Below are 246,063 nucleotides of genomic sequence, written 5' to 3'. Positions count from 1 at the left end.
GTCACGAGGTCGCGGTTAACCGTATTACACGGAGGAACCTGCCAATCACCTGTGATTTCACCCTAGGGGATTAACCTTGACTTCTTCAGGAATGGTTGACGCCATTGGCTGGAGGGCCTCTTCGAGGGGCATTCGCTGCTGCGTTCTCGAGTCGTATTCGGCTATATTAAAGTTGGTGCTAAGATTGTTCATCCACATTGGAGTTTCTCAATATTACCGAGGGAGAAAGAAGGCGGCACTGCACTTTATTCAACATATGGAGGATAGAGCTTCTCAATATTACCTAGAGCAAGAGCCGGCAGCGCTGCGCTTCATCCACCGTCGAGAGGAGCAGGAATGCTCTGAAGGTAAGGTTTCGTATTTAGCTATGGTATTGTTCGGCATGAAAACCTAATTCAGCCATAAATACGATTCTTCTCGTGGCAAACCTCGAAGAAATGCTACAAAAGTACTGATGCCATCCTAGCACTCCTGTTAAATTCATTGAAGAAATGAAAAGTCGCTATAAAATAACTTCATCTGCGCACAGAGGAGAGTGTCAGTTTTTGTCGTTTTACGTCCAAAAGAAACTCAGGCTATGAGGGACGCCGCAGTGGAGGGCTCCGGATAATTTCAACCATGTGTGAATGGTTCTATAACGTGCTCTGACATCGTACAGCACACGGGCCTCTAGCATTTTGCCTCCACCGAAATGCGACCGCCGCGACTAGGATCGAACCTGCGTTTTTCGAGTCAGTAGCCGAGCACCATAACCACTGAGCCATCGCGGCGGCACGCATAGAGGAGGGCCGGATAGCAACATGGAGCAGCTGCAGTCGATAGTGGGCCATGGAGCCATGGAGATAGTGGGCCCTATCAATTACTGGAGCTGCTTCGTGAGAGGGGGCAGTTAGCACCCTCTCTATATATTTCATCCCCTCTCCCCTTCCGGGCATGTTCCTTGGCGAGAGATATTTATTTATTTATTTTACTCTCAGGATACAGAATACATTGCAGAGGGGAACGGCAATTATCAGCAATATAAGAAGATAACAAAAAAAGGTAAGGAGCCAGGTACTGATCCTTGAGGAACCCCAGAAAAAAGTGGTACAGTATAGGAATCAGCATGATATTTATTTAATTATTTTACTCTCAGGATACAGAATACATTGCAGAGGGGAACGGCAATTATCAGCAATATAAGAAGATAACAAAAAAAGGTAAGGGGCCAGGTACTGATCCTTGAGGAACCCCAGAAAAAAGTGGTACAGTATAGGAATCAGCATGATATTTATTTAATTATTTTACTCTCAGGATACAGAATACATTGCAGAGGGGAACGGCAATTCAATATAAGAAGATAACAAAAAAAGGTGAGGGGCCAGGTACTGATCCTTGAGGAACCCCAGAAAAAAGTGGTACAGTATAGGAATCAGCATCATTAATGCTGACAAATTCAACACGAGAAGAAGGAAATTTCCACAGATCCACTTAAGCACTGCAGGGTCAATGTTCAGCACACTTACTTTATGTAATAGCAATGAGTTATAAATTTGATCGAATGCTTTAGCAAAGTCAAGAAATATGCAGTCAGATGAAAGCGCGTAGTTCAAATAGTAGTGCAAGTCGTAAGTGAAGGAAAGTAGTTCAATGTCACAGGAGAAAAACTTCCGCAAGCCATGCTCTGTTAGAGAGGTGAAATTGTTTTCGTGCAAAAAATTAACAAGATGCGCAAATATATTTACTATTATTTTGCTTGCTATTGATCTCAAAAATATACAGGGAATTGAGGGCCGATTTTATGGAAGGGACTAGTTTGAGCTCATGGATGGTGGCAGCTTGAAGAAAGCTGGCGTATCTTACTATAATGAACTTCATTGTCCTTTACATTTTACAAAGGCTACCGCACAATCTAGAATGTGTTTCTTCGCACAGTAGACCTCTGCATAAAGTCGTGCGCGATGTCACTGAGATTTATTTTGCGGGCGAGCTCTATGGCCCATGGAGAAGTTATGCTGCCCCTGACCCCATCACTCAGTCTCCGGGAAGGGGGGAGGGGATTTCGGGGCATAAGGCCTTAGCCCCACCTGCAGTAGGCGCCTATGCTCTCAGCAATTTTAAAAATACGCTTTTCGCGCTGGAAGAGATTTTTTTTTTGCATAGCACTGTCAGCAGTGTAGTGCATCAGATTAAAGCTAAGACGTGATACAACTACAGCCAAAGTGAGGACTAATTATGGAAAATTTACCACCATATGTTTGCTGGCACTTCCTATTGAAATACTTTACTATGTGAAATTAAAGCGTCGTTTACTGTTCACTCATTCCATCATCGCATTAAAGCATATTGTTGTGTATTTAATCTACTAGTTTATCAACTTGCTGCGTAGTTAACATGCTTAAAAAGTAATAATCCATGTTAAAAGTTTTATTGTCTGTATTATGCACCCTAGTTGACACTGTAATACTTTGTTTTCTTTTTATTGACAAATATAGTTGTTACCGTTGTATTTTTTTTACTGATTACTTGACACACTGCTCCCCATTGTTTGTGATTTTGCCCTGCTGGCTTTGCTTTAGCTTTGCTCTAGATGTCTCCCCGACGGTCATGTATAGTGTGGGACCTCCTTCTGTACTCATTTTATTGTTTTGACTGTTAATGTGTACGTTAATGAATAAACTGAACTTGAGCGTGCTAACTACCGGACTGGCTAATTAATATTGAACATTTTAACTAGTACTGTTCGGCCTTTTTTAACTGATAGGCTTGAAGCCCACCGTAAATAATATATGCATTTCAGTTTCCATAATTTTAAAAAGTCTATACTCTCGTCGCCGCTGCAGCGCAAGCAGTAGCTGTGCCGAACACGGCGGAAACCGAATTCGCGCCACTGGAAAGAGCGCTAGCCAGTGTCTAGCCACGGCTAGGAGCGCGCGTCACACATCGTCCAGCTCATGGCTCCAAGGTCCAGAATGTCACGGGCGCTCTGCCCACTGGCCGCTCCCAGTCGGGTGCCGCGAAAGGAGCACGTGACACCGGCACCGCTGTGTGACGCGCGCTCCTAGCTATAGTGCCTAGAATATACTAGGCACTATATCCTAGCCGCGGCTAGCGCTCTTCCTGGCGGTGCTGTTTCGCTTGCGTTGCTGCAACAACGATGATGGCATTTTCGTAATTATAAAAATTGATATAAATATTACTTACCGTTACGGCGGCGCATTATTTGTGCCGTAGCGGGATATGGCTTAGCAGCGAGCTTTCTGGCTTCCTCCAGTGTAAGCAATGGATGCAAGAGAATTCTAAGGAGGGCCGTTTTTTGGTGCTATATAAGCTAATTTGAAGATTGACGATCCGGGTGATTAAATATCTAGTATCATACTTTCACATTTATTACGCTTAGTGCAAACCTGGGGCCATTTAAAGATTGTGGTCTTGTCGAACTCGCTTAGACGTTCTGGTTTACTCGAAGCACATCCCAGCAAACCAAAAAACTCTCAGAGACGTCTAGCTAAACGTCTCTGAGAGTTTTTTGGTTTGCTGGGATGTGATGGTTTGCGTATGCAACATGTAACTTGAACAGGTCGTGGAGAACGGCGGACGAATGGCCCCGACGCTGCTGGCGCGGCAGTGGTAGCACTACACTGCAGATTCATCACTTGTCCTGTGTTGAGCCCCGCACTCGAGCTAACAGGCCTCGCGTTCACTGAAAGTGCCTCCAGCTGCACAACGATGTTCTTCAACATTGAAATGATTAAAAGATGGAAAAGACAAACCGTAAACTCAGACTCGGAATCGCAGAACTCACGACAGAAAAGTACGCCTGGGACCTGGGAAATTGCCAAGACCAACTGGCTAGTCAGATGAGAATCGCTTAATTAAAGGCAGACTGGACGGCAAGGCTGAATAGAACCTACTCAGGTTCCTTATCGACCCGCCCAAAGCTAAGGGAGAACACCGCAGAAATCTATTGAGGGCCCACGACTACGAAGGCACGGACAAAGAGCTGGCTGACGAACTCGTCGAGCGCTATATCTGCACTAAACGAGACCTGCAGCTGGGCAACATAGAATACAGGAAAAGATCAAATCCTAGCCTAGACAGGGAATACACCCTCGAAGTCAGCAGCGGAGGAAGTGGCGATATAGCCTTAGCGGCTACCCACGAAACACAAAAAGCGCTAATAGACGTCTAAAAAAAGTCTCGGAAAAAAAAGCTTGACATCTAGAAGAAGTTTCATCTAAGCAGTGTTTTAGACTTAGACGTTTACTAGCCCTCTATTAGCTCTGCTAACGCTACGCTTGTATACGGCTAGAAAACTTCTGAGGTAGATCTTTTCTAGAATTTTTTTAGACGTTCCTTTTTTTTTCCGAAATGGGTGCCTGTAATATCTTACGCATTTCAAGACTGATTTTTAGTGCTGCCTTTAAACCCTCTAAATCTTTAAAAATGTTACAGTTCATTTTTCTGGTATACACTCAAAAATGAACTCAAAGCTGATTTGCAATGACCCGAACAATAAGCCCACGTTACAAGAGATGTATGGCTGTAGTAATGAGCCATAAATGCATGTGCTAGCACACTTTTCAGTCACTGCGTTACTCTTTATTGAATCCAGTGCATACAACCACACAATAAAAGAAAGAAAGACCAGGAAATTAATGTTAGAAGCCATGGAGAATGTAGCTTCACTGGTTTGGCTGACATTACAATGGTAAGCACTTGGATGGCGGGAAAGTGTCGAGCAGCAACCAATTGTTAAATCAAAAATTCATTTGGCCCCAGGCCTTGTTCACAACTGATGCGTTGATGATCAAGTTGCTGTGATGTGGATGGCAATGAAGAGCTGGCTAGGTGTTCCAAACATCGCTTTTCTTGCAAGGAGGATACCAACTAGACGGTAACAAGGGGAAGTCAAATCCAGCTCTGTTCAGCAGCCTGCAGAGGTGAAAAATTAATATTAGAGTAACCAAAAGTACAGTCAGTCAGGTGCATGTAGAATGGCCAATGAGGAGTCGGAAGCAAGTAACACCAGGAAATGGCAAGGAGTGACAGCACAGGCAATAAAATAAGCTAACCAAAAACATATATGCATATGATGTCATTGCAAGCGGCATTTCAGCAGAGTGCTACGGCTCACCATAAACTCAAGAAGTCAATCACTGTGGAGGCCTTTAACAGAAGCAAAATTCAAACAGTGTGCATGGACACTGAAAGCCAAGCAGTCAATAGCAAGTGTACTGCCTTACTGTGATGCACACTGTACTCATAGAACCTCATAAGCTGCATCTTGCAAACAGGCTTTCTCTTACCTGCAAGATGTGGCTGAATCAAAAGTGGTTGATGTTTGACATCTTGCACCGTCGCATGAAAACATAGCAGAGATGCTGCTGTCCTGGTAATGCCTGCATCACTTCAGTATACACCAGAGATGTGTTAAATCTTGGACCTTAACTTGACAGCCACACAGGGCACATCTGAAAGATAAGACAAATAAAAGTGCATGTGCATAAGGTTCCTAACACTGCATTGCCAAAGAAGCCCTTTCTAATCTGTACGATGAAGCTCAAACAGTGGGCAAGAGATTACTTACACCACTGCACAAGAAGCATTAGTCCAGGTTCCCACCTCAGAACTGAAACAATCTCCAGGCCAAGTCGTCTGAACAACCAAGTACAAGGTGCTGCTATTAATTTGCGTGAAACTAGACCAGGTCCTTGCTCCTCCGGCCAACAGTCGGAGTTCTAAAGGACAAACAAATAATGGGGCTTGTGGAATGAACATTAGCAAAGAGCCTAGACCTATACAAGAAATCATGAAGTGAAAGAAAGGGTGTCAGCTGCAAAGTGTGCTTACCAAAACTTGAGAAGTTGAGCAGGCAAGGAGGTCCCCTGAAAACCACTGTTGAACAGCCTGTACCCAAAACGAAATGTACACAGTGAAGTAGGGACAACGCCAGCTGTGCACGGTGCAATGGTTTTCCAAAAAATAAAAGCTGCCATGCCTGCAAAGAGCCGTAGTACTTCACTGCACTGTCAAACAGCCTGCACACATACAGAGCAGCACCACTGAGTAAACTACCTTTGTGCCGGGGCTCTCAATCGCAATGAAATAAAAGCTTGACGCAGTTAAGATAACCAACGCCTTTTTAACGCGAGTTTCACTGACGGCAATCACAGCAAGGAGAATTGGAGCACACAGGTGGCCAGATGAGAGTCCTTGGCAAGAATAAAACCGTGTAGGAAAAAATTCGCGCCTTACCAACGTACGCTTAAACAAAGCTGGTTGGTTTGAAGCTTTGTCACGTTCACCTTGTCATCGCCTTGGTAAAGAAAGCAACTCGCATGCGAGAGCAGCCTAGCTGTATCCACTTAACAAAAGCTCAAATACATGCAAATGCCCTGTTTTAATATATTCAACGCTGCACTTTGGTACGTAAAACACTGGCTGATACTGTTTTGTGTTTTGTAAACCAAAGGTTAAATCAGGCGCGTTAGTGGCTTAGCCGGCAAAGCCGACGCTTTCACCACAGAAGAGAAATGGAAGGTTACTTACTTTCACGGAAAACCAGGCTCACATCTCAGTGCCACACTGGTAGTAAACGATACCGCAGAAAAAGGGGAAAATGCAAACTGCAGCGGCGTGCCAACCAGCGCGGAAAAAAGTGCGCAGCGAAACGTACTACAACGTGCGCAGCATCCGCTTCGCGCGCGTAGCTATCGCTAGCCTCTGCAACGCCAAATGACCAAATGAAGTACTAAATTTCTAAACGTAAAAATAAACATATCATCAAAGAACCAAAAAACAAATTGAATCTAATACTTTCATGTAAAACTAAGCACTTGAAGCTTCCATTTTTTTCTGCTTTAAACGGTTAAAACCACTTTGGCAAACTATCCTGCATCGCCACCGTGCGGAGCGACACTAAGCAGCAAGCTGCGGCGTGACTCAAGAAAGATTGCCTCCAAGATACGCCGCCACGAAAAGATAGCGTGCGGGTGATCTGCGCGATAAACCGCGCGAGCGAGCTCGGCGAAGGCGGCGGGAAGGCGGCGAAGGCAGCGTGCGCTGCGCCTGTCAATCCGCATGCTGCCGCCAGCTAGCCGAGGCGTAACAGAGGCGTTCGCAACATGCAGCAAATTTTTTCACTCGCGTAACTACCGTCGGCTTTCAGGGCCATTATATGTTACCTAAATCCAGTCTTACGAGTGGCGGGTTAGCTGCACTCGATGTGGAACGTGATTCGGGCTCCGTAGGAGAAAACGCGCTTTCTGTGTTCGAATACAAAGAGCGGTCTTTGCACCGGCGCGCCTGCTCTTCGAAACGTCAAGCAGGAGAGCCATCTAATTTATGTGCCGTGATTTTACAGCATGTTTAATCCACGGTGGCAACTCTCTGCTGATTGCTGGCGCATCTCCTTGACGTGGTCTCAAGTTCCACGTGTTAGAATCAAGTCTAGAAAACATCTGACTATACAGATGTTTCACAGAAGTTTCACAGCAAACGTCTGACTGCAGATGTTTAAGAGACGTCGCAGAGGAAACTTCTTCTTGTCGACATCTATGAGACGTTTGAACACAGCGCAAGACGTTTGTAGTCATTTGAAGCTGTTCCGAGACGTTCGTAAGACGTTTTGTGTTTCGTGGGTACGCACCCCGCATCACAAGATTCGCAGAACGCGTATCGTAACTACATCAGAGGCAGGATAACCCCGCTAGCGGCTAGTATTTAAGAGCCATGACAGAGGCTACAAACCACTACGCAGACATTTAGTACAGGTATATACCAGGCGAACGAGAGAGCACACGCCTCAGCCCGAGCATTTCTACCCCGGGCGCCCTACAGGGATGTTGTATCCTACCCCACTGCTGACCTTCACAGACATACTACAGCACATCAGGCTGTCTCGCAGGGACAAAACGTTGGGTAAAGTCGAAGAGATCTCACTTCGTAAAATTCAGACGAATATAGGCTACGCGCGCCACAGACCCGGAGTTGTTCGACTCGAAATGTAAGATGCAAGTGCGTGGAGAAGACATACTTATATCACGTGGTATGGAAAATTGAAAATTGGTTTTTGAAGGAAGGAAATGGCGCAGTAATTGCCTCACATCTCGGTCTGCACTCGAGCTGCCCGAACCCATAGAGTTCCCGAACCGCGCCGTAAGAGAAGGGAAGAAGATGTGGTTGAAATAAGAAAGAGAGAAAGCGGTGCCATAGTGGAGGGCTCCAGAATAATTTCGATCCCCTGGGGATCTTTAAAGGAATATTGACACCTAACTTTTGGGTGCGTGTTTTCTTGTTTGTAATGATGCGTAAGACATGATACACGCATTACCACGTGGTATTCTCCTACAACCGCTTATGCTGTTTCGGTTTCGTACGATGACTGTGACATCAAAGTGTTGTGAGGTATAAAAAAACTGAAATATAATCGCTGTTTTTACATTTGTTTTCATTTCGACTCTTGAGGAAAGTTGGTTTGAGCACTGTAGTGAATTAAAACGATGAAGCAGTGATTATATTGCAGTTTTTTCACGCCTCACGTGATTAACCACACTGACTGTTGAAACCGAAACCGAAACAAAATGACAGAAAAATTTGAATTTAAATTAGTTACCTGCCGTAGAAAAATACCTCGTGGCGCATAGTACAAGCGGTAATTGGATCAACTCCGGTCCAACTCCTGACCGGACCAACTGGCCCAAAACTAAAATGCACTAGAAACCAAAACCTACCTTTGTTGAACCACGTGGAGATTCATGCATAGTAGTGTCTTCCGCATCATTGTAGAGAAAAAAAAAAACGTGCCACCAAAGTTAGGTGCCATGTACAGAACAGCCATCGCACGCAACATCTCTCAGGAAAAACAGGTGCATAGATGTCATAGAAAAGCCAACGCAGGAGGGATGGGAGGCAGGCTCAGGGAGCTCTGTCCAGCTCCGACGGTACGGACCAGAAGGCCCTCGTCATAAGAGCCAGAGCAGCAGCCTTCCCCAGCGGAGTTCCAGAATAAGGATCCCGCCCGTCAAGGCCTGCTTAAAGTGTCAATAAAGCAGTTTTACAACCGCCACCCCTCGTTTTTCCTACGCTTCCGCAACTCCGAGTCGGTAGAGTCGGTAACGTAGATGCGCTGTCCTTATTTATGGCAAGTGAAATTATTTTTCCTGCATAAGGAAGTAGAGGACGACCACTCGCGCATTTGAACTAGTTGCACATCAGAAGAATTTTTTTTTCCTCCACGCATATCAGTCATTCTGCCATGTTTAGTGAGTTTTTGGTCGCGTTCGTCTTCCTTGCTTCCTCAAGCGAAATCTCAAGTGAGAGTACCTGGAACTAAATCTCAATATTTCTTAAAATTGTCACAAACGTTAAATAAATTTATTTAAAACAAATAATTGATTTTTTTTTATTAACACGCATATAGTTTTCATATTTTGACTCTAGTCAGCTTACTGCTTCGTATGTGCGGTGTGTTCAGCCCTCTTCTCTGACTTCAGTGGACGACTGATTCAGATATCTTGGCGAAGGTACAATATGGCCGACTGTGTTGACTGTTGTTGCGTGGTGTTACGCATTATGTTTGATTGATTTCCCTTGATTGTAGCACCCGTTGGACACTTGTGACGATTTTTTGAGAGACGTTAGCATATGCCGATTGCTTACGCAATGTGAGTCTGCTTAGGTAAGTTTATGAAAAAGCGTTCTGGGGTTGTTTTGAAACACCTGTCTGAAGGCTTAATTGTATGGCAAAAAACTGCTGTTCCGGCAGGAGCGATGGTTCCGTTTATTTGGTCACTGTACTTCTTTTGCACAACAGCTCGTAACTTTTAATGAAAAAAAAAATGGCTGCGGTGATCGGGCCGTGTTGGCGGTCTCTCAAAAATCCTCGAGAGCCGCAGACACTGTGCGGTCACCCGCGTCGTGTTGAATTTAAGCCTAAAGGTGCTCGTAGTCATTGAGCGAGAGAAAAAAAGAAAGAAAAATGGTTTTTGAAGTCACTGAACGGCAGAAGAAGAAAGAAAAAAAAAAGCTGACGTGCTTTGCTGCATTTTCTATGTAGAATAGGCGTCGTGGCGGTCTAAACTGCAGCGTCCCTGAGCGCGGTCGTGCGTGCAGGCAGACGCTGCGTACGGCAACTAATAGTCACGCCTGTTTGTGCACGCGAGCCGAAAGCTATATATGGAAGCAGCTAACCTGCTTGTCAGGAGTACCATGTTGTTTACTGGAACGCTCGATGTGCTACCGTTAACACGCTGTGCGTTTGGATGGAATCCACCGCAAATGTTTCTGCCGCTGATCGACATTCATCTGCGCTCTTCTCTGCCGTTCGTGTGTCGAACGTTCGCAAAAGCAGACGACCTTTTGCGACCGGAAGACGCGTCGTAGAGGAACTTTTGTGCCCACTGTTTTGAGTACCTTGTACCATCGTGGGTCCGTCTAAGTTGCTGTGACAGATGAAAGCAATGGGCCGTTCGTTGTCGGGCTTGAAGGAGTAACGTTCATCTGGCTAACGTTGCTGTCTGGTGCTTACATTATTGCACTCCAGAATTTGCGCTTGTGTTGCTCGCTATTTTGTGTGCCGAAGTTTTTTCTGTCTGTGCCTTTCACTGCTAGCATAAGTAACATGGCCAGAATGAGAAAAATGCAAAAGATTGCTGAATGTGACTGCTGTCCCGCATCAAAGCTTAGGTAGGTTCCTTTGCGTTTATTTTAATACCCCATGTAGCATCCACACCAGACGTACCACTTGTGGTGCCACATTCACCAACACACCATTAACATACACAAACGATTGGCACGCCAAAGGCTCTGCTACTCTTGATTCAACTAGGCAGGTACTTGATACTGCTTAAAACCTGAATGAATCACCTGGCTTCCTCCTGATCATTTTGGGGCTTTGTGTACTGTCTTTACCAAAAGTAACCAGGTAAAAAGGGTTCAGTTAGCTGTGTAGTGGAGCCCTTCATCATCATCGTCATCCCCATTATCGTCAGCCTGACTGCGCCCACTGCATGATAGAGGCCTCTCCCATAGCTCTCTAACTGACCTGTCATGTGCCAGCCATGTTCACCTTAACCCCACAGACTTCTTAATCTCATTCGTCCATCTAACTTTCTCCCGCCACCTGCTATGCTTGTCTTCCCTTGGAATCTATTCCTTTACCCTGAACGACCATTGGTTATTTTGCCTTCGCATTACATGCCTTGCCCAAGCCCATTTCTTTTTGATTTAGACTAGGATGTCATTAACCCACGTTTGTTCCCTGACCCACTCTGCTCTTACTTTACACTAATCATTTTCTTTTCCATACTTCTCTGCATTTTCCTGAATTCAAGTTGAACCCTTTTCATTAGCCTTCACATATATGCCCCATAGGTGATTGCCGGTAGGATACAGCGGTTATATACTTTTCTCTCAAGGGATAATGGTAGACTGCCATTCATATTCTTAGTGTACGTGCCAGATGTGCTCCACCCAGTTCTTATACCCCTGTCAAGTGCGCAAAATAAAGTGCACTCAAGGGGAGTGTTCTTCAGCCGCTTTAGTACACTTTACACTATGCGGTGCTAAAAAAGGAAAGCAGAGTGCCCTCATAGGTACGAAAATGGCAGCTGGCTAAAAACTAAATTTTTCTAAATGGCAATCTGCAAGCATAACCTTCAGAATTATGATTGTTCAGAACAGTAGAGCATATAAAAATGAACATAACTCAATTTTTGTTCACGTCCGCATTAAATTTGTGTTATAGTAATAGTGTAGCAAGTCGAGACAAGTTCCTAGCACATCCAGATTCCAGACAACAATCAAGATGGCGGAGTACAGCGGGTTTTAGTGACGTGTTGTTTTGCTGGTCTCTATCAGAACCATTGCACAAAAAATTCTAAGGACGATTAGGATTCTCCCGAATGCGTGATTTGAGTGCAGCTCTATCGGTGTCTCAGGCTCTGTAGGCTCATTGTTTTGCTTTGCTGGGTCATCGGCACATCTGGCGACGATATTAGCTCGATAGTAGGATTAGTTGATGAAGATGGCAGTCTACCTACAATGCATAGTGCATGAGAATGTGTATATTAGTTTGATAGCAGTATTGTTGAAGAAGAAGACAACTTGCAATGCACAGCGCGAGATTGTGTTACAGTTTAACACAAGGCGTGATTGGCTGCGGTGATAGCTTAGTGGTCTCAGTCTTTATAGGCTCATTGTTTTGCTTGGCTGGGTCATCGGCAAGCCTGGCGATGATATTAGTTGATGAAGCATTAGTTCATGAAGAAGGCGATGTGCAGTGCACTGCGTGTGAGAACGTGTATATTAGTTTATTTTATGGGCGTTTAACGTTCGAAAGCGACTCTGGCTATGAGGGATGCCGTTGGGAAGGGCTGCGGAAATTTCGGCCACCTGGTGTTCTTTAACATGCACTGACATCGCACAGTGCCATCGCCCTCCTTGTCTCTTAGAGCGTACATCTAATTTTTGCTTATGCCTAGTTTCCTCTTGACCACATTTAGGCTACCTCTGTTTCTGTTTTTTAGGGATGCCCTGATGGCATCCCTAAAGACCAGAGGGCTCAAAAGGCGAGGACAAGGGTTCTTTTTGTCTTACACAGATTTAGAGCTTGAGGGATAGCATAAGTGCTCCGCTGCATGGCTGAGAAGCAAACTTTGTTGCTGGATTACTTTTGGCGGAGACGGTACCTACCTGTAGACCTTTGCAAAGAGTGCTCACTGTATTGTCCGGTGTACTGTTGTGTGCACGTGTATGAGTCACGAAGATAGTGAGAACATGAGTATTGTGGACATATTTGCAATGAGCAGGGCAGAATGGTGGGCCTGTTGGTAAGGCATGTCAAGGGAGAAAACCAGCCAAAAAAGACGGAAACACAAGAAGAGAACGACACAGGACAACGGCTGGACTAACAACTGAATTTTTCATTGAGTACAGACCGCCAAGTAATCACCACGCATGCGCCAAGGCAACACTCAAACATGATCACTCAAATAATCAAATTCTTTTGCCGTTAATGCTATCGATGGTGAGCTGACGCAAGCATCACCATGTTTGGCAATCTGGAAGGCCTCAAAGATTTCACGAGCCTTCCGTGTTTTTCCGCAGCCCAGGATGGTGACATCTGCGAAACGTGGGGAACATTTTCCGGGACATCTACTGCAATGCAGAGCAAGATTACCATCTTCACCAGCGCCGACTTTTGTTCTGTGCTTGCGCAACCTCTCGTTCACACAGTCCCCTGTCTGACCTATATAAAATTTTCCACAGGTCAGCGGAATCTTGTAGATCACTTTGGTCTGGCACTTTGTGTACATAGTTCTATGTTTGGTCGTGCAACGCTTCTTATTTCCGCCAGGCATAATTCGTGCGCAAAGACCTGAAAGCTTAACTGGCGCAGAAAACACCAAATTGACCCCCTGGCGCTCGGCGACTTTCTTAACATTGTGCGCTACTTTGTGCAAATAAGGCATGACTTGCACTTTTTTCCTTTTGTCAGTTGCATCATTGTTTCCCTTCTTGGCCATGCCATTCATCTCCTTTAATACGGATTCAGCGACCGCTCTCAACATTTCTCCTGGGAAGTCTGCATCAGATAGACGTTGGGCTTGCGTAGTGACACTGGTTGACACGGTGTGGCAGCAACTTTTTTTCACGGCGTTATGGAAACAAGCCTTGGCAATACCTCGCTTGACTAGTTTAGAGTGGTTAGAGTCAAAGAGTGGTTAGAGCATATTTTCTTAGCAAAGTTTGACCGCTCCCTTGTAAGTTTTTTGGACGACGGGTGTGTGCGAGTTGTCAAATATGTTGATGACTTTTTAGTGCTTTTAAACATCGGACCTATTGACTCCTATAAGATGATGGTTGAACATGTTTTGGGTGCCTTTAGGCGCTGCTCATCCCATTTGAAGTTTACTCACGAACTAGCCACTAACAATTCCATCCGTTTTTTAGACTTGTTGCTAACCTTTTCTGGAAAAGGCCATGTGTGCTGGATGTACTCACCAAGAACAAAAAAGGGGCTGCTACCCTTTGACTCTAACCACTCTAAACTAGTCAAGCGAGGTATTGCCAAGGCTTGTTTCCATAACGCCGTGAAAAAAAGTTGCTGCCACACCGTGTCAACCAGTGTCACTACGCAAGCCCAACGTCTATCTGATGCAGACTTCCCAGGAGAAATGTTGAGAGCGGTCGCTGAATCCGTATTAAAGGAGATGAATGGCATGGCCAAGAAGGGAAACAATGATGCAACTGACAAAAGGAAAAAAGTGCAAGTCATGCCTTATTTGCACAAAGTAGCGCACAATGTTAAGAAAGTCGCCGAGCGCCAGGGGGTCAATTTGGTGTTTTCTGCGCCAGTTAAGCTTTCAGGTCTTTGCGCACGAATTATGCCTGGCGGAAATAAGAAGCGTTGCACGACCAAACATAGAACTATGTACACAAAGTGCCGGACCGAAGTGATCTACAAGATTCCGCTGACCTGTGGAAAATTTTATATAGGTCAGACAGGGGACTGTGTGAACGAGAGGTTGCGCAAGCACAGAACAAAAGTCGGCGCTGGTGAAGATGGTAATCTTGCTCTGCATTGCAGTAGATGTCCCGGAAAATGTTCCCCACGTTTCGCAGATGTCACCATCCTGGGCTGCGGAAAAACACGGAAGGCTCGTGAAATCTTTGAGGCCTTCCAGATTGCCAAACATGGTGATGCTTGCGTCAGCTCACCATCGATAGCATTAACGGCAAAAGAATTTGATTATTTGAGTGATCATGTTTGAGTGTTGCCTTGGCGCATGCGTGGTGATTACTTGGCGGTCTGTACTCAATGAAAAATTCAGTTGTTAGTCCAGCCGTTGTCCTGTGTCGTTCTTTTCTTGTGTTTCCGTCTTTTTTGGCTGGTTTTCTCCCTTGACATATTTGCAATGGTCCGGAGAGCATGTGCTTCAAACTTTCTTTGTATACAGTAGAAATCTGGCTACAGAAACTGAATTTCTGGTTCGATCATACTGCCTGTTACTGAATGATGCAGGCTGAGGTGATTAATCCCCTTCATTCAGTGGGGAAGGGGGGGGGGGGGGGGGCATAACCACCTTTTCTTGTGATAGAATATTTTGAACGGAAACTGGTAGATCGGCGTTTATTTATTTATTTTTTTTTTGTTGCCAAGAAAATGCATTGTGTGCATGAAACAAAGAGGATATGATGTGGGTATTAAAACACGCCGCTGACGCCGCCTTTTCAGCTGATTGGTTGGTTGGTTTATGGGGTTTAACGTCCCAAAACGGCTAAGGCTATGAGAGACGCCGTAGTGGAGGGCTCCGGAGATTTCGACCACCTGGGGTTCTTTAACGTGCACTGACATCGCACAGTACACGGGCCTCTAGAATTTCTCCTCCAAAGAAATTCTAGCCGCCGCGGCCGGGATCGAACCCGCGTCTTTTGGGTCAGCAGCCGAGCACCATAACCGCTTAGCCACAGCGGCGGCCTTTTCAGCTGAATGGGAGCCTTAAAGCTATTGATTTATTATAGGATGTGCTCCATATTTTAATGCACTATTGGTGTGAGTGGAATAGGCCTATAATTAGACAAATTGGATTTTGCATTGCCTTCTAAAGCAGATACATTAGCTTCCTTCCATTCATCATGCAGCGTGCACTATGGAAGACACTAATAATGCTGGCCACAGTGGCGGCATTTTGACGGAAGCGAAGGTGAAAACGCCCATGTCCTGTACGATATCAGTGCTTGTTTATGAACCCCGGGTGATCAAAATTAATCTTGAGCACTCCACTATGCACTGTCGTAGCCCATGTGCCGGTTTGGGACATTAAACCTCACCTCTGTGCCATGCTTGTTATAAATGACAGGTGCTGGCACACAGCCCTAAAAACAGTGATTAAGATCCAAAGTAGTACACTATCTGATTTGGTAGCCTAGGCTCATTAATATTAATGAAGAGCTTAACTACGTCTTTGTGTGAAAGCACTCCTGGAAACATGGGTGCATCATCTTCATTGTAGGGCTGCAGAACAGCTGTTATTGAGGACTGGGAAACTGATCTGTGAAAATTGTAATTATTGGAGCTGCTTTTCCATCATTGTTTATCAGTAGTAGACCATCATGCATCGTATGTGGAAGGCTAATCTTGCCATTAGCTCGCTGCTTCCAAACTTTCAAAACCTTTTTTTTTTCATCATAAATCGGACACTAAACAAAGTGTTTTTCTTGACAGTCGCATTTTTTAAAATCAAATGAAATCGTATCAAAGAAACAATCAAACAGTGTCAATAAATGTTTTCATCTATGAAATGTGGTAATGATATGGAACATCATTGCATTACAAAGCTTTCTTTATACCGGGGGGATATTTTAAATGTTTAAAGATTTTTGTTTTAAAACCTGCTGGAGATACGTTGATGTGGTCTGTGTAGGTGTATTCTACAGCAAGGCGGACATCATGTATGTTATAGAGCTTGAAAATCAATCAGTCAATCTATCAATCTTTTATTTTATCTGATATAGAGGAGGAGGCGACTAAAGCTTGCAAGCTTGACAGGGGTCCTGTCCCCCTTTACAACTTGGCAATACAAGAGGGAAACGGCAGCAAACAAAAGTGATTTCTTCACACAAGCAGAAAGTACATAAACAAGAAAATAAGAAACACTAGTAAAAAGCAGTGCTGTTTATTATAGTTCAGAGAAAATAGCAACATGCTACAGGAAGAAAAAAGAATAAAAAAAGCATGCACTTTTTAAAAGTATGTATAATATCATCATGTCAACTTGATTAGAAAAAATTGTTTAATAGCTTAATTTGGGTGCTGAAAAGGGTCAAATGTTTCTTGATGGAGCTTATTTAGTTAAACAGGCAGACAAGGCAGATAGACTGCTTGGTTTAAAGGGACAGTGAGGGGAGCACTATCAATATTTTTTTTATAGTAAAATCAGATAGTTCGGCATTTCATTGCTTTGTTGCCACTTGGCCGGCAGCGAAAGATGCATTTATTTCTAAGAAATTTGGATTCGAAGTTGAAAAAGTTTTTCGCGCCGCTCTGATTCAAACTTGGGATTCTCTTATGACGACACAGGACTAAGTGGCGTGAAACATGACGTGTACATGACGTAACGCAGACTCCGTGATTTCTGGCGGCCAGCAGAGCGGCTTAGCAGCAGCCGAAAAGAAAGCTACCGCCGGCCGCACGTTGAAGGCATCTATCGGCTATTGCGGCTGTCGCTGCAGTCGCTTCGCTTACGTTTGCACCGGCGTTTTGCCAGCGTTACGATGGATCCCGTTGTCGAAGTCGTCAACGAAGTTCTCGCAAATAGACACTTTTAGCATACCGTGTACCTTGATACCGTTAGCGGAATACCGGGAGCCCGCCTACCGCCGATGAAAGGGCGCTGATTCGTCCCGATGCTGCAGGCGCGTGCGTAGCTGCCGGGCACGTGGCGCCATCTGGCGACGTCAAGGAGATTTGCGCATGCATTGGCTGCGCCTCAGTGATTCGTGACATCACGGGTCCTAGGGTTGCTAGAACCATTAGTTCTAGCAACACTGTTTTGTCCTATGACGTCATCACGCTTGTACTTGCGAGTTTGGCCTGTGGCGGCGATACCTGTATTTTGGTTCTTGCTCTTTTCTACGTTACAAGAGTGTTGTTGTTGGTATGAGTGGAGTTTTTGTAATCAGGAGCTGGCATTCTGTCGATGCAAGCCAACTTCAATTTCTCCTCAGTGTCCCTTTAATATGCTCTAGGTGTCAAGCACTAACCCAGTCCGTGGGACATGGATGTTTTTTACATCTTCTATTCCAACAGTCTAATTTTCATCACTCAGTGGAGAAGACCTAAAATGCATTAAAAGTCTGTAATTCCATAAAGCAGGAACTGGCAGGATTTCATACGTTAAAAAGAGGTCACGTGTAGGTGTAGAATAAGGTACACTGGCAATGTATCTCACAGCTCTTTTTTGAAGAAGGTGTAACTTGGACAAATATGTGACACCCAAATGCTACTACAATATTGGAAGACAGGACTAAGCAGTTATAAATCAAAAGCCTAACTTTGAATACCACGGAGGTGCAACATAATACTTGCATCTGAAGATATTTTTGATGTAATATTACTCAGCTACACAATTAAGATTAACTAATCAGATTATTTATTTTTGATTTTGAGAGGAAAGATTGTATTGCGGAATTGAAGGCCGTCAGTATCTGAGGTGAGCCCTGTCTTAATATTTTCTTAACAGTGTGGTTTGAAATGCATTTGAAAGTTCGTTGAGTTGGCTTTCCCGCATTTCTTATTCATAAAATGGTGTTTCTGCACATAGTGTCGTTGCAGAAATCAAGTAAGCTTTTACATAATCAAACATGCAAACGGTGTCAGTAAGTATTTGATGCTTGAGAAATGCAAGCGACAGTAATCAATAAATATGCAGTATGAGAAAGCGAAGTTGGGGAGCTCTCAAATGCGTGGTTTTGACGTTCAATATTTTGACCCACATTGCTGATTAAGGAAATTAGCAAACTGGGCTCAGCTTTGATGTGGATAGCCTTTAATTTTTAAACATAATCTTGCCCCCTTAATTTGCAATAAAAGTTGATTAGTTGACTTAGTAAATAATCATCTAATTATTGAGCTCTGTCACATACATAATGTCTGCCTTGCTGTATCCGCCTGTGTAGACCGCACCGACGTATCTTCGTTTCTAAAATAAAAGTCTATAAGCGTTTAAAAATCACCCTGTATAAATGATCATTGTCAGAAGTAAAATCTGTCCCATCTGTGACTAGTTTATTACAAAAAAAATGTGTACTCGTCGTGTTTTTTTTTTTTTTTCAGTCTTTCCACTCTCCAGTAATTGCCGCCTTTTTGTCAAAAAGCGCATGCCAGTGACAGCTATTTCTAGTGCCTGCTTTAATGAAATCGGGGTAGCTTGCTGAGGTTCATGAGAAGAGTAGAGCAATGATGGGCTTTCGAGGTGCGGATGACAGTGTCTAATGTACGAACGGGCCTTTGCCATTTTAAACCTCCTCTCTCGAATTCCTTTGCTTGGCCTTGAAAAGGAGCGCTTACATTTAATTTTCAGATTGTGAATGCGTGCAGATGGGCAGTGCATAGATTTTTGGAAGCAGGAGTGCTCATCATATTTGCCAACGTGCTGTGGATAACTAATTGTGGCAGAATATTTGTTTTGTAGTTTTGGCTTCAATTTGCAGCAGTCTGGAGCTGCATGTTTTCACGCATAGTTATGCAACATAAAATTCTATAAATAGGGTCAGAGCTGTTGCTATCTCCTCTACTGATCAAGGGGTGAACATAGACACAGATTGCGATATCAATTTGCTGCCAGCAGTGAGGTTGCAATAATGGTGATTTCAGCTGCTAATGGCATATTTCACTGGGGCAGTCTGGAGCAGCTCTCTGAATCTGTGAAGAATCAAGGTGTCTAGGGAGACTATACCATCGTGGTCTAAGTGGAACTTAGGATCTGAATCCAAATTATCCATTGAAACGCGCCCTTCTGTCTCAAGGAGCGAGAAAACTGCTCCGTATCCCCAGTTGGAATATGCCATAAGATGCCATAAGACAGTTTGAGCCTGTTTCACTGTTTCAATCTGATGAATGCGGTGCAGGTGTGGCCTTCTATTTTAGGTTAAAGCCTGATATTTCCATATTTTCACACCATGGGTGAATTTTATGAACTTTGGGTTAAACCATGTTTATAACTGGAAATCCACATTTCTGAAATTATTGTAGTTTACCTGAAGATGAGCATGAACAAAAAGTTGCTGTAAATTCATTTGAGGAAGTTTTCAGTTAATTTGCAGTGGTTGTAAACCTCGCCCTTTCACCTCAGATATGGCTTCACTTGAGGTAAAATGCATGCAGCTAGGAGTCGGCCACATTAGTACAGACATTCACGTGAATGACTAATCAAATGCAAGTCCATGCAGTAGTCAGTGCTGCTGTAATGCTGATGTTCCTTTCAAGTAGAAGCTATCACAGTGACAATATTTTAGCAGTGTGTATGTATACAGATACGCCAGATTAAGTATGAACACAGCAATGCTACAAATGTGGTATGAAATGTATGCAAAGAAGGATTGTTAAGGAGTGTAGAGAAGACATAGGAAACATGCAAGTCTGTAAGGACTATTTTGGTACAGTTTGTACAGATGGGCTTGTTTTTGAAAAAAGGTACTTTGTGTCTCCTTGCAAATTGAGTGCGCATTTCATTTTTTTTTTTTCATAAAAATAACCCAAATGGTCCCCAAATTATGAAATAGGTTGTAGAAAACCCCGATTTCTATGCAGTTTTCCATTTTATAAATAGTGCCCAATTTTTCCCTGCCCACCTGAATTTTGGAAAAAGCCTGAAAGTGAATGGCTCTCAGAGGAAAGTGCATTTTTATGTTTTTTTTGCCCCTACTTGATGAAAGCAATCCTTGCTAACATAAGTTTTATGCTATAGGCGCTGCAGCCAAATAATTCGTGCTCTCATTACTTTTAGTTGGCAAAAAATTACTGGGTGTGATGGTCAGATATAACTGTGCAAATCATTTTGATGAAGCTGCTCTCTGTACTTGTGTTTTCAGGATCTTTGCCCACTGGAGTCATGGTTGACAAGTAGCTCCAAGACCATTCTTGTCATCATGCTGCAAAGCCGGACTGGCATCACATTGCATCAATGGCGCTGAACGGTGAGTGATGCTGTAGCCACCCTTCTGCAGACAGTGAATCAGCTTTAAAGATGGAAGTGAAGAAAGGCACGTCCGATTTGATAGGCTCCTAAATACATGTGCTGGGAAACTTTTCTGTACTATAGAACAGCTATTCTGGTTCTTTTTCAATTTGAGGGCTATGCATAAACAGTTCATTTGGTATTGCATAGTATGAAAAGGTGAAATTATTTGTGCTGTCCTTTCGTGTGTTACATTCTGAGTTAACCCTTCAGCTCCAAAGCCTGAGCCATACCTATCTGGATTTGTAACAGCATTGCTGACAGAGAGTCCTGCTCGTCTGCCTGAGCATTCCTCTGCTTTTCTTGCCTGGAGATAGCCAGGGAATTTCGCAGCTAGTTTTGGATTGACTTCATTAACTCCACAGGACATTACAAGCCTCTGGAGCACTTGAAACCTACTACCTCAAGCTGCAGTTTCGTATCTGGGCTGAACACAGTACCCTCTGTGTTTAATGTTTTATTTTAAGTATGTTTGTCTTCAATTAAATATTCTTGATAATAGCAATGCTGCCACAAATCATATGTGTATTAAAGAAAATGGAGGTAAAATCTGAGTGCTTGAGGAAAGTATGCATGGTTCTTCACTGCTTTAGTCTTCTGCTGGTTTTCTTTTGTCGGAATTTTTATTTTCTTTTTTTTTTTTCACTGCTGTTGTCGGTGTTGCACCCCCCCATGGTTTCGTTAATTATGAGCTAGTAAAATTCCGACTGAACTCCGGACTGCACCTTCTTTCTGTACCTCGCTGTGCTTGTCATAATTTCTGTGTTGCATTCCTGGCTCATCCTCATGCAGCCTTTGCATGCTTTTTGCAAACAGCTGGCAATTGTCTTTGTTGCTGCTGTGTCCGTTGCCTGCCGCCTATGGATTTGCATCAGCACAGCCTCACTTCTGTTCTAGCTCTTCTTGTTTTTCGAAGCGTTTGTTCTTTGGTAGCATAATGGTAGGGAACAGACCATGGACCTCAAATGCTTGGCATATGCTGCTGGAACTCCCTCTTGTTTGTACATTTTGAGGCTGTGAAGTCAGCGCTGTAGCCTTTGCGCCTTATAACATCTTGACCTCATCTAGTGGACACTGTTTTTTTGCTTCCTCTCTATAATGGTATTTGCGAGAGCCCTCTCCAGTACTTTTCATCTTCGTCTCTCTTCATCCTCCTTCACCAAGGATAAAATATTTTGTTGCCTCCATGGGGTGACATCTGAGGAAAGTGCTAAAGCTTCTTCAAGTCTGGCCTCAGAAATTATTTGCACAGAATGAAAAATAGAACAGAATATATTGTGCAGTTCCTTTTGTGTCATTTTTCTTTGGAATTGAAGGGTTAAAACAGAAATTTACAATTAATGATCTCACTTTGCACTAATTTTCATGCATGCAGGAAGAAGGGCCCTGCTTTGAAAGTTAGGTGTCATCTGAGTGGCAACAAAATGACTGCTTTTCTCAGGGGCTGCCTAATTAAATGTCGCTTGGGGAAAGAATGAGCCACATAAATTTTTATGGCATATTTATACAGTATGCTTGAGCTGGACATGAGGGCAGCTGTGAAGGCACATGCTTTTGTATGCAGCCAAGAAGGCAGCTAGAAAGTTTCATGTGGCTTACCAGTTTTGCATCCCAGTGATGTGCATAAAGACTTTCTCCATTACTCTGTTACCGGCCTTGACATATAAAGGCAGCATGTTTTCAGCGGCGCCATGAAGTGACTAATTCTCATTATAATTTACAGCAGATCTGTGGTAAGTCCTCACATTTTGCACTAATCCATAAACCAGACAACTTGCTGACGCCTTTATGTGATTATTATTGTATTTATGTGTCTTTCGTTGCATGCTGCGTATAGGTATTCTGTGAATTGCTGGAAGGGGCTATAGACGTGAAATTTCAAAGGCCACCAAAGGATGCCATTTTTTTCCTCTGCGTATAGAGATTCCATCCAGCAAGTTTCAATTATGGGCATTGATTGGAACTAGAAATGGCCACTTACCTTCGAATACTAATATATGCTGCTGCTGGAAATTGCTATGATGTTTTGATGCCATTGGCGTGTAGTGAGCATTTCTGGATGAGATTAAAAGGTAAAATGCTACGGTTTAGATGTTTTCATTGGGGGTTCAGGCATTGCCATGTCCCATACTGTGTGAAGAAAGGGTAAGAACACTGCAGGGCTCCTTTAAGAAGTCTCTTCATTTTTTGCAGTTAAGACAAGATTAATGAAAAATTTTATTTTTTTTTAAACTGAAAGCTTCACTATTCAGCAAATGTAGTGCTGCGAGTGGCAAATGTATTTCACACAAGGCCTGAGAAACTCTGTTGCCTGGTGTTCATGATGTCGATTAGGCTTTGAAATTTAGGTGCTCTACTTGCAAGTCCTCAGTTTTCTTATCAACTGCATAATAGAGCCTAGAAATGTTGAGTCTTGGAACTCTTAATGGTGCACTGAAGAGGATTCTGAACTTGTGTTTTTGCCGCGGGAACTCGATCTACACGTTCCTAGCATTCTTAGAAACTGCGACTTATTGCCCTGTGTGGCCGATTTCCCTAATTAATTCGAATTAACGTCCGGCTCCCGCCTTTATTTTTTTAATGCTCCCTCGTACGGAGGGCGGAGTCGACCAACGCGTGGAATGCCTTTCAGCCAGCTCTGTGGAGGCTTTGCTTTCGTTTATTTTGTTTTTTAGGTTTCCATGAATAAATAGTTTCATTCGCAGATAATATAGCCGCAAAATAAGCCCGCAGAAATAAAAATACGCGCCGACTATTTGCTACTACGGACTACTACGTATTACTCCGCCGATGGCAGAGCGGCAAGCCGCCACGGGACTGGCTGTAAGGCACTCTACGCGTTGGTTGACTCCGCCCACCGTACGAGGGAGAATTAAAAAAAAAAGTCGGGAGCCAGGCGTTAATTCGATTTAATTAGGGAAATCGGCCACACAGGGCAATAAATCGAAGTTGCTAAGAAAGCTTGGACCGTGTAGATCGTATTCCCGCGGCAAAAAGACAAGTTCAGATTCCTCTTCAGTGCACCTTTAACTGACCATTAAAAAAAAGACAATATAAAGAATGATGTTTTGGCCTCGATTGTACAGGGTTGTCCACTCAGTGCGAACACGCGAGCGTATGGCCGTGCTGCGTCCGACACGACCATGCATTGAGGCAGGCGAAGTGGCAGATGATGCAAAGCACTATGTTCACATCTGTCTTCTCCTGCGCGCTTTGCTGCGACGAGTGGCTGTGTAGCGCGCAGTAGCCCTCTAAATAGTACGGCCAAGCATGTTCGTACCAAGACCCTGTACATTTTTAATGTCAAGTATTTTGGAAATCTCTGATGTAACACCTTAATTTGGTTGCTCCATTTTATTTCTTTCCTGGAGAATGAAATCTTTATTTAGACATGAAAATGCTAGCCAACTGTCAAGTGAATGTAACTCAACTGATTGTTGGGAGCAAGTGCACCATAACTGAGGGTAACTAGAGCCATCCTATCTCTAGACCTTGCCCATTTGTTGGTTGATGAGGATGATGTTGCACAACTAACTTTAGTTCTTTTGGTGGCCATGGCTGATAGTGTGAAATGAAGTGGTTCTTCAGAAATATTAAGGCGGAAGCCTTTAATGCCTCATCGTTGTAAGCAGGAGCTGTCGACAGAAATGTCACGCTTTTCAATTGGTTGAAATGGTCGTGACATCACAGTGCGCGAATTTCAAACCGGGCCAATTGTACTTTGGCTAGTAATAATGCAACCAATTAAAGGGATGTATAGTGATGCTCCAAGTAAGTGTGACTGAGTTTAGTTAATTAGTTAATTAACCAATTAGCCTAATTAACCTTTCTAGTCAGACCAGATAAATAAATAAAACTGGTTAGGAAGTCAGTCGAGCTGGGGAATTGAACCAGGGTCTCCCGAGTGCGAGACGAGCATGCTACCGACTCCACCATGCCAGCTTGATGGTTTGGAATGAACAAAGGCGCGTCTAGTGAATACGGTGTCTTCGTTCACTCCCATCTTCCTCCCTACCCTTACAGTGAGGTTCAGGTGTCCACCGAGATATGCGAGACAAATAATTTCCTTTGCTCAAAAATGAATTTACCAACGAGCAAGGCGTAGAGCCGAACGGGCGATGGCGTTCTGTGGACTCCCTGGCAGCGTTGCAAGACGCTGTCGCGTTCCACCCTTAGAGGCGAAGCTTAACATCTTAACCACACATCAGTGACACAAGCAGCAACACTGCGCTTAAAGTTTCCGCTTCACCGCACTTTAGGTTAACAAAGTGCCCCTGAATTTTTTCTTAAAAAGGAAGAAGTGCGGAGAATGCACAAAACATTTTGAGAATAGCTTGCCTGAACAAGGAGAGAAAACAGACACAGGCCCTCACTTAATTCAAACTTCTGGTTTATTCTAATGATGCTTTAATCCCGCCGGTGTTTTAACCCTCTAAGGTACTTTGTGCACAATTGTATGCATTGAAAATTCAGAGCTTTTCGTGGGAGTTTGTAACAGCTAGCACTGATTTATCTGTTTCAGATGAATTTTACGCCTTTTCTATCCTAAATGCAGTGTTTTTATGTGAACTGGTGAACACTACATAATGGATCGCAGAACGATCAGCGTGCTAGCACACCCTCCGCCATTTTTCCGTAGATTGGTTTTGGCACCCATATAAATTTTTTTTTTTTCTTTCTGTGTTTCTAGTGTCGTGTGTGTCTTAGAAATAGACCATATGGATCCCGTGATCCCTTGAGTACTCATTAGCCAAGTCTCGATGTTTTGACGTTACGATTTCCAACCATTGTCACACTTTGTACGAAATTTTGCACATCGCTGTAAAAAAATAAACGTTGGTATTTTCCGCGGGAAAAAACTGATAAATTTTATTTCATGAGGTCTGAATATACTGTTTAGATAGGAAAATATATGTTTTCAGTAGAAGCAAACATGACACCTGGACGTGCTAATTCGAGCTGCGGCTGCACCTAATGCGAACAGATTTCTGGCCCTCTTTGAGATCAGATTGTTGATATTCAACTGAGTATACCTCTGCCCACTATTATGCTTGAGGTGCGTCGTATATGTGGTATCAGATGGTTATGAACCCATTTTGCACGTGTGTAGCTCATGCTGCCTCTACTGTACTGCCGTGTGCATCTCTGTGGTGCCGCAAAGGTCAAAGAATGAAGAAAGCTGCTTCATCCAACAGGTTTCATTTCTGTGAATTGGATGTCACTGTCTTGAAACGTGTAATGGCTTGTTGTCATCTGTGTGCTGTTAATTCACCTTTTTCACGCGGCCACTCTATGCATGCGCTCCGCTTCTCCTCCAGCTCTACCGGTTGAAAACTGTCAGCTGCTACTGTACATGCGATAGGCAAAACCGTCCATTTTTACTTCTGAACCGGTTTTGCTTGTGATGAGTGCTTCTCCACCGCCTTTCTTCTCCCGTTTAGAGAAGGTTCTCTATGCGTCGCAGCCTTTATGCTCCCGATTATACCTCTTTCGGTGCGTGGCATGTGTATGGTTTTCAACCGGTTTTCGAACACTCCTCAGAGGGCACCACATCTTATGCTAAAGGCAGATTAGCTTCACATTTCCTTTAGCCTTGTCCAGCTTCGAAGACGGAACTCAATATGGCCAAAAGTGCCTGAAGTCTGGTAAAAAAAAAAACGTTATAGATCCGAGTATGGAACAGAGCCACTCCTGCTGACTGGTTCAGACCCTGTGAACGGATGGTGTGAACCAGTCCGTCAGTCACAATGTGACATGCCATACCCTCGCTCCACTCTCCTGACCCAATCCAGCAGTCACAGCTTGACTCACCATACCTCCTCTCCACTCCCCTTCACCTGTCACCCTTCACCTCCCACCCTTTCTTCACCTTCCTTTTTCCACTTAGCTACCCGCCACTTTTTGTCTCCCATGCTCTCTTCTTCCCTATCCCATTTTTCTCTCCCCGCCCCCCCATCTTCTTTTAAAAAATGGAGAAGGATTTCTCTCTCCACTTTGGGACCTGCCAATCGAGGCTTCAGCTGGACAGATAGACTGATTTTTCAGACATAGGGGTTCTAATGTTGCTTAGGACTACTGCGTGGTAGCAACCCATACAAGACAAGAAAAGGATGCAAACTCAGGCACAGTTAATGTTGACATTTTAATGTTAATGCATTAAAAAATATAATGGCGTGAATGGTGTTTATATTTCGTGTTTAGCGCTGGCACCTCATTGAGGGGATATCAGGCAGTCTTCCCTACCGTGTTCCTTTTGAATAGAGGTTGGCTTTTTCGATTGAAGTAAAAAGCAAGAAACGATTAAAGCATGCCATATTTATTTTTTGAAATTTGGTGTTAACTAAAAAAGGTCACTATACGTAACATGTACACCACAACTAGCTGGCTGTTGAGTACGACTTACACTTGGTCGTAAGCCAGGGCAAGGCAGTGGGGTTGTTGGTTTTAGCGCGGTTGTGTGTATTGAGGTGTTGCTCCGCAACCTCAGAGATGCACTGGTGCAGATCAGGAGGCTGTACCTCCTCGCCAAGCGTCGTTTGCAAGTGTAGCGCTGTCTGCTCACAGGCTCTCACTGCCCACTTAGGGTTCTTACTTGGTTAAGCAGGTTTTAGGTTTCTCTATTGCACGTATGGGCACTGGTAACGTTTCTGATTATAACGAACCATTGTCATCGCCGAACCATGCATGAGCATTGCGAATATGATCCGGCTACCTCAGTGGCTCAGCAGCAGTTCTGTTGTCATCACACGGACCACGTGATGTGCGACCCTCTACGTCCTAAATTTCTACAGTGGTCGCCTTTTCTTTGCGATTTGAAACTTTGTTCTTGTGAAGCATTTGCTAGCTTCATAAACCCTTCCGTGTGTGAAGCAGTGAACAGCAAGTTGCAAGCAAGGTGTGCATTTATCGCAACCAGGTAAAGTGTTTTCTACTTGAAGGGAAGTAGATAGAATGGCATGGTTCTACTGGCATAACGTTGCTAGCAGATGTATGTTTAGCTCGCCTGTCAATTGCTCTCGCTTATGTTTTTTTTATTTTATTTGTACTTTATGTAGCCCAGTTTAAAGAAGTAAACTCACATTTTTATTGTGTGGCTCTGTCACTTCGGCTTCAGCTATTGAGCCAGCAGATTTTGCACTTGTTTTTGTATTTGACTTGAAAGGTAATAAAGAGAGGAAGAAAGATGCACAATAATTACTAGTGTATCACCTTCTCATGCTAACAAGAAAGCAAAGATAAACTGTACGTGACTTTTGGCCACGTAGAAGTAATATTCCCATGGGAACTGACCGCAGGAAATAATATCAGCTGGGAAAAAAGAAAAGAAAATTGTGACCTAAAATAAACATCGAAAAAGGTTTGCCGAATTTTCAAAGAATCAAAACCAAGAAATACAGCCTGTATTTGTGACTTCGGTACCATCGTGACGCAGTATTTTGCAATTGTAGCCGAGATGACTAGTGCCCGTACGGTCCCAACCTTAGTAACACTCCGCTACTGGAACTTTGTCCTGTGTTTACAATTCTTGGGGACAGATCACCTGACCTACCACCGGCACTTAGCAGTGTGCAGCAGTACGCCTGTTTCTTGGTCCCTCGCCTCTCGCAAAGCAGCTGGTGCCCTAGGCACCCTTCAGTAAGGTGCCTTGATGTGCGCGCTCTCCCACGAGTTACTGTGAGCGCCATCTGGTGGTATGGCCATTACTGTGGTGTTTGTGCACACGTAGTGTGCCCCGTCTGCAGTCTCAATAGCGCCATCAGGCAATCCGCCCAGGCAAAAATTTCGAGCCGTTTTTTCTTTCTTTCTTGTGTTGACTGTCCCTCTTTGCGGGCATGCCCACAGCTGTTGCAGAGTCAGGGCAATGTCGTTGGATTGTGCGAGAATGCTGGTCCAGCTGTAACCCACCCGCTGTGACGCTGCTGGCAGGGTCGAATGCGGTCACGACTGTCTGCGACGCCCACCGACGCATTCTCGCATCTGGCCTTCGCCAACATAAATGCAAGACGTGGTGCGAAAGTGCTGGGCGACACTGTCTTCAGTTTCTGATGCTCGGAATTCGCATCGCTGCTTTTCTGCATCTTTCGACTTTCAGTGCCTCGAGACGTGCGACGCCGGCAGAGAGGAACGCGAACGACGGGGCGTGTCGCCACTGACGTAGATTGCAGCGCCGACGCCTACGCAGCTCTTCGAACCGAATACCATTGTGAGTTCTATGTGCGTCAGCGCCATGTGCGGAGCCGCTTACTGAGAAACGGAAGTTGCTTAAATATATATATATATTGGGTTGCACGATCCGCATTATGAGATGACAGTGCGTTGGCATTGTCGTCCCTTTTGCTTCTGGATGCTTTTTTTTCTGTCGCTTTGCATCTGGTATGCATAGTAGGATATCCTGGATCCATTGCTCCACTGAGAAACCAGATAAGGCAGATTACTCGCAGGACCACTCGCGAACTGCTCCGTGCACCTTTGAGATGCGCCGCGGGTGTGTGGCGCTCTCTGTGCGCAGCTGCCCAAACTAGTGCCTGCGGTCTAGCACAGCACTAGAGCCTGGAAGTTTAGCACTGGCAATGAGAGGCTGCAGTGATGGCCGAGTGGACAAAGCTCAAATTAGTGCCGTGTACTGAAACCGAACGCGTCCTCTCATTCAATTTTGTATTGCAACTCTGATATTTATTTAACATACTAAAAAGCAGAGCCAGCTGTAAGAAGTTTGCAGAAGTTAACGTCTCTCTCGGGCTCGCACATTGGAGTACTTTCACTAATTAAACTTCGTTAGCATATTGATTGCAGGCGTGGCGCTGAAACGCCTCCTGGTAACATTTTGCCGCTACTGGCGGTGCTGTTTTCTTGGCTGCCAAGATTTCAAGCCACATAGATGGGATTCCGCGTACCTCTTGCGCCGTCGGCACCTACAGACTGGTGCCAGTCTTGCCCACGTGTAGTGCGCCTTTGAGCAAACGGAGGCGGATGCGAGCACAACATACTTTTCGCTAACTGCGCTTATGGGGGTGCCTGCAGTGCGGGTTAAGAGCGTCTGGAGTAGTCTGCACATGTGCAGCCCGTTTTGGGCTGACCTCCTCGTGCGGTTATCGAACGTTCCCGAGGGGCTGCCACGCGGGCGAGGCCAGCGGGAAGGGGTTCTGGCCCCCCTTCCCTCCGGTCTTGCGCGGTGGGATAGCAAATGAGGTGGTCCTGCTGCGTGCTTTCAAATGTCGCTGGGCAGCCATGTAGCTCCATGTAGCCATGTGTCCATGTAGGTGTGTCCATGTAGCCGGCGATGGCCGCACTGGCGGCGCGTTCGCATCGGCTGACGACTGAGGCATGAACTCGGGACCGGTACACCTGTTTGTCATGTCTGGCAGAGTACTCCGCTCGAGGTGTCTTTGATTGTCGCTTTTATAGCGGGAAGCTGTTGTAGATCTGCTTTTCCGCCAAGTGAACGACAGCAGTGAGTTGCTTCTTGGAGTGACGCAGAAAAAAATAAAAAAATTCATATCCGAGAGGGAATCGATCCTGCTGGCGCTAACAGAGCAACTCCTTTTCCCGATGCCTTGACAATTCAGTCATCGCTGTAGCCTCGCAGAAGGTGCATGTGCACCTGCTCTCACCTTCCGAAATGCAACAAGAAATGTGCTTCGGTGGAGGAGGAGAATGAATGCAGGGAGTGAAAACATATTAATCTGCAAAGATTATTGTGTGCATGTTAAAAATAAAACGCGAATGCAGCATGTACAAGAACTGTTCGTTTTTAAACGGTGTCTCCAGTCGACATGTGCACTGAAGTAGTCGCGACTGGAATTATCTGGAGTTCCCTGGCCGGAAGCGAGATCGTAGGCAGTGGCAGGAGAAATCTGTGCGTGAAGCTGAGCGCCAATGTGGTAGAGAAAGAAGGTGACCAAGCAGAGCACCGGCGTCAGCTTCTCGCTGAATTATTTGTGTCAAGCCACAAGCTTAACTGTTGCAAATTGAAAGAAAAAAAAAATACTGTGGTGATGCTTAAGTCACCCTAGGAGTGGAATGCGATATTGCACATTTCTTGCAGCTTCCGTTGCGACTTGTGTGTACATTGCGTTAGTTTATTTGCACTTGTCGGTCCACCAACCGCCATATTCGGGCTTTAGGTGCAGCAGCTGGCATTCGCTATGCTGTGATGGTGCTGACATTGGCACGCATAAGTTTTTTTTTTTATTATTGTTTTGAATCTTTATGTAGGCTGCTGTTTAGAAGTTGTGAGGAAGTCTCAAGGTCATGTGACCATTCTCAACCAATTAGCGAATTTCGTGACACCGGAAGTCGGCGGGGTTTTGGTGTGACAACTCTAATGCTATCACAATCAAAATATTTTTTATGTATGCGTTCTTCGCACTTGTGCAATTAATCGGACTCGTCTGAATTATCCTTGTCAACACTTTTAGGCTACTCAGTGAAAATATTGGGTAGCTTCTGATCGGGCCCCGTGGTAACCCTTCGTGGCAGTGCTCGGTACAGAGCCCACAGGTGCCCACAGGGGGTGTCGGAAGCTGTGTAAAGACCTCGCGGCCTGAGCATGCAGCTTGGAATCGGGGTGGGAGCAGGCCACTTGGGTCAGACGCATGGCACCTCTTGCTTCCAGGTTGCGAGGGTGGTCCTGCGTTTTCTTCGCCTTCACATTCTGAAAAAAATGTGTGTGTGTGGGGGGGGGGGGGGGAATTGCACATTCGTGGTAATGCGGATGATGAGCGCTAGTACGTCTTTTGTGCTTTTGCGAATAATTATTTCGCGATTTATACTTGCATTTATGATTAAGTCCATCTAGTGTGGTTACGCTGAATGCATCTGTCACGACGCAGCTAGCGTACGTCGTGGAAAACCGTGAGGAGTGCCGGGGAAGGGGATCAGGGGAATGCGCCGATAAAGCGACATGTGTGTTTTGATTTGTGTTTGTCTCTTCTCTTTGTAGTATCTTCTAGTTAGCCGTGGCGGCTTACAGCGAGGCGTGCGTTTGCTATTCTGTACTTTTGTTGTGTGTTGTGACATCTTACGTCTGATCGATAGCGGGAAAGTCATCTATTGGCTAAAGAGTAAGTTTTGCCAGGAGGATTGTCTGTTGGCTGAGGATGGAGTTTTGGCGGGAATGTAACAAGATGGGTGCGTGCGAAGGAGAGCGCCGGAGGTTGGGTGTGTGGCAGCTGGACAGATAGGTCGTGTGCGGCTGGTGGTGGTCCCGGAGCCGAGAGCGTAGAGTTGGAGACACGAGTTACTTGAGCGGTGGCCGGATGGGTTGGCCATGTGGTGGCTGGCGGTGGTCCGGAGTCGTGGAAGTTTGAGGTTTTATTTTTAGTTAAAGCGGAGAGGCCGAAATCTTCCGGCATATGTAAACCAGTTGTGTACATATTGTAATAAATAACTTCTTGAGTAAAGCGTTCCAAGTGTCTCACCGTCAGAAGATCTGCACACCTGCCTGAACTCACCAGTCGCTAAGTACGTCCCCAGGGTCACTCACGAGACCCGCCCTCTACCACTCCATGTCAACATCAGGAGAACAACATCGACTGAGAGGGAGAAAGTCGTGACTGCATCCCTACCGCAGGCAGAGCAACTGGTGTTTTTCATAGGTGGCTCCTACTGGGTAAGGCGATGCTTAATGACCTTGCCGTTTTTCACGGGCGGCTTGGGTCTCGCGCGCCCGCACCTCGTGGTTCGCACGCACCTTTCATTTGGTCTCGGCTCTTGCTCCGTTTTCGCATATTCGCTTGCGAACCCTTGGTGCTCGTTTACGCGCAGCATCTTTCGCCAGAGCTTCTGTACGGCGTTGGTCGTCCGTAGTCCACACATGGCAGCTCCGGGACTAGACGTGAAACAGTTTCTCAAGCTGATGGCAGCGCCCCAACACAGCCTTGCGACTGAAAAAAGCAACTTTGCGGCGGCCGCAGAGCAGTTTCAGACGCTACCAGTCAAAGGATGGGTCGAGACATGAACCTCCTTGCTCTGCGGAGGAAGCACAGAGGAACTGCGACTGAAAAAAGCAACTTTGCGGCGGCTGCAGAGCAGTGTTCAGACGCTACCAGTCAAAGGATGGGTCGAGACATGAACCTCCTTGCTCTGCGGAGGAAGCACAGAGGAACGCTCAAGCCACTAAGTGCGCGTCTGCGTCCAAGTAGTTTTAAGGAAAAAAAAGGTGCAGTAGCAGTCTCACGATCGGTGGACACGTGGGCTGTGCAGTGAAGGAATGATTGACTGTGATGGAGAATGCCGCTGTGAATCAGTTGTGAGTCTCTCGTCGGGCGCAACACTTTCCCGTAGCGGCCTGCGCACTGGCAGGCCTCACTCTAGTTCAGTCACGGCCGCGTTTTGATGTAGGCGAAACGCAGAAAGACGCCTGTGTGCTGTGTTATGTCAGCGCACGTTAAAGAATCCCAGGTGGTCGAAATATATCCTGAGCCCTCCACTACGGCAAGTCTTTTTTTCTTCCTATTTCTTTTTTCTGCTATTTTTATTCATACTGTGAGGCGTAAGGCCGTCACAGTGTGTATGAAGATGAACACAATTCAACAAGGGTACACAGTCACAACTACAAACTTTAGACAAACCTAATACTATTAACTCCAATTCAACAAATCATCATTACACAGTTGTCCTGCTGTGCAGGTAGAGGCCGCGGGTACACCACACTTATGGAACAATATTCACAGCAATATATTGATTTGCACGCCACTGAAAATCGGAACAGCAGGTGTAGGACATAAGAATGGATGTAGGACATAAGAATGGGTGTAGGACGAAAGGCTACGGAGGATTTCTAATCGAATAGGTGACTGGACAAACAATTTTTAAATTGGCGCAAACTGCCTGCTTATTCCTGAGGCAAATAATTCCATTCAACAGTTGTTCTGGCCAAAAAGGAGTATTTAAAGGAGTTAATTCGGACCTTTATGGGTGTAACCTGATCTGTGTAAGGAGCTCTTTTATCTCAAGAGGAACGCTGTTTCAAGGAGAGGCTTGTGTTTAAGTTGTAGTGATTATTACACAGCAGATACAAATTTTAGCCGTGCGACCTTCATTTTGAAAATGAAGGTAAGTTTAGTTCATGTAGCATGTCAGTCACAGAATGGGTAAATTTGTGTCTTAAGAGATTGAACCTAGTCACCCCTTTTCTGAACTTTTTCACTCTTATCAACCTGGTTTGTCTGACACGGGCCCCATGCTGCGCTAGCATATTCCAGCGTCGGACGTACGAGCGCGAGATAAGCGGCTAGTTTTGCTTTTATGGAGACGAGCTTCAGTTTTCTTCTAATGACCCACACTTTATTTCAGCTTTTGAATGTACGTTCTGAATGCGTGTATGCTAGATTTGAAGTATGGTGACGCATGAAATTTGAGATCGTTGGCGCACGTTTCCTCCTTCGTTGCTTCCCTCACAGCACGTTTGAGGTGTCCGCCAAACCCGTGATTTTGACAGCCCCGACTTGCGCATTGGCCGGGAACCTTCGCCTGAAGAGCCAGATCTCGAAAAAAAATAAAAATAAAAAGGAAGAAACCCTTGCATTCCTTTCTCCCCCAGCTTATGACGAGCCGGAGTATGGATTGCACGTTGGCGCCTTAAAACTCCAACTGTGTGTGAGCTGCGTAATCCGACCAAGAGCCGCTGAAGAGCGGTTGTGACTATCGCTGCTGTCGAGTTTGTTTGGTGGGTACAGGTTTGTCCATTAATCAAGTTTTACTCTTCGAGGTCGTCGTCTACCTGTTCGCAACCGGGCATGTGTGGGCTCTAGTCGCCATTGTGCCCCTTAGGCCACGGCGTACTCGCGTATCCCAGGCCGTGTGCCCAGCGCGTGGTTCCGCGCCTCGTCTGGGTGGTCCTGCCCCATGTGCGCTGCCGAGTGGAATGGACAACGTTCTCCGCGACGATCAGCTCGGCATCGCGGAATCAGAATGCGAAGTGAAAAGATTAGACAAAAATAAAGGAAGAAAACAATAAAATTGGGAAGATAAACGATCTTGCATGGCCTCCGGGATCTGCGCTAATATGCGCGGCGTATCTTTCGGAGGCCGTGTACATTGAGGTGCGTTTCTCCGTTTCTCCCCTAGATGGCGTAGCGGCTGGCTCTCGCTTAGGGTCCTGCTCTGTGCTTCGCTCGCTGGCATGTATGCTTTTATGCCGAAGTACCTAGTTTTGATTTGCTGCGTGTGTTGGCCAGTCACGTATGAGGCACGGAACGTGGATAGGAGGCTGCTTGCGGGGCGGCTACTGCAGTGCGGTGGTCATTGATCGTGATGTGGCGTGTGTGCTGCTGGTGCGTGCAGCGCTTATCCAGAGCAGCAATGGAGACTCCTCGTTCGAAATATATCGGGAATGGGAGGCCATCTTGACGCGTCATTTTTGTTATCGTGCCTTGGCTGTGTCACACGTGTAAAGCACCCGCAAGTATGCGGCACTGTGAATGAGTGATCTCGTACAAGGCATCTTAAACAACAACAAAAAATTAGGATAACATTTAAGCTCCGCCTTACGGGTGTGACGCGACAACATTAATGGTTATTTGCTTCTCTCTTATTAACAATACCTTTTTCTAATTACACTCATTAACATGCACAGGTAAACATACTAGACCACCAGAAAGCAAATGACTCCCGTTAACCATGTCGAATGGACGTACAGCCTTTGTCAAAAGTTTGGAGCCCAGGGGGTTTTCTTTTGAGCCACACTGTGTGGTTCTTAATGAATCTCTAGCGCACCAAATTTCCTGAACATGAGAAGATTCCTGGCACTGCCTCCTGCAATAGGTAGAACTTCCCCGAATGCTCCTGGAGTCCAAATATAAAGCTTAGAAGTGAACCCCCTGTGCTCTAAACTTTTGACAAAGACTGTACCTCCATGTCCTAGGTGTAGCGTGTCTCACTCTTTACCCAAGGGTCATGGGTTCGATTCCCAACTAAGTATCTCAATTTTCTGCATATTTAATTTACAGCTCTAATGTCGTAATTACATTTCAGTCTTGGTACGACCTCATAGTCACAATTTAACTCGTGTTTTATCATTTTTAATTCCCATCTCAACGTGTGACGAACCTGTCCTGTCGACCAATCCTGAATTCTTGCGACAACGAGTGCGGGTTTTCCTCCAAACGTCCGGTCGAATGCTCTCGCATTAATATACAGTTTTAGCAGTGCGTCCGCAAAAGCTTCGCGTACGCAACGGGTGCACCTTGCGCACACTGTTGCCCGTCCTGGCAGCGGCAGTTTTCGTTGAGAGCTGCTAGCATAGCGGCCGGGAAGCGTAACGCACTGTGGCGCCATCTAGTAACTGCTAGTCAAAACTCCTGGAATGTGTGCCGAAGAAACTTTTTTTTGTTTTGTTAATTGCAGTAATGGATGCATTCAAAGCCTTTTTTTAAAGCGTAAATCAATTGGATCAAATGAAAGTGTAAATTCCCATGCGAAATTGGGGACTACTTCGCCTGGTGTCGTTGCCATGACAACGAACATAGGCTTAACATTAAGAAATTCGTCAATTTATCTCAAGAACGATGACTATTTCTCACCTATATCATTACGGATGGGTGAGAGTGCGCAAAATAAAAGCGAATGCAACCGTTTAGAGCAAGCTGTCGCGCCGGAAGACGGAGCGGCGACGCAGTATTTGGTTCCAAGCGGGCGAGCAGGGCTCCGCCGTGTTGTCTACGTTAACCACGCAAACACCGAACCGAAAAGTCCGCTGACTTGCGTAGGTACGCAAGACGCAGGGCTCGCGGTTGCCTTCTGGACATGCGCACTGCTGTCCCCGCAAGCTCCTTGCGTACGCTGAGCCGTTGCGGACGCACAGCTAAAAGTATCGAATACCTGTGCGTGTTCAGACGACAATGGTCACTGCCGCCACTAACTTCAGTGTTCAACATGCAGCCCCGTCTTGGTGTCGTTATTAGCACTACCTAGATATCTGGGATAGTTGGTGAGCGTTATATTGCAGATTTAGACAGGCCCCGCCGCGGTGGCTCAGTGGTTACGGCGCTCGGCTGCTGACCCGAAAGACGCGGGTTCGATCCCGGCCGCGGCGGCTGAATTTCGATGGAGGCGAAATTCTAGGGGCCCGTGTACTGTGCGATGTCAGTGCACGTTAAAGAACCCCAGGCGGTCGAAATTTCCGGAGCCCTTCACTACGGCGTCCCTCATAGCCTGAGTTGCTTTGGGACGTTAAACCCCAGTGAACCAGCAGATTTAGACAGCGCGAAAGACAGGGTCATGAGACAACACATGCACTGGTTCGTGTGTCTGACTTTCGGCCTATCGAAATCTGCAGTGTATTGCATAATTGCCACGACAGGTCGGTTTTGGTGCATTGTTTCGTTTTTACTGCTAAAACCGTAGCAGTGCCACAGTGCGAAAATGCCGGAATCTGTCTATAAGCCTCCACCCTTCAGAAGCACCACCTACCAGGCACGTCCCCACGCACCCTCCTAGCTAGGGTGCCGCCCACCCACCCAACGCCACTTTCGATCCGCCTCCGTACCGTACCCCACCCCTGCTCACCTTCACCCTCCAGAGGCGCCATCCACTAGAAAAAAAGCGTCAAAGTAATTATCGCCGGTTCATCCGACTGCTGTCGCAGAATAGTCGCACCAGGTAGAGTCTGATCGTGCCGTACATTCTTTGTTTGGTGGATACCCTCAGCTGCATTCGAGTCAGTGTGAGCGATTCCTCGATTGCGTGCGCGTCATTCGGGAGGGTCTGAAAATAATTAGTGCAGTGGAGTGTCAATGTTTCGAACTACCGTTTTTGTTTTTTTAACTTTTTTTTTTAACGCGTATCGTGGCCCGCTCCAAAAGAAGACGCGTCCTTTGTGGCTCCAGCTTTCCTCCTTGAAGCAATGAGACCAGCACGTCGCAACGCGTTCTCGTAGGCAGCAGCAAACGCGGAAGAGGACGCCACAGCTGGGAAAGGGTTGCACCGCTGTACACACCACTGAGGAGCGTCCGTTCAGTGCGATAGTTTAAAGACCTTTTGCAACAAAGCGGCAATGCTTCACTCTACTCTTAAAAAGGAGTATAGACACCTAACTTTAGGGTGTGTGTTTTATTGTTTATAATAATGCATCAGGCATTATTATACATGGATTACCACCTGCTATTCTCCTACGATTGCTAAATAATTTATATTCGAATTCTTCTCGTGCTGTTTCGGTTTCAACAGCCGAACGAGAACTGTAACGTCAAAGTGTGGTCATAGGTCACTTGAGGAATGAAAAAACTGCAATATAATCGCTGCTTCTTCACTCGTTGTCATTCCGGCTCTTGAGGAAGGCTGGCTTCAGCGCTGTAGTGAATTAAAACGATGAAGCAGCGATTATATCCCTGTTTTCCATGCCTAACTCTTCAACGTCACAGCCATCGTTCAGCTGTTGAAACTGTTACTGAAGCAATGTGACAGAAAAATCTGATTATAAATTATTTAGCAGTCGTAGGCAAGTACCACATGGTGATTCATGCATAGTAGTGTCTTCCGCATCATTGTAGAGAAGAAAACATGCCACCAAAATTAGGTGTCTATACTCCTTTAAGCGTCGTCCATGTTTTCTGTCTCAGTATATTGAAGAATCACGCTGCGCTGAAATTTCGCATTAGGGACTCGGGAATACCGTAATCGCCGGTAAACCTTTTAGGTAGAGACAAAACGAGAAAATAATAGCGCTCGCCCGCGTCCTTCTCTCTGTGCGTGCGTGCGTGCGCGCGCGCGCGCGCGCGCGTAGGCAGCCTATAGCTCGAGGTGCCCCCTCTAGGTCGTGAAAATCGCCAATATCCCCCCCCCCCCCCCGGGGGGGGGGGGGGGGCTAATGTGCCAAGCACGTGTTGCTCGGTGGAGGCAGCGCGAGTGCTTCCTTTCGTAAACATCCAGACGGGGTTTCGAGCCGAGCCGCTGGCTGGCGCAGATAGTGCGACGAGTGCGCTGTCGTAGTCTTCTGAAGATGCCTCATCGGCCAGGAACCCTTCGGTTTTCCAGGCTGGTTTTTACCGAGCAGCTACTCTCTTAGGTTGCCGGATGACGACTGTCCCGGAACATCAAACGGGCCGGGACTGACATTCTTTGCTGTTATGCACATTACTAAGACAGATTTGTATCTGCGATTAGTCCAGAGTAGCCGCCTCGCAACAGTGGTAGCACTTTAGTGAATTGGAGCGGTGTGTACACCTTCCAAGCCTTCCTGAAGGGAAGGAGTGAGCGAGTACTTAAACTTGGTTGACACACTGGGCATCCCCGATGAACCAAGGCGTGCTGTTAGTCTCTCTCAACTACTGATCTGCTTGTCTGTTGCCGCTCTTTGTAGTCTGCGCATCACTGTTGCGCTCTACAGGGGCGATGAAAAGAAACTTTCTTTCCTTTTTCATTATGCCTGATGGCAAACAGCTCGAATAAAAAAAAAAAAAAAGAAACGCGAACACCCGGAGCCTAGGCGCTCCGCTGTTCGCATTTCTTTTCATCACGCTTTTACTTCGGTGGTAGCAGAAGGATGCTAGAGTCGTCCGTGATGCATTCTAGGACGACTCTAACGTCTTTTTTCTACCACCCATTTAATAAAAGCGCGATCAAAAGAAACTCGGAACAGCGGAGCGCGTAGGAGCCACGCTGTTCGCGTTTCTTTCCATCACGATAGTACGTCGTTTCGACCGCCGCTTCTAACGCTTGTCGGTGGGCTTGAGCGAGAGACGTTCAAGGCGTCGTTAAAATAATCGCTAATGCCTGCCCTTTTACTTGCTCACGAGAAATTTGCATCCCCGTGCACCAGAACGGACTTGAGTTTCCCGTTTTTCTCAGTCCCCCCCCCTCTCTTTCTACTTCATTCTTTGTAAGGCCACGTCGTATTTTTGCATCATCCGGAATATCACCGTTCACACGAGGCCCGTTGTTTATCTCGGATTCGGTTTCAGCAGAAAGGAGAACTAGAGGGTGGCGAAGAAACAGAAAAGCCGGCCAACTCGTCATCGCCGCAAGCTGTTTCGAGGTCCGGAAGTGAAAGAGTGCGAATCACCGGACGGCGACGGAGTGTGCGCCTTTCCACGTTTCGCCCAAGTTCTCGAGAACGGTGCGTCGTCTCAGGCGTATATTCTGGCCCGTTTCCCGCGGTGTTCGCCTCGTTTATCGGCTTCGCCGTTTCCCTCTCGCTTTTGTCGCGAATGAAAATAGACGGAGCATGTAGTCACCGTCGTCGCTGTTTTCTTAGGCTCCGGATGAGCAGGAGGAAGACGAATAACCGGCAGTCGTTGCGCGTACGTGCACATCCTCGGCTGCTCGTCTTTCTCTTTCCTCCGCGACTTCTGCCGAAATCCGCGTCGCCCGTGCAGGTCCTGCGCATATTTTACGCTTCCTGCGATGTTTGGCCGGTTTTCGGTCGGGGTTCCGTCCTCCCGTTTCCGATGCGTCGACCGACGGCCTTCCGCCGTGCGTCATCCGGTCGTCACGAGTCTGACGTGCGCCGGCTCTCTCTCTGCGCTGCTCGAGGCCTGCTCCGGTTTCTCCAGGCGCTTGCGCGGGGCGGCGGCAGCATGTCGGTTCTTTTTTCTTGGGTGCGTGGGCGCTGGGGCAATCTTAGTGGCGGGGGACCCCGGCGCGTGCGCGGCCTGTGCTCCCGCACGCGACCATGCGTACGTAGGAGTGTGTGTGACGTCTCGCTTCCGGAAGGCAAGGCGGGGAGACGAGACGCGGAGGATGGAAAAAAAAGATGAGGAGGCAGGGGAAGAGGAGAGGAGGTGGCTTGGACTTAGAGCTGCTGCTGCTCGCGTGCTCGCTTTTGGGGTCTCTCTATTTTGCGGTTAAATGCGAGCCTCACGGGCGTCGTGCCCAGGGGGCTGCGGCTGAACGTTGTACCGACACTTGCAGTGTTGTGCGCTAGCGGTTTGGGAGCTTCGCTAGAGGGCACTGTGGAGTCATATTGCGAAAGCAAATGTGTCTCGTCGCCGGTTAGTCGCGGAGATGTGCATATTTTCTGTACCCTTGTTTCACCTAACGCCTGGGGGTACTTCTCGCGAGGTTTTTCGTGCCCCGTCTGTGTCAGGATATGGTGGGCGGCTAGATGTTTGGTTGGCGCCGAAGTTATAATTAATCGGGCCAACCTGCCCACTGCTGCACTCTCCGTAAGTTCGGAGGGGGAGGAGCGACAACCTCTCCACCCCGCGTGCGGAAGATGAGGTTAGACTGCTGACCGGCGATAGGGGCCACGCCTGATTAGCCGTTGACCGGAGGCATGAGGCGTAGGCGGGTTACTTATCAAACACTTTATACTTGGGCAAACCAGCAAAACAAAAAGTTACAAAACAAGGCCCAACAAAACAGCGGCAATACAGAGACGCGACACGAATAAACACAGAATCGAACACAAACAACTATTAACAATAGGAAGGAAAACAACAGGGCGAGAACAATACAACAAAGTTACACGATTAAAGCAATATACAAAAGAATAGGGCGAGAACAGCGACTGAACAAAGAAAAGGGTGGAGCGAGTGGTGAGAATCGGTGACTTAGCTGCGTAGTGGCAGGGTCCGGTCGCAGGGAGCGTCGGGCTGCGGAAGCGCGCGGTGCTGATGGGGGGTGCGGATACGGGCGCACTTGGGCCCCGGGTTACGCGTCTTCCACGCGTCTTTCGGGGCCGCCGTCGCCGCGCTCTACGCGTCAGACACCGCCTAGGCTCACTTCCCGGCCACTACCCTGGCTGACCCCGCACACGTCGGCACGCACCGAAATCTCTAGACCAACTGCCTCGGTCGTGATTTTCCCGCCACCGCGTTCACGTGACAAACCACAAAAAAAAAAAACAAATAAAAGCAAACGAATCCTCTCGGCCCCGTGCACCAACGATATACAGATGTTGAGAAGGGGGGAGAAGAAGCATGAAGAAACTGAAGGGGACGCGAAGGAAAGGTATGGTCCTAACGAGGAGGGATGTTAACTTCTCAAGGTTGGGACGGGTGCTAGGGCCTTCACCGGCCGCTTCCCGTCCCCCCCTCGTGAAAGCACTCTCTTCCCGGCGATAATCCTGAGGAGGGGGGCGGCGTAGTCTTGACCCCCCCAGCGTCGCGAGGGGTCAATGCCCACGCGGGGGGAGGCAAAGTCATCGCCGCTGCGTCGCGACATGCCCGCATACTGCCGGCGCCGTGGCCAGCCGTGGCCACTTTGGTCGGAGAAGAAAGAAGAAAAATAAAGCATGCGCGCACTTTGTGACAGTCTGTCAAACGCTCGGCACCGTTAAGTGTGGCCGAAGGTGCGTCGTTCACGGCTGAAACACACGTTTGCGAATCGCGGCGCGCTTGTCGAAAGTAGCATGCGTGCAACAGTCCGAAGCGATTGTTGTGGCGCGTTGTGGCGAAAGGCGGCGTGCCTGGCGTTTTGTAAGCAACGCCGAGGAGGATGGCGCGCACAGCGGAAGTGAACATTCCAGGCGGTTTGATTTACTCGGGGTAGACGTAGAAGCGGATTGCTTGTTCGCTATCCACGTTTTGTTGAATGCAACTTGGATGCTTTATTTGCGTGCTCTTGTTTTATACCGCTGTCGCACGGTAAATTTCGGTCGTAGTCGAGTCGACCGTGATCGCGATTGAGTTCGTTCCTGCTCGACTCCAAGACGGTTCCTGAAGCGTTACAGAGCTGTTCGATCCAGATCCGAGGGCTGCTATCCTCATGCTCAGGGAACAATTCAATACAAAATAAAAATGAAACCTTCACGAAGATATTCTGTGGAAGCTATGAAATCTTAAAATAACTTCATAAATAACTTCATATTTTGTTCAGTGCGGCCGGATTTTCAGATTGGCGTTAAAACTTTCAACGCCGCGCGCCCTGGAAGAAAACAAACGCATAACCCAAGTGTTCAGGCCGGTGGTGCCGTTGTTACGGAGTTTTGCGTGCATTTGTGGTGGAACCTACTGTAGCTACGTCACAACGACATGTTTTAGGATCTGAAGTGTTTTTTGTTTGCTCCTGTTTGATTACAAATTAATCGTTTTTGCTACCATTTGTACGACTAAGCTAGGGTGCCTCGATGGCCAGCGCCAGCGGAGGCGAGCGGCACCCTAGACTACGCACCCCTAGGCAGGCACTCTAGACTACGCGAGCGTGCAGCGCCACTTGTCATAAAACAGGTCAACTCGTGATAGGGAACTTAAATCGGTATCGGGCGTGCTCGTCGGCCAGCACTCTTACCCTCGACCTCCTCAAACTGCCGCGTAAGTTGCTGCGGCGAAAAACGACTCACCACAGTAATTCATGCATTATGAAAGCGCTAGAGTGCTTTGCTTGCTACTGCTCGTTAAGTGCTGTCGAAACCTTCATTGTACGCGTGATTGAAGTCGACGAACTTCATATCATGGGCTGTGCAAAGCAAGATGTCTGTTACCACGCATTACGGAACATGCGAAAAGCGACTTTATCAATACCTACTGCGTAGACGAAATTTTTTCTTCTGTCTTGGATGGGAAACATTTTCGGTGAAATCCGCGTAGCGTTTCACTCGACAGCTGAGCGATGAGAGAGCAGTGGGTCACCATGGCTAAGCGTAAACTTCAGCGCGCCGCACGAGCGTGACGGGCTTGACGAGGGTCTTTGTGTTGTCTTGACTATTGGGGCCGCGGTAACCACCCGTGCTCTCGGGTCTGGCTTGCAGGCAATTCTTTGCCCGTGGTAGCTTCTTCTCCGTCGGCATCTTGAGCTCACTGTGGGCGTTCTATCCCTCCTCCTCCATTTTTGCGGCTTCTAGGGTCGCGTGCGATATTAATCACGGTGCAGAGAAGGGCCGCATTGTGTGCATGCACCGTTTGCGGGGCTCGGTTTTGGGACCGTTTTCGCCGAAAACGAGAATGGATGCGCCAGGGCACGCTTTTGCCGTCAAGAGGGTGAATGGATGGTTGAAAGGACCGTCGCTGCTGAGAGTGAGGAAGGGGGCTCCGCCGGGGAAGATGGGGCAAGGGGGTGGGGAGAGGGGGTATGGCGGTGCAACAGGAGCCTGCACGGCGCGTGTCCGTGGTTTCAGGTTGGACAAGTCGGTTGGTACCCGTGGTAACCGTGAACCGAGAGTGTTTTGGCCGCCGCGAACCGTCTGATTAGAGCTTGCCGGTGGAGAAACGCGTGCCGTCTGGTGTTTTGCTCTGGCTCTGAGCGCGGGCGCAGTACAAATGCTCATCGCACTTCGACGTGGAGGAGGCCGCAGGGGGTGGCTGCGCGCGTATTGTGTGTGCCTTCGGGAAGGTGCGTCGTCCCCTCTGCGCCTTCTGTTGCAGCTGCCGCACGTGTCGACGGCGGCACCACCACTACCGCGAGCGGGCAGAGAGCAGCGCCTCCGTTGGTGCCTCTCGCGTACCGCGGGGCGCGGAGGTCGCGTGGATAAAGAGCCCGGGCGGGTGGAGGATTCGGCGGCGGGGAGTGCGAAGCGTCTTCTCAATATCCGCCTGTTCCATTCTCGGTTTTTCGGAAAAGAGGCGTTTTTCGCCAGTTTTCGCGCGAAGCCTCCCTTCTCCTTCAATGGGAGAGGAGGATGAGGCCAAGGCCGGGCGCAGACCCCGCGTCGATTCTCCCCTCCACGCCCGAGCCTGGGGTTCGCCGGTGCGGCGGGGAGGCGCGCATAAAAGAAAACGGCGAAGAAAGCAGAACGAAAGTTTGGGGGGAGGGCGTCTGGGCGTGCGATGGCGCTGTAGAAAGAAGAAAAACACAAGTGTCCAACCGGCGTGCAAATACTGTACGGCACATCGTCGTCGCTGGCTTTGCTCGGGTCTTTCTGATATAAAGTATGGTTAGCGGACGGGAGGAGGGGCGTTTGCATCTGGTGGGTTTTCGGTGTGCGCGGGGGTCCGTCTTTGCTCGATGAGGAGGTAGGGGGCATGCGATGGCGTGTCTTTGCTCATATGTATATATATTTTTTCGATGTGCTCCTCTCCCCTCCGAAGGCTCGCTGTCTTGTTGCGCTCGCCGGCTTCCGCGGGCATCTCTGCCTGGTCTCATTTATTTTTCTCGTTGCCGCTTTCCGAAAAAGACGGAAAAGCCTCCGAGGTAGAAGGGAAGATGGCGCTCCTCCACCGAGGGAGAGAGCCCCATCCCAGAGCCGGCAAGGCGTGCCCTTCTTGCGTGGTTATTTCTCTCGCCTCCCCGTCCATCTCTCCGCCGCCGTCACCTGGCGTTCGGATCCTCCTGCGCTGCTGGTGTGTGTTTGATTTCCGTCCACTGCTCGGGACTTGTCTTTAGTTCTCGTTGAACACACTTCGGAAATGCTCCCCCTGCTCTCTGCATTTGCGCACTCGGTGTGCGCGTGCCGTCTGTTTCTCGTTTTGCGGCCTTTCCTCTTTTTCGTTTCGCCGAGGACCCGCACCGGGTGATTTGCGAGCGTCCGCGGAGGTATATATCGGGTCTTTGTGCGCGTGGCTGGCTGCTTGGCTGCGCGTCTAGCCGCCGGAGCGCGAGCACGTGCACGGGATAAACCGAGCGGGGGTGGGGGCCGGTCTATAAAGTGTCGTCCTCCGCGCGCAGACCGGATGATGGCGCGTCTCTCTGCGCCTCTGTTTGTCTCGATGGTTTGCCCCCTCCTCCCCCGTTGAGTGCCGTGTGCATTTGTCGTCTGCTCTTGCGGTCGAGTGCCGTGGTTCTTGGCCGAGCGTGTGTGCGGCCTTTGTTTTTGCTTGCCCTCTTCTCGAGGCGCCTGGATTCGGTCGAGCGCGGGGACTGCTGCCGTCTCCGCGGTCCGCGCGTGCTGCTCGCGTGGCCGGTGTCGGGTTTCCTCCGTGCGCAGACTCTTCGCGGCTGGGTTGGACGCAGCCGACCCGGGGTCGTCGGTTCGTCTGGCACGCGTTCGCTGTCGTCCGCCGGCCCAGGGCAGCAGGGGGACGCAGCGCTTTTTGCGGCCCCCTGGCTGAGATTCTGGGCGGGTGCTTCGCCGGTACCGGTTCGGTTGTATCAAATTGTTAGTGTAGTTCAGCAGGATGCCTTGTTGGGCAAGTTTGTTCGTATTGCATTAGAAAGATGGGATGCGCACATGGAACAAGCACAAGAAAGAAGACGGGACGGGCCCGTCCCGTCTTCTTTCTTGTGCTTGTTCCATGTGCGCATCCAATCTTTCTAATGCAAATTGTTAGTGGCCTGGCGCGAATGCGGTCAATCAACGCTTCTGTGCACGTCCGGGGCAGATTTGTATGTATTCACTCGCGGAGTGGGACGGCGTCGATCATTTGGCATTTGATCTGCTTTCCACAGAGCTCGACTGGCGAGGCTCAGCTGTGGCGCCTCGGGGGTAGTCTCGGTTTTCTTGGAGCAGAGTTACACGCGAGGCTAAACTGTAGTGTACGACGCAGACCGCGTCGTTATTTAATTTCGTATATAACGCTGGCGGTCGTTTTTTGTTTCTCCGTGTCAAACATTAGGCGGGGAAAAAAGTTGCTTCGGGCGAAGGGATGCTCCCATATTGGTCTGTATTCGCGCCTGGCCCGTATTGGACGTAATATGAAATTTTATTGGAGCCGTCACTTTTCTTTTTGTTATTCGAAACGAGTGAAAATCGATCTTCTATTTTTCTCACACGCACATAAGAGATCAACTTGCCGACTTTCGTACGGCGAATATTAGTAGTCCTTTTATCTTCCGGTGGTATGAAAGGAGTGCTCGTCTTGTTCAAGTGCTTTACTGGCTTCTAGTTGCACTCTTCGTGCCTCAAGAAATGCAAGCGTGGCGTATAAATAGGCCCTTCGTTTTTTTTTTGTTTTTTTTTTTTTCAGAATAAGGGGTGTGTGTGTGTGGGGGGGGGGGGGGGTAAAAATCGCGCCATATTTGTTTAGCTCAAGTTCGGGTAATAATCGGGTTATTCGGCAAAAATTACCATAATTCGGGGGTTTTTTTTCGCCCCCCCCCCCCCCCCTTTTTTTTTACTGCAAAAGACAATTACTATAAACGCTCGCTCTTGTGCAGGACATAAAATGGCCTATTTTCGCTCAATATTTCACAAAGGTTGCATAAGAAAAGCTAGCTGTTCACCAAAATAATTTTTTTCTTTAAATTATTTCGTCGCGTAAACTGCCAGTCTCGTGCGCAGCGCTTCGTATGCGTGCAAGGTCTGCCTGCGGCCTTGTATGCACTTAAAGAGCAGTCTTCGGACATCGCAGAGCAGGACATCGTTAGCGTGGATAGCGCTCGATGCATGGTGCCGAATAAATGCGTGGTCAGTACCCTTGTTTCGGCGTCTCGTAAAAGTTCCCTTTCGACCATATCCTCAAATTAAGCCGCGTCATGAATAACAAGCGTTAAAAGAGATTTACGGTCAGCAGTTGAGTGAGCACTGCTCTGGAATAATTGCACGATATCCTCCCATTTTTGTCCGGTGTCTTCAGCTTTCTTGAGGAAAACGTACGCTCTGTTAGCCCTTTCATATAGCATGCGTATATCCCTCATGCTGTTGGCTGTGTGTGTACTCTAGAAAGGACCTTATAGCATGGCTGGTTTTGTTTTCGGCGGACATCCTATAGGGGGAGGGCCTCGCGGTTTCTCTCTTTTCTTGCTTCCTTCGTTTTTGCCGGCTTGCGTCATTCGAGGAGTGACGCTACTGCGGCGAAGACAGACTTCCCCTGCAGCGCTGAATAATCCTGCAGTGACTGTACTGCGTGTGCTTGTTCCCGATTCTGATGTCACTGAAGCGTACCTGGTGTGGACGAATGAGTCGGGCACTGGCGCATTGTGCGCTGTGGAGTGCTCCTGCGTTTGGTTTTTTTTTTTTCTGAAAAATAGGCTCTTTTAACTAGAAGACCGTTTTTTTTTTGTCATGGCATCGTCGGTGGGGTATTACGTTAGAATACAGCTAAGACGTGCCAACTAGCAGGCTGGTTAAGTAATATTGAATAGTTATCTTTTCAGCTATTACAGTTACGACCTTTAATTATTTAGAGGCGTGTAGCCCGCCGTAAGTAGCACCCATATCAGTTTCTAGAATTTCGAAAACGCTGTTACCTTTGACGCTGTGGCCCAACAAATTTTGGCTATTTCGACGAGTTACGTGCACTGGAGAGGTTGCTTTGCCTGAAAGCGGTCAAGGGATTCATTGGTTGAAAGTCCTTCATTTTAAGTGAGGGGAAATGGAGAAAGAGCGCTAGTCACACTCGAGGTCCGAGTCATTGCACTGTCAGTTTTGCTAAGGCTGCACCCGATCAGATGGGCTGTCGGCACCCCTACACCGCCCTGATCCGGCCGCTTTGGCTCCAATATGCAGCAAATAAAAGCTGTGTGTCGGTATCCGTGAGCAGCGCGGTACGTTAATGTGTGGGCTGCCGGGACTGTAAGGCCATTCTCCCGGTTTCAAATGCAGTAAATATTCCGAAATTTGTTTGAGTAAGCAGAGATGTACCTATGCACTTCGAATTAACGCGCTTCAACTACATTTACTTTTATTCTTTTTCATTGCTCTGAGTACGTGTAGCTTTTCAGCCGCTTGTGGCTGTTTTTTTTTTTCGATGCTCTTATGGTCTTAGCGGCCGAAACTTTGAACTGCAAAGCCTCGTTTGAATTAAGCGGTTTCGCAATTCTTTCAGGGCGTAGCTAGTGGTGCGTTGTGCCTGCTTCGGTAGCGGACCAAAGGGTAGCGAGGGGCCGAAACGTCGGGCGGTTGTAGCTTATGCAGAGACGAGTCGAGGATCAGAGAAAACGGATTTTTCACGTGGAGACAAAGAAAAAGTAACTATTGCAAAGTTGTCTACGATATAGCAAGGTTTGGAGGGGGACTGGATGGGCCTTTTTCCCAGGGCCCAGAGCGTCCTTTCGAACTCAACACCGTCCTTGCAACCCCTAATGTCGAGCCCCTCCCCTAGGGTGGTGGCCAATCAAACACGGAACTCGCCCCTCCAAGTTGGGAACAGCACTGCACTGCAGCAGGCGCAGCCACTCGTTGTCCGGGTCAACCCGCGGGAAAGGGCAAGGAGAAGTGCGCTTCTAATTCCTCTAGTGCAGCAACGGTGGTACAGGTGGCTCCGTCTCCTTGAAAACACGTGGTCCTTGCGACGCTGCGGGCGTCAACCGACGACGGGTTGTCCAGTGTTGAGTCGACTCCTAGCGAAAACCGGTAATTGCTTGATGGCCCCGTCCCGTTGTTCCCGCGAACGGGCGCCCTTTCTTCCGTCCGGCGGTGCTTCGCTGTCCCCACGCGTCCTTCTCCGGGAAGGCCATCCTCGCCCAGCGAAGCGTGGGAAGATCACGCAGGCTCATTCTCAGCGCGCACCCCTCATGAGTCCGGCTGTTCGGACGGCGCGTCGCCAGCTGTAGCCGGCTCAAAATCACTGTCTCGATGTTCAGAACACTAGCCAACCAGTTTTCATGTGTATTCCGTTAAACGAGTTGTGCATGTTTCAGGTGTCGCGAGTCGAGTGTATTATAACAGCCCGTCGTTCAAAAAGCCGTCGTGCAGCGACGGTGTAGTGAAATGAAATAAAAAAAAAAGTGCTTGGGCTGGGGAGGGTGGTTGCGGGGAACAGAGGCCCCCGGCCGCGGCTTATTTGACGCAGACGAACGAGGTACGGCCCGTGTCGGCCGCCTTGTCGTCGCATCCGACGAGCCGAAGCAGCCGGATCCCGTTTCAGGGCCGTAGGAGAGGCGGCATTCCCACGGTTCCCGGCGACGCGACACGCCGGGGGTGGCGGCAGCGCGCATGTCTGGAGACGCGTGTGGGCAGCGCGATGGCCTGGCGCGACGGACGGCGGCTGCGCGCCTTTGTCGCTCCGCCGTCTCCCGGCTGCGGCGTCGGCGGCGTCGTTTTTCTCTTTGCCGCCGTCTGCGGGGTTTTTTGGTCTGCGCCGCGGTTCGGCGTCTGGCGTCCGTCGCTGCTGCAAATAGAGGGGGGGAGCCGGCGCGCGGGGAAAGGCGACGCCAGACTTCCGAATTCCTCGCGCGTAAGGTGTCCCCCTGACTGGGCCGCCCGTCCGTCTGCCGCGGCTATATCCATCTGCGCGGGGGTGCCTTGCCTCGCTGCGGCGGACGCGGTCAGCGCTCGGTCGGCGGCCGCCCGGTTGCCGCGAAGCGATTGCAGGTGGTTTCGCGTCTTGGCATTCCGAGGACGGGTGGCTGTGGATCAGTCTGACCGCCTGGTTCTACGTGTTGGCCAGTGGTTTAGCTCACCTGGGGCGTGTCACTATTTCGATTGCAGTCGCGAGTGCAGCCGCTTCGTTAGCCTGATCCAACGAGCGAAGTACGCTTTGAAACGTGGCTACTAGGCATGTTGCTGCTACACGCGAGAGCTCGCGTCTCTTTCCTCGTAGACGTGAGTTACTTCGCCGTCCAAGTTCTTCGAGGACGAGATCACCGCGGTGGCTCAATGGTTATGGTGTTCGGCTGCTGACCCGAAAGACGAGGGTTCGATCCCGGCCGAGGCGGCTGAATTTTGATGGAGGCGAAATTCTAGAGGCCCGTGTACTGTGCGATGTCAGTGCACGTCAAAGAACCCCAGGTGGTCGAAATTTCCGGAGCCCTTCACTACGGCGTCCCTAATAGCCTGAGTCGTTTTGGGACGTTAAACCCCATAGTCCAAGCCAATCTTCGAGGCCGTGGTCTGTGCTAATAGCCTCGTAACCCGTCGCGCTCATCACTCTTCAGGTTTACCACCCTTGGGCGCGGGGTGCGCTGCACGCTGGTCCTGCACGGAAGTGGTATCTAGTCTCCGTCCTTCTCCGAGAAGTACGCATCATCTTCGAGACTACCCGTAGTCGTCATGTCATACCCTTGTGCTCAGTGGGGCAAGCATTCATCCAGACTTTACTTTGCATGTGTGCAGGGCGGAGTAGGCCACTGCCCACTGTTATCTTCCCCACTGCTTCTTGCGACAGTGTCGACGTGCCTCCAGCCCCCCCCCCCCCCCCCCCCTTTTTTTTTCCCCCTAAATTTTCTTTTATGTAACTCGTGATATCGTGAGGTCCTACTCCATTTCTTTATCCAAATGAGATGATGAAAAGCGGGGCTATCTTTGAGTGTGGCGGGTCAGGGCTTAATTTGAGATACGTTGCTCCGAATGGCAACCGTTCGCTGCGCCACTGGCGAATGGTGGCGAAGGGCACGTGTCGCATTGTGTCTGAGTAGCCGCAGCTGTAGTTGGAAGCAAGAGGGTCAGGTAGCGGCCGACGCGTAATTCTGTTATGGTTAGTTGAGTGATCCTTGTAATGATTCCGCGCTTCAAAATTTTTTTTTGTACTTTAGTATGACGGTTTTACCGAGCAGTCGTTGCCATGTTATGCCCATGGTTTGGTTCCGCTTTTGCTGATGTGGCCCTTCCACGAAGCTCTATAGGCCTCTACATCGGCATGCTTATTACTTCTAAATAGACGATTCTTGATATATGGTAGCCGGTACAAGATATTCTCGAAGTGGCTAGAAATTGGGAGAGGTCAGCGCTTCCCGGAGTGGCTGCGTTGTTGCGGCTTGTCTTTATTGTGGCTTATACGGCTCCACTAACGGAGGAACGCCCGACACGGCCTAAGCGGCCTAAGAAGCGTCTCCCGTGCGGCGAGCTGTTAAAACGTAGCCGTTGGTCACCTCAGGGAACGGCGTGGCGAGTAAAGTCTTTTTTTCGGCATGCGGCACAGCGACTCCGAATGTTAGGTGTCCCCTCTTTGGTGCCCCGATGTATCAGTGAAGTGTGCTGTTGCTGCTCGTTCACTTGTACCGGGCCGTGTGGATACTACACGCGCGTGTCTTTCGCCGGGGACTATGGATGAAGACATCCAGGGGAAACGCGTGCTCAACAGGATCGAGCGGTTCTCAGCGGCTTGTCGGCTCGCGTCGGACGAGCGCGCGCCGCAAGTCGTGCTTGCGCGCCGGGGCATCTATTTGCGTCCTCACGCGCGCACTGAGACGCGGCGACGCGACGCGGCGTCTTCGGACTCGTCGGCGCTGGAGACGGAAATGTGCACGCCGCTTCCTCCTCCCGTCGCCCGCTGTCCGCTGTGCGGATCTGCCTGCTTAGGCGGACGGGAGGGCTACTGTGTTCAGCGATTGGCTGACTAAGCTTTGTCGCCAATGGAAGAAGACGTGTGGACAGAGCCGCATGTTCTAGGTGGAAGTTTTTTTAGTGCGCCAGAACTAAGGCCCCCACTCACCGATGTCGCCGATCTTTGTCTGAAGCCTCCTTGTCCTTAAAAACCGAGGTTCGAACCAAAACCCATGTGCTAACGCATCTAATTCACATTTGGCCTAACCTGGATAAAGTTTTTTTTTTTTTTTTTAATGCCAAAGCTGTACACTTGGGCAAAAAGGAAGAGAGCCTGCGAACTACGAAGACGGTGGCTGGATCAACAGGCTTTGAGTGCCAAGAAGGGGCCAACAGTCGGGTGCTAAGAGGTGCGGAGGCTTCGGCTTTTCTATAGTGCACGGAAGCTTTTGCATCACGAGCTCGTTTTGCCAATTGAGTCGCAAGCGGTGCAGGAAAAGTGAACGAGAGACTCGGATTCCCTCGTGAGCCATAACCAGAAAGTTCAGAAACTACGGCTGTGTCTGGCCAAGGACCTCCGCACACAACGGACAGTGAAGTGACCGGCCGAGGTCAGGGCTGACAAGAATGTTTTTTCGCTTATTTCTTTCGTTTTGGGCGAGGAAATGTCGGAACAGTTCCTTTCAGCTGTGTCATTAGCGTGGATGCGCCTGACCAGGAAGGCTATACGAAATACGGGTGGGGGGGGGGGGGGGGGGGGGCGCACTGTGGAGAGCTCGTGTGTTGCGCTCTATTTGACTCGATGTGGCTAGTGCCCAGGGGGCGGTCGGCAGCCAAGCGCGGTAACCACTCGACCAGACTATGCGGGGCGCGCATAACCTGCGGTGAACTGTAGTGTCTGTGTAGCTGCAAAGTGCGTTTGTTGTCATATATGGCGTGAGCGCGTGCTGGTACCCCGTCGACACTTGCAACGAGATTTCATCGCCTTTAAGCATTTAAAGGTGCAGTACCTTAAACTCGGTTTCGTGCTGTCTAACTGCTTGTACATGCAACTAGTTTGCAGCCGGTACCAGAGAGGGGATAACGCAGCGATTTCGTTCCAATTCTTTTTCATTTTTTATTAATTTCGCCCTTCGTGGTTGACGAAATCGAAGTGACGCCACGCTTTTGTCAGACATGTAAGACGATGAAAACGAAGAGGAACAGGAGGGAAAGAATTGTTCTTTTATCGGCACGTAGTCCCTTTCAGAGGGGGGAGAGAAGAGCGACATTTGGCCCGAGGCGAAGGAATAGCGACAGCTGTGTTGCACTTTTGCCCAAACATCACCAGTGAGTTGGATGACGTGACAGCAGATAGCGCATCCTGCGAGCGAACGGGGCGGTGATTCATCCCCACTGGTCAGAAACATTTTCTGCAGCTCTGCCGCTGTTGCTTCGGCGCTGTGACGCCCTTAACTTCTTCAGCTGCTGTTGTTGTAATGTAGCCCGTTCCCCTGGCCTTGGTGATTGCGAGTGTAGGGGGTGGATTGCACTCATAGTCGAGAAGAGCGGCTGATGAACGTGTCAGTGTCGGGGCCAGAGATGTATACGCTTCGTGTCCCTGAGAAGGTTTTATGCTTGTATAGGGGGCACGCTTTTACGAGCCAAAGGGACACCACGGGCAGTAGGCACGTCCTTGTAGAGGGCTGCTGCTTGATTTCGGCTACGGGATTCAAATCTTACACTGCCGCCGCCTTCGGAGTTCGCCTGCGTCCATATGTGGCTACCACTGCGCTGCACCGAGGCCCTGTGGCGAGTGCGTTTTTGAGGTGGGGTGCAGATCTCGTGCTGTTGTGAGAAGGCCCGTGGTGCCGTAACATTTCCGTCTATTTTTTTGTTACCCCGCACAAAGTAAATGCTGTCTTCGGTGTGTTCTGGCGTTAGCGAATTGATCCTATCAAGTCATGCGCGGGATGAACGCCGTAAGCGTCTAGTGAACTACATTGTACAGTCGAGCTTTTACATATCGAACTCGGGTATTTCGAATTATTGGTTATATCGAACACAGGATTTTGCCCTCGAAAATCCTGTGTAAAAGGATGAGAAAGTCGCGCTGTAAATTGAACCGTAACTTCGCTGGTCGTTCAGGATATGTCCTAACTGCTCGCCGCGCCCCTGCAAGTGGCGCTTCTCCTAACGTCGCTCTTCGACCACTTTCCGCGCGGTGACTGGTCGGCTGCGTGGCTTTGGGCCCCTGCTGGCAGCACTAGTGCTGTGGCTTTCCATGCCATATCGCTGTCATGCGATGAAGCCAACCTAAAGCCTAGTAGCGGTCCTCGCGTGACGTGCTTCGCTGCCGAAGATGGAAACCTGCTGTGCCTTTAATGAGCGTGTATTAAATTATTTATAGTGTACTGGTAAGAGTCTTACACATTTTATGATGGGCAGTGGCTAGTTCCAAATCACCGTTAGAAGCGTTTGCGATGGGAGACAGGTTAGACCTAACGCCTAGCTAGCGGTGCGCTACCAGCACGCCTACGCGCAGCACGTCGCTGCAAGATTGCGTCACTCTAGTGGGTGCAATGTGTTCGCGCTTCTAGGTTAGATTTTATTGCCATTTTTTATATGTCGAATTGTCGATATATCGTACTTCACGTTCTCCTTCGTGTTCGATATATCGTGGCATGACTGCGCTTAAAACAAATAAAACGTCGTGTATAGGATAGGAAAACTTTCAGTGCCCAACAGACAGAGGGTATAGCCAGAGGGCTACCCGCCTAGACGACGGCCGAAAGGTCTTGGCTCTCGGAGGCGGCGTCGGCCAGTTGGACGTGTTGCAGTTGAGTCTCCGGGTCGGAGCTCAGTAGTAAGGCCTCCCATTGGTCTTTCGACTTTGTGGCGTCTCATCCGGGGGGGGGGGGGGGGGGGGCACGAGGACACACTCACGTAGTATGTGGTCCAATTCAGCCCTAAGTTCGCAGTTTGCGCATTTTTCTGAAAACTGCCCTGGGTACATAAGACTCTAGAGGGAACGTAACGTCGTGGGCATTGTTTTTTTTTCTAGAATATTGCGCATTTACCTGGGAGGGCACTTTTTGATGCATGTAACCGGAGAGATTTGCGTGTTCGCAATCCTGACAGCCAACTCTAGATGACGACGCCGAAGCATGAAGCGAAACAGACGCACGCAAGTCCCGTACTGCGCACGCGAACGCGCGCGCCTTTCAGGTGCGGTACCGAATGAGGTATTTTGTGAAATTTGTGCGGGCTGCGGCTGCCTGTATTGTGTTCGTTGTATGCGTAAGGAACCATTATTTGAAAACGGGGTAATGCGTACTTGCCAACGGAAGGACAGAATGTGTGGAAAGGGAAGTTATAACCCAGGGGGACGCGAAAACCGCGTTTGTTTCAATCGCTCAATGTTGGCTGCTTTGCCAAGTCGGGCGGTTTCGTGCGAAACTCGAGCGAAGAAGGGACGGATGCGGAGGTGTGTGTTTTCAGCGGCCGCTGTGAATTAACGACGGTCTCACCTTTCCGGTTGGGCGCGTTTTCTCGGCCGATTCTCGGAGCACTCGGGGCGAGTGTTCACAGCGCTTGCCGTCGTGGCAGCGTCCGTCTCCTCTGTTTTCAGAAACGAACTAACCCCGGAACAGAGTGGACACCGGAAGGCTCCGTTCGTGCGTGTAACGTGTAGGTGACACCGCGTCAGGTGTTCCCTGAATATATTCTGTTATTGAAATGCGTTCCCCGGCAGATGCTTCTCCGCGAAGTCTATTTGAATACGCCTCGTCTTCCTTTGAAAACGTCGTGCGTCTCAGAATTATTGAAGGCGTCGGTTGGGTCGACGTAAGTGGTTGCATTAAACAAACGCCGGAGGCTCAGTTTCCTCTCGGAGGCGTGGAGGGAAGTGTTGCACCCGGACGGCCGCACACTGCAGCTTGTGGAGAGTCCGCGCGCCTCTACGCGTTGCGTGCGTACACCCAGTGCTGCGGCGCGAGAGAAGGGGGGCTCCCCAGCGGATGGCGCGTTCGTCGCTCCCCGATTGCTGCTGCTGCTGCCCGTGCACGCAATTCTAGCGCACGGATCTGTGGATAGCTAGCGGGTAATCTTGGCGGTCCTGCCGGTGGTGCACGTGCATGTGCGCCGCCGTGAGTGCGCGTGTATACGCGCGCCTTCCTGCCTCTTTTCCGCTACTCCTTTGTTTCTTTCTTTTTTTTTCTTCCTCCCGGCGCGATCGCTTCTGCCCCGATATGGTCGTCGCGTGCGCCGATGCGCGAGACAGGATGTGCGCGCCGTTCATGAAACCGCGCACGCAGCCGCGGTAGGTGTGGTGTGCCGCCCGACGATGGGCGAAGGGGCTGAGACGTCCGCCGGCCGCCCCCTCCGGGGTCTGTGTGTGTCGCTGTGTCACGGGGGCGCGCATCCTGCGATAGCGGAGCTCCGCAGTGACGACGTGGTGGCGGCGGCCTGACGTGTGCACTGCGGCGGACGAGCGCTAGGTGTTCGTGGAGTAGATGGGGGTGCTCTGTCGCGGGAAGGTGTTGAGAATGGATCATGCCCCTAGCAGTGCTTGGACAGTGCGGCGCTTTATTGAATTGCGGTGCTTGTTTGAATTCGACAAGAAGACAAAAGAGACATATTTGTTTACGATACATCGGTGTCCCGTTGCGGTCCACCTTGGCTCTGCGTGTTGGGGCACTTGGAAGAGAAGCAGTCTGAGCCCCTCTGCTGCTGCCATTACAGTGAATGAATTCCTCTGCAGCTACGCTCCATGGTAGTGGGCGGCCTTCCTATGATTTCATGCTTCTCGCTTCTTTGGGACGCCGGGCTGCTAGTGCCGAGCATGTGCGGAAGGAAAGAGGCAACAGCCTGGCGTCGCGGCGTGACGCGGCCGGAAGCTTAGTTTGCGCGCGTGCGGCGTTGCCGCCGTCCTGTGCAGGTATTGGGCGGCGGCGCCCCTTATCGCCGCGTCCCGTTGGCCGTCTATTTTTTCCTCTTTGCTCATCCTGTGCGCGGCGGGTATTTCGCAGCCTGCGCGGTGGCCTCCTTTGTTTCGCTGGAATTTAGCCTCGCCGACTACCGCCGTGACGAGTGTAGCCAGGATTGCGCGATGGCAATGCAAGGGCTTTCGTCCCACTTCCCATTACTCTTGTTTCGGCTAAGTGCGCGAATGTGGTAAAGGCGAGGCTGAATGGACGGCGTAAATGTTACCGTGAGTGCTGGCGTCCGCTGAAAACGCGTATTGGCAGGTTTCCTCTGGCGCATTTTTTTTCGCCCCCTCTTCTTTCTTTATCGCCTTTCATTTCGCCCTGACAGTGTGAGGCTCGCTTGCTATGTTATCGAACTCGCTGCTTAGGTTGCCCCGCCTTAGCCGCTGCTCCCCGGCGTCGAGTGTTTGAGGGTCATCATTAAAGGACTGTAGACACCTCATTTTAGTTGCATGTTTTCTTCTCTGTAATGATGCAGTAGGTATTAGAACACACGGATCAGCACGCGATATTCTCCCTAATACCGCTAAATGATCTATGATCGAAATTCATCTCACTTGTTTTGGTTTCAACAACCGAGCGATGGCGATGTGTAAAGGCCGACCCCCATGGAGCGATTTTAATGCGAAAAACGGGCGAACGGCCGCCCGGCGGCTGTTCGCCGTCGATTAAACCGGACTGCTCATGTTCGCCGGGCGGTCAGCCACTCGCTGACCCCCGCCGCGGTGGCTCAGTGGTTACGGTGCTCGGCTATTGGCCCGAAAGACGCGGGTTCGATCCCGGCCGCGGCGGCCGAATTTCGATGGAGGCGAAATTCCAGAGGCCCGTGTGCTGTGCGATGTCAGTGCACGTTAAAGAACCCCAGGTGGTCGAAATTTCCGGAGCCCTTCACTACGGAGTCCCTCATAGCCTGAGTTGCTTTGGGGCGTTAAACCCCAATAAACCGAAACTCGTCAGAAGCGGCCAATGCGGGCTGTAATCGCGGACCAATCAGGGCGCGACCGCGTCTGACTTCCGCCCGTTGGATTTGACTTGGCTAGCCAGCTGTGGGGAGAGAACATGGCGACAAAAGCTGCGCGCATCGCGTACAATGATAAATTGGTCACAGTCGTCCAGGTGCGACCGTTACTTTTCTAGAGCACAAGAATGCTGCCGCATCTCGCTCAGCAGCACGCCTCGGCTAGACGCGATCAACGGTTACCCGATCACGATTGCCACTGCACAGTTTGGGCAGCCCGAGTGATTTCTCCGCGTCCTCGAGTCAGTGTTCGGATGAAGGATGACAAAATTGTCAAATTAATATTAAACCTGAACAATAATTCGTCTACTTTGTCGCCATTGAATAAATAGGGGCTAACTGCAAATGCAAAACTTTTTTTTTATTCTGCATTTACGGAGAATAACGCCGTTTCTAGCAGCGCTGAAGTTGTGGCTGCGGCCGCCTGTTTTGGGCACTCAGTGCGTTTTCCCATTTCGAGGCTAATCCTTCTCGCTTTTTCTACTCCGCGCTGTGATGACGCTGTGCATGCGTTGTAGAGTCACCTCGATTTCCTCGTGTGGGCGGCGGAGGTGACAGTTCCCGTTCTCGCGAACAAGTTGACGGCAGAAGAGGAGCTGCGGCTGATCTCTACTGAAGTGCGGTTGAGGTGGCTCCCCTTTCGCACATGTGCTCTCCACCTCTTCTGGGAACGCACACGCCAGCCGCGTTTTCCTCTTCAAACCTTCGATGTGCCCGTTGTCCTTGCGTTGAACAGGCAGTATGCATACTTGGGGCGCTGCAGACGGGTGACTCGTTGCCGCCGCGAGCGCAGGAAACAATGCACCGGCTCTCGCGAGGCCTGGCTGGTGTCCCCTGTCGCAACTTGCCCCTGCAGTGTGCGCTCGCTGTCTGAGGAAATGGACAACTTGTATTAGGTGCGCACAATCCGCGCTGACGCGTGGCGCGCTTTGGGGCGAAAGCCGTTCCTTTTATCCGCGTTCACCCTGTTCTGCTGTTGTGCAAGCCGGCGGCCCGCGCCCTATACGTAGTTACTCTGGTCGCGCGCCGCTTTTCTGGCCTCCCCGTGGTGGTTGCAGCAGTTGCTGCTTGGCGTTGTTTGCTGCCGCTCGAATGCCGAGGCGAGGCAGAAATAGTGCCGCTTTGTCGGTGGCGTTCGAAGAGAGGAGACCGCTTTGGCCGGTCATTGTGCGACCCGGCGACGAGAGGGGACAAAGAAATGGCAGCCACAGTTTCGCGTGTGTCTTGCTGGCCTCTTGTCACGCGGTGGCTGCGTTTCTTTCTTTTTCTATGTTGGTGCATCCTAGTTGGTGTAATTTTGAAAACGTCCCGCGTGTGCGCGTGGCACGGTTGAGATAGAAAGGCAACGGGTTGCTCGTCTGACGGACTGGAATGGACCAAGTTTAAGAGCTCAGTACTGTGGGAATGCAACGCTGGTTCTTTGAGGACCCTCTATTCTCCCTGTTGCTACCTTTATAGCCATTTCTTTATACATTCTTTAGATTGCGTGTAGGCTGCCTAAATTTTGTTCGCATAATTCGACAGCCGAGAAGGCAGCTAAGTATAGGCATCGAAGTCGTACACTGTGCGCACCTTTCGAGAGTCAGGACCATGTCTCGTTTGTGCAGTTCACGGGCTCCCTGTTATGATGCAACATCCTCGTTGCCGTCGTTCGATGTGGGAATGCGGTCGGACATGGCTTTCGTTCTAGCTAAGCAGTGGCAAGCGGATAGCGCTTCAGTGGTTTCCGCTTCCAGCGATTTCTTTGGCCGCTGTGCTTAACTGGCGCCGCATCAAACGAAGCAACCTCCTGAACTATCCTTTTAGCGTGTGTGCACAGCCGAGCACAGAATGTCTGCGCGCAGACGGACGCTGGGGAACGTGGCGGGCTGGAACGGCGTACACATGCATGCGTGCGCCCATTGCGACATGGCGGCGCTGCGTAATACGAACGCAACAGCGGGGACCCCGTGGTGGACGAACAAAGAATTCGCGGAGACGCACGCATGTACAAAGGCAAAGCGGCTTCCGCAGCCAGTAGGGGACAGCGCGACGGGCGCGTGTGCAACGGCGCCGCGGCGTGCGCGCACGCGGCCAGGTGACGTAAATGGTGTCAGGGTCGTGACGACCCGCGGCCCGGCGTGCCGCCTTCACCGCGGGCTTCGCCTCCTCTCGGAGTGCGCGCCCCGTCTCCGGCAGTTGGGTGCACCGCCCTGGCGCACTCCGTTTTATTCGGCGAGAAAGAGGGGAGGGCGCTGCACTCGCCTGTCTGGGACAATACGCGCCGAAGAGAGCAGCGTCCCTGCAGTGTTGCGCCCAGCGCACACAGGCTGCCGCAAAGCCTCCGCTGTGGGCACCGCTTGGAGTGAGCCTTGCGGGGACGCGCTCGTCGGGTGCCTCACAGTGGCTGTGCTCGCGACGAAGAACGAGGTTAGCGGTAAAATCGTCAGGCACGGCGATTCCGGCTCGTCACCACGCGTAGCGGGTTGCCCGGCTTAGCGAGGGCGCAGTCGTGCAGGCGAGGTGCCTTCCGTGAGCAACGTCCCCGTGGAGACCGTGTTGGGGGGGACCTTCCGTCCCTTCCGCAACAGTAGCGCAGCGAGTAGGGGATGAGCTTTCGACTCGTCACCTGTCGCAGTGAGCCCAGCGCATGCTTGGACAGCGTTCGGAGTGCAGTGCCCGAGTGAAAGCTGCGGACGTCGACATCATTCGCGGAGGTACACTTTGAAGAGATGCGGCCCGGGAAAAGAAGGGGTCTGTTACCGCCCGGCTGATGTCTTTTTTGAGGCCTTTTTCGCAGCCTCTGGACACAGCTAGGCTGCTTCGAGTCCGTTAACGCTGGCGGCCCCGTTCAGACGGGGCTGTTACCAGTCGCGCGACATTAAGCGATGCAAAGGGTCTCTGGGGACTGTTTGGAGAGGCGTCCAGGTCTTCACTGCTGAGAATGAAAGAGAGGAACATTACGCGGCCTCTGATGCCGCCGATTTTTCCTGCCGCCCATATGTGGAGCCGCTTCGATAGCGTGTGAGCGACCTTGATTTATGAGCCCGCGACGATTACGCGGTCGACGACGCGGCACTGTGGTCATTGCGTTCGCTTAGCGTAATATGCTGCTTATGGCGCGGTACAAGGGTGAAACCTCCTCCGGGGCTGAACACCATCAGATCTTATCGCCATGGCCAGCCGCGCCGCAGTATTTGTTGCTCTCCTCGGAGGAACTCAACGGCGTCGCGATACCCTTGAGATTAGAGAACGTGCGGCGAGCGCAGTGCCTGGGGACGGCCGAGGTGCGAACAGTTTTGGGCGGCACTTTCTTCGAGTTCCTCTTCTGGACCATCGTTACCTGCACGGCACTTCCTTCACCTGTCCTGCCAGCGGCTTCATTATCTGGCGCCGCCGCATTTCCGGGTGGTCGTATCTTTCGTTTCTTTAGGAAGGCGGGAGAGGGCGCAACGAGGGATTGGTACAGGATAAGGGGCGCCCTTATTCCCCTGTGGACAGGAGGCTTCTTGTTCACGGTGGCTGGCGCGAGACCGGGAGGTGCGATTAACCGGCCAACGACACCAGCCCTTGTGCGCGTATGCAAACACGCACGCTGATGAGCCGGTTGTGTGCACAGCTGATCGGAACGGGCCGATGCGCTCATGCGCTGGCCCGAGCGGTTTCTTTTACGCCAGCAGTCCGCCTACCACGAAGGGCTCTCGCAGTACGAACCTGGTGGAGCCCCATTGGAGCCATTTGATATGCCCGCGCACTTTTCTTCTCTTTCTTCCTTCGATCTCAGCAGCAGCAGCAGCAGCATTCAGGTGACGAGAGCAGCAGCGTCGTCGGCTCTCGTCCGCGCGAACGGCCTCAGCGCGCCGCGCTTCCACTACCCATTCTGACACCTAAAAAGGCGTGGGTTCGAATTACACTCAAACCTATGCCTTTCCGCGTGTGTTCTATTTTCTCTGGTTTTGTCGTGGTGTGCACGGACTGATAAAAATGTGCGGACGAAGAGAGGTGAAAACGTAGCCGTTAAGTGCATTCCTGAATTAATAGCGCCTTACTGAACGTTGGCAGTTGCCGTGAAAAACTAACTAGCAGAGTGCTGCTTTTCAAGCGGGCTTCACTGTGGCGCTTGCTTCCGGTGCGGCGTGACGATGGCCCGGCGGCTCGAGTGAATGCGAAGAGATCCCCTGCCCTCCGTGGCGGCGCGTGGCGTCCATCGGCGATGTGCTCGGCCCCCTCAATCGGCGGCGTCATCGGCCGCATTTGGATGGCGGAAAAGACGCCGCAGCTCGGTGTGCCCGCGCTAGGAAACGGAAGAGAGCGGCGGCACTTCCTTCCCGTGCCTTGTGTTGCCGCTTCCTTCCGGAAGGGCGAGCGCGAAAGAGAGCTGCTTGTGTCGGGAGGTGTCGCGTGCCGCGTCTGTCCGGACATTAGAGAGACCGGCCTGTACAGCGAGGACCATTCGAGGAAAAAGAGCTCGCTCGGCCACCTCGGGAGAAACTCTCTTCATCGTCGCTTGCAGTTCACATGCTGCGATGGGCGTGTGCGCACAGCCTGCTGTCTGCTGCCAAAATGCGAAACCTGATCAAAAGTATGCTTGTAGATTGTCCTTGTGCGGAAACTAATCCTTCTGTCAGTTTTTCGTTTCAAAACAGTGGAGTCTGTTTCGTTCTAGCCTCATCCTGGTGTATCTCGTTGTCTACGTGTTTTTTTCTCTCTTGTTACGCTTCGTGAATTCGAACCATCTGGCCCCCGTGGCCTCACCAGTGTACCGCCGGCTCGTGCCAGCAGCGTTCCCGGCGTTCTAGGTTCGTCCGGATTTTCCGCGATATTTCGGGGTTCACGTTGTGTTGCTGCTCATTGCGCCAACGCTCGCTCTTTTGCAGTGCGGTACCTTGACTCGCCACAATTAAGCGGCGCTATATAATGCACGGAGTTCACCGATGTCTGCTGGTGCCGACGTCGCAGAGGCGACTCGGTTGACCCCGCGGGCCACAGACCTCGTACTTAGCGGCAAGCGTGCCGAGCGATGTCTCTTCTCTCAGGCGGCGCGGTTGTTACCCTCGAAGGCGACAAGCAGCTCAGCCCTGCCGTATCATCGGTGCGCCATGCACGCTTGCGCAAGAGGGGCAAACGACCTTCCCGCGCAAATCGTTTCGCGTGCCTATCCACCGCGAGCGGCAGTGTGGGCATATCCCCATGGTGAGATTCGATAAGCAAATGGCTCTTACTTTCTGCCTCCGATCGTTTTCCTCGCAAGGGGGCGCGGGCAGCTCTGGGAAACGTTTTGTGCAACACTGGATGCTTTGTTGAACGCTCATCATTCGCCGAGCCGTCTGAGCGCTCCTTCGCGAGGCGTCTTCGCAGCGTCAGGCAGACCTATGCATGTGCGGCGTGATCGAAGCCAGGTGCGTAGTGTATGTGCGGGCGCATTCGCCGTCCCTCTCGAAACTAGCCGCGCAGGCGCTGCAGTGTCCCTGACGCTCCTATGTTTTGAAGAGTAAAAAAGCATGGTGCCTCTTTGTGAGCGCCCAGGGGAAAGCTTGGGCGACTTGGTGAAGAACTTTAATTAGCAGGAAAAAAAAAAAGGTAGAGACGTCCTTTCCACCTTGTCGTGTCGTCACTTTGCGCGCTACCATTTGAAACTTATAAAGCTTCCTCGCAAAACTCGGTTGATGCGCGCGCGTTCCTGTGGATTTTCGACGAGGGCGCTGCCTCGCATCCATTCTTGCCTGTTTGCGCAGTTATTCGTACTGCGTCCGTGCAGCGTAGTGAGCAGGACTGGACGTGATTTGCTGGGAGCCTATAATTTACCGCAAAGCATGTTCTAAATCGTGACTTGGCGCAGCGAAAGCAGCTGAACTCGAGGTCCAGAGCGTACTTTATTTACTTATTTTTTTTTAGAGGGGGGGGGGGGGGGTTAGTGGCGGTTTTGGCGAGAACTTGGATGTCAGTCTGCCAAACAGCACTGCTGCTGTAATGAAACTCGCCGATAAAATAACAAGGTCGATCAGTCAGTGCACCGGCTAACCTGGAAGTGCCATTTAACTTGCGCGGCGGCGGCGGGGGTTCGTCCTGCACCTCTTGGCCTCATCGGAGGCGCGGGGGCGGAAGTCGTTCGCGGCTCCCTTTGGCCTCCATCGCCTGCTGCTCCGGTCGCGCAAGTAGCCGACTGTGCGATCTCACGCGCCGGGCTCGAGCAGTGGTCGCCGCGGCGAAAGCGGTCCCCTTTGTGCTGCCTCGGGCCGCCGGGGGTTGCGCCGTCGTCGGTGTCGCTTTCGTTGAAACGACGGTGCCGCTGCTTATTTTCGACCGAGGAGGGCAGAAGGAAGCGCGCGAGATGTTTGGCCTCTTCGTTACCGACAGAGAACGAGCGACTGGAAGTGGGCTGAAGAATTTGATCTATAGACTTCTTAGAATCTAATGATTTCCTATAGATATTGCTTTTTGTCTATTCATAGTCTATAGACAAAAGTCTACTAAAAGTATATGGCCATAAATCTATAGATTGTCTATAGACTGTCTGTGACATTTGTATTGCCTATGGACTTTTGTCTATAGACAGTCTATAGACTTTATAGACGGAAGTATATATAGACACTCTATAGACTGTCTAAAACTTTTTTTGTAAGGGAGGAAAACAACAAGTGCACTTGTTGGGCCCTCTTTCAGGTAGTGAGGTCCAGCTCGCCCCGTATTCACGGGCTGTACTGGGTGTTCGGCTGTGTGGCTGTTTTCGGTATGTATGGCGAAGTTAGTTTCGAAAAGTAATTAAATTACGATTACTTCAGAAAAGTAATGGAATTACTTTTAAATTAATTTTTATTTTGTCGCGGAGCTGCCGGCGAATCGGTGTGTGCTTGCATACGCAGTCCCGAAATCTACCTAGTTTTGCCTTCGTCCTCCCACTTGACGCCAGAGTTGCGGCTTTCGGCTACCCATCTCTTGCCCCCGCCTGAGCGGGGGCAATTTGTCCGGCCAGGAAAACGGGAGCCGAAAACTGCCAATCCCCGAGGCCGCAGTGGTGCGTTTCCAACAAAAATAATTTCCGGTGTAATTACTTTTGCTGCGAATTACTGACCCAAAATAATGCATTGCATTGCCGAATTACTGCACCAGAAAAGTAATTCATTACATAACAATTTACTGGAAAAAGTAATTCTGGAATTCAGTTCATCATCAGCCTGACTACGCTTACTGCAGGGCAAATGCCTCTCCCATGTTACAGTAATTTATTTACTACTGTGTCTGGTTTTCGGTTTTTCGCACGGGCTACGCTGAACGCCGCTCTAAACTCTTAGCTCTTAGCGGCAGCTTTGAATATGAGAGTACAGCTAAGAAGCTCATAAATATTAGGCTGCATTCTCGCCGGCGCGTCGTCGCCGGTAACTGTCACGTGAAGCGCTTGGTGCAGGCGGCTACGGTGGTGTGAATGTACCGCCGTCAGCAGCACGCTTAACACGTGCGCTCGATTGCGCGTCCTGCACTGATATCACAGCCACTGAGCGCCGAGTCCGAAACCATGCTGCACAGTGTGTTTGCGGCGGTTGGAGACGGCTCATGCCCTGCTTCCACCCTAATATTGTCTCGGACCCAGCGGCGCTAATGTCAGTGGAAGACACGCACTCGAGCGTTCGTGCTAAGCGTGCCGACGGTGGTACATGCGGGATTAGCCTTACAGTGGCTAGTCTGCAATTGCTGCGCCTGAGTCACTGATTTAAATGATCCTGTACCGCTGTTCCGCAAGCGCAGTCTCCCCTAAAAACTTGGCGCTGCTCACCGCTCAGTTCTCGCGCGGCCCAGCAGCCCATGCTTGGGCACTGTGCGTTCATTCCTTTTGGACCCGCTGGAGCTGTTCATCTGTCACTCTCGTGGGCTGCTGTCAGGACGTACAGCCGATTGCTCTAGGGTGCCAAGTGGGTTTAAATTTCAGGGATGTAGCCGCTGCTTTCGAGTGACATCCTGGCGTCCCTGAGAAGAAAAAAAGGACACAGAGATACTTGGCCTGCGAGCCTTCAATCGCCATGCTGCGCGCGTGCGAAGGGTCGCGTCGCCTCTTGGCCGCCTTTAGCCTTCAATTACGGCCCTTGTCAGTCATGTGGATCCCTCGCCCCCCTACCGAACGGGCCGTACTGGTGCAAGCAGCTCGCTCCCGGCGGCTGATCGGCTGGATCTAATCCTGTCCAATCAAATCACGCGTCGATCCTCTTCGCTGCAGACTGACAGTATGGTACGCCAAGCTTGTCGCGCGGCCGTCGTTGGCACGACCTTCTCCGGGCGGCCCCACTCCTTCGTGCGCCCCCCGTTTCCCCGTTCATAGGCGTCATGTTCGCGCGTGTGTTTTCTTTTCCGGGCGGCGATGATGGTTCGTTTTTCGCGGACGACGGTGCTGGCGCCGATGACCGCTGGGACGTGAAGAGACGCCGACGGGCCGTGGGGCGTCCGCGATAAGATTGAGAGATTGCTGCTGCCGTCCCCCCTCCGTCGCTACTCGGGCCGCCGGGACACGCCCCCCGCTGTGTCGCGGCGCCGCCGCCGTGGGGCCATTGCGTGGCCTGTGTTGCTCGCGCGCCGCGCGCTCGTCTGCTGGCGGCAACAAAGGGGACCGCTTTGATATCGTCATTCAATTGTGTCTTACCGTCCCTCTCCTCGGCCGGTGGCTGGCTCCTCCTCCCCCTCTGGATGGCTGTCTTGTTCTGCGTTCCAGCGGTGGTCGTCGTGGCTCGCCGGTTCCGTGGGTGCGGGCCCGGAACGTCGGCCCTTCGTTGCCCTCCGCCTCTTCTGCCTACTCCCGCGTGTTTGGTTTGTGCTGAGCCGTCGTTGCGCGCGCGAATTTCCCATGTCTTGTTTGGTGGGTCCTTCTTTTTCTCGTCCGCCGTTCTCCCCTCGCCCGTTTTGTTCTTCGTCCCGCGCGCTTGTTTGATGTGTCCGCTGCGTGTTTCTGCCCCTCCCCCCTCTGTGCGCGCTCCTCTCCTTTCGGGTCACCAACCTCGGGTCACGTACGTGTGCTCGCGGGGGGTCACCCGGGCCCGACTCTTCTTACCACCGCCAATGCGCGCTCACGTGCACGCGTGTCCAGGGCCCTCCGCCGTGAGCGCTTAATTTCACCGAGCACACCATCACCCACGCGCGCCGCCACCTCTCCTCGAGGAACAGCGCGCAGTACTCTGTGCGGGCAGCGGGTCGTTTGCGTTCCGCCAGAACGTTGGCGCTTTGTTTCAGCCCGAGCCGAGAGAAAGGCCCCACTACCTTAGCTTTCGGTGGTACACCCTGCTTATTCGTTTTATTCTTGGTGAACTGAAGTTGAGCGTTTCCTGCTTCCAAACGTCGTTTCCTATATCGAGATTTCACGCGCCGACCTTCTTACTGCGTACAGGGTGTCCATGGTTGAGTGCTCCAACGAGGCCCATTTGGCGCGGCGCGCTGGAACCTTTTTCATCAGCACAGATGAAACGACGTCGCAATAAACTGGTTTGGTTTGGTTTATGGGGTTTAACGTCTCAAAGCGACTAAGGCTATGAGAGACGCCGTAGTGGAGGGCTCCGGAAATTTCGACCACCTGGGGTTATTTAACGTGCACTGACATCGCACAGTACACGGGCCTCTAGAATTTCTCCTCCAAAGAAATTCTAGCCGCCGCGGCCGGAATCGAACCCGCGTCTTTCGGGTCAGCAGCCCAGCACCATAACCGCTGAGCCACCGCGGCGGCGTCGCAAGAAACTGTTGTATACATGAAGAGGGATGTTAACAACTAGGGGCCCTATTCGCATCACGGATCTCTGGGCCTTTACTCGTCGTTTTCCCCAAACAGAATCACTGCCAGGAGCCCCCCCCCCCCCCCCCCCCCCCCCTTTACTGCCTTTAACCTTAAATCCGCCCCCGAAAGCCGCCGCGGTGGCTCAGTGGTTATAGTGCTCGGCTGCTGACACGAAAGACGCGAGTTCGTTCCCGACTGCAGCGGTCGCATTTCGGTGGAGGCGAAATTCTGTCGGCCAGTGTAATGTGCGATGTCAGTGCACGTTACAGAGCTCCAGATGTTTGAAATTATCCGGCGCCCTCCACTACGGCGTCCCTCACAGTCCGAGTCGATTTGGGACGTTAAACACCATGAAACCGTAGAAACAAAAGCTTCGATACAACTGTGCAGACGTGCCCAGCACTTCGTTCGACCGGCTCCGAAACCGAATGAGGAAATGTGAGGTCGTTTCCCTTTCGTGGTCAGAATGAAATCCGCCTTCGAACGTTTCGCGCAGTGGCCATGAGGCTGATCTCGCGATTCTGAATTTATGGCCAGGGAACCCCGCTTTGTTCGCTTGCAGTCCCGAGCATTTACTTTTATAGAAGGGAGATGGGAAATTTCGTCGTCGCTGACGTGCGCAAGCTTGTTTTTTTCGCGTATGTATTTGTAGTCCTGCTATAAAGTAGGGGGCTGTTTTCGTTCACCGTGTCATTACGCTGCAGTAGCGTAACCTGTCCGGGGATTTTCGTTTACTTGGACGACGAAAAAGAAACTATACATATGCAGTAATTAGAAAACTGAAATCCCGCATTTGAGGGAGAATATACCCGAGCGTTTATTACTCTTATTTGTTTTTTTTGCAGCAAAAAAAAAAAAATCCAGCCAAAGGCTTCACGACAGTTGACTCTGAACACATTTTTTGTTGTTTTTTAGAAAGGCAGTGCTCAACTAAATATCGGTGTCATGTTAAGCGCACTTTTTTCGTTGACGAAGCCGTGGTCATAGTTAGCCAGCGTTGTTTTTCTTCTACATATGCTTGTTCAAGCTCACTTCTAGTTTTTGTTTTTTGACCTTAAAGTCAGGCCCCAAAACAACCATGCTGTGAGCAAGCGTCCTGAGTACGTAATTTATTTTTGTGACATACGCTTTTTCCGAAATAGTGGATAGAAAAAAACTGCAGGATGCTTAAGCTTCGCCTTCTGAGTAGATTCTGTACCGCCCCCCCCCCCCCCCCCCCCCCCCCTCCTTTTTTTGTTCTCTTTCTATTCCGTTTCTTATTTCTCACCGCTTACCAATGCACAATCACATTACCGATCACGGTCATCGATTGCAATCACCAATCACTGCACGACATACTACGCCGCTGCTTACTCATACGCACCATTTGTTTCAGCACAATAAAGCGCCTTAACACCGCCTTTTGATTCCGCGTAATTTGACGCCTATTTACCGTAATTATATTTGGTTTAAATTTTTAAGTACTATAATATCAGCGCACATCCCAAACACTCGTCATTCAGTCATACAAACCACAACGCTTTCACTAGGGGCCCCTCTAACACGCTTGAACCAACGACTCTTCGTGGCTTATGCTATGCGTGCCCACCCGGAACAGAGGGCCTGGCTTCGAATCGCAATGCCGGCTGATTTCTTTATTCATTTGAAACTTCTGGGATTTTTTTCCGACGTACGCAGGATGACGGCCGGCGCAAAATGAAAGCACAGGCGGTTGTGATGAGTAGCCGCGCGATGCGGTCGATTGGTCTATGGAACGGGTGGCTGGAGAGGCTGCTCATATTACCTCAACTCTCGCAACCTTCTAACTACTTTCGTCAGCGTTGCCCGTTGGGTCGGGAATCGGCTTTCGTTGCCGCACTTTTGTTGCGACCGCAACCGCTGCGTCGCGTTAGCTGCGCGAAGACGTGGTGCATCGTCGCCGGGCGCTCGATGGCTGTTCGGTCATTTCCTTCCCGCGCATGGGAAGGAGTTGGCGCAAGTTCTGCAGAGCTTCAGCGCTGGCTGTTCTTTCGCTCCACTTAACGTGCTCTTGCGCAGCTACCGATTATGTGAAAGCAATCGCGTCCTCCGTTGCGTTGAAGCATCTGCCAGCTTCAGAATAATAATAAAGAAATAATCCGTCCGCCGGCTCGAGTTTTGCGCGGAGTAGCGTGGTAGGCGCTGCTGCGGAGGCGGCCCCGCTGTTCAATCAAATCAGCCCCCCCTTTCCGCGAAGGGGAGCAATCAGGCCGTGTCGACAGCGGCGGTGGTCGGCCGGCCGATTTGTGTAAACACGCGGCGCGCAGAGCGGCGGCGGCGAGCGAAAAGGAGTCCGCTGCCACCGTGGCAGCCGCCGTCGCTCGGCTACTTCTACCACCCGCGGCGTGCACTGCTTGCTTGCCTGGCCGCCAGCGGCTCTTCGGTGGAAAACACTCGGGTCCGTTTCCCTCGCGGAGCCCAGCCGCTTTGTTCCTGGCCTCCTGTTGATGGCGCACCTGTTTTCTTCTTTTCTCCGCCCCTGTCATGCGCGCAGACTCCTTTATTCGAGCATCGGAGGGGCTTGTTTCTTTTCCTATGCGCCTTTTCCTAGGAGAGGCTTTTCCTATGCGCTCATTCCGCGTTTCGTGTTGTGCGCAAGCTTTCGTTATTTGTGCCTAGCGCCGACTTGCCGTCTCGCTCGCCTGGGCGTCTCTCCTTTTCGGCCCGTTATTTTTGTGGGCGCCTCTCCGTGGCGGCGCACTGACAGCGCCGCCGGGCTTCGTGGGAGCGCAGCGGCATCGAAGGCTGCTGGACGTCCACACAGGGAAGGCAGGGATCGAACTTTGGACGGCCCTCGCAGTATCTGCTCGTTTCCTCAACAGCGGCCTGTTTCAGGCAGCGCTGAGTGACGCGGATGTTAAATGGCCGTTTCTCTCGTGGTCTTCTGCAGCCTACGTTTTTGTATCGCTAAAGCTGAAAGGCGACGAAAACCATCGTCGGCGGGGCATGCAGGCGATAATGGGCATGACGTTTCCGTATTGTTTCAGCTACAGTGTACAGAACGTAGATGAGACCCATGCACGTTTTCGCCAGCGGATAAACGTGATTTCGCGGAGGGATAAGCTTGATTTCGGTGCCTGTTGTCAGATTTGTTTTACATTTCGTCGCGTACGTGGTGGCGTTCTTCAGACCAAGCTGTTTCGCCGCCCGTCGTTGCGGCCACTTCCGATTAGGCGTTGGGGTTGCACCGGTCGTCCGGCACAGTGTTCGCCACAGTTGCTCACTCTTGACTAGCACAAATGCAGCGTAGACCTGCGACCTTCTCGCTTACCCCTTCCCTCCCCTCCATTTCTCACCGTGGGCTGTCGTGAACGTGAATGCATCATTATCGAGATGAGTGTGAAACGCAGTGTTGGCCGGGTTGAAAACTGTCCGACCGGTGTCGTCGTCGCGTGTTTGGCGGGAAAACGTGCGGAAAGGCGGTGTGCATGCGTCTGCTTTCCCTGTCGGGATTCCGGAGCGGGTGCGTCGTGCCCGCGCCCTCTGGCCGCCCGTGGGAGGCACCCGGTCGATTGCACGCACTGTGCGTTCGAGGAATGCGCGCAGCGACCTTTCTTCGTCTTGAGGTTTGCCCGCACCCCGCGGTGCGCAGCCAGCGGCCGTCTCCTGTCTTCGATTAAAACTTCGCCGAGGCGAAGGTCAGTGGGCAAACAGCGGTTACAAGCTGTGTGTACCCTGCGCGGCATTCTGGGGAGGAGGCTGGGAGAGGGCGGAACTTCGTCGGAGGGCAAGTCGAGCATGGTCAGGTGGAGATTTGCTGCCGTGCGCCGGGGCCGGAATGGCGTCTCGTGTCGATGGGTGACTAATGACCGCTGCAGGGGTCTTTAAATCATCTCCGAGTGGCCTTTAACTGCGGTGGTATTCGTACCTTTATTACTATTATTCCTCTATGCCATACCGGCCACTGTCTCGTATTGAAATGGCTTCCAGAATAACACCGAAAAATAAAACAGCAGTGTTGGTGAAATATTGACTCTCGTGCCTTACCGCACCTTCCTACGTGCATCTGGGTAGAATTGAGGAAAAAATCTGCCTTTGAGCTGCTTCGCTACACCAGCTGCCTTCTGCGTTGCCGAGAATGTGGCCGTGGGGATAAATTTTCACGGCGCTCATGTGTCGCTCACGCTGCACTCCTGGAGTTGGTGAGGCTTTCTGCCGATGACAGGGCTCGCGCTTTAATCTCTCCCGTAAGTGCTGCGTGAGTGTATCGGAGAGGTCAGCGTCTCGTAACCGCTTCCTTCTTTCCTTGTGCCCAGAGCACTTCGGGTGCTTCGCACCGCTGCGATCTGTTCCGCGTGCACGGTCGACGTGCGTTTGCTCGGCCGTTCTTGTGCCGCTTGGCGAGCGGCGGTCTGTCTCGTTGCTAGTCGGCTGCAATTGCCGAGGGCCGAAGAGCATTTTATCGTCCTTCAATACTGCACCTGGCGCGTTCAACGCAAGTGCGCCACCGCTGCACTGTTGCCTTGATTCCGGAAGAAAAAAGCTGGCAGAGACGCGACGACTTACGTATGCGAAGGCGTAAGCCCGCCCGCTCTCTTTGTGAACGCAGTCGCCGCGTGATGTAACCCGATGGCAGTTGGCAATTCTACCTCTGCATGGCTCTAGCTGACCCGAAAGACGCGGGTTCGATCCCGGCCGCGGCGGGCGAATTTCGATGGAGGCGAAATTCTACAGGCCCGTGTGCTGTGCGATGTCAGTGCTCGTTAAAGAACCCCAGGTGGCCGAAATTTCCGGACCCCTTCACTACGGCGTCCCTCGTAGCCAGAGTTGCTTCGGGACGTTAAACCCCCCATAAACCATGAACAAAACCAACTTCCAAATGTAGCAAGTGTCGTCCTTTTTATTGTTTAATTTCACCGAGCTTTGTATGTGTCGTAGTTCTTTCGAATAAATATCATTTGTAAGCCAGCACTTTTATGTCAACTTGTCCTTCCGTGTCGTTGTTTTTTTCTGTGCTGTGCTGTAATACTTTAGTCATGCTTTGACCATTTTTAATTACCTCTACTGGAGCTATAATTTCCGTCAAGCTAATGAACTGCGCCGCACGACACCGCCTGTAGTTGAGAAATAGCATAACCGGAATATAACGCTGTGCCACATGACTGCGATTTTTCATCGCCGTTTTAAGGTTACTTTCTGGCCGACCGTATGGTATTTGCAGGAAATGATCCCGGCGTCGGAGGGTGTGCATCTCGCCGTGTTCGCTCTCGTGTAGTCGCCGCAAGTTGGCGTGCGCGCGCCACAAAGGTCCCGCTGTGCGTAACCTAGGTTTAGGCGCATTAATCACCGTCTCCTTGAGCGGACGCGCGCTCGGCGAGAGTTCGCTCTCATCCATATTGTCGCGTTCTCGATTGTGGTGTGACTGCAGAAGCTTCCAGCGCCTTCTTTTTTTCGCGTTTTCATTACGCTTTGTAGAAAGCTCTGCGAACCAGCTGAAACGTGAGGGCTGAACGTTCTGTTGCTGTTTGTTGTGGTGAAGGTGTGAGCCGGGGTGAGGCGGCACTAATTCTCATGTGCCTCGTCGCATCGAAGCGATGCTGTCGGGCTTATCTAGATGGATTCGAGTCGCTCAGACGTATCGTGATGACGAGTGTGTTGACTTACCCTTGCCATATTCTAATCCTGCTCCGTGTTTCCGAGACGCGCTGCCGCATCTTGCTGAAAAACGGGCCGTGCTTGGCAGTGGTGGATTGTATAACGCGTCGTGTTACCTTTTTACTCCGTCGCTTAGTTTCAGCTCGTCTTCGAATCCCAATAGTTTCTCTTGCAACAGCGCAACAACGGCGAGTATTACCAGTCCCCCCCCCCCCCCCCCCCCCCCCCTTACATTACCGTATTACTCCCGCAGAGCGACGCCGTGACTTCTGAAGCAGGTGCAGTGCGCTTCAACAAAGGAACATCCGAGCCTTCTTTTCGAGAGCCCTGCTTTCGCGGCAGCACTATGGCGACAACGCTACTCGGGAAGTGGAGTGGCCTGCCTTCAAAGAGGGACCGTCGACGCGTTCGTTCAGACGCAGTGCGCGCCCGCTTTTGTTGAGTTACTCGCCCGCAGGAATGGTTACCCGCATCCGCACGAGGTGTTCTCCTGTAGCGACCGGACTGACTACAGTCCGGCGCCCCGTCGAAGCCGCAGTCCAACTGGCTTGCGTCTTTCTTGTTCGAACGACATGTTAACGAGTTGACAAATGGTTGAGCTAGTTCCGTTCTTCCCTGTCTTTGTCAGCCTTGTTCTCCCGCGGTCGCTAATTGGTGCTGTGTAAGCAATCAGAGCCAACGAGGCCCGCTGCGTGCCGGTGCGCTGACCTCTTCGGAACGGTGTGCGCTGGAGAGGTATGTGCACCCCTGTGAAAGCGCATAAGGAGTTGTCCATATATCAGCGCGTGCGCGCGAGCTAATTCTAGCCAAGATTAACCGCTGGGTAAGCACGTATACATATCGGAGGAACGGATCAGCAGTGTCTTATTGTTCTTGTCTTGCGTGCAGTGTGAAAGGGAAGTGATATTCCTGATGTTAATGTTCGCAAGCCTCAGCGCAGTGCACGTTATTCTAATCAAGTCTACTTATTTCTGGTACTGGAGTCGAGAGCTGATGTGCGAAAGTTATCAAGATAAAGTGCTCGAATGCAGAAGTGGGTGCTGTTTCACGCCTTTGTTGCTTTATTTTTCTTCTTTTATTCGCGTCCACTAGGGTAGTAACACAAGCGCTTAGTCCGGCGTTTGACGCGGTTCACTTTTGGCTCACTTTTCTTGTCACTATATTCGCCGTTTCGTTGAGGCGTGGAACGACGCACAACTCCGCCGTGCGTAACACAGGGACGTTACGCGAATTCCATACAAGCCTACATAGGGATCACGGTACTCGCGCCCTTGTATATAGCCTGCAGTATTGTAGCGCGTTCACGCTACAGTGCTGAAGGTGCATGCGTTCCGATATCTTCCTGTCCGCTTTGCACCTTATGCGCTCCCCGACGGATGTAAGGGCCGGCTGTTTCCATTGTCACCGAGAGAGACCGTGCTTTCGTCGACTTCATCTTGAACTCCACGGAATGTGGTGGGACTGAGAGTTGTGGTGTACGAAGTATAGGTGCCACCACCTCCCGCAGGTGGCAGACACGCTCGACGTTGCGGGCAGGCCGGAACAGATCCTCCACGCGCGTAGAGGTTAGTAACCGAGCTGTGCCTAAGCCAATCGTGGTCGGCCGATCACGAATGCGCGTGTGGCTGCGCGCGGTCAACAAAGGGCCTCGAACGCGGAAGCGCGCCACGCTGGCGTCGGTGGCCGTCGGCCGATTGACGCCGCGGGCACGAAGAATCGGCTGTTCCTTTCTGCGCCGGGAATCGCGATGATGAATAATGGCGGCTACGAGTGTACAGAGAGACGCCGCGGCGCAGCGTTGGGTACCGTTGACTTAACGCGTTGCGTAGCGACATGGCGGCAGGCGCGGCGAGCACATTACCGCCGAGCAGGCTTTACGGAAAGGCCCGCTCTTATTTTTGACGTCTAGACGTGCGTGGTCTAGAGGAATAGCAGTATGAAAGTGCGCGAGGTTTCTTTCGTACGCCGACTCAGCCGAGCGCTACGCGTTGGCTCCCCCGTCGTCTGGCTTGTGGGTGGGCGGGCCGAGTCTGTGCGCGCACCGGAAAAGATGTTTAGGGAAGCTGGTGGAACTTGCTGGACGGGTACCTTCGTTACGCCCTGATTGGACATGGCACGTTTCGAGCAGCCGGCAGTCAACGTTTTCATCAGTCGTATCTACCCTGTGATATATGGTCATGGTGAGGTGTTCCGAACGTCTACAGAACAGTGCTATCGGAGGTGGGCGTTACTCATCACGCGCACAATATGCGCACGGCATTGCGGTCGCGGGCGAAAGCATTCGGCATCGTGCACGTTTAGTTGAGTTGTGTGAGCTCTGTATAGCAGTCACGGTGTAAGAATTACACGTTAGGTGGCAGTGGTTCATTGAAATGAGGCTGTTGAGTTTGCCGTTCACCGAGTACTTTTTAAAAAACAATAAAATCGAAGGTGATGATGAACTTCGTTAGGGCCGCCTTACAAGTTCAGCTTGTTTGCTGTGCACTGTGTGCAGTATGTTTTCAGTATGTTCGTATCACTTCTGCGTGGTTGCGGTGTCAGTTTAGGGAGCTGCAGTGCTATTTTGGTTGCTCCCATCAGTTCCTAGTTGAACTCGGAGTCTACAGCTGACGCTAAACAGAAGAAACTTGAGCCCTGGTCGTATCGGCATCAGTATACTGTTTAGGTCAAGGTTGGTCACTTGCGCGCTGGCTCATCGCAGCCTTGTGCATCATTTCTTGTTAAGCAGTGTTGCTTAGCTATCTGGTTTCTTCCGTCGCTGTGACAGTTCTGCCGGGCACGCAGTAGTCGTGCGGCAGGGCTTGGGTGTCCAAGATATAATGCGCAAACAGACGTTGCGCAGTGAGTCATCAGAGACAGAACACCACAGTTTAGATCGTGGGCTGGTGCATCTTGCTACGCTGCAGGACTCTGGTGGTCTTCGCGCTGTCTCACTGCTCGTAATGCTCGTGCACTTCTGGCTATCCTTCGCTCTTCTGGGCGAACATCCCTCTCCCACCGCGGGCGTTATGTAAGATTGCCGCAAAAACGCACCATAAGCGCGGCCGGCACGCGTTTATGGTGAGGGCTAGGTGGGGGGCGGTCGTCGGGATTCTGGTCGGCCCGGTACTCACTTTGTGCAAAACTCGCTCCTGGGAAGTAGAGGCTAGGTCACATGACTTGCGTGAGGTCCCCGTGGGTTCCAGCTGCAACGACTTTTCCGTCGTGCAGCTGTTGCGAAACGGACAGGTGCATTACAGTGAGGTATTCGAGCCCATAGGTACTACTGATGCGATTTCTAGTCGTACTTCCAACCAAGAAAATTCTGGACCTGCTTCACCGTGTGCGGTAATGTTGGCCGCCAGTCTTGTCGTGCTGTCCTGAACGCATTCCAGTCCGTGATGCCCAAAGTGAACCGATAATGCCGACTTGCACGCTTCACTTGGGACACAACACGACGGGCACGCTCATACTTCTGAGTCAACTTTCCATCACTCTGTGCTGTACTCTATACGATGGTTGGCGTTCGCCAGCCAATCGCACAGGTCTGGAAGCTGACCGCTCGCGCTCGTAGCTTCTGGTGCATAGCCACAGTAAGTTGTCTCCGGCCTTCTCGTTATAAATGGTCTCGACATCTTGCACGTGAAGCCGCGCTTTATCGAGGCTCTTCTTAATACGTAGTCCGAGTACTTGGAACAGGAAAGACCGCGTTTCGCCTCCGATTCACCGTGGTGTGCGTTGCCGCCGTTAGAGGCGGATGGCGGCTCCTCTTGACGTCTCTCGGCGCTCCCTTGCGCCGGCATGCGAATAATGGAGGCGTTGGACGGGCGGCCCTGAGGCGCGGGGGCTTCTTGCCCTTTATGCTGTGCCGGTGGACCGCTGTCCCGGCCAGGGCGTGCGGATGCGGACGCACGCGTCTTAAGCGGCTGCCACCGTGTCCCGCTCGGCTGTCCGTCGTCCGGGCGACGGTCGCAAGATGGATAGCCGCGGTGGTCGACCGACGTGGTCCTGCTCGTGGCCGAGACCACCCGACCTGAAGAAGGATGACCCCCCCCCCCCTTCGTTCCCCGCGCTGCGGCTGCCCTGGCCCCGCTCGTAGAGTGCGATTGCTGTTGCCAGTTTGCGAGTGAGGCTTGCAATCTTGCTGCCTGCGGCTGCGCCGTGTGCATGGAATCCGTTTTGGCCCCGGTGCCTGATAGGGCTCAATGTGACACGCTTGACACGGTGAACATGGAAGGTTTTAAACAGCGAAGGCCTTTCGCCGCGTATTGAATGATCTTCGATGCTTTGTGCCGTTTAGTACAGAGCTAAAGGGTTGGTGTAAAAACTGGTGTCGTCATGACTGCTTCCGCTGCGGCTGAAAGCAGTCTTACTGAAATTGTCTAGGTAAGCGCCACAGTTCTTATTAGCTGTTTGATACTGATGTCTGTCATCGAAAGCAGACCAGGTTCCGAGTAATAAAAAAGAAAACGGTGATCAGCACTTTAATCAGTTGCCTGAACTTTTTTCTTTTTCTTGCCGTCTCTTTGTATGCCGCCACCCGAATGCGCGCTTGCGGAGCAGTGGTCGGCATCACGCTCCGTAGAAGATTCCGACCTGGTACTTAGTGGCATATGGCATTTTATTGCTTCGGAACGTAGTTGCCAGATTGTACTCAGAACGGACTACTGGTGCGCACCACGGGCACCGTCCTCGCTGTCGAGACGTAAGGGCGGAGGAACCCTGCTTCTGGTGGCCACCTCGCAACCGTGCGTGGACACTGCGTCGTGCGCACCTCCCCGGGCAGAGAACGAGGCCCGTTTCGCTCCGCTCGCACGCCAGGAGACAAATGGGGAAGCGAAAGAGGAAGTGAACGGAGGGGTTTGCCCGCCGAGCGAAAACGGCCGTGACGCAAAACGAAGGGACGACTAAGCGCCCCGTCAAAATGGGCCGCGAGAGGTTTGCTTTGCTGTTCCGAGCGCGGTTTTCGCAACGGAAGATTGCGTGCACGGGTAGCCGCGGTATTTGGACGGGGGCAAAACTTCGGGAAGTTTTCGGAGACGGGAGAAGGCGCAGACGAAGAGGAGGTGGGCGCGCAACGGGACTCGCGTGGCTCCTCCGGGGGGAGAGTAGGAAAAAGTGGAAAAAGATAGCGCCCGGCGCGGGTGGGACGCGGGGGCTGTTGAGGTTAAGAGTGTTGAGCATTCGGATATCGCGTGCCACGCGCCCGGCACACGCACATTCGGACCCATCTGTTCGCCGGCACCGCTCTCCGGCTCGGGGCAGGATTTTCGGCTGTTCCACCGCCTTTTCTTTTTGTCCGCTTTCCCCTGGAGAGCTGCTGGGCAGGTCTAGAGGGAGTATAAAAATACTCTCGGACCAATTAGGTGCACATGCTTGACCCCCTCGGCACCCTCGCTCTTGGCTTCCCCCGCACGCAAACGCGCACTATCCATCTGCCCCGTGGCTGCTTCTTGCGCCGTTTCTGCATTCTTTCTTGCCTGTTTCGTGAGCTGGGGGCGCCGTTTTGTGCGCTTTTCTATCTCGCCTTCTTTTCGCCGTCGTCTGCCACCGTTTCCAGCGCGTTGTTGTACGCGTGCGGTTTCTTGTTCTGTTCAGTTTTCGCGGCGCTTGACGTTTTTGATTTGCGCGCTCGGCTCCTTCACCGACCCCTCTTTTCTTCGCTCGGGGAGGGGGAGAGCGGGCACGCGCTCTTTGGCCGCCGCCAGCTGGCGTTGCGCCGCACGCGTCTGCGCACGTGCCTCCCTCCTGCGCATGCGCGGCGGCACCCTCCTCTTGGTGGGTTTACATCTTTCTCCTTCCGTTTTCTCCCTCCTCGCCTCTGGATCCCGCTGTTCGCTCGCCGGACGGCTGCGCTCGCCGGCGGCACCAGTTGGTCGTGAACTCCCGCGCCGTGTGGCGGTGTGCGTTGGCGGGCCGTTGTCAGCTGCTCCACCCGGCTGCCGTATACCCCCGAACGTAGTTGTGTGTCGGGCCGCTCTGGATTTTCGTATCCTGTCCCGTCCGTGCCCCGGGTCCTGCCCGTCGCAAGCCGACGCACAGTGGCGGCATGTTGGCTGTGACTCCGGCGTTCGCGCGTCGCCGTCGGAGACGCCCGGACGGTCGCCGTGTGCCGTCGTTGCTGCCCATCGGATGCCGTGCCTCCTTCGAACGCCGTCACCACGGTCCCCTGGATTTCGGAGCGACGACCTCTCGCTCGTCCTGCAACTCTGCCGCTATCTCGCTGTGTTAACGCCACATGATAGTAGTAGTAGCTAGTTTCTAGGCGAGTGTTGATTCCGTTTGTCCCGAGCTTCTGAAGGCCTCCCCGCAATCATGACGACGACGGTGGTGGATGCTACGACTTTGCTGACGGTGCCGACTTGTCGGTGTCTGCGCGAATCGACTGCGACGACGTTAGCGTCGACGACCACGACGATATGCACCGGTGACGGCGCCGCGGCGGCGTCGCCCTCGCGGCGTACCACCGTGTGCGCCTGCCGGTGTTGTTGCTGCGAATCCCCGGACTGCTGTTGCTGCTCCAGCTTCATGGTGCTCGAACCGACGCGGCAAATTGGTATGAGTGCGCTGCCTCGCATTCCCTGCGTCTGCTCTGTGCGAGCGGAATTTAAAAAGAAAAAAAAAAAGCTCGCAGCAAGTTGCGTGTGCTCTTGCGTCACTATCGAGCTGTGGGCAGTCGCCATGTGGAAGCGGTTAATTCGATGATCACGGTGACGTTGATTCAGCTGCTTCCACTGGCTAGGCCCCGTAATTTTCCCCCAAAGCTAGCAGTGATATGCTGTAAGGAGCTCTTGCTTCGTATTATCGCTGCTCGGAAACTGGTGCCGGGAATACTTTCCTGAACTTTAATAAGAGTTTATCGCACGGCCTGCATGCTTTTGAGCAGTGTGACCATGTCGCGAGGATCACGGCTTTGTAGGGTCTCAAATGGTGTGCTAGCAAAAGTTGCCCCCCCTGTATTCTACGGCACGTGATGCTGCGTTAACGATGCTCGCATTGTTCGTATCGCTGTCGAGACGTGTTTAGTTGAAGGATACGCACATCAAGATGAGTTTCAACTGCAAAAAAAAAAAAAAAAATATAAGTGGTGCAAGAAGATGCTCGCGTCATGAGACAGACACGACGCTATGTGTGTCTGTGTCATCTCGTGCGCATCTTGATCTAATTTTTTTCACTGCTGATGATACTGGCGAGTCGTAAATCATGTTTGATTTCACGTTGAGTTTGATGGCAATGGTAAGAATTTTGTCAGTAAAAAAAATATTTGATAGAGGCCTAGGAACTTGGGCGCTTCAACGTACAGTCTTTGTCAAAAGTAACCAGGCTCCATGGTTTGCTTCTAGCTTGTATAGTGGAGCACTTGTGGCTTTCCTGAAGATAGAAACGTGTTGGAAGGTAAGAAGACCTCCAGTCCTTACCTTTAACGGCCATTTCAGCTTCAGGGAAGATGTAAGGGCTCCACTGTACGAGCTAGAAGCAAATCATGCAGCCTGGTTACTTTTGACAAAGACTGTACGTAGCTGTGGCAACTGTCAGCGTGCATCTGCCTAGTGTCGCGCGTTGAGCGTTCGCGGGCTTCCCCGGACCTTTCTTTTTTTGTCGCACCAGCAGCGAAAAAGTGCCCTGCTAAACGCTGGCGATTTTTTTAAAGGATTGCACGTACGCTGTCGTCCCCCACCTGGCGTTGGCGCCGCCGCGGTCGACGGGCCCCCGCACGGGCTGGGTGCGTGAATCGCGCCCGAAAAAAGCAAAGAGAGGGGAAACAGATCCGGCTTTTAAACGCTCCGCCCTGCGAGCCGGGAACCGCCCTGATAATTCTGCGAGCGCCTTGCCTGTGCCCCGCGGGGCTGGCTCCTTTGCTTTTAGGAGCGTTTTCGCGTTCAACGAGCCCGAACGCATGGGCTGCTCCACATTCCTCCGATTCGTCCGCGAATGCGAGGACACCCTCGCGGAATGCCGCCATTATTTCGCGCTTTGCCTACTTTTAGCCGCCTGGTGGGCCCTGGTACGCAGTGCCATCATGCCGGTACGCTTTGTGCGCTTTTACTTAATTTTTGTGATCTCAAGAGCACGCGCTACTTTGCTGTAACAGCAACTTCTGATCAAGTGTGGTTGGTTAGAAAGGAAACAAACTGAGCTGTGGTACGGCTTGGACGGGCAAGTGTATGAGGTTGACTAATTTCTTTTGGTCTCTTCTCCACGGGACTGTGGTTGCTTTAGAGCAACGTTATAGGCGTCGGCTGTTCGATGTTAAATCCCTTGTAAGGCAGCCGCGTTGGTACGGAGAGGAACGTGTCTGCGTCATTCGTGAAACGCTAGCCTCTTTTTCGGAACCTTCTGAGTTTTGCTCCCGTCACTGGTGAGCCAGCATGCCTCTCCATGCAAGAACGCGAGAGATCAGTTTCCTGTGTGCAGAGGTGGGCTGTCTGCCGCTGCTGCCTAGTTTAAGCTTCCCATCGCACAACTGCGGGCTCTGCGCAGGCTTGGACGCAAGGAAGGAAGCTCTAGGTCGCAGTTTTGGTCGCGTTTGCGTGTACCTGGAGCGGCGTCCTCGGCCCGTCTCGACTTCATCGCAGTTGGGCGTGCTGAGTCTCGTGGCAGACGCAGTTGCACTGTGACGCGAAAAGCGTATCAAAGAGTGCTTCCACCAGCAGGCGACGTGAGCCGTCCGGCTTCCAGACGAACTTGTGCGCACTTTGCTAAGCTCCCCATGGCAAGCGCGCTTCGTGATTGGCGAGCGCTGGCCAGTCCAGGATAGTGGTGTCGCGGTGCGATCGCACTTTCAACGCCGATTCGGCTTCTCGCGCATAATAATGAAGCGATCCTGAATGCTCATACTTGGTCTCTTTTCATACTGGAGGGACTTGTACTAGAGCGGATGCAGCGGGGGCATTCCTACGCTCAACCTGTCCAAATTTTTGGTAACCGTGGTAGCATAGTAGCTATTACAGCACGCCTCTCGACTGTCGGCCGCCATTATGCGAGCTGATTCCAGCGAGAGTAAAGCGTATTATAGGCTTTTCTCGTGTTTGGGCCCGAATTGACGACAGGATGCCTTTTTACTTTTTCGGACAACTGTTTATTAAGAAAATTAAGCGAAGAGTGATTACATGGGAGCGTACGGTCCGGCGTCCATCTTGCGTCTCCTTCTCCGTCTTCCTCCCCATGGTTGCTGGTCGCCCAGGGTTGTCGGACAAATGGGCTTTTTTCCGCTGCCGGCGTTCGCCGCGTATCGGGAGGTTCGCTAACAGTATTAATAGGTCAACGCTGACCTCAGATCACGTGATTTTAACTTGTGCCGTCATGGCCACTGTTACCATTGAGGTGAAACTTGTTGACGTCATCCCTCGGTCGTTTTTATACCATTGTGCGCAGTGGCGACATATCAAATTTCAACGTTTGTTGAAGCAGTGAGCCTTAAGTTTTCTCTTTTCGAGCAAGCATTTTGTCATCCACAAGCTGTTAGGCAACTGTGACAGTGTCATAATGGCGCCGCATATCTCTAGTACAGGCGTCTCTATGTCCATTACCCCTCCTCCCCTCCCCGACTTAACGACTGGAAGCGCCTGAAATGCTTTACACATCAAGATGAGCAGAACAGGACGGCGAGGACCCAATGTGCTTGGTCCATACCCGCTTGTTCCTAGGGAAGCAGCGCGATGCCTTAATGCTCTCCGCATCTCTACTCTGTGCATTAAGAGTGAAGGGGTTGTAACCTTTGTCGTTTATTTCTGCGGTGTAGACTGCACTTATAAAATTTGCTGCCCCCATTGAGCCAGTCCACCATTGCGCGTGGTCTGACGCGCCACTTGTGGATGTGGTCGGATACAACTCAAGAACGAAGTGGCTTCTCCCCGACAAAGCCCCCCCCCCCCCCCTTCCGGCCAATGGCGCTGGTCGATCCTCATGATAGTGTGATCACACAAGCAGTGGCGTGACAATGGAGGGAGGGGGCCAACCCCTTTCATCGACCACTCCCTGCTTTGTCACACTAGCAGGTTCATGAGAATCGGCCGACGCCATTGGCTGGACAGGGGGGTCCTTTGACGGGGAGAAGCCGCTTCGTTCTTGATTTGCATCAGACTATATCTAGGGATTGCGTCGTGACGCTGCACTGTTGAGTCAGCTGTGTTTCTGTTTAATTGCCGTACCCTGAAATCAAACGCTTGAAACGAGTAATGTTTGTAGGGTCCTTCTGTTGGAGAACTTGGTAACTGAACTTTCTTAGGCGGCCGGTTCATTGACTGCAGCCGTGAAGTTAACGGCAGTTGACAGGTCTTCACGTGCCCATCCGCCGAATGCTGTTGATTTGATCTACGCATGAGGTCGCATGTGAAATGCTGTTACGAGACATCCCACAAGTGGCGCAAACAGCTCGTCATATAAGCATCGGACAGTGCGCGCAATCGTGGCAGGCAGCCTGCACCAAGGCACTAGCTAATAAGTATTCGTGCAATTACTTATATTATTTGCATTGTTAGTTGCGTCCCGAGTAATCACTTTAGGTCGTGTGTGCTGTCTTTTTAAGTGTAGCCTCGGCTTGCCAAATTTCCAACAAATCTGCTGACCTTGCGCAACGCAGCCCTGCCCTTGAGAGTGTATCTGTAAAACCTGCTGGTAGTTCTTGGTAGGCCTCGTTGAGTGATGTCTGTTCGGAGTCCTCCAAAGGCAGGAATCGCCTGGTTTCAGTGGCAGTTGCATTAATTTCTTGCGAGGCCAAAGAGAGGGTCTCATACTTTATATTGGCATGGTGCGAACTTTCCATGTAACCAGCAGCTCGGCGAACAATTGATTTCGTCAACTGGCCTCGATTGAATTGTTCTTCGAGCTGTCTCGCCACTCCCTAAAACTTCTCTGTTGAACGCGTGTGCGCCCTGAACTTCGAGGAGGGCGTTGCGTGAAGGCTCAGTGTGGCATATCAGGAAACGAAGTTCCCGTGTCAAAAAGTACGCTTGCCTGTATCGGCAGTCACGGTTCGCCAGCCCATAATAAAGCACGTATGGTCAACTGTTCTTCAACGCAGTGTATTTGCGGATGACTAGATTGGGTAGAGCCTTCTCTCTTGAGGCTCCTTGTTGGGTTAGCCAGCGCCGCCGGCTTTCGTAAAACGCATGCTCTGCTTCCGGGAACGCTGATTTGTGCCGTCCGCGCGCTCTTCCCATTAAGACTATGTTAGTGCATGGGTTACTGACTCGAAAACACGGGGTAAGTCTGCGGCGACTCAGTTCCAAACCAACGGCTACCGGTCGGGAAGCTTCGTGAAGAGGCTCTTTCGTATCGAGGCGTGGGCCACGTCGCTCGTAAGTTCCTGTCGATGAGTGGCGTTCGCAACATGTTTACCCGCGGGCGGCCGAGCCCCGAATGTTTACGTTTTCTTCGAGGCATGTTTACTCGGCCTCGCGCGTGCGCCAAAAGTGGCAGCCGTGTCGGCCTCTCGTTGGAGATACCCTGCAACGCGAACAAGGGAGCGTTGTTGGCACATGGGGTGCAGAATGATGAGCAAGATAAACCGAGCTTTTTTTCCAGGTATCCCTGTCCAAAAAGCGTCTGGGCAGAATTGGCGGGCGCTTTCTCGTCCCCCCTCCCCTTGCTCGGCGGGCGCGGCTTTCGGTCGGGCGACGTCTCTTTCAGCGAAGCGGCGGCTCTCTGCTACAGTGTGCCCAACTTTTTGGCAACCTCCGGCTTGGGCGAGGTCGCGGACGGCGGGGGAGGAAGGGTCGCAAAGCAAACCGATTGCCGAACCTGCGTGCCATGGGTTCCTCTCTCCCCTCGCTGGCGGCGCTGCTCGTCTGTGTGTTGTTGCTGCACCCGGAGGTGCGGTCGTTGGCTCCTCTTTCGGCGGGTGACGTATGGGCGTTCCGCTCCAGTGGTGGCTTCCGGGCGCCCCTTCGCCGCTGTCCACCCCCATCTCCCCTCCGCCGCCGGTGCACCGGGCCGCGTGGGCCTCGATTGTTTCGGCGATTCGCCCGTCCTCGGCCCCGTGACACTGCGCGGCTACTGTAACCTGCCGCCTGCGGTTCGGAGACCCCCCCTCTCTTCGCGGTAGTCGCTCCGCGTTCGCGAGCTCCGGTCAGGGGAGACCGTTTCCAGTAACCACCGCCGCTCCGACGAGCGTGTTTAGCGCGTCCTCCTTCGCAACCTGTTGAACGACGCCTCCCTCCCAATCTGCACTCGCCGTGTAGGTGGGCATTGCTTCTGAAAAGAATCCCAGCGCTGTCTCGCGCGTGTCGTTTCCGAGTTTGCATTAGTTTCTCGTGGCTGCTCTACTTCTTAAAAAAGCCCCAGGGAAGAAGCTGCGCTGCCTGTGGGTTCCAACGTAGCGGCCCTTATTGCCGCGGGAAGTCTAGATTTATGCCAAGTACGGTGCAGTGCTTGAGTGGCACATGTAAAAACTTTGCGGGGTGTTTTTTTTCTCTGCCTCGGCGAGGTAAAAGGAAGTCGGCGGGCGGAATACCCGTACGCGGGCAAATTCCCTTCTCCGCCAAAGCGCGACCCACGCTCGGCGCGTTCCCTCCCCGCGGGTCTATATAAAGTGTCTGTACGTGGGTTTCGCGCCGGAAAACACGGTAGGTGCACCCCCGACGCCGGGTGCCGGAGATGCCTGCTTGCGTTCGCGGGCGCGTCTTTTTTAAACGCTCCAGAGGGCCTCTTAGCGTCTGGAAGCCCTGTCGCTGTGCCTGTTTTTCCGACATACTTCTGTAGCCCTGCTCGTTATTACTCGCCTCCCCCGTTTTCCTTGTTGCGTGCTTTCGTTTCCCGCTAACGGCTGTTTGAGCCACGTGGATGGACCAGAAATTAGTTCTTAGATTTCCGTCTAGCTTTAATATGCACTGCGGTCGAATTTCGATGTAGCCGAAATGGTAGTAGCCCCGTGTACTGTGCGATGTCAGTGCGCGTTAAGGAACGCCAGGTGGTCGAAATTTCGGAGCCCTTCACTACGGCGTCCCTCACAGCCTGGGTCGCTTTGGGTCGTTAAACCTCCACAAACCAAACAGTTTAAATGCACTCCGGTTCGCCACTGTTTCAGTGTTCATCCCTTTCTCGTATGCTGTGGCTCTTCAGGAGTGAGAACATCTGGCTTTAATGCACCGTCGTGGCAGCGTACCGACACGTTTTCTCAGGTTGTGATTTGACTTTTTTTGTCTGTTTTTAAATGTCTTCGGGGAATGATCTCCCGTTCGCGTTCTACTTATTGTCCTCCGTGATGAATGGGCCGATGCCTCATTCGCCGTTCTCTGAGCGTTCTGTTCTGCTGGCTGCTCCTTCTCGGCATCGCTCGTGCTCAGAACAGTGCCGCAGCTAACGCCTCCGCTGCGCTTTCAACGGGGCGGACACAGCAAGCTGGTGCTGTTGCAGCCTCCTGTACGGCCCGTCGATCATCGCGGCGAGCGTGGTTAGCGGTGAAACCGTCTCTGGCACCGCGTCGCGTTGGCGGGCACGTGAACCCGTCGCGGCAGCTTACGGGGGCGCAGGAAAGAGGAAAAAAAGTGTGGCTGCATCCTCGCGCTCGGAATACACACTGACGTTATTGGCGGCAGTTTTCGCGCACTCGTTCGCCGCCAGCCGCGGTGGATAGCGCCGCCAGCCGTCGGCGCTCTTTGTGCGCGCTCGTTGCGTGTACGGGCACGCATCCGCGCTCGCCCGGCCGTTCGGCGCTGGCGCACTCTCCTCGGCTGGCCCCTCGGGGCGGCCCCCCTCATTCTTTCCGCCATTCGTCCGCGCAATGGCACCGCTGTTCTCGCGCGTTTCGGGCTCCTCTGGCGGGGAGGGAACCGCGTTGCGCCCAGACGCCCGTGCCTCTCTGCTTCCGCTGGCGTCGCTTTCTTCTGCGTGGGCGTCTGGTCGTCTGTCGGCCGCGTGCCTAGTGCGTCTCCGAGGGGCCACCGAGCGAGGCGACGACCCCCAAGAGCCGTTCGGCTTATCTTCAGCTGCACGTGCTGCTCTGAGTGCACCTTCGTCGCCGCTAATTGGAAACTTTTGTGCGGGTCGTTGCATCTCCTTCACGTCGCCACCCACATGGGTAGAGGCCTACTGCAGAGGTCGTGATTGTTAGCAGGTACTGCGCCGCCCATAGCCACGCACGCATGCCGGCTTTGTGGTCGGCTTTCGTGTGGCCTTCCTGCCATTGGCGACAGCTGGGCATTGACTTAGCTTACTGCGGCTTCCGAGAGGGCTTTCCCAAAAGTGCCTTGGAAAAATAAAGATAAGCGCATCAGTGTGGCGGCAGTTACCCTCGTGTATTCGCCGAGAAGAAAACCTGCCTGTGCCCCTAGGGAGTGAGAAGCTGGGCTGACGTTGTTCTGTTACGTAGCAGGTGTGGGTCACTTCAGACAGGCCCTTCTCCGTTTCTGAAGCCTGCAAGCAAGCAAATATAAGCCCGCAGTGTCGGGCGGTAAGGTTACTTGTGGCTGCATCATATATTAGGGGGAGGGAGGGGGGGGGGGGAGCGTGGTAGATCGAGCTGGCCACGCTGCTTAGAGTCGTTATTACGCGATTTTACTTTCGCTTGCTTTCCGATTAGTATCAGTGGCGACTCAGTATCGAATTCAAAACTAATTCTTTGGTGTGCACCTAGTTTCCCGTTGTTATGCGGCAAAGGGTACCGGTCTCCGCCGTCCTCCGCCTGTGGCCTATGGTCGTGCGTGTCCGCGCGCTTCGTATCTTTTTCTTACTAGCGTATCGGCCTCGAAGGAAAATATAAGAAATGCGGAGCGTGCCGTGTGCGAGGGAGCGGTGAAAGTGGCCGCGGACTGGACGGTCGCCTCCGTGTGTATGCCTGTATGGAGAGGAGCGCTGCGGGCGCCTCCACGGCTTTCGCGCCTTTCGATCACCGTGCTCTGCAGAGGCCCTGCACAATGGCTTGCTCCAGAATGGAATCTGATATCTCTGTGGGGAGCGTGCCGCCCCCTTGCGCAGACTTGTTTTTTTCTTATCCGCCTTTCTTGTTCTGGACCCGCGTGGCACGTCCCGGTTTTTGTGGCTACTTGTTCGGGCCTGTGCACGGAGTTGGCGCCTGGTCCATTTGTCTTATTGTTATGTTGCTGCACAGTCTTCGCCTGCTTCGGAGACCGCGGGCGTAGTGACTTTTTCTGCCCTGCCAACAGGACTTCGCCTCGCTGGTTCGCAGGCTGGCCTTTGCATGAGCTACGGTCGCTGCGGTATGTGCCTTATTGGAGTGGCATTGGGAGTTTCACTGTGTGGTTAACTATCAGTGGACACATTTTCACTGCTATTCTCGTTTTGGATACTTTCCGGCCTGCGCGTACAGGTCTGTTGTCTCATTTTGGAAGAGCATTAGTGCTGAACTCGGGCACCGAGACATTGTTGGCATATTCTCTTCAGGCACGCATTATGTTCTACTGTCAAGAAATGTCTGAAAATTTGTGTGTGTATGTTGTTAAGGCCGTAATCTAGCAGCCGAGGCGTTCTATCCGGTTCAACAGACCAGCGGTTCAATCGGCGGTCGGGAAAGCAGGGTGCAGAGGGCCACAACACTCAAACTTTCTCCTCTTCCTTTCTCCACTTTGCCCTTCCTAGCTCTTCTTCAAACCCGTAAAACTTTCCCCGTCTTAGGTGAAGCCCGCTGGGCGAGTCAGGCCTCGGCACGGGGATGAGTTTCAGCCGCGCGACATGGGTGTGCGGGCTGAACGTCGGCCGCTTCTGGTGACGCGCGCAATCCTGAAAGTGAGGTCACTGAGTCGCTCCAAGGTTAGATAGGGACCACTATAGTTCGCGAGCAGTTTGTGGCTTAAGCCACGCTTCCTGAGTGGACGCCAAACGCTGACCAACTCGGCAGGGAGGTTGGTGACTTGGCGATGATGGTCATGGGGGCGGGCTTCGGAGATTGCAGCCGTAACAATATATTTCGAACACGTAATTGAACAGGAATATGATTGGCTCAAAAGCTTTAGGAATTCACGCACGCCACGCTTTTCCCCGATCACGGAATTTCACCCGTGTTATTAGCACGCACGCGCACACGCACGCACACTTTTATGACAAATTATTTTCTTAATCATCCGAAGCTGTTCTCACAACGAAAAATCCTTTTAGTCCTTTAGTAAAACATTCAGCGCACGAGAGAAGAAAAAGTTTGAGCACCAGTCAGCGCTTTCCGCCCCGCCGCGGTGGCTCAGTGGTTACGGCACTCGGCTGCTGACCCGAAAGACGCGGGTTCGATCCCGTCTGCGGCGGCTGAATTTCGATAAGGTGAAATTCTAGAGGCCCGTGTACTGTGCGATGTCAGTGCACGTTAAAGAACCCCAGGCGGTCGAAATTTCCGGAGCCCTTCACTACGGCGTCCCGCATAGCCCGAGTCGCTTTGGGACGTTAAACTCCAATAAACCAAACCAGACAGCACTTTCCGCCTTTATTTCTTGTTTTTGAATAGCGATCCTTTTTTCTAAGCACGCTATGACCGTACCGTTCTGTCCAGAAGGAAATTTCAAATGTAGCCGGCATCATTGACAGTTCTAGACTCTGCGTAACAACTAAAGCACCGCTGTAAGGGTATGACCAGACAGTGTTAATGAGTCCCGTCAACGTTTCCTCTTACTCACGCCGACACGGGCACTGCTTCCTTTTTTTACTTAAAGGGACCCTGAAATGATTTCGATGGGCATATTATTGTGCAACTTATCTGTAGAGGTGGTCTTGGGTATTCGAGTCAAATTTAAAAGCTCTGCATGGACGCCAATTCAGGAATAATTTTTGAAATCGCTGCTTGCAGTACCTCCCAACCCATTAGGACGACACACCAAACCACGCGTCGCCTACCCGGTGACGTCGGTGGGCAGAAGAGCCAGCCTTCAAGCTCTTCCCATCTACCCACTGACGTCATCGGAGAAGGGGGCGCGCGGTGAGGTGTGTCGCCCTAATCGGTTGCGAGCTACTGCGAGCAGCGATTTTCAAAAATTATTTCTAAATTGAAGGGTCAACACAGAGTTTTCAAATTTGACTCGCATGCCGACAAAGACCACCTCCACTTATCTGTTGCACTAGAATATGCCCATCGAAATTATTTAAGGACCCCTTTAATCGTAATGATTTTTTGAAAGACCACACGATATACATACCATAAAGCCCCGCTTTAACCTAGTCGTACACTATGTTCATTTAGTTTATTACTTACATGCCCTAATGACATTTTCGTTATGTTGGGACCTTCAGATCACCATTCTTCTAATGTTTTAATCGCCTTTGAAATCCGCCGCTGCTTGTGTGACGTAGCTACTTTTTCGACCAATCCGGATTTTCCGCTGATGGAGGCCCTTAACGCTCTCGCGTTTAAAGTAGCGTCCACCATCGTGAGCACCGTGCCTCAAGGGGAAAAGGCGGAGTTGTAGAAAAGTAATAAATCATAATCAGCCTGACTAGGTTCACTGCAGGACTTGAACGGCCTCTCCCATGTCACTCCAAATAGCCCTGTCCTGTGCGAGCTGCAGCCATCTTGTCTCCCTCCCTTTGTAAGATTTTCTTTTGTGGAGGACTGTGGTGGCTGCTTAGCCGCTATAATATATCTTCCAGTATTTTTACATATGGCATGGCTCTTCTACACCATGGTTATTCCAGCTACAGTATAGGTCTTATCCATATTGGTAATGACGTTGCTTTCCTACTCTCCTAGAGGGTACATCCGATTTTTGCCTCTGCCTAGCTTTCTCTTGACCGCTTTTAGACAGCCTCCATTCTTTACAGAATGCTCGATTCTCTCCACTTTCTTTCTTTTGTTCTACCGAAGGCGCAGCTAACTTTTCTTCGCAACACGCTCACAGAACACTTTCATTTGACGGTTATTTTTAGTTCCAACAGCGTTTCGAGCCCCTAATTTGCGACCCAGAGGCGTCGGGCGTCAACCGTGCGTCGGGCGTCGTGTCCGGACCTGCCTTCACCCCGTGAAGGGGGGAGGCGTGCTCTCGTTGAGCGTCCGTGGCGGGGGTGCCGCCGCCGGGCGGCCATGGCAGCGCGCCGCGGTCCCTGCCGCCGCCGCCGACGCGAGGGAGCGGCGGCCCGCAGTGTGGGCGGTTTTCCCACGGTCGGCGGCGGCGACCCGGTCCCTCTCCGCGGCCGTCCCGGAACGGGTCCTCTCGCCCTTTGCCGCGGCGGGGACCACCGGCTTCTTCGCGGCGCCCCTTCTCCCCGCGGTCACTTGTGGCAACGAGGCGCTGTCTGTCTCAGCCGGCTCCGATTGGCTCGGCCGCAGTGCCCGGCAGAACACGGGCACACGTGGCCAGGCTTTGCACCCCGGTCTTATTCCTCGTGGTCGATGCTTATTGGGAGAGGAGGGTCAGCCGCCACCCCCGCGGAGCCATGAGTCAGCTGAGTGAGAAGCCCAGGGGACGGGCGCCCTCGCGGCACCCACGCAGCCCGCGGCCGGCGGGGCGGTGAACGGCGGCGGCCCGTGCTGTCTCGGCGGGCTCCTTCGCGAGATGCCGCCCCGCCGCCGCACGTCGGCGCAGCAAAAAGCCCGCGGCGCCGACGGCAGCGGTTCGACGACCCGTCGTCGCTGTGCGGTTTCCGCGGTGCTGTCTCCGGGGTCGCGACGCTTTTGCTGGCGTCAACGCTGCGCGGTTCAGCTGACTCGGGCGGCTGATAAGCGGTTCTTTTGGGTCAGATACGTGGCTTCTGCTTTACTTACGGACGGTACCTTCGCGCTTCAGCGACCTGCGGCTGCGCACGCTTTGGCGCATTGTTTGAGCTTATTTTTGTTCTCGCTATCTGCGGACACTGCTGAACGCCCCTAAACGGGTTAAGTGTAGGCTTTCGAACGCTGGTCACACGGCACACCGCGCGCCCAGTGCATGCGCGTGCTTCCCGCGACGTCTCAGAAGGTTGCCATTCTGGCGCTCTTGAGAATACCGTTCAGGAAAAACTTGGCTCTCTCGTTGTGTTGTCTGTAGTATCCGATAAACTTTGCGGTGTAATATTTGTCAGCAGCCTAACTAATCAGCGAGGTTTTAAGAAATGGGAGCGCTGTGTGTGGGCGTAAGAGAACTGTCTGTACCGGTCGGTTTTCTTCTGTTTTTCATTACGTGTCCTGTTGACGCTGGTGGTAAGATTTCTCTGTGCGCAGTTTCACTCCCCAAGATAGATTTTGCGACAGAACTTCACTTTCGCGTCTTTGATGGCCAAGAAGCGCGGGGCTACATTCTACTTGGGTGCAGACGCGATCGTTTACTTTGCTCTCACAGAAAAAAAAAAAAGGGGGGGGGGGGGGGGGGGGGGCTATGCTCTCGTGTACCATGGCGCTCTTCGACTAAGCTGCTCTTGTCCCGTTAAAGAAATCAATCATTATCACCTACTTCACTGTATAGCGCTCTAAAGTGCGCTCCGTGCTATATTCGTTTGTGCGTCTGCTTGGGGGAACAATTCCAAAGGCCTCATCGGTCCGGAAAGATGGCCGAAACTAGTTCTGTAATTGCCGCCGGCTCGGGAAGGTACTAGTGCACTTTTATTTTTGCGCCAAACAGGAGGAAACAGCTTGTCTGTGCACTCAAAGCTCGGCAAGGGAAAAGAAAAAAAGAGTGCCGAAAACTGGCCAAAAGGAGGGTATAAAAAATAGAGCGGGAGTTGGAGAAGCTGAGCAAGCAGGTGGCCCCATGTGCGCCCGCTCTTTTTTTTTTCCGTGTGAGGTACGCGTGCCGCCGCGCACGTTACAAGAGAAGCCTTTTCTCTCGAGGAAGTGCGCAGACAAAGGAAGGATAACGGCGGGGGCTGGTGGGTCTTGCGGGTGCTCGAGAAAAATGCCGGGGAAAGGGCGAAGCCTCTGCGAGCGTGCCGCATGCTCCGCGTAGCTGCGCGGCTACGTGGCTTCGGCGGAGAATAAGAGAAGTATGGAACGCCGGCGCGGCGTTCGCGCGCGCGCGTGTAATGATGGCGGAATGTGCTCGCCTTTGTCTCCGCCGCGGGGTTTTTTTTTTCCTAGCGGTTTCGTGAAAAAAGATTCGCGTGTCTGAAATAGGAAACGAGGTCCCGTCTCGGGTTGCCCAGAGTGCACCGGGAAGGCAGCGCCTGGATACCGCCGCTGTGTGTGCTGCGACGAGAGACGAGCCGCGCGTCAATCTTTGAAACGCATGCACCGTGACAGACGGTCTGAGCATGCGGCTGCGGCGTAACCGGATCGCGAAACGGTTCAAGGCTGCGCCGGAGGTTACGGTGCAGCGTCTGTGGCCGTATTCTGAGCCCGAAAACGACGGCAAGCGTCTGAACAGTCGCCGGCGACCCGCGTGGCAGGGTCCTTGTTCCGCTCTTGTCGCCCGAGGAGCGTGGCACGAGGGGACACAGTCCCTTTCGCTGCCGAAAGCGCCGTGGCAGCCCCGCCGCACGGCTCGCGACGACTGTCCCGGCCACTTGCCAACGGGCGAGATAATTTTTGCTGAGAGCGTCATACCGCGTTTGATGCCACCGAATTTCTGACGGCTTTCCTTCCTTTCTGTTTCACTCCGCAGCGTTCCGCGGCGTGACAAAGGTACGTGTGACCTGACTCTTGCGATGCCGCCCGCTGTGAGGAGTGCGTAACGACTACCGCTTCGCTAAGTGCTGTTGGTTGGCACCCGGGGAAGTTGCCTGCGTGAGCTACCCGTGCGGCTGTGCGCTGGTTTCCGACGGCTGTGATGCCAGGCGAGATGTCTAACTCGCTGTCCTGCTGACAGGCAGTTAAGCGGCCGCCCAATGTGTGCCTTTCGGAAGAGATACTCACCGCCGAATTCATAAACAAGTCTCGACTCGAGCTTCAACTCCAAACGTCCCTCGTGGCCTGTTTTGACCGCCTGCTTACATGTATACATGGCGGGCGTCGCATCGTTTGCTGGCTGCGTGGATTTCATTCGACCCGTAAACGAAGCTTTTCACGAACGTGACGCGATGCGCATGCAGGGAACCGTGTGCCGAAGCGTGGACGGAGTGACGGCCGTAGTCCGTTCGACCGGAATTTCTGACAAGAGCTACAACTTAATGGTAGACAGACAGGTTGTCATATCAGTTTTTAGAATTTAGAAAGCGCGATAACCCTCGGCGCTGTGGCTCGACAAAATTTAGCTATTTCATCTAGTTATGTGCATTAGAGGGGTTGTTTTGCCTGCATGCTTCGCATGTATTTTGGCACAGTGCTAGCAAAACTTCTTGGGCCACAGCAACAAGAGAAAACTGATATGGATATTACTAACGACCGGTTACAGATCTCTGATTGCAACCGGTTGCCTAACTGTGACGGTTGAAAGGTTAATTGCCAGAAATTAGTTAAGCGGCTAACTTGTTAAATTTGTTCACCTGTTTTTCAATGCCCGCCAAAGCATGTATTGTGCCGCTAAAGCCGCCTTCATACCTCAGAAGGCCTGTTTATTAAAACTGTGGTACACACGCACGCACACGTTTCTGGGACCGTGGCTAGCCGCCTGACGCCGAGCACGGATACCACTGCCCAGAAGCAGGCGACTTTGCACCGCTCGCCTCCGCGGGCGAGAGCTATTTCATACAAGTTACCATTGGCAGTTTTTTTTTTTTTTTCACACCATTCCCGAATGCTTGCGGAAACTTACGTCGCCGACGTCAAAGGTTGCTAGACTCGCAAGCGTTTCCAACAGTTTTTCCACTACTCGCAAAAGATGTTTTACTAGTCCGTAAACGCCGAGGTTCCTTGTAAAGTTTATTCGGGTGGCACAACGTGACAAAATACGCACGTAGTAGACAGTGACACGCCGTTTTACGGCCAACCTTTCGCCTTAATCTCGTCCCCATACGCCATTCACGCTTCATTGAGTGACTGAGGTTGGAGGAAACCTCGACTGGCGTTCTTGAATCCCAACCGTCCCCCGAATGGAGAAGGGGCTGTTTCGTGCACTCCATGGAGTGGAGACGGAGCGTCGAGTCGAGGCGCGTTTGTGAATTCGGCGGGTGATGCCGTTTTGCGTTGTAATGGTAGCGCGTGTCGGTAACCTGGCGGCAGTTGCAGCGTAACGTGGAGCAAGTGTATGTAATCTGTGCGTAATGCAAGGCCGTTTTTAACCGGGAAGCCGCGTAGTTGTATGTGACTCGCCTGACTTCCTGGCGGTGACGTTCAGAGAGGTCTGTCTGGCTGCCCTCGGCGTGAGCACCTCTGTCTGATGGAGTCGTCCCCTTTTCCAGCAGACACATCCTTTCGCGTAGCCGCCTGTCTGTGTGCGTGAGGCAACGGCGGAAATGCCGCGGTGATAAGCAGCCGCGAGCCGCATTGCGTGCCTTTTGAAGCGGTCCGCTTTCATTGTGCCTCCTTGCTTTTTTTCTTCTCTCTCTCTGCCCAGCGGTGTTTCTCTGGAGACCTGCTTTGATTCGCGTGCCGTGTGCCCGCCGTGTCCCGTGCCGTTGTTCCCGGCCGTCCCATTCCGGGCTGGCCGTCGGCGGGCATTCTTTCTGCGCTTATCTGGTGACAATTGGCCGCCATCCGTCCCGTCGCGGGGGGCTCTTTTGCATGTAGCGGCACGCGCTGGCGAGGCGGCTTCCGTCGCCGTGTCTCTGATCGCCCGCCGGAGCGTCCCTGTTCGGCGCGCGTGTGCGTGCGTCGCTGATGATCGTTTGCAGAGCGCACGCACGCGGCGTGTCGCTGCCGGAGCCTGCGTGACAGCAGTGTGCTGCACATCTTCTAACCCCCGTTGTGCGTCGCAAAGCAGACTGATGTGATATTAGAAATGCCTTTTACCCTAATTACTTCGCGCTGTGGTGTGTCGGCCACTGCTCGGAACGACCACTGTACGGAACGCGAGGCTGTGCGGGGGCCTCTTGTCGCAGCCACGCGTGCATGTCCTGAGGCTGACCGTTGGTTGTGCGCAGGCGCAGGTTCCTCGTCGTCTCCCTCGCCGGCGTCCAGCTGCGGAGCGGGCGGTCCCTGGTGGCCCAAGGGCCTGCTGCAGGTGGACTCCCGGAGGCTGGCCACCTGCCCGCCCGGCTGGCTCCTCTTCATCGTGCTCGCCGCGGCGCTCCTCCGGATAGCAGGTACGGAGCTTCAGACGCAGCTCGTGGGCACGTCCTCGACTCTTGAAGGGGCGGCGGTCGTGGATTATCGTGATCCACGAAGCATGAGGTGGTTTGGCAGCGTTAAATTTTTTTAGCCGAATGAATGGGGAATGAAGTCGAGTCACGGTAAAGCCTTCTTCTGGGTGGGCCGCTCAGAAGTACGAATTCTTCGGCCCAACTCGGCCAGGGAAGCGCACTCTGCGCTCGTTTTCTTGAAATACATGCAACATACGTGTATCCCCCGTTTAATCATACCGAAAGAGGCCCCAGAGCAATACACTAGAGTGGGTGACAATCTTATAACAATCTAATGACAGGCGTACGCTCTGACTGTCCCGTGCCTGAGTAAGGACGTTGGCAAAAATTACATTTTTTTACACAGCCGCGCATCGAAGTCTAGCTCAGCGAGCGGGCAACGCAATCCCCGAACGGACACCACCTGGGGTTGGGGACGTAGCTCCATCCTGCTTTCCTGCGGGTTTGTTTCTTCCTGAGATACTTCAGACGTGGTTTTCTGTTTTTCTCGTCTTTTCTTGTTCCCCCCTTCTCGTTTGTTTTCTGCCATGCCGTCTCTATCTCTGTGTAGTCGCGTGGTAGCGGCTTGCATCTCTTTTTCAGTGCCGCTTTGCTTCGCGAAAGCCGGGCGCATGGACTGGGCTCCACAAGAGGGAAGAGAACGGGGACGAAAGGGCGTCGTGTTCGTCTCTCCCCGCTGCCTTCCCTCGCCGTCGCGCGCGGTTGTTGGAAGCCAGCCCCTTTCCCCGCGGACCCGGGCGCTAACGGGCCGCGCGCGCGCGCACGATGTCTCGGTTGCTGTTCGTGCGTGCGCCGCTGTGCTGCCCGTAGTCTCCCCGTTGCGCGCCGCGCGGGCGGGCGGTCTTTTCAGTTATTGCGAGGGGCGCTGCAAGGCCTCCCCTTTTCCTCTGCCTTCTTTCTGGATGGGAGTCTGGCTGAACACCTGGTGACCGCCTTGTGCCTCGAGGGGCGTTCTCTGCTGCCTCTCGCTTCCTTTCCTGCGCGCTGTTTTCTGCTTCGCGTGCCACTGCGCGGGACAGGCAACGTGGTAAATCCGCGCTCACGCAAGCACGCGACGGAGCGCTGATATACCACGGCTTTGCCGTGAGTACCCCCTCCTTTCTTCTTTTCCTCCCCGTCCTCCCTTTCGCCGCTCTTGCAGTCCTCGCTGTCTTGGAGGCTGCAGCACACGACCGGGCGCCCCGTCGGAAGGCGCTGCGCGGGCTGAAAAGAAGCGGGACGGCTTTGTCGGACGCAGTGAATGAGGAGTGCGCGCGCAATTGAATGACCCCAAGAAAGTGCCGACTGCTGTTTGACTTCGCGTCCCCACTTGTCTGCCGTGCTTGTACTGCGGCTACGCCGTGCCCGACTGCAGTAATCGGAGGCGCGCAGCGGGGAAACGGAAGGCGGAGCTGGAAGCAAATACTCCCGTGTTTGCAGTGAAGCTCCTAGTGGGGAATTTACCACTGGCGTCTCCATTGGTAACCGGGACACGCTATCGTTGACTGCTGGGATCATGCCTCTCATGTGACAGCATGAGCGTCCAGCTTTGCTTTTGTACCCCCCCCCCCCCCCCTCCTCTCCCTAAATACAGAAGTGCTTGGCTCGTTCCTGTGTGGAAGCGTAACGTGCGATAGACATGCAACCCATCTCGTCGTTTAGCAGCTCTTCCGCTGCTCGCTTTTAATGATCACAGTGTGACAGAAATGCAGTTGGCAATGGTTCTCCGCAGCAATGGCGGCGAACGAGTTGTAGAAGAAATTAACTTTCCTTTTGTTTGGATTTGCTCACTGCTACCTTTCCCGCCCCATAGTCATCATGAGGAGAGGCGTCTTTTCACTAGACCACGCAACTATAGTGCTCGAACAGTTCCGCTTTAGAAAAAAAAATAAAAAAGCTGGCGCCGCGGCTCATCTTCGTTGAGAAAGTGTTTGGCTAGCTGACGTCTCGGCCGTATTTCTTGTTCAAAAGCGCGATGTGCGCGCGAACAGTGGATGGAGCATTTCTTCTATCGCGCGCGCCACCGGACAGTGTCGGCGGCAGTCGTAAATCTTCCTTCGAAGCCGGCGGCGGCGGCACTTTTTTTGAGATGGTCGCTGGGTGACTGTGGGGGCCTTTTCTTCTTCTCGTCGCCCGTCGCGGCTTTCCATCCCCATGTCCCTATTTTCCTTTACCGCATCTCTTTGCCCCACCGAGCTTCCCTGCATTCATCCCCTGCTTCCGTTTTTCATCGCCTTTTTTCTTCTCCTCTCTTCTTGCTCCTGGGCGCAGCCCGTGGAAGCCATCGTGGCTTATTTATTTTCCTGCGTGCCGGCGGCTTCCTTGTGCCGGGTGGTTTCCGGGAATCGGCCCGAGCGGAGAAATACCTTTCCGGGGGCTCCCGAAGGTCGGCTTCCTGGTGGCGACCTTGCCCGGCTCCTTCTGTCTGCCCTTCTCCGTGCGTGCATGCTCGCGTCGGTGTCTCGCGACTCCCAAGAAAAGCAGCCCAGTGGCCGCCTCCGGCTGATTTTCTTTTCTTCCCCTCCCCGTTGTGTCGCCGCCGCATGCTTGGTGTACCTCCCGAAGGTTGCCTCCAGCGGCTCCAGGGGAACCGACATACAACCTCTCAGTGAGCGTGGCATCAACGCGGTCGTTTAGTTTTCGTGTTTGTAGCTTTGCGTTGTCCGGTGCCTTCTGGACGGCGGTTTTGGCCGCTATGCGCGTACCCGTGTTTATACTTGCCCTCTGTTTTCGTTCTCGTGTTGTCGTCCCTCCTGTTGCTAATGCGAACTGTGCTGCTGCACTGCAGCGGTGCAGCAGTCTGTGGGTCGGTTTTACATTAGACTCAATAAATAGGCGGGGAAATAGTCCTTGATGTCGAGGAGAGCTGGGACGACGAGGAGGAGCTATGCGCCCATGTTGCACGCGGAGCGAACGAAGAGAGCAGGGAGGCTCGGGGCTGTAGGTAAAGTTTTCTTATCGATAACTGGTTTGCCTCCGTTTCTAAGGAGGTCACTCCTCGCATAGCTTTCGTTTCCCAGGCAAAGCCGTGCGCAGGGGCTCGAATTCAGTGTTATAGGGTTACTTCAAGTGCCACACTCTTAGCCGTGCCTGTGAGAAGGCCTCGCCTCTGTTCCTGCGTGAGTAGTAGTAGTAGTAGTAGTAGTAGTAGTAGTTTTATTAAATTAATAATAAAAGGAAGGAAAAAGATTTTTGCTAGCCCCGACATCTGCCATTGCTACGGGAAGCACTTTAGCTGGGGCAGCGGAAATAAAGGGACAGCAGGCAGGCTTTAGAAATTAAATGAAAGATGTGAGGGGACAGTTAGAAGGGATAGGGGGGAGGGGGAGGTACACTGTACAAGTAATCTCTTTCCATTTTAGCGTATATAGAGGTCGGGCGCGTGTGATGCTCATAGTTAGTCTGCGCGAGCCCCGCATTAGCCCTTTTCTGTTCTGCACCGATGCCGCTTCGATGCGCCACTTCTTTTTTTCGCCTTGAAGCGGTGAGCTGCGCTCGCGTCCAGTGCGAACGGACTCTTGAAAACAAAGAAGCAAGCGTCGGGGAGGGAAACGTACATACGTGGAGGGGGGCACAAAGAATGAGGTGTGCTCCCTTGTCCCCAATCGAGCATGTGTAGACAAAGCCCAGCCGGGGGGGGGGGGGGGGGGGGGGGGGGGGGTGAGCAGGCATCAGCGGCGATGTCTTCGTTAGACGCGGTCTTCAATTACCGAGTCGTCGAAACGGAACTTGCCTCCGCCGCGCCGATAGCCCTCCTGCGCGCGCGGTGGCTTGTGGCCGAAGTGGGGGCGGGGGTGGGGAAGCAGCCGCATTCCTCCCGCGCGCGTGCGGGTGGTCGCGGCATCTCTCCCCTCCGCCGGTGTTCGGTTCGCGGCCTCTTCTCCTAAAGAGGTCCGGCTGTGTGCGCCGGGTTGCGACCTTTCCTGTCTCTCGGTCTCTCCGGCGGCGGCGTCCACTCGTATATCCCCCCTCCCCGCCCCCACCATCGTTCTTTCAGCGACCCATAGCGTACCGCCGAGGAGGCCGGCAAGTGAGCAGGACAGCACGCAGGCGCTCTCAAGGGGGCCAGAACAGCGGCCGATTGGCCACGGACCCTTCTAATGCGCACGTTTTACGTTTCGCAAACAGACACGCCGGGAGAGAAAAGTCCTCCGGCCAGGGGGGAGTCGTGTGCTTGCGTGAGGCTATGGGAGGGACGCAAAGGTAGCTGATGGGTCGCGTGTGCGTCTCTTTCGCTCTTTTTTTTTTCTCTCTCTCTCTGCACATTACTGAGGCAGGAGTGAGCTTGCGGCGGGGGAAGACCAGGACGCAGCGTCTTCATCTCGTAAGGCGGGGAATTCTTGATCGGGCCTCTTCCACAGCGCGTTGTTTTGGGCGCGCCGTAGCTAACACGGGCAATCGGGCGTGTGCAAGCGCGAAAAGGAACGCTGAATCTCGCCTCTGGTGTCGTCCTTGTGGCTAGGATACATGAATCACTGAAATACAGTCGAGCCGGTATATATCGAATTATTGTGTGTATTGAACAGTCGGCACATCCCATTCAAAATCGCAAGCAAAAGTATAGCACCATTGTTCGCGTTTATCGAACTCTCGTTTAGCACAGCACTCGACGCATCGAACGGCGCCCTTCGATCACTTTTCGCGCGCTGATGGGTCGGATGTTGGTCGCTTGAGATTGGTCATTTACCATGCCGCATCGCTGTCATACGGTGAAGCCAACATTAATAACTGCAGCCTAGCAGCGGCCCTCGTTAGGCGTGCTTCGCTGCGGAAGGCGTTGCGGAAACTAACTGTACCTTAATATTTCTGAGATGACATCTTATGACAGGCAGTGGCTAGTTCGAAAGCACCGTCCGCTGCGGCTTCGATGCAAAGCACGTTAAGTGAGCAGTGCGCTACCAGTACGCCAGCGGGCGGCACGTTCCTGCAAGAAGCGCGTCACTAGCGTACGTGCAATTACGATATGTCGGAACAGTTAAGCGGTCCCCTTCGAGTTCGATACATCCGGGTTCTACTGTGTTCCGAGTATGCGTCAATTTCTCTTAGTCTGTAGAGATCCGCGGCATTCCCTTTACGCTCGCGTTCCTTTAGCTTTTTTTTTTTGTTCTCATTGACATTACTTGCCCACCGTAATTTCCCTTGTAATTATTTCGTTCGGCACTGTGATCGACAGCTGACTGTTGCCATAGAACACAGCGTTCGTTTGCAGACTTGGCTGTCGGTTTGTAAGCAGTGCGCGCGCTTCTCCCCCGTCCGGCTGCATCAGCGGGCAAGTTTTGTGAGCTTGCAAAGCCCTTCGGAGCGGCCGGCAGCGTAACTCGTCTACAAAACTTTCCAGGCTGCGCTGCTTAACCTTCGATGTTTTCTCGAGCCGAGGCACTTGGCACGCGTGGCATCTGCCCTCTCGTTGACCAAGCGTGTCAAGTGTTCGCGGCTCTCGCATGCCAGGAGCGGGTCGTATCCGTGGGACGGGCCGGCTGCATCCGGGACAACAGTTGCCGACGCGCCGGAGAGAGTCGCGTCGCGCGGAAACGACACAATGCGCGCACGCATCGTCCTCTGCGCATGCTGCGTGCCGAGGCTGTTCGCAGGTAGCAAGGCGACAGATTGGCGGCGCCTTTCGCGAACGCCGCATTATCTCGCCCTCCGAGGCGGTGCTCGAGCGTTCCGTCTCGCACCACGTCCGCGCCACCTGGATCGCGGCTGGCCGCCCTGGTGGCGCGTGCTCGGTCGAGCACGGCGCCGCGCAAGGTTTGTCCTGTATACGAGCACGCCACTGCCCACAGCTGCCTCCTTGGCCGCGCTGGAAGTTGTGCGACATTGAGCAGCCATAGGATCCCTCGTTAGCGCAGTTCGTGGTGATCGCCCTCGTTCGTTGCTGGCCGATAAACCGGGGGGTCTTGATGTCACTTTACGGTGGCGACGACTTTTGCAGTGGTAGCCGCCCTTCTGCTCTGGAAAGGTTTTCCGCATGGACCTATTCTGTGGGAAGGAAGGTTCGGTTTCTGCCGGAGACATTATTTCGACGCCCGACAGCTGTTTTGCGCTGCGTTCTGGCCAGCAGCGTCAAAACAGCTGCTTTTTGCGATGGCTACAGCGGTGCGTGCAACCGATGCGGGCGGAAGTGGATCAAGTGTCGTTGGCTTTGTCTTGTAGATCTGCAGATTTCATGCTCAGCATAACTGCCGCGCATAGTTGTAGCATTTGGCGGGTGCCAAACCCCCGCGAATTTTCTGCCGTTGTTCGTGTGGCGTACTTTTGGAAGACAGCGTATGTAGATGAGCACTTGTGCGATCCGCTAGGTGTGAAGTTCCTTGGCCCCGCTTCCAGGCATGCAAGTGCTTGCATCCGTTCGCTAAAACATCTGGGGGTGTACATCGCGTTCCTGGGTCGGAAGTTGGATTCAGTAGCCCGGCGCAGAGATACGCGCAAACAGCTCGGGTCGTTCGTGACAAATTTGCGCTGAGGTTGCTTTGCGAGCTGGATCGAGTTCACTCGACTAGCGGCGTATTCGCGATGATGCTGTTTAGTATCTTGTGCCGTGATAGGCCACGTCGCGTTTCGAAACGAGTTCCGTTTGCAGCGAAAAAGCGCCTCAGCTAAGATGTCACGTTCAGCAACCACAGTACAAGCTGCTGGGGCTTCTTGTAGGCGAATGGAACGCGAATCCCGAAGCACGGTGTATATATGTGACCGAGCAAGTGTAATCTTGTCGAGTCGACGGACGTCTGCTGACCTCGACGCCGGTCGACTCCGGCAGGAGGATGTCTTTCGACGCTATTCGCCGGGCAGACGCGGCGTCCTAGTCCGTTCCGCCGTCGCGTCCCGTGGCACTCTCTCTGCGGCGCCGAGTTCATTCGCCCCGCGCCGAAAAGCGAGAGGCTCGCACCTCAAAAGTCGCGCGATATGTGCCGTGCTGCGGTGTATATACAAGCTCGGCAGTTGCGGGGCGCTGCCGTCGGCCGGCGACACGGGTGAAGGCTCCCTGGGCCTGCTCGGCTTGGCCGCTCAGCCGTGGCGCCTTGTTTCCCCTTGGCTGGCTGGACCTCTCCTCTGGCCGGACGGTGATTAGGGCCCCCGCGGCGAACGCTGCCCCTTTTTTGTTCCCCCTCCGCCGCCGCCGCTCGGTGTGTGTGTGCTACATAGGCGTCCTGGCGTGCTGCTGGTTCCAGCGGGCCTCTCTCAAGTCGCCAGAGTCCGGCCTCCGCCAAGCCCCCTCCTGCTGGACCGAACCGTTGGCCGCAGTCGGGCAAAACTTGCTGTAGCGAAGTCTCCTGTCGCTGTCAACGCCCTGGAACCTGGAGGGCTCTTGCTTAAGAGTTGTGCTTTTAGTCGGTGCGCGCTGCTAACTAACGTGCCCCGACTGAGTTTCACAGACCGCGCCAGTAAGCGACGAGGCTGCGCCGGGCATAGTGGCGTCTTCGGCGAGGGTGGGGGGGTCAGGCGCGCTGCCGGTCGCTCCTCGCGTCGACAGGTGTCACTCCTCGTTGGTCAAAGGCGACCCGTGTCGGCCGCATTAAGCGGTCCCTTATTAAGGGGGCGTGGCTCTCGCAAACTCGTTCATTGTGCGTCATCGCTGCTGGCTGTGCTCCCCCTCTCCGCTCGACGGCCGGCGCGCACAACGCCCTGTCTGTAGCCGGGTTGACTCCGCGTTGTCGGTCCCGGACCGTGCACGCGGTCGACGCCGCCTCTGTTTGTTCCGGCCAAACGCCCGCGCGCACTGCCCGGGCCGCAGCGTAGAGAATAGGCGAGCGCGCGCCTCTGCCGGTGGGCCCCCCTTTTTTTGTCGACGCGCTCGTTCCGCACGGCACCCTCGCGTACGCCATGGAGAAAAGGCGCACGCTGTCTGCCGTAGGCATATTTTCGTATTGCGCTCAGGACAGGCAAGTGCCGAGTACCGGTGGGGCGTACAGGCGCGGCGATGTCGGCGACATGCTGGGGACGATTTCTGCCTCGGCCACTCTCGAGGGCCGCTCAGAGCGTTGCGTCGAGTGTTGCGCAAAGTTTTCGAGATACGGGTGGCGCTGCGGCTGCAAAAACTATTGTCTACGTGGCCCGCCTTCGCTATACCACAATGGACAAGGAAGCGTGCGGATGAGTGTTGTTGGAGAGAGAGAAAAAAAAAGATGCTGTGCGGAGAATGCTGTTGCCTCGTGTTGGCGCTGGCTCAAAAGGAAGAGTGCTGCGATCCGCGTCCGTCGATGCGTGGCCATCGGGCGCGCGGCGCGGCCGAGGGCGGAACGGTGGAGGGCGCCGTTATGGAATTCTTAGTCGAGTGGTCCTCCCCGGGCTTCTGATTGCCTTCGAGTTTCGAAACTATCAGCCGTTGCTGCGTTTGGGCGAATGGCTCTGCCCCACTGTCCAGCCACATTGTTTGCTGTACGGTGATTTTCTGCTTGTTTTGAGGTTCTTTTGGGCGCCTTGTACAGCTCTTTAACAGTACCACCCGAAAGTCTACCAGCCGGCTTCTCGACGCCCAAGCGTTATGGACCTGTGCGTGCTGCAAGGCACCCGTGTGATTATGCCCTTTGTATCAGGAAAGTTGGCAGGTTCGGCTGTAGCCAGGCAGTGGCAGCAATATGAGGCACTGCTTGACGCAGTGCGGAGGTACAGGGGTGATGCAGTATTTTTTTTTTTTTTTGCAGCGCCTGCCTTGCACGAAAGGAACCCACAAAACTGTCAGTGTCTCTGTTCAGGAGAGCAGCAGCTAGCCTTCCGCAGATGCGTACGGACTGCCTTTGTCTGAAGTATGCTGACCATTTTTTAAGAGTACTGAATCGATAGTTTTGGACGGCGGCGGAGCTCCTATCGCGCCCCACCTCCCAAGACTTCAATAATAACCTCTTAGAAGAAGATATAAATCCGAGTGCTCAAATTTGTGCACTGGTTTCCGCATTTATTTTTTTTCGTCGCGCAAAGGTGTGTTTTTAACGAAGGAGCTGGATATTAATAGGGCCGGTTTGCTTTTCTCGCCGAATGGCTGGAATCTTGACGCCGAGCCCGATGCAACACGGCCCCGAGCCAGTAACCGGAAGCGGAAAAGGGCCGCTGCACAGCACGGGGAGTCGGCGCGGGAAGAGTCTGGGGCGGATTTATGAGCAAACTGTCTAAGCGTCTTGCGTACACAGAACATTTCTTGCATTTACTACATTATAGTATTTCGTGTTATTGGGGCGTTCTCTTTCATGTTTGTTGTTTCAGCTTCGCCATTAGGGCGTTCATCCATCTGTGTAGCGTATGTGAACAATGCACGTAATTTACGCGGTATGCTAAAACGTGTTTAGCCGGTGTCCCACTCCAAACTTGCGGTGCACTCGCGCAGTCATTTTCCCGGTCGACGGCGACGCTATTATCTTTCTATTCAACCCTGTCCTGTGCCAGGTGCAGGCAACTTATCCCCCCGAACTTCTTAACCTCATCCGTCCACGAGAAGGGCACTGTAAATGTGTGCTGACGTTCACAGCTAAAACCCAAAATAATTAAAGTATGGGCTCTGTTCTTTGGCGCTTATATTTCTCACGAACAGTTTTCTTTTTTTATGTCTGGCTAATCAACGACCAGTAGGTTGTCACTCTCGGTGGGGACGAATGCTCGGTGAGTCGGCACGGTTGGTTGACATGCTGGCTATAATGTGCATATTTGTGTCCTGGAAAGACAACCTGTCTTGTGGCAGTGCCTTCAGCGCCGTTGCCTTGGTCAGCAGCGACTGGTGTCTGGCGATGGCCCTTCAACGCGGACAGTAGTGGCGCCTGCGTTCGCTGCGCACACCTCTCCCTCTTGCGTCGCGAGGCCCGGTGCTGCTGTGTGCGGCTGCCTTTTGAGGTCGCGGGATGGGGAGTTTCGATATCTCGAGTTTCCCCTTTATTTTCCTTTCGCGAGATCCGAGGAGGAGGTGCCAGGCGGGGCGCGGAGCTCTGCGAAAGAATAGCGCGCTCTCGGCTATACCTGCACAAGACGGCGGCAGTAGTCACGGAGCCGTTGGCGACGTCCGACGTGCGAGGTGACAAATGAAATCTCCTTGCTGCTCTCTTCGGTGCGAGCTTTTCGCTTCCCTTTTTTTTTCGGCCTTCATCTGATTCTTTCACGTGCCGCCTTCTTGAAGCGATGCGCGCTCCTCCGCGGTTTTGAGCTCCCGGCTCCCCCCCCTTGCGCTGGTCGTTTTTTGCCCTCTTGTGCGGCAGCCGCGCGCGTTCCCCGTTTTGCTGCTGGGAGCCAGGCGGCTTCCGTTTCCGTCCCTGTTTCCGGTTGGAGAGGAAACGAGCCGGTCCGTTCGACCCGGCGTCGTGTCTGCGGCTTTTTCGTTTTCGTTCCGTCTCCGTTTCGTCTGCACAGAAGCTTCTCTCCTCCCTGGCCTCCTCGGCGCGCCGTCGCCTGCCGCCCGGCTTTCGGGCCCGTTGTCTGCCCCGCTTGATCCGCCGTCTCGCTGTGTGCATTCGCGCTCCTCCCGTCCTTCTCTTCCCGGCAGCCCTATCGGTTCCTCTCTTTCCATATCGTGGTTTGCATGCGTTTACTCGCCACATTATTCTCGGCGGTGGTACGGGCCGTCTGGACTGCTCCAACTGCGCGCTTTATTGCGCGGCTTCGTCCCCCGTCCCGCGAGATGAGAAAGCGGCGTATCAACTGGGGTTGAAGGGGAAAACGACGCGATAGCGCGGCGCATCGCAGCAAATAGTGACAGGCTGGTTTCTGACGCCCCTCCACATCACCTTCGTTCAGTGTCGCGACCTGGGGCTCTGCCGTTTCGCTGCTTTGGTCGTCTGCTTCGCGCGCGTAAGCGGTGCGACTTATGCGCAGCTGGGTTTTGTCGCGTCGAGGGTATCGTAGTCACGGCGTGAGGTCGTATTTCTATTCCTGCACATGTCTGCGTTGCTGTGTTCGTGACCAGCCCCGATTTCTCCAGAATCGTGGCTCTCTTGGGGACGGGGGTGTCCGCCATTGTTAGTACGAAACGTGATCGCTTGAGCGCTTTCAGCAAGCCGTCCCGTAGGCACGCTGCATACCGTTCCGTGACCAGAATTAACTTTTGTGCTCTTGTCACTTGCGATAATTAGACAGTGTCATGCGTGACAAACAGGGAGAGAAACGCCAATTATTAATTTCATAACTTGGAACGCTGAATAATTTTAGGCGCGAAGTAAGCGATGGCATCGAGGGCGCATGGCTAGTCTGACCGAGCTCGGCCCTCGTCCATTGCCGCGATTTACTCTGCACTGGCGACGAGGCCGAAATTCAGTAAGGCGCACGGAGTACGGGGATGAAGAAGGGCGTTAAAATGCGAATACTTCAAGGCGGTCTCTGCTTCTGCCTGCTTCTGCAAAGTGATTCAGCCAATCTCTCTGCAGCCTTCCGATGATGCGATCCGCGACAGAGGGACGGAGCTTGCCCCGGCGGCACCGCTGTCCGCTCGTGATTCGCGGTCGCGCGCCGTGTGGCCTTCGGGTGCGTCCCTTCGAGGTCCGCGATTTCACGGACGTCGGGTTGCGGGAGTGCCGCTCCTTGGGGCCGACGGCGGGCTGCGGCGCCGCTCGCCCTCCGTCTCGGGTCGCCGGTCGGAATTCGTAAACGCAGCCTCGTTGGCGTGTTTAGCGAGGCACAAATCGAACGGGCGATGCGAGCCAGGTCGCGAGCCTTGAGACCAAGGGCAGCTGTAGGCCCGAGACCCGTCTCTTCACGGCACTTGTTTCCGTCATGGGAGACCTTGGTTTCTTCTTTTGTCGCTTGCGCTTCGGCTGATCAGTCAGAGACAACGTCTCGGGTCTGGGCGGAATCGCCTTTTTATTTTTATTATTTTGATCGATTTCTTCGCGAGGAAATGTCTCCTCTCCGACGGCTAGGCAGCTTTGTAACGACTGCAATCGCTTTCCTATTCCTTTTCTGGGTAATATTAGTTCGTTGCAATATTCTGGGGTTTTCGAACCTAGCGTTCGTTCCGAAGTGGAGCTTTTCGTTTTTGTTATGCGTTCACTGTTTTCGGCGTCGATAGTATTGCGTCACTTGTCTTCCGCGTCACCGTTCTGCAGCTCTGCGGCATGGCGTGCTTCCGTGCTGCACGTAGCCTGCACACCGCGGGATGAAGTCATCTGCTCAGTTTCAGTAGTTTCGTTACTCGCATTTTTGTTCTTCAAAATGACCCCCGCGACGTATGCCCACCTCTACTAATTTCCTGCTCCTCGCGGCATCCACCGTTTCTAATGTTTGGAGTGCGTGAAGGGCCTGCTTCCGTTCAGTACGCGGATGTGCGCTGCATTCCGCCGCTGATAGAACGTGGAGAAAAGGGCGGCGACATTCACTCCCAGCTCCGCCAGCCGTCGTGCGTAGTGCGGTGCTGAAGCTGTGTGGCCAGGCGGCGCAGGCTGAGCCTCTGCAGAGGAAGGCGAAAGCTTTGAAAGCGGGCATTTGTTATCAGTCGGCCGAACACGCTCGCATGGGCGGACGTGGCAGGCTGTCGGGATTTACCAGGATTAATGCGCGCGTTCGCGATTACCGGGGTCCTGGCCGCAAATGTGCCCGGACGGGCCGGGAAAACACGCCGCGGCTGCGCAGCAGCTGGTCATTACGGTCTCCTCCGTAATGTTCTCTCAATACCCCGTGTGTGCAGATGGGACACGCCGTAATGGTACGCCCCCTTACGCTTCGCTAGTTTGTCGTGCGCAATGTTGACCCGTAATCTCTTCCTGGTATATTTGCTGCACGTGATTTTGATCGCGTCGCGAGCTATGCGAAAGCACGAGGGCGCATGTTAGTCCTCTATTAGGCGGGAGGAGTCGTAATGTAAGCATATGGGACGTTACGCGGAACCTAAGACCTCGCCTGGCTATTTGACCACCAAACCCGCGCCGAAGGTCGAGTGGAAATGCTTTGTTGTTGCGGCGAGACGGTAAGGACGGCGCCGAGGTAAACGGAAGCTTGCGTGTGCGGCGCCAATCGCGTCGCCTCGGCGTCAGTCGGGACGTCGTCGACTTCGAGATGACTCTTGTTTTGCAGCCTTCCTCTCGCGCGCTCGTTTTCGGCTTTGGCTCGCCCGCTTCCTGAGAGGCGGGCGAGCCGTGCAGGGCCCGTCGCGTGGAGCAGCTAACTGTACACGAACTCCTCGACAACTGGCCCCCTCCCTTGCCGTTCGTCAGGATTGGGGCTTTCATTTTTTCCTTCTTTGGGGCTGAGGGGAGTCCTGACTGCGTAGAGCGTGGGCCGTGCTTTTTAGCTTTGCCGGTTGGTGCTCGGTCTAGAGCCGCGCTTGCATGCACACGCTCGCGTGCTTCCTCCTCCTGAGCTTTCCTTTCTTGCACCGGTCCCTTTCCTCCTCGGCCGTCTCCCTCCCCGAGAGGGGACCATCTGCCGAGGCGGCGCGCGCCATGTGCTGCGGCGCTGCTGCATTGCCGTGCGCCATAGTTGCGCGGCGCGTGCCGCGTCTCAGATATGATTGGGGGGAGGGGGGATGGTGGCCCTCCCTGTCGCCCCCTGCCACCTCCTTTTGCCGTCGCCCTTTCTTTTGCGTTTTTCGGGGGAGGGCTCTGTTTTGTGCCCGCGACCCGCTCTGGGCCCGCCGTTTGAATCGCCTCCAGCGCACCTATCTTTTCCTTTTTTCGGGGCCTCTTTTTTTTTTTTTTTGCTTCTGTGTCTCCTCGTGCCGAACATTTTTCACTCCTTGGTACTTTCCCGATGCTGTTCGGCATTTTCACTCCTTGTTTTCCCTATGCGCGCCGCGCGTATCTCGATTTCCGTATTGGTTCTCTTGCGAGTTGAGACGGAAAACTATCGCTTTGACATTGCGCCTGCGCTGTCGTGTCGTCTATTTAGCTGCTCCGTTTATGCACCCATTGGAAGTCCTCCCGCGTCGCTCACAGGTCGGTGCTGCCGGCTTTCCAGCCTACCCAGCGCAAGTCCGGCCTAGATTGTTCCTGTTCGTACGCTTGAGGTCCAGCGTAGCTTGGTCAGCTGCTGAGGCATTTGTACCGACCCGCTTGCGCTTCGAGGGTACCAGATAGCGACCGTCGTAATTCGGCTCATCTAGGCTGTAACTTTCCTGCGCTGATGTGAGCTTAAGTGCAGCTGAAAGGTCTTTTATGTCCAAGTATTATTGCGGGTAACGGCGAAGGTTGCATCTTGTGTGTTTACACAGAGAAAAAAGTGAGAAATGGCACAGGCAAACACTGACGAGGACGGCTGGACGCATCCGTGTCTACCTTGTTTTTGCCTCCCTGCGCATTTTTTCATCTGCCGCTCGAAACCCGTTCTGTCTGAACGTTCTGCAAAACGTACTTCAACCGGCTGTTGCGACCGTAGTGGCATTGAGCTCTACAGGGATTCCAACCAATCAGGAAATCGCCATTCGGGCTTGCTCTTGGCTTGTTCAAGAGCGGTTACTCTCTAACCGTGCTTGACTTCTGCGTGTTCAGTTGACGTAGCTTAATACCGCGGTTAGCGCTTTAAGCTCGATGTAGCTGATCCATTATTGCTCGCGCTATTCTCGTGCACGCCGCGAGCTCCTTTGATATCGTGCGTCGTCTTGCCGTAGGCCTGCCGCGTAGCGCCGTTTACAAAGTGTCAAGGAAAACGTGCATAACCGCCCGAAAGGAGACCGAATGGCCAATTTTTGCACGTGTAAGGGGCACGTAATGACTGCCGCGTGACGCCAGTGCGACCTTTCTCCGTCATCTGTGGCGCGTCTTCGTAACTCGGCCTCGACGGCGGCGCTGACGGCGAAAAGGGATGGCGTTCTCCTCACAATGGCACCGGGAGAGCCGTGCCCCGGCAGTCTCCAGCTTTATTTTACGGCCCGTGAAATGCGCGCGCTGTGTTTGCTCGCTGGCTTCTTCCCCCTCCCGTCTTGCTTGATGTACGGCTCTACTTACGGTCCCCACGCTCTGCCGTGATAGTGGCGGTGCGCCTCTCCAGTGCTCAATCCGAACGCGCTTTCCTCCGAGGCCCCTGTCGGCTCTCTGTCGAGGCCCCGCACCGAAGTTTATGGACGGACAGGAGCTCCATTGCACCCCGTGTTGCACCTTGGGTGCGAGTTTTTATGGACGGAAGACGAACCGCCGACTGGTTTGTTGCGAAACGCCCTGTCACTTCCCGGTTCGTCGTGCTTCTGTGCCCCCCACCACCATATATATGTATACATATAGATTTTTTTTTCTTCGCGGGGTTGGCTTTTCTTGTGCGCGCCCCCCTTTGGCGGCGTCTCCCACTTCGTTTGCGTACATGCGAGACCGTGTCCATCCGAAAGAGCATTGTTCAGCGCGCGTCGTTCCCCCGGCCATTCTTGCGAGGCAACGCGTGTCACGACCGTGCTTCGAGCAGGTTGTGCACTCGCTGTGGCGCACACCTTTGAGAACCTTTCAAAACCGCATCGTTGCCAGTGTTTACGATCGGGGTCTCTTGCCTTCCATGCCGCTTCCGAAGAGACTCCTCCGTGTGATCCTCCGGAGGCACGCGCCGCCCTGCGTGTTTGTTCTCTCTGGCTGGCGGGTCTTGTCGCCCTCCGACCTCCTCCCCCCTAATCGCTGGTGCGCCCTCGTTTCACGGGCAGCGCCGGTTACGGCGTCCTTTCGATCCCCATTTTTTGGGCCGCTCTGCTCGGGATCGCGTGCTCGCGGTTCCCGTTCGCCCAGGAGGTGGCTACTTAGCTATGCACCCCTTTTCTTTGCAACCCTACTCCCGCCTTTTATGCCGGGTCCACTTTCGTCTCCTTTTTTTTCTCCTCCGTCTCGCAGACTGAGGGCTGCTCGCCGTGCGCGCTGCTTCCCTCTCCTGGGAAGCTATTTGCCTAACGACCTCGTCCCTGAATGTCGATGCGTGTGACTGATTCGACGCGGCCTTTAGATGCGTATCTGGGGACGGTGCCGCCGAGCAAGTGCGACCTCTCTCGCTTGTGTGTGTGTGTTCGGTTACCTTTGCTTGCGTATTGCATATCTGGCCGCCGCCGTTGACTTTTCTTCTGTACCGAGGCAACTACACGTACTTATGGCAGTGTTCAAGGCGGGTGCCATCGCCCGCTTTTTTTTTGTTCTGATTTCTATCAGCCTGTTTGAGCTTTTTTTTTTTTTTTCCGTGTGTGTGCATTCGAAGTACTGTATTCGTGGAGAGGCAGAAAGTACGCTCTTAGGCCCAAATGCGGCCGTGCTCACCACCAGCACCTGACGTTGCCAGTATTCGAGAGTCGTGTTATTTCGGTATCGAATTTTCCACTGATAAGAAAAAGAAACGCTCCTGGCGCGTTACCGTCGTTACGCATTCATACAGTTGGCCGATTCCGCCGCAATCAGTGCACATGCTATCTCTACCCGCGGGCGCCATGATGCCGCTCGTTCTAGACGCATTGTAGTTTGTCGCGGAAAGTTTTGCAGGGGCCTTGTGACGCGCACGTTAGGCGTCTTTAGCACACCGGATACGTATTAGCAAAGACGCGTACAGGTTTCCCGACGCCGGCTGCGCACGCGCAGTAGCCCCGCCTGGCCCCGCCCATGCCACTACGCCTGCGCAGGTGTCGCCCGATATGCGTCTCCGCTAATACTTCTCGGGTGTGCTGCAAGCATCTATTGTAGCACGGTTCGGTACGCTGCTCTTGGAAGAGTAAAGTGCAGTGAAACCGGCTGCAAAGGCCCATTGATGCACAGCTCCTGTAGCCCATATTGCGCAGTTCCGTCGAGAAAATGGAAACGACGTCGGTCGAGACAGGAGCTTTCGGGCTTGCGCTTCCAACCCCAATAGCCATGTCGGGGACGTGGTGACCTCGGTCTGTGTGCCCTTACGTCGTTTACATTGCCGCACCTGCCTGAACCGGTTCTCAACCCGCGAATGTTAACACCAGTGCACGTCCGTGAAAGATGCTTAGAACGAGCGCGAGAACCGTGGTCCTGAGCGAGGTCAGGTTTGGTGACAGTGTGTGTGACAGCAAAGCTTTGCAGTTTCACCTCGGTTGATGTGTGCTCTTTTGCAAAAAAGGAAAAAAGTAGCCTTAAAGACCTTAGTCTTCACTGATGATTTGACGGCGGCCATAGAGCAGGAGGCCGAATGTTTCTTGCTCCGTGACCCGATTTTGACTCGGATCAAGTTGTTTTGGGGGTGCCCTGAAGTTTTCGTTATGCGCGGAACGCATATCCGCGTTAGCGCCTGATCTCTTAGCCGACCTTCAGCTTTTCGTGAAAGGGAAGTGCAGGATTATTCAACTTAGCATAGGTCGTCTTCCCCTTGGTATCAGAGCGCCGCCCCCTGTTTTGTCTAGTCGCAAAGTTTCGATTGCCATTTTTAAGCGCTAACCGAGTTGTTAAAAATTCATTAGCGCTCAGGGATCGGGCGTAGTAGGCTTGCAGGGAACACCGAATAGTCGGGTGTTTTCGCGACCAGTTTTTCTTTTTTTATTCTGTTGACAATCGGGGTGTGCAATCTGCAGCGTAGGTGTCGTGTTTGCGCGCGTGTCGGCCGCGCACCGCACCGCAGCCAAGCGCGCGCGTGTCGTGTAAATGCCCTTCCCCCCAACTCGGGGGTCGGCACTCGCTTCCTTCTCGGTCTTGAAACGGGAGCTCGGTGCCAGACCAGCCCACAGCATCCCACCGACCGGTGCTGCCGGCGTCCATTCGCGTCGCCTTGTCGATGCCTTGTGCCCATCTTCGTGCCGCCGCAAAAGGGCCCATTCAAAGGGGAAGTCGCTTTTCGATTCATTCGCACTTCCGAAAGGCAAACAGACTCGACCGCGAGCTGCTGTTGCGCGCTCTAAAACGAGACTCTAAATGGATTCCTAACGAGGAGTGATTGCTCCCGTTTCTTCGTCCCCGTCTTCCTTGCCTTTTGCGCTAACTGCGCGCGCGTGCGCCGTGGGTGCGCGAAGTGACGACGGTTCAAGGCCAGGCTGTTCTCTCTCTCTTGCTATTTTTCTCTCTCTCTGGCTTCTGCAGTCTTTCCCGCCATTGAAGCAGCGTTTCGGCAGCCCCGCGATCCCTCCCCGTTCGAGGACGGGCTGCAGCCGGAGTTCATGTTTCTGCGGTTTTCTTTTTTTTCTCTTGTTTAACGGGGTGTCATCGTCGCAGTCTGCTTCCTCTCCGCGCTGCGCTGTTGTGCGCCCCGCTTGATTTTCCTCTCCCCCGCGCCTCCTCGCTTTCTGCTGAGCCTCGGACGAGCTTTTTCCTTTTTCCAGTTTCCTTGAGCTCCCTCCGTTTCGTCGTTTTTGGTGCGGGAAGGCGAAGAAAAATGAAGCTAGCCGAGTGGAAAGCCAAAGAAAGAGGGGGGAGGGTAGACCCGAGCGCACCGATTGTCGCCTCGTCGCGCGTTCAAGTGTCGTCGTCTGCTGCTGCTGTCGCCGAGCAGCACCTGGCGAATGTGTGCTCTTTGGTGCGTAGTTTCTTCTCCCTCGCTCCGCCGTGTTCCCCGCCTCCTGCTTAGCGACCGATCGCCGGCGCGGTCCCCGGTGCCGCTCTTTTTTGTGCGCGCGTGCGGCCGGCTTTCTGTCCTCTTATAGAGGCTACTCGAAACTGGCTGTTTTTCTTTCTATATGGAGCGGAAACGGAGAACTCTGTGGTTCAGCTTTGCTGGACTTTGCTTTCTGGCCGAAGCTGTCAGCCAACTACGTGTTCATACCTGAGATGACTCGGGGTTTGCGAAGAGGTAGTTACTCCCGCATTCTTTCTGCGGACCTGGAATGAAGTCTAGTGTTCAGGAGGTGGTGCGAACAACCTCGGAAGAAAGGAAACCCATTGATGTTTACGTGTGCGGAGTCGTCACCCTCAGCGCCAAGAACTTCCAGTTTTTTTTTTTTTTCGCTCCGCAGCTGTAATAGCGACAGCTTTGAATCGCCCTCCTTTCCGCGATCTTCTTTTGGGTGCGGGCAGCCCAACATCGGAGCGTTTACGTGGCTGTCGATATTCTGGCTCTGTGTATTCACTCCATGCTTTAGAGCAAAGTGGCACATGGCCCTGCGCGGCCGCCTCAGTTTCGACTGATAAGGTTGGTCAGGTAGCAAATGAATAATAGCTCGCGTGTTTTCTGTCTGCCGCACGCAGATTTGTTCACGTTTTCTGAATGCGCTTACCTTCACTGACAGTTAGGACGTGTGTTGGTTCGTCGTTGGGCAGAGTCCGGCGACGTTAGGCTGAGGTGCCCACGATAAATTGTGCCATTCTTTCCCGAGTGCGCCTGACATCCGCGTCGTTCAGCATCTGAACGTCTAAAAGTGCGTGCTTGGTTTCGCGAGGAACGACCAACAAGGAGGTATATACCGTTGAAACAGTCGTGCTCTTGGTGTACCTTCGTCTTTGTTGGCTAAAGAAGCGACGACGCACTCCGCCTGGGGAGAACTGCCTGGGAAATTCGTATCGCGCTATCTGTTGATTGTATCGTTCTTCATAAAACTGAGCTGTGTGAGGGGCGGAGGCAGCCTCGCGCCTTTGGCCAAGATTAACCGAAACGCTTGCGTTCGCTCCTGGCTAATACTCCCTGGGAAGCTATCGAACAAGAAAAGGTCGAAAAAAATTTAAAAGAAAAAACGGTTGGAGGCGGAGGGGGGAGTTGCAGAATCGAGAAGAAAGCGCGGCGGGCCGGCGCGGAGAGAGGCGGTGCGTTGAGTGGTGCCGTCCTCATCGGTGCGTGCCCTGTGCTCGCCAGATGTTTCCCGGCTGTTTGGGCGAAGGGCGCGCGCGCCTGGCGCGCGCCAGTCTTCGCCTTCCGAGGCCGCGCTTCCCTTGGCTGTTTCTTTATCTCATATTATTTGACTGCACTTTGGTTATTTTATTTCCCCTCGGTGGGCCCGTTTCTGCGCGACTCTCTTCTTTTCTCCGCCTGACTGGCTTTTGAAAACTGCGCGGCTGTGGCACGGCGGGAAAGGGAGAGGGGCATTGGTGGCGAGGGAAAAGGAAGTTCCTTTCCCCTCGGCCCCCGGGAGTGACAGGTGGACGGTCGCCCAAGGACCCGGTCGAAATGGCCCTTTGGTCGTTCTCTCGATGGCAGCTCATTTCGTTTGCCGGAGCGCTCGCTCCTTTTGTTGCAGCCGAGCCAATTAGCGGTAAAATTAATTTGCTGTAGCAGGAAGGGATCAAGTGGCCACGGTCGGCGGGAAAGTCTTGCCCATCGGAGTTGCGCAATACGTGTGGCGTAGCGCTTCTACAAGCAGGCAATAAGTCTCGTCCTCGGCACTGTCGAGAGAAAGGACACAAAAGAGTGGTCGTTGCGTCAACATTTTCTCGGTCATTTGTCATCTGGTAATGTCAAGTTTTGTTTCATGGGAGAGGAAGTAAGCGTTCCGCCTTGTGGTATTCCTGGGTGTGTCATTTTCAGCGCTACGCTGTTCTCAGCAGGTTGCGTCGGGCGGTAGAGTTAGCCCCGAAATTAGCGTATTGCGTGAAAGGCTGCACAGCTTAAACCCGAGACCCGGCGCGGTGGCTCAGTGGTTAGGGCGCTCGGCTACTGGGCCGGAGTATCTGCGTTGGAATCCGACATCGGCGTCCACGTTTCGCCTCTATCGAAACGCGCCCGTGTGCTGTGCGATGTCAGTGCACTTAAGGATCCCCAGGTGGCCGAAATTATTCCGCAGCCCTCCTCTACGGCACTTCTTTCTCCGTCTCCTTTCAGTCCCACCTTCCTCCCTTCTCTTACGGCGCGATTTAGGTGTCCATTGAGATAAGTTATTGCTCCTTTCATTTCCGTTAACCGGTGAACATTTACAACTGAGAAGGAGCAAGAGTGGTCGTTTGGCACGTGAGTTTAGCATTGCTAAACTGTGCACGCACACACACGCAGTGAAAATATGTTCTTTTGTCCTTGGTTGTCGCTATTAACGTGGTGAAAAGAGAAGTCTTAAGTTATATATTGCGCAATTTCTTTACAGGAACCTATGTATAACTTCTGAATAAATATTGCTAAAGTTTGAGGTTAAGCGTGGTGAGTGATGCAATTGTTGGCGGTAGTTTGTAACTCGTTATGTAGTTTAGAGAAATAATGGTTTTGTTTCATCACGGGTATCTGAGCCGTGGCTACGTGGCGTGGCTTACGACAAACGATGATGACTCAAGGCCTCCCGGATGCAAGCAGCGATTTGCCATGACGCAATAAACCGCAAATCCTGTTTTCCAAGGTTTTTGCGGCCAGTTTTGCAGCTTCGCCAGTTTTTGTGTACCCCACTGGCCCGCTGTCCTTGTTTGCGAATGCTGCTTTCGCGGCAGTGCTAGTGACCGTAGACAGGCGGCTCGTATGCAGCAGACCATCCAGGTATTGTGACCCTAGTCCTGGTCACCCTTGCTTTCATTCGCCTCGCCGTCTGGGCGTTGAGACCTTCGTACACGGCCCGTCGCATAGAAGAGGGGGTGCCCTTCTCGCTTTCGAAAAAGAGAGGGGTGAAACCTCTGTGTCCAGGGCTTCGGGGCGCACTCCGGCGGCAGCTGTGCTCGGCTGATTGACTCTGTTCTCGTGGACGACGCGTGGCACGCGTCCGGCCGGCCGCATGGCGCGTGCCCCTCCTTCCCACCGCCTCCGAGACTGCGTGGGGAGGGGGAATATTCCGGCCCCCTTTTTTAAAGAGCCCCTGCGCCGCCGCCGCCTGGCTGGCCGCACAAGGGCCCAGCTGTCGGGGGGAGGCGAACGTCCGGACGGACCGCGCTCCTCCTTCGTGGTCGGCCGAGCACGCACGTCCTCTGCTGCTGTCCAGGTGTTCGCCAGGAGTCGGTGGACGACAGACGCCGGCTCCCCTCCTCCCGCTTTTGCCGAGGGAAACTTTTTTTTTCTTTCGTTTTCTCGCCGTGTATGTTTGTAGGCCAGAGAACCCGTGGGTTGGTGTTGCTTGCCATGCGTGCGCCGCAAGTGTCGTCGCACCAGACCGAAATCAGCTTGTTGATTTCCCTTGTATCGCTCCTGGCGGACGTGGTCGCCAGAGTGAAATTTTTTGACACGAGGGGTAAATGATTGCGAAGAGAGCGCCTCCGCGATTGAAACGCGTTCAGAACGCATGTGTCGTGTTAGGTCGTCTTGTGGGTGGCGTCAGCAGAGGGTTTTAGGTCGCTGACCTTTCATTGCGTGGGTAGTTCCGCTTAGTGCGAAGCGCGAGCCATTCGCTGAACCAGTTCATTTGGTCGCTATTTCCTTTACCGTCTTCATTCGACTCGCGCGTGGAGTAGGCACGTTAGGTGTCGCTGGAGTTTTGCTGCGACCCATGAGCTGAAGCTAAGAGCGGCATAAAGCGCGCTTTTGTTTTTCCAGTTTACGCCATAAACTGTAAAACAGCGCTAAGCTTCGAGTGCATGGTCGACCTGGCGGTGGCGTGGCCTTACTCTGCTCTTGTGGTCTGCACTGTGGTGGGCTTCCCGCTCGTCGGCAAAGGTTCTCACAGCCATCGGCAGGAGTAAGATCGCCGCCCTGGCGGTCGTCACGGTCCGTTGCGGGGGGGCCCTCTCCTCCTCCTCTGCTTTATTGTCACCCTCCTCCGCCGGATCTTAGCGCGACCGTCGGGCAGAGGAGGACGCGTGGAGTCGCGCAAAATGTGGCGTGTTCGAAACGGGTGGATGAGTGAGGTGGTAAAGGGTGCTGAACATGGCGTTGGTGTCGCCCGCGCTTAGTGCAGCGATGCTTGCGTTGTGCGAACCGCATGTCGCCACCTCCATCTGCGGCAGTGGAGTGTGCGGCAGTTCTGTGGTTGTCTTTTTAAATGCCACGCTTTCCTTTGAGACGCGAGTAAGCGCAGATGGAGGAAAGCCTAACCGTTGGCGTCTCGCGTAGAATGTGAAGCTCTGTCGGTTGTGTTCAGTCCCCCCTGGCCTTTTGACAAGCTTTTGTTCTGTCTAAGCGTCTGTCGGAGCTGCATGGCTGTCTGAGATCTCGTAGTTCGTTTGGCCGGCTTTGCCGTTGGCCTCCGACTGCCGTCGCTGATATATTGATTCATAGGGCGCGAAAACAGGACAAAACACGAAGGTAGACAACCGGGCCCATTTTCGTGTTTTGTCCTCCGAAACCAACTAGCCCGACAGCAAGTTCATAATATGACTGGACGAAAAGTGTTGGGGAAGGGTGGTTTGCGTGTGGTACACTTCGACTTGCACGCGAGCGGTGGCTGCAGTGTCTCCGGCGTGTCGCGGTTGGGTGACTGGCTGCCCGTGCTCGGCGCCGCCGCCGCCGGACTGAATGCCGCTGTTTGCGAAATGAGAGGAACAGCCGCTGGAGAGAGAACAGTGGAGAAGGGAGGAGGTAACGCCAGTGTGTTGCGGGCAGGCTCAGCAAGCCGTGGAGGGCGGCTGGCGAGAGGAGAAAGGCGCTTACACAAAAGGAGAGTCCGTGTCGAAGCCAGGGCAGTGTCCTGTATTAGGCGTAGTTAACAAGATGGCCGAGGGCGAGGAGAAAGTGGTGGATGGCGCTGTGTCCTGGCTTCCCCTCTTTCCTGTCGTGCCGTAAGCCAGCTTTCGCATTGCACGCGCCGACCCGTAGCCCACCCCGCGCGACACCCGGCGCAGTTGCTAATGGTCATAATGAGGAGGGACGGGGGTTGTCTGGATGTGAAACTGCCTCGGGCCCGCGCTGTATTATTATTAGACGCGTTTGCTGTCGGTGGAAAATTAAAGGGAACGTCGGTGGCTTCGTTTTCGTCGCCTGTCTATAATGATCAGAAAAAAAAAAAAAATATTTGCACTAAAGAAAGCACTGACATACCTGTAATACGTTTCTTTTGCTACACAGCATGGCTAGTTCGGGCAGCATTCACACTTTATTAAAGCCAACAATTTCTGTACAGTTTATTCTCTTCCTCTGCTGTCTCCTGTAGACAAAAAGGTGGCATGCAATAATTGGCTTTGCTTCGGAAAAATTGTTTCCATGGGTGAAGGCTTTTCACTACTGATGAATTGAAATCTGGTGCCTAAGGGGGAATTCAGGGTCTCTAGTTAATGTTCATTGCATTTCGTGTGCATTTAGATGAGTCCCCCCCCCCCCCCCCCCCCCTCCCCCTTTTTTTTTACTAAAAATGTGTATGAGTGTATGGTGAAGGGGGGGGGGGGGGCGATGTTTATTTTGATAACAGCAATCTTTTTGGCTTGATTTGGTTGTACCAGCTTAGTTAACGGCATGGGCCATCAGTTGAGTGAACGTACTCCATGTCCTTCCTGCCTTTGCCTACGTGGTGGCAAATGTTATGAAGTCCATTGTAATGTCATTCAAGTAGTACATGTGAGTGCTGGTGGCCTCATTTCGGAGCACAGTCAGATTGGTTAATGTTTTAAGCAGCTCGTTTTATAACGTGCAGCCATAATATAAGTGCAGTTTAGCCTCCTTTCGAGAGATCGATTCAGGCTTGCCAGAATTTGTGCGAAATAGAAGCGGGCAGATTGCAGTACCCTGAGATTACTGCTGAAAGAATGACCCTGCCTTTGTTATTGCTGCAGATGGTTGCTCATCACGGTCGACGCCCAAGCCACGGCCCCCGCAGTCGACAGTGCGACCCAACATTACATTCCAGACGTACACATGCCCTGAGACATATGCCAAGTGGTACTGTCTCAATGGTGCCACCTGCTTCTCCATCAAGATTGGCGAGTCCATCCTCTACAACTGCGAGTGAGTGCCGTTCGCCTTCAGCTTGGCAGGCTTCTTTTTCGCACTTCCATTTATCAGCTGGTCGTTGTCCCTAGGTGCCTTGGAGTTTTTGAACCAGGTGTCACATACCCTTTTTTTTTTCCTTTTTATGTGTTGTTGATGTGAGCATGTGGAGGTGTGTTTGAGAGCCTTTTGCTTGGTTGTATAGCTCTAACATGCTTTAAATTGTGCTAGTTTCTGAAAGCTAACTTGCGAACTTGGCTTTGTACTTTTACGCAATATTTATTGCGCAGTATATAAATATGACACGCCCCGCCGCGGTGGCTCAGTGGTTACGGCGCTCGGCTGCTGACCCGAAAAACGCGGGTTCGATCCCGACCGCGGCGGCTGAATTTCGATGAAGGCAAAATTCTAGAGGCCCGTGTACTGTGCGATGTCAGTGCACGCTAAAGAACCCCAGGTGGTTGAAATTTCCTGAGCCCTTCACTACGGCGTCCCTCATAGCCTGAGCTGCTTTGGGACGTTACACCCCAATCAACCAACCATAAATATGACACATAGACCACCCTCGCGATAGTGTGTTGTAGCGCCACTGCTTAAGAATGCGCGCAGAAGACTGAAGTTGCTTAAACACGTGATAGAACACACCTGGACACTTGGCTGGAAGCCGTCTTTCTCAGCCCATCAGCAGTTAGTTGCCCCAGTCTTGTCCATGACCGGGCGTACTCGTCATTAAATGGTGCTGTACTGCTTCCCATGTCACTGCAGGCCACACTGTCATTAATGATGTTTGATAGCAGAAGGTTTCATCGCTATAATTTGAAAATTGCATTTTTTACCACATAGCCTTAAAAAAGGTGAAATGGCCTCGGTGTACCAAATCCTCTTCATTTCAAATTACACGAAGTCTTCTAGTGTATCGGGTACGAGTTACTGACAACCTTTACATGATTGGAAAGTTATAAAGGCCTTCAAATTATAACTTTTGGTCAGTCTGCTAGAGTCAAGTCAGTGATTAAATTCGTCTTTTACCTTGCATGTGAGTTTCCACTCAGTTTATTCTTATTTGTGTGACCTTGGAACCAGGTGCGGCCTGAATAATTTGCTGAGCGTGCTCATGGAAGTTTAATACTGTCAAGAAGCGAGTGTAGTTTAGATAGAACTTTCTGTATGCCAAGCAGGGAGTCATGTTTATGCAGCTTTAAAACCTTATAACAGTTCCTTTTTGTTTCCAAAATTACACTTTCTTTGTTTCTCAGGTTCTGCAAATTGCTTGTCTGTTTTAGAAAGCAACTACTTATAGTTCTAAAACTTGGCTTTGCAGTTGTGGTATTCAAAATCAACCTCTCAATGAAGGAGTCACCGGTTTATATTGTTGCTGTGAATGCTTGTGTGTTCTTTTCACCAGTCGGTAACAATACAACTAAATGCGCTTGAAATTTTCTCTTCTTGTTCAACAGGTGTGCGGATGGATATATGGGGCAACGATGTGAGTTCAAGGACCTTGATGGAACCTACCTGCGTGAGTATTGACCCAGTTCCTGGCATTTTATCTGCCAAGATCGATGTGTAGTGTCGTCATGCTTGTGACTGCCTCTATCATCGTAGGATCACCCAATTCTATTTTTTCATTTTTGTTTTTCCAGTACTCGCTCGAAGTGGATGTGTTAGCAATATGTAGTGCATGCGGATGTGTTAGCAATGGCTGTTTTATTCATTGTACCCCCCCACTCGCTTTGTTTTCTTGCTCTATTAAAGGGCGTGGCCTGAATTTCAGGCTTTTTTCTCTTCTTTCTTTGTTAGCATTGCCTGTAGCTGCTTCCTACACAGGTAGTATTTGTGTAGCAAGTAATGCACTTGTTCTCAGTCAACTGCAAGTAAAGTGGGATATTGTGATGGTTGAGAATGTACCAGCTGCCTCAGAGTTTCAAAGCTAGCCTGCAGGCTGTCTGCTTTGAATGGTTGTTGCGACTTAAGGGCTCATAAGCTTAATACAATAACAGTGTCTTCTTAACCTTTTCAGAGTGCAGTGAGGCTGTACCTATAACTGTTTTATAACCTTCCGTCATCACTTCTGTGCAGCCACAAGGCAGCGGGTGCTGATCGAGACGGCAAGCATTGCAGGTGGCGTCACAATGGCAGTCATACTTGTCTTTATAGTCTGCATCACGGTGTACTTGTACTATCAGTAAGTGACAAGCGCTTACCTTGCTCTTACTCCCTGCGCATATTAGATGTGTTACTTGTTAAACACACTGAATGTACTAATATGGCCTCTGTGTATGACCACATATCTGTACTCAACGGCAGCTTTTCTTAGTGATGAAGGGAATGCTGCAGGGTCGGAGCGTCCGTAACGGTGTCATTCCGCCAGATAGTTCCGCACGACTGTGCGTATTTGGCCACCTGGCGCCATCCGTGGAAGCTTCTGTTAAGAAGACGTTGCTAGCGAATTCATTGTGATCACGTTGGCAGTTGCGGTAGTGTTAGAAGTAGGCCTTGTGGGATTTACCAATACCTAGTGCCGGTGATCTAATTAGGTGGCACTTCGCCCACATATCGCGGGTTCGGGCCAGTGCAAGCTGAGGGCACTGACAGCGTATGGTACACGCCTGCGCTCTCGCTCCGAAGGAAGAACGGGAAGAAGCGGGAAGAATGGAAGGGAGGGTGATTTACTGCGGTTCTCGGAAGAGCTTCCCTTGCAAGGGAACAACAAGCAGCGCGGCTGCCCGAATTCCGCTCGCGGACACCCCACGGGGGGTCTCTCTAACGAACGAAACGGCGGAAGCGGGCGCACATTCGGGTAGCCCAAGAAGCTCAATGCCCACAGCCTTAAATAATGAATATTGACAATGTGCTATGTTTCAAGAGAAAACTAATAACTGCAAGTACGGACTCTATGTCGCTGCATAGGGATAGTGTGCGTTTCATTTCCATAGCTTCTGCCTCATTGCCATAAGTTGTGTGCCATTTTGATGGGTTGTAGCAGTGGCATGAGTAACTGAAATCCTCTCCTTTTATTTTCTGTTGCTTTTGGGGATGTGTTAAAGCTTGTCAAATATTTTTGCTAATGCTTGCTTTAGTGTACACTACAAGTGCTGCAGGACTCATCTGCTGTTGTTATTCTAGGATTTTCTTCACTCTGCTTGATTTCTGACAGGTGAAAGGAACTTCATCAAGCAGTTTTAGTTGTGTAGTGAGGGCTCTTTTTTTGTCTATGCTGCCTATTCTGACCTGCAGTGCTTCTTGGCCTTAGGTTCCTTGTGGGAAAACAGATGACCAGGCGTGCTGGGTTAACTGAAAAGGCCTAGGTAGCTTTTGGGAGAATGTAGTCAGCTAGATGGCATAGTGTGGCAAACATTGCTGGGAACAGCAGGTAGTGATGCTTTCCCTCTTATCTGTTACATTTTCCACAAGAAATCCACAAAGTGCATAAGACACTTGTGTTACGAATGCTTCTGCACAGAAAGTAAATTTCAGGTCTAAGTAAACAGCTCTTCAGAACTGTCATGATGTATTGGAGCACTGTTGCAGGAAACCTGCCCTCCGGCTTGCTTTGGTATATACTTTCGCTCGAGATTACACTGTATGCTAGCTTTAACGGATAACATGGATTTGACTGCTGATGGTGTTAAAGGACAAGCCAACTTCGATACTTTTGTACATTTTTGCATTTTCTGCAACCTTATGACAGCGGAAATTATTTGCAGCTTAATTAACTCTTTCGCTACCGCGGAAAAATGCACGATTTGGAGCGTACTGAAAGAAAATTTTTTTTCTCAAGAACTAATACACCGAGCACATATTGCAATGCATGAAATTGTAGCTTATTAGTTACACTTCTGAATGAAACAAACACCAGAGTTGTGTGTGCAAAAGTAAATGAACATTTATTTGTGAAATTTGCTAAAAACAAAAAAAGTAAATAGCGAAAACAAAAATTACCGGCTGCACTAAGCCCGAACTTGATTAGAGGAAAACTGGAATATACAAACTGTTGCACATGTTTATAGCTGTCATTATTCACAGTTTCAGCTATGAGAAAAATTTACTGCACTTTCCATGGCTTGTCAAGTCAGGGGTCATGACTGTGGTGCCACTGTGAAGAGCAATCAGAGGTGAAGATGTGAAGTAGAGGTAGACTGACAAGTGCTTCACATAAGGTTTTATCTTTGTTCCTCCCTTGTTCTCTGATAGTCGAGCTTGTAGTTTCTTCTTTTTTTCATCCTTTTCGGTTGGTGTTGAATGGATTCTATGAGAGGATTGGGGGCGTGGACTTCTTTTCCCTCATCATACCTGAAGATTTCTTGAATGAGCTGCTCCCTGAAAGCCAGCTGATAAAATTTGGCATTTTAGACAAGCTCTAAAACATCAGGATCGATAAAATAAGTTTTATTGATGTGGTTCAAAAGCCAGGACACTTTTCAAGTGTTGCCAATAGAAGCTGCCGCCACTGAATCATCCGGGTCCGTTACGTGCAAAAAATCAAAAACAAAAAAAAGCGAAAAACCAATTTTGAGAAATGATTTTTGATGGCAGAGGGCCAGAATAGATTATTCTGGTATTTCAGTAGAGATACAGTCGTGGCAGGTCAACAATTCCAATGTATATGATGATTCCAATCAACACCAGAATCTCCAACAGATTCACGTCTTCCCATGAGCCGTCACGCCGAATTTGCTGAAAATCTTCATCCATGCATATTTATTAGTGTTCCCGCACACGATCTTCATCATTTCCGCCGTGAAGAGCATAAAAAAAAAGTCGAGAAGTCGAGTGAATCTCCGAGTGCCGCTCCGCATCGATGTGCCGATATGGACACCTAGCTGTCGTCTTGGTTGAAAAACGCGACGCGACCTTGAGCATTTGGCAAACTGTCTTCGCCATACGTTTTCAATACCCTGAAGCACAAAAATAAACCACTGTCATCAATTGCAAACCGTATGCACCGCAGAAAACACACAGCGAACGAAAACAGAACTTGCATGCAAGTACGCGCTGACGTTCCAGGCTCCCGAGGCGAAGTCTCGCTGCCGAAACCGAAATCCAACGTTTGTACATTGTTGCCCGACTAATAACCGCTGCTTTCGTCGCAAAAAACGAAACCGAAACCGGCCGACGTGCTCGGTGTCAGCTTTCGCTTCCAAGGAGCGCGCGGCGACGCGGACGCCATTTTCTCCGGCTGACGGTGCTGCGGCCGTTCAAAGTTTTATTTTTCACGGCGCCCTCTCATGTCAAAACACTGAAACCAAGGCTGCAATCGAAAGAGCAGTTGTTGAGCTCGCTAACTAGATGGCGGAGCACGTCCACAACGCTCCAAAATTAGCTTTTTTGCGCGGGCGATTTGAATCGATCATATGCGAACGATCGCCTATGGCGCGGTAGCGAAAGAGTTAAGGTGTGGTGAGATTTCGAAAATGGTTTCCAAAAGTTTGCAAGTTTGCTGTACAGCAGCTGTAATAAAAGCTGCAGCTATAAAATTAGCACGGAAACTTAAAGAAACATGCAGCTCACCTTAGATTAAATTTTGTCTAGTAATTTTTATTTTTGTAAATTTTTTCTACTAATGCTCCTTTTTCTTAAAATCTACGATCTGTAAAATGTTGAAATGATTAACAACTGTGAAAAATTTTGGTTGCTTATGCCTTACAGTTCCCAAGAAAAGGTACACAAACCTTCAAACGCCACTTAATGTCTGTGAAAACCGTTTTATTCATTTTATTCGGCAAACAAGGCCAAATTTCAAACCAAAACCAAAACTTTTCTGATAAAGCACTTCAGAGCAGTGAATTTTTGCAAGTATCCGAAACTAAGAGGCCACGTTAAGGCACACCCACTTTTCGGGTTGACCTGATGAAGGAAAAAAAAAATAATAATAATTTGTGAAGTAATGAATACCCAATTGTAATATATTTTCTAAAGAGGTAAGGAAATTCTTTACCAGATCAAGGAAATTCTTTATCACATTGCAAAATCTCAAAATGGAACTGCTTGACACAAGTCTCAGCCTACCTTAAGGTTTACATGGTAAATTAATTCGAGTTCAAACTTGCTTCATATTAGGGTCCATTGGGCTAAAGTGTCTCGCATTCCGAGCCCCATTTTGCAGCTAATATTGAACTGTCAGCTGACTGGTAGATGGTCATGTTTACCAAAAAGATTTTGTCTAATTGGTAATGTCATTTCTTGCCTCCTCACTCTTCTGCGTTTCATTTCTAGTGTCAGTTCATATGCTGGCCTGTGTGTTGCTCTCTGCATGCTTTTGATGTAGGCGTTCAGTGCTGACCTGCAATTAATCTTTTTCCTGCAGGCGTAGGAAAGACAAGACCTACTTCGATGTTCCAGAGGAGCCGAAGCTCTTTTTCTGTGACAGGAAGAAGACACCTAATCAACTGCCGCATCCCGTCCTTAGGCAGAGTGTGAGTCTGAGTTGCACATTTATGCAGAGCTAGCAGCATGCACTAGATACTTTGAATAAGCTCATGCATCTGGGAATGCTTGGGTAACAAACTTAGCAGCTGTGCTTTTGTATTAGCTGCTTTTCAGCTTCATATCATTTCATGTAAATTAGCAGGGCATGAAAATAATTTTCTGAAGCTGATGAAATGCTCTTTCAGCATAGTTAAATGAGAAGTATAAAACCAGGGGTAAACGTTCACCTCTCATGCAGGTGTTTGCTTCTTTGTACATCATCCTTCTTTGAAGCGTTTTACCTGACTTTTCTCGTGAATGAGCCAGACTGCAGTACTGAAAGTGTCCTAACTAGAGCCATGCTTGTGAGCAGTAATCTTCTAAAAAGCACTTAAAAGGATCCTGCCATGCCTTTGGTACTTCATGAAGATATGCTTAAAACAAGTTTGTCACTTGCTCATTGCTGTGGTTGGCATTGAATTTTTTTATTCTGTAGTTTGCCACTGGGGGATGGGGGGTGGAGAGGCTTCTGCACATGCCATTTAGCCCTGAGTTTAGCGATTGCCATTAGTTTGATCAGGCACCGTCTTTAGGATAGGCGTACTTCCATTGTTATACAAGTGTGACTATCACACAGTACAAATCTGTGAAGGAAAGAAAATGATGTTGTGTTGAAGGGGCCTTGAAGCATCCCTCTAGTATGGCTAGGTAACATTCACCGGATAGGGTATGTTACCATGAACTGCCAAGCTACAAATTCCTGTGGCGCTTGCACACAGTGCATGGTAAGCTCTCCTTAGTTCCTCACAGTAGGCTTTTTCGCCTCTCTCGTGCAGTCACTTTGCTGCCATATTGACTGCATGACTGCATTTTAGGAGTTGGAGGTCAAATTTAGACCATGAGTTAGGCAGGCTATTTTTGCAAAATCAAAATTTTTGCATTTTTTGCTAATTTCAAGACCCACGTCTCCCCTTAACCTTAGGAGCTCTGTCGAGAAGCGGGTGGCTTGTGACAGAGTGTACCATTTCTGAAACACCGCCTTGTGTGCACTTGCAGGACCTCGAGCGAGGCAGAGGGGTTCACATGTGTGACAACAGCCGGCGTGCCAGCAGCTAGGAATGCACTCATGTCCACCCTGCTCGCTGCATGCTACTGCTGCCCATGTCTGCAGCCAGCACCGCAGTGTTTGTCACACTCTGCCAGTCTTCCGTCCTGTTCCCAAAGGGGCGGGATGGCATATGCTGGACCCTCCCCCTGCCTAACAACCCCCCCTCTTCCCCCGTCTTGGAGACAAGGACATTGCTTCTCTGCTACCCTTATTTAAGCTTGTGAAGACAAGACTCATCTGGACTGTGCTGGCTACTCCAGAAAGGTCATCTGGGCTATGCCGGCTACTGTGGCAGTGGAAAGAGCGAAAGCATGGTGTGTTGTTTTGTGGGGCTTTGTGGTTTTGTGTGGAACTGAGGGAACTCCCCAATGCCTTTTGTCCACAGGCCTGTTTTAATTAATCCCCATTGTTGTAAAGTGTGACTGTTGCTGCGGTGCGTTTGGCAGCCTTGCCTCCTTCCCTTCCCTCCTCACACCTGCTATCCTGCCTGCTTTCCTGCTCGCTGCATCCAGACGGCCTGAACTGTCGTCACAAAGTGCTTGTTGTAGGTTTCCAAAGACACTGCTGTTTATTCTTGTTCCATTATTATGTATACATGGCATTTTGATAACATTCCCGGGGCTGCCACTGCTGCGGAGAAGCACCAGCTTCAATGGGCTTGACCGGGCGTGAAACACGCTGGACTGTTGTTTTTTTTTTCCTTTGGCCTATTTGTTTTCTCCTGTGGGTTTACCTCTATAACTGCCATTCTCCCCGATGGACACAAGAGTGTCGTCCCTCCCAGTGTCCCACTCCTTGTTTCTTTACCCTGTTTTGTTCTTTCTCTTAGCAGAAGAGAACCTTGTTGTGTTTTTTGCCACTCCCTCATGCTGCATGGGATTGTGAGCCCCGAGGACAGCATCACTGTGATGCCTGTCTTCCCTAGGGCACTTGTGTTTGTTGCCACCGTGTTGATAATGGTGTGGCATTGTGGATTCCACTCGGGAACTTTTCTGGCAAATGTCATGTTGATGGTGTGTGCATGTGTGTGTGTAGATAGTGTATATAATAATGTGCAACTCTTATCGGAAAAAGAAAAGGCAAAAAAAAAGTGCTATGTTTCCTCGTTGGCTCGTCGTCTGTTGTATGGCCAGTTTTTTTTTTTTTCTTCCCCGAATCTCGTCACTGCAGTGAGCCAGCTTCTTTGAGAATGGAGGGCTCTAGATCAGAATGCATTGAAGAATAACTGCATGTGCTAGTGCATGGCAAGTTTTATTTCACAGCTGTAAGCTGTAAACAGGTCTTATGCCTTGCCTTTTACGGATCTTGCGGGTCTTGCACCTCTTAACACTGCCCAGTGCACTGAGTGCGAGCAGTGATTTACGAGGCTTGTTTTTGAAAACCAACTTTTATATTAAGGCTAGGTTACAGGCATTGGTTGCTGTGCTTCCGGCACACTGAAAGATGTAATGTTCATCCTAAGGGAGTAAATGTGCTTTGTGTACCATAGTATGTTCTGGAAGCCTTTTATGCTGAGTGCACAAAAATATTTCTCACTTGTTAGTCAGCAAGTTGGCTATTTTGGCAATGTTGCACTTCACGTGCAGCTGAAGTTAAGGTTAATGACATTATATTTGAAGCAAGTTTTTGAAGCCGTGAGGAAGGAGCAGCTGATTTAAGGTGGTTAGATTTCCTGCCACCACTCTGATCCACTGCACAGAATGTAGTTGGTTGACAAGCAGTGCTGCCCTTCTGTAACTAAGCAGTTCACATACTTGGCTGACCTACATCCCACACGCATTCCTGATGAGTGTACTGGGCAGTAGCTATACTGATGCTTTTTGGTTTCTGCTGTTGATCCGTGTGTGGGCCCTCGTGACTTTTAGTCGCGTCTCCTGGCTAGTCTCCTGGCTAGTAAGCGAGAGAAAGCATGACAGAATGTGTCATGCGTTAGGGAAGGAACAGTAATTTGTGCCTTTGGGTGAGTTTTAACCAGCTTGTGAAATTTTACTGTTTTAAAGCAATGCAGTCTCTTTTACAATGCCCCAAATCTGACGACATGCCGCTAAGCTTAGTGGTGGTGGTAAAAACATTTATTAAGGGTTAGTTTTAGCTATCCATGATGAGTGGAGTCCTGCTCAGTAGCCAGAGGGGCACAGTGAGTGAGCATGTGTAACGAGACTAGAATTTCCACTAGGACACATGGCCACATTTCATCACCTAATGCTGCACATTATCACCGAACACTTAGTTAATTGTATTTTCCACAACTCTGGAACTGACTTCATTAGCCTGTGAGCTGATTTGTGACCAGTCCTTTGTCTTTAGTGTTGTTTAGAAATGAAATTATCAGCTAACATCAGCCCAGCCTTGTGACTGATGGTACTTAACTTTGGGATGTCAGCAAAATCAGCTATCAGTTAGGACGTTTTGGTGCCCAGAGTCTCTTCAGTGTCTTGTAGCCCTGTTAGACGCTTGTGGTCTCTCAGCACTGCACCTCCCACTTTTTCAGCGGCCTCTTGTTTCCTGTTGAGGTGTGAGAACTGTACAGCCTTATGAGTGTGACCAATTGCTATATTATGGTTATGACTATTTGTGCATTCTAAGGGCAGATGCACCATTAAGAGCGAATCTCTACTGCCTGTTCTTCCAGTTCCTATTGTGGTTAGGCCCTTATTTTTTTCCATTTGTATTTAAGTGGTTTACCACAGCTTGTTGACGAAGCCACGAGGCAAACATAAAAGTGCTTTCTTCTTTTTCTTTTTTCTTGCTTTGTTAACATGTAGAACATTTTGATAAACCAGATTGGATATGTTGATGCATTTTGGAAATTTCCAAATGTGGATGCTTGAATGTTAAAAGTGCTGCATTTATTGGAGGTTCTGAATCTCGGCCACTCACTTGGCCTCTTTTTTTTTGTTTTTTGCTGCCCAAGCACGTGGGAGCTGTTGTGTTAGTTTCTCTTATGTATTTGCATGTGGCTGTCGCCTGCTGAGACACTGTTGCAAATTTGAGGCTGACTTTCTTTGACAAAAAGAAAAAAGCTTTAACTCGGCTGAAGGGACAGTCACTTAATGCTGTGGCGTTTGTGGCAACAATTTCTTGAGGCTACTTCACCCAGCAGTCTACACCTTGCTGTTTTGAAAACAGTGAACACTGTGGCTTGTAATTCTCCTGTGCAAATTTGTTTTTCTGGTTTATATAAAGGTGTATGTCAGTGTTCAGCACTCCTTCAGGTGGTTTCCAAGGTTACAAAACTAATGAACTGTGAAAGCACTTGTGGTGGTGCTAGGTGTCTTATACCACAAATTTTATTAACTGTAGAAGGAATGTTTTCTTGGTATGGGACAAATGGCTGTCTTTGCACAGCTCTAGAGACGCGCAAATGAGTGAGTTGCACATAAAGTGTACTTAGTTGATGTGATGAAATGGAATTGTTGCAAAAGCCTTTCTTGAAGGGTGGTTAGGTTTGTTGCTGTTGTGCTGCCCGATTCTGCTGTGTTCAAGCAGTGATTGGCAATTACTTTTGTCTAGTACAGTGCAGGTTATGCAGAAAAAATTGTTGTGATAGGAAACTCACTTGAAACTGTTTCTCACCAGTCGGGTATAGCAGTTCACAACAGTGTGTAGCTCTAGCATTGTGTATCTCAAAGCAGTTACTGGTAGACACTTACCTCGCACACAGTAGTTTTGAAAATTGCCTGAGCTTCGCTGATGTTTGATAGCAGAATGTAACTTCTGCGACATTAAGCATGAGCATGCTTTACTCTTACCTTGCAACAGCGGGCAAAGTCAACCACTTCGAGCGATCCCACGGTTCGCCACTGTTGGTCGCATTGCACCGCAGAGTAAGGCAGTCACATAAATTTTTTGGCTTGGGAAACTGCTTGCACTGGTAACTTGCAATAAGGAAACAAAAAGCACAACACCATCTGCCTCCCCTATTGAGATCCCTGATTGGCAGGCATACAAGTACACAGCTGTATCTAGTCCTCTCTATTTATTAATGGTCTGCTTCAAAAATGCCCTGCATGTTGGTATCAGGTAGCCGGATGGTTGGTGTGGTTTTTGTCTTTTTCCTTCTCTCTTGTTGCTGCAGTACTGCTGTTCTTTCTGTTCACTTGACCGACAGCAGCATATTGAAAACTGCCGCCAACTATAGCTGAAAACTTCTTCTGTAATTGGCGATGTGAAAGACTCGGTTGATGTGAAGGGTCAGGAAGTGCCCTCTTTTATTTGGTGACTGTTCAAAAATGGAAATAGTATTTTTTTTTTCTTACACAATTGTTATAACTTGGGTTATTTTATGGCGTTTGTTTATTGGTGTAGCTGCGGTCACGTGAACGTTACTTTTGTGGACAGCTTTCCTTTAACTGCAATTGGCTTTTGTCATGATGTATGAGTATGCATTGCTGAAAAACCGATCTTATGATCAGTTTCAGTGCTGCCTGTTTCTTACTGATGTAGACGGACTAGCATGACATTTACCTGATCTCTTCAAGTCAAGAGCTTTAGTTGGCTTCTGTGCACTTTGCTTCTGATGCACATGTGACTGTTGTGCCAGAAGAGAAAGTGTGCTTAAACAGTTCCCAAATCGCTTGTGCAGGTGGATTGTTAACTGCTTGCCTTCCATGGTTTTTTTTTTCTTGCTTGCAGTATGGGGGCTGGACAGAGCATTATGTTGTCATTAATAATTGTCGGAGCAACCTTATTTCGTTGCTTTGGCGTTTGCTATGCTTTGTGCTGTGTGGGCAAGCCTTTTCGTTGACCCGTTGATGAGACAAATGAGAGATGTCTGCTGCTCTTTTGCAGTGTTTTTCAGTAATGTGTTCTTCTGTAGAAGCTGCTGCCAAAGCCTGTTGCAGTCATGAAAATTGGTCATTTCCAAAGGTTGTTAGCACTCATATTCTTATTTTTTGTTTTCTGAGTTTTGACCTATTCCTGAAAATATTGGTATGGTCTGTGTTAGTAGCAATATCACTGTGAAATTTCTGCAGTTTGTGCACCACCAAATAGGTCTCATAGTTGCACAGTTTTTAGGAACACAGCAGTTTGCTTGAGCAGTGCACACCACTCGTTTGTCTTGTCAAGGTCTTTTCTCCCTGCCACACTCTCTGTAATTGCCTCATATCGAGGGTTCAAGACCAAAGCTGATATCGCGTCATCTAGGTGCATCGCGTCTCGTTTATTTATGAGGAAAGAGAATACGAAACAAAATACTTGTGGAAGAGTAATGTAATGTAGATTTGTTGCATCGGGCACCCTGTGGTCCGAGGTCACAGAGAAAAATAAAGTCACTTGTAACAAACATTGTTTGCTCTCATATCTGGTGCTCTGCCGCCACAGTGGCTCAGTGGCTATGGTGCTCGGCTGCTGCCCCGAAAGACGCTGGTTCGATCCCGGCCGCGGCGGCTAGAATTTCTTTGGAGGAGAAATTCTAGAGGCCCGTGTACTGTGCGATGTCAGTGCACGTTAAAGAACCCCAGGTGGTCGAAATTTCCGGAGCCCTCCACTACGGCGTCTCTCATAGCCTGAGTCGCTTTGGGACGTTAAACCCCATAAACCAACCAACCAACCATATCTGGTGCTCTCTGACTGGCTTTGAATTGTTTTCGTGTGTTCTTCCAGCTCCAGCAAATGTGCTGCCACAAGAGGAACATGCATGTAGGGATGTTTATTGAGACTTAGTTAATTATAGTAAAACATAATAGAGTAATGCCACGCTGCATATTGTATGAACAATACGAGACTGCTAGGGTTGTCAAATGTCCTAGACGCTAAGCAGTCCCAGCTTGTCCCGGGTTGAGATTTGGTGGTGATCGTGAGCAGAGAGGCCGCACTGCATGCACATGCAGCACTAAACATCAGCCTCTCTTTGCAGTGATGACTGATTCGGGTTGCAACGGATTTAAGCCACTTTTGTACACGAGCTGTGTATTGTGATGAAATGCCAGTTGCTGAACCAATGTAAGACTAACCATAACACTAAGTAAATTGCTTCAGATTGTAGTAATAAAAGGTTTAATTTATATGGCTGCAGGCTTGCGCCTTCGCTAAAGCAGAGTACAGTGCCCAGGGACATTTTATCCGAGGCTCTGTGGCATACCCGTCATGCACCTTGTAACTGCTACATCGACCTCATTTGTACTAGTTAAGCATTCATTGTAAGTGGTCACAACTGGAGTCTCTGCATGTGTACCTTGCCATTCATTTCAGTTGTGCAAGATGGCTACCCCGGTTCTCTGCCATGCATTTAAACAATATGTGAAGGTGCTATATTAGCGATTTTCACCACCTAGGGGAGGCGCTTCAGTTGATCCAATATGGCAGCATGTATGCCTGCGGAATTGCGTGCTGTATAATTTTGCGATGAACTCCTCATACTTTTCTCTGGAGGCAGCAACGCGTGAGCCATATCGTCTATCTTTTAGAGTGTGTAAAGGAATAAACGTGAAGCCATGCCTTGACCGGCAGCGTCGATGTGTGCAGTTTAAAGAACGTTTTTGCAGCATAAGAGACGCACATTCGCTTAACACGTTTTAAAACGCTGGTGTCAAGGAACTCCAGAAAAGGTTGCCAATACAATGGTACAGGAAACAAACACTCTGTAAGTACCCGAGTCGTCTGCCTTCTGGAGGGGCTATACAGGTAGTCTAAAGAAAAGCGCACAGTGAGGAAATTGAGTGTCTGCAACTTCAGAGCTACGGCGACGACTGTCCAATCTTTAGGTTTCGAGGGTACTTATGTGTGGTACTTAGTGGACGATAACAGCTGGGCAGCTAAGGTATGTAATTATTTATACAGAAAGAGCGTTGACTCACGTGGCAGAAATGGACTAGGAAACTAACCAGTAAGTACGCAGGAAACAATGACGGAGAAAAAAAAAGCTTTAAGCGACAGGTAAAAAATGTAGAAGGTAAAAATTGGATTAGTTCAATGGAAAAGAAGCACAGTGTAGAACTACGAGGGGGTACCCAAAAGAAACCGGACTTATTCTTGTTTGAACTTATTTGTTCACATTTTAAGCACAGACCTTCAATCTCCTTCAAAGTATTCCCCACTTGCAATGATACGCTTGTCGAATCTTTCATTCCATTTTTCAAAACATTGTTTAAATTCATCTTTTGTGATGCTTGACAGTGCCTCCGTCGTTTTTTTCTTCACCTCAGCAACATCAGCGAAACGCTTTCTATTCACCTATTTTTTCATTCTAGGAAACAAAGAAAGTAGCACGGGGCAAGGTCGGCAGAGTATGAGGGTTGAGGAATAGGGATCATGCCATTTTTGGTCCAAAATTGTCGTAGAGACAGGGCTGTGTGAGCAGGGGCATTGCCATGATGGAAAAACCAGTCACCCGACCGCCACAAATCTGGCCGGTTCCACCGCACACTGTTGCCCAATCTTTTCAAAACATCGAAGTAGAAAGCCTGGCTAACTGTCTGACCCTGCGGAACAAATTCTCAATGGACGACTCCTCTCACGTCGAAAAAAGAAATCAGCATTGTTTTGAGGTTTGGTTTCACCTGACGAGCTTTCTTGAGGCGAGGTGAATTTGAAGTTTTCCATTGGCATGATTGTTGCTTTGATTCAGGATTCAATTCAGGAACACTTGAGTTGTCCCCATAGCATCGTCCTTGTACGTCTTTCTTAATATTTCAAGAGTTTCCATTCAACTTTTTCCGAGCAAAAATCAGAATTTCACAGGCGCACGCTGTTCACGAAAATCAGCCATTGCAAAAACGACATTCACACAAAACAGTCGTCACTCTAAAACTCTGCCTAAACTAGTCTGACCTCCTTCAACGACAGCAGTCGGTTTACTGACTCTGAAATGTTCGTTCTATGCGCTCCTAGTGGAAAAACGCGGTACCACAGAAGCTTTGGCGACCAAAAAATTTAGTCCGGTTTCTTTTGGGTACCCCCTCGTATGTCACGCATTGCTGTACGAGTTATGTAAATGGAGGCAGCAAAATGTTTCTTAGCAGTGGAGTAACTTTTGGTCATACTTTTCATGTGTTGATACAATCCTGTCATCTTTACTCTTTAATCATTAGCAGCGAATGACCATATTATACCAGCCGAAAATTCCTACAAAATGCTCATCATGAAATGTGGATAAAATGATGACATTTATAGGAATCAGCAGCGCTGTATATCTAGGATATGCATATGCTGGCATGTATATCATAGATGCTCCTGCTCGTTTTCTTGTGATTCTTTGATGCTGGGAACGGAGAACCCCAGATTTTACTCGGCACTCGCTTCTCTCTGAGGTTTTCAGATGTGTTTTAAAGGCTTGAGGCCATTCCGCTGGCAGCAAAGCTGTTCTAACTTGGAAGGCGCGCGGGTATGCTCGTCAAAATTACTGATACTGCGCCTGACTGAGAGAGGCGCCTGCTACGCTGTTTCTTGTCCATGGTAGTGTGCAGGTTCCCTGAGAGTATACCGGGTGTTTCAGTGCACACTTTCAAAAATACTTAAAAACAGACTTTTCGAGAAAAAAGAAAACCTCTATAGAAGGAAACTCCCAACTGCGGCGGACGTCAGTGATTGTAAAAAAACGCGCTATTTAGCTAGATAATTAACTACAATTAACTAATTAACTTTCAGTTAACGAAGTTTTATAATTATTGCCAATGAAGAGTTTGTAGCCTCGGAGAAGACGATGCCGTATCAGTTTTTAAAGCGAAGAAAAAGTCATTTTCTTAAGCCCTGTAGCGCGAGAAAATCTCGTCGGAACGTTCATTTGGGGTTTGTTCATGACGTCGGCACCCCGAATCACTGCAGCAAGCTGCGATGTCAGGTCCAGAGACGAGAGCACGACCTCCCAGTCTCCCAACTTGATAACGTGGGCTGTCCCTGCGGGGCAGGATCAGCAGGGCAGCCGAAAAGGATGTGGGAGAGTGTGGCGTGAGGGTTGTGCCGCACAGGGAGCATGCAGGGGAGCAGGGTTGCCAGATTGGGCTATTAATAGCCAAATTGGGCTACTTTTTGTCCGAGTTGGCGTCAGAAATTTCGTTTTGGCTATGTGGCTACTTTTGGGCTATATCTTTTTCATGCGTGAAAAAAAAAGTTAAAGTAGTTATAATGTGCTCTGTTACAATTATACAGTGACAGAAATAAAAGGCATGCTGGAATCAAAATGCAGCCTATAGCAGGTTAAAGAAATTGAGCGCGTCTGCTACAAAATGACAATTTGTAAACGCTGTGTTCGAGAAAACTTATGTGTTTCAGGTGGTCAAGGATCATGGCCTTTCGATTTCTTTTATAAAGAGTGGACACTACGTGAAAATTGCCCCCCGGAAACATTTCACGGCCTATGCAGATTCCACTTAATCCGCGAACTAACGCCACCCGCGCTCGCTCGCCACTGAACATAGACTGCTGCCATCTGCACACGAGAGCGTTCTCCCATTGACGGTGCACCACGGGTGACCATGGTACCAGAATAGAGGGAAAATACTAAGAGAACTTAAGTCTCCCAACGTGGTGCGAATGCGTAAGCATTAAATGCTACTATTTCGCTCCTGTTGACTGGTTTCGTGATCCTCACATGTTAACCGTTAACCGTAGACGTGGCCTAGTGGTTTGGGCGTCCGCTTCGGCTGCGGTAGGTGGCTGGTTGGAAACCCACCGCCAGGCATGTCCTTTTCTTGTATTGTTTATTCTGGTTCTGCGGACACACTCTGCTCAAGATACGCATGAGGCAAGTAATGCTTAGGCCTTAATAACTCTTTTTTCTGTTCCCTCCTATTTCTCGTGGTGGACACAGCAAGCGCGCCACTCGCAAGAGCCTACGCTTTTTCTGCAGCCTCAAGCGGCACACGTGCAGCCCTCGAGGTTCATTGCGATCGACGCGAGAGCGCCGTGTCCGTTCCACTCAAGCGGAGCCATGGAGCCATCCTTCGGCACGGCGCGGAACCCACTGTAACTAACGAAGGCGGCGGAAGTTAGTGGCATGACATGGCATTAGATCCGTCGCTATGAGAACTTTCAGAATGGGCAAGTGGGCGATGTAAATCCGGAACTACAAAAAGAAATGAAAAAAGGAGCCGGAATGGGTAACATGTTTTTCTCATTATTCTGAATGTGCTGTTAGACTGAAGATAAAATCGACATAGATTATCATCTAATGACATATATCCTTGATTTATTCTGAGCTCATGCATATCGTAGTAGCTTCAAGAAGGCGCATGGTAGATGCTTTGAGGTTACGCTCTCAGTGAGACCCTTTCTCTTAAAGCATAAAATTGAAATGTGAGGCTGCGTAAGTGCACACTAAGTTATTTTCACTGTCGATGCGTCTAATCTGCTCGCGAACATTTAAAAGGTGAAATATTCCTAAACTAGAGCTGCGATTCCGTTATATAGCGCCGCCGTTCTTTTCCGCGTGCAGAAAGGTTGTCGTCACCCGCCTCAGGTGATATGGCCTACTGCCGCGCCTGCAAAGTGGAACTGCGGCCCCATCTTTAGGACCTGGTTAGCGCACCAGGTTAGCCGCACTGGTTAGCGTGCATGACGGGTGCGAAACGTAACGACGGAAAGAACACGCCGTGCGCACCCCCTCAAACATCATGTGCGGGAAAGAAATCTAATATGTAAATATTCCTGCCGAAAATTAATTTAATATGCTTAAGCAATGTCGTCACAAAAACCAATATTTTTGGCTACTTTTGGGCTACAAAAAAATTTCGCTTTTGGCTACGTTTGGGCTACTACGGAGGCCAATTTGGCTACCTGAGGTCGCAGCCATCTGGCAACCCTGCAGGGGAGGTGCCACAGTAGTGAGATAGCAGCTGAGGGGATGAGAAAGAGCGGGTCTGGAGGCGTCTCCAGAGGATCTGTTGGGAGTGGGTAAGGGAGGGGTGCGGAGGAGGGTAAGTCCGACGGTCCAAGTGGGGAATTTACGTGAGCTCTGCAAAGGTGTGCGCCCGTTCTCTCGAGAAGCCTGGACCGAGGCCGTCCTGTGCCCGGCAAATCAAACCTCGGGCCAATTTATCGGCAGCCTCGTTTCCTGGATTCCCAGAGTGAGCTGGCACCCACTGGAGCTCTACCCTGCGTGGTAAGTTTTTGGTGGGGGTGTTCAACAACTCCCAAGCAGAGGCGTGAATCCTGCCTCTCGCGAAGTTGAACAGAGCTGTTTTGGAGTCGCTACAGATGTAGTTTGCATTGGAATGTACAAGGGCTAAGGCGATGGCGATTTTCTCTGCCTCCTCAGGCGTAGAGCCCGAGGGAAGGCGGTGTGTGAGGGGCTGTGCTAGGGCTGGATGGTAACTAACTGCTACAGCTTCACGCGTTGTGCACGCGCCGTCTACCCAAATGGCGTCCTGGGCTTGTCCGTAATACTTGTGAAGGGCCTTAGCGCGAGCAGTGCGGCGAGGGATGTGGTACTGGGGATGAACGTCCCGAGGCAGGGGTTTAACAACGAGGGGGGTATGAATGTTTCGAGGAATGGCTATAAGGGATGACTGATTAACGGGAATGTTGATGCGAAGGGAAGCGAGGATATGCCTGCCAGTTGCGCTCGCGGCAAGTCTTAGATACTGCGTCTGAAGGTGCGCGTCTACTAGTTCCTGAAAGGTGTTATGCATGTTATGCAGGTGTTCAAGGAGTTTGGCTGTGCTAGTGCTGCGAGGTAGGTTTAAGGCTGCCTTGGTTGCTAGACGAATCATGGCGTTCACTCGCTCTGTTTACATGCGGTGCAGCTTAAGATATGGGTTGGCGTATCAAATGCGCCACCCCAATCGAAAATAGCGCATGAGGAGCGTCGGAAGTCTAGTGTAAACGCAACGACCGCTAGAGACGTGTTGCATTGACTGCGGTGGCCAATTTGAAATTGATGTGCTATTTTCAAGACTACACTATAAAGAACCTCCAAAGGGAAGCGGATACCGTGACAAGGTACGCGAGGAAAAGTGGCCTCGCCCCGTAGAAGTCGAAACTCCTAAACCATAGAACAGTAGAGAACCGCTAGCTTAGGACGTGACCGTCCGAGTAAACGGGAGAGAAAGCCAGAAGCCGTCCGAAATCCAGGTGCTGGGCCAGTACACCCCCCAGGGGAGAGGAAACAACACCACAATAAAGAAACTATCCAAAATGACGGATCAAATACAGTCTAGCCCGTTTATAACGAAGCCACTTATAGCGAAATAGCGGTTATAACGAAGGGATTTCAATTTCCCATTCCCATTTTTGCATTTTCAATACATTTTGGGTCCGGTTTTAACGAAGTAAATAAGAGCGCGTCAGCGGATATAACGAAGAGATTTAATACCAACCGAAAAATAATCTGCCAATCAACACATTTTTGCGTCCTTGAGGCGATTTTTTCCGCGAAAATAAGAGCAAAATTCGGCTGACGGCGTCCTTTCGTGGCGTCGTCTGCTCTCCTGCGGAGCGATAGGTTGCTTCACTACATCGCATGGCACGCCGGTCTCGTGTTGCGCCGTCCTTGAACGGCGTCACGGCGTAGAGCGGTAGAGCACGCAGCGCAGGGGAAAAACGAAAAAAGGACAGAGACGATTTTTTTTTTCGATGACGTCGCAGAGAGCGGCCGTCTTGGCCAATCGCGGTTCTCTATTTATCCCAGGTATGCCGGTATGCCGATTTTTGCCGATGTTTGCATTTTATTTTGTAGTCCACATATTACGAAATAGCGGATATAGCGAAGTGATTTCCGATTCCCGCCGACTTCGTTATAACCGGGCTAGACTGTACTAAGAACGATCTGCAGGATCTAAAACAAACACCGCGACATGCGTGATAAGGAGGCGATCAGGCTGACCCAGGCTTTCGTCCTCTCGAGACACACGTACGGTACGCCAATCCTCAAATGGACAATGGACTCAATGGGGCAATGGAATAGAAAGAGACAGGACGAGCGCTCGGGAACTCGACCCGTGCTGACGTGTCGACGCGGCGCTCCTCTCTCTGCCAGCGAGGCGAGGCCTTGTGGGGACATTTTCCCTCTAGCTCGTCCCGCCCGGCCTCGGAGCTTCTCCTGTGCCCTAGCGTGGACGAACATTCGCTCGTAACCTTGCTAGTGAGTCGGACGACCTCGATTCTGTCGCGTATTTTGTTGCTAGCTGGCGTTAATGTTGTAGCAAAATTCTGAGGGCACTTAAGTCTGCTTACGTGGAGGAATGCGAAATCATGTGTTTTGAAGACAGGAAAGGTTTTGGAGGAAAGGAAAGGATACAGTAACTCCCAAATCTCGGCATCTCGGTGGGCACCTCAACCGCACCTTAAGTGAAAATGTAGTCTCAGACAGCATGAAAGAGAAGATTAGTCCGAACTCTTGTGGCAAGCTAGCCTCAAACTTGACTATAACATGTAAGCTATATGCAAAGAGAAATTATGGCACCATCCGGAATGCTCTATGACAAACGGTTACTCAAAATTTTGGTGAATGTTTTCGAGAATACTGTCACCACATTGAGGTCAACCAGAGATGACATCGCTTGGATTTCTTCTGCACCGGCGATATCTGTCTCTCATACCCCCGTCGTCACTTCGGCGGACGTGGTTTTGCGCTGCGCGCCTCTTTCCATTATTCTTCCTCTCTCCTGACTCAGCTGTGGTGTGACTTCATCACTGTCTAAATTTTGCGTCTTTTGCACGTCATCTCGCACGCCGGCGGCCCGGGTTCGATTCCCACCTAGACCCCAATTTTCTTACCTTTATTTTTAGTTTAATGACTCATGACGTCAGATGACCGATGACGTCACAGGCGACCAACTTCTGTCGACACATTTTGCGGACTATTCCGGCGTCAACATAGCCATTGTTGAGGATGAAGGTTCGGGGTCGTGGCTCGACGGAACCACGGTCAAGACGACGCCCGTTCCCACCACCAGGACAGGAGTGCCGCTGGGCGAAGGGGTTAAGAGGTGGCGAAAGAAGACTGAATTTTTTTGCCTATTTACAAGGAGCAGCGAAAAACACGCTACGTGCCAAGATGAAACACAGCAGGGAATGACACGAACAAAGCAGATGGAAGCCCTTAAATAGAGTCGGCACAGACTCCCGCCCCTTTTCGTCCAATCAGGAGCGTCTTGGTGGCTGATTGGCCTGGCAGGCTTGGACGCCATCCTTGGGAGCGTCCCGGTAGCTGACCGGCCCGAACGCGCAACACGCTCCACGATGACGACGCGCAGGCTCGGAGAGACGCAGGCCTGGACGCCACCCCAGGGAACGTCCCAGTGTTGGAAATCTCGCATTCACGACTTGAGGCAAACGTCGTCGAGTCGATAGGGATTTCTCGGAACCATCCAGGAGAAACGTGGGTGCTGGCTGCTTCCTGTTGGCGCCGTTCTTAACACCATCTAATGCTTTCATATTAATAAATGCCATGTTTGAGTCACCGAGAGCGTCGTTCCTTGTTTCCATGAGAGCAAGGCCAGCCGTGGTCGGCGTGCTCTCGGTAGCGCTCGCGATCACGGGGTGGGGTCGGCGCTTTTGAACTGTGTCAGCCGCGGTTAAGCGGGTTAAACGTATTATCCCCCCTATTTCAACCCCACAAGTTATACGTAAGAAGCTGTGATAACCGTCGCCATAACCACTGTAGCGAACCACGACGGCCGCGCCTGATACCGCCTAGGCAGATCACTGACGAAGCGCCGACGAAGACGAAGCGCCGATGAAAGACGAAGTGCCGCCTCGCTGCACGGGATCGGTTCGAGTGGACTGGCCGTCTTCTGCGCTGTTCTGGCCGTTATGCTCGCCGTTTTGTGCCGCCCGCCGTGAACTCCGTCCCTGTTCTACTTGTGCAGAAACCCCCTTTCACCACAAACATTAGTGCTGAAGTTAGTAAATTGACAGAAAACCTACAAGTATGGAGCTTTCAGACCTGCTAAAAGTTATAGACAGTTTACAGCGCGCAGTCCTTCCTTTTGAGACCAGATGGCGCCACAGGCGCACTCGGGACATGGCGCCATTACAGGCCTCGTAATTCGCCGGCGTGTACGCCTCGACGCAGGAGTGGAATTATCACGGGTGGCTGCCGAATGTGTTCTTCCTACGAAGATGTGAAAAAACAGAGGAAATACGTGCTTTGTTGTGGGTTGCAAGAATTGCGACAGAGAGTTGAAGGTGCGGGATGCGACTGCTTGCGAGCTTCACGGAACCGAACTGTACAAGGACGTACTGCTCCTGTTCGGGCCCGCTCGCCATGCACCCTTTCCTAACGGGCGAACACAACAAACACTTTCGCCCGCGCTAGATAGGCAATATAGAAAGGAAAGTCTCGATCTTGGAAAATCTGTGAGGCTAAGTGCACAACATAACCGCATGAACAAGCTGTTCCGTTACCGAAACCGTCACTTCGTGCTTTCTGTTGTTGCGCAGGGTGTTGAGACCCCATTGCTCGTAAGGAGTGCGGCCATTAGCAAAAAGAGCGCCCAAGGCCGAGTTAAGAGCGGGGGAAAAAAATAGACAACTTACGCTCCTACGTACCGCTACTGTATATTGTGCAGTGCGCAGCCGTGCGAGCGGACAACGCTTATCGTCAGTCCGTGTATTACACGCCGTCTATACTGCTGAACTTCGCTCCAAGAAGCGCGGTTTTCGTGGACCATATTCGGGATAAAGCATTTGCGTTACGGCTGCTGTGCTGGGTCATTCTCACTTCATCGCGGTCCATGCGAGGCAGGCACTAAAAGTGACTCCGCAGGATCAACTGATTACTTACAACCAACGAGACCTCATGCATTTTCATGTCCGCATATCGAGCGTGGAGCGTACCACAATTTTATATGTGAGGCTTACATAACTGTGAACTTCGGGTAGTATGGAAGCGTTGCCATGCACGCGTTATAAGCTATCGCGGAATCCTTCGAGACGATTGCACGCCAGCTTGTGCAGGCTGCTTTATGCATGGTACTGCTACCATGATAGTTAACATTTGTGTGTCTATTTGTTTTAGAGCGCAGCTCTTAGGCGCCCGTTTCTGTCTTTCGCGGCGTCGCCGTTGTCCGTTGTAACCAGCAGTGGACACCAGGGTTGCCAGATTGGGCTATTAATAGCCAAATTGGGCTACTTTTTGCCCGAGTTGGCGTCAGAAATTTCGTTTTGGCTATGTGGCTACTTTTGGGCTACATCTTTTTCATGCGTGAAAAAAAAAAGTCAAAGTAGTTATAATGTGCTCTGTTACAATTATACACTGACAGAAATAAAAGGCATGATGGAATCAATATGCAGGCTATAGCAGGTTAAAGAAATTGAGCGCGTCTGCAACAAAATGACAATTTGTAAACGCTGTGTTCGAGAAAACTTATGTGTTTCCGACGGTCAAGGATCATGGCCTTTCTATTTCTTTTATAAAAAGTGGCCACTACGTAAAAGTTGCCCCGGAAACACTTCACGGCCTATATATTCCACTTAATCCGCGAACTAACGCCACCCGCGCGCGCGCGCCACCGAACATAGACTGTTGCCATCTGCACATGCGAGCGTTCTCCCATTGACGGTGCACTACGGGTGACCTCGGCGCCAGAATAGAAGAACACTAAGAGAACTTAAGTCTCCCTACGTGGTGTGAATGCGTAAGCATTAAATGCTACTGTTTCGCTTCTGTTGCCTGGTTTCGTGATCCTCACATGTTAACCGTTAACCGTAGACGTGGCCTAGTGGTTTGTGCGTCCGCTTCGGCTGCGGTAGGCAGGTTGGATACCCACCGCCAGGCATATTGTTTTCTTGTAATGCTTATTCTGGTTCTGCGGACACATTCTGCTCAAGATACGCATGAGGCAAGTAATGCTTACGAATTAATAAGGTCTTTTTCTGTTTCTTCTTATTCTCATGGTGGACACAGCAAGCGCGCCACTCGCAAGAGCCTACGCTTTTTCTGCAGCCTCAAGCGGCACACGTGCAGCCCTCGAGATGCATGCAGAGCGCCGTGTCCGTTGCGTAATCTGCATGCAGTCATGCGGAGCCATATAGCCATCCTTCGGCGCGGCGCGGAACCCACGAAGGCGGCGGAAGTTAGTGGCATGACTTAGCATTAGATCCGTCGCTACGAGAAGTTTCATAATGGGCAAGTGGGCGATGTACATGCGGAACTACAAAAAGAAATGCAAAAAGGAGCCGGAATTCAAGGGTAATATGTTTTTCTCGTTATTGTGAACGTGCTGTTAGACTGAAGATATTGTGAACGTGCTGTTAGACTGAAGATAAAATCGACATTGAATATCATCTAAAGGCCTATATCCTTGATTTATTCTGAGCTCCTGCATATCGTAGAATGTAGCTTCAAGAAGGCGCATGCTAGATGCTTTGAGGTGACGCTCTCAGTGAGAACCTTTCTCTTAAAGCATAAAATTGAAATGTGAGGCTGCGTAAGTATGCAGTAAGGTACTTTCACTGTCGATGTGTCTAATCTGCGCGTGAACATTTAAAAGGTGAAATATTCTTAAACTAGAGCTGCGATCGCGTTATATAGCGCCGCCGTTTTTTTCCGCGTGCAGACTGGCTGTCGTAACCCGCCTCAGGTGATATGGCCTACTGCCGCGCCTTTTGCGGCCCCATTTCAGGACCTGGTTAGCGCACCTGGTTAGCCGCACTGGTTAGCGCGCATGACGGAGGCGAAACGTAACAACGGAAAGAACACGCCGCGCGCACCCCCTCAGACATTATGTGCGGGAACGAAATCTAATGTGTAAATATTCTTGCCGAAAATTAATTCAATATGCTTAAAAAATGTCGTCCCAAAAACAAGTATTTTTGGCTACTTTTGGGCTACGCAAAAGTCTCGCTTTTGGCTACGTTTGGGCTACTACGGGGGCCAATTTGGCTACCTGAGGTCGGAACAGTCTGGCAACCCTGGTGGACACTCTTTAAGCAGCGAAAGCAATGGACCGTAGCTTGGAAAGGAGAAAGTAAAAGCGTAACCTCCTCCCCTCTTTAGCAACCGGGGCGCCAGTGGGGGGCGTAGCTGTGCATAGCAACGGGGACGTCACACAGTAGCGTTAGAATGAGCATGCGCGCGTCGACGGTGGCAGCTACACTGCCGCTCCTTCGCCAGACGTGTCGTTGCAGTCGAGAGAGCAAGGCGCGTGGCTCCGAAGTGGCCCAGTGATTCCGCGCCAAGCGGTTCGGGGAAACGGCAGTGGGTTGACCACAAGGCTTTCGCCAAGCACACTTTAGAATTTCCAAAGTGTCTTCGGTATTTTTTTGAGGAAAGGAAACGCGCAGTATCTGTCTCCCACATCTCGGTGGACACCTCAACCAGAGAAGACGCATGACTGCCCTCTTGGAACAGTGGACACCTCAATCGTGCTTTGCTTTAAGCTACGTGGCGGTAGTGACAGATGTGCGCTGCGTGCTTTGGCATTGACAACGTTGTGCCAGATACGCTGCCACCTGCCAGGGTGACAGGGTGGGTGGGGTCTTCAATGTAGATATGAAGACAAGCGGGAATTTCGTGCCACTTATGCGGGAGAACATTCCGTTCCTCTCGCTCGTAACAGCTCCCACAGCTGTGACAACCTCGCCAAATACTTGCGCAGATCTCGTCTTTAGAACCAGGCATTGGGACAGCAAGTCGAGCATATATCGATCTATTTCTCCGTCCACAAAGCTTCCTTCATGACAATCAAGAACTGTTAGTGGAGTGTTTTTTGAAGAAGTATGTGTGAAAAATAAGTTGTCTGTAATTGTACACATGTCTTGCTCGAATTCTTTGCCTCAATCTATCTAAAAGCTGAAACAGCTGCAGAGCTGCGCTCAAATTTCGCATTAGGAAGTAACGTAACCGTCGGCAATTTTTTTTCGCCTTTCTGTGTTTAACAAACCAGTAGAAAATATTTTAGGTTTCCTAAGCACCGTTAACAAGTTGTAAACTAATGCGTACGATGTGCACGTGAGCGTTTTAGAGTGGTGTCTGCATGCAAGTACAGTGTATGACAACGACCTGCACTGCCGCAGGTGCATTAAACCTTGCCATTTTAGATAGTAACATTTAAAAACATTACGCAAAGCCTTCAGCGCATGCAAAGACAAGCATTCAGGCAACCCATCCGTTGGCTCGAAGAGGCGGAGAGCTCAGCGGATGTTCGTGGCATGAAACCCAATGACGTTTTCACGCCTCAGGTGATCAAATTAGGGTTCTCACATATCCTTCGAAGCTTTGGCCAAACCATAGTGTCATATTCCCACTCATTTACAACCGTGTCAGCCGAAACATTGCCTGTCGGAACCAAAACATCAGACGCAGTAGCCGTCGCGACGAGTCGCGCGCCGAGCAGTCGGGAGGCGTATAATGGCGGCGTGATCAAAGATGGCAGCATACGGCGCTGTAAAGCCTCTACCGGTACTCGAAGTACTAGGTACAGTCCAAACAGCTGCAGGTAGAACTGCCACATGAGATCAGATGAACTTTTTACAAGTTTGCAGGGTTACCATTAGTCTGGCTCGACCAGACAGAAAAAGAGGTTCATGCACATTCAGGTAACCAGTACCTCTAGGTATACTTACAGTCTTTGTCAAAAGTAATCAGGCTCCATGGTTTGCTTATCATTCGTATAACAGAGCCCTCACGGCTTCCCTAAAGATCAAGAAGTTCTTTGAAGGTAAGAACAGGGGTTCTTCTTACCATACAGAGATTTAGAGCTTGAGAGCTGGTATGATAGCTTTAATATACGACTGAGAAGAAAAACGTGCAGCCTGGTTACTTCTGACAAAGGCTGTACCTAAAGAGCCGCAGAACAGGAGGAAACCCCAACTAAAATCAAGCTCTGTTCGAAACATTCATATCAAGCAAGTACATGAAGTACTACTAGCCCAATATCACTAATAAAATCTAATCATGGACTGAAGATGTCAACTCTTAATGCGTTACAAGCACTACCGGCTCAGGAATTATGACTTCAGTAATATTCTAAATTGAGGAACATCACTAAATAAATATATATAAATAAAATCCCCTGTGTCCCTTGGTTTCTGTGGCTATTGGCTTTTCTTATATATACAGGGTGTCCCAGCTAACTTGGACCAAGATTTATAAAAAAACTCAGCGTTCTTCAGAACTGAAATCGCGTGGATGTTGTTAGGGTTTATCTAAAGTTACAGTACAATTTTTTTCGCTCGTCCGATTTGAATAATTAGTCGAGATAAATAAATTTTTTAAATATAGCTTGAAACGTTCAGGCGTCAACTGGAAAGTTGTGGAGCTCCACAAATATTGTGCAACCCAGGCACTTCCAACGAGATAGACTTAGCGTGGCCGTTTTTATTCGGAAAAAACGAAAGCCCGCGGAGTTTAAAAAATACCACGTGACAGCGCGCTCCGTGCGCCCGGATGCGCGGCGATTACAGCGCTCCCGTCCGTGCGTTGTAAAAAACATCACCCACTTCGCAACTTTCGTGCTGCCCAAGACAGGGCTTCGCGTTGTGCTTGGTTCCAAGATAAGCGCCAGTGGGTTCGGGTGGCAGTTGAAAGAAAGCGAATATATAAGTTGAAAGTTGAATATGTATGAATATATATATGAAAAATACACCATAAAACACATCGTAAACGAACAAACTGTGCGGAAAACAATGATTGGACAGAATTTAGTTTAGAGGCACGATCTAGAAACGCTATAGTTATCGCGAATAAACAAGAGTTTATCTACGGTGAGTGGGTGCAAATTGGCCCATCGAGATCGAAGTACGAGACCAGCCACCGAGAACACTCGTTCGCTCGGTGTGCTCGTGGCCGGAATGCACATAATTTTTATAGCCAGGCACGAGAGCCATGATAGCTCGTTCTAGGCCCCCTTCCAGGGTTTTAGAATGTCGTCCACTTGCGCGCAGGGTTTGCTTATAAGTGCGTGACACTCGGCATTGATTTGGCTCGTCCAGTGCTGTGGTGCACTGGAATGGCATCGCGCTAAGGACGTCAAAGTGTCGTTAGGGCGCGCGTCACACACAGTTGGCATTGTGACGTCGCATTCCTTGACATAGCGACGCACCTGATTCGCTAGAAACTCAAGTTTGGACGTCTCCCTTTGCGTTACATACTCTTCGATAGCTTTTAGGTTTTGAAACCTGGGATCAAGAAGCGATGCAATGACCATGACATCAGTTAGAGGAAACCTGTGTTCAAATTTCTGCAGCATCTCTCTTTTAATTTCTTGCACTAGGCTACTGGCGGACATGTCGTCTTGAAGTGAGGCGAAAAGCGCGCTTCGAATAACAATGAGCACATTAAACGTGCTCGATTTTTGCTGCGAAAGAAGCTCCGCCGCGCATTTAAACTGGCTTAGAAATTGCACGATCTCTTCAATTAGACACTGTCTTCGACACTAGGGAACGGGCGCCTTACGAGAGCCAACAACTTCCTGAGTGCAGCCTTATTCGCGACGAGGCTCTCAAACATAGTTAATATGTATGCCACGTGGTCGGTGTGTCCAGTCTAACTGTCACTGCCCCTCCCCGTGCTACTAAAGTGGCGTTGTACTCATGATCGCTGAGTTGACAGCCTTCATCAAGTACAGGATCATTTTCGTCATGTTCAAGCGCTTCGGCTGTACTGACCAACGACAGCACTGCCGCATTCAGTTCCGAGTGCGTTATCTCCTCCAGGTCGGAGGTTCGGTAGTGCACCGTCTTCACAATGTCACGGCAGTTGACTAGCAAGCTGTTGAGTTTTGGGACGCTTCCAAATCCGCCCTTGACAACCAGGTTGTGTAGGCCGTGCCCAATACACAGGTGATGTTCCGTCTGCGCGAGATTTGCTTCGCGCTTCATGTTCGAGCCGGAGTCAGTAACTGCACGAACTTCCTTTCCCACCATATTGAATTCTTCGAGGCACCTTTGAAACTCATTCATGATGGCATCGCCAGTATTTCTCTCGGTTATGTGTCTCGTGCTAAGAGTTAATGATACGAGCTCGTAGTTCTCTGAAATAAAAACAGCAACTATTACACTCTGAAACAGCACAGTCAGAAAAAGATAAAAAACATTCTAACTGAGGATTCTTACATGAATTGGTCTGCTCTCATTTCAATCACTCTCTGTCAAAACCCGGCCTTCTCTCCTCTCCATTAAAATTGACCATTTTTTCAGCGTTCGCTACACTTGCCCAGTATCAATGCAATCATAATGCTCTCTTGATCTAAATATATGTCTTCAAGGTAGAAGCAAGAACGACGCATGCGGGCTTTTTTTTTGTCTTTGCCGCGTTCTCAAAAGCTGACGCAAGTTTAAAGTAAATAAAAACTTTAGAAAAGTATAGTGGAAGCACGCGCTGCACGTTAATACATGGGTTCGGGCACGCGCTTGTTGCTATCAGTACTCTAAAAACAGCATGCTAAACATACCGTCAATATGGTGACAAGTGAACGTGATGTAGGCTCGCCGCCTGTAGCTGACGGTCCACAGATCGTCGGTGACGGCACAGAACCTCGACCCCTCAGCTGCCATCTTCTTCACCTGTCCGTTCATGGCACGGTACACATTATCCTACAGTCCTACAGAAGGGAAATAAACTCAAGTTGTGTTCACACTTATAAAATCACAAAAGAAACGCAAATGCTTAGACTGCATTGTAGTCGTAGCCCGCCTGTAACCCCTCTCCCTTCACTATGTTAAAAGGCAGCAGGTCTCTGGCGATCAAAAGGACAAGATCTTAGGCGAGCAAGCTTTCTTGATTATGTACTTGTTGTCTTGCACCTGGAACCATCCGGAAATAATCCTTGACCGTCGCGGCTGTCTTGGCTGCCCCCTTCTTGCATTCGTCTTGTAGTTTGTGAGCGTCCATCAAGTGTCCCTGCATGTTCGACGTGCTTCCTGTACTAGCGTAGCGCTTTACCTTGTAGCTGCGGAGGAAACAGGTGAACATTAAAATTCTCACAATGAAATGGCAAAACGGCCTAGTAAAGTAGTTCTCTAAAGAACAAAAGCCGCTCTACTTACGATTCGAAAGGCTTTGAGTCGTCCTCCTCTGATGACTTAGCCAAACAGCTTTCACAGTCGTAGTCGGTTCCAACTCTCTTGTGCTTTCCCCCACTGAGGTAAGTTAAGTGCCCAAAATATTTCCAATCGAAACTACTTTTCACTTTCGAATGCAGCGGAATAATGCGAAAACTTCAAACCGGCATCTTAAACACATCAAGGCCAGAAATTCCTATCTCGCTGCAAGTTGAATCTTGTAAGCATTCGAGTCTCCCACTATCTCCGGACGCCTAGCGCCAGCTAGGCGATATCACGAGAGCTAGAAGGTGAGAACCACGGCCACCTGGATCGGCGCGCGCGCGTGACCTGAGCGGCCGCGTGAAAACGGAGACGGGACTGGAGAGAGGGCGGCAGAGAGAAAGAGGGGAGCAGCAGGGAGAGCGGGACCGTCATGTGATGGAGATCATGTATCCGAGAAACGCCTTCAATAAACGTGTTCAGTTGGAACGGGTGTGATCGATCAAGGCGACCAGCGACTGACATGGCGACGAGGATTATTTAGCGAACCTTCAAGCGAACCTTCAAGCGGACCTTCAAGCGGACCAACGGCAGCCGGAAACGTTATACTGAACTCCGAGCAAGTGAAACAGAAGCTGCAAGTGCACCAGCAATGGCGACCGGCGGGGAGAACGCTTCGAACCCCAGCATCTCTACGCCGATACCGAACGAAGCTGGAAACGGCACACGGGAGTTGCAGACAACACAACCTCGGACCCCGGGTATTTTCGGAATGCAAACGCCGCTTAGAAATCCATCCGAAATCGGACTGTCGACAACGCCAGACGCACCTCGTACAGAAACAACGATGCAATCCGGAAGTATAAGTGCAACGACGGAGCTCGCTGTGCTCAACACTACGTTACAGATGATGGCTCGACTCCTGGAACGGCAAATGACATCATCTAATCTGCTGAACGACAGCACAGCGCTGCAAATAACAACAACGCCTGATTTGACAGGAACGCTACCGACTTACTCCGGAACTGAAAGAGAAAACTTTCAAGACTGGAAGACATCAGTGGAGTCGATGCGAGATCGTTGTTCGTGGACCGATGCAGCAACTTTGAATGCAGGAATATCACGACTCCGAGGGCGCGCATCATCATGGCATCAAACCACAGGCAACCAGTACAACGACTGGACAACCTGGGTATCAGCGCTAAAAGATGAGTTTGACAAACCACTACTCTTCTGCCAGTGGGTTGCCTCAGTTAACGCAAGAGCGCAACGAGAAAACGAAAGCATGACCGACTACATGTACGCCCGGCTCCAACGCATCAAACGTGGCACATATGATCTTTCCGACGACGACGTGGTTGACTGGCTCATTCAGGGAGTGCGACAAGACAGTGCGAAGCCCATGCTCGCTGCCTTCCACGATCTCCGCCGCGGAACCATAAGTGAGTTCTTGCACTACGTTCAACAACTTGATCGACGAGATGCTGGACTATCGCAGGATAACACCAAACACCAAGTCTCCCCCAAGACTTCAAAAGTCCCTGCAAAAAATTCGGTGGAAGCCCCGAGCGCAACGTACCCGAAGACCCAACGTCTACCACCAGACACCTGCGCAAGATGCAGAACGAAGGGACATCGAGCCAAAGATTGCCCCCAACCAGACACGAGGACCGAAGAACAAAAAAAGTCTGCAGCGCGCCGCAGAGAGGCAAGAGCAAACGAAGAGCACACCAACTGCATTGTCAAAGGAGAATCACCGGGAAAACTAATTCTCCTACCGGAAAAAATCAACGAGATCGAAACGTCAGCGTTCTGGGACACTGGTTCAACAGTCTCCTTAGTGTCTCACACATTCGCCACAAAGCACAACCTCGAAGTGGCACCAGAAAAAGACATTCTGCTCAAGGGACCTTTCGGAACATCCGACATACCAGTAGGCGTCACGCAAGCACGCATCACGATCGGGAAAACCTCAGCAACAATCGAGGTCAAAGTCGTAAAGGACCTACCCTACGACGCAATTGTGGGAACCGATTGGCGCGAGTGCGTACCATATGACTACATTGAACGATGCGCAAACGGCATTCACAGCTTGGAATGGATTCCAAAGGAGATCGTGAGGGGAGCAGAAGAAAACGTCGTTCCACAGAAGCTACCGCCCAGTCGGACGAAAGCGACAAATACGACACCGATCGAAGACAAAACTGTCGAACACTCCGAAGCGACTAATGACACCTGCATATGCTCGACATCAACGACATGCGGAGCAGTCACGGACGTCAAAACTGTAAGCAGCAGCAAAGAACTTCCATCCAGTGAAGAAATCGTTCAGCTCATCACCCAAGTGAAACCTGAAGACTTCACCACAGATGAAACAGGCAGGTTTCAAGCCATTCTACTTGACAACGTTGAAGTGTTCACAAACCCTGAGAATGACCTCGGACTGTGCACTCACGTGGAACACACAATCGAGCTCTCCGACGACAAACCCATTCGCATGCAGCCGTACACCGCCAGTGAAATCAACAAAAAGTTCATACGGCAACAAACGCAAGAATCGCTGAAACAAGATGTACTCCAATCGTATCACGACAACGATGGTCATGGCGATGTTACTCGGACAACTCGCAGACGGTAGTGCAAGCTGGTTCACTAAACCCCCGTATGCCATCCTCCAACCCATTCGAAACCATCGCAATGGACCACGTTGGACCCATCAATTCCCAGGACTCCAACAAATATTTTATAACCGCTGTTGACGTGACAACGCGATTCATCGCAACACGTGCCGTACCTGATAAATCAACGGAACATGTACTACGTTTTGTCGAAGAAGACATCGTTCTCACGTTTGGAACACCGAAGACCGTGATAACGGACAACGACAAAGTTTTCACGTCACGAGCTGCAAAGAGATACTTCGCCGAGAAGAGCATCACGCACGGCCTCACAGTACCTTACGCTCCGGAAACAAACGGTCTTGTCGAAAGAGCAAACGGCAAAATCTTGTCCGCATTGCGAAAAAACGTGAACGGCGACATCGACCACTGGAGCGAATACATGAGAGAAACAACATTTCAAGTGAACAACCAACCTCACTTTGGAATAAAACTCTCTCCATTCGAACTGCTTTTCAACTACGTCCCACGCAAGCAACTGGACAACGAAATGAACATCCCGCAAGACCCAACTGACGACATCGAAGCAAAACGTGCGCAAGCCAATGCCACATTAACGGCCTATCTACGCAAAATGAAACGGACGCACGACGCTAAACACCGCCTATCCAATTTCGAAATAGGTGACGAAGTATGGTACCAAAAAGGAGCAAGAGATGCCAAGCTGGGACCTCTCTACGACGGGCCATACAGAATTATTCATGTAAACAAAGACACGTTTACCATCGCTAAGGAAGAAAACGGCTACGAAGATACCCGACTTGCCACAGCTAGACAACTGAAGCACTACCATGTGCAAGACAGCGCGGTGACACCATCGCCTGAACTACCGGACGCACAAGGATCGTTCACGCAAGACTCATCGCGCTCAAGAGAACTCGAAGAGGCACCGGAAGACTGTTCAGATCGCCGAACGCGCCTAAGGAAACCGCCTAAGTGGCTCGAAGATTATATTACCGAATAATACGCAGCAGCGACAGGGTCTACGCCATTGCGAGGACGCAATGTTTGGGAGCCCGGTAGTGTAAGCATTCGAGTCTCCCACTATCTCCGGACGCCTAGCGCCAGCTAGGCGATATCACGAGAGCTAGAAGGTGAGAACCACGGCCACCTGGATCGGCGCGCGCGCGTGACCTGAGCGGCCGCGTGAAAACGGAGACGGGACTGGAGAGAGGGCGGCAGAGAGAAAGAGGGGAGCAGCAGGGAGAGCGACTCCGGACCGTCATGTGATGGAGATCATGTATCCGAGAAACGCCTTCAATAAACGTGTTCAGTTGGAACGGGTGTGATCGATCAAGGCGACCAGCGACTGACAATCTCCAGCGCTGATGCCGTCTTCAGACATATCGCCGATTCCACCCGCAACCACACTGCCTACAGCCCTCAAGTCGTGATTGCGATTGATGGGAGGACGCGCGCAGCTTGCTCCGAACGCACCGAAGGCCGGGCTCCTTTCGACGGGCGCCGCACGACGCGCCCGAGCACGTTCAGTGCCACGTGGCATCGTGTGTGTGCGAAGGCTTGTCAAAGCGCGGCGCTCAATTGGGAGATAAAGGTGCTTTGGGCTGAAGCGAAAAGTTCCTGGCGTCAGCGCGTCTGCCCAATGACTGCAGGCTGTTAAAGAACTATAGACACAAACTTAAGTGCGTGTTTTGTGCCTTTAAATGGTGAATTAGGCATTAGAATACATGGACCACCACGTGGCATTCGCCTAGGTACGCTAAATAATGCATAATTGAATTTCTTGTTCATGTGTTTCGGTTTCGGTTTCAACGACCAAGCGATGGCTGTGAGCCGCGGCTGCGCGCCGAGAGAAAACGTTGGCGGCGGCGGCGCCGCGAAAACAGTAGGCGGCGGCGCGCCGACGTCTCGGCGCACACCTCTAATTCGAAGTAATGAGGTCACCCACGGATGCCTAACGCCCCCTTTTGGAGCACACGACAAGTAATAAAATAGTTCTGGTCCTCTCCGACAGGGGTCAGAAGGCGCCCGTGGGTGACCACATTACATATCTCATTAGTGCGACAAGAGCCATGGATACAACCGAACTCATGGAAGCAGTGAGTGAGTCGTGCTGAAGAAGCAGTCAACGACGGCAGTCAAAATGTGTAGTTGTAATGTGTAGTCAAAGTGTGTAGCCAAATAAACACTAGTCTCGCAGTCAATTTCAAACAGTGCGCCAGGAGAGGCTTTCGCCTTGCAGCACTTTAGCGAGCAAAAGTGCCCCCTGAATATTTTTCTTATTATTACAGAAAAACGCGAGTTACCCGAAAAACGCGGGTTCGAACCTCACTGTGGCGGTGAATTTCGATGGAGGTGAAAATCTAGACGACCGAGTACTATGCGATGTCAGTGCACGTTCAAAAACCCCATGTGGTCGAAATTTCCGGGGCCCTTCACTACGGCGTCTGTCATAGCACGATTCGCTTTGGGATGTTAAACCTCATAAACCAAACTCAACCGAAGACAGGCATAACCCCGAGACGCCAAAGGCCTCAGCAGAAAGGAAGAGGTCATATGAAGAAAGTTACAGGTGGGGTTTTCCGAACCCACTAGTAGTAAGCAGATGACATCCGGCGATCCATGGCCCGAAGTGTAAGCACTGAAACGAAATTGCAGACATGATCCACGTGGTGTGGACATGCCCTAGCTACAATGAACCAGACTGGACTATAGAGTCCTGGGAGGCTTTAATGATGTTTGATGCATTGTACGAAGTGTGAGAAGAGGCGCTCGTCTACTGAGCCGGAGTGCCCGGGTTCGAACCTGACTGTGGCGGCCGCGTTTAGATGGAAGCGAAACACAAAAGGTGCCCGTGTATTGTGCGATATCAGTGCACGGTAAAGATCGTCAAATGGTCGAAGTTGGTCGGTTGGTTGGCCTCAAGTAGAATGGCACATACCCACTACGGGGGAGTGGCCAAGACACAGGCGGTGAACTGTTTGAATGATTAAGAGTTTTAGAGGTAAAGGAGTATTAATAGGGTATTAGGTCGAAGTTATTCCGGAGGCCTCCTCCTCCTCTTCTTCTCCACAGTAAACCTCACTACGGCATCTCTTTCTTCCTTTCTTCTTCCACTCGGCAGTCCAGTGACCGCTTTGAAGACCGAGAAGGTCTGGTACAGCGAGCTCAACGGGCGGCAGTGGCCAGCGGAGCCCTGGACTGACGGCAACCGACCATTGTTGAGAAGTGGACGACGCCGACAGAGGAGACTCCTGGGGATACAACCAAGGAGAGAGCTCTGAAGATTCCCCGAAACCACCGAGAAAAGAAACACAAGAGTATGATAAAGGTTTTACTTCCTTCTTTCACTCTCTCCTTTATCCCTTTCCTTACGGCGCGGTTCGGGTGTCCGCCGAGATATGTGAGGCAGTTACTGCGTCATTTCCTTTTTTTCAAAACAAAGCAAGCTAAGTAAAGGCGCACGTTGTCTTGAAGTTGACGAAGAAGAATCTCAAGATGGAGAAGAAGAAGAAGAACGTGCGGCATTCTGTTCTGTTCTGGTCTTGCCCACACGTCATCGTTGGACGATCGGAAGCGACCGCCTCGGGCCATCATCTTACCGCAAATATTTCCGCGAAAAAGAGGTTCTGCCGCTCGCAGGAGCACCTGTACCGTCGTGGGCTTTCGTCTGTCTGGCACAGTGAGTATTGCTTACTTATGGCGAGCTCAGTTTTGTGCCCATAGTGTCCACGGATCAGTGCAATTCAGGAGAGATGCAAAAGTTACAGCTGCGTACCTGAAAGGTACGACGAGTGACTAGTTTGCTGGATCGCGAACTGATTCAAGCGGTGATGACGTCGCGTTTGCTGGAGCGACCATCTGAAGGGTTACAACGGGGTTCTTTGAGGTTTGAGAGACGTGTGGGCCTAGACTCAGGGACTATGAGGCGTACCGCATTTGCAGGCAGTCTTCTGAAAGCATCCAACGCCCGCTAGACCCGTTACACGTTCGTGATGAATTTTAATGGCATAAGGGCATCTTTGCCTAGGCCAAATAGCGGCGTGGCACAAGGTATTTCCCATTACACAACGTAGGCTCCAAGACCCATTTTCCAAGAATTTAGCCCCTGAGAAGTCGAGCAGTAGGCTGGGGGAACGCTTCTACTCATTGTATCACCTGTGTGTATCCTGCAGCCCTGGAGATCGAACCACGCACCTGCCGCATGCCTACACATTTGTGACTCTCTCTTTCGCATGAAAATCAGCCGCGGTGTCTTAGTGGTTAGCTCGTTCGGACGCTGAGCCGGAGGAGCAATTAAGGCCGCAGTGGCCGCCTTTCGCAGGAGGCCGAATCCATGAAACTCCTATAAGCTGTGCGAAGTCAGCAGAGGGGCGTGTCCGGCTTGTGTTTGTTGGAGTCGGACTGTTTGTGACGTTAGGATTGCTTCCTGGAGTTCGGAGTATGTGCTGAAAAGGCCAAGGCCTTGAAGTTTTTATGTTGAGGTGCTGGGCGGACGATTAGGGGCCTTTTTGAATGCCACTTTTATGATGGTGTCAATCTTTTGTTCTTCCTTTTCGTTTGCTTGTGAAAAGGAAGTCCGTACGTTATTCTACTCAGGACTAGGACACCGGAGTAATAGCATCGTGTCTCTTCTTGCATGACTTTGCGATATCGGTTGATACGTCTTATCATATGGGTTATTTGAGTGAGTAGTTGTGGTTTTAAGCGTTCGAATGCTGTGGGTAGCCTTAAGTTTGCTCCGGATCGAGAGTACAAGTATGCGGATAAGCTCCATTTTATGGGCTACCCTCCTGTCGTAAGGTTGATTGTGGGCCAGTGATTTGTATCGTGGATTATGAACCCGTATTACTTCGGAATTATCTGTTCAGTAGTGTTCAGTTGCTAGTCCTGCTCAGCGCTTTTTAATTGCTAGTCATTTGGTAGTTAAGTTGTTGTCGGACTCCCATCTTCTAGTGTTCTATGTCTCGCGAAGGACTGTGTTGCGGTGATGTACCAACTGGGCCGTGCTGCCGTTATGTTACACCACAAATAGTAGGGATAGTCAGAATTAGCAGAGGGCACTACTGCAACTCACCTGCAGCTAATTAACATATCTGCTTCCGGTGCCTGAAGTTTCAGCAAGATCGTTGCCTGCACTGACAGCGACTTTTTTGATAATATGGCGGTTCTTGTGCTTTTAATGGTTATGTCTTATACGCGCTACGCGCTGCATAATGTAACTTGTTTCATAATGCTACACTTCACAGTTTTATAATTCACTGTCTCGCTATCCGTGATTTCGTAGACAGCATTGGGATTTCTCTTTCTCAAATAATTTTTTCAGCCAGGTGACTGCCTAGCAGAAGTTAGACTGGCGGGGCATGTAACCGGTAGAAAAATGACCGAAGTGTTTTTAGGGTAACAGGATGGGTTGTAGGGAAAGGACGCAGGCAGAGGCAGGAGAGAGTCGAATAGGGAGAGCGGTCTAGTATATTTTCTGGCGTACGGCGGTTTGCGGTTTGGGCAGTGAAGGCCTAACAGAACATCGTGTAGAGAGGCGTTTGTCCTAGAGTGGAAGGAATGCTAATGATCATGGTGGTGGTTGTGACATTGGTAGCGGTAAGGGTGTGATAGCAACATCTTTACGTTTGGCTGAATTAATATTTAAACAGGTCGCTCATTGTGCAGGTATCAAATGTGGGCATCCACCTAGCACATTCACCTGCAATAATCTGTCTAAAATCCGCAGGCACGTGAAAGGTTTCCATAAAGGCGTGCGTATCTGCGAAACTCATCGAAAAAGCAGCGTTTACTCACTTCTGTCTTTGCTAAGATAGCTGAATCAACCTCTTGGCCGCTACTTAAATTCAAAGCTCCGGATAAATTTTAATAACCTTGTACTACAGTTATAAGTATGCTGTCAGAAAACACAGCTAAGTCAATCACCTGTTACATATTCTGCGTTTGCACTCCAGGGTGCTGCTTCTAATGAGCCATGGACAAGAGTGAACAGAGAGCATCGCCGAACCAGAAGCGTGCCGGGGACGCTTCTTGTGGCCAGGCAGCATTGGTGAACCGGAACTGTACTGAGTACGCCTCGTGCGGACAGGCAGCATCGGTAAACCAGTACTCTGCCCGGAATGACTCGCCCGGACAGGCAGCATCACCGAACAAGAACTCTGCCGGGAATGACTCGTCTGGACGGGCACCACTGCTGGACCAGAACTCTGCTGGGGACGCCTCGCGTGGACAGGCAGCATCGATAATGCAAAACTGTGTCGGGGATGACGAGTATGGACAGCCAACATCGCCTATCCAGAACACTACCCAGGGCGACTCCTTCGCTTTCTGGCGCCATATTCCTCCCCCTCCGCTCTGGTTCCCGCCCAGATTCCAGCTGCATTCGTACTACGGCCGGCGATTTTGCATGGCCACATTGCGATGCATGACCACCTTGCATCGCCACCTTACAGCGTGCAGATTTCTAATTAGAGGTGCCGGTTTGCCGGACATAAATTGTATAATTTTTGTGAAGCTTTGATTTATTTTTCATTTTAACGGCTTGATAGCTAAAATAAACGAAAATGACTCCGAGGATGAAAGTGTTTTCGCACTGTATCACCAACGTTGCTTCCTACCAGATGCCTTAGTTATGTTGTAGTGTGCGGAAGGAGACGCGTCTCATTTGTTGTAAGAAGTGGTAGCCCTTGATCACAAAATTTTTACCGCAGCTGTCTGGCCGTTCCGATTCGAAGGAAAAACATGAATGAAGAAAATTTGTACACTTCAATGTCTGAGTTGGTTGTAGCACAATTCTGGCACTCCCCCAAGAAAGGAATGTCATATGCGACAACAACGCACACTTTCTTTATGATGTGCTCAAATTGCTTTCCCTCCATCACGATGGACAGCAGAAAGCGGTCTTTCGTAGCGTTCACAGGAGATAAAAGTGCCTGTCGGGAAATGTTTTCAAGTGATGTTCTTACACGTTGCTTCAGATCTTCGAGGTTGGCTGGTTCCGTCTTGAAAACCTCATTTTCAACAGACCCCCAGAGGAATAAATCCAAGGGTGATAAATTGTGCGACCTAGAAGGTCAGGCTGTGGTTCGACCACACACAATTTATTTTTGGGAAAAAATTCGATAAATTTCCGACCCGATAAAAAAAAATGCCGCCTTGTTGGAACCACATTTTATTAAACACAACCAGCGGCAACTGCAAAGGCAAATTCACAGAAGATTCCCTTCAGAACGCTGTCTCTCTAAGTACTTCTTCCAAGTCAGGTTCTCGTTAATAAAGTAAGGAACAATACGGCCATTATAAATGGCACACTAAACACTGACTGACTATCTTAGCAGATGCTCACGCTCAAGTAGACAGTGGGAGTTCTGGGCGCACCAGTAATGGGAGCTGTACAAATTGACATTCGAATCCATGCGAAATTGGGCCTCGTCAGTCCAAAGCACTCACGTGGAGAAATTTCGGGCCTTCCGGCACCAACTGCAGAAATCGAGCCACATGACATGTGTGGTAGCTGCATCTTGAAAGTGACCTCCGTACTGAAGCCGGACTAGCTCCATATGCGTTGGCAATTTCCCTGACGCTGCGTTTGGATGGGCAGAGATGTACTCCAGGACGTCGATGTCAAAATCATCGGCAGTACTGGCTCGTCACTTCTTTCTCTCAATATAGACTGATGCAGTTGCTCTGAATCGATTAAACATCGATATTAATATGGGATGAGTCGGCACACGACGGTTGCGAAGCATACATCAGTCTGAATGGCAGCTCCGCGTCCATTTGCGCGCTCGCTTAAGCGATCACAATGTCCATCTTCTCGGCAACAGAGTAGTATGAAGTTGCGCTGGCGGGGCCATTCTCACAGTATTCACGCTCCGACGTCGAAGTTTTAGTATTTGCATGGGCGAGGTGACACTTTCGCACATTTAAGTAATTTGAGACCCTGCCACTGCAATGCAATGTCCCCCACGCACCACCAAAACTAGCACAGGAAAACCTCAACGCCTTTCGTGAAACCGGCGCAGTAAACCACAAAAACAATTAGCCTACAGCCACTGCAGTCCAGGCTATCTTTGCTTCGCGGACGAGACTTTTCTTCGGTGCACTTCCTAACACACAGCGATTATGCACGAACAGCAGCTAAACCTGGAGACTAAATGAACGAATGATGACGCCTCACATCTAGCCCATCTGATAGTCCCACCGAAAGTGTAGGAGGCATAGAACAAAAGCAAAACTGCAGCCTGCGGTTACCAGGGCTCTCAAGATCGACGGCCGCATAGCTGACGATGGCTACACTTCTGCCTGCGGTCCGGGCGGAGCTTCAGGGTACCTTAATCGGGGAGATTACCACTGCCGTTTCGAAATGGGTGCCGCACTCTTTGCAACACGTCATTAGCGGATGTCGCCTTTGCACTAGATTTGTTTTTCCTCGGCAAGGCTATTTTTTTAAATTTTTTAAAGTGTTCGCTGAAACGCCCAGTATATACGCCTTTGATATGGAGCTCGCACGTAGCTCGTATCCATTCACAAAGGTCGTCAGGTTCAAACCATAAAAGCCCCTCGCGTATATGTTCGGCATCCACCAAAAAAGGACAAATTTGAAGCATCTTCTCTTCTATGCTCTGTCTTACATCCACGGGTAACAGTTCTTTCGACGAGCTTCGCTTATGGGGCGCATTGAAAACGCACTTGAAAGCAGAGCGCGCTCCCTATTTAAAAAAATAGGCAGGAGGTCGAGAGGACCAAACGAAGTGAAAGGCTTAGCAGCGCCGTCGCACAGCGGCACGAATTTCGGCGCTTTCTGCCTCACGCACTCCGCTGGTGCGGGCCTTCAATCGCCCATGCTGTGTAATCAAGTAGCATGCCTTTCTGTGCGCATCATGCTTTTACAGCGAAAAGCTGTATTAGCTATTTGTACAAGCTATTTGGTAGAAGCAATTTAAGGGACACAACGGCATCCATGTAACGCGTTTTTGTTAGATACACACCACCGCCACTATTAAATCCATTCTTAATCCTTAATCCATAAGAAAGGAGGCGCCAAGGACTTGAAATATTACAGATCGATCATCTTACTGCCTGTTGCCTACAGGGTAATTTTGTAGTCAATCTGCTAAGGTAATCGGTCTGGACAACCTTAGGCTTCAATCAATCAAATTATCAGGCAGGCTTTCCTAAAGGATACTCGACAGTAGACTATATACACAAGTGTGCAGAATACAACCAACCCCTCTTGTAGCTTTAATAGATCACGAGAAAGCAATTGACTACTAAGCAGGAATAAAATTCCAATAAGAAACGGTGCCAGGTCGGGAGACGCTATCTCGTAATTGCTGTTAGCCGCATATTTAATGGAGGTGTTCAGATGACTGTACTGGGAACAGTTGTGGATAATAGTTAATGGAGAATACCTTAGTAATCTGCGACTCGCTGATGACATTGCCATGCTAAGTCACTGGAAACTGCAAAACATGATCAATGAGTTATGCAGGGCAGTACTGTGGGACTAAAAATTAGTATGCAGAATACTAAAGTAATTTTCAACAGTCTAGGAAGGGAACTGCTAGACCGATTTCACCAGCAGTTGTGCAACGCCTCTAACGCCGCGATGCACTCTGGGAGTTGAAATACTCCAGCAGCCGGCCACGTCTCCGCGGTGCGTGGCACACGCGCGAGAAGCTATCCTGTTTTCGTCGCCACACGATGTTTCTCTGCATAAATGATGAAATTGTAGGACAAGTCGGTACACCTGAGGAGTGTCACGAGCTCCGAAAACTGTGCGAAGCAGAGGGTCTCAGATTTTTCGTTTTTTTTTTTCTTAGAGAAAAGGTCCCCAAGACAAAGCTTGGAAGTTGTTCATGAGAGGCAGCTGAGGAAGTCCTGTTCCGCACATTTTGCCGCCTTCTTCGTTTTGATGAGTGGGCATTGACAAAGATTAAATTTGCGAGGTCTGAAGCTGCCTGAAATACATTTTACGCTCCACTCAGCTTTGAAGCAGTCCCTTAAATTGCCATAGTGAAGGCAATCGGATTTACCTTCGTGCTTCGTTCTTTGCAGCGATTTCTGCCCGGTGTTAGGTTGTCAGTAAACAACTCTGCCAAGTTTTATTGTCATATTCAGGAATTCCCAATGTACGTTTGATGTGCTTATTCACTCCTGATACCTCGAGCTGCCGTACTAGCGATAGCGCTCTCTCTATTTCATGGAATGAGAAAGCGAGGCTATAGAACTATGGAAATGTGGAATAATTCCTGAATTTTCATTGCGTATTGGTCGTTGAGCATACGTGGTATTGGCATTTCAGCAACATGTCATTTATGCCGCGATATAACCCACATTTTTATCAGCATTTTCGAAAAAAAAGGCCATCTATAGTTGAGCACAATTTAAGTCCGCAGTGAAGCTCCGCCCACATTCAGCCTCCACGCACAGCTGGAATTCCTCCACGACGAAAAAGTAGACCGCTGCTTAATCGTTTCTTGTTACCTAAACAAGAAGCTTATCACAATAAAAAAATTATGAGCTCTAGAATCTTGATCCCTGGATTGTTTGAAATAGTCAAACAACAAAAAGCTGTTTTCGTTTACAGTTGCGATTAGCCAGCGGAGTAATACAGAGCGCCGCGGAACGCGGCACAGTGTTAGCAACTGCGGTTTTTTTAAGTTGTATCCTACTATAGCGTTTACCTATCAGTCAACGTGCTCGGACTCGTACTAAGAAAACAGCGAGAGTGAAGAGAGTGAATCGTACGGGAGGCGCCCCAGCAGCAATGATCATATTACCCTAAATCAAATAAAGTAATTGGTGTTGTAAGAATCAAAATACAACTATGGGTCACTAAATTTAATACTATTAAACCCTAATTTGATGAACTGAAAATATCTCCCATTCGCTTGCTTCTCCTTTTATCATTTCGCACTCAACACAATTATTTGTCATGAATCCGTTTAGAAAAGCGCCATCGCCCGCTCTTACTGCTCAGCTTTCCAGTTGGCGACCGACCGAGCACGTCGTGAATACATTTCTGTGTTTACATGAATAAAAAAAAACTACCACATGGCCAGTTCAACAAGGACCATGATGAAAAAATAAAGACAACAAACGCAGTGTGACATGTTTATAACGAATGCGTATACATATAGATGAATGCAGCGAATACTTAATCAGCCCGAAGTGGCGGCAAGAGATGTAAATGCTGACTGAATACCTTAAAATGCGTGCGTCGCTATGGGTTGAAATGTTCTGCTGCCAAAATGAACGAAAGTGACGGTTAAGTGCGCTTTCATCGCCACCTGCAACATTTTCAAAAACAAGGTCACCCCAGTTCATGCAGCAACTGTACACTCCCTCGTCGCTGCTCCTGCTGCGATTAGCATCGCATCCCTCGACACTCTGCAGGGGCGCCTCTGTTCCCTTCAGCTGAACGCAATAAATAAAACAGCGTAAAGCTACTGCGACCGGGTATAATGGCAATCAAGGTGCAAACTAAAGTGTGCTGTCGTGCAGACGGCGCCACGAAGGACTACAACCAAGATGGCGGCTGGCTACTTCCGGTAAGCGCGTGCATGCGCATTAGGCTTTGTGAAATCGCTGTATTGGTAGCCAGGTGCTGGAAGTGGCAATGCATTGCGTCTACTTAGGGCCGGTGCTGACCGCAGATCCGAATCACGAGAGCGAATTAACTAGAAAAATAAGAATGGAGCGGAGCACATACGGCAGGTTCTCACAGATCAACAATGGCAGCTTACCGGTATCCCTCAGGAGAAAAGTATATAACATCCCGGTATTCACCCACTGGGCAGAAACGTGAAGGACCTTCTCGCGGTTGAATCTTATACTTTAATGCAGACGCTAGCGCCAATTACTCCTACAGTTGCATTCATAAAGCATGGCGGCGCAGTTTCGGCTTCAGCGAAGGTGGCTCCAGTTAGCCAGGACGGAAGTTGCTCGCGCTTTCCTCCTCACCATGTGGTCGCTCTCTCGCCACAGTGCGGCCGCGCCGTCGGAGCACATCTCTTTCTTCCACCGTAGTCCAGACGACGTTCCAAACGCATTCCTAAAGAGGTACTCAGAACGTCGAGTTTGCTGACAGCTATATCAGTGCTGCCTTCCAAGAGGGGTGTTACCATGGGACTGGAAACGATCTAAAATGGAACCATTTTACATAAAGAAAACATGCCAGCCTAGTTCTTTGAATTAAATTTCCACTTGGGGATTTGTCTGGTTGGTTTGGTTTATATTTATAGTGGATTGGTTTATTGGTTTATAGTTTGTTTGGTTTATACTGTTGAACGTCCCAAAGGGACTCGGCCTATGAGGGACGCCGTAGTAGAAGAGCTCCGGATTATTTCGAACATTTGGGGCTCTTAAACGTGCACTGACATCGCGCAGTACACGGGAGTCTAGTATTTCGCATCCATCGAAATGCAAAAGCCGTGGCCGGGATCAATTGCGCGTCTTTCGGCTGGACAGCCGAGCACCATAACTACTGATCCACCGCGGCGACTTATGCTCCGTGGCAGTAATACAGCAGGCCAGTAGTTTCCAAAGCATTCGTATAAGCGTATCTTGTGAAATGACAAATAAGCATGATGCCAAGGCTACACCCCGGATGATTTTGCACCATAACCATAGTACTAAAAATGAAGCGCAATTTTCCGTTTTATTTTTTTGTCATCAATGCATCGCACTACGAATGCCGTCCGGAATAACTGTTGATTATGTTTGCTAAAGGCCACCAGGCCAGGCTTGGTTTTTTTCCAACTTTCTATGGCCCGGAAAAGAAAAGCTAAAGAACAGGAAAATATTTTTTCGAAGTTCTACCTTTTTTTCACAGCCCTCCTATCCCTGGCAATCAGTGGGAAGGAATGTAGGCTCGTAAATACCGCGAATAAAGTCTTAACACTCCAGACGAAAAAAAAAGCATTGGGTCCAAATAGGAGCTCAAATTGAAAAATTCCAAACTATTCCAACTCCGAGAGTTCCAAACTGGACCTCCGAATTGGAACCAATTGGAAGCTCCAACTGGAATGTTTGCCCAGTCAAAGGAAAAGCATCAGCTTCCGATTGGAAGATTACCGATTGTGTATTCAAAAGAAGGTAACTCGAGTGGCAGCTTCGAGTGCGCCAGTCAAGCATGCATGGCACGTAAACCATACCGGTAAACCACAAGCTTGAGGATACGCCACAACACCAAAATGTTCAGTATATGTCCACTGAAACAACTTTGGTCTTCGGGCCTATATACTCCCTTCGTTGAAGCCTCCTTCTGGAACCAGTGGCGCTTGTCCTCTGAGCGATGTCATTGTATTCGATTACGGCGGTTGTGATGATGAAAATGATGAAAACAGTTCACGAGATTAAACTTCTAATATCTTCTTTACAGGGACCTAATTTATTCGCTGTTCCGTGTTTGTAGTGAGCAGTACTGAGACCCCCGTCAAGGAAATCATTGGCTTCCTATTAGACCTCTCAAATGCAATGGCAGAACCAGTTGGAACCAGTTGGAATTGTAGAACCAGAGGGACTGCCCAACTGGAAGTAGGGAATCTAGTTGGGTGTCTTGAATCATTTTGGCTTACCTGTGGAGTCAATTTAATTCGAGCTGGATGTAATTAGAAATCACAGTTGAACCCAGTTGTTTCTTTTTATTTTGCCTGAGTGTCTGTCCGAACCTCTGCATTCCTGGCGATCGCATTCAAGCTTCGTGACCAACAGTCGTCCGCAAACAGTCTTATCCTCAGTCGTCAGATCTTTACGGCAGCGAAGAACGATATATGTTGCGACTCAGGAGAAGAGGTGTCGGGTGGTTTACGGCGCACATTGGGGTATATCGTTGCTTTTTTTACTTACTACCTCCTGGGGATGGACTGGCGTTACACAACGTCTCCTAATTAGGGGTGTGCGAATATCAAATTTTTCGAATACGAATCGAATACTTGATTCCGAATATCGAATCGAATATCGAATAATCAAGGACAGACGCATTTAACCACTTCAAAACATTTATTTGAGCACCCAAGAACATCACAGTTCAACTATCGATGATTAAATTAACACAAAAGGAGCGTGTGGCTGCACAAAAAGTATCAAAGTCTCGAACGTTATTCTTAGAAGAGTGGAAATATCAGAGAGGATGGCTAGTACACAGTATTGATTAAGGCTAGCTTGCCATAAGCACAAAAGCGCATTCCTGGGATTAACATAAAAGGTTGTGTGAAGGAAAACCAGCTGCTCCACATGGTCAGGCAGAAGTATGTCCCTTCTAGCTGAAACGACTCCTCCAGCCACAGAAAATGCCCTCTCACTTGGCACTGACCTGGCACGTATTGCGAGGTACTTCGTGCACAGCTCTGACTATAGACCTCCTTCACCCCGCGACGTCACGGAGATGCGGTGGCGCTGATGGCAGTAGCGACTTTCGCGTGGTAGGCAAAACAGGTTCTGCCTGCCCGTGCTACCCGTGCCTACCGCAGCTGCCGCAGCTGCGTCTTTCCGTTCGCCCGAAAGTGCAGCAGCGGAAGTTCCGGTTACGTCACTTCAAACATAAATAGCAAGAAAACAAAAGTTACATTCTATATGTTTATTAAAACGTATTAGAAGTATATGTAAAACAAAAAGCTTTTGTTCAAAAAATGTTTTTGCTGCAATAAAACTTGCTCCCAGCAATCGACTTCCTACATCGGCTGCGTTTGTCGCGCCGCCTTTACTGCGTTGAAAAATAAAAGAAAAGCAGCAAGGAACTCGCGCGCGTTGTGGTGTGATTCACAAGGTTGGGCTTTCTGTTGACAAAAAAGGTACTTTTACTATTTCTAGGGCATTTTCAGAACAAAGATGGGAACAGCAGGCAGTGTTTGCAAACATCATAGGGGGCGTTCTAGAGTTGGCTACGGTAGAGTTCCTGTATATGCTCCCGCAGGGAGCAGAGTTGCGCGAAGGTCCGCCATCATGTTCTAAGCTGTGCGGGAAAGCCACTTCTCGTACGTACAGGGGCTGCGTAGCTCGCTGTGTAGGGCGCTTGGGCTTTTTTTTTCTCCTTTAAATAGATTGACTTGATGGCAAGTTTCTAAACGTAACGCTGAAAACTGATCTGTGATTTGCCCAGGGTGTGCATACAGCACGAAAAAAAAATCGCCAAAGGTTAACAGCAAATCGTAATCATGACAAACTGACGAAAAAAGACTGGAAACGGCCTGCGAGTTTTTTTTTTCTTTCTGGAACTAGTAATTTCAGAAGAACAAGCAGTTCCGTTCCAGATGAGACAGCGTCTGTCCCATCCTGTCTTCCTGCGTGCACGTCTTAAGAACAAAAAGAGTATAGCGATGAATTACTTTTTTTCACAACTAGCACAGCCGTGTGTTCTGTACGAGTTATGCGCGGAAAATACGAAAACGCATCTCTCTAGAATCACATTAAAATAATTGTGCAACTTGTTCTAGGCAAGCAGACTAAAGCAATGGGAATGCATTGAACAAGGCGAGTCTGACATAACGAAAAAATTAACACTCAATTGCTTGCCCAACACATTTCACAAAATGTATCCCGTTGCTAAATGCAGTGATAGTTCGGATCTTTAAAGGACCTTGAAAGTACTCTTACACGTAGATCTTATTTAACTTTCCTCATTTTTTATCGAAAAGCACTATCGTTTCACCTTAGTTATTAAATTGCAATAGTTGTTGATTCCTGTGGTAGGTTTTCGTGCCTGCTTCATCCTTATTGCTCGGAAAAACTAATTTAATGTTCCGCTTTGCATTTTTGTACTCCTTCTTCGTAGATTCGGCTTAGTTCGCAGTATCAAGACATTTCGCGACTCCTGGATTTTTTTAAAGCCGGGGTTATAGGCTGATTTGCTGTCTTCTAGCTGAAATTATTCGCGGCATCAAGATTTGCGACACTTGTTTACATGCCATTTTTGCCTATTCTATCGTCACATCTCTCACTTAATCCTTTTTTAGATGGTTTTTAAGAGCATTTTTACTAAGAACAATACTTTATAGCGTAGGCAGACAAATGGTTTAGGGGGGTTTAACTGCCCAAAGCGACTCACGCTATGACAGGGAACAGTACATGGCCTCTAGAATTTCGGCTCCATCGAAATTCGACAGCCGCGGCCGGGATCGAACCCGCGTCATTCGGGTCAGCAGCCGAGAGCTATAACCACTAAGCCACCGCAGCGGCTGCATAGGCAAATTAAATGTTTATGCAGGTGAGACTGGCATCGAAATGTAGCAAAACTTTGCATGGAATTTGCTTCTTGAACATTCATTGTCCCTTATATTTCACCTCGAACCATCACTACAGAAGGCTCGAAGCAGCAGTAGAGTAAGCAGAGCCTTCCCTAGTGAAGGGCCAAAGAGTTGCAGATGCAGACTGTAAATTCTGTACAATTTTAATGCAGTGATATGCTACAAATACTTCTTCGAGGGACAGGTATAGGCTCAAACTAGTATCCATAAAAGGACACTAAGTGAAAGATATAGACAAACAAGATTTTCGTTGCCTGTTCCTTATTTGATAATGTGTGTAAGTTAAAAAAAACTAGTGATTTGTTCAAGGTAAACAAATGTCGACAGATGAAAAATGTTTCTACCAATACAATTCTGATCTCGCTGTCGAAACAGGCAAATGTTGGTTGTGATGGCACTGGTAGATCGTGAAACATGTTAGAAATTTTTATTTATTCATCAGTACTATAAGCCTTTCAAAGCCGCAAACAGGAGAGGTTCATTCTCAAGAGCCACTTGAGGCGCCGACGCACTTCGGCCGCCGACCTTCCACATGGCACTGCGTAAAACGCTTTGCCGTTTCCCTGTGCGATTGCTGCAGTTTGGCGCACTGCACCCAGTCATAGCTGACGAGTGCATCCGTCACTGCCACTTCAGAACACCAAACCTGACGCCACAGGTGTGCACGGAAAACAAATGAATGTAGCCGACGGCGCGGGCACACATGAGGCGTCGAGCTGACAGCTCGCTCGGCGCTGCACCTGTGAAGTCAGCTTCTCCGCGGAGGGTAGAACACATGACGTCACGAAAATCATGTGACCGCCTCTCGGCGAATGGCGTTCGGAGCGGCGAGGGAAAACAGACGCGCAACTCTGCTACCTTTGGTAGCATATACAGGAACTCTAGGCTACGGAACAGCGTGGTCTACTCTGTCGTCTGCTGCGGTACGCGTTTCGCTTTCGACCGCACCATTTGCGAACTTTTCGTGTACAGCTGTGTAGAATGATCGCATTAGCGAGTAAATCTGGCATACGCGGCAGCACTGGCAGCACGTCGGACTTTGAGAAGTTTGTGCAACACCCTGCAGGCGGAGGCGCCTGTTGGGAGCATGCCCGCATTCGCCACATTCATCGTGACGTTTTTAAAAAAAGATAGCTTCTAAATGACGTTACATACTCTGTAAACTTTTCTCCAAAGCACTCGCCAACTGCTAACGAACGAGCGCCTTGATAGGTAGGGTGTGAAATGAGAAAAATATCCCTGCAAGTTTTGTCTAAATGCGTCGCACTCCCGCCCGGTACCTCCTGCCAAAGCTGACTGCCGGGTACCGCCGTTTTAAAAATACATGCCAATGAAAATGAAGTTTCATATTTTCACGTTCATGTGCACTCGGGAGCGCTGTAAACATTTCTGAAAGCAGTACGTACCTTGTAGCATGTTTTCGATGCACTCGTGCAGGCAAGGCTCATGCATCGCCCATAGCATTATTTTTCTTTGTCAATGTAATCACATAATCGCTCGTATAGCCCACCTGACAAATAATTTCCAACCATACTAGAAATTTAGCACAAGTAACCGCTGTGTTTTGCGTTGCAATAAGCCAACCACTGTGTTCATATACATATGCACAAAACGAAATTTTTTTTTAGGCAGAGGAGGAGGATTTATTGACGGGAAAGGCAGAGAGGTTGGCCGGAAAAATGAATATCTGTCCTGCTACTCAAAATGAATGAATGAATGAATGAATGAATGAATGAATGAATGAATGAATGAATGCATGCTCCTCCCGATGAAGACCTTAGCTTTGGTTGGCAATGCCTCCGGGATGTTTCTGCTTCGACAACGGGCACTGTCGTTTTGCGAAGCGACATTCCCAGCGAAGAAAGGGCCTCGGAGTGGGTGAAATGTTACAGTGCTGCTGCGAGCACATCATGCATCATCTGCAGCGCCCAAAAGGAGGGAAAATGTCAAAAGTAGGTCTATTTATTTATTTATTTACAAGCACTGCGGCCTCAAGGAGACCAAGCTTTCTGCAGTTTCGCAACGCATTAAAAAAAAAATCTCTTTAGTAGTTCATGAAAATCCTCTAAGATAACAAACTGCCAGGCAATTTAATTATTGCTCTCTGCAAATTATTTTAGTCAACGTTAACTGTCCAATCCAAACCTGAACAGTTAGCTAGAATCTAAACATGCTACCTTGCACCCCCCCCCCCCCCCCCCCCCCCTCTCGTGGTGGGGGGCATCGAACCGCAAGGTAGTTTGCATACACACTGCACATTTGTAGGCGAGCTGCAGCTTTACAGGAAAGCAAGCTTGAAGTGACGAAATATGGTCTAAATAGCAGTTCACAACCACAAGCTACCTTTCCCACAATATTTCCCCATCTTGGTCGAATAGTATCTCAAGAGGTGCATTCCATAACTTCAAGGTACTTTTTGTTCAAAGTAAGTTCTCGCGACACGAAATCACGGTTAACATGCGATGCAGGAAAGCTACCTTATCTGGACCGAAAGTACTGTTCAGAAACAGGTTAATTATAACGTGGCCATCAGCATAAATTTGTCGCAGGCTAGAATTCAAACATGATTAATGATTTGTAGTTATATTCTTTTGATTGTTTTTTTGTGTACTATAATTTAAGTTTGGAGAAAGTCACATGCATTGTCAGAGCGGTGTGGCAGGATACATACAAAAATAGCTTAAACGATGCAGTTTTTAACAATGCTAGCGAAATATGCACACCTAACGTTAGTGTGCAGATTAGAAAATTGAAGAAAGTGGTGTGTTATGGGATGAACATGTGTCCTTTGCAGAATGGTGTGTCACAAAGTTTGGAGGTGCCACCTCCATCACCTCAACAAGAACAAAAAATCCTCCAAGTGAACAACAAACTGCAAAGCAATGATCGACATAAAGATAAAAAAAAGTCAACTATAACATGCAGAAGAATGACGCATATCTGCGAAGAGACCCCCCGCTGCGTGCAGTGATCGAGTTGCACACTCTGCACAATCATGCAACAGCAAGTGCAGCTGCTCTTCACCTTCTGCGATGCAGTGAAGGCACAAAACAACTTTTCCATCAGTACTTTGCCGATGGACTTACCCCGGCTGATGCGATATGCCTTCACGAAGCATCTCTGTGTGTTGAAGGTGACACTGGAAGCCTGCTGAAACTTGCCAGTGGTGCACTTAACCCAACCAAAAGGGCTGTTTACCATATGTACAAGAGCTGGCGACAGGAGCATTACGGCAGTTTCCGAACCACTGGGGAGGCTGCAGGAGAAGATTCCTGAGTATGCTGAACAAGGTAAGCAAAAACAGGAGGAGGTCCTGATAATAGATACCTCAGTGTGAGTGATACAAACCTTTGTACAACATGTTAAAGGAAACCCCCCCCCCCACCCCCCTTTTTTTTTTCTTTGAATGCCACTTGCCAGTGGGAATAAAATGCTGCTGCTTCGGGAAGTTTATTTCTGACCCTCCACAAGGGTTCCTTTCTGTATATCACCCTGTGGCTAACAAGCAGCCATGTCAGTATGAAGGCTAAACCGATTTTGTAAGAGTTTCCAGTCTAGTTGCTTTGCTCAGTGACCACACCACAGCAGGGAAGCATCCATGCACAATGCTGCTAAACTAGCAATACAGCAGGACCTCTTGTCTCTCATCACTAAAAGCAGGCTGAGTTGTGATGTCCTCCAGCAGTCTCTTATTCTGTGCCACTTCAACACAAACTGGCGCAATCAGCACAAGTGCAGAGCTGAATTGAGAATCAATAATTATGGACACATTAGACCATATGAGACCAGGAGAGAATGTCGTCACTTTTGCCAGGTTGTGTTGTTGTAAGCAGACACATACTTAAAGCTGCCATACTTAAAGCTGCCATACTTAAAGCTGCCATAAAGACACATACTGCCCTGGAAGAAGTGAAACAAGTTCAAATATGTGTCTCATTAGCCTACTGAATGTACTGACGAGGGTGGACAATTAACAGCAACAATGTAGTAAGCATGATCGCTTTCTCGATTGTGACACATAGATACTGCATAGCAATACCCCAGCTGGGAATTAAAATCACCTATTAATAAAGAAGAGAAAAATTTTCCAGCTCTCACCTTGTTTACACAAAGATGCCAAAAATGTTGCCTACCATAGTGCACCTTTAGCAATCTATTTAATGCCAAAAATTTATTCAGGCCTGTAATGTCAGGAGATAGCTTTCTTTAACACAACAAGTTAGTGACAAATATTTGTTCTGTGCACTACAAAAGCAATATGCCCTAAACTTTTTCAGCCAATTATTAGAAAACTACAATGTAGCACATCCACCTAGCAGGCAGTGAGCATAAATATGTGAACAAGCATATCTGGCTTGCATGGCTGAAGGCCCAACTGAAAACGAGTCCTTTCATAAAATGCTAGGATGACCTAATACAGCATGAAAATTTTGTCAGTGAAGTGGCCAGAAAGTTTTAATGCATGAGGAATGTTTTTGATGCCAAAAATGCAGTCTTGATTATAGGTGATACAGCCATCACCTGAACAGAGGCCACGGAAATGGTAACTTTAAAAAATATTTGCGCTGGAAAGGAATATTGCATGGCCACCAAACTTAGAGAACATACAGTACAAGCATGTTTTTGGTAAAAAAAAAAAAAAAAAATTAGGAGTTAACAGTGGAGTATTTTTGGAACACTTTGATAAAAACTTGCAACGGTGCTGATGACAATGTGTTGAGAGTTCTTTTAGTTTTATTTTGCACATTTAGCTGTCTTATTTTCTTGGTGAGATGAAAGTGGACAGCTAGTAGCGGTACAAAAAAGTTAGATTATTCAGGCACCTAACCCTCTGTTCTATAGAACAAAAAATCTCACCTGACAATACCCATCTCTCATTTTATTGTCCTTCCTACCACACAAAAATATTTTGTTTTCATTGAAAATATGCTCTTCGTCCACATAACAGTAATCCATTGATGCAGGAAAACTTCAATTTGCTCTCAGTGTCTCATAAAGGCGATAATTTGTTTTGCAACACAAACTATGCTTTCATGTTATGCCATACTAAACCATCAAAACCCGCTTTTTATGCAGGGGTTGATGTGAAGGTGCACTCAGAGGGAGGGGCAGGAAGCTGGGCAGTTCTCCTGGTAACTCCAATCACGAGGCGTGCCCAGCTGCTTGAATAATCCTCTGAAGTCATCTTCGTTGATTCCACGACGTCATGTGACTCAACAAGAAGCAGCGTGACAGTTATGCTGACAGCGACATCAGCTGGTGCTGTACCCATAGCAGTCATTGTGCACAGCAGCCAGACTACTCAGGGCTAATCAGCTGGCTTCGAGCTCCTGAAGCACAACTACCCCTTTTGCTTTGGAGGCTGCGAGGTGGGCACAGGAAAATTGCAAATCATACTTACTGCATGTTGTTTGAAAGAATGCCAGGTAATTGCAGATTACATGAGTTAGGCAACATTGGTTCAGAATATGGGTCTGCTCCAGCCTGTACTTTCTGCAAGCTCCAAGAGGCACTTCTTAACAATATAAGCATTGGCTACAAGCCACGCCTACAACTTTTAAGCTTCAACAGTTTGCTGCAAGAGGAGGTGTGACACTCTGCAAACCTCAAAATCTTGGACTTTTCATCTTGTTTGATAAACAAAAAATCTGAGTTAATGCAAGCCCATACCAATGCTGCCTAAACTCCTGCTTGCCCAACCTGTCAGGTCAGTAGCAGTCGATTTCATTTAAAATTTGAGCCACAAATGAACAAGCTGTAGAGCTGAAGTGTCTAACATGTGAACTACACTGTGTAAATGTCACTTTTACATTTAAATATCAAGCTGGATATAGATTATGCATGCACAGAGTTAGGGCCCTTTCAGTAATTCCATCAAAACCGAAGTGAAAAATATCATCATAGCAACACAGGGTAATGTAGCAAGGTTATCAACTTATCCGGCACCCGCATACATCTGTCATGGGAATGACTTAGCTGTTGCACAGCTGTCAGTATGCGGCTATTTCTTGTCTGCAGGCACCAGAGACTTTCATGACTGACAACAGTGCTGCTGAGAAAGCAGCAATTCTTGACAACTGGCCAGAAGCCAGGCAGCTCCTATGCCACTTTCATGTGGCACAGGCTGAGTGGCGGTGGCTGACGCTTGCCAAGCACGGTGTCAGCCCAAGTGAAAGGAAGTCATTGATGGCCATTTTTCAAAAGGTATGGAATTTATTCATAATCATTGATCTAAAATTTGAATGCATACAGAAACAGCAGTGAGTGAATGATTCAGAAGAAAAAGTTTTACGGTTTTATGGGGGTTTAATGTCCCAAAGTGACTCGAGACTATAAGGGATGCCACAGTGAAAGGCTCAGAAAATTTCGGCCACCTGGGGTTCTTTAACATGCACTAACATTGCACAGTACACAGGCCTCTGGAATTTCGCCTCCATCTAAATTTGGTCACCGCGGCCGGGATCGAACCCACATCTGATGGTTGGGTCAGCAGCCAAGCACCGTAACCGTGAGCCACAGCGGTGGCAAGGCCAGGTACTGTGCCACTGATACTACGTCACAGGACGATGTCTCACAAGTCGCATAGTGCATGCATGCTGTGCAGGCCTATGGTATTTGGTTGAAGAATGGGTGCTATAGCATGTCCAGTGCATGACGACACAGCCAATGCATTGACCACTTGTGTTTCAGTTTGTAGGCATCATACACACACTTAAGTAATTGCAAAAAGTACAGCCAAACACAGCAGAGCTTTTGCCTCTCAGTTCAGCATATGAAAGATGCAATAAAAAAAATTGTGGGGCTACTTATGCAGCACAGTAGCGGCAGCATAAGTATCAGCGACAAGCAAGCATAACAAAGACCATTTGCAACTGTGGCGAGAGACAATAATACTGTTCAGATAAGGAGCTGTACTACATAACCTCATGATCGTAGACAGCGGTATACAGTCGAGCCCACTTATAATGACCTTGACGGTCATGTGGATTGGGTTCGTTAAATCCAAAGTTTGTAGTCAGTGGACTTGCCCCATTACAGCTCAAAAATACAGCCAGAGAAAAGTGAAAGTTATTTCTTTAAAAGGTCTGCTGTGCATGCCTGTTTCTTCGAAGCAGACCCTATCAAACCTCTTTCTAAGCTCTCCAGAACGGTCATGTGCTCGTGGCCAAGCCCTAAGCAGCAGACGAGCTGTTTCAATGACGTGGTAATACCGTTAGTAAATGAGGCGCTCACGGCAACTGGTGAAAGCCCTCGTCTTCAATCCTCAAAAACGTTGTCAGGGTGCAGCGACAAAGCTACTGCAGCGCATGAGCACTCATAATGTACAGTATACACGACCCTTCTGTAAAGCTCTCAAGTAATGCATAAAGCTCCAAATAAAGCTATAGCTTGCCGTGACTACTAGGGTCTTGAAGCAATCTTTCCACCAGAATACAGTCGAATAGGCCTATAAACTAGATGGGAAATAGCACCTTACCAAAAAACAATGGCTGCTACTTTCAATCATACGGCGCACACTGTTCGAGAGCTCTAAACAAGGGTGACACAAGCTATCTGCTGTCTACGAATTGCCTGGACGCGGCAGCCGCGCAGAGACAGCCGCGCAGTCACGAGGTATGCCTGCAAGGCATACCTCGTGACTGGTATTCAAGCTTCTCAAATCGCTGTTATTGACTAGGCACCGGCCATGTGCAGCAGTTTGCTTCCAACACTGCCCCTGTCTAGAGCTTACCATGCTTCTGTTTCCACTTTAAATGCTTTACCCAACAGGCGTGCACGCAAGCACTGACTGACCCTGTAGCCTGTTGGAGCACACCTGGCCGGTAGTTTAAGTTCCAAATCCACTTTTTTTATTTATTTATTTGGGGGGAGGAAGGGGGAGGGAGAGACAGCTACATTTTCTTTGGGAGATCACAGTAGCGGGGAGGCTGTGGGAGTGAGATTACAGCGCCTCCTTGTTAGTTATAACAGAGTTATATAGCCAAGGTTGTTCGTTTTATCTAAGATGCAATGTCATAGCCCTAATAGATTTTTTGACGGTAGCTCTACCTCATTTGTAATAACTGTTAGTTATAACTGCAGTCGTTATAGGTGGGCTAGATTGTATTCATGATTTGTGAATTAATGGAAAACTTGAACAGATGGCTGGCATCAAATTATCCATAAAAACCAGCAAATCTGGAAAAGAGAGCCTTGAAATGATTCAGTAGGCCTGTTAGGGTTATGTCTCCAGGTGCTGCAAAATGGCACAGTAGCAGGTGGAACTGATTCTTCGTCCTTCTGGTGTCAGTTTTTTTTTACACAATCCCACTGATGCCAAGGAAAGTCCTGAACATGCACTTGACTTTACACCTGTCTCACCATTCACGGCAAGTATGGACTCTGCCCAGAGAAGATGGCTGCTTTCTCTCAGAGTCCTAAGTGTAACACCAGGTAGCCCCAGCAGTGACCTGGAACAAAAAGTTTGTACATTTATGACAACCCTATGTGGCTCCATGCAGATGTCAATGCACTCCCTCCCAGTTCTGAAGAGTGGCCAGAATCTGGATCACAAATATGGCAATAAAATGACCCATAACAAGAGTTAAAATCTGCTGCCGTGCTTGTAACCAATTCAAGAAGTTGAATTTTGGTAACAGTGTTTCGTAGAGGTCTTGCAATCCTGCATGAATGCTTGCTCCATCATTGCCAAGGCCTTCATGAAACTTTTCCTAATGTGTGCCCAAAATTAACGCACCTGTTCATTCTTCCTGGGATCTGTAGCCCAAATTGACAAACTCAACGTACGTTTGAATAATTGTAGCAATTTTGCTCTTGTTCATAATTGAGTGAAGTTTTTACTATCCCGTTGAAGCTATACTAGTGTTTCCTCCTGCTGCTGGACTGCAATACAGCAACCGCTCTTGAGATGGCAGCACCAGTGATGAAAATTTTGGACAGTGACTAATAATAAAGCTAAGCTCTTAGACTGCATGTAAATGTTTGGAATGCACTTCTTATAACTTGGTTCATAACTGAAATATGAAGTTTTTTATGTACTACGCTAGTGTTTAAGTGCTTCTGATCGGCGCTATTCCTTTTTTTCTTTTTCTGGCAACCCTGCAGATCATGCACGCTGATAGTAGAGAGGCACTAGAGGCCACCAAGCAAGACCTTCGCTCCCAAAAGCACGAGGGCTTCATCACCCTCACTGAAGCGCTACTGGAGAAGGAAGAAGAATGGGTGCTGCTCTTCCGACTGTCAGCAAAGACACGGGGCCACAGCACCAACAACTATTCAGAGGCCTCGATTAGGGTCCTGAAAGACATAATCCTGCATAGAACTAAAGCATTTAATGTTGTGGCCCTAGCTGAGTTCCTCTCAGTTGTGTGGGAAAAGTATTTCTTGCACAGAATACTTGACCATGCCCACTCACTGGGCACATGCTGCAATATGAGAGGCTTCTGAAGAAACTGCCAGAAGGTACCGAAAACAACATCAGGTGTGACGGAGATGGGCATTATGTCGCCCCAAGTGGCAGTCCAGAGAGCAAGTTTTACACGGTGTACTCTGACATCAGCCTGTGCACCTGCAGCTCTGGACAGCAGGGTGCATTTTGTAAACACCAGGCACTCGTGCACAAAGTGTTTGGTTGGATCTTCCCAAATGCACCTCTGCTGACTAGAGAAGGTCGCTACAACCTTGGAAAGCTTGCGCTCGGAGACAACTGCCCCGGCATTGATTTCTTCGAAGGCCTCCATGAGAAGACACAAGCGCTGCAAAATGCTGTGTGCGGCGAGGCTCCCACCGATGTTCTTGGAACACTCCCTCCACCTCAACAGCTGCAACTACCCAGTACAGCCCTCCAGAAAGTAGGGAAACCTCCAGTGCTCAACCACTGAACCAGGTTTGCTATGGCGCTATACATTTGCAAGACAAATTACGGCAACTCTATGTTAGCCGGAGTCATTATAAACCATAGTCATTGATGACAAGTGACTACCGTATTTTCTGGTGTATAAGACGCACCCGCCATATATGCAAGCTGTCATTGAAAAAGTTCGTATATAAGACTCACCAGTGTATAAGGCGCACCCCAGTTTACCCAGTTAGGCTAGTGAGGCTTAATTAAACCCGCTTGCGTGACCATCGCGATATGCACCGTACCTGTGAGAAATTCTTAACCAACGCTAAGTGATTGAAAAAGGCAACACTCACGTCATACCCGCCCACGTTTTAGCAAAAAAGAAAGAAAAAACGAATGAGCTCCCCATGAGTACATCTTGTCTTGTCTTGACAATGGCGAGAAGTGCGATTGTCGCCATCTTTTGGCACTTCTCATTACTTTTGCTTGGGGCCTCCGAAACAGCCGCACGTTTGTGCTCCCGAAGACGTCATCCCTGCCGTTTCATGATAAAGTTCACCTAAAAAAAAGTTCCGCAAGGCGGTTCCGGTATTTAAGCATTGACCGTGTTACAACCGCGTTACTGGTAGTGATATTTTTTCGGTGAAAAAAGCTTGAGCATGAACCCGAGTAATCTCTGAACTCGGAAGAAAAAAAAAAACGAAAAATTCGCATATAAGACGCACCCTTGTATAGGACGCACCAGCAAGATTTTTGAAAAAAAAAAGCCGCATCTTATATACCGGAAAATACGGTACATTTTTTGTGGTGGAGAATTTAAAATTCTGTGAAATCATAAAGAAAAATGTGCAACATTTTGCAGGAAACATAACACACAAAATAAATACACGTTTATTTCTAAAAAAACCCTTGTACTTCAAATGTACCTTCAGTAAAATAGCATGTGCTGGTTGTAGTTCACCATCAGGTAATACTTGGTATTCCCTCCACCTGAAGAATGGTGCTTGTTTGACACAATGTCTCCCAGTGACTGATTTATCTCTCTAAGTCTGCCATGGTGCACAATCCTACACATGCTGTTGTGACCATGCATGCAAGCCAGGCACAGCCGTGCATTAGTCTGGCCTCGGACTTCCCTCACTCATCAATGTAAAGCCTGGTACCATAGAAGATAAAAACCCAAGAATGGATGTTGAGCATTGTTCGAAACTAGAAACTTTTTGTCACTACCATTAATGCTTCTTTCGAAAGATGACAGTATCATGACTTTTCCTATACAGGACTGTGAACACGTTGCCACTACAGCCGCCAAGCTCGACACGTTCACTTGCTTATGTATATGCAGAGGTCTAGCATGTCACAGCATCACCAAAACTGTGCAACAATAGGCTGGCTTTCATGGGAATTAAAAAAAAAACAATCACATTTTTATCATTCTCTAGCTCCGATTGGTGTCTGCAATAACAAAAAACTAAATTGTGGTTACTAACAAGAATTCTGCAGAAATTCTTAATTATGAAATTTTCCCCCCAAAGCAAGCGGACCTAACAACAGTTCATGCATATTTTAGACCATGGAGGAAGTAAATTTAAATTTAGTGGAGAGGCCCAGATGCCACTGTTTGTGAAGCCACCCCATGATCAGACGATGTGCTTGCACCATCTGCATGGCTCATCATCCTCCTCTCACATGCCTCTCTGTTGCCTACAGCAGCAACAGCCTACACACGCCGAATGGCACGCTGCCTCTTAGCAACCATGATTCTGTAGCTACTGGCACCATAAAGAAGGTTTATGAATAATATGTTACTTCTACCACATATGCATCACAAAACTTCGCTCATTTTTCGATGGAAGAAAGCTTAACAAACTGTGTCATGCCAGTATCTTTGACAAGTATCAGAATCACACAGCTCAGCTTCCTCTTTGCATGCAACAGATTATAACAATCAGCCCATGGGTAGGCAAACAGCAGCCTTTAAGCAAAAAACTGTTAGTTTATTTTGTGTGTGTTTCAGGAACTGGAGGAAGACCCTTTTGAAGCCCTCATAGACGCCTTTCGGCACCTAAAGGCTGAAGTTAACAACAACCAGACATGCATGAAGCACACAGCCAGACTTGCGAAAAAACTGAAAAGCCTTCCAAACAAGCAGAGCTTTGTCACAGCACTAATAAACATGTCAGCTGCAGTCTGCAGGGTTTCAAGGTGCCGAGGCAAGATAAGCGTGCAGCCAACAAGCATCGCAAGGAGACGACCTGGCCTGCACAAAGGCTCGAAACGTGTCCCACCAGGCAGGCCATCAAAGAAGGCCAAGCGCAGTTATTCGCTGTGTCGCAGTGTGGCAGACAATGTCCCAGCTGCAAAGTGACTGTCGACTGCTACGTCAGTCTGAGTGTGCCTGTGCGTGTGTCACATATATTAGGAAATTGGAAATAGAAGCATGAACTAAAATCTGGAAAAGAAGAATGGGATGGTGATAAGCATGACGTGTATTAATCCCAGAATAAAGAAAATGAAGAAGAAGTATTTGGTGAGGTGGGAAGAGTTGATTGGTGGAGAAGATTTGATTTGATTTGATTTGATTTATTGGGGTTTAACGTCCCAAAGCGACTCAAGCCACGCCGTAGTGAAGGGCTGCGGAAATTTCGACCACCTGGTGCTCTTTAACGTGCACTGACATCGCACAGCACACGGGCCTCTAGAATTTTGCCTCCATCGAGATTCGACCGCCGCAGCCGTGATCGAAACCGCGTCTTTCGGGTCAGCAGCCGAGCGCCATAACCACTGAGACACCGCGGCGGGTATTGGTGGAGAAGAGAAGACGATGACGACGAAGGCAAGGATGACGTGTACCAACGACGAGGCTATAAAAGCGCGAGGGATAACGTGGCACGGGAGGGAAGAACAGAGAAGTGGAGGCTCCGGCGGGTCAGGAACACCTTAGCTGGAAGAGAGCAACACCGGCTACTGCTCCGGTGATCTCGACTTCTATGGCATCGCACCGTAGACTACCTGCCATTCCTAAGCTCGTTCCGGGGGTCAACGGCTGATGGAACCACTTGCTACGGCCAGGGGTGCCTGTTGCCACCCATCCGGGTGGTGCCCTCCATGCAAACATCGCTAGCAACGCCTCCATGAGCACTTGGACCGGGAGCTCGTACGACGACGCCAACGCCGCCACCAGCGACGCCAGCCTGAGCACTTCGAACGCCGCCTCGACTCCCGCTGTCTAGATGCCACTTATTGGACCCATGCAATGCATCAGCAGCACCGAACCGTGAGCACATACGCCAAACACTAGTAGACTGGCTGTTCCAGGGTCATGTGTAGTGGTAGTCTTTATGTTTTGTGTTAGCTTTGTTAGTTAGTTTTGTGTGCTAGGGTTTGTGTCGCGTAGAGTGGATTAAATGTGCGTCTGTGTAGGTACACTGTCGCCTAGTCCATTCTTTCGGCCCGAGCGTTCTCGGGGAGATCCGTGATAGTGTGCCCATGGCAGAATCGTGTATACTGAAACTATACGACACAATATATATACGAGCGGGAAACAACAAAAACAACCTGCAGTGCGAGCTATATCTGGATCACGGATTAATCAAACCATCAAGCACATCCGCAGTAGCAAAGCAACAGCGCCCTTCCGTACGCTTGTGCCCAGAGTCGAAGGTACTGGTACGCCCCACTGTGAACGAAGCTCCCAACATCCAACCTTTAAATTAGCTTATTTAAGGCCAGTGCTTCCACTCCTTCGTCTCCATCCTATCCGCGACTAAACGACTGCCACAGCTAGTGCTTCAACATCGTATTTGTGGCGTGCAAGTTCTGACTGTCGCACTTAGTTGGCACCCATTCTTGAAGAGGCACCGTATATTTTAAGTGTTTAACATCATAAGGGACGCTGCCCAGTTTGCAGGAAATTTAATGCTTTAGATTTTCACACGGCTGTGTTGGGTTTTCTGACAGGTTACCTTTTCGCTGGTTGGTTATCGCCGCAGCCTTGTCGCCAGACGCGTACACTTGAGTTGGACATGAACTGTGGTTCGAGGAACCTGTCGTGGCGTCCCGGCGATGACGCTCACATGCCGTTCGAAGCGAAAAACTACGCTTCGTTCCGGGCATCTCTTGTGGCGGGGCTCTTCGCTGCATGGAGGATGGAGTCCGCTGTGTGGGGCACATCGAGCCTACGTAGCTCGACTCGCTGATCGCAGTCGCCGAGGGTCAAACCGTGGTAAGCGTAAGTGCTTCATTAACTTCCATAGTATAACTTTGAAACAATAAAGAAGGAAATAAATTAATTTTGCAGCGAACTTAAACCGACACTGCAGAGGCTGCAGAGCGCCAATACGATTATACGATCGGATCGGATTGGATTGAATACAACGTCTGACTTGATGGCAATTACGATGTTGCTGCCGCGCCAATTTCGTGATCGATGAAAAACTGGCACTAATCGTAACCTATTTGTTCTACAATTTTGCGAACTATTTTATTTTATACTTATTTTACAAGATGCACTACTTTGCGTGCATTTTTTAAAAAAAATTGTTCCAAGATCTCCCTTACGTCTTGTCTAGGCAAGATGTACGAAAAAGTAATAACGAAGAGAATCCAGTCGCACCTGGAGAGGAACCAACTCTACCCCGATAGCATGTACGGGTTTCGAGCTCACCTGTCCACGCAAGACGTACTCCTCCAGCTAAAGGAGGAAGTACTGGAGAAGATGCCAAGAAGCGGGGAGAACGTTGTCATGGCCCTCGACATCAAAGGGGCCTTTGACAACGTGAGCCACGCCGCCATCATGGAAGGCATAAACGACACGAACTGCGGGAAGAGGGTCCACGACTACATCAGGGCCTTCCTAAGTGACCGGACAGCAACCGTAGGGCTAGGCGAGTTACGAAGCGACGTCTTCGCCACGCCCTGCAAGGGAACACCCCAAGGCTCTGTCATATCGCCTGTACTCTTCAACATGGCGATGCTAGGACTAGCGAGAAGGCTCAAAGAGATCCCGGGTATTCAACACGCGATGTACGCCGACGACATTACCGTATGGACTACCCAAGGGTCGCTAGGAGAGAAACAAGATCGGTTACAAGAAGCTGCCACCTGCATAGAAGACTACGTAAGGGAGAGAGGCCTGAGGTGCTCGACCGAAAAGTCGGAGATCATCAGAATAGGGAGACACCCCACCCAAGCTTCACTGGATGTCGTCCTCGAAGGACAGCTGATCCAGGAAAAGAACCTGGTCCACATCCTGGGTATGTGGCTGCAAAGTAGCCGCAAATGCAGTCACACCATCACCCTGCTCAAGAGGGCCGCGGAACAAGTGGGAAGAATGATCAGCCGAGTATCTCAGAGAAGATACGGAATGAAGGAAGAAGACACTCTAAAACTCGTGAACAGCTTGATCGTCAGCAGGGTCATGTACTCGCTGCCTTACCACGCTACAACGAAAGCGGAGAGGGAGCAGGCCGACTGTGTCCTCAGGAAGGCCTACAAGATCGCTTTGCACCTACCCAGGAACGCATCAAACGAAAAACTGCTCCAGCTCGGAGTCAGCAACACCTTCGACGAGCTCGCAGAGGCTCAAACGGGTGCACAACTGGTTAGACTCAGAGGCTCCCCCACAGGAAGGGCGCTCCTGAAGAGGTTGGGTCGGAACACCGGTGGTCTGGCTGACAGATATACAGAAGTACCAGACGACCTCAGAAGGACTTTCAATGTAGGGCCATTGCCTAAAAACATGGATCCCAACTTACACGAGGAGAGGCGGAGGGCTAGGGCCGAGCAGATGGACAAAAGGCTAGGCCGATCCGAAAACACACTATATACGGACGCTTCTATGTACGCAAGCGTAGAGAAGCGCACAGCCGCTGTAGTGGTAGTCAATGGTACAGGGGAAATGACCTCCTGCGCTTCAGTGGGAGTGTCGGGGATAGCGGAGGCCGAAGAGATTGCCGTCGCGCTGGCGGTAGCCGAAGGCTATAGAAGAGGCCGCTCCCTGAACATTCTAACGGACTCGAAAGAAACATGCAAGAGTTATACGAAGGGCAACATTAGCGGCATCGCCCTTAGGATCATCGGCGAGGCGGCAGCTTCCGCTGGAAAAACGCCTATACAGCATATCATCTGGGTGCCAGCTCACGCAGGCGTAGCAGGAAACGAAAGGGCGGACAGCCTGGCTCGAGGGCTCACTTACCGAGCAGGCTTATCGGACGCCCCGGAGTTACGGCTACTCACGTGCGAGGGAGGCTACGCAGAGACCCTACAACTTTATAGGGGAACTAGATTGAGGTATCCACCACCACACAGAGCACTGACTAGGGAAGAGGCTGTAGGATGGCGTAGGCTACAGACGAACACTTTTCCTAACCTGTACATATACAGCAAAATGTCACCAACGCAATTCAGATCAGACTGTCCCTGGTGCGGCGGTACACCTACACTCTATCACATTACCTGGGAGTGCGAAAGAAACATAGCATTCCACAATTATCAAACACCGAGTGAGGAGCAATGGGAGAGCTGTCTCTCCAGCAGCGAGCTCGAGGTCCAGAGGGCCTTGGTACAGCACGCTGTTGAAGCGGCACGACTCAGTGGAGCCCTGGACTGAGGGCCCACCCTTGCTCGAAGACTCAAGTCGCCAGCGCCCAAGCAGGACGACCAAGAAGTCTTCATCTCCGCGAATCTCTTGAAAGAGCAATAAAAGTTTTCTCTCTCTCTCTCTCTCCAAAACTGCTTGTGTTATTACTCCGCCAAATTGGGCAGACCTTGCTTTGTTGGTTGGCCTGTTGGTCGAAGATGGCTGCCTCCAGGGTGGAAGATGCATTTCTTAAAAATTTTTATGCGCATTGCTCAATGGCACATTGCTTGGCTGCATCTTCGCAGTCTTTCAGCAGCGATTTCTAGCAATTCCATTTGTAATATGACGAGGCGTTTCTTCTTAATGTGTGAAGTCAGCCCCCGCAAATGCTTTCGTTCTACAGGCGCTTCATCGCATAGATTTTTTCAGCCAACGTTTTTGGATCTAAAAACGTTGATTTCAGCGATACAGTCCGCCGCTGCTGGTCTGTCATTGCTTTATTTTTTACCCTCCAGTAGCAGACCTGTTGTGTGCTCTACTTCTGGTATTTGGTGACTTCTCATCACGACCTACTCTTCTCTGTATCCCTCATTAGATATCCACCGCAAAACACTACCGTCGTGATGTGGTGGCACGTAGTGGAAGCTGTGACGCCAAATAAGGTTTAGTGGACCATTGTCGAGGTGGATTAAATTTTGGTGTTGTTACATTGGCAGGACATGCTCAAGTGCCTAGCACGTGCATTGTGGTGAGATATTCGTACCGACTTCAAATTGGAGAACCGCAAAATGCTTTGGTCACCTTGTGCTGAAGAACGTGCTGTTTGGCTGGGTCGAATTTTTGCTGTGCTGTGGGCACGCAGTATGCAATACAAACCTCTTCTGGTTGTTTATCGCCAATTTATAAGCGTGTATGCTTTGACATCTTTGCCACTCAGTAAACAAGTTGAAATGAGTTACCTGTCTGTGTTGCATATGTGCCTTCCCACTGTAGTTTTTCCTAACACTGGCACACTGTGCATTCGACCAAATAAATGTTAGTGTACTAACCTCAAGAATGCGCACTTCACGAGAATCAAGTGTGTGTTAACTAAACACACACTTGATTCTCGTGAAGTGCACATTCTTCATGAACAGTATTATTATTTCGTGACTAAACTATGAACACTGCAGATAGCAAAAACTTTCCTTGTTAAAGGGCATATGGGGTACTCATGCAAGCTGTCATACTAAAAGCTGTGGCTATCCCATCTTTCAGCACAAGTTATAGGAAACACACAAAACTGCAATATTTCAGCATTGCGAGCTCAAAATAAAATTTTGGCTCATAACAGCTCATGACAAATGCAATAACAGGAGGACTGACATGTCCAGATGTGAGTTGCAGGTAGTGTAAGGTCTGCTGAGGGGTGTGTTCAGAGTTCACTTTGAAGCTAAGTAGTTGCATTATATTTCAATTCCTAACAGGCAATCTGTGATGTAGCCTACTGCATTGATTGCAGTGCCGCAGCACAGTCTAGCGAGAGGGGCAAGCATTTTGTAGGTGCACCTGTGGTGCTTTTCCGTGCCACCTGCTCGCTTTTATAGGCATGAGCATGTGTGCTCTGTTGAAGCCACATGTAATGTATGCCAGCTGACTGCGCTAAGATGAGAGCATCTAGGCAAGGGATGTTTTCAGCCAAACATACATATCTAATCATTCATAACGTGGTTGCTGCCAAAGCAGCTGACAGCAGCAGGCTTTAGATGCACATTTAAACAATCTTCCTTTTTCATGAGATGTGTCACCTTACAGGGAGGGCGTGAAAACTCGTTGCCACCCATAAAAATTTGTTGAAAACAAATGCACGTTGGTGACACAGGCGCGGTCTGATTCCACAAGGTGCCAACTACGCCTGCAAAGTGGCAAGAACCACTATCTGTTGCCTGCGCCTGTCTTTAACATGAACTGCACTAGCACCGCTGAAGGTTTGTTTCCAACCTGTGAAGCAGCTCAAGGAGGCGAGATGCACGTGCACAGAGCGGCCATGTGAAACAGATGGATTGCAGTGCTGCCTGGGCACTGGGCCCATGAACGCAACGATGACGAGTGTTAAATCCTGAATGCACCCATTTCACCAAAGCGGTGGCCTAGTGGTAAAGCATCCGCATCACATTCGGGAGTTGCGGGGTTCCATTCCCAGTGCCGCCGGGTAGCCACCGGTTTCTTTGATGGGTACAAGATTTCCCCTGGCCTGGTGCTCAGCGCATGTGTGCTGAGATGCGTGGTAAAAGGGTCTAGGCCACAGCTGCCTTGACGGATCAGAGATATGTTCCCCCTTCAAGCAACCCTAAATCCGCCTCGTGTGGTAGAAGCCCGACTTGTGGCCCTTTTCTCATGAATGTGACAAAGTTCTCTGCCTTTGACAAAGTTTGCTTTGTACCTATCTTCAAGCCCACAGTGACGGGATCTGAAGGCGCAGGCTCCTTTCCCAAGCAATGCAACCCTAGGAAGCCGAGCACCAGGCCGGGGCATGACTTGCACCCATTTTGAGAAAACTGGTGGGTACCCAGCTGGCAGCAGGGGTTGAACCTACCACCTCCCAAAGCCGAGGCGGGTGCTCTGCCACGAGGCCACGGCCGCATCAACCACAAAATAATGCTAGCTAAGCTCAAGCACTGGGGTTTCTGCGGGCAGTTTCTTGGCATAATTCAGTCTTACTTGAGTTCTCGATTGCAACAAGTAAAAATAAACAATGACATCTGATACTAGGCACATCGTTTCAGATGTACTGCAAGGTAGTATCTTGGGGCCATTGCTGTTTATTCTCTATGTTAACGACATTGTCTGTATTAGTAGACTTCCAATTTTCGTCATTTATGCTGACGACACCACTTTAGAGCTGCACAGTTGCCATATCTCGAAAAACAAGGCACAAAATGTTTGCAGTTGCTCCTAGAATGGTCTGAAAATAATTTATTAAATATAAACACTGCCAAAACGAAGGCTGTGCTTTTCAGGCCTTGTAATAAGTTGACAAATATGCCACCACTCTATTTAAGGATCGGTTAGTCACTTTATAGAAACAGTCCCTGCGGTAAAAAGCTTTGGTGCTATTTTTAATGAAAACTTGAACTGGAATGATCACATTGATGTGGTGGTGAACAAGCTTTCAAATGTTGTCGGTATTTTGTGTCGACTGAAATCTTTCATGCCGAAGATTAAGAAAATGTTGCACAGTGCGTTGTTTTCTTCTGTTGTAAATTATTGCTTATTGGTATGGGGTGCCACGTCTTTTACGAATATTAACCGCTTGTATCTCCTTCAAAAGAAAGCTTTTCGAAATGTAATGAATGCTCCTCGGCTAGAACACTCCGAACCGATTTTCAATGAACTTAGACTTATACGTTTGCCACAGCTGTTTGAAACTTTACTTCTACGGCAGTATAAAGCCCGTGTTGATAAAACTAATTGTCCAACGCTAAAGCTGTCAGCCTTGCAATGCGGAGAACAAAAATACCCTACGTGAGCGACATTAAAATGGTATGTACCAAGGATACCAACAAATTATGGTTGTCAAATGTTGAGTTGCACTCTCCCATGGCATTTAAGTAAGGAGTCCAAAATGATTAACGCCTAATACCAGATTTGTTATTTCTGTTTCTTTTGTTTTCCAAAAGTGCCATGTTATGTACGACTGCAATGCCTCTGTAGGGTGTGTCGGCCTCATCAAGCTTTTCCATTGGCTTTTTGTCGGCACACCCAACATCGTCATGATGTTAAATAAAATAATTCTGATTTCAAGTGTTTGTCAATGCAACTTTCAAGTCACCTCCAAAAGTAAATTATTGAGGTCGCTTAATTATTTTCATAAAGCAGTTAAAAGTATAAGAATAATTGCAGTATAGGTATTTGGAAGAAATTCCTCACCAATATTAATTACGATGATTTTTATGCATCAACGCAGCATCATGAAGAGTGCTTCACTGTTTCAAGCTTTGTGCTCAGCGTTAGTATGCAATGACACACTACTTCATAGTGGTGCAAGTAGCTTCTTTATACAGTCATTGCTATATGGACATCAAATGCTCTCCTAGCTACTTTTGCTCTTCTGTGTTCACCTTCTCTGTCATTGGTCTCCTTGCCATGTCCGCTTCGTTTAACTAATTGAATGAAACCTTAAACGTGAATGGGCCTGTGTGGTAATGCAGCGGCAAAACCATTCTGTTGCACGAACCAGGATATAGGTTTGATTCCTTCTCTCGCGTACATATTTGCATACATTTTTGCCCCCATCCTTTTTTGATATCTCTGTTCTCTGTGTTTCAGCAAATATTCCCTATCCCTTTTATTTCCGCTGGTCACAGCCCAGCCATAGCTTAAGATAGCACATATAGCAATTGCTGCTGCAGGCATACATATTTTCCTACACTTTAACAACAACAGACTTGACTCCATTTTAGGGTGTTACATTAGGGACTGGGATTGACAAGATATAGGACATTGCGGCAGGCACAAAAGTGTGATGGGCAGAATATGGCGGCAATATGGTATGGCTATGATAGTGGTACAGATTTCTCTTGCAGACTAAGTATGAAAATCCCAGTCTGCACATAATTTTAAAGCACACCGAACAACTCCAGGTGAGAACATTGAGAGCAGCATAAACTGCATTGACTCTCTAAGCTTGCTGAAAGCACTCCACTCCAAAAAATTCAGTAAAATTGTTATTAGAAGATACCAAGCACCGTACAGCAACAGCCACAACACATGGAAAACAATAAAATTATGCTGGGTCCCAAGCCAAGTCAGCATATGCAGTAGCAAAAGAGCTGAAGGGAGTGCTGCATGAGCATATGACGAGAAACTAGAAAAAGTAAATATTCCGCATAGATTGCTTGAAGCTGGTGGATAGTAAGCTACAAAAGAAATAGCGGACCACTTCAGATAATGCAATCAACAATAAGGTACACCTGGTAAAGCAGAATCTCGGGCAAATAAAAGTCACGTCGAAACCAAAGAATGCTTTATTGAACTTATGCCACCTCACATCAGACGTATGCGCCTTACACATAACTTCAGGCCACCGTGGTGGCTCATTGGCTATGGTGCTCGGCTGCTGACCCGAAAGACGCAGTTTCCATACTGGTCGCAGCGGTCGCATTTCGATGGAGGCTAAATTCTAGAGGCCCGTGTACTGTGCTATGTCAGTGCACGTTAAAGAACCCCAGGTGGTCGAAATTATTCCCGAGACCTCCACTACGGCGTCCCTCATAGCGTGAGTCGCTTTGGGATGTTAAACCCCACGAACCACAACCCACATAACTTCATGCTTATAAAACAAGGAAAACCTGTTTGTGAATTAAATGCAAAATTGGTTAAGGTAAGACATTTTTTATGCAGAAAGCCCAAAAAAGTAAAAAAAAAGCATTTTACAATTTCTACATAAAAATATCTGTTTGAATCTTAATTTACTGTTAGCAAAGATTGCCACAGCAGATTTACAGTGAGTAAAGTTCCTAAAAGAAGGAAATATCATAAACAAACTGCAGCACATTAAAAGCTAATGGTCTCTGACCGCAGCAACCACTTTTCAACCCCATGCTTGGCACATGGATAGCCTTAGTTTCTAATGCTCCATAAATCCAAAAACACACATGCTTAACACGAATCCAAGGTGCTGCGCTGCACCATGCCTCATTGCCTACTCTGCACTGGCATGTTTCACCCCATAATTTCAATATATGCCAGTCAGGCTCTGCATACATTTAGAGTGTATGTGTCTGTTAAGACATTTTTAATTAAAAAAACATACTCTGTGTGTGTGTGTGTGTGTGTACGTGAATAAACAGCTCTTGTCAGAGCTGCCTGTCGATGAGAGGGCACCGGGGTGAACGCAGTTCGCTTTTGAACTGCGCGCTGAATATTAGGGAAGTTCTTCTTGCAGTTTTTTTCAGTACACCGACAATGGTGCTGCAGAGTTTCGTTGCCATACATTGCAGATGTATGCGGTATTATTTGGTGGGTTTACAAGACTGTTAGGGAGTCACCACGAGCGTGTAGTATGCTTTTCAATAGAGATGTCTGCTATCATCTGTGTATGCAGGCTTCAAGAGGTGGAAAACTGAGTGTAGTACTCCCAGAACAGTGCCTAGTGTGCAGCTGGGGCATCAGCACTTTAAACTGGGCAATTGTGCTCGTGCTCGGTGCCTCAGCTCTTGACAGCATAAAGAGAATGAGGCTAAGCAAACGAAAGTGTCATTCTTTTTTGGTGCTTTTGTTCATCTTCTTGGCCTCAACTTGCACTTACGGCGTCTCTCATAGCCTTAGTCGCTTTGGGACGTTAAACCCCATCAACAAACAAACAAACAAACAAACTTATGGTACCTTCGGCTGGTCGCTCCGGTTCTCTCGTTCAGAGCGACTGGAGCGAGAGCAGCTCCCAATCAGAGGCGGGGTGGAAGACGCACCAGCCGAACGCGTAAGCGCTCTTCCGAGCAGTGAGAGGGACGGAAATAGCTGCAGAGGGCTACTTCCGCCAATATCAGACCACAGCGCCGCCCGGCAGCCGACCCCGCAACCATGCCCGCGACGTTCCGAAAGGCTGAAGCGGCTACCAGGATAGTGCCGTCTGTCTGCTAGGTGCAGGCAAAAGTAGGCGAAAAAAAGTATCTGTACCGTCCCGACAGCTTCCCAATATGGACACCCCGACGACCGCTGCGCAGCATCTGCTCTTCTGCCTTTATGACGGTAAGTTTGCAATACGAAGAACGCGCGCAGTGTGTTATGGTTTTCGACTCACGTGCTGTTGACGCAGGCTTTTTCCCGCGCTCAGCCATCGTGTCGCTTGGTGTTCTGTGCGCGTCCCAGGCCACTTTCGAAAGCACATATTGAGGCAGTTTAGCATGCAAGTGACTGAGCGAATTCTACAAGTGACGCGACGTAGCGAAAAATTACCGACTTGTGTTGGAACCTCGTCCCGGTGGCCGCTCGAAATGTGTTTGCGCCGCGGCACCAGATATTGCGAGCGTTGTCGCTTTGCTTATCAAAACATTTATTTGTTAGGTGCACTTACAAATGACCCACCTGTTTTTTGCGGGCAAGCATGTAGCGGTGTGCATATAGCGAAACCCCACGATCAGTAGTGAAATCGTCAGCAATTGTAAAAATCCAAAATGTTAGGCGATCCCTCACGAAATTCACTACCGGGGTCATAATACACTTTGAGACGGTTATGTCAGCTCATCAGTTAAATTATGTGCATGGGGCTGAGGACTTGGATTATTTTCTTCTTGACAGCTGTTGGAGTTAACGCACTTCTGATAGTGTGAAGATTTTTTTTGTTGTTGGCTTCTGTGGCAGACTCTCCGGGCATAAATAAATTGCCTTGCCTGCCTGTCATCCATGTGTGAGGAAGTAAATTAAAATGTTTTTCCAATTTTTGTTCCTGAACAGAAAGCCAAGGAAGTGAAAACGAAGTACATCTGCAAACAGTGCCTGAAGATGGGCAGTCCAGCAGCAGCAGCATCACTTCACCTAATGGTATGTATATATACTCCCAGGTGGAAATCTCACCTCTTCGCTTTGAAATCACTTACCTTCTTGCAAAGCCTTGCACGTCTAACATTTATCAAGCAGTAGCATTAGTACATGTGGATTTTGCACTTGTACCAGAGCAAGCAAGCTCCAAGCTTCAAGTGGTATGAATGTGCTAAATTTTTCTCTTTATATCCTGTGACAGGTACGTGGACTACAGGTGAAACTAGGCTGCTTCTCGACCATTATGCGCGATACACACCACAAGTTGGCCCTCAACGGAGATTCCGCAGCAAGAAGATTATGTACGAACAGATCGCACAAGACATTAAAAGAGTGCTTGGAATCGCTCGCACAGGAGTGCAGTGTGAAACCAGATTCAAGACGCTGGCGAAACGAAAGCGCAACGAGGACAAGAATAATGCAACCTCCGGCCATTCTCGCTGCGCAGTGTCATATGAAGAGGAATTTGCAGCAATCAGGGCAATCGATGATAGCATCGAGCCAGAGATTTTGCGAGGTGTAAGAAAAGTTTCGTATAAGAATACCATACCAAATACTGCTAGTGCAGTGCCTTCAAGTGTAGACAGTTCTGATGGCTGCAGCCAGGAAAGCGTTAATATATCGTCTGATGACCATGCAGCAGATTCTGGTTCATGTCAAGGGACAGAAAATAAAAGGTGCCGCCCAGACAGAAAGACGCGCCCAAGCACATCTAGGATGCAAGAGATGGCATTTTTTTTTGAAGAAATGAGAAAGGTTAACAATGAAAAAGAAGGTCGGCGTGAAGCAAGAGAGCAGAGAAAAGTCGAAAGGCACCAGGCACTACTCAAAGCTCATGCTGAGCAAATGGCACTGATGAGGGAGATTTTTAACTCCAAATAAACAATTGTTCATGATTGAAAGATCCTATTTATTCAAGAATATTATTAAGCAGCACTTTAGACAAAGTTCCTTCGTTTGTACCTGTTGAAAATCACAACATGTGTTCTTAAAAGAGCAATAAAAGTTCGAGAAAAGCAATCATTTGTCCTCAACATCATTGCAGCTTCAAAAGAGCTGTACCAAAGCTTCCCTTTTCAGTTCTCCAAGCCTCCGAAGGGCACTATCACGAGCAGTTGGTTGTGTCGGTTGGTGCGTTGCCAAGTCTCCTTGCTTATGCCTGCAATGCCCTTCGTCTGTATCGTCATCACTCAGCAGGTCACCAACATCACAGTCGCCGGCATCCAGACAAATGTTATGAAGGACACAGCAGCTGAGGATGAGCTGGGTAATCTTGTCCACAGTATGAAACTCCACAAACCGAAGCTGCCGAAATCGTTGTTTTAACATGCCGAATGCATTCTCAATTTTCACTCGTGTTGCAGCATGGCGGTAGTTGTATGAAATCTTTGCCCGAGTCATGGTGCCATAATTCCTGAAAGGTGTGATCATATACTCCCTTATTGGATACGCTGCGTCTCCTAAGATGTGGTACTTGTTATTTTCGCATACCACTGGTAATTCTTCGTGCACTGTAGACAGCCTGAGGACCCTGGCATCATGTATCTTGCTAGGTGTTCCCGTGAAAACGTCTTGAAATCTGCATCTTGAGTCGCAAATTCCTTGCATCGTCAGTGACACCTGGTCATGTCTGTTAACATAGGTAGACTTAACCTTGTTGTCCGGACATCGCATACACACATAGGTGCCATCAATGCAGCCAAGCACATTGGGGAAGCCAGCAATCTGAAATGTATTAGTTGCATTAGAAGCATAACATGACATTTCCTTATAGCATTATATGCATGTTACTTCCATGCTTCGATTCTTCTGTACTGTATAAATGCTAAGACTTTGACATCAAACCAATAAGCAACTACGTCGGCTACCTGCCCACAACTGTTAGGCAGACTTTTAAAAAGATAATCCCTAGAAAGCTTGTAACATCATTCATGCAAGAGCTTACCTTCTCGAATTCTTGAGCCACAGCTTCTTTGTCGCTTGCAAAGTAAATGATTTCTGGGGCAATGTCACATAAAAATTCCATGACTCTTGTGATCACCACTTGCACTGTTGAATCGGCCATGTTGAAGAGGGTGGCTACTTGCCGCATTGATGCCTTGTTGCCAGCGTACCTGGAAATTATCATTGCATAAGAATGGCCTACATTCATAGAGCATCAATGTAGATATACATGTGTGGAGATGTGCTTTGCCTTGTCCCTGCAGAGCACTTCGATGTTCCTGGCTGCGCTCTAAGTGCCCCGGAAGCAGTTTATAAAGCACGATATAAGAGACCAATAAATATATATAAGGAAACCCTCATCTTTTCCACCGCAGCCTGGCAGAAAAGCTACACAAGTTTTGAACAGGTGTGGTTGACGTGCCGATTTATGAGTTGTGACAATCGCCTGCCTGATGTAGCAACGGTGGTATCGGTAGTAAAAACTCTTTAGTTCGTTCAATAATCGCATATTTGTCAGGCAACCAATTACGTTTCAAGATTAGGCGTCAGGATTGCGTTTATATCGGTGCAAAGGAGTGGTTGTATAAAGGGACGCTTCTTTTCTCTTTATTTCTTTGCCATCTTTATTATTTCCCAGCCATACCCTTGACTATAATACAGTTCGTGAGTAGACATCAATCATGGAGGTGAAATCCAGAAAGGATACGGACAAGTACTTTTTTTATCGCTTTAAAGAGCAGTCATGCAGCTGGTCTATTTGGCATGTACAGTACAAAACAACACGAGAAACGCACCCCAACAACATATCTTTTCCCGATTCAATACATAGAATAAACAAAAGACTGCTCACCAAAGAAAGGAGAGAATGTGCTCTTCTGCAGTTTTCACCGGGGAGCCACCGTGAGTTGCGTCCGAGGGGTAAAACCTAGAGCCCTCGAATCTCTTGATTAGCCCATGGCATGCCTTCCTAGGGAGACGAAAATTCCTGCGAAACTGGTTTAGAACAGGCATATATAGACAGCCGCTGTCACAATGTTCACTCAACTTTTTCTTACCTCTTCCTCGGAGTAAAGCCGCACAACTGTCTCCACGTAGTTTGTGACCTTCGGTATTTTTTGCGGAACACTGAACAGTTTGGCGAACATCACCTCGTAAGCTTCACAGTCGTCGGAGCTAGAGGAGTCACTGCTCTCTCCTAATTCCAGAAGAAGCTTTGACGGTGCTCCAAATGTCGCGATATGCTTCCGCTTTGCCAAGACAAAAATCGCGTAAGATAAGGGCCAAGCTACGGAAAGAAACGGAACTATTCGCGCCTTCGCCCCTTCGCATTTGCCGATGCAGAATCGCCGGTGGCCGTCGAAATAGGGCGAGGGCCTGTCACGTGATCAGAACTCGGCGGGAGCGTCCAGTTGCTCCGAGAGAAAAGCCAGAGCGTCTCGAGCTGCTCTGAGTGAGAGGAGAGCACTGCGCAAGAACCAGGCGAATGTGATCAGAGCGCCAGCTCTCGACCAGCCGAATGCGTGTTCGCCTCTCAGAGCACTACAGAGCGCTCTCAATGCACCAGTCGAAGATACCATTAGTGTTGCGTCAGCTCGCCACCTTGTTCGAGTCAGCAAGGTGACATCGCTTTCACGGCACAGCAACCTGCCAGAGAGAAGCAAAACAAAAATTTAAGATCTCACTTACATTTTGTACCACCTCTATAAGAAAACTGTAGCTGTGCTCACCGTTGACGCCGGTTTTGTGGCCGCGATACTCGGCCGAAGAAATCTCGAGCCTTCGGGTACTCCGGACGTACGCGCCGGGCTCCGACAAACGCCATCAAGCGCGCCCGCCGCCCAGCCAAGGAGCGCCGGCGGCTGGCGTAGAGATGGCGCTACGCACGCAGGCGATTTATATAGTGCATTGCTCGGAGTAAGCGTTCATGAAGAAAAATATTTTAATAGCGAAGCGTTTTAGTTTATACACTACACTACATACTCGAAGAAACATAAGCGTCGTAGTGCGTTTTGTTTTCTTACTATTTTTGTTTAGAGTGACGTAACCGGAACTTCCGCTGCTGCACTTTCGGGTGTTCGGAAAGACGCTCCGCCGAGATATGTGAGGCAGCTACTGCGTCATTTCCTGTCCTCAAAACAAAGCAACCAAACTAAGGGCTCACGTGGTCTTGAAGTCGACGAAAAAGAATCTCGAGATGGAGAAGAAGAACGTGCGGTGTTGTTCTGTTCTGTTGTGATCTTGTCCAAGCGTTATCTTTGGACGATCGCAACTGAGTGAAACCGGCCATCATCTTACCGCAAGTATTTCCTCGAAAAACACCATCTGCCGCTCGCTGGAGCACCCGTACCGCCGTGGGCTTTCGTCTGGCTGGCACAGTGAGTATTGCTTACTTAAGGCTAGCTCAATTTTGTGCCTATGGTGTCCACGAGTCAGCGCAGACCATTAGAGATGCAAAACTTACAGCGGCGTACGTGAAAAGTACGATGAGTGACCAGTTTGCTGGATCGCGAAGGGATTAATGCAGTGATGACGTCTCGTTTCCTCGCGCAACCACCTGAAGGGTTACAACGGGGTCCTTTAGGTTTGAGAGACGTGTGGGCCTAGTCTCAGGGACCTTGAGGCGTACCGCATTTGCAGGCCGTCTTCTGAAAGCATCCAACGTCCGCCTGACCCGTTACACGTTCTTGGTGAATTTTAATGGCATAACGGCATCATTGCCGAGGCCGGAGAGCGCCGTGGCACAAGGTAATTTCCTTTACAGAACGTAGGCTCCAAGAACCATTTTTCATGAATTTCGCCCGTGGGAAGGAGAGCACCAGGCTGGGCTAACGCTTTTTCTCATTGTATCAGCTGTGCGTATCCTGCGCCCTTGTAGATCGAACCACGCACCTGCCGCATGCCTGCTTGTTTGTGGCTCTGTCATTCGCGTGCTTATCAGCCACGCTGGCTCACTGGTTAGCCCGTTCGAACGCTCAGCCGGAGGAGCAATTAAGGCCTCAGTGGCCGCGTTTCGCTGGAGGCCGAATTCATGAGACTCCCTCATGCTGTGCGATGTCACCAGATAGGTAGGTAGGTAATTTTTAATGATTAAAATCAGGGGAATGTTTCTTGATGCTTGTGGGTGAGGTTCTCATTCCAGGTCTCCACTGTCTTGAGCTGTCAGACGGACCTGTTTTATGAGGGCTTTTTGGTCCTCGATATGATCGTTGGTCAGCATCCCCTCCAACCGTTCAAATGATGTGTACTGTGTCTTTAACTGGTTCGGTTTCGCCCATCATCCACACGAAATGTGGCAGAGTGTTGGGCGGGCCTAGCACCATGGGTATGTGTCAGGATATAGCATAGGGTGTATGAGGCTGTTTGTGGAGATTAGGGAAAGAGTTCGTTTGGATCTGAAGCCAAGTGATAGCGTCCTAGGTGTATTGTTTGTGAGGAGGAGGGTATTTTCGGTGCTGGAGAGGCTGGAACTCTAAGCGTTCGTTGTACGTGGAGGGAATCGGGATGAATTATAATGCGCTGGATGGCCCCGCTCGGTTAATTGCTCAAGCTCACGCGTGCGCCCTTTCATTTCCCTCTAGTCCCTCGTGACCAGGGGTCCACGTAATCTGGTGGGGTTTGTTGAGAGGTTGGGTACCCATGAGTCGAGCCACTTGTCTTCGGATTCGTCCTCGCAGGGTTTAGGCAGCAGTGCTGTGAATCCATGATCGCATCAGCGCTGCGTCCTTGCACGTCGCAGTGCATGACAAGTGCAACAGTGGTGTCCGCCGCCGCTGGGGAGTCTGCTATGACGGAGGCAGCGAGCGCTGGGGAGAATTAGGAATTTATCGCTTCAGCGGCGCATTTATTGTGTTCAGGGTATGCCGCGGCGTGCACATACACCGCGTAAGCGGAGATGGCAAGTCGCTTAAGTATGTAGGAAATTCTTGTTTTGCACCTGCCGATGTAGACATCTTTGAACATATGTTTCAGTATCAGAGGTATTTTTATTTTATTTCTTTGTAGTTTCTCTAGGGAAGACTGAGAATCTGGTGCTCGTACGTTCGCCGCAGTGCATACATGCCTGAGAAGGGCGTGTTCGGCTTGTGTATGTTGGAGTCGGACTGTTTGTGACGTTAGGATTGCTTCCTATAGTACGGAGTATGTGGTGAAAAGGCCAGGGACGTGAAGTTTTTATGTTGAGGTACTAGGCGGAAGATTAAGCGCCGGCGGAAGATATGCGTTCTTATGATGGTGTCAATCTCTTGTTCTTCCTGTTGGCAGTCTTGTGAAAGGAAGTCCGTACGTTATTTTATGAGGACTAGCACCTGGACTAATCGCATCGTGTCACTTGCATGCCCTGGCGATGTCGGTTGATACGACTTATCATGTGGGTTATTGGAGTGAGTAGTGGTGGTTTTAAGCGTTCGAATGCCATGGGTAGCCTTGAGGTTGCTATGGATCGAGAGTACAAGTATGTGGATAAGCCTCCACTTTATGGGCTGCCCATCTGTCGACAGGTTGATTGGGGCCCAGTGATTTGTATCGTGGATAATGAACCTGTATTGCTTTGGGCTTATCTGGGAGGCAGTGAAGACTGTTTTAGAGGAGAAACTTTCAATTACTTGTGCCGTTTTCTTTAGCGTGGTTTCTTTGTTGTCGGAGGAGCCCTTAGTGGTCCATATCGTCATATCTTATGCATGTAACGTATATCCGATATTGGGGACTTTGGAGTTGGTGAGCGAGCTTGAGCATCGCGATGTTGAATAGCAGGGTTGATATGGTAGGGCCAAGTGGCGTGCGTTTGTGTGGCATTTCTCGAGCCTCGGAGCGTTTGGCCTATTGTCGCTGTGCGTCCCGTGAGGAATGCTCGTACATAGGAAAAGACCTTCTCGCCACCCTTAAAGGTGCACTGAAGAGGATTCTGAACATGTCTTTTTGCCGCGGGAACTCGATCCACACGTTCCTAGCATTCTTAGAAACAGTGACTTATTGCCCTGTGTGGCCGATTTCCCCAATTAAAACGAATTAACGTCCGGCTCCCGCCTTCTTTTTTGAATTCTGCCTCGTACGGTGGGCGGAGTCGACCAACGCGTGGAGCGCCTTTCACCCAGTCCCGTGGAGGCTTTGCTTTCGCTTTATTTTCTTTTTTAGGTTTCCATGAATAAATAGTTTCATTCGCAGATAATATAGCCGCAAAATAAGCCCGCAGAAATAAAAATACGCGCGGACTATTTGCTACTACGGACTACTACGTATTACTCCGCCGATGGCAGAGGGGCAAGCCGCCACGGGACTGGGTAAATGGCACTCCACGCGTTGGTCGACTCCGCCCACCGTAGGAGGCAGAATTCAAAAAAAAAAGGCGGGAGCCGGACGTTCATTCGATTTAATTGGGGAAATCGGCCACACAGGGCAGTAAATCGCGGTTTCTAGGAAAGCTCTGAACGTGTAGATCGAGTTCCCGCGGCAAAAAGACGAGTTGAAATTCCTCTTCAGTGCACCTTTAAGGTCGATGATGCCTTGAAGGATTGTTTACTGCGAGAAGTTATCAAATGAGCACTTTAGATCGAGGGCCAAAATGAGGTGTTCGTGACCTTTGGGGATATTGGTGTTGACTTCCTCTCTTATTAAAAGGAAAGCGTTTTGAGCCGAGATGGCCAGCCGGAATCCAAGCCTTTTGAGGCGAGAGAGGTCTTCTCCTCGATGTAATTTTCGGTTTATGGGGGTTCTGTTGTCCCAAAGCGAATCAGCCTATGGGAGACGCCGTAGTGAAGGGCTCAAAAAATTTTTGTGCGTCTTGATTTCTTTAACGTGCAGTGTCATCGCACAGTACGCGGTCCTCTAGAATGTAATTTTGAAGGCGCGTGTGGACGACCCGTTCGTAGAATTTTTAGAAGCAAGACGTTAAGAAAAATGGGCGTAGTGCAGCCAAGGTAGGCTTCTTGCCTTGTTCGGGAATGATGATAATGTCAGCGTGTCGGCAGTCCTGGGGCACTGCTCCTTTGTCCCAGAGGTCATTGTTGAGGTAATCCGTAATATCAACCCAACTAAAGTTACGAATGATTGCATTTGTTATCTGGTCTTCTCCGGGTGCAGTGTTTCGCTGCGAGGCGTGAACTGTCGCTCGTGCCACCGCCACTGTAATAGGGCCGTCCAGCGTGGGATTGGGGTGGCCGGTGTCACGAAGTTTATAGGGAGGGATGACATTCGCCTACATAGAGCGTCCATAGAGCTACCGTCACCTTCTCTTCCGTGACAGGGAATTGATTTGCAATTGTTTGAAGGGTTTGGTCAGTAGCCGTTCTGGTTTTATCGGGTTCAGTCATACTAGGTTGTCCATGTCTGGGCGGAGCTGAGGATGCCCATCGGGGAAGAACAGAACTGGGACTAATTTTGTGTTGCCACCTGCGTCGAGTATTCTTGGGCTTCCTCCGTGATAGAGGCTATGGGAAGCGTGAGTCGCCTGTTGAGAAATTTACATCGTGGTGGAGCAGCGCAAAGGACGGGACACAAGAAACAAGGAAGGACGTACACAGGCACTGGAATGGAGACAGTTAACAGAGCTCGATGAACAAGATATGAAGTTCAGAAGAGCAAGTTGCAGGGCTAGTTGGTGCTGTTGCATCGTGGTGGAGCAGCGCAAAGGACGGACACACGCCTGTGTACGTCCTTCCTTGTTTCTTGTGTCCCGTCCTTTGCGCTGCTCCACCACGATGCAACAGCACCAACTAGCCCAGCAACTTGCTCTTCTGAGAAATTTACATTTTCACCGTTTAATGAGTTTTTCTCTATGTTGCCATAACTGGATGAAATGGCGATCTATGTCTGGTGCTGAGCTGTTCACTAGATCACTTGAGTGTGGGTTGCGTGTGCTTCCTTCAAGTGTTGTGTCCATTCTCTGATGCTGGCGATCCCTCCTTCGAGGGGGTAGGGGGTCGCCCTTTTCGTAAAATGTCCAAATTGTGATTTTAAGGAGGAAGCCTTTATTGCCTCATCGTTGTAAGCAGGAGTTGTCTACAGAAATGTCACGCTTTTCAATTGGTCGAAATGGTCGTGACGTCACAGTGCGCGAATTCAAAACGGGGCCAATTGTATTTTGGCTAGTAACTATGCAACCAATTAAAGGGATGGTATAGTGATGCTCCAAGTATGTGGCACTGAGTTTAGTTAATTAGTTAACCAATTAGCCTAATTTCTAGTCCGATGAGAAAGATAAATAAAATTGAGTAGGAAATTGTTCGACTTCGGGAATCGAACCAGGGTCTCCGATGTGTGAGTGCAGAGTTCGTCCGTGTTTTTTGCGTGTTTCTTCTCTGTGTGTGTGTGCTTCTTCGCTGCAATATGATTCAAGGATGTGCGAGACAAACACTAACCACTCCGCCTAGCCAGCTCAATGGTTTGGAACGAACAAAGGCGCGTCTAGCGAATACGGTGTCTTAGTTCACTATCATCTTCCCCCCTTCCCTTACGGCAACGTTCAGGTGTCCACCGAGATATGCGAGACATATACAATTCCTTTCCTCAAAAAGCAATTTACCGCCACGCAAGGTATAGAACCTGACTGTGGCGGCCGCGTTTCGATGGAGGCGAAACCCAAATGGCGCCCGTGTTCTGTGTATGAGGCTGTAAGGTTTAAGTACTGAAACGAAATTGCAGACATGATCCACGTGGTGTGGACATGCCCTAGATACAAGAACCAGACAGGAATATAGAGTTCTGGGAGGCTTTAATATTTGATGCATTGTGAGAATTGTGAGAAGAGGCGCTCGTCTACTGAGCCGGAGTACGAACCTGACTGTGATTCGAACCTGACTGTGGCGGCCGCGTTTCGATGGAAGGAAACACAAAAGGCGCCCGTATTCTGTGCGATGTAAGCGCACGTTAATGATCGCCAGGTGGTCGCAGTTATTCCGGAGACCTCCAGGAGACCTGTTCATTTTTCGAAAATCTGCGGGTTGCGGTTTGCGCAGTGCAGGGCTAACTAGACATCGTTGAGAGAGGCCTTTGTCCTAGAGTTGACGGAATGCTAATGATGATGGTGGTGGTTGTGGAAGTTGCACCGGTAAGATTGTGATGGCGCCATTCTTACGTTTGGGTGAATTAATATTTTAAACAGGTCGCTCATTGTGCAAGTATCAAATGTGGGCATCTACCTAGCACATTGAGGTGCAATAATCTGTCTAGAAGTCGCAGGCACTTCAAGGGTTGTCAGAAAGGCGTGATACTCTGCGAAACCCATCAAAAAGTAGCGTTTACTCACTTCTATCTTTGCTAAGAGAGCTGAACAACGTCTTGGCCGCTAATTAGCTTCCAAGCTCCGGATAAATTTTATTAACCTTGTACTGCAGTTATAAGTATGCTGTCAGAAAACAGAGCTAAGTCAATCACATGTTACATATTTTGCGTTTGTACTCCAGGGTGCTGCTTCTAATGAGCCATGTCCAAGAGTGAAGAGACAGCACTGCCGAACCAGAACCGTGCCAGGGACGCTTCTTGTGGGCAGGCAGCATTGGTGAACCGGAACTGTACTGAGTACACCTCGTGTGCACAGGCAGCACAGGTAAACCAGCACTATTCCGGCAATGACAGGTCTGGACAGGCAGCATCTCCGTACCAGAACTGCGCCGGGGACGCTTTCGGTGAGCAGCCTGCATCACCGAACAAGAACTCTGCCGGGAATGACTCGTCTAGAGGGTACCACTGCTGGACCAGAACTCTGCTGGGGACGCCTCGCGTGGACAGGCAGCATCGATAATGCAAAACTGTGTCGGAGATGACGCGTATGGACAGGCAACATCGCCTATCCAGAAAACTACCGAGGGCGACTCCTTCGCTTTCTGGCGTCATATTACTCCCCCTCCGCTCTGGTTCCTGCCCAGATTCCTGCTGCATTCCTACTACGCCGGTTTTACATGACCACCCTACCATCACTATCCACAGCACTGGAAACTACTATGAATGCACTTTTCATGTATTATTAAGAACGTTCAAATTATTATTCCTTGTATACTTAGAAAACTTTCGCATTGCAGTTTACGCATAGCGTCAAAAAAATTCGGAATAAATATGGAATTGATACAATATGTTTGAAATGCGTTTTTAATACATCCCCTTTTTCGCTAAGGGACCGAACGATCCCTATCGACAGTACTGGAATTGACACTGCTATGGTTGAGATCGAGCCTACTATGGTTGCCCTGCACCGTTTAGGCTCCATGCCACGACACATTTTCTGTATCATTCTTCGCCCATGAGCAACGGTCCTAACGGACCCGCAAAACGCCTGCTGTTGTCTCCTGGGGGGAGGCTCATGACCAAACGACTACCTATCCTTGCCACCGTGCATGGTGTAGTTCTCGGGTCACCTGGACCTGACTTAAGGGGGAGATAATAACAAGAAAAAAGCTACAGGCGCTGCAAACTACGCGGCCGTGTATTTTGAAAGCCTTGTTAGGCACTGGCCTAGCGCTCTGCCTGCGCAGTTACCCCCCGAAGTAGACTTTTTTTTTCTTTCGCATCTCGCTAGTTTCGATCTTTGACAGCGTGCAGATTTCTGTTTAGAGATGCCGGCTTGCCGGATATGCAGTGCGTAATTTTTGTGAAATTTTGATTTCTTTTGCGTTTTAACGGCACGACAGCTAAAATAAACAAAAATGATTCCGAGGATGAAAATGTTCTGGCACTATAGCGCGAACGTTGCTTCCTACCAGATGGCTGAGTTATGTTGTAGCGTGCAGTAGCAGACGCGTCACATTTGTTGTAAGAAGTGGTAGCCCACAGGGGCGTAGACAGGGGGGGTGTCTTATGGGGCTTGAGCCAACCCCCCCCCCCCCCCCCCGAAATTTTTCCGAACTGTCACACACCGCTCACAACCACAGGTGCCGGAAGTCATTCTGGCTTTTGTCACCTACAGTGTTTTTCAGACTATAAAAGGCATTTTGGCGCCAACATTGCTAACACGGGTTGGATTTCATAGCAACGCCACGCACCTGGAGTCACGTAACGCACGGAGCCCCATCCTAGCACAAACTTTCAAGGGCGTATCGATGGCAAGTGGGCTCGCCGGAACATCTCGTGGCGGCCTCGGAGTCTACGGAGCCACACATTTAAATTCTGGAACTTAATAGGTATAAAGTTCTCATAAAGTTCTGAGGCGAAAGCTTCAGTGTGATTCCAAAAGTCGCGCTTTAGATTTTCAAATCGGTAACTTCAATTTATTATTCTTATATTTGCATATTTTGCAGAACTCCTCGTTTATACATGTGCTCGCTGTTTCGAATAAAATTTCGCTGCAGTTACTCGCAATACATGACTGGTGACAGCTGCTGCTGCGCAGTACATTGGACCGGAGGACAGCGTCATTGAGATTTTTCCTTCGCCGTTGCATATGAACAAAATGTAAAGAAAGGTTCTTGAACAAGAAAGATTCATTAAAATATTTCTCCTCTACTTGCTCATTTCATTGCCTTTACGTTTTTCATATCAGCGGCATGCACTGCTTTGCTCGTTTGGCCTGATATATTTCTCATGTCATATTTTCTTTATGAAATACGCAAAACCATTGAAGCGTTGGTATCAGTTATGTCTGCCACGATTTTTAAGACATAAGAATACATTTTTTTTATTTAAAAAATACATATTTCACTTTTCTAGACAATGCGTAGCGTTATTTAATACACAATGGTATTGTCAGTGGCATTGCAGTTATTATTCTTGTTTGATCCTTCCATAAATTCTATGAGGAGACCGCGCACCAACATGAGCGCCCCCCCTCTGAACAAAATTTCTGGCTACATCACTGGTAGCCCATGATTAGGAAATTTTTACCGCAGGTGTCTGGCCGTTTCGATTCGAAGGACAAACATGAATGAAGAAAATTTGTACACTTGAATGTCTCAGTTGGTTGGAGCCCGATTCCGGCACTCCCCCACGAAAGGAATATCATATGGGACAAGAACACCCACTTTCTTCATGATGTGCTCATTTTGCTTTCCCTCCATTACGATGCACAGGAGAAGGCGGTCTTTCGTAGCGTTCACGGGAGATAAAAGTACCTGTCGGGGAATATTTTCAAGTCATATTCTTACACGTTGCTTCAGACCGAGGTTGGCTGGTTCCGGCTTGAAAAGCTCATTTTAACATACCCCCAGAGGAAGAAATCCAAGGGTGATAAATCGGGCGACCTAGAAGGTCAGGCTGTGGTTCCACCATGCACTATTTATTGGTTGGGAAAAATTCTTCTATAAATTGCCGACCCGATGAAAAAAAATGCGGCAGTGCTCAGTCATGTTGGAACCACATTTTATTCAACACAGGAAGCGGCAACTCTAAAGACAAATTCAGAGAAGACTCCCTTTAAACGCAGTCTGTGTAAGTACTTCTTCCAAGTGAGGTTTGCGTTAACGAAGTAAAGAACAATACGGCCATCATAAATGCCACACCAAACATTTGCTGATTGTCTTAGCAGATGCTTACACGCACGTAGCCAGTGTGAGTTATGGGCGCACCAGTAATGGGAGTTGTGCAAATTCACATTCGAATCCATACGAAATTGGGCCTCGTCAGTCCAAAGCACTCACGTGGAGAAATTTCGGGCCTTCGGGCACCAACTGCAAAAATCGAGCCGTTCCTGAAAGTCAGTTGGTCTCAGCTCCTGCTGAAGACACATATGATATGGGTGGTAGCTGCATCTTGAAAGTGGCCTCCAAACTGAAGCCGGACTAGCTCCATATGCGTTGACAATTTCCCTGACGCTTGCTTTCGGTTTGACAGAGACGTACGCCAGGACGTCGATGTCAAAATCATCGGTAGTACTGGCTCGTCACTTCTTTTTCTGAATATGGATTCATGCAGTGGCCCTGAATCGATTACACATCGATATAAATGTGGGACGAGTCGGCACACCACGGTTGGGCAGCATACATCAGTCTGAATGGCACCTCCGTGTCCATTTGCGCGCTCTTTTAAGCGATCAAAATGGCTACCTTCTTGGCAACGGAGTACTATGGAGTTGCGCTGGCGAGGCCATTCTCACAATATTCACGCTGCGACGTTGAAGTTTTGGTATTTGCATGGGTGAGGTGACACTTCCACACATTTAAGTAATTGAGACCCTGACACTGCAATGGCAATGTCGTTCACTCACCACCAAAACAAGCACAGGCCAACCTCAACACCTTTTGTGAAACCGGCGCTGTAAACCAGAAGACCAACGAGCCTGCGGCCACCGCGGTCCAGGCTATCTTTGCTTCGCGGTCTAAACTTTTCTTCGGTGCCCTTTATAACACGCAGCAATTATGCACAAACAGCAGCTAAACCTGGTGACTAAGTGAACGAATGATGACGCCTCTTATCTAGCCCATCTGATAGTTCCGCCGAAAGTGGAGGAGGCAAATAAGAAAATAAAAACTCCAGCCTGCGTTTACCACTGCTCTCAAGATCGACGACCGCGTAGCTGACGATGACTAGCCTTCTATCCTGCGCCGAGAGGCCGCCTGCGGTCTGAGCTGAGCGGTGAAATTACCACGGGCGTTCCAAAATGACTGCCGCACTTTTTGCAACACGTCATCAACGGATGTCGCTTTTGCGCTGCATTTCCCGCGCTACACATGCGCTGAGTTTCGGTTTGGTGTGGGAAAAAAACGAAAAAAAAACGTGGTTTTTTCTTGCTGCAGTTCTTTAGAAAAAAACTGATACGGCATAGTCTTCTCTGTGGCTAAAAAGTTGTCATTAGTAATAACCGCCAAGCGTAGTTAATTAAATGTTAATTAGTAAGTTTTGATTCATCAGATAGCTAATTATCACCTTGTTTACAGTTATTGATGTCCGCCGCAGCTGAGAGCTTCCTCCTGTAGATTTTTTATTTTTTCTCCGCAAGGCTATTTTTAAAAATTTTTGAAAGTGTTCGCTGAAACGCCCGGTATATACGGCTTTGATATGGAGCTCGCACGTAGCTAGGAAAAGGACTGCTTTTCAAAGTAGTTAGGAAAAGTAGGCCCTTCCTGCCTTCTTACTACCTATGGTCACTATAGTTAGTACCTTGTTAGTGAACATTTTTTAACTCTAAAAAAAGCCGTGGAAAACTGACAAAGTCTATAGTGAAAGTAAAATGGCTCTGTAATTTAACATTTCTGCAACCTCGTGCGGTCGAATAGAACAACATTTTTCTATAATCATATTCATAAATAGGTCTGGTATCTTCAATCAACGGGTAAGAGTCCCTAGACCTTAAATGAGAGTGAGATTCGCGAGTACGTGAACTCAGAAACATTTACCTGTGCTTGTGCAGTGAGCGTGTCGCGCTTCGGTTACCCTTTCTGATTTGTGATTTTCTTGCATCCTGAAGGCGTATGTGTGCCCGGTGAGGTTGTCTGATGACACCGTCTCGCATCTCAAAATTTCCGAGCGCACGAGAACGAAACGAAGACTGAGAGAAAGGACAGAAACCTTTCCGTGTCCTTTCTGTCAGTCTTCGTTTATGTGTGTCCCTTTTGTCAGTCTTCGTTTATGTATGTCCTTTATGTCATCTTCGTTTCGTTCTCGTGCGCTCGGAAATTTTGAGATGTGTAACCAACTAGCCCGTCAGTTCGTCCTGAGCATCGCCTCGCACGATCTCTGCACGTACTGCCCAATATGTCCAAGCCTAAGTGTGTTATTTGCGGCCAGCACACTGTGGTTGCTCTCACTGGTGTCGTGCACTGGTCACATTGAACATATAGCTTGTTTTATTTTTCCCCTCTACACAAATTCAACAAACCACGCCAACGCAGCATGCTATGGACCTAGTAACACATACAGAAATGGTTACTACGCATGTCGTTAACTCGCCACGGTGGCTCAGTGGTTAAGACTCTCGGCTACTAAACCGAAGTTCCCGAGTTCGAACCCTGCAGCGGCGGCTGCGTTTCGATGGAGGTGAAATTAAAAAGGCGCACGTGTGCTGTGTGATGTGAGTAATGTCAGTGCACGTTAAGGATCCCCAGGTGGGAGAAATTGTTTTACAGCCCTCTGCAACGGCACCTCTTTCTTCTTTCACTCCCTCCTTTATGCCTTCCTTTACGACGTGGTGCAGGTGTCCACCGAGATATATGAGACAGATAGTGCGCCATTTCCTTTCCTCAAAAAACTAATTTTCATTTTTTTTTCTATTTCGTGAGTAAATAAGCTTTCTATTTGCCACTGCAGCGCCCTTCACTACATTTTAGGTAGTATTTTACATTTACTGTCACCACTTGCTAAGTGGTTTGTGTGCGAAGTAGCTGGATAGCAGTTGGGGAATTTTTCACCCTGTTTTTAAAGGAGCTCTGAAAGAGGCTCTCAATAAATGCGCAGTATTCCTGGGATGCCGAAGGATACCACCTCACGAATATTCTCCAGCAATAATTTTTTAATGCTTTTTGTAGAAAATGAGTTATCAGTATTCAGAATTTGCATTTTAGTGTCTTCGAGCGTTTCCTTCTCCTCTTGTCACTTTTTGCACGCTCAAAACTCGGCACTCCTCCGCCGACCCCACCAAGGGAATTTCAATGGAGGCGGAACTTCCTGACCCACCGCAGCGACGCTGTTGACTGACCGTGGCCACGGTAGCTGCGTGACGCCTGAAAGAAGAACCATTAGCTATTTCTGAAGAAACCTGAAGTTCTGAAGTTTCGCCGCTGGGGCTCGCTTCGAAAGAGGGCGCCTGGATATTCGCGGGTGTCTGCGCGCGCCGTGTGGCCGCGAAAATCGAGTGTCATGGCAAGGTGCTCCCGCTTTGCCGCGCTCACTTGCCGCTGCTTTTCAGCAAGTGCAGGCTCGCGCAGCGCTGAGATACGCCGGTTCGCAGTGGCGAGGCTTTGCTTCTCTGTTCTAATTGCGCTTCGCATGCATAGTTGTGCCAAAAGCGCAGTTTAAATTTTTTTCATTTCGTTTTAAGGCGAAAGCTTTAATGGCCCATTACGAGAAAGGCGGTGGCGTCTGTGTACGGAGATGGTACAAAAAGGAGGGTGCTCTCATCGGCAATGCTTGCATCATCAGGAAAGTAAAGCTGCATTAGGGTGGGTTATGGCGTATTGCTCTGGAACAGGGATGTATTCTACTGGATTGCGGGGAATTACGTAGGATTCAGTTGTATTACGGGCGTACTGCGTACACCCCTGTTCCAGAGCAATACGCCATAACACACCCTAATGCAGCTTTACTTTCCTGATGATGTAGGCATTGCCGATGAGGGCACCCTCCTTTTTGTACCATCTCCGTACACAGACGCCACCGTCTTTTCTCGTAATGGGCCATTAAAGCTTTCGCCTTAAAACGAAATGAAAAAAATTTAAACTGCGCTTTTGGCCCAACTATGCATGCGAAGCGCAATTAAAACAGAGAAGCAAAGCCTCGCCACTGCGAACCGGCGTATCTCAGCGCTGCGCGAGCCTGCACTTGTTGAAAAGCAGCGGCAAGTGAGCGCGGCAAAGCGGGAGGACCTTGCCATGACACTCGATTTTCGCGGCCACACGGCGCGCGCAGACACCCGCGTACACCCGCGAATATCCAGGCGCCCTCTTTCGAAGCGAGCCCCAGCGGCGAAACAGGCGAACGCCATAGACTTTATCAGGCGTGTTACGTCACAGCTCGAGAGTGAGGGCGAAGGCTGTCGTCACGCGGGGCACTCTCGCAGCAAGCGCCGGTCGGAGACAGCAGCGCCGCGGTGCGGCCCCGCGGCCGCTCCGCCGGCTGAAGCCGTGGGCCGTGTATTTTTGAAAACGACTGTACAGTCCCGCATCCCGGAGCCGCTGCCGCCGCCGCCGTGGCAGCGCACAACCAGCGATCGGTCTTGCGCGGAGCGCGCGCGTCATCGCGGATGACGTCAAACGCACGTAGAAGCGGCGAAGCCGGTGCCTGCGATACGGGCGCACACTAGCTGTGCAGCGGAGCGCGATATATTTAGCGTGTCGCTTCAAAATCACCACTTATAGCAGCGTGTCGCTCCGTTAGCTCTGCTTCTGCGCGCGCGGAGACCAGGGCAAGAAGGGCACTGGTACACAGGTTATGTATGGTAATGCAGGTAGAGGAAGGACGACGTCAGAATGCGGTGGCGTACGCTTGGAGTAAAAACGAAACTACGCGCCTTTATGAAAAAGACGGCATGACTGTTGGAGACGCCGCCATCCCTAATTGCAGGAGGCTTGTAAAACCAACTGAGTATGATGGCGGAAAAAATCATTATCTTACAGCTCATTCACTGCGTCTAAGAACCAAGCATTTATTAATGTAATAAAAAAAACGCAAAACGATCTGTGGTTTCCAATGTTTATTGCGTCCAAGAAAAAAAACACTGCTAGAGAGTAATTTTTTTAGAAGAACTTCCGTTTGGGCTAGGTGGTTCATTGTACTCGTGAAAGGAAAAACAGTAGCGCGGAAAAGCACACACACAGCTGAAGAAGGACGTAGGACAAGCGCTTGTCCTGCGTCGTTCTTCAGCTGTATGTGTGTTTTTCGGCGCTACTGTTTTTCCTTGCTAGTCGGTAAGTATTTTACTTTTTCTTGCTGCTCCTGTTTTTCTTATATCGAAAGCTGTGGCAGCGTCGAGGTGTCTCCGGTCCCTGAAAACGGAAGACTTTCTCAATTCGCGCCGCCGTTAGCAGTGGTGCCAGATTTGGAGAGCATCTGTTTTCAAGAAGACTGGTTTGCTTGGCAGTTGAGTAGATGCGGCGTCCTATACAGTGACGTATAGGAAGGCAGCAATGGCGTAGAGGTAGAGCATCCGCCTCACGTACAAGAGGTCTGCGGTTCGATTCCCGGTTCCGCGAAATGTCGTCAGCAGTATAAATAACATGGTTAACGTAGCCAAGTTCTACGCCAATCTATACAGTAGCCAACGTATGAATAAGATTGTTAATGTAGCCGAAGAGTTCTAAGCAAATCTATGCAGTAGCCAACGTAATCAGGACGTTAATGGGAGAGGCAGCAGAGCGTAGCAACTGGACATGCAGCCAAAAACGAAAGATGAAGTAAAGGAAGCCTTAGGAGCAGTGCCAATGGGGAAATCAGCTGGTGATGATAAGGTAACAGCACAACTTTTGAAGAACGGTGGGACGATTGTGCCATAGAAACTAGCCACCCTGTGTACGCAATACTTTGACCTTAAGCGTATCAGAATCTTGGAAGAACGCTAACATCATCTTAATCCATAAGAAACGGGAAAATTTCAGACCGATCCGCTTACTGTCCATTGCCTGCAAGGTATTAACTAAGTTAATCGCTAATAGAATTCGGACAACCTTAGAATTCAATCAACGAAATGACTAGGCAGGCTTTCGTAAAGGCTACTCGACAATAGACCATATTCACACTATCAATCAGGTGATAAAGAAATGCGCAGAATATAACCAACCTCTCTATAGCCTTCCTAGATTATGAAAAAGCATTGAACTCACTCTAAACCCACCAGTCATGCAGGCATTGCGGAAACAGGGAGTAGATGAGCCCTTCTTTTTTTCGACATCCCCGGTGCGGAGCACTAGGCCAGATGTCCCTTTTTCCGGCCGCCCTCTTTGTCCTCATAATTACTCAAGTACGGAAGGGTCTCAAGCGGGGAGACACGATCTCTCCATGCTGTTCACAGCCTGATTACGAGTGGTATTCAGAGAGCTGCGGATAAAAGTTAACGCAAAATTCCCAAGTAATCTGCGATTAACTGATGACATTGCCTTGCTAAGGCACTCAGAGATTAACTGCAAAGTGGGATTAATGAGGAGATAGGCAAACGCAGCGGCGGGTCAAAAAATTACTTTGCACAAAACAAAGTGATGTTCATCAGTCTCGGAAGAGAACAGCAGTTCACGATTGGTAGCAAGGCACTGAAAGTGGTAAGGGGATACGCCTAATTAGGGCAGGTAATGACCGTAGATCCGGATCATAAGAGTGAAATAACTTTGAGAATAAGAGTGGGGTGGTGCGCATTTGGCAGGTTCTGTCAGATCATGAATGGCAGCTTACCAATATAACTGAAGAGAAAAGTATATAATAGCTGCATCTTACCGGTAATCACCTATGGGTCAGAACCATGGAGGCTAACGAAAACGGTTCAACTTAAACTGAGGACAACGCAGCAAGCTATGGAAAGGAAAATGATAGGTGTAATGACAGGAAGAAAGCGGAGTGGGTCAGTGAACAAACGGGGCAACGTTGACGGCTGGGCGAGATTGTACTGATTCGTCTCGAAACCAGCCAAAAGACGCAACACAGAAAAGAAAAGAAAAGAGGACAGAGGATAGCTATAAACTGAAATTTCATTCAAGGAAAGAGGTGGGACAAGACTCGCACAAGATGTGCGCGCATGTCGCGACTGTCGGCGCGAATTCGTGAAGGTAAGGTATAGCAGCCACGTTTTGACGCCGCGCAATCTCATCAGCATATTCCGACCGTTCCTTCCCTCGTCTGAACGCAGTCAAAACACGCTCCGACAAACCGGCAAGATGAGGCATTAGAAACTCAGCTGTTGTGAGCTTGGAAATCTGCCCTGCGAATGCATCTTCAACAAGGTGTTGACAGGACCTTCGCAAACCTCAAATGATGCAGGTGACTGGTAAACCGTCCTACACCAACCTTGAGTTGTCCGACCCTTAACCAAGAAGAGGTTTGTCCGACTTGGGGCTGTAGCCACACAACAGATTGTCTCCCCCAAAGCACAAATCCAAATCCAAATGAAGGAACTGGATGCTGCCTTGCTTAGGAAGTTGCGACATAAAAGACAGGCCTTGACCTCCCGGCCTAAAGATCCTAAAACATCGTGTGCCGTCTTATCTTGACCCTTCTTGCTCATGAAAGTTATATCGACATAACGAAATGCTACTATGCCGAGAACTTCCAAACTAGGTTGTATTGCCGTAGCCACTATAGACAGAAAAATGCCGTTGAGAAAATGTGCTTCTGAGACCCTATTCTAGACCTAAATACCGTCCTGTCAGCTGACAAAGCTCGAGCTGAGGTAAAAGGAAAAAGTTCCATGAAGCTTATAACGGAAATTCCGCAGGTATTTTTAGAAGCCAGTTCATCATTATCCGCCGTAATACAGTGTTGCACGCACCTGAATCTATCCTGCAGTAGTGGGAGAATACATATTCTACGTCGATGCTCATTGCAGAAAATCTACCCGGGTCACTGTCCGTGAAGAACTGGGTCACTCCTGCCTAAATTGGAATCAAATACGCGCCCTGAGCCTTGTGCGTCTGCAGGTATCTCTGCAGAAATCCGGAAATCTCGTACTGCCACGTGTGACCTTAGGACACAATCGTACCGAGTGGAATGACTGACTGGTTTGGGTGTTGTCGCTGTGAAGAAGTCATCCCAGTAGGTCTTCTGGGCAGCCTTTACCCTTGACCTCTGCAGGTCCCTCCAGTTCAATACATGCGAGAGTAGACGGCCGCCTTTACCGACATTTTCAGCTCAATATGGTACGTGCCAACCCGATGGGACATGTCTAATGTGAGCGATGTTTGCTATGATCCATTATGCTTCGTAATGTCACTGCTTCACCCCGGTTTTCCTAGGAATGGACAAGTACTTGTGCACCGTCTGCAGTCTGGCTTCGCTCTCACGCCAGACATAGTGGACCGTTGGTGCTCAAGCGCGCAAGTGCCACACAGCCGTCCCCGTCTCTTCCACAGCTAACATTACCGACACCAAAACCAACACCGCTTATCCAACAGCCTAGTCTGAAGACAACGATAACAGAGCCGGGGCACGTGCGGCACCCTATGCACGAAAGCCCAAGACTGTCCCGACTGACGAGCACCGTGCCCTCCCTCAGACCGACTCCTGGAAGTGCGCGTCTCACGCGACGGTACATCTCAAGAACCTCGACGCCGGGAGATTATGGATTAGCTCTGGGGCATAACTCAATCAAGCCGGGCTGGACTGGCTCCTGGCTTACGCCAGAGAAACGGGCCTTGTGCACCTGCTCTGGATCTCGGGGTCACCAGGTCACTGCGTCCCCCTTGCTCTTAATTGCCCTACTCCTTCTTTTTAGGCCGAAGAGCCCGAATAGACTACATAGTCCATTGTCTGGCTATCCAATCTTAAACGTCCCACGTATGACCTCGACGTCTCGGACTTGTGTGAAGAAGAAAAGAAAAAATTCAAGGTGTTTCGGTGTGCGGGGGACTAATACGTTGCCAAAATATTTCTGGAAAAAAATTTACCCGTTGAGTACCCGTTGTAATTTTGACGCTTGTTGCACAAACATTGCACTGGGGAAAGGATTCTAAAAAGTCAGAATTTTGGTGTACCCCTGAGGTTTGTTTCTGTTCTATATATCCACATGATCTCGGCAATAATATGACATGAAACTGTTGTTATTTTGTGATTTTTGAAAATGCCGCTCCATTACCGACTTTTTGAACTACTTGGGGTATTAGCAGGGCGAAGTAACACACGGGAGAAAAAAATTGCCCTCTGTATTCAAGCATATTTGAGCCAGAAATAATAAATGCACAAAAAATAACACCATTATTTTTCGTTTTCGACTGCCGATTGTGTACACTGGTAGTCCACTTATAGATACGATACATAATCCATTTGACAGCCGGGTTTATCGACTGTGAACTCGGGGAGTTTTATCGAAATAAATTTCCACCAGTCGCTACGCAATCCACGGTTGTGCACGCCCACTTTACCACATCCGAATGATCGATGGTATTGCAGACGTACTAACTTATTTGGTGAATTCAAATTTCTAATTTGTCTTCTCACAAGAATTAAAAAGGAGGAAAATTTTTTCAGTGTATAACAAAAGTGACAGATATCTCATGTTTAATTATCGCCCGAATTAAGTAATTCCTTCCTTCAGTAAAGTATTTGAAAAGTATTTGAACTGTGTTGGTCAAATGTTTTAGTTGGTCAAATGGTTGGTCAAATGGTTGATCAAATGTGTTGGTCACACATTTCCCACTTCGAGTTATTGATCAATTCGCTCTCGCCCTACCATAAGCTTGCCGTCCCAGTTAGCTCATTTGGTAGAGCGACTGCTCCGGTGAAGCGATGGTCCCGGGTTCGAACCCCGGACCAGGACGAATTTTTCTTCAACTACGAAGTTTCTGAGAAAGCTGTATAGCTTTTCTTTGTAGCTGTATGGCTGCGCTCGGGTGGATGTCAATGAGTAATTACTCCCTTATTACAAATCTACTCCAGCTTAGGAGATTCCCCTAAAATTTGACCAAAAACAAAATACACAAGCAAATGCAACGAATGTTACAAAACAGTTTTCATCCTGCTGAGGAACTGAGGATTGGGCGAGTTTGTGGTGATCCATCGTATTAAAAACCAGCGCTTGCGAACGCAGACAGAGGACGAGTTTGTCTTCAGTTTGTCACGTCTCGTCCTCTGTTTCTGTTCGTAAGCGCTGGTTTTTAATATGATGGTTCATCTTGCTGTTATACAATTATGTTAGCTAGTGCGGTTCCAAAATGGTCTTTATCCCTGATGTCGACAGTTTCTGCGGGAAAGTGATTCCATTCACGTGATGAATGAGGTAAGAGATTGAAATTGGTTGGTTTATTGGTTTGTTGAGGTTTAACGTCCCGAAGCAACTCAAGCTATGAGGGACGTCGTGGTGAAGGGCTCCGGAAATTTCGACCGCCTGGGGTTCTTTAACGTGCACTGACATCGCACAGTACACGGGCCTCTAGAGTTTCGCCTTCATCGAAATTCGGGCCGCCGCGGCCGGGATCGAACCCGCGTCTTATGTAGATATGGGGTTATATGTTTCTATTTCAACTTCGCGAAAATGATCAGTGTGGCATGACACATAACTGCGAGAAGTAATGTGGGCATCACGTAGCGTGGGATGATGGTGCAGCTTATGAAAAATTCTCAGAAAGTGTCATGTCCAACATTCCCGAAAACTGAAAAATTGCAAGACACTGTTGTGGAAATATTGAAGGCAATGGTCCATTCGTCTGGTATGTAGCAAAATCTTTCTTTTAAAGTGTTTCTATCGATCGCATCGAACAGCTAAGACTGCTATAGAAAGCCAATGGGGCACGCTTTTGACGATAGCTAAAGCGTTAATAGAAAAAAAAAGACTGCCCGTAGGGTAATCTGCGGATATGTTGATTGTTATAGTGAAATCTTGCATTATATGAAAGAATTGCATTCATAAGCGGCCTTCCGCTCGAAAATGCTTTTGTCCAGAATTGGGTATGTATCTTCCGGCGGGATGCTACGACTGGTATAGAAAGGCCCGCTTTCATATTTATTGCATCGAGGTACGGTTACAGTTGACCCCCCCCCCCCCCCCCCCCACCAGAAAAAAAAAACGAGCAGCGTTATTCTGGACCGGCTCCAGCAAGGTAGTTTCAAGTAATATGGGACTTTAGAACTAGAGTTGCGGCGTACATAGCCCAACAAGTAGTTACCACTGTTAGTAATGTACTCTATATCGCGTGTCCAAGTGATGTCTCGATAACACTGCTAATTCGTGCGCTAAAAATGGACTTCCAATAAATCCTAAAGCAAAGTTCGTGATAATTTGTTCCTGGTCTAGAAATGTGGGATATACAGCACAATTCTTCATAAATTCGCATACTATACGTCCTTCGGATCACTGCTTATTCCTTGATCATCTACGGAACAGCTGATTGAAATTTAACATGCACATTTTGGAGTTACAAAGAAAAACATCATAGAGTTTTATGGTATTCCTTCAGGTTCTTCGTTTGATTTATCTGCGCACATCGGTTTAACTCTGTAACGCATTTATTTATAGTCATTTAAGCTACTGTATAACTTCATGGGGTTCGACCAATAACACAATCACAATTAAGCCTTCAGATCAATGATCTCGAATAATACGCACTTTCCTACATTCCCGCTGTACCGAGACCTTAATATACTTCGTATTCATGATCTAGACATATTTATCATTAAAGTATTTGGCTATCACGACAAGAGTGATTGCAACCATTTGCGATTTATTCACATAAAAGATGTTACTAACCATAATGTTCTGCACTTTTCGTTCCATGCAAAATTTTTACTAGGAAAAGTCCGTACTAACTGAGCATTCAAACTGCATTCAAACCAGTGCCAGCCATACCCAGAAATTCTGGACAAGTGCATTTTTTCGATGGAAAATTGCTATGTACGCAATCTTTTTTAATATATCGTAAGATTCCTGTATAGCAATCAATATATCTCCAGATCTCTCCTCAGGAGGCTTGTATTTTTTCTGCTATTAAAGTTTTTGCTATGATCAGAACTATTTCCAATGTTTTTTTTTAATGGTAGTGTTATCTATTTCATACGAGCGATTGACAAACTTTTAAAGACTGGTTTGCTGCGCATCGGAAGAACGCAGCATTTCGTGCAATACTTCCATCTGCAGTATTCCCCTACCAGTACCTTACAATGTTCCACACTTGCCTCACAATTAAACTGGTGTCCAAGAATCCTGGACTAGATAAAGATCAAGCATGGGAGCTAGAGGATCCCAAGCTGTAGTGAAACGCTTGCAGGAGCACGAGAGCACAGTTCTTATCAGGCATCCAGCCTAGATTTTTTAAAAGATTTGCTTAGATTAGAAACGCCTATGTAGACGCGAGGCACTGTTTGCCAAGGCACATCGTTGAGAACACAATGACTGCAGGGCAGATTCAAGCGCGAGGCGTTTTGCGCCTGTCTGTAGGCCATATTATGCCATGTGTGCATCTGGGCAAAGTGCTTTGTTGTCCTCGGAGAGGCGAACGGTGGTGATATAGCCATTTCATTCGAATTCCATTTGATGTTGATTCTTTTTGCGCTTGCAACATGCATTCGTTGTCGCTAGAACCAGGCAGACGGGCGGGTGGCACCCATCCAATGAAATCGGACGAAAAGAATTGTATCACAATGGCCTTGCATTCAACATGCATTATATTCACTGTTTACGAACAAAGTGAGCGGGTTAATTTTTTCCAGAAGAGAGTGCATGGAAAAAAACTGCAGATAATGTTTACTGCATTCGAATTATTGCGGGAGCATGGATTTTCGCTTCGTAGAAGACGACAATAAGCGCACAGTGGACGCTCGCGCTAGGCGAACAGATAATGCGAACAGACGACGGACGATTTCGCTCGGGGTTGGTAGCCATCGGATTAGTGCTTATGCACTAAAAAGGCCACCTGATTGTTCTCGCTTTCTGCCTGCACACACAATTAGCAGTCTACATTTCATTCATTCATTCATTCATTCATTCATTCATTCATTCATTCATTCATTCATTCATTCATCATAGGTCAACAAGGACATTACATGAGGGGTGGGCAAACAAGCATGTATTAACATGAACACAGATCTTCGATGGCGGCTTTAAAGTGATTGAAGTTGGTGTTGGCAGTCACTTTGGACGGAAGGTCATTCATACCCCGGGCTATTTTGAGGAAAAATGACTGGTAACATGTCTCGGTGCGGGTTTTCAGGGGGTATACGGCATTAGGTTGACTGTTACAAGAAATCCGATGAGCGTGTGGTAGGTGCTGCTTCCTGATTAAAGATATGATAGAACTTATGATATAAGGAAAGGCGCATGCAAACTCTAATCTCGACCGTACAAATGTTAAGTACGGAAATTTATGCAACAGGGACCTAAAGTAAGGTTACGGTGCAAATACCCTAAAACTTGATTAGCTGAACTAGTGACATGATGAACGTGATGCGACCAGGTTAAATCTTTACTGAAATGGATGCCGAGATATTTGTAGGTGTCTGCTGACTTAATAGGGATATTTGTAATTGTATGAATAGCATTCTGGTGGTTGCGCGGGCGGTGGAAAGGAAAGAAGGAGTTTTTTAGTAGAATTTGATGATATTAGCCAGGTGTTACACAACACTTGGATACGAACAAAATCTTCTTGAAGGCTGAAGGCGTGAGCCTGGTCAAAAAGACTAACGTTAGAACTGATTGTAGAGGGTAAAACATTTATATGCATAAGAAATAGAAGCGGGCCTAAAACAGTACCCTGGGGAACGCCAGGCAAAACTGGGGAAAGCGATGACGAATGAGAATTAGCGGGAACAAATTGGTAGCATGAATCCAACCGTGAACCAAAGGATGAAGATAAAGGCCCGCTTTCATATTTATTGAATCGAGGTACGGTTACAGTTGACCCCCCCCCCCCCCGCCCCCCCCCCCCCCACCAGAAAAAAAAAACGAGCAGCGTTATTCTGGTCCGGCTCCAGCAAGGTAATTTCAAGTAATATGGGACTTTAGAACTAGAGTTGCGGCGTACATAGCCCAACAAGTAGTTAGCACTGTTAGTAATGTACTCTATATCGCGTGTCCAAGTGATGTCTCGATAACACTGCTAATTCGTGCGCTAAAAATGGACTTCCAATAAATCCTAAAGCAAAGTTCGTGATAATTTGTTCCTGGTCTAGAAATGTGGGATATACAGCACAATTATTCTTAAATTCGCATACTATACGTCCTTCGGATCACTGCTTATTCCTTGATCATCTACGGAACAGCTGATTGAAATTTAACATGCACATTTTGGAGTTACAAAAAAAAACATCATAGAGTTTTATGGTATTCCTTCAGGTTCTTCGTTTGATTTATCTGCGCACATCGGTTTAACTCTGTAACGCATTTATTTATAGTCATTTAAGCTACTGTATAACTTCATGGGGTTCGACCAATAACACAATCACAATTAAGCCTTCAGATCAATGATCTCGAATAATACGCACTTTCCTACATTCCCGCTGTACCGAGACCTTAATATACTTCGTATTCATGATCTAGACATATTTATCATTAAAGTATTTGGCTATCACGACAAGAGTGATTGCAACCATTTGCGATTTATTCACATAAAAGATGTTACTAACCATAATGTTCTGCACTTTTCGTTCCATGCAAAATTTTTCCTAGGAAAAGTTCGTACTAACTGAGCATTCAAACTGCATTCTGTAGGGTCTGCTCGCGGGCAGGTCAAATCTCGCGCCGCTCACCGCGGGTAGCCTCGGACCCCTTCATCCCGAGTGGCGGGGCGGGGGGAGCGAGGCTAGGAGAAAGCCTTTATAAGGCGCGACCGGGAAGGCTCGCGCTCTCTCGCTCTTGGACCAGCCCTGCCAAAGGACCACCTGACCCAGCTGCCACGACGACGACCGGCCCCCCTGATGTGAGAATAAACCGTTTGTACAAAGTCCTGCCTCGAGTGACTGCCTATGCGTCCCCGCGCAGAGGAATTGCCCACAAATAATGGCGCCCAGCGTGCGGCTTTAATTAACACCTTGTGGACGATTTCTCTGCCGACTTTGGGACGTGCAGCCAGACTCGTGGCAGGCCCTCTTTGTTCGGGGCCACGCCGGACCGATAGGGTTAAGGAGCGGGTCAGGCGGAATGTTCGCGGGGTAGCGACTTGTGTAGTGTTGTAAATTTGTTAGGGGTTTTGTGTTATTTATGTAGTTTTCGGGCGTTTTCTGTTGTGTATTTCCGAGTGTTTGTAGATAGATTGTTGTGTATGTGAATGTTCTTGTTGCCATGAGCAGTAAGCCGGTGCGGCCGGACAGTTAGCGCGAACTATGCCTCCCAGAAAGGATGTTTCAGCCACGGCTTTGGATGGCGGGGCAGCCGGTAGTGAGACGGCCGACGCGGCGGCCGTAATGGGGCAGGTGACTGAGATGTTTGCCGCATTAGCCCGTCAGCTCGGTTCGGTGGCTGGCGCGAACCAGGCCGCAGCATCGGTAGCATCGGCGACAGCATCGCGCCCGCGGATAAATATGGAGGTCCCCTCCTTTTCCGGGTACACGGACGCGAAATCAGTCCACGAGTTTTTACTACAACTCGAGGACTACCAGACGGCTCTGGGCGCCCCAGATGACGTAATGCTAGGGCAGGTCCTGCCTGTAGCCCTCGTCGAGAGCGCGGCGCGATGGAGGCGCTGCCAGCCGACTTTCCAGTCGATGGCGGACTTCAAAGACCGTTTCCGCGCCGAGTTCTTGCCGCCTGATTATGAGCGCCGGATGCTGGAGGAGCTCGCGTTGCGCACCCAACACCCAGAGGAAAGCCTCCTCGAGTACGTACGCGCAATGCAAGAGCTGTACAAGAGGGCAGATCCGACGGCAACCGACCGAGATCAGGTTGCGCGTGTGATCAGGCAGTGCCATCCACGCTTCAAGACGTATCTGCGGGGCCGCAGTTTTACAAACCTCGAGGCCCTAGCGCAGGAGGCCAAAACCGTGCAGGCGGATTTACTGGCCGAACTGCGCTACCAGCCGCCCCCCAGGCCGGCCGAATCGCTAGAACCGGGATGCGCATGGGATGGAGGCCGAGAATGCGCGATGAGGGCTCGGCGCGCCGAGGTAATGGCCGTGGAAAGGCAGGCGGAACCCCCTGTTGTCCCTCGCGCGCTGGACCCGTACGCATTCGAGCAGCGGCGCCGTGCCGGCCTCACAGGCCACGCGCCGAGCGAGCGTCAGGAATGCGCGGAGAAAGGGGAGAGTCGTCCCCAACCGCTTCGTGGAACGAGGGGTCCTCCGTCCACGCGGCGGGTGAACGACCGGCTTTGCTGGAATTGCAACCAGCCCGGCCACGTGGCACGCGAATGCTAAGCTAGGCCTATGCAGGGAAACGCCAGGCGCTGGCGGTGATGTCTGGTGGCACCGGCCTTTCACCGTCAGCGGGAGAATTTCATGGTTGTCAAGGCGCTAGTCAGGAAAAGAACTCCCGCGCCGCCGACGGGGAGGCCTTTGTCCCGCTCGCCTGTAGAGCTCAGGGAGTCGTTCCGCGCTCAAGCCCTTTTATGCTAGTGCAGTTAGCGGGTCGATGCTACTCTGCACTCGTAGACACGGGCTCAACGCTGTCACTGGTCGGTGACGAGGTGTGCGAGGCCTGCCGGATAGGTAATATCCGTGTCAGACCGGCCGAAACCCCGTTAAGCTTAGCAGCTGGGGCGGCAAAGGCAAAGGGAGCAGTGCGTCTTACGATGCGCTTTGACGGCAGAAAGCGGAGACATCGCTTCGTCTATCTGCCTGGCTTGTCGATACCAGTAATTCTGGGAAGGGATTTTCTCTCGAGCGAAGGCATTGTGCTCGACATGGGGGAGAATGGCTATCGTTACAGCCAGCTCGCCCCCCTCATTCCCTTCGAAAGCGCATCCTTGCCCGGCTGTCCTGCACAAAAGGTGGTTGTCCACACCTGTGCGACAGAAAGGCAGGTGAGCTCCCTCGAAACGCTGAGAGACGGTGGCCCGTTAGAAGCGATTATTGCGTCTTTCTCAGGACCCAGTAGTCAGCGCCGAAGGCTCGCGGAAACTTTACTCCCGTTTTCGGATTGCTTCACGGAGAAACCGGGCAGAACCGACCTGCTTCAGAACGAGATTCAGACGGGTGATACGCGCCCTTTCAGGTGTAACCCGAGGCCGTTAAGTGCGCATAAGAGGCAGCTTCTCGACTGTGCCCTTGACGAGATGATTGACACCGGTGCGGTGAGACCCTCACAAAGTCCCTGGGCGTCGCCAGTGGTTCTAGCACCGAAGAAAGATGGATCGGTCAGGCTGTGTGTTGATTATCGTAAGCTCAACTCACTGACGCCTACGGTTGCGTACCCTTTTCAGTCGATCGAGGCTGTGATGTACGCGTTAGGGAACGCGAGGTTCTTCACAGTCCTAGATGCAAGCAGAGGGTACCTGCAGATTGAGGTGGCCGAAGGTGACATTGAGAAAACCGCATTCACCTGCCACCGCGGGCTCTTCGAATTTACTCGACTCCCGTTTGGTTTGTCTAACGCCCCGAGCACGTTCATGCGACTGATCGACATCGTGCTGGGCGATGCAAGGTTCAACTACGCCATGGCGTACCTCGACGTCGTTGTGATATTCTCACAGTCGTTCGAGGAGCACCTCATTCACCTGAATTCCGTTCTCGATAGAATGAGACGTGCCGGTCTAACCATCAATCCAAAGAAAGTGCAGTTGGCATCGAAAAGAGTGAACCTCTTGGGCTTTGTCGTGGATGATGGCACACTGAGACCGAATGATGACAAACTGCAGGCAATTCTGAACTACCCCTGCCCCATGGATGTGAAAAGCTTGCAGAGGTTTTTGGGGATGGTTGCGTTCTACAGGCAATTCATCCCGCGCTGTTCGGAGCTTGCAAGGCCGCTGAACCTGCTGTTGCGTAAAGGCTCGAAGTGGGTCTGGGGCAAGGAACAGAGTGACGCATTTGTTGCCTTGGCTCGCGCGATAGCGAATACCGCTAGTCTGCGCCTCCCCGACCTGAACAAGCAGTTTGTCTTGCAGACAGACGCTAGTGACTACGGTGTTGGAGCTGTTTTGTTGCAGGAACACGAGGGCAAACTGCGCCCTGTCGCGTTCGCTAGTCGCACGCTCACATCGGCGGAGCGGAATTACTCCGTGACCGAAAAGGAATGCCTGGCGATCATGTTCGCATTGTCGAAGTTCGACATGTACCTAGACGGAGCGGTCTTCACCGTGCAGACAGATCATCAGGCATTGTCTTGGTTAAAGAGGCTCAAGAACCCCGCAGGCAGACTCGCGAGATGGGCGCTGACGTTGCAACGTTACGCGTACGCCATCGAGTACCGCCGGGACAGCTTGAACAAGGTGGCCGATGCTTTATCGCGCGCACCGTGGAATGCTGGCGGAAGCGCTTCAGAGGCGCAGCCCAGCTTTGTAAAAAGCGGCGTCACCGCTGTTGGAGAGGAGGAGAGGGCGGACGGGAGTGTCGCGCCCGGTTTGGCGAAGGAGGAGGCGGACAAAGGTCCCGCACTGTGCTGTGAGAGAAGGGAAACACAGCAGCTCGTGGCGGCGACCGCTCGCCTGCCTAGGAGCGAGGCAGAAAGAAATCTGTCTTGGGGAGTAGCGGTCAGTAGAGAAGAGCTGATCGAGGCCCAGAAAGCAGACGGTCTTTGCCAGCGGGTGCTGAAGGAGCTTGCGAGCAGCGCAGCTTGCACCGGGAACGCTGAGGGCAAGTACGACGCGTATCTGCTGGGCGATGATGGCTTGCTGCTCCGCTATATTCCCCAACTTGACGAGGAAGAGGCGATAGCATCCCCTTTCCGAGTCGTGGTCCCGAGAAGGTTGCGGAAACGGTTCCTGCAGTACTTCCATGACTCAGCGCTGGCAAGCCATGGAAGCGGCAGTAAGACTTACGACAAGTTATGCCGTGTCGCGGCCTGGCCAGGCATGAGAAAGGATGTGCTGGGATACGCCCGTACCTGCCCGGTATGCCAGGTAGCCAAGCCTCGGGCGGGCAAGCCCGCTGGCATGATGAAGGCGGTAGTTAGCAACTACCCGTGGCAAGTGGTCGCGTGCGATATCAAGGGACCCCTCTCTCGGTCCGCACGCGGAAACCAATTCATCCTGGTAATAACGGACCACTATTCCAAGTGGGTTGAGGTTTTCCCCCTTAGGAAGCTTGTGTCGGAACGAATTTGGGAAAAACTGTTGGAGACTTTCACTCGTTTCGGTTTCCCTTCCGACCTGATTACAGACAATGCTTCTTATCTCACAAGCAAAGTCTTTGTAGACTCTTGTCGGGCGCTTCAAATCCGCCACAGGAGAACGAGTCCCTACCACGCTCAGAGCAACATAACCGAGCGGGTGAATCGAAATCTGAAGAGCATGCTGGTCGCGACGACCGAGCAGCACAGAGATTGGGACGCGCGGCTGTCCGAACTGGCGTTCGCTACAAGGACAACCGTGAACAGGTCAGTGGGTATTACACCCGCTTACTTGAATTTTGGGAGAGAGATCGCTTTTCCGCTAGAGAATGCCCTACTCGACGCGGCGGGGCCTGCGCCCCCTCCGCTTTCGCAGTACGCGGCAAGGCTCCGGGAGCGCCTGGAGGCAGCGCAGCGAGCAGCCCGCGAAAACCTCGATGTCGCGCGCATGGAGCAGGCGGATCAGTACAACAAAGGTCGCCGTCACGTCGTTTTCAACACGGGCGACTTAGTACTCAAGAGAACGCACCCACTTAGTAACGCAGCGCGCGGTTTCGCCGCTTCGCTAGCGCACAAGTGGGCTGGGCCGTACGAAGTTACGGCACGGACTATACGCCGCTCACCTACCAGCTGCGGTTTTGACAAACGGCGAAACCGCCGGTCCGGTGCATGTCGCTGATTTGAAGGCTTTCCACCTTCGCAAGGACGATGGCTGCGAAGCGGTGGAAAATCAGCGCGATGCGGCGATCTCACCCCCGGGAGGACGAGCAGGTAGCGGTGCGGTTCGCAACCGACGCTACAACCTGAGGACCAGGTAGCACCCGTGTCTCTCGATTAATAATCACTCGCAGTGCTCTCGCCCTCTCAGTATGTCTTCTAGGAAGCTCCAGCGGACCGACGCCCGTGGCTCGGACTCCAGAAGGCAAGGCAGACCACCGTCGAACGGTGGCCGCCATCAAGGCGCGCCACCCGGCTGGCGGCAGGAGCCGCGCGAGTGGCGCAGGTTCCACGGCCGCGGTGGCCCCCACCGCCAGCCAAACCACGTGCCTAACCACTGGAGAGCACCTCCCAGTGGTGCAGGCCAACGCAAGGGCGCCAGGGATCATCAGGCGCAGGGCACCCTTCAGCACCCACAGCCGCAACCCAGGCGGTCCAGGAGCCATCGGCCGCTTGTAAAACGACGAGGAGCGGGCCGGCCTGTGCTCGCTCTGCGGCACACTTGTCGTGCACCGGCTCCGCCATGAGGCCGGTGCGTTGCATACCTGGCATAACGGCGACTGCAGCACCTTTCCCCGCTGTGCCACTGCAGAGGGTCAGCCCGGAGGAGGCGGCCCTCCGCATCCTCCAGTCCAGCCGCCCAGACCTGCTGTCCCCGGCGGCCGAGGAGCTTTGGAGGGCGCTGCCGGCAGGGCCTCCAGTGGAGCCAGGCGCCTCGCTCCCCCAGGCGGCTCGTGAGGAGCCCATCCAGCTAGCGGTGAGCGGCCCCCCGGCGAACACCCCTCCCCCCTGCGACGACTCTATGGACCCGGACCCGGAGGTCATCGAACGCCTACTGGCGGACCCCGGGACGGACGTTTGAGGGCGGGGGGGAGATGTAGGGTCTGCTCGCGGGCAGGTCAAATCTCGCGCCGCTCACCGCGGGTAGCCTCGGACCCCTTCTTGCCGAGTGGTGGGGCGGGGGGAGCGAGGCTAGGAGAAAGCCTTCATAAGGCACGACCGGGAAGGCCCGCGGCCTCTCGGTCTTGGACCAGCCCTGCCAAAGGACCACCTGACCCAGCTGCCACGACGACGACCGGCCCCCCTGATGTGAGAATAAACCTTTTCATACAAAGACCTGCCTCGAGTCACTGCCTGTGCGTCCCCACGCAGAGGAATCGCCCACAAGTTGAACGCTTGCAGGAGCACGGGAGCACAGTTCTTATCAGGCATCCAGGCTATAATTTTAAAAAAGATTTGCCTGGATTAGAAGCGCCTATGTAGACGCGAGGCACTGTTTGCCAAGACACATCGTTGAGAACACAATGACTGCAGGGCACATTCAAGCGCGAGGCGTTTTGCGCCTGTCTGTAGGCCATATTATGCCATGTGTGCATCTGGGCAAAGTGCTTTGTTGTCCTCGGAGAGGCGAACGGTGGTGATATAGCCATTTCATTCGAATTCCATTTGATGTTGATTCTTTTTGCGCTTGCAACATGCATTCGTTGTCGCTAGAACCAGGCAGACGGGCGGGTGGCACCCATCCAATGAAATCGGACGAAAAGAATTGTATCATAATGGCCTTGCATTCAACAAGCATTATATTCACTGTTTACGAACAAAGTGAGCGGGTTAATTTTTTCCAGAAGAGAGTGCACGGAAAAAAACTACAGATAATGTTTACTGCATTCGAATTATTGCGGGAGCATGGATTTTCGCTTCGTAGAAGACGACGATAAGCGCACAGTGGACGCTCGCGCTAGGCGAACAGATAATGCGAACAGACGACGGACGATTTCGCTCGGGGTTGGTAGCCATCGGATTAGTGCTTATGCACTAAAAAGGCCACCTGATTGTTCTCGCTTTCTGCCTGCACACACAATTAGCAGTCTACATTTCATTCATTCATTCATTCATTCATTCATTCATTCATCATAGGTCAACAAGGACATTACATGAGGGGTGGGCAAACAAGCATGTATTAACATGAACACAGATCTTCGATGGCGGCTTTAAAGTGATTGAAGTTGGTGTTGGCAGTCACTTTGGACGGAAGGTCATTCATACCCCGGGCTATTTTGAGGAAAAATGACTGGTAACATGTCTCGGTGCGGGTTTTCAGGGGGTATACGGCATTAGGTTGACTGTTACAAGAAATCCGATGAGCGTGTGTGATAGGTGCTGCTTCCTGATTAAAGATATGATAGAACTTATGATATAAGGAAAGGCGCATGCAAACTCTAATCTCGACCGTACAAATGTTAAGTACGGAAATTTATGCAACAGGGGCCTAAAGTAAGGTTACGGTGCAAATACCCTAAAACTTGATTAGCTGAACTAGTGACATGATGAACGTGATGCGACCAGGTTAAATCTTTACTGAAATGGATGCCGAGATATTTGTAGGTGTCTGCTGACTTAATAGGGATATTTGTAATTGTATGAATAGCATTCTGGTGGTTGCGCGGTCGGTGGAAAGGAAAGAAGGAGTTTTTTAGTAGAATTTGATGACATTAGCCAGGTGTTACACAACCCTTGGATACGAACAAAATCTTCTTGAAGGCTGAAGGCGTGAGCCTGGTCAAAAAGACTAACGTTAGAACTGATTGTAGAGGGTAAAACATTTATATGCATAAGAAATAGAAGCGGGCCTAAAACAGTACCCTGGGGAACGCCAGGAAAAACTGGGGAAAGCGATGACGATTGAGAATTAGCGGGAACAAATTGGTAGCATGACTCAAACCGTGAACCAAAGGATGAAGATATAAGTGTGAAAGTTTAAGAACAAGTCGTGAGGGACTTTGCAAATGCTTTTTCAAAATATATGAACACAGAATCTGTAGGAATGGTTTGATCCAGCATGTGATACTTGAAATATATTCACATTTAAAGTAGCACATGCTTAATAAAGTTTATGAGCACGAAAAAAAAAACGCGGAATGGTGCTGCTTTATCAGATAAAAATCAAGCTAGAGTGACTGCGAACTTTGCTGCTTTCTACGAAGCAGCGTGACAAATTTACCATAACTGGGTCTTGCTTAACTGCTCTTCTGGTTTTTCCATTCACCCGTTGTACAAGAGTCTCCATCGTCCGTGTTATTGATTTCAAATCATGTTCGCGACGTGTCTCCACCGTCAACCGCTCCGCTTTCAAACGCCACACAGCTATTTCTTGTCAGACTCGCGCTTGTTTGTCAATGGCGGCAAACTGGTGTGAGCCAAACAGTCCCATTTCTCGAGGGTGTAAAGGAATAACCGAGGAAGAAGGAAGAAATGTCCCAGCAAGTATGCTTAACGCCCCCGAGGCTGTCATGTTCCGTAGTTAGGAGCTTTAAAATGACAATTATTAATTTATAATATACTAATAGATATCCTTGTTCCCTCTCATTCAAAAATAATCGAATGAATTCATACAATACCACTACCTATCCCACCTCTACTTATCAGCTCAGTATTTACTTATTTATTTATTCAACATACACCCAAAGGCTCTCCTTCGAGGTTATTACATAGGAGGGGAAGGGGGTCAGTGTAAAAATAAACATAAGGTTTGGTTTGGTTCATGAGATTTAATGTCTCAAAGCGACTCAGGCTATGAGAGACGCCGTAGTGAAGCGCTCCGGAAATTTAGACCACCTGGGGTTTTTTAACGAGCTCTGAGATCGCACAGTACACAGGCCTCTAGAATTTCGCCTCCATAGAAATTCGAACGCCCCGGCCGGGATCGAACCCGCGTCTTTGGGGTCAGCAGCCCAGCCCCATAAACACTGAGTCACCGCGGCAGTTAAACATGTATAAGGAACATCATTAACAAGAAAAGGAACAATAAGCAGGCTAGCTATAACATGAAAAAATAATTCAGCACCAGAGAGTAAATAAAGAAGCAGGCGATAGAAAGCAATACAAATTATAGGTTTAAAGAAAACGATAAGGCAGAACGGAAATGAAAAATACTAAAGTCCAGTTAAGTCCAATTGAATTAAGCCCAATAACAAATTATGCGTGTAAATATACACTCAATAAATTACCTCATCTTAAGCAGGAAGTAAAATATATAAGTGAAACTTATGCAATGAACGCACAACCAAGAATATCTATAAAAATATCGGACATTAACAAATACTAACAATCAGTTTGTTGAAAAAATGGGAGATATGAGGGAGGAAAATAGCAACTACTGCGTTAGAAAAGGAGTTTAAATTTGAAACATTTGTATCGTATCCCGGTCCTAATACATACCCAAGATAGATTCACAGCGAGAATAGGGCCTTTCTGCAGTAGTCGTCTATAAATACCCAATCATAATTTGGTGTTTTTAGTTTCTCTTCAAGTTTTCCGGTCTATCAATAAGAACCAAGGCTCCTCCAATCATTATTCAAGTAAACCAATAAATAATCAAGACATTTGAAGACCAACCTATCACCGAGATTACCGGAAACACAGCTGCGGACGTTCAAACCCCATAAAAACTGATGCCTTCAAATGACCCAGGACATATTCAAGCCATCCCTTCAATAACAAAGCTCAGTAATAAAAAAATCTACGCCAATACCCCTACACCTGGAATAACAAACATAATGTACAACTCAAGTTATGTAAATATTTCGAATCCCTGTAACGCCCATAAGTATGTATTGTATAATCAAATAGGCATGGGCAATATACTGTATGTCATATTTCTTATAATTTTTTCTTAAATTACTATTGTATAATATTCAACCAAATCATGTAAAAACGTTTATAATTTATCTTGACCTCAAAAGTATTGTATGATTCAAAGGGAAAGTGTGTACTTTTCTAGCATTTTTGTTGAATATTCCTACTTTTTGACCCCTCCGCGGTGGCTCAGTGGTTACGGCGCTCGGCTGCTGACCCGAAAGACGCCGGTTCGATTACGGCCGCGGCGGCTGAATTTCTTGAAGCCGAAATTCTAGAGGCCGGTGTGCTGTGCGATGTCAGTGCACGTTAACGAACCCCAGGTGGTCGAAATTTCCGGAGACCTTCACTACGGCGTCGCTCATAGCCTCAGTCGCTTTGGGACGTTAAACCCCAATAAACCATATCTTACTTTTTGCATAGTTGAACAGTGATATTGATTTCTTGTTTATTTAACTAAATAGGAATTCTGTGGACATCCTCATGCCTGGCCCCTCCTTGGCAGCTAGCGCTATAATAGATTTGCTTTCTGGTTTTTATTTCGACTTTTTATGCTACGGAATTTTTTTGGTTGGTGCCTCGTTATTTATTTTAATTTGGTTTAAGCCCATTGTGCCATAAGCGGTGCCAGCAGGGCAACTTTTATTTGATATTTTTTTCTCTTGGCTGCCCACCATCTTACGAAAGTCCTCCGTAACATTGACGTATTGAATGAGTTGAGGCACCCCCTCTGTATAGTCGCGAAAAGCACCAATACTTCCTGTCAACTCGTGGGAAAAGCGTACTGAGAACAAGATTTTGCCGCATTTCACTTGTAGAAAGACAAAAAGGACTGCAACTGTTACAGATGCGAACTCAAAGCATGGGGTGAAGTCGTCACCCCCCTAAAAAAAAGGATAAAGAACTGGATTCGTATGTTGTAACCTTTCGTTTCGCTTTCCTCTCGTTTGCTCGTGGCGTCTATTAAAGGGACCCTGAAAAGCTCTTTGCCAAGGTTAGCAAAAGCCCGCGAGAGATCGGTATTCCATCACCTGTCGCCGCACCGCAAAAATTGTTAAGCGAACTCCATCAACACCGAAGATATCGCCGATTAAAAATGATGTTCCTCCTCTCCCCCACGTATCACCCTCAACTCATACACGCGGGGCTCGCTCCGAAAAAAAAAAGAAAAGACGGGCCGATGCTCCGCCCATGCATACGTCAAGCAATGGCGCTCTGCTTGTTTACTTCCGGTGGTCGCAGACACATGTGCGAAAGTGAGTGCGATTCACTGCGGTGCCCTGTTGCGAACGGCATCGCAACGTCCGATCGCAGCTCGTCGCCTGCGTGCAACTTGCTAGATGTCAACGACGAGCCGCGCGCGGCAGACGCAACGACGGGAAGCGGGAGCCAAAGCGAGCACGGAGAGCGGCAGCGTCGTGATGACGTAGTACAGCGCGCTCCTCAGGGCGCTCGGGGCCGAGCGACACCGGGCCGGCCTGCCAGCCTTGATGCCGGCCGCCGGCGAGTGAAAAACGCGCTAGTATTGTTTGGATAGATGCATGTCAAAAATGCATCACTTCTGACGGTCGTTGGCCAATACCGAGCTGATCGTACAAGTGATGAATGCGATACCAGCAAATTTCATCCCATAGCCGCTTTGGCGCTGCTGCTGCGGCGCTTCGCCTGCCGCCTGCTAGCTCCGTTGCTGAAGGCGTCGTGGAAATCGAATATATATTCTATTATTGGACGAGTTCGCAGTAAAGCGATGTGAAGAGTAGGCCTTTTGATATAGCGCAAGCGACTTCCGAAGCGCCGTCAGCGATGCGAAACCATTAGGCCTAGCGACGACTAGGGCAGCCTGGGACCAGCGCGCAGTTCGTCGCCCGGCGTTGCCGCAGTCGGTGTCGTTGCCGAAAGATCCACTTTTTAACAGACATGTTGTCGTTGCTCGAATCTAGAAAGCATCATCTCTGGTAGAATGGCTGTTTTGTATTTCCTTGTGCGAATGTCAAGTACGCCGAGCATGCCGGCCGGCCGACCGGCCTGGATCAGGTCTGCCGGCGTCATAAAAAATGAGCTAAAGAGTGTTCTTGACGTAAATAATAAACCCTAGGCCAAGAAATGTGAAAAATGTGTCATTTTTGAGGATCGCTGACCAATACTGAGCTGCTGGTAAAGGTAACAACTGTGATACGAGCAAATTCCTGGCCACAACCGCCTTGCAGCTGCCGCTGGCCTGACATGGGGTCCGGCTCGCCTGGCGCCCGCTCGCTTCGCGGCTGAAGACGTCGCGGAAAGTGACCATACTATTACTTTATTGTGAGATGATGCTGTTGACTGTAAAGCGATGTGTAGAGTAAGCCTTTTATTATAGCTCAGGCGACTTCCGAAGCGCCGGCCGCTGCCTCTTCGACGCGAAACGAGCTATAGGCCTAGCGACGACCACGACAGCCAGGCAGCAGCAGAGCTCGTCGCTCGGAGAGCCCGCGAGCGGTGCCGTTGCCGAAAGCTCCCAACATAAGCAGGCATGCTTTGTCGCTGCTCGAGTATAGCTGGCAGTCTTTCTGATGACGATCGGTGCCGCGCCGTCCAAGTTGTCGCACATCTGTCTCCTGATTGCATCTCGAACAGCATGGATCCGGAGCTCGAAGCGCGGCTGCGTGCAGCCACCGCTGAGATGGGCTTCGAGCCTTTCAGTACACGCCATACCGAGACCCACAGGGCGACGACAGCAGCGATATATATAATTCTAGTACACTATAGCAGCGACTCGTCGGCGCAACTAGGAAACTCGCAAAGGCGGGCGCCAAGATTTGATGAAAACACATGCTTTTGTGAGCAGACGGATTTCCTTCTTGACCGGAAGTACCACATTAATTTCAAGAAATGCGCTGTATTCTTACCTCTGTATACGTATGTTTTAAAAAAATAATAAGCAATCAATAAAATAATATTTCAAGGAGCATCAGTGCTCAGTTTCAAATGAAATGTTGCAAAAATTGCGCGTGACGTCAATTGGCAGAGCCAATGAGAAGGGTCGCCCAGTCCATGGCCAAGGCTGCCCAGTTTACGTCAAGTGCTAGGGGCGGGTAAAAACGCGCGGTGAGGTGTCGCCCTAATCGGCTGTGAGCGGCAAGTTTGAAAAATTGTTTGTAAATTATTGGTTCCACGCGCAGCTTTCTGAATCAGACTAGAATACTCGCAGAGACCACCTCTACAGAGTTGTTGCAATAAAATGTGATCGAAGAAACCATTTCAGGGTCCCTTTAAGACGAAAGCAGCAGGAGATGGGGAAGCAAAAGACCAATCATAGGCACGCGTCCGTTCTGGGCGCGGCGCCGCCGCTAGCGACCCTACCGCAGCTACATCTAGCCTTCCGTATCATAAGGACCGCGGTCCACCAACTCGTCGCACAGACATCGCTACGTTCTTCCTCGACACGGAAGTAGCGCTGAAAAAGCTCGTCAGGCATGTCAAACGCGTCGCTATTCTCCGTCATTCATCACCGTCGGCGCTGGTCCGCCACTGCGGCACGAGCATGGAGACAATCTTAGGCAAATTAATGGTATCATGGGCGTGTTTCCGCCGCCATCAGCGTGACGTCATCCCCCATGACCTAAGTCATTGGGAGCAACGGCCAATTACTGTGAACCAAGTGAGAGGAAACCGAAACGTAACGTCATAAAATAGGGACCAAGCTTGAAACTTCGACGAGCTTAAAGGGGTCTAATATGTGAACCTTGCAGGTGAAGCATGCGAAGTCCTTTTGGGTTAATATTTGAAATGGGAACGTAACCGTGGATTGACATCGCGATGGCCTTTAAGTTGCTCCGCTGCGCACAGCGACAAGTGGGGTCCGCGGCATGACGTCACCTACGGTACCGGTGCATTTCCAACGCATAAAGGCTTGCTTTGAAGGAAGAACACGAATGGCACCGAAGGCAAAGGCCGCCGAACGTAGCTTTCTAGCATCCAGTGACACACGGCAGAGAGTGGTTGATGGCATCGCAAATTTGAAACCTTACCATCAATGACGTCACACCGAGCTTCTCTGCCCGTCTCTGGTGCAGTGAGGGGCAGCCTAAAATTTAATCGCCGTTTACGTCACCGTTTTGAATGATAGCTGAAAATACCTTCCCATGCTATGCCTAAAGCCTATATACACAGGGTATTTCACCTAGGACTTCACATAGTTTTTAAAAATAGGCTTCTTGAGTCAGAGGGCGCTTTTTTAGGTATAGCATTGCCAGCTGTCAGCATCGCTCGCATAGACCCCACAGGGGATCCCTAATGGGCAGAAAACAGCACCAACACCGGCAGCAGCACCAGCAGCCTGGCGCTGGGATCGTTCTAGAAGCTCAGTTCCTACAAATATACATTAATTATGGCTTCTGCAGAACAAAAGTGCTCGGGTTCGACGCTCAAGAGCGCAATAATCGCCTAGTCTCGGTTGCGACGGCACTGCAAGACCATCTGCTGGAATTCCGTCCGTTTGCAACCAACGAGTCGTACCAAGAGCGCTTCATCATAATCATCACCAGCTTAATTAAGCCCACTGCAGGACAAAGGCCTCTCCTGTATTCCTCCAACTAACCCTGTCCTCTGTCAGCTGTGCCCACCTCATATCTCCGCAAACTTCTTGATATTATCCGTCCACTTTACTCTCTGACGCCCCCTGCTATGCTCGGCCTCTCATGGCACCAGCCCCCTACCTTAAGGGGCCATCGGTTATCCACCTTTCGCATACATGCTACGCCCAAGCCCATTTCCCCTTGATTTCTAGTAGGATATCATTAACTAGCCTTTGTTCTCGCACTCCACAGCAGTTGCAATGTCACACGTGAGCCCCGATTTTGTGTAGAAAGTAGGATCACGTGGCGCCGTTCCCTCTAGGGATGAGCAGGTAAGGAAACGATTGGGTCGTTCGATCACATGGTTTAAATGTTTTCTTTCCTATTTGCTCTCAAAAGCCACTATGCCGTGCCGGCCAGCAATATTAATTGCTAGATTGCCAGCGGGAAAGTTGTTTTCAGAGCCTTGAGAAGGATTGATTACAACGAAGGAGCGCAGCGCCGGGTAAGCAGCCAGGCTGACTTTTATAATTTGCTGCAGAATACGATCCCGAAGAGAAGATCCTGCGGTAGGCCAAAGGAGAAAGGGTAGTGATGTCATTCATTATACTTGCCTTACAAAACAATTCCTGGCTATCCTGTTGCGAATTATAATTTCGGTGTTGTTCTTACGTGCTTGAGTGCAAGATTTTTGCCAACGCAAGGAATTTTTTGTTAGAGAAAAAGCATATGTTGCATTTCACAGCTTCTGGCTGAATTAAACAAATTACTGAACCGAACCCACGCAGACACAGAATATTTTCTTTCACTGCGGTGCGCTTAGAAACTGACGTTGCAAGAGAATGCGTAACGTACAGGCCAAGTATACCTGCAGCTCTCCTAGTTTTACGATTTTTTTACTCGCTCTCCTTTCGGCAGTGGTCGGTTCTATAGAAACGGAAGAAGAGAAGATTAGTAGCGTGCACTGTCGAAGCCATTTGGAAGAGGCACAGTCGCGCAAAACATGCCGTCATTTCCATCCACAAACAGTTAATGAGATATTGACTGGGACGGGCTCGCGCTGGTTTTGAGAACCTTCCGCTGGTTTTGAGAACAGGTTTTGGTTTTTGAGGAAAGGAAATGGCGCAGTGTCTGTCTTACATGTATACTTGACAGGCACCTGAACCGCGCAGGAAAAGCGCAAAACTGCCTAAGTTTATTGCTGGACGCAACCGCCTACTGCAGCGTGATTGCGGTGTACACTGACCCAGTGAGCCAGTTACACTTGCTACTCAGAGACCAAACACGCACGCAGACAAACACCGCTACCCGCCGCGGTGGCTCAGTGGTTAAGGCGCTCGTCTACCAAGCCGGAGTACCCGGTTGCGAACACGGCCGCGGCGGCCGCGTTTCGATGGAGGCGTAACACAAAAGGCGCCCGTGTGCGGTTGTTGTGCGATGTCAGTGCGCGTTAGAGATCCTCAAGTGTTCGAAATTATTCCCCAGACCTCCGCTACACTACCCCTCTTTCTCTTTTTTCTTTCACTCCCACCTTCCTTACCTCAATTACGGCGCGGTTCAGGTGTCCATCGGGAAATGTGAGACAGATGCTGCATCATTTCCATTGCTCAAAAACCAATTTAATAACTTTATCACACCGCTCAAACCCGGGGAGTGCGGCTAGAAGTGCTTTCACACCAGAAAAGAAGAGCGATAGAGTTACCGTTCTTCCTCGCTATAGTGAATTTCTATGTACTGTAAGAAAAAACGAAATGGAAATTGGCTTTGAGTAAAGGAATAGCTAAGTAACTGTTTCATTTCTCAGTGGACACCTCAACCTCGCTGTAAGGGAGGGGGGGGGAAAGGTGGGAGTAACAGTGAAAGAGGAACGTGCTAGCTTCAACAGCGCTGCACCGGATGTTGATGATAATGAAATAACTATTTGCACCCGTCAAGGAAACAGAGGGCGATGAACACGAGCCTCGATCGCCTTCATCTTCATCCCCTTCTAGCTGGCTGGGATCCCTTGGGATTCTGCGGTGTCCAGGGCAAGATGAATAACTTTTTTTTGGTTTTCTTCCTGGCTGAACATTCTGAACCTGGGGATTTCAAACACACTAGACGAGCTCATTGAGTTTACCAGAGTAGTTCAACAGCAACTACTGCTACACAGCCGATCGGGGCTAAAAACGTTGGCAGTGGCTTAGCTGGGCTATGCCAGGATGTACGTAGCGTCAGCAAACGCCCCGCTATATGATACGCCTGCGCATGCGCACAATGAGAAGCGCTATCCAGCGGCTCCGGTGCAGTGTCAGACTTGGCTACTCCTGAACGGAGGGCGCACTGCTGGGCGCGCGCCGGAGCCAGTGTGTCTGCCGCGGCTATGACGTCACTCATCTGAAATGCGCAGACCGGCGAGGCGCGCGCTGCGGCGGAGGAGCGCGTGGCGGCAGCGGCTCCGGTGAGTCAGCTGTGCACCGTGTAACGTCTCTGCTCCTCGCGCATGCGCACCACGGCTCTCCAGGAACCACGCGAAACTGCTCAACCTCGGCCAGTGTAGCTCACTATAAAAAATACTTGAAAAGTTAGGCTTCGAACTCCAGCGAGGCCCAAACACACGGAGAATATCCGAACAGACATAAGGAACAAAATCGGAATCCCATCAGTCCCACCGAACATGTGCCCCGTACACCATGAGGGTAGACGAATGAGCAGAGCGAAAGCTGTACAGAAAAAACTAGCCAGCAGACATGACGCGGTTTACGCGGACTCGGCGGAATACGAACGCTGAGCGGGTTTCGTAGGCTTAGCAACCCGTGAGGGCGGAGACCGAGTCCCATCATGCAGCATCCTACAGAGAGACGCAACAGCACCTGAGAAGGTAGCCGTTGCGCTGGCCCTAACCCAATAGAATGTCAGTGTGATTATAACCGATTCCAAATCGGCTACCTGAAACTGCAACTCAGGCACAGTATCCGCCAAAGCAGTGAAATTTCTGGCTGCCGGCGCGACACAATCTGAGTTAAATAACTGTTGTGTCCCCTTATTGCTTTTGTGTGTGTGCGCCCCCGCATCCTCCTCCTAACGACCACTCGCATCCTCCTCCTAACGACCACTCGCATCCTCCTCCTAACGACCACTTGCCCCTCGTCGCACGCTGTCGCCAGATGCCCCCCCATGGTGCGCCCCCGCATCCCCCTCCTGTTTTGGGAAGCCACTCCCTCCCGTGGACGCTTCTCCGCTCCCTCCTTTCTTCGGGCGGCCAGTTCGGCTCCTGCCTCGGTCGACGCTGGTCGCACCCTCATCGGCTTTAAATAAACGAAGTCTTAAAGTACCGTGTGCGTCTTTCGCTGCATTCAACACAGCGACCGGACACGACAGTGGCGACGAGAAAGTGGATTCGACCCGCGCTACGGAACGCTATTGACAAGCCATGGCTACGCGAGGGTTTCCCAATCAGATACCAGAATTCAACGGCTCATCGTGGTCATCGTGGGTTGGACGCCTTCAGTTCTACTTTGAAGCTAACAACATCACAGACCCAGCCTTGAAGAGGGCCAACCTGCTGACGCTGTGCGGGGAGCAGACCTACGATACTGTCTGCGCCCTTATTCAGCCAAGCACACCAGCGGCAGTGTCTTACGACGACATCGTAAAAGCGCTGCAAAAGCACTACGACCCAAGGCCATCCGAGGTCTACAGCCGGGCTCGCTTCCAACGACGAGATCAACTGGGAGGAGAAACTGTGAGCGCCTACGTAGCCGCGCTCAAGAAGCTCGCTGCCGACTGCAATTTTGGAACGCTGTCGACAACAGCTACCGGGCAGGAGGGAGACGCAGCTTCTTCTGCTAACACCACCATGCTTCCCTTGGACGTGATGTTACGCGACAGATTTGTGTGCGGACTGAGTGACGAGTCACTGCAGCAGCGCCTGTTCGCTGAGAAGGACCTCACATTCAGCAAAGCTTACGACATCGCCGTTCGAGCGGAGAGCGCCGGTCACCAGCAGAGAGGGATTCGCCGGAACACCGAGCCGGTACACCAGACAAGCAACCAGGTGCGCAAGCCTTCTGTTGTTGTAAAATCGGTCAAAAAGGCACAACGCTGCTGGCGGTGTGACGACCAACACAACCCCCAGGGATGTCGATTCCAGTCAGCCACGTGTAATTTTTGCCACAAGCGAGGGCATATCGAAAGAGCATGCATTACGAAACGGAAACTTGCCAAGATAAAGTCACCTTCCCAGCCTAATCACAGCGTCAACGCCTCAGAGAATACGCCGCTATCTGATCTCCATGGAACAACATCAGCAACACCATCTGTGTTGTACGACCTGAACACCATGAATCTCGGCACGCGACCGAAGATTTTTACAGAAGTAAGCGTACATCACCAGCTGATTAAGTTCGAGGTGGACTCCGGCGCAGCCTGTACTCTGATCAGTGAGGACACGTTCCGAACTTCATGGCCATCTGACGCACCCGCCCTGCAACAAGACGACACGCACCTGCGAACGTGGTCAGGACAGAATCTGCCACTATTGGGCTCTGCCAACGTGCAGGTTAACTACAACGGCCAGACCCATACGCTACCTCTGCTTGTTGTGAAGGGCACAGGATCAAGCCTTCTAGGGAGAAACTGGTTTTCTCCACTAGGCGTGATGATATGCGGCATACACCAGACGCCGAGCCAGAACATGGTTGAGCAACTGCAAGAGAAATACGAAAGAGTATTCTCGGAAGAGATTCCAGGAAACGAAGGGCCCCCGGTCACACTGGAGTTGTTGGACAACGCGCAACCCAAATTTCTGAAGGCCAGGCCGGTGCCGTTTGCTCTCCGAGATTCAGTTGAAAAAGAGTTGGACAAACTGGAGCAGCAAGGTGTCATCGAGCCGACGCAGCATTCAGAATGGGCCACACCACTTGTCGTAGTTCGCAAGAAGAACGGAACCATACGCCTCTGCGGAGACTACCGGAGCACCGTCAATCTTGCGACTAAAGCGTCCTCTTACCCGCTACCGACACCTGAAGAAGTATTCAGTGTACTACGTGGCGCAAGAGTCTTCAGCACATTGGACCTCACCCAGGCGTATCAGCAGCTGAAGGTGAGCGAGTCAACTGCTGAATTATTGGCAATTAACACACTGAAAGGCTTGTACAAAGTCAAGCGACTGCCTTTTGGCGTAGCTGCAGCCCCGGCCATATTTCAAAAATTCATGGAGACAGTGCTTCAGGGCATCCCAGGAGTTTGTGTCTACCTTGACGATGTCATCATCAGTGGCACTTCCACTGAAGAGCATGCAGTGCGCCTAGAGCTCGTTCTCGAAAGGCTAGCAAACGCTAATTTGTGCATAAGCAAATCGAAGTGCTGTTTTGCGGTGCCAGAGGTGCAATTTCTGGGACACCGAATTGATGCGGAAGGCATTCACCCTACCGAGGACAAAGTGCGAGCGATCACAGAAGCACGAGCTCCAACAAACAAGCAGGAGCTACAGGCTTTTCTCGGACTCTTGACGTTCTACGACCGGTTCTTGGAACAAAGAGCTACCGTGGCCAACGACTTATACCAACTCCTTCGGAAAGATGTGACATGGACATGGTCGCCACGCCATCAGCAGTCATTCGATGCCCTGAAAGACCTGATTCGAAGATGTACAGTCCTCCGCCACTACGACGAAAGGAAGCCTCTGCTTTTGGCTTGCGACGCATCACCGTACGGAGTCGGCGCGGTTCTATCGCAAACTGACGAGCAAGGAAGGGAAGCTCCCATCGCCTTCGCCTCACGTACGTTGTCGCAAGCAGAACGCAACTACGCGCAACTTGACAAAGAAGGGCTAGCCATCGTCTACGCGGCGACACATTTTCACCAGTACATTGCCGGCCGGAAGGTGACCTTTATAACCGATCACCGACCGCTATTGGGCATTCTGGGACCACAAAGGCCTATGCCACCAACTTTGTCTCCGCGAATGACACGTTGGTGCATCAAACTCTCAGCGTACGACTACGCTCTGGTCTACCGCAATGGGAGTAAACATCAAAACGCCGATGCGCTAAGCCGTCTGCCACTAGACGCAACTGTTGACGAACCATTTCCACCAGGAGACGTTCTGATGTTCGAAGCACTGCCAGAACCTCCGCTTACAGCAGGCACAGTTGCAGCATCTACGCAGAAGTGCGCAGCTCTCCGGCTAGTTTACACAGCTGTTCAACAAGGCAACGTGCATAAACTCAAAGGGGACAACTTCGACGCTTACCGCAGGCGAGCTACAGAGTTGAGCACCGATCGCGGCTGCATAATATTTGGGTCCCGAGTTGTGATGCCGAGAGAACTACGCGCACAAGCTATGTCTCTCATCCACGCCGGACATCGGGGCATCGTTGCAATGAAAAAGTGTGCCAGAAGCTACATGTGGTGGCCTGGCATTGACAACGACATCGAAACAGTGGTGCGAGAATGCAAGCCTTGCCAGAGCAGCCGGAGCGCCCCGCCGAAAGCTCCTGTCCCAGAATGGGAAAAGCCAGACACACCATGGCACACACTGCACATTGATTTTGCAGGACCAATTGAGGGCTGCACTTTCCTTGTGGTCGTAGATGCCTACACAAAGTGGCTTGAGATAAGGCAAATGGGACAGACGACTTCGGCAGCAGTCATTGACAACCTCCGATCACTATTTGCAACGTTCGGCCTGCCGCGCAAGGTAGTGTCGGACAACGGAACACCGTTTGTGTCTGCGGAGATCCTCAAGTTTTATCGCGACAACGGGATCTCATCAGTTACATCGGCCCCCTACCACCCAGCGACAAACGGACAAGCCGAGCGCTACGTAGCCGAGCTAAAACGCGCCCTTGAAAGAGATCAGACAGGCTCGCTGCAGCGCCGCCTTGCGCGCTTTCTCTTCAAGCAGCACACGACGGTTCAGAGCACAACAGGCGAGACCCCCTCGAAAATGATGTACGAGCGTGAAATGCGAACCCAGCTCACAGCCATCCTCCCCGAGCCAAAGGCAGAGACGTTCCGGGAAGAAAAAGCAATTCCGCGCTGCGGCACGCTTAATGAGGGGCAGCGCGTCCTCGCCCGACAGTTTCTGAAAAAGCCACGCTGGGAGGAAGCTACAATTGTCAGACGCATAGGCCTGCGCTCTTGGCTCGTCAACATACATGGCACAGTAGCACGCCGACATCTCAACCAGCTGCGTAGATTTACGACGCCGTCTGAGAGCTGTCCGCCAGCGGAGAGAACACGTGCACCATCTTCCCACATAGCCTGGCACCTCTTCCCGGAAGAAGAGACTTCGCCCAGGACAGACCTAGGAGACACAGCGAACAACAGCCAGCCTACAAGTGTTTCTCCCCCGAGCGCACAAAGCCAGCGCGCCTCCACGCGTGAGCGCCGACCCCCTGCACGATACCAGGCAACTTTCTAAGGGGGAAGGAAGTGTTGTGTCCCCTTATTGCTTTTGTGTGTGTGCGCCCCCGCATCCTCCTCCTAACGACCACTCGCATCCTCCTCCTAACGACCACTCGCATCCTCCTCCTAACGACCACTTGCCCCTCGTCGCACGCTGTCGCCAGATGCCCCCCCATGGTGCGCCCCCGCATCCCCCTCCTGTTTTGGGAAGCCACTCCCTCCCGTGGACGCTTCTCCGCTCCCTCCTTTCTTCGGGCGGCCAGTTCGGCTCCTGCCTCGGTCGACGCTGGTCGCACCCTCATCGGATTTAAATAAACGAAGTCTTAAAGTACCGTGTGCGTCTTTCGCTGCATTCAACACAGCGACCGGACACGACAATAACCTTATCTGGACTCCGGCCCACGAGGGTTAGCGAGGAAACGAGATAGCGCACGCATTGCCCCGAGGACTCACAGACCGGTATCCCAGTCCGGTATCGTCGAGCAGGGAGCCCCTTAAGACGGGGCGAGGAGCTGAACACGTTCCAAGATATTAAGGCGAAAGCCTTTAATTCCTCATCGTTCTCTACAGACGGTTGTCAGCAGAGGTATCACGCTTTTCGGTTGGCTGAAATGGTTACGACGTCAGAGGGCGCGGATTCGAAGTAATGAGGTCACCCACGGATGCCTGACACCACCGTTTGGAGCGCTCGAACACTAATAAAATAGTTGTCGTCCGCTCCGACAGGGGGCGTAAGGCCTCCGTGGGAGACCACATTACATACCTCTTTGCTGAGAACAGACCCATGAATACAGCCGAACTCATCGAAGCATTGTGTGAGTCGTGCTAAAGAAGAAAAGTCGACAGTCAAAGTGTGTAGTTGTAATGTGTAGTCAAAGTTTGTAGTCAAATAAAGCACTAATACAGCACAAACAGTCTCGCAGTCAATGCCGAACACTGCACCAGAAAATGCTTTCTTTCCCCTCGCAGCACTTTAGCGAGCTTAAGTGCCCCGTGAATTTTTTTTTAGTTATTAGAGATTAGGAAGACAGACACTATGCCGCCGCGGTGGCTTCGTAGTAATGGCACTCGGCTGCTGACCCGAAAAACGCGGGTTCGAACCTGGCCGCGGCGGTCGAATTTTGATGGAGGCGAAAATCCAGAGGCCCGAGTACTGTGCGATGTCAGTACACGTTCAAGAACCCCAGGTGATCGATATTTCCGTGGCTCTTCAGTACGGCGGCTCTCATAGCATGATTCACTTTGGGTTTGTTGAACCTCATAATGCAAAATAAACCGAAGACAGACATGACCTCGAGCAGCCAAAGGCCTCAACAGAACGGAAGAGGAGATATGAAGAAAGTTACAGGCGGGGGTTTTTCCCAACCCGCTAGTACTAAGCAGACGGCAACCGGCGATCCATGACCCGATGTGTAAGCCCTGAAACGAAATTGCAGACATCATCCACGTAGTGTGGACATGCCCTAGCTACAACGAACCGACAGGAATATGACGTTTGATGCATCATGAGAAGTGTGAGAAGAGGCGCTCGTCTACTGAGGTGGAGTACCCGGGTTCGAACCGGAAGGTGGCGGCCGCGTTTCGATGGAGGCGAAACACAAAGGGCGCCCGTGTGCTCTGCGACGTCAGTGCACGTTAAAGATCGCCAGGTGGTCGAAGTTATTCCGGAGACCTCCAGGAGACCTCTTATTCTTCTTCTTCTTCTAAGCAATAAACCTCACTGCGGCACCTCTTTCTTCCTTTCTTCTTCCACTCGGCAGTCCAGCCCCTGCTGTGAAGACCAAAAAGGTCTGGTACAGCGAGCTCAACGGGCGACAGTGGCCAGCGGAGCCAGAGAGTAAGGGCAACCGACCATTGTTTAGAAGTGGACGACGGCGACTGAGAAAACTCCCGGGGATACAACCAAGGAGAGGTCTCTGAAGATTTCCCGAAACGACCGAGAAAAGAAGCACTAGAGTATAATAAAGTTTTCACTTCCTTCTTTCACTCCCTCCTTTATCCCTTCCCTTACGGCGCGGTTCGGGTGTCCACCGATATATGTGAGGTCGTTACTGCGTCACTTCCTTCCCTCAAAACAAAGCAACCAAAGTAAGGGCGCACATCGTCTTGAAGTCGACGAAGAAGAATCTCGAGATGGACAAGAAGAAGAAGAAGAAGAAGAACGTGCGGCGTTCTGCACCGTTGTGGTCTTGTCCATGCGTCATCGTTGGACGATTGGTACCTACCGCCTCCGGCCATCGTCTTACCGAAAGCATTTCCGCGAAAAAGAGCTTCGGCCGCACGCAGCAGCACCTGTAGCGTCGTGGGCTTTCGTCTGGCTGGCACCGTGAGTATTGCTTACTTATAGTAAGCTTGTGCTCATGGTGTCCACGGATCAGTATAATCCACGAGAGATAGAAAAGGTACAACTGCGTACCTGAAAGGTACGACGAGTGACCACTTTACTGGATCGCGAAGTGATTAATGCGGTGATGACGTCGCGCTTGCTGGCACAACCATGTGAATGGTTACAACGCGGTCCTTTGAGGTTTGAGAGACGTGTATTCATAGACTCAGGCTCCTTGAAGCGTAGCGCATTTGCAGGCAGAGTTCTGAAAGCAACCAAACTCCGCTTGACCCGATATACGTTCGTGATGAAATTTATTGGCATTAGGGCATCTTTGCATAGGCCGAAGAGTTCCGTGGCACAAGGTATTTTCCTTTACACAACGTAGGCTCCAAGACCCATTTTTCAAAAATTTCGCCCCTGCGAAGTGGAGCGCGAGGCTAGGGGAACACT

General features: G+C 49.9%; 3 protein-coding genes, 2 long non-coding RNA genes and 1 pseudogene across 16 annotated transcripts; 4 read left to right on the top strand and 2 right to left on the bottom strand.

Moving 5' to 3' along the window:
- Positions 1-4,551: 4,551 nt before the first annotated feature.
- On the bottom strand, positions 4,552-6,832 carry LOC149352212 (uncharacterized). Of its 3 annotated transcripts, none has more exons than XR_016290709.1 (4): positions 6,532-6,832; positions 5,570-5,980; positions 5,289-5,453; positions 4,552-4,914 (listed from the first exon to the last, which is right to left on the bottom strand). It is a non-coding gene; the product is annotated as an uncharacterized LOC149352212 (long non-coding RNA). The 3 variants fall into 3 exon arrangements; XR_016290708.1 differs by having other exon boundaries at positions 5,570-5,720; positions 5,833-6,786; XR_016290707.1 differs by having other exon boundaries at positions 5,570-6,766.
- Positions 6,833-9,502: 2,670 nt separating this feature from the next.
- Positions 9,503-133,232, top strand: LOC149352211 (protein spitz-like). 7 transcript variants are annotated; one of them, XM_089581369.1, is made up of 9 exons: positions 9,503-9,647; positions 20,578-20,682; positions 28,816-28,926; positions 95,729-95,890; positions 120,274-120,445; positions 121,885-121,946; positions 122,507-122,612; positions 126,735-126,843; positions 127,892-133,232. In XM_089581369.1, the coding sequence occupies exons 2-9, from the start codon at positions 20,670-20,672 to the stop codon at positions 127,949-127,951; spliced, it is 795 nt and encodes a 264-aa protein (XP_089437495.1). In that variant the 5' UTR covers positions 9,503-9,647; positions 20,578-20,669; the 3' UTR covers positions 127,952-133,232. The 7 variants fall into 7 exon arrangements, with proteins under 7 accessions (XP_089437495.1, XP_089437494.1, XP_089437499.1 ...); XM_089581368.1 differs by having other exon boundaries at positions 9,503-9,661; XM_089581370.1 differs by lacking the exon at positions 9,503-9,647 and adding an exon at positions 16,435-16,615.
- A 15,410-nt stretch (positions 133,233-148,642) lies between these two features.
- On the bottom strand, positions 148,643-155,358 carry LOC149352210 (E3 SUMO-protein ligase ZBED1-like). 3 transcript variants are annotated; one of them, XM_089581365.1, is made up of 4 exons: positions 150,816-155,358; positions 150,559-150,718; positions 150,221-150,370; positions 148,643-149,800 (listed from the first exon to the last, which is right to left on the bottom strand). In XM_089581365.1, exons 3-4 carry the CDS (start codon positions 150,342-150,344, stop codon positions 149,280-149,282), a joined length of 645 nt encoding a protein of 214 aa, XP_089437491.1. In that variant the 5' UTR covers positions 150,345-150,370; positions 150,559-150,718; positions 150,816-155,358; the 3' UTR covers positions 148,643-149,279. The 3 variants fall into 3 exon arrangements, with proteins under 3 accessions (XP_089437491.1, XP_089437492.1, XP_089437490.1); XM_089581366.1 differs by having other exon boundaries at positions 150,573-150,718; XM_089581364.1 differs by having other exon boundaries at positions 150,221-150,718.
- Positions 155,359-174,941: 19,583 nt separating this feature from the next.
- On the top strand, positions 174,942-182,061 carry LOC149352209 (uncharacterized; annotated as a pseudogene). The gene is made up of 4 exons (XR_016290705.1): positions 174,942-175,073; positions 175,723-175,908; positions 178,810-179,590; positions 181,566-182,061. The product of XR_016290705.1 is annotated as an uncharacterized LOC149352209 (transcript).
- Positions 182,062-192,489: 10,428 nt separating this feature from the next.
- Positions 192,490-194,548, top strand: LOC149352208 (uncharacterized). Its single transcript, XM_089581362.1, has 3 exons — positions 192,490-192,857; positions 193,563-193,649; positions 193,849-194,548. The coding sequence occupies exons 1-3, from the start codon at positions 192,806-192,808 to the stop codon at positions 194,526-194,528; spliced, it is 819 nt and encodes a 272-aa protein (XP_089437488.1). The 5' UTR covers positions 192,490-192,805; the 3' UTR covers positions 194,529-194,548.
- A 2,889-nt stretch (positions 194,549-197,437) lies between these two features.
- On the top strand, positions 197,438-204,650 carry LOC149352207 (uncharacterized). Its single transcript, XR_016290706.1, has 2 exons — positions 197,438-197,965; positions 203,987-204,650. It is a non-coding gene; the product is annotated as an uncharacterized LOC149352207 (long non-coding RNA).
- The last annotated feature ends 41,413 nt before the right edge of the window (positions 204,651-246,063 follow it).

The sequence above is a fragment of the Amblyomma mixtum genome, chromosome 3 (assembly GCF_055824585.1).
Source record: "Amblyomma mixtum isolate Tamu chromosome 3, ASM5582458v1, whole genome shotgun sequence".
Classification (NCBI taxonomy): domain Eukaryota; kingdom Metazoa; phylum Arthropoda; class Arachnida; order Ixodida; family Ixodidae; genus Amblyomma; species Amblyomma mixtum.
This window is presented reverse-complemented; position numbering and strand designations above follow the sequence as displayed.

Bases quoted from the DNA above. Each gene is read 5' to 3' on its own strand.
- LOC149352210 (XM_089581364.1), bottom strand. From the start codon at position 150,344: ATGAACGGACAGGTGAAGAAGATGGCAGCTGAGGGGTCGAGGTTCTGT. The intron at 149,801-150,220 runs GTATGTTTAGCA...TTTTTATTTCAG, and splicing joins CACTTGTCACCATATTGACG to AGAACTACGAGCTCGTATCA.
- LOC149352211 (XM_089581367.1), top strand. From the start codon at position 79,241: ATGACGACGACGGTGGTGGATGCTACGACTTTGCTGACGGTGCCGACT. The intron at 95,891-120,273 runs GTACGGAGCTTC...TTATTGCTGCAG, and splicing joins GGCGCTCCTCCGGATAGCAG to ATGGTTGCTCATCACGGTCG. The intron at 120,446-121,884 runs GTGAGTGCCGTT...CTTGTTCAACAG, and splicing joins TCCATCCTCTACAACTGCGA to GTGTGCGGATGGATATATGG.
- LOC149352208 (XM_089581362.1), top strand. From the start codon at position 192,806: ATGGACACCCCGACGACCGCTGCGCAGCATCTGCTCTTCTGCCTTTAT. The intron at 192,858-193,562 runs GTAAGTTTGCAA...GTTCCTGAACAG, and splicing joins GCTCTTCTGCCTTTATGACG to AAAGCCAAGGAAGTGAAAAC. The intron at 193,650-193,848 runs GTATGTATATAT...ATCCTGTGACAG, and splicing joins CAGCATCACTTCACCTAATG to GTACGTGGACTACAGGTGAA.